The sequence below is a fragment of the Bactrocera oleae genome, chromosome 5 (genome assembly GCF_042242935.1).
Source record: "Bactrocera oleae isolate idBacOlea1 chromosome 5, idBacOlea1, whole genome shotgun sequence".
Classification (NCBI taxonomy): domain Eukaryota; kingdom Metazoa; phylum Arthropoda; class Insecta; order Diptera; family Tephritidae; genus Bactrocera; species Bactrocera oleae.
Window position 1 is genome coordinate 37,273,250 of NC_091539.1, and position 251,664 is coordinate 37,524,913.

Here is a 251,664-nt window from a genome sequence, read left to right on the forward strand (position 1 = left end):
AGTTAAACTGCCAGCTGTTTGGCGATCATTGTCGTTGGCGAAATGTTGTTGTGGGCGGAGTGGTTATATACGAACACCGGTTGATGTTAAATCGATTAAAAGTATAAACGAAAGCAATGGGCTGATGCGAATTTACATGTCAATATGAAAGGGCATACATACATATATACATACATATGTACATATCTGCAGTGGTGCACTGCTCTGACGAAAGTGCGCCTGTTTTCCGATTGTCGATAAAAGTGCATTGAAATCTTTTCCTCAATGCAATATTGCGTAAATATATTTATATCTGGTACATTTCTACTTATGGAAATATATCGAAAGTTGTGAGGTCTCGATGGTGTAAAATAGTTCAAAGTTTACTTTTACATAAGTATGCAGAATCGTGGTCATTTGCACCCATCAGCATTATTTAATGTAACATAAAATTCAAATTCAAAATTTCAATTTACAAATTGAAGGTTCTTCAAATTATTCTCAAAATGTTGAACTGTTCTCTTAAAAGGTGAAATGTCTTCTAATGAGGTCCAACTAATCTAGCAATCTAAAAGATATTTCGTCTGAGTCGTTTAAGAACTCGTTATTAAAAAAACGAAATCTGCCGATTCTACTTTATATAGTTTTTAGAGGTGAAATATCTAGCAATTAAGCCTACTAAAGTACTGAGGTTTTACTTAAGAGAGAAGTTACTGATATTATTTTTAGACGTGTGGTTTTCAATGAGGCAATACTTTTTTCAGAGTTGGTCTTTTTGACAGCTGTTACTTGATTTTACTCAGTTTGGTTTGAAATTTCATAATGATTAGACTTACTCCGCAAGAATGCGATGAAGCTCATATTAATCAACTAAACTGACGCATCTGATAATCCACAAGCCATTGTTGAGACGCCGTTACATCCTAAAAAAGTCACTACTTGGTGTGCTCTATGGGAAGAGGGAATCATTGCGTATCATAAATTATTTATTTCTTATTGAAAATCACATGCCTCAAAAAACACCCCTGTGGTGTTTACACCATCAGCTATGTTAAGTTATTCTTTTGATGATACCATTTTTTTTCTACATGTCTCGGTTTTATATCGGACTGTGTTATGAGTTCTCGCTTTCATTTCTTGTATTAAGATTCTATGCTACTGGCGTTTCAAGGTGTATTACAAGTATATGTTATTTGACTGGAGAGCACTTCACTTCTGAATTGTACTCAGTAGAGAATAGTTCGTTTCCATAACAGCAATTCTTTGGGTTGTCCTTAATCACCATCATATCTGAAACCCTGCTTTTATAAAATATAAAGTATATGGTCTCCAGAATTTATTGTTCAAAATATGATTCTTTAATCATTTTCCACATATACCAGTGCACACAGATCATTATCACTTTTACCACCGATCTTTTGGATTTTTATCACTTATTTTCCATTGCTAATGAATTGCTATGCAGCAGTTCCAAACTAATGGTCATTTTGTATCATTATTTCACTGTGTCGTCTTTGTGTTCGCACAATTCTATTCAGGTTCTCGCACTCCGTTGCTCCTTCGCTACGATTTTCATTTATTAAGCATTACCGCTGGCTTGGCTTTTTACGCTCATCCGCTGGAAATACATATACGCTGATAGTTCGAGAATCATTGGAAATAGTAAAGTAAATTATATCAATACATTGCTTGTGAGTATATATTCGTACCGTTATATTAGTGTAGGCGTGTATGCGTCTCTTAATGCACACATTTCCTTTATGGTTTTTTGATTTTCTCTCCCACAGCGAGCAGTTTTCAGCGCTGTTGTCATTTGTATGCTCTTTTTATGGTTTTTGTTGTTACTAAAGCATTACTATGACGTAATTTAAGATTTACGATACATACCATATAGACATTCGCCGAGCAATTTTCCATTTCCTCGGGATTCTGAAATAAAAAAGTAATAACCTTAAGACAATTAAATATTTATGAGCAATATTCGAATGCTTTTGGGCCTTACAATGGAATTATGTGTGCGTTTGTCTCATAGACCATTATACGTTCACACTCGTAGATCGCAAGGAAACAATTTTCTTAATTGATCGTCTACGAAAAAAGTGTAAACGGTGAAATTGTAAAGAGTATTGATTAAAGCAGATTTTAGGGTTTATTTCTATTTTTATAGAGCACTTGTGCGAAACCAATAATGAAAAATTCTAGAATCCCAACTAACGCATAAAAAAATCGTGAGGTTCACTTGGCAGCGCGTTCTTTAAACATAGGTACTAAGTGGATGCAAATGTCAGATATAATGTAAGATAACTTGAAATGAGGAGCGGAAATCGTTATATTTGGCAGATACAGAGCCTTTGACTGATTTGGTTCTTCTTTAAAAGCAAGACTCTTCTTTTCATGCCTAATGTGGTTGAAGATGAGCTAAAGCTACTATAATACATTAATCAAAGCGTTATAAGACCATCACACATCTGCTGAGTTATTGCATGGTTTAATCTTGGTGACAGTGCAGGTATTGAAGCTTTTTTTCCATAAACAGACTATGTTGTTGGTCGCCAGCAGCTCAGAACTCCTCGTTTTCACTTCGAAGTAGTCATTACTACTTCTTCATTTCCATCTCAGTTCAGACGAAACGAAAAATTAGCGAATTTAGCTGGAGGTTAGTCTTCAGCTTTTAGACTGTCAGAAACTACAAGAATTTGAGTACCCTGCTCGCGGATCCGACGCATTCATTGAGGAAATTTGCAAAAAGGCTATAATCTATCTTTGAAAAAGCGGGTCACCTTAAAATGGCTTAGCCATGCTTCCCGAGCTGTGTTAGATGAGAGTCGTACATATCATCAGTTTGATCTTGACTTTCAGTGCTAGTAAGATGAACAGAAAAAATATTTATTTGGTTAAAAATATTTTTGTTTGAATCTAATAGCAGTAGAATAGTTCACTTGTATATATATGTCCGGTACGACTAATTTTTTTATAGGAAGAGGCAAAAGAGCCCTAGCTCTAGATACAGTGGAAGTATTTCAGCATCTTTTCTGGGGACCTCTTCATACCAAGAGGTTAAATTATTGTATCATTTATTCAGCTGCGTAGGGTAGTAGAGCTAGGGCAATGTTTGTCTTAAAGTTGGGTATAACCAAGTTAGGGAGTTAGAATTATGGATTATAATTACTTGATTACGCCAGCTTTTAGTTTTGATTGCTCTTCATAGGGATAATTTTAATTTTGAAAGATTCTATAGCAAAGGTGCTCAGTCAATAACTTATTTGAACCATATAGGTCTGAGGACTCATGGCAAACCAGCTTACTAGAGTTTTCCAAACTTTTCAATCTGCTACGAACCAATTGAAGATTACACGTACATATTACCTTTATTGTCAATCTAAAGAATATTGAGAATGAAAGGAACAATTGTACTGTATATGGAGCAGCAACAAATGAATGCCGCGACAATTTGCATGAACATGGGGGAAGCTTGTTGCGGCGCAGTGGCAGAACTAATGGTGCATACACATTTATTCAGACCTTTTGCGCTCTCTACAGTTGTAATGAAATTGCGACATTTTTACGACCAATCAAAGGCCATATATAGATACATACAAATGCAAGTATATGTATGTAGTGTGCAAAGAAGTTGCTGACAGCTCTCTTATAAACACATTACACGTGCTGTTGTTTTTTGTCTGTAGGTGATAATCGAACTTGGATGATACACATATAATGAGCTGCTAGCACAACAAGACCAGAGACGGAAACTGAATAAATAAATAGTAATGTTGCTAGTTAAGAACATAAGAAGGCTTGCTCTCATATGTATCTATATAATACATACCATATGTTCGTTCGAATATGAACACCAGCAACTTGACCCCGTAACCGAGCTTACTGTCGTGCAAAGGTCTTAATGCCAACTCGACCGTTTGTCGGCACTGGAAGGTAAAAGTGGTAGCGACAGTTTTAGCTTTGAATCAGTGGAAAAGTTCTAATAATGTTGAGAACTAGCAGGATTTCTCTATAATCAGGTATGGCTGCGCAAAGGAAAACATATTTACGGTATTTATAAAACGAACTGGTTGACAGAAAAAGGTAAATCGTAAGTACATACTACTCATATACGTAAATATCAGACAAAAATCACAGGTTGAATGTATGCAATGATGTGCTCGTATATACGTATAGACACTTACCACAAAAGTATTTGTACATATGTAAATGCAGTAAAGAGAGTATTTTAAAAATTATTACAACTATATTTAATAATGCGGAGAACTTTATCAATAGCAAAACACAAAAAAACAAGTAAGGAAGGCAATAATCAAAGGCCGAGAAATTCCTTCAGGTGTGGCAAAACCTTATATTAAAAACAGTACGTGTGTCACTCGGGCATAGCCGCGGTAAAGCTATTGCATAGCATTTTTTATCAACTTATGTAATTGTAATTATTTATTTATTTTATATGCAGTATTTTTTTTTCTTTCATATTAATTCAAGTCACACTTTTTGAGCGTGGTGACCGATAAGAAAACACATTTTTTTTTTATTAAATAAATGAGAAGTTAATATTGTTTAAAATATTTTTATTATATCACAATACATGTAGGTTATTCAGAAGCTTTTATCATTAAAACTATAGGTTTATAGTAGCTGAAATAAGAAACATAAGTTTAAAACTTGATATTCTCTAAATATCTGGAAAATATGGCTTGTGGATCATTATTAATTTTCAAATTAAATTTTTCCGGAAGAAAAGTTGTCAATCGCTCTGATTTTATCAGCGAAGTTGATGTTGAAATCGCCAGCTAAGATAAATAGAAATTTATTATTGTACCATTGAAAATCCGATTGAAATATTACCAAAATAATGATAATGTTGCTTATATTATGTCACTGAATATTAAATAATTTATTTTATATTAATCAAATTTTATTAAATCCCATATTTTTATTTGCCATTAAAAAAATGGTATCATAAATATTAATAATTTTGAATCATCCTGCTGCGATAGAAGTTAATCAATAGCATAAAAATGTTGAGAAGGAATTAAACAACCATTACTAAATGAAATCGTGATTAAACTACAACCAAATTTGGCCTCTTCGTGACTGACAAAGCACATAACTTAAGGAAAACGTATCCCCTTAATTTTGATTAACCAGAACAGTTTAAAGTCAGATGGGAAGGCGGAAAACATATATATGTATATTGGTGATGGAGAAAGATATTAATTTAGACATTGCTTAGCTAATACTCACAGACCAACATATTCGGCATAAAACTAAATAGAATAACGAAAATCATTTTAAGTAGTATATGGAAGGAATATGGATTCATTGAGATAACTCACATATTGGCCACTATTTCAATAACTTAGCTCAAAGATTGATCGATATTTTCGATAAAATGTTCGCTGTAGAAACTGGAGTACACATATTTGGTATCTGGGGGCTTGAACAGTTATAGTCCGATTTTGACGATTTGTGGTCATAAGGTGGCCTACTTTATGCGCACTATTTGGGCAAAGTTTTATCCCGATACATTCATGGGTGCTTGATTTGCATTGTGGAAAGTGAAAGAATCAGATGGTGTTATATGAGAAGTAGGCTTGGTTGTTGTCCGAGATATGGATTTTTACCTAAAAGTGGGCCGTGCCTCGCCCAGTGTTAGATTTTGAACGTGGTTCCTATAAAGTCATCTCATACCATCCCAGAGATAATATTTAATGTTTCTGGCTTGTTTAGTGCTTGGTTTATCGCGCTTTTAATAGTTTTTAACGGTACCGTTATATGGTAAGATGGCAGGGTTGTCACCTGGTTACGCCCATTTCTACACTGTTGATAGAGGTGGTATAAACCCTTGCTCTCAGTGAATTTTGTTATTGTAGCGCTTGCGGCTTAGGAGATATGCACATTAAACCTATTACGAGCCGGGACCACGCCCAATTCTGAAAAATAATATAAACTGCTGATGCTCCTCTCTAATGTGATCCTGCTTACTAAATAACAGTCTTTTATCATATTGTAAAGCTCAGTCATGGCAATTTATTTCTTTCTGGGGGCGTGGCAGTGGTCCAATTACGCCCATCTGCAATACCAACCGTCTCACGGTACCAAGAAACATTTCTACCAAGTTTCATAAAGATATCTCAATTTTTACTCAAGTTAGAGCTTGCACGGACAGACGGACGGACGGACAGACAGTCACCCGTATTTCAACTCGTCTCTTCATCCTGATCATTTATATACATATAACCCTATATCTAACTCGATTAGTTTTAGGTGATACAAACAAACGTTAGGCGAACAAAACTATTTAACTCTTTGGCAACATGTTGCGAGAGTATAAAAATTAAAGTGATCGTCTGATTTGTTACAAATGATTATTTATTTGAACTGAGTGGTTACATTTCAGAAGCCTGGAACTGAAAAATTGTGTGAAAAATTCGTTTAAAATGTAAGTGCGTTGTTTTTATAAACTATCGAAATATGAAAATAAACGATTTTTTTTATTGAAATTTTATGCTAGGAAGTGGGCTTCTCAATAATATTTGCTTTCAGAAATGAGATTTAGGTCAATGTAGCGTCTCTTTGACTGTGTTCGATCCGAAACCATGGACAACTATACTCTAAGTATGTATTATATTGTAACTATGTATGTCGATAAAATACTCTTTCTCTCTCTCTCTCTCTCTCTCTCTGACAACTTCCTTAAGGTAATTTGAGCGTAATTATCTGATGATGATAATTGTTTGATGAACTGTATACGGTTGATCTCTTGCTGTCTGCAAAACTGTGGCTAGCAAAGGATAATTCTCTCGAATTTTGTAGTAATTAGCCTGTTATAGGTTAGTTTATATATTTCTATTGTGCACGAATATTTTATCCAATAAGTATATAACTCGCTTTTAGATCAAAAAGCCCTTTGAATCAAAGAAGGCATTGAAAAAATACTGTTATAGCGAGATACAAAACCAAAAACCACATTCAGTGTCTACAATGCCGCCAAAGTGATGAAGGACAACCGCGCTTGTGAGCTCTGCCAACGCTACATTGGCATACATAAGCATAATTGCTTACAGATGTGTAGCCTTTAATTTATAAACACATTTGGGTGTATATGTGCATGAATACCAGCAACATGTGTGCACACATATGGCTTTGCAATCGCAACAAATCCATCAGCAGTTAGTATAAGCTGGCTGGGTGTTTATGACAAAATGGCCAAGAGCGTTAAATGGCATTGACTGCAGTCCGGCAACAAAGAAATCGGTGCAAATCAAACAGCAAAGGGCATACAAATGCAAACATCTATATGCCAGTATATATACTATATATTTCGCTCTGTGCGCAGCTTGGTGTTGTGCATAGATAATGCTTTGTCGGCTTAAAAAGCAAACACGTTTTAGCAACAAAATGCACGCTTTATACATTACTCACACACATGCATACACATTTATGGTTGCATCGTTACTGTTGGCGCCAACTTTAGTGACTTTCTATAGACGCACATTATTGGATGCTCATAAATGGTCGGCAATAAGGAGCTGCCTCACTTGCTTGTGCTTTCATACAAAACTTGTATATACGATATGTCTAGCTATGTTTTCTGTGTGCCAATTCTATATCGGTTTGATTTAGTTATCGTTAAAAGAGAAGTTAAAATAGTTACAAGGCCAAAGGGACACACCTAGTGTGAAATATGATTGCCATGAAAGTTTCAAAAATGAGAAATTCTTGACTAAACAATCTCAAAACGTTTGATTCGGTAAAATTTCTTGTCTTCGGCAATCCGTTCTGAAATTGCTTTACACATATTTTTTTAAGGGAGATTTAAGTCCCCTTAATGTTAGATCTAACTAAGTGAAATTTAGTATATAAATAATTTTTTTTCAATAAGCTACCACAGCAACAACATATACAGTGCGTTCAAAAATAATGTTTTTCCTTTGCGCGATTAATTCGCGGAAAACTGTTTTAATTTTAAGACATCCATAATTTTTGCATGAAATTAAGTGTTTAATTATTACTTTTCGGATCCAGCTTTATTCAAATCGTTCCAAACGGTTTTTTGTGCAATGTTTAAGTCTTGAACAATCGTAATCGATGTTTGGACTCGGAGATTCGAAACCAAAATTGCGCTTGATTGGCTGTTACAGTATAAAGACCATAAATGCTATTCACATTTTCAGCCGCCTGGCTTTCGTTTTCGCCCTTAACGAAGAAAAACTGTAAAATATAGATACTTGCATTTTCTCTTTGCTAGTGTCCATATTTGACGTGCGCTCAAACAAAACTGAATTAACCAATAACAAAACAGTCAAGAAAGGTTTTTTAGTACGAAATGTCGTCTGTCTAACGCCATATAGCCGAACCCGATCGGACTTATACAACGCCAGATAAAGATAAATAAAGTCATCTATTGGAATAATAATTTCTTTCTACTACATCTAATACAATACCCGATAGACCTCAGAAATCTTGCATCAAACACAGCAGTACTGTAATCAAACCCCTATCTTTAAAACACGCTTTTTAAAAATGTTGCATTGTGTGCAGAAAAATATCAACCGTGATTGTAGCAATGATATATTTACAGATGGGTCAATTTTTGTATTGTTCAACCCGTTAGTACGTGTGTGGTTAAGAAAAGGAAAAACATTTATTCAAATAAGTGTTAAGCACCTCCAAAAGGTGTATATATATGTATGCTTCTTTGGTCGTAGGAAACGAAAAAGCTATTTTCGGAATGCGCTGTGTGTTCTTGAGAATTCAATATAAGGTATATTAAGTAGTTTTTAAGAAAAAACGAAGTTATTTACATTTTATTTTTTAAAGAGTCACAAAATCTATCGTTAAAAAATACTGCATATTTTTTATGAAGATCTGAAACTTTCTTTTTCGTATGACATTTTTCAAAAAAGTTATCATATGTGTCTATTGGGCTATTGCTTTTCTATATATTTAGTAAATTCGTAAATGGAGTTATCTTTTTAACAGCGCTCTTCTCTACCGTATTGTATGTGAAATGATTTAGGCGTATTTTTGGACGTCTTTCATTGACAGCCTAATAAAACCATTCGTGCTTTATTGCTTACCGCATTACAGTTAACGTTAGGAAGCTATTTATGCGAACATTTTACCGCCACCTACCCAACTATGCGTATACGTAACTAATCCGACTCATATTCGACCAGCAATGCGTATACGTAACCTTTATAAGTAAATGCCTGTATACATAAGTACATATGCATGCAGCTACTCAACTAAAATAAATACTGAGTGTTACGTAGTCAAAAGAAATTTTGGCCAAGCATGAGTGATGCCCATTTTTATGAACAAAGACAAAAAATGGCCAACGCTGTTATTGTATTGCCAAGCAAACAGTAAATAAATAAGCAATAAAAATGAAATATGCTGAGCATACGCGCCTGTATTGGACATAAACTATCTAAGTGTAAGTAAACGATTGCTCACATTAGCCCATATATGCCCACCTACATACACACAAGTACGTGCGGGTGTGTTTGTGCGTGTGGGCGTACGTGAGAGCGCATAAAAAGTCTGACATTTGCCATTAAATAAAAATGATTTTCTGCGAATTTTCAGGCGCCTTTGCCGATGCGATGCTTCGTTGCTTTTGATTAAATATATGCAGCGCCTATGAAATTAAAGCAGTAACGATAAAATTTATCTTATTCGGATTTCGGAGTACATGAAATTACGGGGAGTTGGTATTCAATAAAGGAAGCGTTATAAAAAGCTCGAATTGTCAATGGAAATGGAAATGTATAAACAGAGTGAGGCTCAGTGACGTACATATATATGTCAATTGTGTATGTGTTTATATATATTTATCATCGAATCATTTTTCACGAATGCTCTGCAATCTGCCGATTGTAATTTAGGAAGTGGGATCTTAGAGATAGTTGACCCCTATATTCTTGCTTATATGTAGTTCCATCTTATCTAAAAGTAGATACTCTTTAGCCAGACCACCATCAGCACTACCCTAAAGTAACTTTGTGGGATGCACTGTGTTGTTGGTGATCCTGTGTGAACTTGCGAAATTCCTCTAGAGTCAACTTTTAAAGGAGATAAATGAGGCGACTTGAGGGTATCGCATTCCCAGCTGTCCCTGAGCGACCCAACTCGTTCGTCTGCCTTTTCATTCCTATATGACTGGGTGTCATTCACTTTTCCACTGAAAGTCTAGTTATTGCCTTCTTACAAATATTTATACAGTTAGACTTTGTGTTGGTGCTACTAATAGAATTATGTGCTCGAGCAGAACCCATTTGGCTTTTTTTGTTATTCCAACAATTTCGGCCTGAAGGAGTGAATTGTAGTCATTTAGTTTGAAACTGCCTTCTTTATATGAATTGCTAGAGAGGAAGCTAGCTCGTGTTTCACTCTTTGATCCATTGATGAATACAAAGATTTCCGTACGGAGTATCACAGAACTATTAGTTAATTTTTCACTTCTGGAGAAAAAAAACTTGTTTCCCTCCCCATGGATCTCCTATTCTTGGTAGCATTGTCAATAGCTTAGCATTCAATGTTTTTTCTCCAGCTTCGTATGTCATTGGCAGAGCATCTCTTCATAAATGTGTTAAAATCATTGATATAAGGAATTTCCTGTTAATTCTCAACGGCTCTTGCTTGTCGAAGAGGAATTCTATCAGTTAAAAATCTTTCGGCGTTGAAATTATTCCTTTGTCAAGATTTTAACTTGCGACCGGGTGTGAATCCCCATACAATATACTGGTATTGTTTACTGGATTGCGGAATATTCATCCAATTGGATACCACTTTCCATTACACTGGATCTAAAAGTAAGTACCTAGACTACACGTATAAATACGATATCAAACATTTTCTTCGCTGTACTAAGGCTAGTTTTAAAGCAAACGATATGATCGATTTTGGAATCAATTTAATAAAAATTAGAAGTTATTTTGTTAATAATAGGTGGTATATTGGCCTAGGTTAAAATAGTCTTAAATACGGATATTGCTCCTTCTCTCTCTTAAAAAGGTATACTAGAGTTGAATTTCAAAAAAATTGGTTTTTTTATATTTTAAAAATTTAACTATTTAAAAATATGTCTACGATATTTGAAAATTTAAATTATTTTCGGAGATATAGACATTGTACTGACCCGGCCTGCAAACTGGTTCGGTTGTATCTAATCTTTATGGGAAACTTTAAATGCGTTTTTACAGACCAGACTCTTTCAATACGATAAACGCGATCTTATATCTATAAACTTTTCTCGAGTATGAACTATTCTCATCCCCAGATTTCAATTTTTACTGTTTTTAAAATATACGAGAAAATAAAAATATTGGTAAAAAAAATCGTTTTATTTTCAAATTATCACTTTGTGAAAAAAATTTTACGTATCGCTAGTTCACACAATTACGTAATCATTGCAGATTGATAATCTTTTTTTTCATTTCAGATGACTAAGAGGGTTGAATTCATGGATATGGTCATGTGTCACTTTATCAGCTGACAGTTTTTTTTTAATTTTTAATTTTTTTTTTTAAATTTTTTTTCTAATTTTTAATTTTTTTTTAAATTTTTTTTCTACTCTTGTACCATTAATAAATAACTAAAAATCGATAGTAAAAATTTTGATTGCTTTTTTCTACTACACTTTGAAAATTACCTAAAATATCATATCTCTAGACTAGAAGACCCCCTTAAATATAGCATCCCTCATGCGCATTCACTTCCTTATTCTTAAGCATCGTTTTCAACAGTGTGTGATTACATTACTTCGCGAATTATTTCAGCGGTGAATTAGGGTTCTCTTCAATGTAAGTACCTCTTAGTAGACAAATCAGAAAACTCGTATACCTTCCTGTACCCAAAAGGTTGATAATCTTTAATGAAATTCATCCGAAAGTGATAACCGAAAGCAAAGCTTGACCAAATCTCTACCATATAGCTGAGACTAAAGATGTAGTGGGTGCACATGTAGTTGGGTATGGTAAGGTATCACTCCTGCGTATTTATGCTTTACATAATATAAGTTTATGCCTCCACCAAATGTACTGGAGTTTTAACAACCAATTATTAGGTGTAATAATTATATAAGCCTTAGCGCGTTGGGTGAAATTAAACTTTGTAAATTGCAATAAAAACGGTGTTTTGGTGTCCGAATGCATCAATCCGCTTACATATACTTATATCGGGCTTTCCAATAGGGATGATATGATTTTTAAGTGTCGTTTCTGCCATTTTTAATGTGTCATGATCTGTAAGTTTTTTTCATTGTATTCAGTAATCTTTACAATCTCATTATGGAAGATATATGCAAGAAGAAAGTTTTCAAATTATTAAATTTTATTATCACAATAATCGTTTTCCAATTGCAACTTTTCGTGCGATTTTGCCATTTTATGTATGGCTTACTTTCATCTTAGTGGTGCGGTTAATAAACAAAATTGTCGATTCAGGTGTGAAGAATATCCACAAATTATTCATGAACAACGATTACGCACCTAAATTGACAGTTTGGTGTGGTTTTTAGTTTAGTGGCATCATCGGTCCGTATTTTAGAAATAAAGCTGGTGACACCGTTACGGTCAATGGAGAGCGATAAACAACTTTTAATGGCCGCAATTGGAAGAATTGATTTTGACAACATCAGGTTTCAATAAGACGGGGCTACGTGCCACACAGCACGTGCAACAACCGAATTATTGCGAGAAAAGTTTTTAAGATTCGATAATTTCAAGAATTTTCGACATTGAATGGGCACCACGAAGTTGTGATTTAACACCATTCGACTACTTCTTTTGGGGTTATTTGAATACATTGGTCTTTAGCAATAAACTAGACTCTCTTCAAGTTTTAGAAGTCAATATTGAACGTGTCATTCATGACATACGACTTCATTTAATGGAAAAAGCATTCGGAAATTGGGTTCATTGAGTCGTGGAGGCCATTTGAATGATATTATATTCAAAACTTAATTGAATCGATTGACATTTGAGTTTCCTTAACAATTAGTGTGTTTTTTGTTCAATAAAAATTATATTTCTCTTATTGGAAAACCCTTTATATACATATGGGTTAGTAAATAAGTCACTAATAGCGCTCAACAGCATTCAGTACCAGTTATTGACATACGCTATCTCCACAACCATCCAGATATTACTAACTGCTCTATATTAACCCAAAGCAAACATATATGTGCGAAATAGTCTGTGCGTGTACTTATAAGTCCCATGAAATTGTCTGCATTCCATGCGCTATGCGATAAACCGATATTTCCTGGAACATTCCACTTATTCCACTTTAAGTTTCATACCCTGAACATGGTTTATTTAGTTAGCCACGAAGTTTGTAACAGCCAGAAGTAAACGTCGCAGACCTTATATAGTATATAAGCATATATAAATGTTAAGCGTTTTAAGTTTAGTCGATTTAGCCTCGTCTGTCTGTCCGTCTGTATACGAGTTAACGCGCACTAGTCCCTCCGTTTTTGAAATATCGATCTGAAGTTTGGCAGACTTTTTTTTATCCCCATGTAAACTTTTTTATTTGCCGGTACAATATCCGTAGAAACTGTTCACGTCGGGCTACCGATTAAAAACAAGATATAGACCTTTTTATACTCTATTTTGCTATAAGATATGCACCTGTGAAGGGTATTATAGCTTCGGTGCAGCCAAAATTAACGTTTTTTTTCTTTATTTTAATTTTATTTTTGGTTATTTTGTTTCCGCACTGAGTTGCCAGCTGGAAATTAATTTATTTTATATGGTTTTACCTTGGTTTCGATGCCAACCGCATTGATGTTATATTGAGCACACACATGTACAATCAAGCAGGTGTTTGGTTACAAGAGTACAACTCATTGGAGTTCACTTTAACGCTACTCAGCTTGGCTTTACACATCGCCGCATTCAATACAAACATATTTCGGGGAATTTCTGAAAGTGTTGAAATTCTATTTGTTGGGCGTTGCAGCTACGATAGCATATATATAATTGTTTGTAGCTTTGTATCGTCCATTGCGCAAACATAATGTCAAATTTACACTTTCCGCTTCCTCAATTTACAATTCTTTCACTCGCATCCCCCGCCTCACCACTTGCACGATAAGCGAGTGAAATTCGAACCTCTTGCTTTCTTGTGCGCCAAATTGTGCCAGAGTGTGTGTGTAAACATTAATGAAAATATATTTCTATACATGCATATGTATGTGCATGTGGCGCCGGAAATGGCTGGCAATTGTTGCTCCTTGCAACTGTGCTGTTGCCGCCTGCTTATACCACAAGCGTTTTTGTTGTTGATTTTCGTTCGTTTGTTCTTCACAAAACACTTGCCAAATATTTTTTAGATACCGTTATTTCGTTTAGTATGGTATTTCGCCACCGCAAATTATGTACCACTCACTTAGTTACCGTGTACGCCGGGTCCAATCTCGCACTCTCTCGTAGGTGTGAGCAACTGCTGTCGGTGTATGACAAAAGCGATATGAGTGTAAGTGTGAAAATATCAATAATGGATTTTCAATTTAAACGCTGCTCAATAGTGTTATTTTCTTTAGCTGCTGGCAATTTCGAAATTGTGCAAGGGCAGTGCGGGCGTTCCGCAGCAGCCAAAGCTTTTGTTTGCTCGGCTCACACAATCGCACACGCGCGCAGACGAACTGGTAATATGGTTATATGCAGTTAGAAGTGGCTTTGTATTAACTTTGAGCATACCTTGACTCTATTAAGCGCACACACACACACACTTACCATACATATTTATGTACAAAGGAGATGAAGAGGTAGTACTGCCCCTTCAACCAAACTATAAACCCGGACTCATAGTGTCCAAAGTCAGTTTTCATTCCAATTCCAACCACAAGCAGCGTTCCACTTTCAATTACAACACACTTTCGATTGAATTTGAAATTCAAAATATTTCAATTTTGTTTCGTTATAACTTTTCACAGAATTTTGGAAAGTGAGCGCGCCACTTTTGACCTTCTGGTTACTAATTTATGCGAACAATGTTTTTTAACCTTTTTTGGTTCCGTTTAACTGCTGCTTCTTTACTCACCAACAAAGTTAGTAAAGCTTTTTCGCCCAAATAGTTTTTGCTGCAATTAATGTCTGTATGAGTGTGTTCGAGTTGGTGTTTTGTGGCAGTTTTGCTTGACTGCTCGTATTCAAGTGTTTTTCAATTAATGATATTTCCGTGAATTATTTGTTGTTCGTACTTAGTCAAGCATAAACATGCAGGTGCTCGGAATTGATATACTATTCTAAACACGGTTGTATATACCCATGTGATTGATTTGAATATAGCGATTTACATTTGTTTTTCGGAAAATGTGACCACGCTGGGAGGGCGGTACTCAATTTCGACACGCAAATGCATTAAAAGTTTTATTAAGCATATTTAGATTGATCTGACTCAATTATATACCATTTTGTTTGATAAGTTTATCGTTTTGAAGGTAATTTCATAATGTCTCTTTCATGGAAACCCTCGTCTCTATTGGAAAAATCTAGGGCAGCCGATTTTCACAAGCTTCTCTAGAGACGAAAATTTCACCACTAAAGTCATTCGCCATTGACAGGAACAAGGGCGCACTTCGTGCAAGTCACGGATTATTAGGAGGATGCGTAAGAGCCTACCAACCAAGCCTCCAAAACTTCTGATGAGTCCCTATCGATGAGTGTAGACTTGCGTTGTTCTGACGAAACACAATTTCTCTTCGATTGCTCAAAGCTGGCCACTACTGAACGATTCATTTCTTCAAACGTTTCAATTCTTTAGTGGCTTCATGGTTTTACGACTTCAAACACATATCTTATTTAATTCTATATTTCTTAAATTCTCAAGTTATTCCGAGTAATAGTTTTGGAGAAGGAGCCTGGAAAAGTTGCGCACTCAGGGTCAATTGTATAGTCACTTAAAGCTTTAAACGGGTTTTTCTCGAAACTGTGTTTTTGAGTCGGTTGTCAGGAATTCTTGCGAACTACTCAACCGATCTTAATGAAATTTTCCACAGGTCTTCGAGACATAATTTACAAGGTCTTGAACGAAGGCCTTTTGTTCAATTACAATATTTAAAAACAAAAAGTTTAGAAGTTTTCACCAGAAGTTGTGCAGTGTTAAAGTTGAAAAAAATACGCTGAGGAGAAAAATATTTAGCATTCCTACCCACTCAGCGAGAATGGCTGAATTCGGATGATAATCACCTACTCCACATATAACGGTTTTATTAAAAACTACTAAAAGCGCGATAAATCAATAAATAAATACGCCAGGGATAATAAATTTCAAACGGTAGATAGTATAAGAAGGCTTAATAGAAGCTGTGGTCAAAATAAGACGATGGGTGTGGCACCGCCCACATTTAGATGAAAACCCATATCAAAGGACTAACTCAACCGACATCGACCAAATTTGGTATGTAATATTATCTTAACATTTTTCTGTTCCAGTGCGAAAATGGGCGATATCGAACTTCAATCACGCCTACATCCCATATAGCACAATTTTAAATTCCATCCGATTTTTTCACCTACCAGTATATAAATCAACAGCGAATCAATGTGCCCGGATAAAACTTAGCACAAAAAATGTCCTCAATTATTCTAAAAATTATACTAATAAGCTAAATTTATAAGATAAAACTATACGCGCTTTTAGGAAACTTTTTATTTTTTTTACAATATTCTTGTTTTGTTATAAGGTCGTAAAATGTTGTACGTTGAAGTCTGCGCCTGCTATTTCCCAGCTTTCAGGCTTCAGCGTTTACATAAAATTATAACCTTGTTACAAATAAGGTAAAAATAATATGGCAACTATATTATGCAATAACATACACTCTATCGTGTTTGTTAATGCCATTATATTAGCTGGAAAAGCTCCGAGTAGTAGGTATTTTTGTTTTAAGGAAAGTATTAACAAATGTTTAGTTTAATTTTATATATTTCAATGAATTTGTATATTTATATTATTCAATGAATTTGTAGAGGTTAACACCGTATGTTTCGTATTTTTTAATGACCTTAATCATGCAATGCGTTGGAAATTTTTAAAATTTAAAATGCTATAATTGTTGCCATTACTGCGTTCTGTTTCGTCGTTCTCTTTGTATTCTCCAGGTGTGGAGAAATTCATTTACTCATCGCAAATTAGACCAGTGTCAATTAGAATTTTTCTCTGGTAGTTGATCAATCGTGGTGGAATCGTGGATCATTTCGCGAACGTAAATAATAATAAACGCGTTAGTATAATGTGAAGAAAAGAAAAAGAGATCATTTGTGTTGCGTAAAGTTATGAACATTTGTGAAAATAAAGTGAAAATCAGTTTAGAGAATGACAAAATTCTGTAAGGTTTCTGGTGTTTAAATGTGAAAAAGTAAAATAATAAAATGAAAATGCGTTATGATTGCCCCTAAAACTACATTTTTTGTTATTTTATTTATAATGCTTGTTGTCACGATTTATTGTGTATAAATATATTTAATTATATATATATAATATATTGTTAATGAATGAAGAGTTAGGTATTTTCCTATTTTGGCAAATACCTATATTTCATAAGATATTACTTTAGATAGTTTAAATGACCACCCAAATTTCATATATGTACATCTCTGCTTAATCTTGACATAAAGTTTACCCTTAATACTTAACAGCCTCCGCCAGCTGTAGTACCTCCAGGATTTTATACCATTTACTAAATAAAATCATCAACATTTTTTTGGATTAATGGCGATGCCACTTCCAGCCACTTAATTCGTGACTGGGCCACGCCCACTTTTTAAAAAGTTTTAAACCACAGGTGGCCTTCTATATTTCAACTCTTCTCGTTATCCTGGAATCTTCTCGAATTCAGATTTCTTAAAAATAATAGAGTTCCTTTTACTGGTCCCGATATTTTTAAACCTCTTTTACTTAATAATTAAACTTAATATTAACTTAAAACCGAAATTTTCACCCTAAAATTATTATCGCAATAGAAAAGTAGAAAACGTTCTAAAATGTCTAGTTGGCATAATTAAAATTAAGAGTTAAAAAAAAACTATTGAAAAATCTGAAAGTGCGCAATTGTGAAAATTAACAGTGAAAACAGAAACAATTGTTGTTGCCATCGAAGACGTGTTATGGAAAATAATGCAATTTCGGGTAAACGCCATATGTACATTTAGTCTCCAGAAGAAGAAGAAGCAAACACACACAACAAGCACGCGCTTTGGCTCTTCCAGAGGTGAGATGCGCTTTATGGAAACAAATCACGGCGAAAGTGAGTCACGTATTTAATTAGGTTGCAACACGGTGCACATACACTAGAATACCAGCTAGAAGAGAAACAGGATAGTGATACTAAAAACTTGCTACTTGCTTGCTAGAGCATGACGAATACGCGAGCCAGAGGAGACCAGCAGTTAGCAGGTGGTACATGGTATGACTAAATGTGAAATTAATTTGGTTTCGGCACCATTTGGCGATTTACGAAAATTTAAATTGAAATTACAACATACACCAATGCCATTCGAAACAAAGTAACAAAAAGCGTAGTTAAAAATAGTAATAACATTAATCGCAACAAGGACACTATTATCGCCCACTCGGAGGGAGTGGCAGAGAGAGTATCCGGAGGAAAGACATGGAAGACAGAGAAATCGTAAGACATTTGTTACAACTATGTATATGTGTATTTTCGATTGTTTATGTTTATTTCTTCGAATTTCAATAACAATGTTGGCGCAAATTAGAAGCAACGGTAAAGAGAGCATGCGCTAACCAGGACAGCGGCGACTAATCGGATTTTAATTAAGTTTTGGCATTTCCAAAAATCTCAGCCGTACCTACGAATGGCTAATGCTTTCAAAAATGACAAATACGAACAAAAACAAACAAACAAACACACACACATACAACAGTACTAAATGTTTAAGGCTGTTGTTGCATGCATTTATACCACTTGGCATCGTCCTTGTGACTCGAAGATGGCGATTTTGTAATTAATTAAGCATTAGTCAGCCAAAGCTTATGAATAGCGAGCAGCAAAAGCAGTTAACTGTAAACAACAACATTAGTAAGTACACGAGTATTAATATTAAAATCCTCCCAACAATGGCGTCGAGCAGCTGCTGCAACTCAAAACCGGTATCACAAATTTTTCAGCACAGCGGGCGGCAGCGCGTCTATATTGCCGCTGTCAGCTGCATGTAAATCTTCGGTCACTAACCGCCGGCAGACACCTTGAAAATCGGACAAATCCTTGGAGCCCAATAGCAGGGAGGCCGACTGAGAAATGACATGCCTGATGTGACGTGCTGCGGCGATCCCGGGCACACCAAGCCTAAAAAGGTGGCGAAATTCGGTACAAAAGCAAAGTGAAATTAATGTAATTTAGTTGTAGTCAAATTTAGTTTTCATTTTTTGTTTGTTTTTCTTGGAGGTCAGTCAGTAATCAATACTGGACGGGGAACCTTGAATAAACTAATACACATGTGGAGGTAAATAATTTGTTTAAATAAGGATTTTGTATATATTATGGTTTGTATGTTGAGCTTAAGAGGCTGAGGTATTGCGAAGCTCGAGTAAAACTCTACAAAGGTGTTACAAATGGAAATTCTCTTTATTATTAAATCTGTCTTTTTCAGAGAAATTCCTCTCAGATATGGTATCCTTGTGGGCTTATTTCCTTCTGTGCTGCTATTTTGTTTCTCAGTGGTAATGAAACCAAGATCACTTCGTTACATCCTAATAATATAATATAATAATTTGGCTGAGGTATATTAGTGGTGCTCTTTTAGACCTGTAATTAATACTTTTTTCATGTTGTCTTAAGCAAAGTTCGCATATCTTCAATTCCTTTTTAGCCTTACGATCTTGTGGTAAGAAATCCTCGTGAACGGCCGTGCTTTTGCTGTCGCGACTCTTCTAATATGTTTAACATACTTTGTGCCTTAGTTATGAAGATATAGCCCGACACCAAGTAATTACTATCTGTTCCTGCCTATAGCGAACGATTTCGCTGAAAAAAAAACTCGCCTGAAAAGTGTGTCCCAGTGTGTGAAAATCAACTGTCCCAGTTTTTTGCCGATAACGACGTTATGAAATTTACTTACAAACGGCAACAAGTTATCGAACATGTATATGACCAAAATCGGCTCATTCTAACTATGTTAAATAAAACCTTCAATTTAAGGCAAAAACAATATATTTATTTTTATTAGTTTACTTCCAGTGGTTGGCACTGCAATCGCTTATGCGTTTTTGACCATGGCAAGCCAACGTTTGTTCGTATAAAGTCGTGGCTAAATTGTGTAGTATCGGTAGAGCGTTCAGTTCTTTGCATGCTGGAGAGTGTGAGTCGTTTGCACATATTGTGCGGCTATCGCTGAATATAGTCAAACAGTTCGTACAACTCAAAGTTTAATGCTGAGCTTCACGCCGGTAGGTAGAGATTCAATCAAGTAAAGCTATCGTTGGCTGGTCCCGCGGTTTTATCACTTTCAAAGAAAAAGTTGTACAGACGTAGGTCCAATTATAATTCAAGCGCTATAGTGGCTTAACTTAGAACCTAGTTACGAACTTCAGGTCTTCAATTTTTCTTATAAAATCCTAAAACAAAGATAACTCGATTCATTTTTAAAGATGTATAGGTACTGTACTGTTTTGATTTTCCAGAGGTGCAGTGTGGTAAACGATCTTGGTTCCATGAAGCCCCACTGCATTAATAATATATAATATAAAATAAGGGGGGAAACTTATCACTGCGTAATCTGTATTTGTAATATTTCATTGCTTTGAGGCTCATATTTCTCATATTGGTGGTTTACCTATCCGGTTAAGACTTCGACGTCCCATGTTATAGGTACGATGACGCTGCGATATATTAATAAAAAACTGATTATTTAATTGGCCATAAAGCGTTTGTAAAGCAAATTAATTGCATGCAAATATTCATTCCACTCCAGATATGAGTCCACAACATATCTACAAAGGGCGTGAGCAAAAGCGAAACTAATTATACAATACATGAGTATGTATCATAAAGAGCTTTAATTGATGTTAAATTTATACCCAACGTCAGCTAATTGAAGCGTCATGAGAAGCTAAAAGCTGTATAAATACCTGTTAAATGGCTGTGTACAAATTGTCCTTCGTAGTACCGTTAATATGCTAATTATACATGTCATTCGGCCATCGTTAAAAGGGCAGGGAACAACAACAACAACAAAAAAAGCCCACAAACAATTTTAAATTAAAGCAAAGTAAATGCATTTAAAACTGTGAAATCATGTCTGGGCGCACACAAATGCCGAAATTACGGGAATTTTTTGCTGAGCTAAGGATTTTTACGCGCTGCAGTAAATATATATGTCTATATATTTCTTTGTTTTATTTTGCATTCTTTCGGTTTTTGTAATGGCTATGCCAAGTGAGAAGACTATAATAATAATAAGTGTAGTTTCGATTGTCACTAAAACCTGTTCATTTACTCTCAGACTGGTTTCTACATAGTTTACATAGATGCTGATGAAAAATTATCTTAATTTGTTTTTTTGTGCTCATGAATTTTTTTAGTTTTTACTCCTGTTTTCCTTTATTTTGAATAAAGTTGCTTATCCTTTTATTATTCCTTAATGCCAAATTTTCGACCAGTTTTTTGCAGCAATTGGGTTTATATGTTACCAATAACGCTCCAGATATTCTCTTTCAAGGCGCCAAACGCCTCGGGCTTATCGCACAAAAATTAGCGAAATATCAGGATTAGTGGCCATTTCGATTTGGGCCCATTCGTCTAACGTGCGACCTGTTTGATGATCATTCGACTTCAATTCTTGCACGAGTTGGATTTTGTAAGCCCACAAACCAATTCCTTCCGCAAAATCATCAATAAAATGCATGCACAGATCGTTGATGTACGCGATGGCGGATGGAGCCAGTCGGGTCTGCTTCGATACTCTGCTCCACAGTAGCAAAATATTCTTCACTGCACACTGTATGGCATCTGAAGATGCGAAATATCCACTAGGGTAAACGTGGTGTGGAACCGATCCTTGGTTTTGGGATTGCTCGAATTACCGGCACTGCTGGGCGACTATCTTGAGCGAATATTGCACGCAGTACCCGATCCGAAGCGCGGACATAACCATTATTTTGGTAATAAATTTACACAAATTATATGTCGGTCATTAACTACAGATAATATGATCTGGTGCTAGAAATGAATGAAATTGCTCCAAACGTTCTCCTAGTTTTACATACACCCAGTCTAACCATGTGTTTCATTCCGTTTATGGAAATATAAAGTATTCGGATAACATAATGTGATTCTCTATCATATTTTGTAATATTGGTCAATACCATCGTCGTGTAGGAGCCATAAAAGAGATGTATTGTAAGATAATACGATAAGCCATCGCTCAACAAATTTATTTACCTGTGACTTCTTTTTATACTCGAAACTCTTATATCCACGTCAGGGAATCTGCTGCCGCTAGATTGGGAGAGGAAAAAGTCATTCCGGTAGTGCGGTGGTGTATATACAAGTTGATTATTCGCCGAGCTGATAATGCAATTTTTTATTAAAAGAAAACACTTTTTTTACAGGCCGAATCATGTGGCTTGGTAAAATATTGCACAAAATCATAATCCGTTGTTTCTGGGCTAAATAATTTTCATTAGTTTTCTCAGCAAGGTTGTTCTCTATGCATACAGCCCCGCAAACAAATATATACACACACAGCGGCGCAAGCAATTACGAGCATTGCAATAGCATTACAAGCCACTTTTTATCGCGGTTTTTGTGCTTTCATTATTCTTTTTAGCTGTTTCTTTTTATGTAAATTATACCTTCTACAGAGCGTTAATTACGCCCCTATGCGCGCTGTATACTCGTGGTAGGTGGCAACAAAAACTGAACGCATTGGTAACAGCTGGCTAAAAGTGTTTCACCTTTGCTGGGGAACCATTTTACCTTAAAGCTTCGTAGCATATGTCATATGTATGTGCGTATGTGTGTGAGTAACACATTATTTAAATTATATAGCATAGCTTTGAGTTCTTGCCCTGTCCTTCAAAACCCTTTTGTGCACTTGTACACTACATCCGTCCGGCTGTCAAGCACACACTTCCATAGCTCATTCTTCTTGCTCCAATTTCTGTCTCTTCCCATCCTACGTGTAATTTGTTTGTTGTATGTCTGTAAAGAGGGTTTTGTTAGTAATTATGCTAAAAAGGTTCCCCATTGATTTATCTACTACTTGTATGTAGTACTTCATGAACAAAATGTTTTGTTGCTTTTGTTCTTGTTTTTGTTTTTGTTATTTGTACTCTTGTGGTCTTCTGGTTCGTCTTGTTTCAGTTTGTGTGTGTGGGGTTATTGCTGCGTCAGCTCAATTAGGTCATTTCAGCCGAATCAATTGTGCATAATTTTCCCATAATTATTTGCAACTCTCGAGAATACTTTGTTTACCCTGTGCTTTGTATGTATGTACGTGTATTTGCACGAAAGAGAGTATATAAATTAGTATCTAATTTAGTTTTTTTTAAACATTTTCCATGTATTGAATTAAATTCACTGATTTGAATAAATTGAGCTTCAGGCGAAAATGTAGTCTTATTATTGTATTTTCTTTATTTCCTGTTCTAGTTCTAACTGATTTAAAATAAGCCGAATTGTTGCATACGAATTTTGGGTTCCGGTTGCGCAGACTTTCTTCACTATGGAACCACTTACAGGTTGGTTGAAAAGTTTCTGCGCTCGAAGTAATAAAATATTGTTTTTGTACGAAATGTATTTTTTTATTCAATATAATCTCGCTTAACTTCAATAGATTTATTCCAATGATCCTCCAATAATTTTGTATAATTGTCATCCTTCTTCATTCGACGAAAAACGCTTTCAACGAAGGAATTGTTTCAGGTTTCTGAAGAGCTGCTAGCCGCTGGAAGCCAAATCGGGTGAATACGGTGGATGCTCAAGCAATTCGTACTTTAATTCGTTCAATTTTGTCATTGCTTAAACATCTTTGTGAGTAGGTGCATTGTCTCGGTTAAAAATTGTTTTTTTGTGCTGCAAACCAGGGAAATTTCTCACGAATTTTTTTAACCAGCTGATCCAAAAGGCTGCAATAATAATCAGAGTTGATTATTTTACCTTTCTGCAGATAATCAATCAACAAAATTCCTTTTGCATCCCAAAAAACTAATGCCATAACCTTCTTTGCACATTGTTGTGACTTCACCTGCTTTGGACTTGAACAACCAGCTTCATTCAACTGTAAACGTTCTTGTTTTAATTTAGGATCATGGTAGTAGATCCAAGTCCCGTCCATAGCTATGGATATAACTATAGTTATAAAACGACACAAGAAGTCGGTTTTGTTCCGCTTAAACGCTCCAAGTTATGCCGAGAACATGTGCGGTACTAACTTTCCAAACAACTCTTTGATATGTAATTTTCCATGTAAAATATTAGTTATTCGTTCGTCTGAGATGCCTATGGCATTAGCAATTTCACGCTTGTCGAACTTGGATCTTCTCTAACAATGTAATGAACTTGCTCAATGATTTCAGGTGTAGCTGCGGTTTTTGGTGGTCCTTCGCGTGGATCGTCTTTAAGCCTAGTACGACCACGTTTAAATTCACCAGCCCGAAATTCAAAGGTACGTTTTGAAGGTGAGGACTCTCTATACACTTCTAACAATTGCGCATAAAATTCCTTTGCTTTTAAAACTTTTCATCTAAAAAAAATACTCTAACACGTCAACTTAAAATGGCTTGTAAACAAAGAATTATTTAACAGAATGACTTGTAACTTTGCATGTGTTCTCACGACAGATGTATTAACTTGAGAAAAAAAATTTCTTGGTGACCACTATTTACTTTTCAACCAACCTGCACTTCGGACACATTTGGTTTAAGTTATGTATGGGGTTCCTTTGCTCGTTTTAATAAAAATACACCGACTTCTTATAAACTTTAGCTCCTATTAGGGCTTCAATTCAACTTCATTTTCGTTGAAGTTTTGAAATTTGTTATTAACGATATCAACTTATCAACTCAATCCAGCTGCAGTATAGTATAAGTAACTCATTTCAGCTGCTGTACAAGTATTATCGAAACTTCAATTTTTTTGTGGTATTATCGTTTATAATTGTGCCTATGCAGTTGACTAAAATATTAAACCTTTCGAATAATTTAATTTGGAAAAATATTAATAGAAAATTCAAAAGAGCTTAATAAACTATTTATTAAAAACATTTTGAAAATTCTCCCGAACAGTCATTTTGTTCAAATACATATAAAAAACGAGAAAAAACGTTGAATTCGATCGCACCAAAACCAAAAAATAAGGGCAGTTCGCGTATATATAGATGTCTAAATTATTTATATGTTTACTTCATAGGACCTCCGACCCTTCCCAATGAAGTATATAAAACGTCGTAGCAAACTTAATAGCGAGTGTTATTTTACACGTGCGGTTTTCAATGAGGCAATACTTTTTTCGGAGATAATCTTTTCGACTTATTTTCAGTTTTTTTTTGCCAGTTTATAATGAACAGACTTACTTCGGAACAACGTTTGCAAATCGTGCTAATTTATTACCAAAATAATGGTTCTGTTCGCGCGGTGCATTGGGCGCTACGTACAATTTTCGGTCAAGGTAATCGCCCAGCAGTGTTGGTATTTCGAGCAAACATGGAGCGGTTCAACACTACGTTTACCCTACTAGATAACGATGTACAGGGCGCACTCAAGACGCTATTCTTGCTGTGGAGCAGAGTATCGAAGAAGACTCGAATGAGTTCATCCGTTATTGCGCACAACAATTAGAGCTGTGCCCCTCCACTTTATTGATAATTTAGTGGCTTAAAAAATCCAACTCGTTCAAGAATTGAAGTCGCACGACTATCAAGCACGCCGTTGGCTCGGTGAATGTGCCCAAAACGAGATGGTGACCTAAGTGCTTAAACTCGCCGATTTATTTTATGGTTGCTGCAAGCATGACTTCAAGACGACTGAGTCATTTGTATTTTTGTTCCGTAGTTGGACTGCATTTGGTTTTATTTCAAAACAAGAAAAAACGTAACTTAACGATTGCACCGAAGCTATAATACCCTTTACAAATACAAAAGGTGCCTTACAAGAACTTGAATCCGATTATTTAGTTTGTATGGCTGCTATATGCTATAGTAGACCGATATCGGCCATTCCGACAAATGAGCAGCTTCTTATTGAAAAAAGGTCTGGTGCTAACTTTCAGATCGATATTTTAAAAACTGAGGGACTAGTTTCTGTACACAAGGCTAAACCGACATAGCTCATCATGCTGATCATTTATAAATATATATATTTTAAAGGGTTTCCGACGTTTACTTTTGGGTGTTCGAGTCGAACTTAATATGCCCTGTTCAGATTATAAATACCGAAACGTGTTGTTGACATCATACATCAGGTTATTTGTTAGTGCTGCATATTCACCTGTCCTATTTGGTGTTTTGGATTAGGAGTAATAGAAACTATGGACGATTTGCCCATAACACTCGCACTCCCTAATTTGGGAGTCGCTATTAATTATACAGCATTGCCGATGAAATCTGTTCTTTTTAAGGTCAATATGAATTGATTGTATGACGTCGATTTGATTTTCTAACGATTGGATATACGTTATCAGACGTCCAAAGAAAAGATGTGAATCAGAAATTCGGTTATAAATCTTTGTTGTTCTATTGGTTTCACGATATTTCATGTGGATTGGTATGGCTTTTCGCAAATGAATATCCACATGGCAATAAATTTTCTTTCACTGATTGGCTGCCAGAAGGAAATTTTAGATATTGGCCTATTTATATAAATAGTATTCGTAAACATATCAGACTCTTGGCGCAGACTTCTGAGCGAATTGGGCTTAAATTCTCCTTAAAGTAATCAGCAGAAATTGTAAGGAATTAGTCGACTGCATCGTTGGACATCAGGAAATACTTGTGTGAATATCGGTTGATTTAAAAAAAAAACTCTATGTTTGTTCTGATTAGCCTTTTCTCAAAATTCTCATTCCTTCAATCAGCTAACTTCAAATATAAATAACATATTGTATATATACAAGTACTCTATTTTTTTTGCTGATTTTCGAACTCTAAAGGATTTCTGATACTGTTAGGTCGGTCCTTTCCTTTACAAAGTTCTTTTAGTTAACCGCATTAGTATTTAGCTATTTAACGATCAAGGTGAATGCGATAATATATTTCATATCTGTCATTTGGTAGACCGTTTCTGTTATCAAGCTTCGATGCTCGAGTCACATTGCATTAAATTATTTGAGGCAATTTTCCATTGTAACTGGTTGGCTTTGGATAAACGTTGTCGCAAACTGATCATCTATTTCATGCTACGGTATATATGTATACCTTAATAAAAGAAATCGGTTTTGGAGACACAGTAAAGGATCACCTGGATTAAAAGTGAAAGTTTAGTAATTCGAATCCTTAGAGGAAGCGAGAAAGTAAGTATGTTACTCACGAAACAACACAAGAAAGCACAAGACAATTTTGTAGGGATATCTATTGCACTGTAGTGACACAGTGAGGTAGTGTGCACATTTCTTGAAGTGCAGATATAACATTAAAATTGTACACTAGTAAAATTTTTGGAATAAGGAATCTTCACAACGTCGTTAGTACGTTTGTTGCTGATTTGTCTTATCCATTGGAAGATTTGCTAGACGGGCACTTTTTAAATTTTGTTTGGAAAAGATGATCATATTACACTAGATATGTCAATTAGATGGCGAATTTTTGGTAGCAATAATAGTGGCGCGTCAGCTGCTTCGTGTCTTTATTTTTATTTTAACCTGAGTTTTGAATTTGAAAATAAACTTTTCTAGAACTATCACAAATTAAATATTAAACATATAACATTGGAAAATTGCTTAAGGTACACAGATATGTACACTAAATATTTGATCAATTGACTTAGATTCGAATGAAAAATTAAAAGTCCGGAAAGAAATTTTGTAGAATGAAGAACGGAACCGTGATGCGATTGACGAACAAAGATTCCTCCTTCATTACGTCTTCATGATCACACACAGCACACAGAAAAAAGTAATTTGTTTATAGAAAACATGTGATGGAATCGCAACATCACACGCAGTCTATTAGGACTAAAGCCACTATACATATGTTAGATATAACATTTAACGGCGCACAACACCAATTTAGTTGGATGGAGATTTAGGTGATTACGCAATCTTGTCACCTAAACCTTTTCTCGAAGGTTTGAACTTAGGTGACCATATTTGTCCCTGCACAATCCGGGTCGTTTATTTTTAGTCATCGGTTTTTTCCATATTATAATTCCTTGAAGATCGCGACATATTATATAATAGGTGAAAGAGTAACACAGTTTTATTTAATTCATTCTTTTTTTTTTAATTTCTAAGCCCGGGACGCTTAACTCGGAATCCAGACTGTCCGGGGATGAATGGTCAGCTAAGTTTAAACAGAGAAGTTAATGAATAATTGTAAACTTATTTCAGTTATATTAGACCCGTGCCAAATTAAAACACGCCTTAAAGCATTAAAAATGGTTTCTGATTATCCATAAGCAGATTCTCATACGGTCCGAGACTTAAAACCCAGCAACATAATCAAAATGTACAAATCAACACTCAAATGTACGTTCAAGGGTATAACCATTTACAATCTATATATGATCTTTTATTAAAGTTACTATACCAACTATAACTGAGTCAATATTTATGAAAACTCCTGAGCGACTAAGGCCAAAAATTTAAAATCTCTCTAAAAACTATCATATATAAGAAGTAAGGAAGGGCTAAGTTTTGGTGTAACTGAACATTTTATGTTCTCCCAATTCGCAAGGATCAAAGGCGGGAAATCTGGTACTTTCAGATGTTGCTAGTATTCATATTAAACTAGGAATTATCCTGATTTCATCCAATTTAGGCAAGCGAATTTTTTCTCTGTAATTAGAAAGAGATTTTTTCTAAATTTCATTAAGATTTCTTAAATATTGACCAATAGATGGCCAAGGGAAGTATTGACCCGATTTCGAGGGCACTATTTGTTCAAATTTTTATTCTGATAAGTTCATTGGTGTTTGTTTGTATACTGTAAAGTGAAAAATAAGTTGAAATATAAAAGATTGTTATATAGGAAGCAGGCGTGGTTGTTAATCGATTTCGCATGTTTTCAGAATATATGAAAATTGGTCAAGTAGTTTCTGAGATATAGGATTTCAACTAAAAGTAGGCGGTGCCACGCCCGTAGACAAATTTTTACAACTGTCCTTATAAAACCCTTCCCTATCATCCTGATTGTGAAATATAATGCTTGCGACTATTATGTTTTCGTTTAATGGCGTTTTGTGGGCGTGGCAATAGTCCGATCCCATCTCTTGGTATTGCACCCTTAGTTGTTAAGGAAAATATGTAATAAGTTTGATCAAGACATCTCAATTTTTACTCAAGTTATCGCTTGCACGGACAGACGGTATTCACCCAGATTTCAACTCGTCTCGTCATTTATATACGTACTATATATTATATTATGACTCCATATCTATCTCGATTAGCTTTAGGCGATATAAACAATCGTTATGTGAACAAAATTAATGCACTCTGTGCAACATGTTGTGAGAGTATTAAAATTACCAACAGATAGCCGACTCTAGCACAATTGTCGTGCGGTGAATAAGAATATGCTGTTATTCTTCTGTCTAATCACACCAGAAGTGTCTTTTAATACGGCGCCTAAGTCAACTGGAAACAAAAATAAACACGTTGAAATGTCTCTTATTTGGCTCATTTTTAGTGCGTTTTACTGCAGGGTACACACCATGCTACAGCCTGTGTGTAAAATTGTTCAATTGTTGCCAATATGGTGTGATTTCAGCAATTACAATTTGTGATTAATATTTTATTGCATAATTGGTCAAATTTGATATTAAGTTATATAATATTAATTATTGTCAAGGTTGTTTTATATTTACTATTAACACATGCTTGTTTGCCACGTAGTTTGTAACACCAGAACAGAAGGAAACGTCGACGGCCCCAAATTATACTCATTGTATACATATAAATTATATATAGCTGTCTACTAGAAATTTGCTACTGGTGACGGTTTAGATAAATATGATGATCCTATGAATTGGAATCTCAGAGATGATTGTGTTCAATTTTATAGTTTCTAGCAATAGCAGGAATTATCCAAAAGTATCTCGAAAAAAAGTTGGATTGCACTGCCTCTCATAATTTTTTATTGTAAAATTAAAAAAACAAATTAATTTTAAAATAATTATCTTTCATTAAATCATAAGTTATATACGGAAATAGTATTCAAAACTTTGAAATATGGAAAGCTTTGCACAACATTCTTGAGATATTGTACATTCAGAATTAAAAAAATATATATATAAATACAAATTCAAAATAAGAACTTTATAACTTTACCCGCTTTCCACAAGCATTTCGGTACAACAATCGAAAGATAGCAGCCCTAAGGCAACAAATAAATACCACCAGAAGGTTTTTAACGCTATTTCCGAACTTTTCTAAGATAAGCGATTGTATGATTAACAATGGGTTTTCAATTACATTTACAAAGAAAAGTTTAACCAACGACTGTGGCGCTACGACAGCCAAATCCAATTGTTACGTTTCAAGTACCCGGCTTTCGTGAACAAGATGGCAACTATATTTGTCAGCAGAAATGATAAAAAAATTAATTGAGAATTTGGAATAAAAATTAAATTGTTAAGACCGGCAACTCGTGGGTTATGCACCATGATTACACACTGATAAATACCAAATTTTTCAAACAAAAGTATGGTAATACAAATTTCATCCAACAACCACAGAGTTTAGCGAATATGCATGTCCGTCTGAAATTGGTATGAAATTGTGGACACCTTCTTTTCACATCAAGAAGCTACTCATTTATACAACTGATCGCTGAAACTCAAGTCCTTGTATGGAAAACTCTTTTATTTGTTAAGGTATCTTCACAAAATTTGGCATAGATTATTTTGAAAAACATCGCTATAATCTATCGCATATATTGTTCAGATCGGATTACTATAACTTACAGCTGCCATTCAAAAAGAACGATTCAAATCAGATATTTTTATAGACTTGTATGCTATATTTAATCTTGTGAAGGGTATTATAGATCCTGTGCAGCCGAAGTTAACATTTTATCATTTTTTTAAAGTGTTGGGACGAATATATGCTCGTTTAATATTTAGTAGTTGGCTTTGAATATCCGTGCCACAAATCGATCATCTATTTCATGCAACGCGGAAGAGATCTACTTCACCACAATCGGTAAATATGAAAGTTAACCTGGTTTATACAGTTAATGTTGGATTCGTTCTGCTTAAAGATCGCAAAATTTTCATCTACATAATTTGTAAATCTTCATTAATGAAATGTGTTTTGGACAGACATCAAAGTATCGATCAGCGCAAAGTAAACATTTTAATAACCAAGTACCTCAGAAAAAATGAAAAAGACCTTAAAAATAACCTAAATAGAGGTTGCATGAATATAATTGAAAACAAGTAAGGAAGAGCCAATTTTGGGTGCAACCGAACATTTTATACTCTTGCAACTGGCAATCTTCAAAAATGTAGTGAAAGGGTTCGACTTCATTGTTCAACGAAATCGTGAAATGACAGTAAAGTCATCCTCAAATGAAATATATATGATTTAAACTCTACCGAAGAGGCTAATATTTTAATATATTGAGTTGATGTGAAACACGTCAACTAAAGGATCGAAATTCATTTTATTAGGGATATGAGATTTAGTCCAATACCAATTGATTTATATTTTAGGTTTTTACATAAATGTGGGCGTCGTCACGCCCATCGTCCAATTTCGAAAGTGGCTCCAACAAATCTCTCTTGTATCATTGAATTTAGTGTCTCGCGTGCATTTAATTATTGATTTTTTTAGTAGTTAACAAAATCGTTATATGCAGAGATGGCGGAGTTATAATCCGATTTCCATTTTACACTGTTGGTAAGGGTTTTTAAAGGAGTTATCCTAAGCGAATTTGGTTGTAGAAACATGTTGCAAGAGTATGAAAATTATAACTTACAGAAGCTCCTTCGCTATGCAGTTACCAGCCAAGTTACAGTTGGGATTTCGTTAATGAACAATTTTCTATCAGAAGTAAAGGTTCTTCGTTATTTAATATATTTTTTTTTTTACAAATTTCTATAAAGTGTTGAAAACAAGTACAACTTCCAATTCCAGAGAGCATGAATATAAAGATAATGTTATTATTTTGTGTTGCAGTGTCGTGTCAGTAATTCCTGAATCTGATTCGAGAAGTACACAGGCCTTTCGCAATACATGCAACCCAAGCATTTGAAGCAAATTATCGATTTCGCTTAATATTTTAATATATTTATTTGTTGAGAAAATCATGCGTATGTTATAATAATTAATTTGACAATGGGAAATATTTTCTGATACGAATAAGGGTTCATTTGTTTATAATAATTTCACACGAATTAGAATATTTTATTTCATATATCAATTAAACATGCAGGGAAGTGTTAAATTGCCAGATTCACACCACATTGGCGACCAGTGCGAAAATTTATATGAAGACATACTTACACATATGTACATATAATATAATATTGTATTTACGCTGTAGTGAAATGCACTACTATCGCCCTGAGGTTACTGGTATAATCAGAATCACTTGTAGTTGGCATTCGTTTCCTTTTCCACACAAACTATTAATTTTGAGGTCTAAGGATCGCTTTGTATAAGACATTTCTATGAATATCGACTGATTGGTATTTTCTGATCAATACAAATTCTTAAAAGGAAGTAATTTTTCAGCTGAAATATATACACTTGGGTTTACAGTTCAACAATCATACGTACTACATACGTATACAATCGTACATATCTGCCAGCAATTAAATAATATATTGAGACTTTATAGACATTTTAGGTCAATTGAACTGCAAACCTAAACACAGAAGAAATTTGTAATCAAAGCTTTTAGACGTGTTTCCGTAAAGTGCGGACTTCAACTTTTATAGTTTGTGAGAGATAACCATTTTAAATATTTACAATTTTGTACTGGATTAAATAAAATTGTTGCGCATATGTCAAAAAAATAAGAGAAGAATAGTAGACATCAGCACTTGTTCTTCAAAACTTCGAAGAAATAAAGGAAGACCTCAGTACACAAAGAGATTAAGCAAATTTTTTGACCAAAAACGTGTGTCAAATTTAAGATTTCGCATAAGAAAAAGCAATTAATAGGACAGAAGAAATTTTATTTACCTGCTCGGTATAGATATTACTTTGAGCGCCCGAAGGAAGAATCGATATGCGCAAAATCGCCGATTTATTTTATGGTCGAGGCAAGGATGACTTTGAGACGACTGAATCATTTGTACTTTTGTCTCGTGGTTGGACTACAGCTGGTTTTTTACCAAGAAAACCGAAACGAATTATTAACATAATTCATCAGCTTATTTGTTGGAGTTGTATACTTAGCTGTCCTTATCTCTTTTTTTCTGGAGTGGCAAAAACTATGAGCTCTTTACCGATAACAATCGTACTTTCGCATTTTGGTGTCGCTATTAATAGTATTGTATTTCCTTTGAAAGCTGTTTATATTAAAGCCAATATCGATCATTTGCATGACACCGGAAAGATTTTTAAGGCTTTGGATAGACGTTACCAGAGACCGCAAGATCAGATGCAAATCAGAAACTCGGTTAAGATTTGCACACAGATATTTGTTATTTTTTGCATTGTCTATTGGTTGTACGGTACATCAAGCTGGTTGGTAGCGCTTTGCATACATGAATATCCTCATGGCAATTATTTGCCGTTCGTTGATTGGCTGCCAGAATCAAATTTGAGATTTTGGCTTCACTTCATCTTTGAGGTAGCCCTCCTATATGAATTGCTGCAAATGAGTTTGACAATGGACTCATTTCCAGCTTTATATATACGTTCTATTCGCACGCATATCAATCTCTTGACAGATCGTGTGAGTCGTTTGGGCTTAGATCCCGATTTAAGTGATCAGCAGAATTATGAGGAATTGGTCGATTGCATCGTTTCGCATCAGGAATTGCTGCAGTGAGTATCGTTTAATTTATCAATTCAATAAGTAAGGAAGGGGAAAGTTCGGAGGTAACCGAACATTTTATGCTCTAGCAATTTGCAACGATTAGAGTCGGAAAAATATTTCAACCAAAGATTTAGAAATCATTTTATTATGGATATGAGGTTAAGACGAAGATCTAGACCAATTTTATTTACATTCAGCGTTGATGTCATTAAAATATCACACATTTTGACCAACGTAAACGATTTAAGGTCAGCTGTAGAGTTAGAAATCGGGTATCGGGAACTTCTGAACGGAGCATTAACTACTTAAGCTACTTTTTTCGATAATGTCTTTGGCTCTCAATTTAAAACTGTATACATAGTTATTTCATATGAAATTTAAGATTGTAGTATATGGGAACTAGGCGTGGTTGTCCGATAACGCCCATTTTCCTAATATAACATAATAATATCAAGATAATGTTATGAACCGAATTTGGTTGAAATTGGTCAAGTTGTTCTTGCGATATAGGTTTTCCTCTAAGTATGGGCGGTGCCAAGCTCATTGTCCGATTCTTACACCGAGTACTACTACTGTATTTTTTTACAGAGTTATCGAATCTTTAGTAGTTTTCAACATAACCGTTGTATAGACTTGTTCTCAGTCTGGTTGATCCGCTTTGGTGTTTTTGATATATATATATTAAACTTATTAGAAGATGGGTTGACGCCCACATTTGCAGCGAACCTAAAGTTCTTTATGGTTTTCGCTCATTGGCCTTTTGTGCAAAATATCTCAATACTTAGTCAAGTTATCGCTGACAAGAACAGATGGACTCGTCATTCTGATCAGTGATATATATAGATATATAACTCAATATATATTTCGTTGTTACAAACAACCGTTAGGTGAACAAAACTTTTTTACTCTGTTGTAACATGTTGTGAATAAAATTAAATTTTAAACCGATTTTAGCTTACCTTCTGTCCTTTGGGTTTTAATCCATTGGTCTTACTCTGTAATCTAATATAAAACCTAAAACTTTGCGAACTGGTCGAGTGACCTAGGAGATGAAGCGCTTGTATGGAATTACAACGAAATTCCCTTTTCCAAAGTCCTTTTTCCAAAGGCCTAAGTGATCGCTTCATTTCTTTAATGCTAGTGCAATTTATTTGCTTACTATCTATTCAAGTTTGTTGGATCCAAATGTTATCGGATTTTTTTTTTATTCCGAAAAGAAAATTCACTCTATTTTTCTTGATTATCCACACATTTAATATATACATAATTTATTTGAATTGCTTCAACTCTAAAGGATTTCCAAAACCGTTGGCAAGATCCTTTCTCTCACCACTTTCTTTCAGTTTACTATATACGCAATTATCCTCTGCGTGTGTATGCTCAACATGTTCGTATTTGGCGACGCATCAACCAAGGTGATCACGTTGGTTTATCTCTTACCTGTATTTTGGCAGACTCTTCCCACCTGCTACCAAGCATCGATGCTCGAGGCTGACAGCGCTAAATTACCTCTAGCAATATTCCATTGTAACTGGTTGGCTTTGGATAAACGTTGCCACAAGTTGATCATTTATTTCATGCAACGCACACAGGAGGACATCTGCTTTACAGCAGTCAAATTATTTGTAATTAATTTGAGAACCAATTTGTCGGTAAGTAACAACGTTAGCTTTGTTTTATAAAGTTAATTTTGGATTCGTTCTCATTCAAGATCGCCAAGTTTTCGTTTACTTTGTATACCTTTATAAATGAAATGGGATTTGGAGAGACATTAAAGGATCGACTGGAGCAAAAGTAAATGTTTTGGAAAGGACCTACAAAAAAAAACTAAAGCAGAAATGGCACAGCAACAATACCACTTATCGAAAAAAACATACTTAGCTTACGATATTATTTTAAAACACTAGACAACTTTGTTGTAATCTTTCTTTGCACTGTAGCGATGCTTAAATAAACAATAAACTAGGTGCACTACAAAGGAATGTTGTTTTTGTGGCATTCTTGTTGAGAAGTTCTAATTGTGGAGTCGAGGTAGTTAGACCGAAATATATGCTGCATTTAAGGCCGCGAATTATATAGGTAAATAATATTTCATTCTTTACATACCTACGACCTAGTTTGTAATTACAGACTATAAAACTTCCAAATCATTGTCTAACCATACAAGTGTTCTTAAAATGGCCTTTTATATTCTCTTACAATTTGAAATAAAATTTTGGCTTATAGAACCGTGGATATTTAGACTTTAGCTAATTTACTAGTTTTCAATTTAAAATGATGTTTATGAGCTCTAGGTAAATCATGTATCGAAATTGGATATCTCAGACATTAAATGAGATAGTTAAATGGAAAATTTTTTATTCAACACTCAATTCTTGGTCCTTGTAGGTTATTTAGTGTTATATCGGCAGTTATAATTGTTGTTATAAGGTTTTTAGTATTGGTGAGCTAGCTTTATAGAAAAGAGTTAGGTAAATACTTGCATATATTAGTAATTAGTGTTTCTCATTTAACGATTTGACATTTTCCGGGTATTAATAAAGTCTGAAACCCCAAATAATGGTAATGTGATAAAAGGCGGATACATTAATATTAATGGAGTCTATTTTAAAAAATAACATACAACACATTTATTTATTTAATACTTTTTATTTCCGTTTTGGTTTTACTCGTTATGCTAGTATATCATATGTATCATGCTCACCTAACATAATAAGGATTGTTAAATGAAGCAAATACATCATTTCAGAATATGAAAGGTTTTAAAAGGTTTAATATGGCCTATCGAGCTACCACGGCTTTTAGAAAATTACTTTTTTATAAATCTGTTACCCGAAACAAGGGTCACTTGAAAAAAATGTTTTTACTTCGACTAAACCATCTCTCTCTTTAAAGAGCTAGAACGAATATTTTTCAACCCGTAACCGAACATTTTATACTATTACAACTGACTCACATACCACCATCAATATACAATATAAGGAGTAAAGTCAGCTGAATGTTCGAAAATCCTGATATCAGCTATGTAGGGGCTAGGGCAAGTATTCAAACGATTTAATTCATTTTAGGTTAACTGGTGCACCGTTATTAGAAAAACACGCTCTTTCATTTTTATTAAGATGACTCACATATTGCTTGCATTACTTGTCAAATTTTTTTGAAATCGGTCAAGTAGATCCCAAGATATGGGTTTTCCCCTAACTGTGGGAGGTGCCATACCCATTGTCCAATTTTTGTATTGGCTCCTCTAAAGCTTATATGTACCATCTTATACGTAAATTTCAAACTCACTGACTTTTTTATTTAATGAGTTATCGTACTTTTAGTAGCTTTAATCAAAACCGCTATTTGGGCAGTGGGCGAGGTACACTGGTACTATAACTTTATTGGTTTAAGAGATATGCATATTAAACTTATTAGGCGGCGGTACCACGCCCACTTAAATAAAATTTAAACTGCAGATGCCCCTCCCTAATGTGATCCTGTATACCAAATAAGTGTGTGGAGCTTAGTAATGGCAATTTATTTGTTTTCGATTAATGGTGTTTTATAAGCGTCGCAGGGATCCGATTACGCCCATCTACAATACCAAAGGCTTATGATGCCAAGAAACATGTGTACCTAATTTCATAAAAATATCTTAATTTTTACTCAAGTTACAGCTTGCACGAACGGACGCGTCTCTTCATCCTGATCATTTGAGCCTATAGTATCTAACTGGATTAGTTTTGGGTGCTACAAACAACGGTTAGATGAACAATACTGTTATACTATGTAGCAACCTGTTAGGAGTATAAAAAGGGACGTAGCAGGGGCCGGATAGAGCTATTATAATAATATAATATACATCTATATTATTTGCCTTTTACTTTTTAAAAACCTCGGCTGGGATTACCTTCAGTACTTTCAACGAATTTTGTTTTTTTTTTGGTTTCGTCTCGTTTTTGGAGCGCCATTCCCTAGATTGTTGGAATTGTCGTAACCCGTAATAATGCTTTTACAGAATGTATGGTCCTCAGCTACGTTGTCGAGCCTCTCCTTTGCAAGCATTGACATGGCTGATACCGGTTTTGAGTCAAACCATAAGATATGGTGAGATCTTCTACCATCTCTCTCCTGTCAACACCCCGATTTTCAAGTACTGTTTCTTTAACTTTTTCGATGTTAACGTCGTTAACAGAGGTGGATGGACGACTGGCACTTAAATGCTTTGGGGCACCCAAATACTTGTGTTATTTAAAAAGTAGCCTTACTGAAATACTTCTGCAGCATTTTCCACGACTCATTGTGGTATAGTGTGATTTGGTTCCAAAAATTAATAAGATCGGTTTTATGATCCTATAATCATACGAGTATGTATGTTTGAAATATTTTCGTTGATTAACAAGCTATTTTTGAATTAATGTCATCAAACAATGCAAATAGATTGAATATATTGTAGTAATATTTAATAAATTCAATAAACCAAATGGAGTAAAATCAAATATTTTGCTAAAGCAAAAACTTCCCTCAGAGGATTAAGAGTCTTCTTAATAAATACTATTTCTTTTTTTTACTATTTTATATAATTTAACTAGAATTTGTTTCAATTCAATTTAAATATTTTATGAAAACTCCTAGATATATATGACTTTTGATTTATGAAAATTTTCTGAGAAAGTTTTCCGACAACGGATTCTATTAAGATTTTCTGAATGGTTGCGTCGTTCGTATTACGGTCATATTAGAATAATTCCTCAACTTGCAATCTTTGATATTGCCATATTGCAAACCATTTTAAAACGGACTAAACTCATTTTTATACCCTGAACAAGGTATATTAAGTTTTCAACCAACCCAAACGGTAACGTTGGAGGGAGTGTCAAAAATAATGAGTGTATTTTTTTCCGGTTCGTACTCTGAAATATTCGTTGATAGACACCTCTCAGAAAAACTTAATTAATTGTAACGGGAAGGTCGTCCGCCTAACGGCTTTCTATTTTTTCTTATTATCAGATAGAAAATTTCATATCTCGCTTCCAACTACTTGAAAAAATATTTCGTTTCATAGATTTTGTAGGAAATGGAATGGTCTAATAAATGGTACCTTATGGTTTTCGGTTAGGTTAAACGATAATAACGGTTGAAGTTTGACTATTTTTAAGGCAAATTTAATTTTTTCTTTTGAATTTTATAACTCAATGAAAGGAAACCATTTTAAATTGCAAAGTTCATAGTCTTGAAGGAAATTTTCTGCTCTACAAAAATAGAAAGCCGTTAGGCGGATAAACTTCCCGTTAGAGCTCATATTTGGAGAGCCTTTCTTAGAGGTGTCTATCAACCAATTTTTCAGAGTACGAAGCGAAAAAAGACTTTCGACTTTTTGACTCAACCTAGTATATATAAATGATCAACGTGACCAGCTAAATCGAATTGGCCACGCCCATCTGTCCGTCTGTCTGTCTGTATATATACGAACTAGATAGTTTTTGAGATATCGATCTGAAATTTTGCACACGTCCTCTTCTCATTAAGAAGCTACTTATTTGTCGAAACCGTCAAACAAACTGACCGATCCAAACAAAGTGCTTGTATTGAAAACTTATTTATTTGACAAGATATCATTAAATTTAGCATAGAGTATTGTCCAAGGCAACGCTACAATCTCCGAGAAAAGTGGCCGGTTTTGATATTTAATTATACATACTTGTATAGTTGTTAAAAGAAATGTATCTGTAAAGGGTATTACAGCTTCGGCGCAACCGACGTTAACATTTTTTCTTGTTTTCGACCGAATACGCTGTAATAATTAGTTAATAATTTAAATAAAAGGTCAAAAATTGCTTCAAAAATTATTTTTTTTGGACCCATTGAGGTTCTCTTACCATAATCTCGTTCCATAACATAGGATATCTAGATTCTCAAGTTAATTAAAGAATTTGGAAAAATCTGGCAAGCCCGCAAGAATATTTAATATTAGAAAAAATTTTCTAAAACCTTTTTACTTAAAAGGTCATTTAGTTAAGGTATCAACGCTGTTGATTTAAAATTTTCGAATGTGTGACAACCCCAGTACTATTTGATACTACTATCTTTCTTAAACCATTTTAGCTAAACACCTCTTTTATTTTAAAACAAAAAAACACTTAACATATCAATTGTGTTAAATTATTTAAAAATACTTATTAAAGCAGGTGGAATCCTCGTAGCTTTTTTCGATTCCCAAGCCTATTTATATATTTTCTTACTCAATGTGTACTTAAATTTATTATTTAGGTTACTACCTATCTTTAAAATGTTGGCAACCTTCTACAAAAACTCTTTTCGTATAACCTTATGAGTTCAATTATATATTTCATTGAACACTACTGTATTTCCGTACATGAATTTATAAGTTTAACTCTTCACTATAATACTGTTGAGTATCCTTCCCGTTAAACCAGCATGACGCATTGTCAAATCGAAGGACGAAAAATTCGTTCCGTATTTGTTTGTCATATATTTAAAATTTATTTTGTGTATTTGTGTAAGTAAACACTCTTGAGAAATCTTCTTTGTATTTACGTAATCAAATATCGGAGAAAAATATGAAGTTATGAGTATTCGTTTAAGTAACATTTTATTTAAGTTACTCACCTCTCAGTTGTTCAATAACAACAATAAACCATGGCACACACAATTTTATGTTATTAATTTTTTTCGATTTTTATTTTTTTTACATATCTTTTATTTTCACTATCTCCACTTTATCACTTATTTTCTTCTGCAACATTGGCAAAACAATTTTTTTTATTCATTTTCTTCGTTGTTTCTTTGTCGTTATTCAATTCATTCAACAATTGTAAAGGGTTTTGTTTTTGTAGCTGTCAAAAGAGTTACTTGTGTAGTGTACGTATATAAAATAACACTGACTGACAGTGCAAAACAAAAAAAAAAAAAAAACGGGACAAATGCACAAATAAATGCCTGACTGGTGACAACTGAAAAGGTTCGCGTAAAGTGTAACAACAGCTTTCGAGTGTGCAAGTATTTTGTATTAAAGCGCCTAAAAGTATGCGTACGCATGAGTGCTTACAGAAATGTGTAAAAGTATTTGGGGGTGTCCTGTCTTGTTGTTTTATTCGTTTTTTTTTATTGTTGGAGGATGCTAAACACATATTTTACAGCAACACCCAGTAAAGCAAAAAAAATTTCAAACAATTTATTAGTAATATCAGCGCTATCTATGGCCCACACTCTAACTATAAGTGGTCTTTAAGAAATGTCCATTATATTATATTAATTGACTCAAATATTACCCTTACGGAACAGTAAATTCTGATTTTGCTTTTGAATTTTAAGGTTTTCAAGTTAAGGGATTGTATTCTTTTGAATTTCAAAGAAACGAATTGCATATATGTAGAAAGTATATATATTTGAGAATATTTTCCGGATTTGTAAGAATTTTTTAACTTGTGTAACACCTCAGTGTTAACGGAAAAATTCTCCGAAACGGTTGACGAATCGACTTGAAACTTTTACACGACCTTCTACATATTTTTCAGGGAATGACTACATTTTTGATAATAATTTCGATTTTAAAGAGTAAAGTACAAATTTCATTTCCTATTCCTCGAGATAATATACTTAGTTCTTTTACTTTCACTGAAGCCTTCAAACGATTCGGCCATTGATCCATAGCGGCACGCATAGTATCTATTAGTATTAATGACGCTGCTCAAACCAAAAATTTTTTCAAACTTTCCAAATTTCTGTGGGGTATTGGACAGGCCATGTTCTCCAACTCTGACCACAAACTGTAGTCTAATGGATTCAAATCTGGACTTCCAGACGGAATCTTGATGGAAGACCCAATGCTCTCCATCGAAGAGAGTATTGCCTAACTGTATTACAAAGCCTTCTTAAACATCGTGCTGGCGCACTTTTGCTCAAGTTTTAACCTCTTTTTGCACAGACTTCCCACCCTTGCAGTAGACTTCCCACCAAACCTTTACAACAGCAGGTGTATGGTGACCAATTTAAAGCTTTAGAATACAAGTTTTTGAATCTTTCGGAGTTTCTTCGAAGATTTTGTCGATACACTTGTTAAAGAGTTCTTCAACATTGAAAATTTGTTCATCTGTAAATACTTTCATGGCCGTCGTCGCTTGCACCTCTAGAGTCTAATTTGCTTATGGCTGAATTGGTTCGACCCACGTGAGGACGACTACTCCTCTTTTGTTTATCAACTGAAAACGTTTGGAAAAATGGATCCATATTGAGGTAAACAAATATTCTCGAAATGTTAAGTTTTTTAAAAAGCTCATAGATTTCACTTGAGCTTTTTCCACGCTTTTGCCCCCCACCTCATTAACTAAATGAAAAATATGTGATATAAATTCAACCGAAGAGTTAAATTTAATATAATGAGTTGATGTAAAAACGTCAACTAGAAGACCGAAATTCATTATATTAGAGATATAAGGTTTAGACCAAAGTCTATACCTTTATTAGGTATATGGGGGCTAAGGAACGCATTGAGCCGATTTAATCCATTTTTGTAAAAACAGACAAACTAATATCAGAAAGGGACTCTCTCCGAATTGCAAAAATATATATCAACGATTGCCTGATATTTCTGGTGAAAAGTTAGCAATAGACACTGGGATCCCCATATTAGTATCTGTGGGCTTGAAGAGTTTTGGTCCGATCTTGAGAATTTTTAGACGTGAGGTGTCATACCTTGAAGGCACTATTCGTGCAAAGTTTTATCCGAATATATTAGTTAGTGCTTGATTTGTGTCTAGTAGTTCCAGAGATATATCATTTCCCCTCAATGTGGTCGATGCCAGGCCGATCGTCCAATTTTTACATCGGCTCTTAATAAGCCCCCTTGTTCCATCTCTGATGAAAAACTTAATGTCTCTGACGGATTTAGTTATTGATTTTTGACACTTTTAGTAGCTTTTCATCATCATCAGATTTTACCTATTTTCACACTGTCTAAGAGGTGTCGAATTAATTTGTCCTGTGCAAGTTTGAGTGATATAAATTTAATGGTTTGGGATATATATATATATATATAAAATATTTTTGTATCTTAATTTGCGGCTTAGTTAAGTAAATTTTTCAAGTTTTCGTGTAATAGCATTTTGTGGGCGTGGCAATAGTTTGATTACGGCCATCTACCATACCGAATTTTTTATGATGGCAAGGAACATGTATATTAAGTTTCATCCTGATATTTTAATTTTTACGCAAGCACTGATACTACAGCTTGCACGAACAGACGGACGGACAGACTGACAGTCACCCGAATTTCAACTCCTATCGTCATTCTGATTATTTATATTGTTCATACTTGTATATAACCTCATATCTGTCTCGACAATATGTTGCAAGTGTATACAAATAATGGCATTTTTTTCTGCGAGTTTGTCCTCGGAGTATGCATTGTAAACTTTTTAACACAATTTATGGCAGGACTATGTACTTTATGATCAGCGATTTTTGAGTTTGGAATAGCATGAATAACATCTTTGTTGGAAAGCTTTTGTCATCGAGCTTTCTGGCTTGCAAACAGTGAAAGCTTGATGAAAGGTAAGCTTATGAGTGGCCGTACATGTTTCTTTCTCTTTTCACTTCTAAAACAAAGTAAATATTTTTTAACAGTTTTTAAAACTTCTTTGTTTCAGTATATCTTTTTTCTAACTCTGTTTTGGCTCAGTGGGTGAAATACTATATTCAGTATTTTTATAATGGAAACGCCAAATGTACGACATATGAAAGTAAAAAAATTATTGAAAACATATTTGTAACGCATCAGTAAACATTTTATTGCTTCGCCAGCCTACTCGGCCCTCGACCACAAAAAGGCAAGGCTATACGGACCATTTGTAAGTGCGCTTAAAACGAGCAGACATACATACAAATGTACGTACGAGTATATGTGAAAGCATTTGCGGCTTGTCAAAAAGGGAATTGTCATGGCATTTATGTGTCACCTTATCTGCGCATATAACACTTATTGTAGATGGTGTGGAAATATTCATGTATACTAGACATGTCTCTCTTACGAGTCGCCATTTGAAAAGTTGTGAAAATAATAAAAGGTAATGTGTGAATATAACCCAAAAATTGTGGATGATTGTAAGTATGTTAACGTGAATTCAATTCATCGAAAAAGGATACAACGATTGGGAGTATTTCAATTGGATAGGATGTGTTTGTATATACTCGTAAGGTTGCTCACTCTATAATGTAAAACTAGTATGAATCTCAAAGCCAATTAGCTAGTCTAAAAGTCTTTCATCATACTAGAATGAGGACTTGCTTCCGTGGCTGTGTTAAACGATGTGTAATTGGCCTGAGTCCGGCCAGAAGTACTATAGTAGTTTGGAATAGTAGTCCTGTTGAAGTTAACCCCCTAGTTTGGGTCTATTCACTATAATTTTGATGGTTTGAAAAGGGATATGAACGAGTACCTGATCATGGAAAAACTGAAACAGTTTTTGGTAGTTCATTATGATCTTTTTTCTACAGAAATATTCAAAAATTATGTTAAAATCTTGGTTGCCAAAGCAAGATCTAGATAGCTTAAATCTGTTTTTTGCATTAAACCGAACTGTGTTATAATATTTTCCAGTTTCACATTATACCAGAAAATGCTAGATGAAATGTTCCGTTAAGTAGTTGATATAAATATTAAGTTTTCCAGAGAGAAAATTTAAATTTTGAGCTTATTTTTCTTCTTCGTTTACTAAGTTAACGGCATTTCGTTCATGGGGCAATAATCAAATTTGTCTTCTTGGAATACCAACTTTCTCAGTTTTGTAAATTTTAACATAAGTTATTGCTTGCTCGGACGGGCGAACGGTCAGATAAGCAGTGGTTCGGAAACTGATGTGTCTCTCATCTCATTTTAAATGCGCGCGAGTTAAGGAAGTACTACTTATCACATTATATCACCAAAATATTCTAAATAAGTTAGAAAGGCTTAACGTCGGATGTTACCGAACATTTTATACTTTTGCAACAATCAAAGCTCGGGAAATTCCCAAAAATTGTAGACGAAGTGAAATAACCTAAAAGTGGACGGTACCACGCCCATGGTCCATATTTGACACCGGCTCCTATAAAACCCTCTCGTTCCATCCGGATGTAAAATTTAATGTCTCTGACTATTTTAGTTATTGCTTTATCGCACTTTTAGTAATTTTTAACAAAACCGATATATGGGTAGTGGGCAGGGTTATCATCCGATTTCACCTATTTTCACACTGTCATAAGAAGGGTTGAAAACATTTGTCTTGTGCAAACTTATGTACATTAAACTTATTAGAGGGCGGGGCCACGCCCACTTTTTAAAGATTTTCAAACTACAGGTTTCTCTTTTTAATGTGATTTACTGTGCTAAATTTGAGTTCTGTATCTTAATTTACAGCTTAGTTATGGCGCTTTATACGTTTTCGATTAATGGCGTTTTGTGTTCAGTGATCCGATTACACCCATCTAATAGTATTAAGTATTAAGTTTCATCAAAATATTGATCATATATATATACTTTTATATATTAAAACCTACTACCAATCTTGATTAGTTTTCGGTGATACAAATAGCCGTTAGGTGAACAAGACTACAAGTATTATACTCTGTAGCAACATATTGCAAAAGTATAAAAGTATATTGCTCCTACTTAACATAAAAACACTTTCTTTTATTTGCTTTTCTGGCATCAGTAGAAACATCAGTCTTGTTTTGAATGCTACAGCAATAATCAGCCATCATATTTGCATTCCAACGACTCTGGTATCGCTCTTCCATAGTGCGAATATTCTGATGATAGCGTTCTTAAGGCGCCTAATTTATTTGGGAAGCGGTCTAAATGGCTGAAGAGGAAACGCATCTTGATACTCATGTTACGTCCTAGTCTCTGGAAGTGCAACATGAACTGCTCAATGTGTTTAATGAAGTCTGGATACTTTTTATTTTCTAAGAAATTTTTCAAAACCCTAATAAGTTCAATCCATGTCGCTTTATCCTTATCTGTCATACAATTTGTAAAATGTTGACCCTTTATTAGTTCCCTGATTTCACGACCGTCACAATTACTAGTCTTAATTTTTGCTGTGCTAAATTTTGTAAATATCTTACTGATTTGCTTAAAACATTCCCCATCATTTTAGAGCTTATACAAACTGTTATACTTGTATCAGACTTAATTTTATACGAAGAGGTGGTAATATAATGCGGTCTCTACCTACTAGTCTCTACCCGGTACTAAATTCACTCTGAAAGGCCAAACTTGTTTAGTCCAGTGTCCTGTCTTGGCACGGCTATCTCATAAGCACATGAAACAAGGGTATTTAGTATATGCTCCTTGTCGACCCAGAAGAAAATTTACCGTTTTCAGATCGACGCATATCAGCCAGTTATGTTCTATGTATTTTATTCCCAAAGCAGGCCAAATAGGCCTTTTTTTTATAGATACAGACGCATTTAAACGGCATTCTCTAAATCTATACAGTCACCACAAACAGCACTTCGGATTATTTAAACAAGGTCTTCCTAATGTAGACACAGCGGTTTCTTTTTAAAATTAGTAATTTTTCGCCATAAAAATGAATTCAAATAAGTATTTCAAAGTACCTGTATAATTGAAACTAGCGTTGTAAGAAAGAAACTGAGGGTGGATAAGAAACCAGTTAATAAACTTTATAAAACCAAAAAGTTTAATTTTGGTTACCAGTGTAATAAAAAAGATTTTCGTAGAGGTGTTTAAGAACCTATTTCTCAGAGTATCAATTTTTTTACTCACCCAAATACATATCTAGCAGATAAATACAATTTTTTCGTACATTTCTTTAGCTAATACATACTCAGCGAATAACAGTCTAATAACGACGCAGGGCATACACAAATTGTAACCAAAATTTGTTTTGTCTGATACAATGCTCTTTTGACTTCGGAAGCGAAGTTCTCATAAGCTATACAAGACCCTTCAGTTTCTTGAAAACTTTGGGGTAATGAATGTCAAGGAAACAACTCAAGTTGAAGATGATAAAAAATCATTACCTCTGTGAATGGCAGTACTTGAAATTGAGCAGTTTAAAGGGAAAAGATTACGAATTTTTTAATTCCAGGGAGTTGTTGAATGGTGCTTATTTAAATCGCACTTGGGAGCACAATGAGTCTCATAAACACTTAAACACGCCCACTTGGGGCCAGGCTCTATCAGGTGTTTTTCGAAATTTTTTGCGAATTTTCCTCGAAGGGTATTCATAGTAAGAATCACAAACTCGGAAAAATAATTTTTTTACAATGACTTTACTTTATCGTCTATGGTATTTTGCGTATCCTTGAGTTTAATAACATAGAATTTCTTTAAAGAAAATCTTTTTTTTTTTATATGTAGGTTCATATATAATGCACAATGTATTCACAAATATTACCGATTGATTAATTTCCCAATAATATAAGTAATACATACATCAAAACACATATGTATAGTGTTGACCCATAATCGTTTATTTATTTATATGTATTGGACGATATACATGTATGTTTACAAAAATTTGTATATAATACTAATACATACTTTTATATACAAATAAGCTCTCCTCCACTCATTTTGCTCCACTTAAGACTGATAGGTGCCTATGAATGTGTCACACGTGGGGCAGAAATCGTTTGCATTTGGCATGTTTACTATGAAAGTATGGCAAACAGCAGCAACAGGTGTATAAAATTAATAAATGATTATAAACGTACATACTCATATACCATGAAAGCAGTATACACTCCAAATGCTTTTTTATGGTCGAACGATATCTAACAGTCGTCTTCACGGTGCACTCGCATTGTGGACATCGTAGTTTTGCAGATTGTGGACCCACCGGCGGATTTGGATTGGCGAATACTTTCGGAATACAAGACATCTCATTGCGCATATCGCCATCAATTTGTAGGCCAGCATACAGTTGCCTAATTTTGGTCACATTCACAGTTATTTATTTATTTGTTTTTATTTAGCACTTAATGAAACTTTATCCAGAATAAGTGACGCCCTCCAGTAGCACAAGCTTTATAACAACCATTGTATAAATCTACAAGGTAGGCTTATACAATGGCCGTGTGTGAACTACCGATCACAACTAATGCACAGCTATGGCTTTCGACTTCGTTTGAGTGACGCCTGTTAATGGAAACCTTGCAAGAACTATATACACACCTATGTTTATGCATACATATGTATGTAGTTTCACATTTGGCTGTTGTTGCTGCCCGGTTTGAATGGCCCGTCCAATATAAATGCATCAAAGATATACCTCGGGCGGATCAAAGTATATTCCATATTTAAAACTTGAGCAATGAACTCCAATGATCCATATTGTCTCAAAATTTTTGCACGATTATAACTCGCTAAGCCTTAGAGAGTAGCGATACAAACATCTAACTGTTAAAGATTCAATAGAAAGTTCAAATCACATGCGGAGAGCAAGAGGTTGTATTGCTTTAATGAGGTATGTATCTTCCAAAAACAAGAAGCGAGGCACGATATTGCTTTTTTTCTTTTTTTAGGGATTTTGAAAACTTTTTCGTCAGTTGCTGTGCATTCGCAATTATAGATGTGTAATACTAGTGTTAAGGGGGTTGTCTACCTTCGTGAACCGATTTTTGAAAAAATCAATACTTTTTTGCATATTTCTAATGTAGACAGAACTAATGAAATGCCTTATACAGCATTTTATCGAAAGCACATCTGATTTAAAAAAAAAAAAAACTTTTAGATTTTTTAGTCTTTTTTTAGCTTGAGAACCCGGTTAAAATTTATTCTAAATCGCTGCCATTTTGTCAGATTTTGAAACATTAAATATTTTTTGATTTCAAGTTTCTGAAGCTAAAATCGAATGGAAAATGCTGACTACAGGTAAATAAAATTTTGGATATTAAATTTCTTGAAACAAGTCTAGTTGGAATTAGCAATATAAAAAGAACTTACATATAGGAATACATACGGAATGAATATATGACTGTTTATTTATAATAAAATGTTCACAAACGTACTCATATAAGCATGTAAAACATATTGATAATACGTTTTACTGGTAAGCTCTCCTTTTCTGCACTCTTTATGCGCACTTAAGATTGATAGGTGCCTATGAATGTGCCACACATGGGGCAGAAATGATTCGCATTTCGGCATGAGTTCATACAGTACGGCAAACAGCAACAACAACTGTATAAAAAATATATAACAATTACATATGTATATATATATCCAAATTACGTATGTACATATAAGTACATATAAAAGCGTAAATATTCCAATAAGATGCTTACCAAGTCCACGAAAGCAGTATACAAGCCAAATGAGTTTTTGTGGTCGAACGATATCTAACAGTCGTCTTCACTGTGCATTTACATTGTGGACACCGTATTTGGGTAGATTCTGGCCCCACCGGCGGATTTGGATTCAGGGGTATAGTCGAAAAGTTAGGCATCTGAGGCTCACCTGTCATCTGTACACCGCTGCTGCTCGGCTGCGCTGAAGTTACATGGTCAGTTTGCATGTAGGCTGGTGGCGGTGCCGACGCATTGCTCATTTCGCATGGCAATTCAATTATGCCAGCATACGGATGCTTATTAGTGGCCATATTCAGATCACAATTTTTTATAGCTTTTTCTACACACTTTATTCAGAAAGACGTCGCTTTCCAAACTATTGTGTAAGAACTACCGATTAGAACTAAAGCGCTGCTCTGATTTCGCCTTCGTTCGAGTGAAGCGCGCTAACGGATCTTTCGTGTGTTCTCAAATCATATGAGCGACAATAGTTGGCTTAGTATTGGTGGCTTGGTGTTTGGGTAGCGCTACTTGCATGACTCAAATGTAAACTCTTGCATGAGCTATATACTTAAGTATATATATAGTTTATGGTATACATACTTATATGGATTCCATATATTCCATATTATGGAACGTGTTCAACGGAGGAAGACTTTGTTGTTTATTATCGGCAAGTTCACTGTTGGTATACAATAGTTGCAAACGCCAAGAGAGTGGTTTAGTCCCTAGTGCTCTTTTAGTGCTTTTTTCAACTCTTAGATATGGAATAACATGAAATAATTAAAAATATTTAGACCCTTGGCATTACTGTATATAATAAAGATTTAGATTCACCAGTAATTTAACATTGTTTGAAAAAAAGATTAATTTTATTGAAAACGTATTAATGCAATTGAAAGGTGATATACAATAAATAATTACTGCTTTCAGTGAAAGGATTTTTTACGGATTCTAAAACTTTGTCGGGCGTTGATTGAGGGTGGAAAAATATTAGTTTTAATCAATGGCATCAAACGAAATCTACTTCAGAATTCTGTATAGAAATTAAGGCGCACATTTAGTGTGACGGCCTAAAAATGGCGATTTGTACGACTACTGTTGCAGTTGTTTAAAAATTTCAAGTGTATATTTATGTATGGCTCATTCCATCCAAAATTTGCATTCAAACATTTGTTTTGTGTAAATTATTATACTCTTGTAACATGTTGCTACAGAGTATAATAGTTTTGTTCACCTAACGGTTGTTTATATCACCTAAAAGTAATCGAGTTAGATATAGTGGTATATATATAATATATAAATGATCAGGATGAAGAGACGAGTTAAAAACCGGGTGACTGTCTGTTCGTCTGTCTTTTCGTCTGACCGGCCGTCCTTTCGTGCAAGCGGTAACTTGAGTTAAACTATGAAGTTATATCTTTATGAAACTTGGTACCCATGTTTCTTGGTACCGTAAGACGGTTGGTATTGCAGATGGGCGTAATCGGACCACTACCACGCCCACCAAACGCCATTAATAAACAAGTAAGGAAGGGCCAAGTTCGGATGTAACCGAACATTTTATACTATCGCAAAGTCAAAAAAACGAGTATACCGTTTTAGATTTCTTTGTGGATTTTGCCGCCTTGTTCTAAGTTGACCGATATATTCCGTAAAAAGTCAACTATAGGCACATATATACATATTCAGTACCTAGGCGCTTAAACAGTTTTGGTCCGATTTAGAGAATTTCTGGTCACAAGGTACTTTAAATGTATTATTCACGCAAAGTTTTACGCCGATATAATCATTGTTGCTTGATTTGCATACTGGAAAGTGAAAAAATCAGATGAAATTTGAAATGATGTTATATGGAAAATAGGCGTGGTTGTAATCCGATTTCGCCCATTTTCGCACTATAACATAGAAACAGGAGAAGAATATTATGTACCGAATTTGGTTAAAATCGATTAAGCAAATCCCACGATATGGGTTTTCACCTAAAAGTGGGCGGTGCCATGGCCACTGTCTAATTTTGAGCGTGGTTCCTATAAAATCTTCTTATACCATCCCAGAGATAAAACTAAATATCTCTAGCTTGTTTAGTGCTTGATTTATCGCGCTTTTAGTAGTTTTTAACAGTATCGTTATATGGGGAGTGGGCGGGGTTGTCACCCGATTTCACCCATTTTCACACCGTCGACAGAGATGCTAAAAACATTACATTTGTTCCCAGTGAGTTTTGTTATTATAGTTTCAGTGGTAAAGGAGATATAAACATTAAACTTAGTAGGGTGCGGGACCACGCCCACTTTAAAAAAAATTGTGACTGCAGATGCCCCTCCCTAATGTGATCCTGTATACCAAATAAGAGTCTTGTGTCTTATTTTAGAGCTTATTTATGGCGTTTTGTGGGCAGTGGTCCGATTACGCCCATCTGCTATACGAACCGTCTTACGGTACCAAGAAACATGGGTAGCAAGTTTCATAAAGATATATCTAGTTTTAGTCAAGTTACAGCTTGTACAGACGGACGGACGGACGGACGGACAGTCACCCGGATTTCAACTCGTCTCTTTATCATTTATATATACAAGTATATATAACCTTATATCTAACTTAATTAGTTTTAGGTGATAAAAACAAGCGTTAGGTGAACAAAACTATTATACTCTGTAGCAACAAGTTGCGAGAGTATAAAAAAAATCACTTTTGTAAAAATACGTCCGTTCATTTCAAAAATATTCTAATATTTAGTCAGTATTGTTATTGAGCTTTGCCTAACAGTGTTGCTTAAACTAATTTTAAACTATTATTTAATTTTATATTATAAAGTTTAGTATTATGTACAATATGTCTCACTCTAAGGCACAGAGTAATATTAATTTTAGACCTAGTCTACTTTTATCATTTCCCATTATCATTCTAATTTTCCATGTATAAAATTAAGACTAATGAAGCCTTTTGATTTAATGACTATAATGTGAAAAAAGTTTCAATTTTACAGTGGTTTAATTAAACCACTTCTCTTTTTATAAGTTGAGAGATGTTCTGTATTCATACTTGGGTTATGAGTTTTTAGTACTTGCTTGACCTTTTCTTACCGTTCGGAAGTCCTCTGGTAGAAAATAAAACCCTTAAGAGTTCATTGAGCGATCGCAATCGGACTGATGAAACTTCTAAAAGCTAAAGGATTAAGAGTAAAAGATCCGTTGTTGGAAGATGTTTTACAATTTTTGACAAATTGCAATAGGAATTTGGTATCAAAAAGAACTTTTTTTCAAATTAATGTCCATGATAAGATTGTAAATAATTTATCACTGGTAGATCAACCACAAGAAAATGATGGATATGCGGCTATAAAAACGCTGAACGTTTTAGAAATGCTATCGTTGACGTTTGAGAAATTTGAAACTTTTCAGTATGTTCTTTTTAAACGGTTTTTCTCCAGGCGAATCTTCAAGAAAGGTCGCTGTGACTGCAAATAGAAGCATATTTGAAATTTTGTTTTAAACTAGTATATTCCCGATAACTGGACCTGCTTTAATTAAATGAACAAAATTAAAAGGTAAACGTTTCATAAACAAATCTACTACATTTAATACACTTTTGCCTTTGAAAAATAAAAAGGCAACATAAACATTTCTAATTGAGATTCTTAAACGGTGTAAGAAACATTTGTTTTCCTTGACAAAAGAATGCACATCGGAACCCATACATCTGCGTAGAAATGAAATTTATATTTCTAAGCTCGTGTGCCGCTTAAATACGCTGGGATTTGTGTAATGCGAAAGCGAGTCTTTGCCATTTTTTTTATTTGCCCGAAATCGCTATCAAGTGTTTTTTAATACCCGCAATACATCCGCACATACCTACACACACGCCTTTTTGCACACACATAATGGCGCTTGCTTGATGCTATTTGCCGTTTGAATGCTATGAGCACATTACCCACCTCACATGGCAATCGCTTCTATGAATTTCTGTTAAATTTAACGCGTAACAGTGTTTGAATGCCTGTGTGTGCGGATGTGCTTTAAAGTGTTATGTTCATGGCGCGCATTCGCAACTTCCCTGACCCGGTTTTAGCAACCTTAACACACTAAATATGTGCCACCCTGCTGCTGAGCGGATGCCCTTCGGGAGCATCTTAAACCACGGCGACATTCAAACGTGCTGTTGCTGCCGTGGCAGTGATTTGACTTTGACGTGGTACATATAGTATTGTGGCAAAGTTGTAGATACATATGTATGTTATATATATTATATATAAACGATAAACATATATGTTATATGGTACATACTTATTTCTAAATGTATATCGTTGACGCGGCAAGTGAGTAACTCGTTGCTTGTTGGTGTTGTAGTTTTTTTTTCTGTTGATTGCTTTAGAAACGCGTTGCTCCAAATGTCGCATAAATGTTTGCCTTTACGAGCCATTATCAGTAGTTCTATGCTGCTATATGCTGGGGGTATTAAGTTTTAGTGCTTCGCACTTATTGTTGTTGATTTTTGCTTATATGATTCTTCGAGTGGAATTTAATTTGATGGCATTAATTTTTAAGTATTTTTATTTCCTTCACGACTGCAGACACAATAAAAACAAACATATATTATTAGAGTATAAGTAAAACAACAATATCAAACCCGCTCAGATCGTAGAAATATAGAATATTTTATTTCGATAAAAAGGCTACCCACATACTAAGTAAATGTATATATGTATATGCATCTTATAGATACCTCTCGAAAACTCTTTGTAGAAATGTAATATGGCTAACTTTTATCTGAAAGTTTAGATCTTACAAACCATTTGATGACTTTAAAAATGAAGTTAAATTATATTCAAACTCAAATTAATATTTAGCCTAAAGTTAGGTTCGGTCGTAGGGCTTATCCTCACACCAAACCAAAACTAACAATATATCTTATTTGACTCCTTGATATTAATCCCCATACCTGGATCGCCTAAGCGTTTTGAGTTTACCACAAATTCGTTAAGGCGGCTTATACCAATTCCAGCCACTTCGCTAGCTTTGGCAATTTTCATCCGACAAGGCATGTGGCTTTCCGCATGTCAGCCAACTGATCAGTGTCCAGTTAGACTACCTTGCCAAAAGCAACCGCAGCTATGGTAGCCTTCACAGAACTTGTTTCCGATCGTTCAATTTTTAAGGCAGCAATATAATATAGTGATCTGATCTGAACAATTTCTTCGGAGATTGCATTATTGGCTTAGGCAATAACCCACGTCAAATTTAAAAGTTTTCCATGCAAGCCCTTGAATCCGAACGTTCAGTATGTGTGGACACTATGTGCTATAGTGATACGATTTTAAGAAAAATTATCTTTTAAATTAAAAAAATATAGTGCATTTGGGACATAAGAAGGTAAGTTTACATAAAATTTCGTGAAAAGATTATTGTTTTTGTATAAGGTTTTTCATATAAATTTTGATGTTATGTAAAAGGGTGTAAATACAAACGTTGTATATATTTTCATTATCTACAACTTTGCCACATAACTTTTCTCAATAGTTTTGTCTTGGTTTTTTCGTAGTTTTGTCGAACCACCCCCTCCCGACCACAGATCGCCCGTAAATAAGTATTCCTTTTAGGTTGGTTATTTTATCTTTCTTTACCAAGGGGTAAATCACCTACTGTGATTTGCTGTTAAAAATAATCTACCCTGGTCTACCAGGTGTATATGCTTTTTGCGATTTTTATCCCATCCTTTAATTTTCGGTGGCCACTCAACAAACACTTTTTGTTGAAGTTGTTATTTACAAATTGTATTTGTTTTATTATCTTTAATTTGAGCAAAAGAAGTAAGAAATAAATTCTCGAAAGTTAGAAAAATAGTATTAAAGGTCATAACTTAAATTTTTTTTTGGTTTTTTTTCTTTGTTATTTAATTTTTGATAACATAGAAATTTAAGTATTTTTTAAACAAAATGTTCATTTAATCAATATTGTGTAATATATTCCTTTTACAAAGCACCTACATATACATACATATCTATCTAGTTATTACATTTTATGGTATATGCAATAAACATTTTAAAGTATTTTCAGAGTATATAAAAATCGCAACTGGTAACCTTATTGGTAAGCAACGCTGTAGAGAACTCTTTTATTTGACACCTCAATAGCCGTAATCTCTGCTAATTCACAAAATGTGTAAGCAAAATAACATTTAAGGAGAAGCAACAACTACCGTAATTCATGTAGCGAGTGCATTACTCTTCGAAATGCAATATGAGAGTGAACACACACAACGGGCGCCTTCTCCATGTGCTGGATCACATACAACAATCACAACAGCATCAATGCAGGTCTGTGGAAATCTCAACACTCACTTCATATTTGCTCAGATTTAGTCAATTGTAAAGTAATGTACACTCATAGTTTCAAGAAATTTGTGTTTTATATTCCTGACAAATACCAGTTGTGCAACATATGGTGTTGTGAAAAAATAATCAAACAATTTTCTGTTTACCATATAAAAGGACAATGATTCAAATTAATTTTGTTTTATTAATTATATTCCATATATATTTAAATAAATAGGGATAAGTTATATATTATTTCGCGTCTAATTCTATTCTGAACTAGTGGCCTTCGACCGCGCTTCAAAATAATAACCCTCATCAAACGAATACCTGTGTTAATCAACTGAACTGACAGTTTTTGCACTGTCTGTAATAAATTGATTTTATTTATTGTGATGTATCTGGGTATATATTATATATTGTAAGTAACACAAAAGTCAGTGTTACATAAAAGTCAACGAAAATCGTTAACATTAAACTCAGGGTCGTCAATTTCAACTGTGTCGTAATTTTCTTCATTAGTTAATGCATAACGCATGTCATCCAGTAGATTCTGTGTAGTTGTTTGGTGAAGACGTTTTTATGGAGGAACAGTATCAGCCAAATCCTCAGATTCCACTGTAGGGACTTCTGGTTCCTTTAACTCTATTCCTACCTGAAGAGTTTCATCTACATAAATTGGATAAACCTGGATCGTCTCCATACTGCTTTTATAAAAAGTTTTGACGATAATCACAATGCCAGGTATTGGTGAAGAAGTTTCGGACTCCGACGGCTCCTTATTCCATTCTTAAACCAACGATTTTGACATGTGAGATCATTAATCATATTGCCGAGATTCCCTCGATACACTTACTCCCTAATGCTGTGATTGCTGGTTGAACATGCAGTAGTGTCACCGAAAATTTGGTGTAACCATGGTACTGTTTTTCACCATCAGTACAGATTCGTGATGTATAAACCTTTTAATATAAGGCCACAAATGCCTTACGATTTCCGTTCACGCGGCAAAGGCGACAGATTTTTTTCTCCTTACGCAATATGCCCAATACCGTTATGGTATTTTATCCGGTTGAAGGCCCATGATTTTATTTACCTTTTGTTAAAAAAGTTTCATCGATTTGAACGTTTTTCCCACACCGCCGAGACAAAACTCTGAGTTGGAACATATTACCTCAGGTTACTGTAGTATTCAACTACAGTAGTACAACTCAAAACATACTCATCGTTTTGCTTCCGCCAGTTAGTCAAATGTGTATGCACCGTCGTCACATTCATTTTCGTCACAAAACAGCAGATTATTGCTAAAACTTTCTTGGGAGCTAAATGGCACGTAATTCTATCGATTTCCATGGAATTAATCCCACTTCCTCAAAAAACTTGCGCGCTCGATTCAATAAGCGTTCCAAAAGACGAAAACGAAACAAATTAGCAAAGCTTTCGATGTAAGTTTGGATGAGGCATTGCATTAGCCATTTTAAAATTATTATCAATGGAAAAATCAGAAAAAGTCACAAGAAATCACAAAACAACATTTATTTACTTCGCTGTTAAGAAATCAAAAAAGAGAAGAAAAAACTTAACGGAAATATTTATAGAAATGTATTCATTCGTTGGAAATCCTCTAAATAGTTAGAAGGCTAAAATATTAGAGTTTCCATTGGTAATAATTATTGTTTAATATTTTTTTTCCTATTTATTAAATAATATATGCATAATATAAAATCCAAATGTATGATACACGTGTTAATTTTGAAACATTGTCTCCTTATATCTCTAAAGTTGATAAATTTGTTGATCATTTTTTCATAACACAATATGTGGCAACACTGGTATTTGTTTGAATGTGAACGCACACCTTTTTTGAAACTGTGACTGTGCAAAGTAATTTTTAATATTTATTTAGTATATTTAAATAAAATGCACAATCAATCTATATTTTGTATATATATATTAAAATGTGTATGGATATTTCCAATGTCTGAGGCGGGCATATGTGCATACATTTTTTAATCCAAAGGACCTCCTCCTCCGTCCATACCATTAGATCGCGGCGCTAAGATAATCGTAATTTTGCCAATGCGTAAGTGATCTAATCAAAGACAAATTAATGTGGTAAGTTAAATCAAATTATTTAAATATTTAAATATTTCTTTTTCTTATTAAATAAATGAAAATAGAAATATTCATACCTATTGCTGTGGAAAACTCATGAATCAATTTATATCTATATATATTCGGTATCCTAAATCCTCGATTTCTAGCTTTGAAAATTTGTTTAATGATAAATTATTTGAGAAGTTTCATAAGATAAATAGATTGCTGCCATTATAACTTCAGGGAAAGTTTGCTTTATTGATGCTTTAAGGGGTTATATCCACTTGCAAATAAAAAAATGCGTTTTTGTAAAGAAGCATTTTATTTGACAAATGGGTCAAAATAAGTTAATGTACTTTAATATTCGACGGTTCCTTTTTGAAAATGGATTCTCTTATTCCCTAGCCAATCACTAAGAGGACTCCAATAGTTGGTGATTGGCGGTGGGCAAGATTTAGTTAAAATTATCTGAAATTGCAAACAGGAATTTCAATTATAATCTCTCACATTGACCGATATTTGAGAAATGATGAGAAATATGTGATATAAGCTCAACTGTGGAGGCTAAATTTAATATAATAAGTTGATGTGGAAATCATCAACAAGAACATCAAAGTTATTTATATTAGGGATATGAGGTTTAGACCAAGATCTAGATCAATTCCATTCATATTCAGTGGTAAACCACATACTTTTCAAGGAAACTTGTTCAAATAATTTCCTTAAAATATTGCATTATGACTAACCTGTACGGTTTAAAGTCAGGTGGAAAGTCGGAAATCATTATATATGTTACAGATATTGGGGGCAGAGAAAGAAAGCTTTATATTTGGCATATGGAGTCTAAGGAATGGACCCGATTTTATCTATTTTTGGGAATACCACGTAGTATTAATATGCCCCATACTAATAATGTACTCCCTGAGTTTCATTAAGGTGTACTTAGCATTACCAGTTATATGGGGTAAATTTAGCCGGATGTTTCAAAATCCTTAATATCAGTTATAAGGGACTAGTGCAAGCTTTCACCCTATGTTATCCATTTTAAGCACAAATATACTTGTACATTGTTACTCTCTCGTTTTCACGAAGATAATTGAATATTGGCCGATATTTGCGGTATAAAGTGAAACGGCATTTCGGAAATCTTTGGATTAGGTGTATGGCAGCTACGAGAAGCCGTCATCTGATTCAATCCATTTTCGAAATACAGGCTTACTGTTAGGAAGCTGTTTGCTTATCTAAATAATATATACCACGAACTGATCGATATATTCGATAAAATTTTCGTTGTAGGAATTTGGGTCCACTTATTCGGTATCTGGAGCATTGAACAGTTGTAGTCCGATTTGCACAATTTTTGGTCATAAAGGGGTCATACTTTAAGCGCACCATTCGGGAAAAGTTTTATCCCGATACAATTATTAGTGCTTGATTTACATACGAGAAAGGTAAAAAGTCAGATGTAATTTAAAATTGTGTTATATGGGAAGTAGGCGTGGTTGAAGTCCGATTTCGCTCATTTTTGCACTACAACATAGAAATTTCAAGATATTACATATCTAATTTCATCACTCATCGTCTTATTTTGACGGCTCCCATAAAGACCTCTTGTACCATCTTGGGTGTAAAATTTAATGTCTCCGAGGTATTGAGTTATTGATTTATCCCACTTTTAGTAGTTTTTAACAAAACCGTTATATGGGGAGTGGGCTGGACTATCATACAATTTCAGCCAAAAATTTTGCCCTAAGCGAATTTTATTATTGGGATATTAAACCTCTTGGCGGGTTAGCTGATACAAACAACAGTTAGGTGAACGAAATTATTATACTCTGTAGAAACATGTTGCAAGAGTATAAAAGTGCAATAGCGATCGGAGAATTTTTCCCCGAGTAACCACTGTATCAAATTTAAAAAAGGTAGATTAAAATAAAACTCATCTAAAGATATTACTGAAATAGCTGATTGATCCGAGCGGCCACACTTTAAAAGGATGTTACTTAAAAATTATTTGAGATATCGATTTAAAAGTTTAGACGGTTATTTTATAGCTTTAATCTATCAAAGTATTAATTTTTAAATATCACTTTAGGTGTACCGCTTAAGGCGATGGGAAACTCGAAACTCCTTGGAAGCACGAACTTAATGATAAATAAAGTTATAAACAAAGAAAATTCTAATTTCACAAAAGTATAATCTGTAGACCAACTTAAACTGTAAGCTCGATACGAGTTTTTTAAGAGCAATTATTGAAAACTTTAAATTATAAAGGTTTAATTATAATGTAATATGGGATTTAATCGAGAAACTAAGATAGTTCATGCCTAATCCCTATCGCGAGCAGATTCCAGCTTTTTACACTATTCTCTATAAACCGAGATTTATTCATTAACATTTTATGTTTCTAACATCAGTGACATAATTTTCACGAAACACATTCCAAGCTTATTTATATGCTCCTGTTTTGCCAAAGCTTTCACTAACTGTAGTTATAAGCGTGTAATGGATGTCAAAGTGTTTTTGTGCAACTTTTGCTTGCGTGGCTGTATCATATTAGTATTAATATTAGATATAGCAAGCAATATTAATTACAAGAATCACTAGATTTTTCTCACACACCAACAAAACCAGACGAGGCATTTGTGCTTAAATTCATTATGCTTCCATTGCGTAACAATTAATGCTCATGCAATTTTGATGACCTTATGAAATAATCATCAATCATAATAGTATAGAAAAAGTTTGCAAAAATACAAGATTAATAAAACTTGTCTCTCAAGTATTACAAAAATAAATACTTTTTTCAACAAACAAGCACAAATTGAAGAGATGCTTGTGTACTGCGTGGGTGTGGGTACTTTGGGAAGTATAGCTCAAATCACGCGAATAGTCTGATGAAGAAATATTGCTCGTTTATTTTAGTGAAACACACAGCGAAGTGGTGAAATGCGTAAGAAAGAAAGGGCGTTAACCGCAAACCTTAATAACCGCAAGCTAACCACAAAGAAAGTGGAAGGCATCGAACCAATAGTAAATAAGGATGAACTAAATTTAGACAGATTTGAGTATAAAATTATTTTTGGGACTTGGTCGAAAATAAATAATGTGGCCACTCTCACTTGATATTCTTGATATCTCTCATATATTTACCGATATTATAAATTGGCAATTTATAGTAAAAAAGGAAATTACCTAATTTCTTTTGAAAGGGTTCGGGGAAGGTATGGGTCGATGTTAATGATTTCTTTTTTTTCTGAATTAGAGTTTTCAGTTTGATTTTTGCCTTCACTTCTGTACAGGCCCATTCTAATTCGTGAATTCATCCAAATGAGGTCCTCTCTGCTAATATTTCGTTTTTGCTAATATATGTTAGAGATGTCGTCATGAAAAATTCCGTTATATGAGATATAAATATTATCAGCTGATATAACATAATTTGAAATATTCGTTGTTGTTGTCATCATTTAAAATATTTTCTAAACATTTATTTATAATGCCGTTGCGCTGATAGTACTAAATCCCTGTTCGTTTCCGTTATTTAAACCGTTATTTAGGTAGTTTAGATTTTTTAACACATCTTCCTAAAAGAATTTTTCAAAACTCAAATTATTTTCAAAGTATTGGCCATTTTAGTGTAGTCTTAATTTAAAATTAATAATAATTTAATTAATTAATTATTCATTTAATTATTAATTTAATTTAAAAGTTGAGAGTAAAAAATTTTTTTTTTTTATAAATCGAAAGTTGATATCTTGAAAAATAAGACACTAACATTTTATATTGATATCTCCAATAAATGAGTGACATGCTTCTAAAGTCCATCAGTTTATATATAAACAAATTTTTTTTAATCACATTTTTAAAATTTTGCTTGGTGACGACTCGGAGAAAAATGACCAGTTTTTTGATTTGATCAAAACCCGAAATTTAGCTGGCCTGAAATGAACAAAATTTTGGGTGAAAGTCTACTTTTTTTTAGCGCATGAATTGTTTTAGTTTTCGTTCACGGAGAAGTCTGAAATCACTATGGCAGTAGAGCACCCTTTTTAGCACCTTCGGAAATCGCTTACAACTCGAAAAAAATTAATTATTTTTCTCAAAAAGTATACCGTGTATTCTTAAACTATATATTAACTCATAAAATTTTAAATAAATTATATCTCTAGAGCTTGAGATCTAGTCGATTTACTTGAAATTTGACACGAATATTCTTTAAATATTTTTCTGTCGTACAAACCATAAAAAGCTCAAAATTTATAATTTGTAATATTTAAAACATAAAAAAAAATTAAAAAGTTAGAAAAAAAAGTTTGTGATAATAATAAGAATCCAATATTTTTGTATATTTGAAATGATCAATGGGGTAGAAATCGTTACGTTCAGGACGAGACTTTTTTCCCTCACTACTTAAAGAACTTATTACTTTGTGAATTTTTTTTGTAACTCTTAAAATGTGAGTAAACAAGTGATAAAAAGATCAGTTTCAGAATTCGAGCCTCTGGACAAGAATATCTCCATAGTACAAAATTATATAATATGTTACTCATACGCTATGCTGAGCGAAAAATAATATATTTATACGTGGCGACTGCCTGTAGGTGTGTGTATTGGCTCGCGCACATATCTAGTTATTAATTAATTACTTTCAGCCAAACCACTCATTTATTTTGCTCAAGTATCTTTTGCCGTCTGCTTTGTCTACACATTCGTTTGTGCGAGCGCAAAAGTTTCGCTTGATGTCTGCATCATCAAAGCTTTTCCAACTACTTTGATCCGCCTCCACCATTTACGCAGAAACTCAGTGTAACGGCAACAATCGCAAATATAATCAAATAAACCAGTTTTTGCTAGGCACCACTAACGTACATGCATATGTGTACATGTTATATAATATATATACATCTTTAACTACTTAAGTTGCCATGGCGTGTGCCTACGAGCGTGTCCTAATGTTATTACTGCACAGTGATTAACATGTGTGCCCGCCACATTCTTCATTTCTAACATTTGCAAGATTAATTTTATTCCTTGCACCATCTTCTTTCACTATTTCGGTTTTCTTTAATTTTTTTTTTTTGGTGCCTGCATTTGCCGTTTTTCATTTATTATGGTTGCGCTTGGCATTCTTGACCAGCTGCGCAGAAACCAATTTAGCGAGAACATACAAATTCGCACATGTGTGTAAGTGTATGTGTGTGGGTGAGCATTTAATTAAGCACAACAACAAGTGTAATGCCAATATCATCGAGTATCATCGCCCATCGCCATGCGTCATTGCTTCCCGGCACAGCGGGCGTTCCGCGGGCATGTTCGGCTTATCATCAAGTATACACTTGTATTCACACACACTCCCTCATATACATACATATGCACATAATGTAATATCAGTACATTGAATATCTGCACACGGCTTAATACAATTAAGAATCAATTCACGCAGTTAATTACAATTTTATTGCGAACAATAACAATTATTTTGGCAGCAGTGCAGTTCGCTCGTTATTTGTAGATGCGTGGTTTTATGCTTGATTTCCTCGGTATTTGCCCCGCATACTCTTGTTAATATATGTGTGTACATTTAATGTCAATAATCAATGCTCGTTGACCAGTTGGTCACATGTATTTATTCACTTAATGTTCACATGTTCACCCACAGGCACATACATGCTCATATGTGTAGGCAGGTCAGGGTGGCGAAAGAAATCTTAATCTGTCAGGTTTGAAATTTATTTCGATAAATTGCCAAAAAAGCTTTTACATAACATACAAAGATCGATGAGAGTATAGCATTTAATGACACTTTTACACCGCCAAGCCCACCTTGCTACTCTCGCGTCTTCGCATTCCTTAATATAATAGGTTATATAGAAATAATTCGAAAGCAGAAGAATATAATATTATATAATATAGTAATATGCGCAAAATGTATCAATTGATTTCTTTTTAGGCAATAATTTACCTACATACTCGTATATGTTTGTCTTTTTAATGATAAATTGCACAAACTCAAAATACATTATTTGACATAATTTTTTGTTAGCAAAATATCTATGGAATACATTACTTATGCTGACAAACTAAATTATTACATGTGTCAATATGTCCATTTTTGTTTTATTATCTACAACATTTATTTAATTACACAGCTCTACAAAAAGATACTTTTTTCTTGTTGCTCCGGATAACTTAGCAAATTTTTATGATTTCAAGTGTCCAGATTACGAATTTATTCATGAAAGTATTAAATGTACTCTGGTTTCTATGATTAATGCTGAACTTTTATTTTGATTAATTATCGCGTTGTTAGTAAGAAAATTTATTTTTCCAGCGATTAATATAATGTTGCGTACCTCAAAAATAATGTTTGCGCCATATTCTCAAAAATCGGTAAATTCTACTAGTGAATGGAAGGTTGAAACATCTACTCCAAAGTTATTTTCTATATGAACTCAATGACTTAATATTTTTTTTATCAAGTTATGAATGATAAATCAATTTATCAAAGAGGTGGACGAGGAAGGATGTTGTTTTAATTTTATTTGTAGAAATTTCCGAAGCTTTACTGGAAGGTGGACTATTTGATGGTTCTGAAATACGTCAATTAATGAAAGATACAAATTATATCAAGGTAATACCTGTTCCGGAAATTGAAGCTTAGAAAAGTTTAGTGTTGATAGTTGAGAATTTCCTAGAGAATCAAAAAGCACCAAATTATGTAGAAATTGTGAAAACTTTCAGACTCTAGGAGCAAAAAAGAGTATTAAGATAGACTATGTGCAGTCATCTGGATAAATTTTCGAATGATTTTGGAAATTATAGTGAGGAACGGAGAAAGGGGTTCCACCAGGATCTAAAAGTGAGGAGAAAAAGCTAACAGAGCCGATGTGATCGTCATATGATGGCTGATTACTGTTGGTCCTTAAAAAGGGATTGCCAACTAGAAAATTATAACAGAAATTTTGATAATAGGATTTTTACTAAAATATAACACATATTTTCGACATTTTTGCTCTGTTTACTTTAAAATATCTATATTTTTCAAAACAAGACTGACGTTAGTAAGATATCAGTTATTTTGTTACATGTTTTTTGATTTTTGTAATGTAAAAGCGCCCCAAGAACAAATTATCAAAGTTAGGCTTTTTAGGTCCTAGGCTGACCTAACTCTTAAATTATTAACACGACCAAAAGTAAAAACTATGCTAATGCTAAAATAAAAGAGTCTAAAAAAGTTGGAAGCCAATCAAAAGTATTGACTTTAGACTTACTCCTGGTAGGACCTGATGTTTAATTTTCACTTTGTTTTAACTTAAATGCTTTGCCAAAACAGCGGCAACATCGCTACAAACGAAATTACATTTAAAGTGCTCGATGAAAATTAATTAAGCACTCACAAATTTACGATCAATTTAATGAGAGCGAGTAAGCACACGAACAAACAAGTAAACGCTTCAATTGATGTCATGAAAAAGCCAACGCAAAGGGATTCACGCGTAAAAATGCATATTCAGAAAAAAACAACCACGGCGGGAGGAAAAAAAAATGAAAACAAACGAAACATTTGCATTGTCGCCCAGGGAAACGATTTACACGCGCCACGAGGCGTATGAGTGACACTGAATTTTTATGATATGGCGCGCAAAACGAACCTAAGAGGGAGAGAGAGAGACAAAAACAAAAAAATAAATACAATGCACACACATATACATTTTTTCATTGTTAGCGGACAATATTAACAAAAATAACCAGACCGCATTCGCACAGACACATCCGCACACCCGTAAAAAAGCGAAGCGCATGCAAATTTGTTTTGCCAGAACTTGTCGCAAAAATAATAAGAATTGAATAAATGTAAATAAAGTGCGATTGTAAAAAGCAAAAACAAAACGATAACAACAAAAATTATAAAAATAAAATTAACTTTAAATTAATTACCTGCAGCATGACGTGGCAAATTGGCGCCGTTAAAGCTGCTTGGAGGCACTTGCGCGTGGGCGCTTCAAGGAAACAATTACAGTGTTTCAGTAAAAATAACAAACTCGCAGTTAAAAAAGGTAAACAAGCATACTGTATATAATTTGAAAATTTTCTCTATTAGTTCTAGTAGCATTTTGCGTTATTTCTATAAAATTGCATCAAAGAAATTCAGAAAAAAAATATAATTTTTGCGAATTCTGTTTAATTCCCAATTTGAAAGGCTAGTATAATTTTGTACGATGGGCGTGATATCCTCCATTTGTGTAAAATCCTATTTCTCAAAAACTACTACCCAATTTTGTATCTTGTTATGTTGTAAAAATAGGCGAAATCGGGCTACACGCACGCTTACTTCTTATATATCATAATTTTTAATTTAATATGATTCTTTCACTTTACATTGTAGTTTAAAGCGGAGCCAAATGATGTTATCGAAATAGAACTTTGCGTACAAAGTGTAAAGTATTTAAGAATATAAGGACCTCAGTGCCTTTAGCTGACTTTTTATCGAAAACATCGGTCAATCTGTGAGGTACTTTCATGAAAGTTAGATATCATCGTTTTCTGGAAATAATATGTTGTGTTGGCAAAATGGAAAACATATAAGGATTTTCAATCATCTGCTTGACTTTCTACCTTACACGAGGGCTGCTATATATATTTCTGGCCTAATAATGAAAATACGAATATTTATCAACGAAAATGTTTTTTTTTTGTTTTCGGTCGATTGCTGTTTTGTTTCGGGCTCATACGTATAGATCCATGATTTCTCACCTTTGACGATCTTATGAACGTCTTTTGAAGCACCGCGATCGTATTTTTTCAGCATTTCATTACACCAATCCACACGAGCACTTTTTTTGAGCGATTGTCAAATTGTGCGGGCCCCAACGAGATCCGGCCAGGTGTTCATGCAATATCGAATGAATGCTGGTGGGAGAAATGCATAGGCATGCCTCTATCTGAAGGTATGTTACAAGACGGTCTTGCATTATCAGTTCACGTACGGCATCGATGTTTTCTGGCACAACGGCTGTTTTTGGACGACCTTCACGGAATTCGTCTTTGAGCGAGCGTCGGCCACGATTGGATTCGTTGTACCAGTTTTTCACAGTGCTATAGGGTGGTGCTTCATAGCCATGCAAAAATTTTAGTTCATCGATGCACTCTTGTCGTCCACGTCGAAAGTTGTGAAAAATGATCGCACGAAAATGTTCACGAGTTAATTCCATTTTTTGGCCGAGATGAATTTTTTAATTCCCTGTAAATAAAACAATTCACGATTAAATGACAAAACGTTCTGAGTGATGTTATGCTAAAAAATGTCAAACTTTCCAATGGAAATGTCAGATTGCACCTGGCAACACTTAGTGTTGCCTAGGCCAGCCAGCTATATAGCAGCCCTCGTAACATATTGGCCAAAATATGAAATATCTTAGTCGAACTCAGATATTTTTCTGGTAATAATGTACCGGGGTAAATTGGGTCAGTACTACTCCTAGCCACCATATAATCAATATGATGGTTTCAAACTTCTGTTTACCTTTATACCATATATATCGGTCAATACGTAAGATACCTTAGAAAAATGAAGGGTGAATTACCTCAACTACATACAGTAGAATCCGTTTACTTACCGTTGACTCCGACTATATTGACCAACCGGTTATTATGGCGTAATTACACTACGAAGTTTGGTTTTTAAATTAAATTCTTAATAAAAAAGTCGGATATAATGACTTCCTTTAGAGTGACATGTCGCTTATTATGACCCATTTTTAATAAATTATGTCCGGTTATAATGACCGACACGATTCTTTACCCCTCTGGTAATGTTCATTGATTCCCGACGACGTTTGGTACGTGGCTGGTTTTTGATTGGAATCTAAATAAGTAATATACGCTTGAAGGTCTCGCATTGTTTTTCATTTGTTACTGTGAAAAAAATGTCACCTCAACGATGTAAAGCATTCACAATTGAGGAGAAAGGTGCAATAATATGCAGACTAGAAAATGGATAATCTAACTCATATCTCGCAAAGGAATTTGGCGTGGGTCATTCGACAATTTTAATGATTTTTAAAAACATGAACCGTATTAAGCAATCGTTAAGTTCGAATGTTTTGAAGCCGAAAAGGCTTCGAAAATCACGACAAGAAAATATTGATCAAGCATTAATTCAGTGGTTTAAAAACATGAGAAACAAAGGAATCAGTGGTCCTATGCTACAGGAAAATGCATTTTGCCGCGCGTTTTGGTATTCCCGACTTCAATTGTTCTGCAAGCTGGATCAGTCGTTTTAAAGTTCGACATAACGTTGGGGTGGGAAAAATTGTCGGCGAATCTTCGTCTGTTGATCAAAATTCAACAACAAACTGGTTGATATATGTGTGGCTGAATTTATGAAGACAATTTTCTGATCATGAGATATTTAATGCTGATGAAACTGGTATTTTTTACAAAATAATGCCGGATAAAACTTTAAAATTTAAAGGTGATAATTGTAGTGGAGGTAAGATGTCGAAAGATAGAATAACTGTCATGGTAGCAGCGAATATGAGTGGCACAGAGAAGAATAAATTGCTCATTATTGGAAAGTCACAAGACCCATGATGTTTGAGAAGTGTCAAATCATTACCTGTCGATTATGCTAACAATCGTAAAGCTTGGATGACGTCAGAACTTTTTGAAAAATGAAGAATAAAAAGATTCTATTGCTGGTTGATAATTGCCCGGCGCATCCAAATGTTACTGATTCAAAGGCTATAACACTTGCTTTCCTTCCGCCGAATACAACATCACTACTACAGCCAATGGATCGGGGAATAATACGATAACTCAAAACGAATTTTAGAAAGAACGTTATGCTCAAAATGATTAATTGTCTCTGCTCGAAAATGTGGGAATATTATGTTGACATCGATAGCGCTCTCTTCACATCCGAAGAACCAGAACATTAGAGTTAAGAAACAACTAGAGAGTGATGGGAAAGAGGAAGTCGAGAAAGCACCATTACCTACCGTAGAAGAGGCATTAAAAGCTGCAGAATTATTTTCACGATTTGTTCACAGCAATATTGAAAATGATAATTTGACCACAGCTATGTCTTCTACACACAATAGTATTTGATACTGTTGTTACAATAAAATGAAAAAACAAAAGCAGACAAAAACAAGTAAGGAAGGGCTAAGTACGGATGTAACCGAACATTTTATACTCTAGCAAAGTCAAATGGTATATTCGTTTGAGATTTCTTTGTGGATTGGCTGATATTTTCGGTAGAAGGTCAACTATAGGCACTGGGGCCACATATTTAGTACTTAGGGGCTTGAACAGTTTTGGTTCGATTTAGACAATTTTTGGTCACAAGGTGGTATACTTTAAACGTATTATTCACGCAAAGTTTTACCCCGATATAATCATTGTTGCTTGATATGCATAGTGGAAAGTGAAAGAATCAGATGGAATTTAAAATGGTGTTATATGGGAAGTAGGCGTGGTTGTATTCCGATTTCGCCCATTTTCGCACTATAACATAGAAATATGAAAAGAATTAGATTACCCACCGAATTTGGTTGAAATCGGTTAAGCAGAACTCAAGATATGGGTTTTCCACTAAAAGTGGGCTGTGCCACGCCCACTGTCTAATTTTGAACGCGGTTCCTATAAAGTCATCTAATACCATCGCAGAGATAAAATTTAATGTCTCTGGCGTGTTTAGTGCTTGATTTATCGCGCTTTTAGTAGTTTTTAACAGTACCGTTATATGGGGAGTGGGAAGAGGTGCCACCCGATTTCAACTATTTTCACACGGTGCGTAGAGGTTCTAATAAAATTTGCTTCCAGTGAATTTTGTTATTATCACGTTAGCGGTTTAGGAGATATGCACATTAAACCTATTAGAGGCTTGACCACGCCTACTTAAAAAAAAATTGTGACTGCAGATGCCCCTCCCTAATGTGATCCTGTGTACCAAATAACAGTCTTGTATCTTATTGCGGAGCTTAGTTATGGTAATTTATTTGTTTTTGATTAATGGCGTTTTGTGGGCGTGGCAGTGGTCCGATTACGCCCATCTGCAATACTAACCGTTTCACGGTACCTAGAAACATGTCTACCAAGTTTCATAAAAATATCTCAATTTTTACTCAAGTTACAGCTTGCACGGACGGACAGACGGACGGACGGACAGCCAGTCACCCGGATTTCAACTCGCCTCTTCATCCTGATCATTTATATATATATAACCCTATATCTAACTCGGTTAGTTTTAGGTGATACAAACAACCGTTAGGTGAACGAAACTATTATAGGTACTCTGTAACAACATGTTGCGAGAGCGTAATTACAGATTACTTACAGTAAAAAATACACTTGTATGTGTTGTAATGTGCAGATTACGTGCAATTTTGATTTTAATTTAATATGTTTGTATGCATATGCAATTACTATGGTTCTGTATTAATATATATTATATACTTAAGTACATACATACTTACATAAAAAAGGTTTTTCATTTCACAAAACGCGTTGTATGACGTGCGCTTATTATGACGTGTTTGTCAATTCCTTTCGATGTCATTATAAACGGACTCTACTGTAGTTATTTTCGTTATTCTTTGCGATAAGGATAAGAAAAGGATTCTTCTTAATTTCTTGGGTAAAATACTCCTTCAATGTTCAGTTTCCACAAACTAAGCCCTTCCTTACTTGGTTGATAAAAATTGTGGTTTTCAGGGATAAATATCAGACTCATACCAATTATAGAAAGAATTTGTAATAAACTATTTTATTACTTTAACGAGTTTACCCATGATCCAAGTGTTTTATTCTAGTTGCAAAGTAGTTTATAACTAGTTGAATTGCCCACAAGAGTCATGAAATTTAATAATATATTACATGCCTACATGTAAATAATGTTTTTATTTAAAAAAAAAAGGAAATAGCCACATATGTTTTTGCATGTATTCTGTTGAATAAATAATCTCAAAGCAAAAAGTTTCCAAAATATCTGCAGAGGATTCTCGTAAAGCCAATTATTTTATTAATAACATCTTGAATGTATGTTTGTAAATATATCTCATTATAGTAAAGAAAAAAATGTGTGTTCGACGTTAAATTTACAGAATCGAATTGAAATAAAGACGATTCTTTCTTTCGATTCTTTATGAGATTATTATTTAGAGAGTTATTATACTTCTACAAGGGCGGTGCGATAGATATTTAGTATAGAAAAGAGCACCCAAAATATTTGGAAAATAGCTATTTAATCCTCAACCTAGTTTCCTTTTAGATCATTACACTTACAGTTCGACTTTTTTAACCCGTCTCAAATGTACTTTTCTTGTTGAAAGTTCACTTTTTCTTTCGTGAGACGGGTTGTTTTTCTGAAATTCGGCGTCGGAAAAGCATATTAAATCGGCATAGAGGCTGAGACCGGTTTGCCCTTTGTCAACTTATCGATATAAATGCCACCTCGTAAATCCCGTGACCATTATAGGCGATAGGACAGCCTTCTTCGGAACTACTCCCCCCGAGAAAAGTTCACTGTTTCAACTATTGTTTCGCCTCTGCTGTGTATCAGTTAATCTATGTTTCGTCAACAATTATAAAATTACACAAAAACTCATTCGAATTGCGCTTAAACAGCGTCAATTACTGCTGTGAAGTAGTGTCACGATTACACTTTTTGTTCGGAGTCTGAAAACGCCGCATTAACGAAAGTCGTTTCGACGATCACCGTCGAAGAAGAAGAGAAGCATCTAAGAGCACTTTAATTTAACTGCCGGGTTGTCCTTCCAAAAGAAAAAAACCAAGTACAGAATTATTAAAAAGGTGTCAAGGCTTTTTGCGAAATTAAGAGCTTGATATATATTTCTGATACTTCATCTATATATAAGAAGAGTTGTAAATAAGGCTGGACAGAAGCATAGGAGATGTTCCAGCTTCTCTTTCATGCTTACTTCCTTCGATTTTTGCATGTATCGTCGTTACTGATGCCCATCTGGCTCGCATGTTATGGTAGTATGTCAGTAGGTAGGACTTGTTATTAGGCTAACAACCGTAATCCAGTCCTTTCGCAACCGTGTGAGTAAACAGCCTGCGTGTTTTTTTTCGGGGCTCCTGCCCTTGATATTGGGGATCCTGCATATTCTTAAGGCATTCCATCTCATCTTGATTCGTCTGCCACTCTTTTCGGAAATTTCATTGTGTATCGATTGTAGCGACTTACGTATTTACTGTGCTGGTTCGGCAGCCAGACGGATGGCACTTTTGCAATCAATCTCACCAGCTATTTCGTTTCTCGGAATTCCTTTGCAGTTTGGAATCCAGTAAATATACGGCCACTACATCTACTGCCTCCCTGCTTCCAAGGGCATTCGCTAACGTAATGCGATGTAAGCTTGCTTTAATTGCCGCGTGGTCATCTACATCTTTTTATTACTTCCAGCCTTGTTAGCAATCTCGGCCGCTTACCTGACCACAAAGACTTCCGATACTGCAGCATTCCTGAATAGATTCCGGCTCCCACTATATTGGCCATTTTTGATTCCCTGCGTAGACCTCTTAGTTTGACTTGAAAACTTCTCTCTAAAAAAAAACGGGAGCGTATGTGGTCCATTTTATCCATCGACCTCTTGTCTCGAGTTCCTTATGGAGAATTCAAATAATTTTAGTGTAGATATTTCCACTGAAAAGTCGATTGGTTTAAGGTTGAGTAACCTTTTAGTGCCGGTTCAGCACACCACCGTAAAGGAAGATTGACTAAAGTTACTCCCAGATACTTTGTAAACTCCTTAATTGTTAACTCAACCTCGTTAAGCCTCAGAAGAGTACCAGGTTAAACATTTTGTTATCACCTGGATTTGGCATTCCAAATCGACGAGTACTTGGGGTGTAGAAAACATTCATGCCGAATTTCTTAAGGAAAAATATCATATCCATATATTTATGCAACATTTGTGCATAACATAAATACATAAAATATCATCTTACGTCTTATCGCCACACATTTTCATTTCAACTCACAGCATTTGACGAGGTAGCCAGAGTAACAGCAATGATTATGTACTATAATAAGCTGAGCATTGATGTGTGCTGCGTAAACAGATATGTTTCATATGGAAGTCAAAAGAAAAATTGTGCTTGGAAAGGGAGCAAAGTATGAAATAATATTTTCAGGATTGCTTGGCAGCCACAGATGTTAAATTTCACGTCAAAACCAACTAATTGAAATGAAAAAATCTAGAAAAAATCAAGGCGAAAACTCTTAATATACGCACGACGACGAATAAATCCACAAAATAATTTTTTTTCATCGAATTTCCCGAGTACTTCACGGATTTTTTTAGCCGTATTAAATGCCATCAACGCAGCAATTTAAAAATTATCAGGTTTGTTAAACCAAAAAATGTGAAGACACCAGATTCCTCAAAAAAAAAAAAAGCCTTTAACCCGATTTATTTATGTTTACTTTCATTTTTGCATTAGCGTTTATCAGTCTAGTTAACTAAATTTTTGTTGTTGACGCAATTTTTCTCTTTTCTGTTTTCTTCCTTTTGCGGTTTCCCTTAGTTTAATGCTTTTTGCTTGCCTGCCGCTGGACTCCGACCATTGTTGTCGCATAATTTTTGAATTTTTTGCAGCTTTCCTTTTTTTGTTTTTACACTTCGTTAGCCTCGTACTCCCGTAATTTAAAGCATAACGGATGTTGCTTTGAATGAAGCACACACATAACTGTAGTTAACTTGAAAGTTTGAGTTTGAGTTTGCGGTTTCGTCCTTTCGTTGCCTTCGCCTTCACTCATCAATTATGCCGCGCGGAATTGATTAAAGGAATAAGGAGTATTGAAGAGTACGTTCCGCTACTTAGAAACTTGGTAGGAAGTATAAATTTGCTCCGCATTTTCTGTACAAAAGGGTTTAAGTCACCTCAAAATATTAGTCAACATAATTAATTAATGCCCTTATTCTATTCATTTAGTCAAGATTTGGATTCTGTTTGTTCTATTGAAGGAACTATTGAAAAAGACATTTTTTCAAGCTAAAATGATGTAATATTTTTAAATTAATCAATGAAATTTCATATTATAAATAGTAGAGGATATTTTGTAGTACTTGCGAACTACGACTCCACTGCGATTTTTATATACCACGTTATAAATTTTGTTGTTCTGTTCTATTCACTCATATCAGGCCTCTGGAGTTTTTGTAGGGAGTGGAGGTTTTTTCGGAACTCTGCTTTAACTCATTCAACCTACCTAACTACTGCAGCGTGTCAATCGGAGGTAACATCATGGGTTAATCAACTTCTACAGAGATGTGGACATTCATTTAGTTTTGAAGCGATTTTTGGCGTCATAAAGTGATGATGAGAAGTTCAAAATTTCCAAACAAAACATTATCTCAGCCTACAGGTCACCTATCGGAGTAAAAATGTAAATACATATTTTTATAAAGAAGGAAGCCATATGTCTATATTATTCTAGGACTATACTATACTTTTAGCATTACCTATGAAAATTTTCTGGTTGGGTCTACGAATTTGTAATCTGCAATTTATTTCAAACTGAAGTGTGTAGTTTGAGGCGCATATTGTATTATTTCATTACTTTTGTCACGTTAATTGAAGAAGAAATATAAAAATGTGACAACTCTTTTAAATTTTATTTTAGCTATACACTTCTCCTTATTAATTCGATACATACATTGTAATATTTAGTTCAACAAAAATTTAAGAATGTGACAACTCTTCTCAAAACATTTTAGCTATTAAATTTCTTTAACCTCATAATTCGATACTTACAATGTAGTAATAAAATAATTTTACCAATTTCCGTGGATAAACATTTTTAAAGAGGTGGCAGCTCCGTTTAAATATTGTTTTGTGAAAACTGTTCAGTTTCGTAAGTTGGCATTTTTTTCTTACAATTATCAACCAGAGGGCAACATTTTATTTCTCTTGCATTAAATAACGTGGCGCCTACTCTTGCGGCACGTAATTTTTCATATGTTACGTAAAATTTCAAACCATGACGAAGAGCTATCATTTAGCTTATTTCTTATAAATTGAATAGAATGTAATGATATTTAATACCAGCTTATGAAACAACTGGCGTTTAAAAAAGATCTCAGTTACCACAGAATTGCTTGCAGAGGTGCATATGTTTGTGTGTGAAGTTTTTTATTTTTTAAACACATCACTTCGCCACCCATGGGTAATGCCATCCGAGTATATTGAATTACCTAAAGTAGCGCGAGTTCACGCACTTTTGATTGGCTTACATAATACTGGCAAATATACAAACATACACATACTTATTTGCAAATAAAAAGTCATGCGGGTAAACCCATAGCCGGCAGCTAGACAATGCACAGACACATATACACATACATGTAGCTATCCCCCTCCTATGTGTTTCCTTCTTTTTCCTATGGACGCGTTTAGATGATTTCCATTTATCTTCTGCTGTTGTTGTTGTTTCGACATGGCTGTCAATGTTGTTGCACAATTTATTTGCATTTAAGCGACTCTCATATTAATTTCCTGTATAAATTGGGTCATGCTGGTGAAACAGCAAACTGCAGCAAACTACTACAACTAAATAGGAACCGGAAGTATTTTAATTACGTGAGAAATTCAAATCTCATGGCTAGAAAGGCCGCTGTGGGCTTTCTACATATATTGGTATATGCATTTTTTTTAAATAAAAATTAACGTAGCTCTGTACTAACCAATCCAAACGAATTAAAACTGATTGGTTCTCTGATAGAATGTGAATGCTTATGATTGAGTTTTATTTTCTGAACATAAAAATATATATTTTCTGAACCGGAATATATATATATCAATGAAGTGTAAGATCTAGTGTTTTAGTTTTTTAATTGATTTTCTAAGGGCAAGCAGTTACTAAAAAAAAAACTCTATATTGGATGGGATACATAACAGGATTTTTCTTTGCGTATGTCTACTGAACTTAGTACACTTGAAAACTTTTATAACAACCCTGTGATTACATTTTTCAGAAGCACTGTTTAAAGTATTCGGCAGCATTGTTCCAATTTGTGGAAAAAATCGGAAGATGAAACATAAAGAAATGAATAAAACGGCGATCATTAAAATGTAAAATTTATGTTTATTTTAGTATATATAGTGAATAATATATGCTCGTCTAGACTCCTATGCGTTAAATGCCTCTGTTCTTCAAGTTGATTAAAATATGATAATTTTAATAGATAATAAGCACCAAAATAGTGACTGGCGACAAAGTTTTTCTAATTGTTATCCGATAACAATTCATAATGTATATCCTGGTATACGCTTGCTACTGGTTACTATAAACGCTACTGGAATAGATGCTCAATAGATGCCCAATCACAAATCTGCTAGGTGCTTTTACAATTGCCGCCATTTTACCTGGATGTCTAAAAGTATGAGATCCGAAGTACTTATCTAAGCACTGATCTGGCAAAGTCGAGATATTCGAGACAAAAATGTTGATATGATCAAAATTTTCAGTCTTAGTTAAACCTCCTACAACTATTGAAATCTAAATTTGGTAATCGTGAAGGCCGACCGTTAGTATTACTATAGATTTGCTCATCAGTGCGAAACGGTCAGAAACTGTCACCAAGGTCTGTCAAAGCTATGAGAAGAGGAAATTAAGCTTTGGTAAGATCGAGACGAGTTGAAATCCTAGTGACTTTCTGTCCGTGGAAGCGATAACTTGAGTAAAAATTTAGATATCTTGATAAAACTTGTTACATATGTTCCTTGGCAACAAAGGGTGGTCGGACTAAAGGACTAATACCACGCCCATAAAACGCCATTAAACTAAAACCTATGAAGTGCCATAACAAAGCAATAAACTATTGCCCCTATAGTTTTGAAATTCGGTATTATGGTTTTCAACTCAACCAGTCAAAAAAATTTCGGTTGAAGTGTTGTCGAGCTTCAACTTTTGTTGGTATTATGGAACACTCTTTCATCCGATTGGAAGCGAATCGGGTTTCTGTTTTCCTGCGTTCTGGCGTTGGAAGTTTGAACCTCCAGTGAGCTCAGTAAGTGCTGGTTAATAACCAGAACTTGTGCGAGTGCGAAGTCCTTCTGGCCCAGAGTGAACCGTAAGAGGTCCTCCGAACTACTGTCTTTTAGCAAAGCCTCACCGTAATTGTTGGAGTTTTGATTGGACACTGTCTAATAGGTTTACACGCGGTCTGGCTAAGTATTCTTGACTTTTCCTCCTCTATTGTACAGCTTTTGCCAAACTGAGATTTATATATCTCGGTAGACACACCTTTGGCGAACCTATGTTAGCGAAGTTGCTAGGATTGATATCCGCTTAATAATTTTTTTGAAACTTTAAAACGCCTCGTTGATCTATGAGAATCTGGTCATCCACTTTTACCAGTTTATAAGTAACACAAAGGACCGATATCGATTTTGGATCACCCTACGACTCTAATCATTATTTCCTTCACACTGATTTATTTTTCATTATTATTTCGCTGACTTGCCGCACCGCTCGCACTTTTAATTACCTAAAAGCCACCACAATAACGGTCGAAAGGTGGCACATTTTTTATGCATTTTATTTTACCTTGTTTCCATCACTTCTCAGTGTGATGCGAATACTCGCATTTAGCTTCTGCGCCCTCACCCGCTTTGTTCAATGTTGGAAATGTGCGTGAAAAACGAAAAAGAAAGAAAATATTCTAAATATACAAAAATAAAAACAATGTACGTTTATTTTGCCATATTATGTTAGCGTAGCTATTACCACTCTAATTAACATATCTGAAGGCCAATGCGGTCAGTTGCGTGGCAGCGCTGGCGAATGTGGGCGCGTTCATTCTACCATTCATTGAAGTATCGGTAGCCGACAATACGCGTACACATCACTGCCCATGCCATGAAATCGGCGCCAAAGACATATGTACCTAATAATCGGCGGTATAGGTATAGTCATCTAATATGTTTGTGGGCCAAAAGCACTGATTAATAATCATTTGATGCGTAAATGCAATACGCTCGGATATTTCGTATATTTTGCCTTATTAATATTCTGTATTAATTAATTATTTGACATTTGCATCCACTCTGATACGTTCAATGTGAATTAGAAAAAGTTGTCTTTTTCAATTTAGCAAGGTCAAATCAAATACATGCATATGTGAATTAAAGTTAAAATGAACAGGGATTTTCGAGAATTCATAGTGGTCAGAATATGTCAGATATTTAATTGTCAGCGATATTCAAAGATACCCGTTTTGTCAATTAATGTAATCATTAAATTGTTTCTACTAGTATATATAACCGAGTCATCAATAAAGCTAGAAATTTGATCAAGTTTGCCACATTGTTTATAACAGAAGGAAACGTTGAGACCCTATAAAATATATATATAAACGATCAGCATGATGAGCTGAGTCATTTTAGCCATTAGCGTCTGTTTGTATGTCTGTATATTTGCGAACAACTTCCTCAGTTTTTGAGATATCGATTTGAAATTTGAAGAAGCTGCTCATTTATTGGAACCGATATCGGATCACTAAAGCATATAGCTGTCACACAAACTGAATGATCGGATAGTGTGGCTTGATTGTGGTGCCATATATACAATACATTTTAGTGTGAGTAAATTTTTACCCTTGGCTGCATCCTTTAAACTACTGTTATGATTCCTAGCCTATTTTTCAAATCCTACTTCTTTGGAATAAATAGTGTTTGTAGGAATATCTTTGAAATTGAAGTTTATGAGAATAAAATATTACTGTTCCCACCAATTCTTTATGGAACTATAATACTATTGTTCTTTCTTAAAAAAAGTGATGCGTCTCTATACCTATATAAGTTTATATACTTGTCTTCAATATATTTATATATAAGTATGTATGTTGACCTTCACCATCGACTTAAGACACTTGTCCGTCATCATCAAAGTCTAGCCTGACATTGCTAATGCTCCTTGACAGCTATTGACATATTAATTATGTGCGCAATAAGCCGTGAGCGTTGTGCTTGTTGAGGGCATATGTGAAGAGCACTTTCAATGTTATTAGTTCGAGAGCTGCAAAAAATGTCGTAAATGTTTTTCTTGTATTAGAAAAGAAATACAATAGCTACTTTAGTGGTAAGCCAGTTTTTTTTCTTGTATCTTAAGGAACAGTTTTAGCTTCTATACCAAACTTGTTTTGGGCAGATTTTCTAAGAAAAGGTTAATCAGCACTGGTGAGCTATATAGAGTTAAAGCGTTTTGAAAGTGCAATAAACATTTTCTTTGTATTAGTACCCGAAAGCAAGATATAATCTTGACTCCATTTTATAAATTAGCTTTTTATATAACTACACTTGTCGGCCTAAATCAAATGCTGAAATATTATTCCTAATATTAGGCTTTAGAATATACATACCTGAACGGTCCGAAAAATACTTAGTCTACAAAAAAAATGTCGAAAACTAACGATTTACATATTTCTCAGCATAGTCTGTTTTAGCTACACTTGACTTGGTGATGCTCCATCTTCGTTAACCCCTCTGAAAAATATTCTTTCTAAGCGCTAAAGTAGGCTTCCAATCGCACTAACACCGGTGCTTATACTTATTATTTCACAAATGTATAAACCACATGATTTTTCGGAACTTATCAGAAACCGACTTGCGAACACGCTAAAATTAACCCAATTTTTTTTAGCAGTCGCCATCGAAGGAAAATCATTCCTATTTTTGTTGTCTAGGCGCAAATTCTGGGCGTTTTTATGCAATCGCTTTCTTCAATTTACCGAGTTGTTGTCGGTATTTGGATTTATTATAGCACGCTCTTCTGGTCTCACCAAATACAGAGGTTTCACCAATCCGATGCAAAACCAACTTCCTTTTTGTATTCAGTTCATATGATACCAAATTTTCTTGCTTTTGAATGTATCCACCTGCTATCAAACGTTTGGAAGTGGCTGATTGAGTGAGTTCCTTTCAATTCCTCATCGTCAAACTGTTCCGGCGGCCCAGGTCGTTCTAGAGTTTGTTCACCAAAAATTCCAACTAAAAAACGATGACTGTCACTGAGGTTGTCAACATATGAAAGTAATGAAGAAGAACTCCCCGCAAAAACCGTTTTTCAGGCACAAAATTGGACATATACTATTGCTGTTTACGCTCCTAATGAATGACTTATACTGAAATATTTGCACAGTTTTCCAACAAATGTTCGGCATACTGGAATATTGAAATAATAATCAAGTTACTTCATCTCCACAAACCGCACGAATATGGTTTAATTTTTTTGGAGTCTCATAATTACGATTACAGTAAACGCGGTCCGTGCATTTACCAAATAACGTTTATGTTTTATAATTATAGTAACTCTACATATATAATATATCGTAAATATACTGTAATTTAATTGCATAATTTGTCGTTAAAACGTAATCGCAATACGGGTTTCCTAATATGGTACACCACTTGTTTAATATATCAATTACATCAGCAATTACAGGCACCATCATTCGGTGTTTTATTATAATTTATTATTTGCATTCCTTGGAGAAGATATTTAGAGTTCATACTTATGAATCTTCCTCGAATAAAAAAATTGTTATTACAATAGTCGCAAATTTTGCCTGCTAAACAATTTTCCGTTTGTCAACTTAGTTGATCTCACTAATTCTGATTACTTGTGATTTAAAACAAAGAGAGCCCCACAGAAGTTCGTGCTCATCAATTACTATTGTCAATTATATTGAAGCTTTCAACATTTGTCTTACGACATATTGACTTCAATTGAATTAAATATCTTGAATTAACAAGATCACTGAACTGTAACAAGTAATTAAGTTCTAGTTAAAATTTCAACAACTCTGCACAGCCTTCTCACGATGAGCTCATCAAATTACAGTCGGAATTACTTACATACAAATAATTGTAACTAAAGTTAATCCGCAGCTGCAACTTAACTCTTTAGATAATTTTATTACGGATGAGAAAGTCATTTTCGCATTCATTTATGACCGACGATGTACATGGGCTCAACTGGAGAAAACGAAAATAATTTTCGTATTCAATCAGTGGGAAACATTTCACACAAAAATGAACTAAGTCGTTTGACTTATTTTCAACTACTGCATTAATATTTTATTTTACTTTCGCAAATTTGTGTGAACATGGCAAAACAGTTTGAATGGCGCGAGAGCTGCAATGCTTTTTGGCGATTGTCTGTTGACAGAATAAATAGAATGTGTAGAATAGAATAAAATAGAATTCATGTTAAAGACACCGTGAAATACCAACAAAAGGCAAACAGAATTAGTCAATGGTACAAGCAAATACGCAAATCACAAATAAGCAGAAGGTTTGCGAAAAGAACGCAGAACTCGCAAACGAGTGCGGTGAGATCGGCTACGGGCTGAACCCAAAGTAGAAAGTATCAGGTTAGAGATTTCACAAAATTGTGTTTATTTGCAGGCTTGCCTTCATTCTTGTACAATAAGTCAGAAATTAATACCCCTAACTGCATTAAATAATATACGGAACCCTTTTGTCAATTTTGAGTTTTTAAAAGTGTTCTAAAGATAGACTCTTAATTTCTCGAAAATTGCATAGAATAAATTTAGAAATGCGATATATGAGGCGTTGCCCGATCAGTGCAATCAGCCGAACTGGGACAATAGGTAAACGAAAAACCTTTTACCAGTCGACATATATCCAATTAGGGAAGAAAATATTGTTGAGCAGACTTCTGTAGCTTTTGCGTTTCATAGTCGTACTTTATGTTATCTCATAGACAAATCGACGAGCATTCATACGTCATACTTTTTATATATTTTGTCTTAAAATAACGCTAAGGTTAGGTCGAGTTTGGTTTACGGCTGATCCTCAAGATAAAAATCACACTTTGACTTTTATAGATAGTCCACCATGAGCCAGAACAATCCTGTGGCTCTTTAATGTTTTGAGATCCAAAGTGTTTCATTTTTAATCTCGCAAAGAAGGGACAGTCGAAATGAAAGTGTTTAGATGAATCTAAGTTAAATTTTTTCAAAGCAAATTCTGCTACTGTCATTCGGTAAGATTATAAACTCTCCGATGATCAGTCAAAACAGCTGCGTGAAGGGAAAGAAGAGTCAATATGAGAATGAAGAGTCGCTTGCGTTTAAGCTCGGAATAAAATAATCTGCGACTGCGTAAGGTCTGGTAGGTGATCAGCGCTCGTCAATCTCACGTGAGACCCAGTTATTCAGGAGCGAAACGCGAGCAGAAAACGGAGCTCCGACCCTTAAATGGACCATGTGATCAACGGAATATTCTTGATACGAAAGTAGACTTAATAATAACGATTATAATAAGGCCTTCTAAAATAGAGGTTTTTGAAGCTTTCCAAACGTTAATTCGAAACTATCAAATATTCGAGGATGGTGCTCAGTCGAGTCCTGACATACAGCTGGTTTGTTATCCGAAATGAACTTTGATGGACAGGGACGGTTCCTTCCCGCTGTGATTTTTGATAGATCGTTAGTGTCGCATCTCTCCGAACGAAATAAATAATTTTATGCTTGAACTTGAACTTTCTAGTAAAGAACACCCCTTTACATCGATTTGTACCTGCCGTAGTTGAGTTGGTATGGCTCAGGGCGATCGTTCGTCAGCGATTTTAGGACCTCTTACTAAACAAAAGCTGGAAATACAATAAGTTCGATATGGATTTGAGAGACATTTTTAATTGTTCTTTTAAAATACTACCATAGAAGCCATCTTATGTTTGAGAACCAGTAATTTAAGATATGAAGTTGACCGATCTCTCGTTGACGAGTGATTTTACAAATTTCATACCATAAACCATCAATTAGTCTCCAAGTTCCGTAAACCTCGCACTGATCCTCTTGTTGCCGTCAGTTGGTCAGCTTGTAACTCCAATTTAAGGAAGTATCGGTGCAAGAAACTATTATGTGTACAAAGCCATAATACTCTTCAATGAAATTCTGCACCGGCTATAAAAGGCAAGAAAATCACGCTTGCAACAGCCAGAATAGTAGCGCACTTCAATTGTAGATGGTGATTTAGATGAGAATTATGGGGGGGGAATGAAAAGCTACGAGCGCACGCTATGCAGCTTGGGTGCAGCTCATCCGTTAAGCCTATTAAATATACAAAATCACTACCACTGGCTACAAACTGTGACAATGAAGTGATTTGCACATTATCATGCAAAGAAACGACAAATAAACTCACACACACACATTCACACAAACCAGTGAATTCGACCGGCCGCTCGTGAAATTCGGGTGTGCGATGAAGAAGGGAAGAAGAGGAATTTCGGTTTGCATCAGTGGAGGGCAGCCAGTGTATTCTTGCGATTTCGCCGTAATTTTGCCACTTTCAAATTTAGTTTTTCACACTTACCCTCAAGCTCGGCCCTGCTGCTATCATTTCTTGCATGCGCAGCGTAATACCACAACAACAAATTAGACCGAAATTACGGGGTGTCAAGCAATATGACGCTGATGAGATAGCAAACGCGGGGGCACCTAAAAAGCGACTAAGTGAAATTTATACAAAATGAGAAAAACAAAGCGAAAAAATGTTCTCGAATAGGTGAGAGCGGGTGTAGAGTTGGTTTGTAGTGCTGCCAACTGCTTGACAGTGGAATGAAAAGGGAAGCGCAACGACGGAAACGTGGCGTTGGCAAAGCACTATATTCGCTTAGTTGTGTGTCTGTGTATGTGTGAGAGAGAGTGTATGCGATCTAACACCACGACATTCATTTTTGTTTATTTTGTTCATTTGAGAATTATGCACTTTTCAAAAATACTCAGCTGCTTAAAGTGGAGAAGTGGAAAATTAGTGAAAGCAGCAAGGATGTTGACAGAGTAAAGCACCACCAGTTAGCTGAGATAAAGTAAAAGCGCGAGTGTCACGAGCGCGAGTTGTTTTATCTGACGAAGTTTTGAACTTATCGCACTTTTGCAAGGTTGCATTTGAATGACCAGCATTTGGCAGTGTCAAAAATATATGCCGCGTAATGAGTTCTTATTGTTGTATTTCGCTATGCTTTGTGCAGCAACTAAATTAAGTTGTTTGCTTAAGTGGCAGCTTTTGAGAATTAGGTATTTTGTTAGTTTGAAAGTTTGCAGGTTTCCAGTTTCGTTATTTAGTGATTTGAAGAACTGGAAAATGTAGTCGCATTTTCTTAATACATACATACTTATATACCTACTATGTTAGTCCCAAAATTATTATATTGTTAGGGGCTTTTTTAAGCCGTAGGGAACCCTCCTTCACACCACTAAAACAATCCCCTTCTATCATGGATTTTTTCCTTAAACTCTTGACCGCTATCCCATTACTTCAAGGCAATGTTTCCAAGATGGACCTATTGCAAGTCAATTTCTACTCTACCTGCATCCAGGGATGCCTTCGTTTTTGTAGCCAACATTAAGCAATTTTTCGCACCTTCTATTGACTCGAATTCCCCGGGGCCGGAGAGTTTGCGTCCATATTACTTTTTTTAGTCCGTAGTGCATATTCCACATACGAGGTAATTTGCTGGAAATATATTTCTTGTTAGCGACCTGGTTTTGTTTGCGGACTTTTTAGCAGCCTGCTGAATTTGAGTCCAATATGTCAGTTAGTTATCCCTTCTTATAGCGAGGTATTTTCGGGTTTTTGTCATTTGGATAGTTTCTGAATAAGCTTGCAAGTTCACCGCCAGCGGGATGTGTTTCCTAGTAGGCAGGATCAGCTCAGTTTTTTCCGCGGTAGTTTGCGTCTGGTAATGTCGGTATTAAGTACTGTTACGACGGCGGCGATGTCTGCATAATAAACGAAGTAGTAGTCGTCTGTCATTTCTACGTTTAAAATACTGTCGTAGCTGTCATTCTTTTAGGAGTTAATACAACTTTCTAAGGTTATAAACGCCTCAACTAAGAATCTGAGCTTTGCTAGTAGTCTAGTTTAACTTGCCATGGTTACATGATTATTCGACATTTCCGATTCTAGTAGAGTTTTCAAAGTACTGATTGTGATATTGGCGTCCGTATTATTATTAGATCGAAGCTTCAAAAGCTCGTGATTTTTCTGAGACTTTAAAATCTTCAGCTGAGGACCTGAGTTTAGCTAGTGGTCTAGTTTAAGTCGTATTGTTGCTACTGGCTCACGCGACACGGCTATCTAGTTATTCGCTAGTCGAGATTTCAATGTACCGATCGTGATACGTATAAGCGAGCTAATATATTGTTCAATCGAAGCTTAAAAAGCTCGTGGCGAATTTTACCAATTGATCCTCTTTTCTGTCTGCAAAGACAAGTTAATTCTGGCCATAAATACTGCTTAAACCTCTAGTGGAGAAATTTTTTGCAATCCTGTAGGATTTCTAATAAGCAATATAAAGATTTCGGATCATAAATAGTACCTAGTAGAATAAATATAATCCGCAAATGAGCCAATTGGGGCAAAACTGAGATTTTCGATTTAAGCGGTTTCTAGCGGAATTAAAGCTGGTATTTAGGTCGTTTCTATGTGTTTTTTTCAAAGTAATATCACTTTAATATTACGCTTCATCCAACAATTTGTTGTTGCAATAGAAAAAGATTTTTTTACCGAGATTTGAAACACACCATTAATCTCAATTTTTATACCCTAAACAGGGTATATTAAGTTTGTCAATTGCTTATAGGGCAAAACTTTTGATTTGACGAGATATCTTCACCAAATTTGGCGCGGATTATTGTCGAAAGCAGCTGTGCAATCTCCGAAAAATTTGTTAAGATCGAGTCACTATTGCATGTAGCTCCATACAAACTGATCGATCAGTGTTTTCGTAAAGAATCACTATTGCATGTAGCTCCATACAAACTGATCGATCAGTGTTTCGTAAAGAGAATCTTTGGTATTTGTGAAGGGTATTATAGCTTCGGTGCTCTAGCCTTCCCGCTTACACTTCGACTTGACCATCATACTCTTGAAAATAAGTTCTAACATATGCCTGAGCAATGTCAAAAATAAATACAATTAGCCCTTCGAGTTCTCTAATTTTCGCTGATGGAAATACTAAAATTAAGGGAGGCTATGACCCTCAAAATAAGTTAATATGATACCAAATTTGATTGTAGTCTATTAACGACTTTGTCGAACAATGATGTTGAACCCTCTCGATACGTTTCTTAATAGTAGCAATACCTGAAGAAATTTAGACGGCTTTGATTCTTGAAAGTTGCAAGAGTATAAAATGTTTGGTTACACCCGAACTTAGCGCTTCCGTACTTGTTAAATATTGAGCTTTTATTCATTCACGCATATCAGTATTAAAAAGACAGGATTAGTTAATGGTTTTACATGTGCAAATTTTTTTAAAGATAATTTCTTTAGACACGAATTTATAACTATTAAAAAGCTAGCATAAGGCAGGAAAAACTAATATATCGGGTTCAGTGGTACAAAGTTCGTGCAACTGAGTTAGCCACAAAACAAGAATGTTCTTTAGCGACATCCAACGTAGTGAAGTCTTCAACTATGTTTTAATAATACTGCTCGTGAACGAATACTATAGCTTGAACGTAGAAGCTCGTCGTGTAAAAGAATAAACAAAAAATGATACGAATGTATAATATAATCGAAGTCTTCGAATGTCAGCTTACCTGGCGCAATAATCGTTCATACAGTTCGGGTTCGATGGTTCTACGAAACCCTATCAACAATTTGAAATTTGACGTTATGCTGGATATTTATCAGACGAATGGACGACTCGTGAATTTTGTCCACTGGTAAACATGGTTTAAAGATATTTAATACTTTCCTTAGTGTAATGTTCGCTAGAGTTAATGAGACGGCGAGCTGCCCAGGTCGTGGTGTTGGGAAAGGTTTTGAAATCAATTTAATATATTTGTATACAGTTAATAATTTAACGAATTTGAGAAGCAACTGCAATTAAATGAATGAATACTTAAACTATTATTGTAGCTTACATTGGAATACTATTAAGAGATTAGGTTATAGATTCGATCTAGTTTTTCATACCGCCACCGTCGGTACGTCCAAATTTGATGAATTAAAAAAATTTCTAAGTTTCTTAGGTGTCGAAGACGTTGTATCAAAAACAATCTTTAGCTGTGTTGAGTTCTTCACCATATCTTTATATCAGCGATAAGTACTGTTTTCATTTTCAATATATGGACTAATGCGACACTACTTCGATAATAATTCAAAGTCAGGTGTGGGTACACTTTAAGTAACTAGCCTTAATTGAGGGACAATGTATTTCTTATACAGTTTGTTCTAAAGTTCAGGATTTCAAAATTAATGCGAGTGCAGTTCGGAATTACTTGGGTAGTGAGTACCTTAATAGAGCGGATGGAAAATGTTTATGAAAATTATATATTTTTTTCGGTGTAAAGAGCTTCTATCATTGCTACTTCTCTTTTTTTTAAATATAAAAACATATCCTACTTTCTAATCTTTCGAATTATTACAAGGAAGACTGATTAACCCTGAAAAGCTGAGTTTTATGAATCAAGTGGCGATATACTTCGACTGTTGAATATATGTTCATTTAAATGATATACGCTGTTTTCGATTCGCCGTGACTAAAAGACTAACCTATTATAGATCGTGCACACTCATGTAGTGAATAAAGGAGAAAGTAAGAAAAATCGCGTTTTTTAGGAATTTTTTTGAAGAGGCATTTTTTTCAATAGAAATATATAAAAATATATAAATTTTTAAAATTCCAAAAGTCTTTTGCCTGCCGCTGCTCATGATTTTGAGATACGGCCCGTCGCATACCAGTCACGCACTCAGTCCATTCCACTACTTCAATATACTATATATTAATAACATAATTTATAATTATCTATAATAACCTATATCAAAAATCTGATAATTATTTTGTATTCGAAATTTTTCAGAAGTAATTATTATAAGGTAAACCACTTAAAAATCTGTTGAGTTCAGTTAGTAATAAACAGTGGGTAAATTTATTGGTTTGGTGATTTCACAATACAAAAATTGTTTTAAACGAAAAGCTGTTCATCTAAAAATCCTACAACAAGTCAAAATGTATATCAAGTCCAAAGCCGTCGCCTTAATTTCGCTGCTCTTGATCCTTCAAAATTGCCAAGGTCAACGGTCCAAGTCGACACGCTTTGGAAGTAAAACCGATGTAGCTGCCGACTTACACCTTGATGTTAGTGCTATCAAATGCACGCATACCGCACCAGAAATTATTGAATCCTTTCAATGTCATCTTACTCGGCGCAATAACAGCAACTACATTACAATAACGTTGTTGCTTCACAAACCTGTTGAACGGTTCGACACAAATGCTGTATTCGATGTGTTAGGTCCGACCAAGAATTACTATAATATCCTCAGATCGGATATTGATTGCTGTGCATTTGTGTCAGCTAAGAAGCACAGCATTTACGTAGTTGACAATATCTTGAAGCTAATATATGCTTCGATTAATGAAAAACCTACATGTCCAGTGAAGGCGGTGAGTTAGTTTGATGTCTATGTTTGTCTCTGTCAATTATATTTTTACCACATATTTTCATTTAAATAGCATTTTAACTACATCATCTCGGAACTTGATGCGAATCAAATAAAAGTGCCTAGTTATATACCGAAATCGAGTTTTCGACTTGGTCTCTATTTTCGAACAGATGGACGACGTTCTGCTGATGTCATATTGAAGGGAAAGATCGTAAATTCAAAATAATACTCTACAGTCGCTTCCAACTGAATAAATGCAGTCCAAAATAATAAATGTTCAAAGAGGATTTTCAGTGATAACTCTTCACGACCGGAGTACCATGCGAAAGTTGAGACTTGAACCGAGTTTTGTGCACCAAAGTTTAAGTTAAGAAATATAATATATGTACAAGATCCCTTGCGTCGCCTAGGAAAAATTGCTTCTGTGAAGGAATATCTGAAATTTCTGAACTTGTCCACATATCCGTATATGAAACTATTTGTGAATATGTTTTTCTTTTGCGATCGAAAAAAAGCACGTTTTGGCAATTTGGATATATATTATTTCTTCCTAAACGATTAAGTACTAAAAAAATTAATTATTAGCATTACCGATTCTTCTAATACATGTGTAAAAACTAATAAAATCGCCGTGATCAAACAATCCTTCGAAAGGCCTAAGGCATAAGATAAGCGCAAGAGCCCACATAATCGAAAAAAACAGATAAACATTAATAAATTGTTTCGCAAATCCTTTGTGTAGTTAGGAAAATACTTTTTGAGGTATTAAATCAAAAGGATGAGTTATTAAGATAAGAAAGCCTGCCTCGATGTCTTCCGTACACCAAGCAGAACAGAGAGCGCTGTATGCTTACAGTTAAGGAATACAACGAACTCCTCTCCAGGCAATTTTTACTACTTTCGCCGAAGTCGTCCTTACAGTAATCTAATTAAAGTGGGACCGCCCCCTAGCAGCATCACACCTCTCTGACGAGACTACGAACTGATATAAGACAAGCACTTAACGTTGTACACAGTGGAGCTATTAACAATTTCATTCACTCCCTCAAAGCAATGGCGTGATTGGAGTCAAACCACCACCCATTGCAGATGAAGAGCTCGAGTTGACCCGTGAACCTACTGTGGCTCTTGCGCCACTTCGGTCTTGATATTGTAGTAGGTTAAACCCCTACCTATCCAGAATTGACCCTGACATACAAAATATATGTTCTGCGTGCAATGAGTTCCAGCATAATTGAATAATCGTTTAAAAAATAATTACAACGACGAGAAGGCCCATGCTGCAACACTAATAACTTCTTATAGGTAGCGTTATAATCGGACTCCTTTTGAGCTATAAGGAAATCTTATGTATACATACATGTACCCATCAGAAGTGTGGCAAAGGTTCAAATAAAACCTGTGCTTTTTAACAAGCCATCCAAAAGTGGAATATATGTATGTTCGTCGAAAGCTGGGTAATGTCAATGCTGTGCGAAAGAAAGTATACCCAACATAAATTCTCACATAAAGAGGACAAATACGCTCCCACAAATGAATACTTTGCCCAGGCACCTGCGATATATTTTCCTTTATGTGCATTACTTTTTGAGCTGTGCAATCATTGCGGATACATTCACGTAGGCCTGAAATATACTCTTTCAATAGGACAATTGGGGCATACACTGAGTTAAGAGGGAACACAAAAATGGAATTTAAAGTGTTTATGAGCCGCGAAAGGCACAAAATACAAATGTCCCGAATAAATTGTGTCAATTTATTGGCGGTTATGTCTGACACTTTTGTGGTTGCTCATTAGCGACTATCGAATTAGTAGTTGGGCGTGTTGACATTAGCTAAGACGCAGCAAAGGAAAGGACTCTTCAAGCGTGCAACAAGGAATGGGATAGTAAAAGGGAAGCAGGAAGGTAATGCTGACGCGGTAGGGGAACGAACGACACGGGCCTACACTATACACTGTGGTACGGACTAACGCTACATCGACATCTGTGTTATCGCAAAATATTAGGAAAAAAGGTGACAATAAAAGTAATGACAACATAATGCTAGTAAATAGCAACTCAGCAGACGCACATTTTGGCGGTCGGTGGGCTTGGCTTTCTCTTCTCTCTGACTGCTGCTATCGGCACCGAGTAACAGTAAACAGCGAAATACAAGCAGAAGGCTGAAAAGTAGGTGTGTGTTTCTAAAAATTACACCTTAATTGACGTGAAAATACGAGCTGAGCGTTGCGTATGCTATCGGCGACCATCGACAGCCGCCACTGCAGCAGAATCCCATCGACATGCTGGCTTGCCACAAGTCGCATTAGCAAACATAGACATGGCAGCAGAAGCTTGCTTTACCAGCACCAGCAGTGACAGCGCCGACAATGGCAAATTGTCATGCTGGTATGTGTCGCCGATGTCAGTGGCGAATTAATTCAGCAGCAACAATGATATTATCACGACATGCCTACAACAACAAGAATGCTAATAACACTGATAGAAGCCGTACTTGTTGTTGTTATTGTCGTAGAAATTATAAAAAAAATTGCGTTGTCATAAAAATTGTTGCGGTGTAAATGATGTGCGTTACGTGGTGTTGCGTCCTCGACATCCGATACAAAAATTTTGAAAACGTACAATATACACTTGCATGGGTGTATTCAAGTGCAAATGTGTATAATATTATTACAAAATTCGAGCAGCATTTCTGAGCGCCTCACCACAAACCCATTAAAGCCACAACAGTGCCGCAGCGGCAGGGTTTGTAACGGCAGCAGTTTGCTTGGGTTAAACTCGCCGCTAATTTTGTGTGCAAAATCGAAAAAGAGCCAAAAAATACCAACGAAGTACTTAAAGACTAGTTAAACAGAGCCATACACAAAGGAGTACCGCGGCACCTAAGCCTATTATTCAACTAGCAACTACCAGTTAACAAATCAGCGTAACACCGGAAACGCGCTTCAACGCCATCAACCTAAAAGTTCTCATGCAAACAAAAAGTGGTTTACGATGTTGCGAGATTCTCAGTTACGTGTGTTCGCAGCGCTGGCTACAACCATTTGTAGCCTAACTGTCTAGACATACAGGGTGATTCATATATTGGTTTGTTAAATGGAACAAGTATTTTGGTTATATTTGGTTAGGTCAGCCTAGGATTTAAACAAGTCGAGCTTTCTTTTTGACTTTTTCCATTCCCAATCTGCTATAGTATTGAAGCCCTTCAGTTCCACTTGAAAAAGGTGATTCCGAAGATTGGCCCAGTAGCCGCATTTACATACATTCAAATACATACATAATCAAGTCTGCAAAAAAAAAATCGATTTCATTTGCACTACTCTCAGAATAAATTAGGAAGTTAGACCAAATGTGGTTTTCAATGAGGCAATACTTTTTTCGGAGTTGGCCGTTTTGACAGCTGTAACTTGATTTACAATCCGTGCAGTTTGCCATTTGTAAGGAACAGACTTACTCCGAAATAGCGTTTCCAAATCATCCTTATTTATTACCAAAATAATGGTTCGCATGCTGGGTCCAACCATGGATCAGTTTCGCACCACGTTTAGTTTAAGGAATAATGCGCATCCTCAGAGAGGCAGTACAGAGCGTATAGAGTCCATACGCCATTGCGTGCAAAAAATGGTCTATCCACTATATGGAAGACTTTGCAAAAGCGTCTTGGTTTTCGGACTTACAAAATCCAAATTAAAGCCAAACAACCAACCAGCGCGTCTCATGTTCGGTAGTTGGGCCCAAAACGAGATTGCCACCGATCCCGATTCCATAAGCCAAAATGATACAGTCAATGAGAAAAGCTATATAGCCATGAAATGATGTGGACAATCTTTAGTTGAAACAATATGGCGCTACAAGCCATACATCCAACGAAATAATAAATTTATTGAAGCAAACTCTCGGTGAGTGTTATATCGTGCCGTGGGGTGTGGCTTGGCCGTGTTAGTTAGCTACGTAGTTAGTTAGTTAGCTATAAAAAGTAGGGAAATAATTACGAGAATGATTTCTAGTTCCCAAAAATTGGTTACGTCATATACTTGTATGTATAACAACCACAGAACAGCTAATAATAATATTCGATTTGGAAGAAAATATTTTCACTTCAAACTACTATTTCGTAACCTTAAAAACTTACCACCTTGTATGCACATTCACAGATACAGCTTAATCCGCTCATCGGAGCGCAAGCATGAATTGGCGAATTCACTCCCTGTCGAACTCAAATACCTAAAATATGTCTGCTGGCTGCCAACAAAATCCTATGGTTAATTTAATAGTCCTTTCAATGCCTATCATGATGACCTTTGCTGCTTGTCAGTTGGGCCGCGCCTACTTTCCTGCCATTCCTTATGCTTGTTGCAGAATATTCACCCTTCTGGAAATTTAATGGGCGAAAAGTGCAAATGTGTGGTAATTTTTTTGTGCTATGGCTCGCTGCTACTCCCTCATCGTTGGAATGATAAGGAAAGTGAAATGATGAGCATTGCAGTGACTGACTACAGTAACTGTTAAACAGTTAAAGCTACATTCTTTGAAATAATTATCTCAAATGAATTATGAATTGTATTCTGAAACCTCATTTCAAGCTTCAACATCAAATTAGATTAGTCTTTAGATAATCGGCAATTACTATCAGTCTCTGTTTTATTCCAAAAATTATTCAGTCACAGGTCTGAAGTACCTTTTAGTTGGAGAACAGTTTATTTAAGTATCGTTAGTGCGAAATTAGGTAAAACCAGAAAAGATGTTAGCTTGGGCTGCGCCGAAACTATATGTTAATACTCTTCAGAGTCGTATTTCTTATATATTCTCTATCTTGATTTTGATAGGTAACTTTGTATGGATGCTTATTATATAGTAGTCCGATCTGAACAATCGATGAAATTGTACCGTTGCTTTGGGTAATAATCTATTCCAAATTTCGTAAAAGATTTCTGTGCAAGAACTTTGTTTTGATCGGTTAGTTTGTTCGGCAGCTGTATGTTAGCTGTAGTTATCTGATAGCGCCAGTACCAACAAATAAGCAGCTTCTTCGAGAGACGAAACGACCTGTGAAGAATGATAAATTGATATCTCAGAGTGTGAAGAATTAGTTCGCGTATATACAGACAGACAACCGGAGTTGGCTAAAATGACTCAGCTAGGCAAGCGTTAAAAACTTTCGCAAACTTAATATTATACTTGTACAACCTGTTCAGAGCATACAGGACTATTTCTCAACTGCCAATCTCTTCATCTGCTAATATGATAATTGAACAACATGGTTTCTTATAAAAATCACTTAAAGGATTCACAGGTAGCTTAAAACTTGAAGGATCCAATAGGCCTACGAAGGTAAAAAGGACGAAGAAAGTCCAATGGATGTAATGAATTCCATTAGACTGTCCGAAGATATTATACGGATATGTCTTGTCTGAAAGAAAAAAATATTTTTATGCCCTGAACAGGGTATATTAAGTTCGCCACGAAGTTTGTAACACCAAGAAGAAAATGTCGGATACCCTATAAAATATATATATGAATGATCAGCATGACGAGCTGACTCGATTTAGCCATGTTTGTCTGTCCGTCTGTTTGTATATTCGTGTATTAGTTCCTCAGTTTTTGAGAAATCGATCTTCGATAGCATATAGGTATTTTAGCTTCGGTGCAAACGAAGTTCACGTTTTTTCTTGTTATAAAAGCAGAAACCTTTAAAAAATTTTGTAAATATCCAGTTTTAGTTTTGCATATTTTTTCTGATAGAACAATAGCTGTCAAATCGGCTGTCAAAATAAACGCATGTGTTTGACATTTATGTGCAGTATACTTTGAAAAATTACCTCGCAAATACCAAAATAATCTTTGTATTGAAATATTGCTCCATTGCAATAGTTGTAAAACTATTTTTCCAGAGACATTTGTTTTTGTAAAGCCTCTTGAGATTTTATTGAAAGATAGTGATTTTAGTCTGCTGCTTTTCCGTCATTCATTCGTAATTAAACTTTGTGCTTTTGCGAAATTAATTGAGTTTACACTGTACTTTTGTACTTTTGAAGTTCACATAAAGCTTCATGTTAATCTACACACTTTAATCTGCTTATAATTTTATAAACGCCATGTAAAATGTGTGCAACTTAAATTAATTCAAATTCGCAAAACAAAGCGTTTTAGAATTATCAAGTTGGAGATTGAAAAGTGTCTCGCATTAATTGCTAAATGCTGTGAATTGTTAATAAATAAATAAGTGTTTTTATAGAAGTACGAAAATGAACAATAACAACAAGTGTGATATTTAAATCCAGTAAAGTATTTAAATAAATCTACCTACATTGTAGAGCCGTTATTAATAGCTGTCTATATATACATGGTAGCTACTAAATTGCTGTGGATTTTCTAGTCAATCGGATGCTCATAGTTTGTCGATTTGTGGCCGAAATGGTTTGAAAATGCGCTGACAGACTAGGAAAACCACATTTCGAATGCTGAATTTAAAATTAATGTGTGTGAAAAAAGTTGAAAGCCTCGAATTTAATGAGTTTGTGTGATAAAAACTTAATAAATTTGTAAAATAAAAGCGAAATGAAACAGCTGTAAAATATTTAAAATTTGTGGTGGGTTGGTGGCGAAAAATGTCTGAACAGGATGCATATGTGGTAAACAGTCTGAAAGGTCATTGGCCTAAAAATGAAATAATATTTTTTTTTTGTGTAATTGAAATGTGGCATTATTCCTCGCAATAATTTCCATCTAGTGGAATGCATTTTTTGTAAAGTCCGCCCACATTTTATTGTTGTGAAGACTATCAAATATGAGTGGAATCCTTTTTCTGCGAGTATTTTGAGTCTGCGGAAAAGCAAATAGTTGCTATAATGCTGAATAAAAAAATAAGAAATACGAAAGGCAGTGAAGCACTTCTTAGCATTATTCCTTCAATTTATTGGATGCGTAAAACTTTTTAAACTATGTTTTTTAGATTACTGTTCACAAAACACGGCAAAACTTTTCTTGTAAACATGAAAAATATGATAGATGATCTAAGCGCTCTTTTCACATCTTAAACAGCCAGTTGTGCAATTAGGGTTCAGAAAATCCGTATTTGACCGTTGAATATGATGTGCACATTTGCCAAGACACTTTTCCGGCAATTGCTTAGCATTAATGGCATTTTCCCTTTTCAAGCAATAATGTTTTTTAAATTCAAGAAGATAACTTTTTCCTTGCTAACAAAAATTGTGGAGAGTAGGTATTGAGACCTATAACTTAGAACGATTTAATGAAAGGTAATAAAACTTTGACAGTATTATTGTAATCTCTGTATCTACTGCATCTCTCTGTCAGTCCTTTAACCTACGCAGCATAAATATTATGGTGATAGATTTGATGACTATATGCCGGCCAGGCAAAAATATAAACGTAGGTTTTAATACTAATACAGCGTATCAGTCATACATTTTTATTTATTTCGCCAATTTATAAACTGCTACTGGCGGAATATATTTTTCTCATATGAAAGTTATATTCAATTCTACCGGTGACCCTAATAGTCCCATTTTCTTAATGTTCGAAATTCGATCATTAAAAATATATCGTTCTTTTCGCACTCATCTCACTGTGAGAAAAAATTACTATGTAACGAGTTTAGTGTTTAGGTAATTAATAGAGTTGAATTGATTTGCCACTTCTCTGCTCACTTAGTTTAAACTGTGGTCTCTATGTCAAAAAACATTTAATTTTAGGTTAGGTTAAGAGGTCGATCCCAAGAAGAATCCCACTTGGACAGCTTAAGACGCCGGTCCTTTTTGATACGTACAAAACTCCTATTGTGTTATGTAAATGTAAAAACAAAGATATTGTGTTTAATTTAATGCAAGAGCGTATTTAATTCTGCCAGTTTGAAAATATCCGATATTATTTGTGCAAAAAATGACTTGATTTATACATATATTCTTAAGAGAAAGAATTTGATGGAATTAAAAATTGTGTTATTTTGGAAGTAGGCGTGGTTGTAGTATGAATTTGTCTAATCAGAATGTTAAAATAATAATATTATACACCAAAATTGAAATTGGTCGAGTAGTTCTTAATTGGTGAGAAATTTCACACAAAAAGGGGTGATGCCACCGCAAACATACTTTTTTATGCCAATTAATTGGCCATGTTACTATTTGCCTAAAATTTGTTGCTTCTAACGGTTTTTTAACGAGTTGACGCACGTTAAGTAGTGGGCGTGGTTATTAGCCGGTTTCACCTTTTTTCATAATGTAGTGCTAACGACCATTTGTAGGCATGGCAAAAGTTTGATTTTGCCTATTTGCAAAACTTCCTCAGGGTGTTCAGAAATACGTGTGCCGAGTTTCATCAAAATATCTAATTTTCTACTCAAGCAGTTTTTTACTCGGATGAACCGACGAACTGCGGAAAGATGGAAATACGCAACTTTCTCATCTTCCTGATAATTTTGATATATAGTTAGTTACCCAAACTATTGTACTATATTCTGTAGCCAGTAAGTGTACACATTATCTCGACACAACTGTATTTACTACTATACATATGTGGTATATTAGTAACATTATACTAATGCCTTCCAAATATTGACATATGCAAATTTTTCATATAACTAAATTAAATTTGTAGTATGTATGATGAAGGAACTCTGTATCGCGCTTCGAATCGCATTATACAATAACACGAAGCGAATATTGTTATATAACAGACATCTACTAAAAGCGTTTAAGAACAGAAGAAGGTAGAAGAGGAAAGACATGAGCCTGATCTGCTTCGTGACCTGCCTGAAGTGCCATATATAAGTATGTACAAATGTATATATATATAAATGCACATGTTTATTTTTATATATTTATGTCTGCACATAAGTACATACATATATGCATATTGAATTGTATATAAATTGTCACTAATCCAAAAAGAGATTTCCCCACTTATCCGAAGAAAAAGGATCAAGTATTAAGCGGCAAAAAGCCGGCATGAGTGTCAAAAAGTAGCAAGCGTGTATGTGTATGTGTGTTCAACATGTGACTTTATAACTTGTAAGTGGCCATGTAAGGGAACTAATTCAATGGCTGTCTTAGCACTTATGAAGATGTCAACATGTTCTTGAACGTGTTGACATATTGGCACTGATTCTCGAGCATAAAAGTCAGCAACAGCGGTGCACCGACTGGTTGGCGGACCGTGCGACTGGCGAGAATTCAGTTAAGGTGCAGTTTCGATAGGACGAGGCAGTAACTGCAATCGTCAATCCATCCTCGTGTACGAAAGATAAAAGTCTACAAAACGGCCGAAGTTACATGACTACCTTATCGACACGACGAGCGAGAGAAACCCAAGCACAGCATGAGAGCAATGCAATGTGGGTGGCAAAGTCGCTACGGGATAACTGTGCTTTGAGCGCGTAATTAAAAATATTTTTAGCATCACAAAGTGCGATACAAAGAGAGCATGAGTAAATGAAAGAGTAGCGTCCTTGACGCTGTTAAGTCAAAGAGCAAACGTCTAACGCCCGTCGGTAAGGCAGTGTGTGCTGCAAATATCCGTAGAAATTTACGTTGAAGCCCCACAAGTTAACTGCCCTGCTGGTTGTTCTTTTGGCCAAAACCATTTGCACACTTGCTTGTTGTTTGTTTGTTCGGCTCATTTGACAATCGGTTGTTGTTTGTTACACGGCTCGGTTGTTCGTTGCTCGTTTTAATTCGTTTCAGTATAAAATGTGACCGAGTCTACATGGCAAAAACAGTCTCCAAGTGAACGTCGCCGCTGTTGGTATATGTTAGCGGAAAAGCGGAATCAACGCCAACGAACGCGACAACCGCGACGGCAAAAGTAACAAAAATACATAAGAATAAAATAAAAATCGTACGCAAACGAGCGTGGGAATAAAAAAAAGAAAGAAAATGGACGGAAAGCACGTTTGTTAACTGTCGGTGTGCGCGCGGGTGTAGTCTTCGTGTGTGAGTTTGAGTGTGCCTAAGTGAGCGGAAGCGCGGCCAATTTTTGCCAGGAAATTGAACCGAATTCAATTGAAGTGCGTCTAGTGACAGTAAATCGAAAAAAAATTATAATTATACATACTTATATATGTACATATTTATATACAAATAAAAAGGTGAATAAAAATAAAAACAACAAAAAGCTACGTTTGGAAATAAAGCTTACACAAAAGGATAATCCAAGGTGTGTGCGCGTGATTTAGCAAATTTGTGCAATATTTTTTTTTGTTATTGCTCTCTTGTTTCACATTTCCCTAATTTTTTTATTTTTTTTCTTATGTGTACCGCTGTATAGCGCTCGAAGCCGTTAATGACTTCTGGAGTTGCGCGAAGGTATTATTATTGTGGTCTTGTACACTAATCGATAAGTCGTAGAGAAACAAAAGCAAAATTATGTAATTTGTGTTGTTGTGGCGTGCAGTTAGGCGTATACGCTTGGTGGCATACCAAAGCATCGTACTTGGGCAACTGCCGTTCAGTGTCCCTGTTGGTGGTAGTGACAGGTGCTGGTGATGTGACAATCCAGCAGTTGTATAGGTTGCGTTGTTCCATAAAACAACCGCAAATACGCAGAAACGTGTTGGAGCGTAAAACAGCTGGCGTATCTTACGCTTTCACTAATGTGCAGAACAAGTTGCAACAAAACCCGCATGCTCGCGGTCGTGTTTGTGACACCAGCAACACATTCTATAGTCACATGCATACAAATATATATATATAGAAGCGCGTGTGAGCTCAAGCACTTGACTCTGGTTGCTTGCATTGACCTTCTTTGCTTCTTTGCCGCCTTGTTCGGATTGATTTTGGTGTTGTGCATTGTAATTATTATTGTTGTTGTTGTGGCGGTTCCGTTTGTGGTGAAGCCGCATAAGCGACGACCTGCGCTGCGTTAACAGTGTCACGGTACAATGATTAGACTTTGTCTTTTGCCAGTTACGCTTCGCTGCCGCCGCTGATGAGCGGAAGACGTTTTTTTATTTTTTGGTTTAAATATAGGCGCTGTCTAAATTAGTTTGAAAAGAGATAATGCGAGATAAACGGAAAATTAACATACAGTGACATCAGCTGGTGAAAGAATAATATATAATTAGCTTCAACTAGTGACAAAGCGTCAAAAATGGAACAAAGGTTAGCCGAAGTTAAAAATTGGAACAACTAAATAATTTAAAAAAAGAAGTAATGTAGATTTAGAAAAGATTATAAAACGTGTTTTCTATTGAATGTGAACCAAAATTGTATATCAACTGAAGATGAATTTTTCCTGTTATAAAGTCTGTATTAAAATTTTTTTTCGAAAAACTTAAATATATTGAGCAAAAGTTTTGCTTTAAGTGTACTCAATAAAATAAATTACTATAAATTCAAATTGAAAATTAGTAAATCACAATACACATATACAAGAAGAAATTGAAATAATATAAATTCACTATATGAAGCTACAATAAAATATTAAAAATTGGATTTGCCACTATATCATACATTTTTAAAAATAAAAATAATTTAAAATTTAAGGGGTTTTTAATAAATAAAAAATATTTTAATAATTGAAATAAATTAACAATCGCAAATAGAAATATTATTATAATAAAAAATAAACAAAAAAGTAGAAATAAATGCAATATGAATGAATTTAAACAAAACTTCGTAAAAAAAAAGCATATGAAAGTAATTAAAATCTCATTGCAAAAATTAACTAAAGTAGCAAAAGTTAAAAAGCATCATAGCATATTAACAATGAAATAAACAAAATAAAAATAATGAATAAGAAAAGTGACATACATATATATAAATAAAGATAAGGAATCTTTATTTAAAAAACGAGAAAAAATATTAATTTCGGTTACACCTATAATAACCTTCACAAATTCAACACCGATCGTTCAGTTTGTATGGCAGCTATATGCTATAGTAATACGATCTAATTTCTTCGAAAATTACATTATTGCCTTATATAATAATCGATGCCAAATTTCTTGAAGATAACTCGTCAAATGAAAAAGTTTTCCATACCACCATTGTATGGCAACTATATGCTATAGTGGATAACTAAAAAACGAGGAACTATTTCGCATATATACAGACAGATGGTTGGAAAAACCAAAGGACAGACAGACGGACATGCCTAAATCGACTCTGCTTTTACGGTTATTTATATAAACTTGTACATCTTATAGGGTCTTCGAGGTTTGCTTGTGGGTGTTACAACTTCATGGCAAATTTAATATACCCTATATAGGGTATAAAAATGTGAATGGTTTTGAATGAAATTTAATATGCAAAATACTGCAAAAATAAATATTTAAAATATTGAACAAACATTTCAAATAAAAATAAGATATATGAACAAAATTATATTAAGTTATAATAAAAACTAACAGAAAAGTCGAAATAACAATCAAAATAACACACAAAAAAACAATAATTAAAACAATGGAAACAAGCACAAGTGGAATTTACCAGTATTCGAATAGATCAAAAGCAATAATTGAGTTTTGTGAAAATTAGTATAATGCGTACGTATGTGTGCCTCTACATATATTCGCTAAATTTGTTACAGAAAATTGTCAAGTTTTTAAAATTTTATTAATGAAATATGTTAAAAATATTTGATCATATCAAGATTGATACATCGTTGCAATAATATGTTAAAATACAAACAAAAATTATATTGCCATATTCACAAATATGATTGGAAACAGTTACACATTAATAAAAAAATATTAGATCAAACTCTAAATGAGGTAAGTCACTATAATTCTTTTTGTTTGTAATTTCACTTATGCCGTATTTTTTATACACCCGTTAGTAAAATTCGTCATTTATTAATATATAATTCAACTATAAAATTCTTCGTTTTTAAACTGTTTCTAAGGTATCTGTCCTAAAACCGTTCTTAAAAAAAGTAATTCTCAGCACTGATTTTAGTATAGTCATAGTTTTTCATTAGTCATCTTGCTTATATCCTAAAGCTTATATCCTAAAGCTTGTGAAACTTTATCCGTTATTGACGGTTGGTTCTTGAATAACAAATGGTATTGAATGGTACGAAATATTTTTTAACTACGCCATATCGAAACCACTTGATGATTCTGAATGTATTTTCGATGAGAACTCAATATTTTCTAACCTTTATGGACCCTAAGCTTAATTTCAGTCTTCATATTGATACCATGGTCTTGAAAGCAAAAGCTGTACTCAGTTTTGTTAAACGTTGGTCTAAAGAATTTAGAGATCCGTATATTACTAAAACACTTTATACAACTTTGGTTAGACCTATATTGGAATATGGCTCTGTGGTATGGAACCCTAGCTACCAAATCCATTCTGACAAGTTAGAGTCGGTTCAAAAACAATTTTTACTTTTCGCCTTAGCGCATTTCCGATGGGATGCTAGGGTAAGTCTACCTCCATACACTAGTCGTTTAAAACTTATTAATCTACCTACACTTTCTAGTCGTAGGGAAATGCTTGGCATAATATTCTTAGTGAAACTTTTGAATGGAACAGTTTGCAGTTCTTTTCTCCTGTCTGAAATTAAATTTAATATCCCGGCTCGACTTTCGAGGCAGTTTAGACCTTTACTGCTAAAATCCTGTAGATCAAATTTTGAACTAAACGAGCCATTCCGCCGTATATGTCATGATTTTAATTCACATTCCAGCACATTTGACTTATCTGACTCACTTTTCAAGATTAAAAATACTCTATTGTTTTCTCTTAATAAATGAAAATGTAACAATTTATTATATTGTAACTTTAGATGTTAGCTGTTGAAATTTTGGTTTCTGTAGCTGAGCAGTTTTAGATCTCAAACTTAAAAAACTCTCTTGCCTTTTCTGACTCGGCTAATTCCGCACGTATGCGGATTGCGCCCCTCGCGTCGGTTGGGCGGGAGGAGGGTAATCGTTGGGTTATTATTATTATTATTATTTACTTATTTCAGATAATATTGCAAACTGTATAAATTGAAAGGGAGTTCATGATAAGCTTTTTGATTTCAGGAATACGCTACGAGGTTTCACATTAGCATTTTCCATAAATACTATTAAAACGTTATTAGAAGCTTATACATTAAATATACCACTTTTTTCCCATGTACATACTTTAACAAAACAATTCAGTTCTCCTCTAATTGTTTCGCTCTCGCATTCCTGCTCTGTTGCAATCTCTTGTTTAACTGAAAGCTTGCCTGAAATATACTTGCAAGTAATGGTAATAATTCGTAGTGTTTTTTTAGTATTTAATGGGCTTTTTATTATAACAGTTAACAACGTTCTAGGTTCTATTTGTATTTCGATTTGTTATTAAATTCCTGCACAAAGTTACAAGAGCTTAGTACTTTGCCTTCAAAAAAGTAGTGCACACTTGACCAACAACAACGGAATGTTAATAAAGTGACCGCTAATTATGCTCTTGAAGGTCAACAGGCCAACTTACATACATACCTTGATTCAAATCAACTTGATACACACATATTCGCATTCGAATATAGCTTAGTACATGCTTACCTTTCATTCTTGAACGAAGCTCTCCAAGTGCCCAAATAGTAATCAGTTGGAGGTTGAGCGCAAAAATGAAAAGAAAATAGAAACGAAATACGAAAAGTAGCGCCACGTCAAACAATCAGGCCAAGTGCACCGGTGTGTAACATTGTAGAATTTTTAAATGGATCATTTAAGTGGGAGGGAAATGCAAATAGAAAGCATAGAAGAGAAGTAGAAGAGAAATACAAAGCAAGAAAAAAGCAGATTATGGCAAATTGCCATTTTTGAATGACACTGAGCTTAGATTAGCGGAATAATATTAGCATGACCGTTGTGCATTCTCATTGTAAATGTATTAGTGTTGGCAGTTAGCGCCTCAGCGTTTAAATTTCTAATGAACTCTGGGTGGGAATGTGTCGTTTGTCTCTTTGTTCTGTATGTTAAATTGCTCGGAATGGTAATGTAATTTGTAATGGATTGTAAATTGCTTTTTATTTGCGCGAGTTGAAATAAAACATTTAAGATTATAGACATTTAGAATAAAGTGAATGAGGCTCTATAGTAGGCCGCATGTAGAATGTTTTTAACCATGAGATTTTTAATAATTTAAGAAAAGAATAAGATAATTCTTTAAAAAACGTTAACAATATATATTAATGTGAAATTAAAAACCAAAACAGCATAAGTCGATATAAGTAAGATTTTGTAGGATATTTTACACATGCATATAACTTTCGGAGCTGGTACTTCTAATTTGTATTACATTATTATTAGAGATCTTCAAGAGTTTTGAATAAATAAGAAACAGTTACTTAATTTTTGACGCTTTCTATGACCTAAGCTAGGTATGTGAATGTGAAATTCAACAAGTAAGAAAATGCCAAGTTCGTATGTAATCGAACATTTCATACTCCTGAAACCGGGATCAAAGCCGAGTTTTTATAAGTTTTAAGAAAGCTTGTCCACTTAATTTCACTAAAATATCACACATTTTAACAAACCTAAACGGTTTAAAGAAAAATTCTATATATATCATATTGGGGGCAGAAAAAGTCTGGGCGGATTGCACAAAATTTTGACAAGTTATTTTTAAAATAGGTCAAAAATGCGATTAAAATTTTTTGAAAGCCGATTGGGTGTCGTCCTGTAAACAAGATTAGGCTAAGTTAGGTGGCTGATACTCCAAGATGGCGGAGGATCACAGTTTTTCCGGTATTTGGTTATTATTTTTTGGCAAAGCATCTTGAACCTATCACAGATTTGCTTAAGTTTTTTTTCCATTTCCGCTATTTCTACTGGTTGCTGAAAGTGTGAGATCCGAAGTATTTTATCCGAGATCTGGCAGAGTCGGAACATTGGAGAAGAAAGTGCTGAGGTTATTCCTCCTATTTTTTTTTTGAAAATTAAGAATCAAAGTAATTTTTTTTTATTAGCACTTTTGGACAGTTTATTTTAAGTTAGGAACAAAAAATAAAGCGACGAAAGCTATTTAGATGCATTTTAAAATATATATTTTTCACACGTATTCCTTAATGATTTATATCAAATTTTTCGGTTCCTCTTAAAAAAGTTTAAGTTCTAGAGGGTGAAGACAAACTCTTTCTTCACACTCTTTTCAATTCAGAAAAGATTTCAAATAATGTGCTAACTCATTCTCAGTTCTCTAATTTTACTTTAAACTTGTTTTTACCCGAAACGACTTAAAAAATATATGTTTGGATATCGTGTCACTAAAGCAGTTATATTTCCGGAAATAATTTGAAAATCTTACGACCCTTATATCTGATGACTTCTTTTATACTTAAAAACTATTCAGTACAGTTTATATTTTTGCGAGAAAAGACCCGCTACTAGTTCTAAGCTAAGATATCAATTGTCTATGTATTACATAATTAATATTATTATTGTTTTTGAGACTCCACCATACATAGAGGTATGTAGACAAAATTCATTATGATCTCAAGCGTTTCGAAAGTGAATTTCAAACCAAAATAAATATCATCTAAGGAAAAATAATGTTCCTAAAAGTTTTACTTTATGTTTAGTTCGCTTGATTGCGGCATGCAATTTCACATGGCCTGGTTGTGAAAACTTTTAAGCGTGCCACATGCCATAGTTACTTAGAAAAAAAGTAAAAAGGCAAAGAATACAAAAGAAGGGTATAATAATAGAAAGAGTATATGCGCAGATAACTGTCTATGTGTGGGTATATAGAAACTATATAGTATATAGCTACAAATAACTTTGGAAGAAGTATTCAAGCCAGCCAGATTTAGGTTAGTAGAAAGCCTGTAAAACTATAAGTATCCAATCACAGAGTGTGTGGGCAACGCTGCTGCGCGCATGCCAAAGCACTCAAGGTGGCTAGTGCAAAGTTTAAAGTTGAAGTTGGAAGAATTCAGCAAGGTAATGGAGTGAAACGCTTTAGTGGCATTACAGTGAGAGTAGCCATAGCAAACAAGCGTTTCCGTTACGAGCTGTGACTACAAGTGTTGAAGAGCAAGCAAACTATTTTATTTCTGGGGTTTTTCTTTAAATGGCAATTATTTTTCAATGAAGAAATATATAAATATAATATTTTCATCATTTTGTTATAGCTATCCCCTAAAAACGATTGAAGGCGGTTCAGGGATAAGAAAATGTAACGAAAATTAAAATTGCAAAAAAAAAAGAAATCAGAAAAACTAAACAGAATATTAAGGTGAGCTGAGCTAAAAAGAGAGTCTTGTGTACGTTTCAATTAATGTAAAAGTTTTACGTAGTCACAGAAAACCAGCGAATTGAGGCGGCTTATAGACGCTGGGCAAGCGAAAGGATCTGGGTGCAAAAATAAATGTTAATGCATCAAAGAAGATAAGAAAAACTTTCGCAAAAAACTTAAAGCATAAAAATATAAAACCAAATTGCAAAAACAAAGCAAATGTGTAGGCGGCAAAAAGCAAGTTAAGCGGCGCACAGAAAAGTGAAGCTTACAACAAAACTTTCAGACATAAATTAAGTAATGACTACAACAACTATTTAACACGCGTGGTGCACTTAAAAGTATGTTGTGGCATGTGGGTGTGTTGACGATTAAAATGAAAAACAAAAGCAAGAAAAACACACTATAAACACTACAAAAAGTGAAAGCTGTTGGCTGAATTATCCCAGCAGACTAGAGAGCTTGCATGCGCTGCCCCAACTTGTGACTCACACTCCAGCTACATACACCGCTAACACTTGCATAAGCCGATGAGCGCCCGCGTGTGTTTTGTATTACAAAAAAATTGTACCTTATAATATAATATACCTATACTTGCATGAGTGGTATTAAGCGTGTAAGGTCAGAACACGTCCCAGCGCTGCAGGTTAACTAAAAATAAAAATATAAAAAAGCGAACAGCAAAAGAAAATAAACAAACATATAAAATTGCATTAGTGCAAATGCGTGCTGTGGCAGAAAATTATGCTGGTGGCAGCTTAAGAGATTATAAATTATGATATGCGATACACCAACGGCTCAACTTTGCAATGGCTGAAAGCAGAAGTAAAAAATTTTTAAATTTTTATAGAGTGAAAATGAATTGCTTGCGAAGCAAAAATAAAGTTATATGTTTGCACAAATTAATTAAAAATAAGCCATACAAAATTTATTAGAGAGAATACTAAAGCATTTATTAAAAATTTATGTGATTCAATCATTTTTAACATTTATTAATTAAAAGCTCGTTCGCTCTTTAATAGAAGTCAGTTAGTCGTTGATTGAAATAACAGACAAGTTACATATACTATCAGTTTTTTTAAACTGCTGGCAACTTAAAAAAAAATAATAAAATAAAATAAACAATTGCAAAAAATTGTTAATTTCTGCCATCGTAAACTAATTAATTTTTCAATTTTATTACTTGCAGCCTAAAAGAAAAACTTGTTAGTGAGAAAGCAGAAATAACAAGTAAGGAAGGCTATATTCGGGTGTTAGCGAACATTTCATACTCTTGCAACTTGCAAGGAGAAAATCCGAGGAAATACCTTCAGGTGTTTGTTGTTCCTCAAACCGAAGAGGCTACATTTTATATATTGATGATATTAGGGCAAGATCTTGTCCAACTCCAATTATGTTCAGCGGTTTGTTAGAATAATTTAAATTATTATATGTGATATAATTTAATTTCATATAATTTCGACATTAAACTATACGTTAAGTTAATCTTGCAAAGATATTTTACATAGTATTGACCGATATATACGGGAAAGGCCAGCCGGAAGTTTTAAAATATTTTTTTTAGGTTTATGGGTGATTGACACGATTTTATCCATTGTTAACATTACTACGTATTCCTAATCGAAACAGGTACCCTCTGCACAACCACCAATATCTAAGTTATAGTCAACCAGATGTTTGAAAATCTTGAAATTAGTTTAATGGGGGCTAGTGTAAGTTTTCAATCGATGTTATGTACCGTTAGAAGAAAAATACGCTCACTCAATTTAATAAAGATATCTTACATATTGGTCGATATATGGGGTATAAAGTCAACGGGAAGCTTGAAACTATTTCTATTAGGTATATGGAGGCTAAGAGAAATACTGACTCGATTCAAAAAATTTTTGACAAACAAACATATTATTATAAGGAAAGATTGTCTCCTAATTTTAATAATATATCACAAACATTGACCGTCATTTTCGGTAGTAAGTCAAAAAATTGGCTCTGGGGTCCACATTTCCGGTATCTGGGGACTTAAACAGTTATGGTAAAATTTTTACAAATTTTAAACCTGATATATATATTGAATTTAAAACTGTTTTATATGGAAAGTAGGTGGTTCGATTTCGCACATTTTCGAAATGTAATATGAGATTGTCAAAACAATTTTTATTTATTTTTTGATGTTTTTTTTTTTTTAAACCCCTCTTTGTGGAATTTTTTTTATAGTAATCTAGTAAATTAATACTAATAAACTATTTGTGTCTGACTTAAATTTATACGGTTTTAAAACTACGAAATGCTTATCCTATGATATTCATTTGAGATGTGTAAATTTATACATATGTATGTATTATAGTCACTATTTTAGTGAGACCTGAACAATGATTATTTTATTTTATAGTTAATTTTTTTTTTGTTTTTTTTTTTTTACACAAGTTCGAAAGGTTTTACTCGCTTTAATCTTCTGGTAATTCCATCCTTATTAAGGAGCTGGAGAACCTCAACGTTGATATGTTAGTCGTTGTTGTGACTTTGAGCATACATTTTGATGACGGTGTCAACAGTTTCTACATTCAGATCCATATGCAAGTTGTCATTACGAATGTACCAGGGTACATTAACAATACCACGAAGTACCTTGTTTTGAAATCTTTGGATAATTAATCTGTTGCTTTGACTGGTACAGCCCCAGAGTTGAATGCAATAAGTCCAGATCGGTTTAAGGACTTCTTAATACATGAGTAGCTTGTTGTATATTGACAAGGCAGAATATCTGCCTAATAGCCAGTACATTTTTCTGTACTTAAGTTTTAAATCTTCTTGTGTTTTTTTGACATGTCCACCTAAGTTTAGTATCAAGGATCATACCAAGATATTTTGCTGTATTCTCATACGGAACTATTTTTTCGTTCATAAATATTGGTTTGTGCTGTATACGTTTATTGGTGAAATCGATATGCACTGATTTGGTTTCATTCAGCTTAATGCGTTAGTAGTTGTCCAGCGTTGTACTTCTGCAATGGCCTTTTGTAATTTTTCTGTTGACTCAATATTATTGTCGCCAACGGCTAAAATTGCAGTATCATCAGCAAATGTAACAACAATATTTTTATTAAATGTTGGTAATTCACTAGTATATAAGAGATAAAGAACTGGACCCAATACACTACCTTGCGGAACTCCCGCTTTCATTGGGTGGCTTTCCAGGTTTGGGTCTCATAATAACTTCAGCCACTTTCCATAATGACGCTACATATTGTAGTCTGAATGATGCATTAATCAGATTGGTTATTTTAACTAATGCTTTCCTTGGTAGTTCGCTAGGAATCTGGCCGGTGATCAGGTCGAAACCAGGAGCTTTTTTAGGGTTCATGGTATTTTTAATATCTTTTTTGATTTCAGCTAGAGTGACCCGTGGTATTTCCATATTTTCTTGTGCAATAATGTTTGCTAACAGTGTAGTGTCATCCATCGTGTTAGGTTGAAAAATCGTTTCAAGGTGTTCAGCAAATCTGGATGCTTTCTGATAGTTATTTCTAGCCCAGCTAACGTCAATGTTTTTAATTGGAGGGGTTTGCATAATTGATCTCTTTAGTCTTTTGTTAGACTTCCAAAGTGAATATTCAGTACTTGAGTCATTTGTAAGTTCACATAGAAACGCACTCATGGTATCGTTCTTAAATTGTTTAATTTCGTTTCTCAATTGAGTTTTATCTTGTGGGGCTCTGGATTGTTGAAATTTTTTCCTCGCTTTTCTTTTTTCAGAAATTAGTTCCAATATTTCTTTAGGATAATTGTTACCTTTTGGCCTTAAACAAACTTCTGATGTATTCTGCCACGCTGAATACTGGATATCATTGGTCAGTTTTTCTACATCCAGATCTAACTGTTCTTCAGATTGTAATGGAACTGCTAATTAAATTTTTTGGTCAAGTAAAATTCTAAAGCTTTCCCAATCAGTACATTTGTTAGTCAGATATAGGTTAGCTGCTTCATTATAATGTTTTCACTTGCTTGAAACATCTTTTATGATAAAGAAATCAATAAGATCAGGAACCTTGTTTGGGTCGGTAGGCCAGTATGTGGGTTTGCCCGTTAATAGGGTTTCACATCCATAGTTTTGAACGCTTTTAATAACTCCAACCAATGGTGAATCGTTTATTAAAATTGGTGGAGTAGGTCCGAAAATATGTGATTTCACTTGTGCGGTGCCTCGTCCATCGTTCAATTTTGACACCGGCTCCTATAAACCTCTCTTGTGCAACTCTGGATGTAAAATTTAATGTCTTTAACGCATTTAGTTATTTCCTTAACGCACCTTTAGTAGTTTTTAACGAAACCATTACATGGGGAGTAGGCGTGGTCATCATCGGATTTCACGTATTTTCACGCTGCCTCAAGAGATGTCGAAATGAGTTATCCTGTGCTAATTTGGGTGATATAGCTTGAATTGCTTGGGAGATATTTACATTTAATAATTTGCGGCTTAGTAATGGCAATTTATAGGCTTTCGGTTAATAGCGTATTATGGGTGTGGCGATGGTCCGACTACGTTCAGATACAAACTTGTTCTCATTTTTTTCACTGGGGATACTTGTTCCAAGTTTCGTCACGATATCTCAATTTTTACTCAAGTTACAGCTTGCACAGACAGAACAAAACTATTATACTCTGTAACAATATGTTGCAAGAGTATAAAAAAGTAAATCTAATAAAATGCTTATGTATGTACATTAGGATATTTGCAACTATATGATATAGTGGTCCAACCTACAAAGTTTATTGTAGTGTTGCCTGGCACAATACTGCTTGCGGAAATTCGTGAAGATATATAGATAAATAAAAAAGTTTTGCATACAAGAACTTAATTGCTATAGTGGTCCGATATCGGCGGTTCCGACAAGTCAGCAGTTTGTTGGAGAGAAAAGAACGTAAGCAAAATTGCAGAATGATAACTCAAAAATTAAGGGGCTAGTTTATATATATATATACAGACAGACGTACATGGCTGCATCAACTCAGCTCATCATGCTGATCATTTATGTATATATTTTATAGGGTCTCCGAAATTTCCTTCTGGGTAGTACAAACTTCGTGGCAAACTTAATATACCCTGTTCAGGTATAACAAAAAATATTCATTATTTGTTGTTTTTCTCAAAATAAAACTAATTTTTAGATCACAGGCTTCTTATGAAGGTTTTTGCTACCCTCGTTGGAATTAGAACACATCACAAAGATCAAATTTATGTTATGGTATTAGCACGCTCCCTTTCTACCCCTCCGAAAATGAGAAAAAATCGAATATCAACAAGAACACACTTCATCAGAACCCTGTGATCAAAACTGAGTTTCAGCTTGAGCAAAAAAGTAAAAAAAGCATAAATAATGAATATTTTTGCTCAAAAATAACGAGTGTTGTAGACTTGTATTTTTGGCTAAAAGATAGTAATTATTTATGATTTATTGTAAAATTAGTCATTATCGGTGAAGAAAATATTAAAACTCAATGCATAATCCTTATTACGTGATTTTTAAAATAAAACTGTTCAAAAGTTATGGTATTCTTAATAAAACATTTTTCATGTTATTTATATGGGAAAGTCCTTGCATTTGTGTTAATTTTAATCCACAAATATGATATTAGGTTTTTTTTTTGGCGGTATGTATATAAGGATTATCAAGGTTTTGTTTTAAATTTTTTATAAATTTTTTATTAAAAAATAAGTATGTAAAAATAAACGAAAAATTAGTAAGCTTTATTACCTCTCAAATCTCATTTTTTGACTTGTGGATATTTTTATTTAGAAATGTTAAGTTCGAAGATATACATTTTAAACCAATGTGGAAATTTTGCGTTTTCTCTATACAATATTACTTACTCACTGATATGATATCGATATTCTTACATATTTGCTTTTTGAATTTTGATAGAACCATTTATTTCACTTGAGTAGGTTTCTTATTGAGCTGGTTTGCTCTTTAAAGATAAATTACAATAAATATTTTATTAATTTAAAATAATATAGAGATGTTTTATTAATACAAAGAGCGTATTCGTAGCTCAAAACTTGTTACAAAACAGTTCCCTTTAAAGCTTAGAAATATAAACTATCAAGTCGACATAAGTTATGTTGTCAAATTTCCACAGACATGTAGGTATGTATATATATCTGAGCGTTAATTACTAAGAAATACAAATTTGAATTTGATGACACTGCCTTTTTTGGCACTATAGCGATATATTCGGGAATAATGTACTATTTTTATTTTTTATTATAAAATTTTCAATAGTAATAACCCTAGTAAGATAATTTTGCATTATAAATCTATATTTCGGAAAAAGATGTATACATTCTACTATACTACAATTAGTGAACCCTTCAACTCTATAATTAACTACTCCTAAGTATTGACACTCATAAATCCACAAAATGTTTTGAGGAATTCCAGTATTATAGAATTACTTTTCATCTATTTAAGTATATGATTGCAATAATCTCGCGGACCAGAAATGTGTAGAGTTTTTCTTAAATCATGTATCATAATGGAGAAGGAGAGATATAAAAAGTAATGAGACAGATTAGAATAGGTAACTCCTCATGAAAGGATGCAAGTATAATATGCTGTAAAAAACATTTCACCTCTTTTAAATCCTCATATAATATTTGTGATCCTTAGCTGGTTCATGGTTAAAGTAAATAGTTGAAGAACTTTTTAACAGCCAATAGAACCATGAATAATATTGCAAATAAATTTCAAAAAAATTTGTGGACAGAATGGATCATTTTCAGTTATTACGTGAACTACTCGGTTTCCGTAAATTTCTTGAGCTTGATGTGAGCTTTTATGTGAGAATTGCGAAAACGAAACAATATCTTGTTAATAACAGATATCTGCTGTTATTAATTTGGCTGAAGGAGACTTCTTCTGATTTGAGTTCCAATCTGAACTCTAGAAAGATTATATAAAATCCATTTTTTGTGTACGACATATACTTAGATAAACAAACAGACTGTAAGCTAATTTTGGTAAATAAGAAATTTGTTTATAGACAGATAATGAATTCTGAAAAATTGTAATTTATAATTTTAATAGAGCTCAACTTAGCCATTGACCTACCAAATATTGACATTTAACTATAATAAGTTGAGATCACTGAATTCTAAAACAAAATTATGCATTTATGTGAAATTCGCAAATAGGTCCAAATAAAGGTAATAGTCTATACAGATATTAAATTTAAAATTTCAGATACAATTTATTCTGGTATTAGAGAAAAAGGAATCCTTTTCAGATTTTATTAAACATGCATTTAATTGTATAAAAAAAATTTAATGTTGACATTTTGATTTAAACTGGACCAATGTTCGAAAACATCGTTTACAAGAGAGCTTTTTCGAGCGACGTTAATTTGTGGAGCTCATAAAATATGGAAAACTAATATATGAGGTCTAATCTGAATAAAACTTGCAAGTACTTCCGTTTCTAGGTTTATATAAATTTTTTTTCAAAATTATGGAGTTGCAAAAATAGGTGAAATTTTAATTGTTAAAATCAGCAGTAAATTGTTAATAAAAATGTTTCGAAAAATATCAAAAAAAATCCTGGGTTATGTATTAATTAATGATTGTAAGGCTACAGTTAAAATCGATAACGCCAGTATTTATCAAAAAAACATAAATATAGACATTACAACATTTGAATGACCTTAACACTGCACATTAAGTATATGTGAAGCACTTAATGAAGTGGTCGACAGTTCATTAACCTACTGACGTCACTAATGCTTTGAACAGTGTATACAACCGGAACACAAAGAACACGCCCATTAAGTATTATAATGCAAGTATATATGCTAACCAGTCTCGTCTTGTACATAGTTAATGCCACGAATAGTGTAAGAATTACACGCCCTCAATTATCTGTGTAATAAATATCTTAACTACTATACATAACAACAACAAAGTTCAGTAACCACAGCTTACAGTTGTTTCTTGCTTCTTTTTTTTTGCGCTGACATAAATCTCACCACTCTTTTGTACCGTAATTTGCTGTATGCGTACTTATCATAAACGCACGCCTTTCACATTACATAACTTCACAGAGAAGAAAAGTGTAGATAATGATAGGCCAGCGGCAAACACTGTGTTTTCCATTAATTTTGTAAGCTTATAAAAATATACATTCCGCATAGTATTTTAGTTGTTATAGTGTAATGGTGAGCTGTGCGTGCCCAAAATTCATTTTCATGAAATGGCAACCTTTTTTCACGCACGCTCCTAATGCTCATGTTATGCGATAACGTGTACTGCTCGCACACACTCACACACACACCCACACACATATATTATAGTTTAAAAGCCCATCATATATGTGTGTGTACACACCCAACTCTGTGCTGTGCTGTAGCAGTAACAACACACTACGAGCACTATGGATTTAATTTTGGGTCACCATGTTGTATACGTAACAATGTGCCATATATTGTATACGCTGTGTAAAGCAAATGTTACGTATACGCCAAGGTGACGGCACAGGTCACTATGTTACATCGCTGATGTAATGCATGTATGCTTGTCGGTGTGTTGTGTGGGCACGCGCGTGTTATTTGCGCATAACTCTTTGCACAGGCGGCCTTTACTTTAACGCGCACGCATCGTCTTTAAATACCATACATTAGCTCGACTGAGCTATGCCTAGGATTTCCTTTGCTGATTTTCGAATTTTCTCCTCTCACAGTGTTTAACACATTCACTGTTGCGTTTGGTTTGGTTTTAAAGGCCGAATAATTTTAGTTTCCTTTTAGTTTTATTGTCTATTAAGTTAAGTGGAAAACTTCTAAGTGAAAGATTATATGAGGAATAGTCGAAGTCGGCGGTTACAGAGATAAGATTTGGTAGAAAACATGAGCATTAAAATATTAATTTATTTGCTTAAATTTTGAGTAGTTCTGGTTTCGGTTTCAATAGAAATATGTATATAGTAGTCCAGTTGATTAAATATAAATTTCCTGTCTAAAAATATTTTTACTAACTCCTGAATTTACTTCACTTTTGTAAATTTTTTTAAGAAGAGTTGCTAAATCCTAATAACCCAAAAGCTTTTGATGTCCTTAACATTGTTGAAATTTAACTTTTTGAGTTGAAAAGTTTTAAGTAGTACTTGTCTCGGGTAATAACAGTATAAATAGATAAATTAATACCAGCTTTTAATCTTTGTTGCTGAAATCGTCGATGTTGCCCACTTAAAAATATTAAAATTGCATTATAAATTTTATCTTTTCTAAAGGAATTTTTTTTTTCATTATACTATGAGATGATATCAGTTTTTTGAATTTTTTGTGAATAATTTTCCTTCCCATCGAGAGAGTAGTTACCGAGCTTATTCATATTTTCTTTCACTATTTTGAGCATTTTACTTATTTAATGAAGGAAAGGCTGATGAGTATTTCTAATATATGAGCTTTCTGTAAAATCTAATTGGTCAAAAGTAAATTAAAATCCCACATTAAGACTCGTTTTTATAGTCCCGCAATTGCTATTTTAAAGCAGATAATTTGAAGTAGAAAAAAACAGAGGAAGACAATCGTTGTACCTATTTTGACTTTACACTTTTTAAAGTTCGAATTGTTTACTATTTAAGGAAGAAATAAAGAGTAAGTCTTCAGTCTCTATCGTCCATTTCCTACCCAATCCTGAAGCAATTCAGAAGATTACAGTACTGTCACCACTTTTTGAAGTCTAATCCAAACGACGATAGAGATTAGGTTTATAAGTAGAGTATACCTTCTCACTTCAATTCTACTCAAGATTCATTCATAAAAAAATTATAACCAGTGCATACTATAATATATTAGGTAGAAAATCATCTTTATAGTCAGTCTTAAGCAATGATGTTAAATAATAAAAATTATCTAAATTACTCAGAACTATCTACAATGACTTTAAAATGACATATTTTAAATAATTTTAACCTAATTTTTGTTTATGGTGAAGAAAAATTGCAATATTCTTTGTATAGTTTAACTTCTATAAATAATTACTGCTTCTGCTTTAAATTATTCTAGTATTTTGCAGATGTCTACTTGTGTATATGGCGCTATTGTCTGCTTCGTCACATGACTGCCTGAAAAATAGGACAAATTGAGTTTATTGGTCCGCCGAATACGATTAGTAGTGCATCCTAAACGATTGTCTGAAAGTCACGGATATAAAGTATTGTGCTTCCTTTTACAACTTATTGCAAAGTAGCAGCGAATTGTGCTACAATTACGGATATAAAAACTGCGTTATGCTGGGAAAGAGTGGCTGTTTTTACCCAAAATATTTTGTACTGTATATCGAAAAATTAGAGCTTTAAGAGGGTTCAGGTGCCTTCCAAGAACTTATGATAGCTAAATGCGCTTTGTAAACACCTCTGCTTACTAAGATACTGCAAGCTCACTTTAAATAGTTTAGGAACCACTGGCGCTCAAGTCAAATCTGGAAGGTCATGTCATAGTGCTTTCCACTGCTAATAACAAAAAGCTATTTCTTGGGTAGCGCTATATATAAGGTAACTCCAGGTTTGCAATTTAACTCTAAATCAAGCAAAATTCTACACTGTGCATAAAAAATTATGCTAAATATACATATAAGTTATAAACATAGACCTATGTACCTAAGTAGCTGCAATGGCTATTCCACGCCTCCACTCTGGCTATTAACACAGGTTGCCACCAAAGTTACTAAACACCAATTTACGGCATGCCTGTGTCTCCACTGGTTTGCCGTCTGTCTACATGCCTGGCGAGGTTTTCCGCTTGTCAGCTGGTCTAACTGATTGCTATGCTGCCGCTTTTTATATTCTCTTGTGCTATGAATTTTTGTCATATACTATGTATATCGCTTTGCTTTTTTACGAAATTTTCGTTAACATCACATCACTTTTTATTTTTGCTGACAGCTGGAAAAATATATTCGCATATGAATATTTGTTGAGGAAACTTTTTTCCCTGTCTTGTTGTTGTTTGCTTTTGATTTTTCATCGCCGACGATTGCGGCGCCTGAAAAAGTTGATGAAAGCTTGAACATGTGCAGGACCTATTGTTGGGTGTGTGTATGTGTTTTGTATAAGAAATGTGTGCGTGATATGAACTAAAACCGCAGGGAGTATTTTAAATGGCACAAACAGATAATATGTTGTAAGTACATGTGTATATGACTACACACTCTGTAGGTATGTGCGAAAGTGTTTGTCCGTTTATTACTTCTTTATTATTTATTAAAGCAGAGCTGCGACACATACGGCCAAAAAATATAAGAAAATTGAGTTACTGAGGATCCGTACATATACATATGTATGCATTTATTAGTTGGTTATGTATATAAGTATATATGTATATGTATATTAAGGTGAGCCAAAAAAGTTATCTATAAATGTTTTTGGGTTAAATAAAAGCTATATACGAGAAAAAATGTCCCTGGAAGGCAGGACGTTTAGCTTGAATTTAAAAAGGGTTTGTTAATATTCCAAGTTTACGATATAAATAATATTAAAACTTTTAAACCTTGAAGGATGCATTTTTTAATATGTCGCATTTTTGTAGGGCAGAAATGTTTTCTAAAATATCTATCTCAGGCAGAAGCTATCACCGAACGTTTTATATATTAAGCCACAACATTGGGCCAAAATGGAGAACAGAAATATTAGAATTTTTGTTTTTTGTTGTTTTGAAAAATCTATATAGTCTTAATTTTTCTTTATATTGATAATTACACTCTTGCAACATATTGCTACAGAATATATTAGTTTTGTTCACGAAACGATTTTTGTATCACCTAAATCGAATCAAGATAGATATGGAGTTAAGCACATATAAATCATTATATTTGATCAGGATGATGAGACGAGTTGAATTCTGGGATAACAGGCAAGCGATAGTTTGAGTAAAATAGAGATATCTTGATGAAACTTGGTACACATATTCCTTTGCTCACTTGGTATTACGGATGGCCGTAATCAGACCACTGCGACGCCCACAAAACGCCATTAATCGAAAACTTTTAAAGTACCATAACTAAGCTCCACAATAAGATGCAAAGTTCGGTTGATCAAATTATCCTGACATCCACGAATTTGGGCGATAGCCATACTACTTTTCATATATAGTTAGATACTTTCACTTTCCAGTAGACGAATCAAGCATCAATGAATATATCCGCATAAAATTTTGCACAAATAGTGCGTTTAAGGTGTGTCACCGTAAAACCAAAAACTGTCAAAATTTAATTACAACTAATCAAGCCTCTGATGCCGAATCTGTGAACACCAGTTTTTATTGTAAACTTTTTACCGAATATATCGGTCAACCTGTCAGATATATGTATTATTGAAGTTCGAAAGTTTCCTCGACTTTGAATGCTAGTTGCGAAAATATAAAATGTAGGTTTTTTTCTTATTTGCTTTTAACAATATTTTTTAGTCTAGGGTTTTTTATTTATTTAATATAAACCTTTATAATGAAAAAACACTCAAATTGAATTGTTTCTCTTTTCTAAATTTTTAGTTATACGAATTTCTAACTTGAAAAAAAAATTTCCTCTGAGGTAAATATTTTATTTTTTATTTCTTTTTTATTTTATTAGTAGTGGCATTTTTGATGCAAACACAGTCCTTGCGTATTATTAATATGGGAAACTTTGAATGATAACCCACAGCTTCTATATTTAAGCTAAAATTCCTGTTTTGCGGGGATAATTTTTTCTCTACATTTAAGTTCATTTTAACCCATAAAATCCATATTAGTTTTTTTGGCTCACCATAATGTATAACTACCTTTTTTACATATTAGTGAAATCTATTTCCCAGGTTTGTCTCTTTTTAAGTTTGCCACGAAGTTTGTAACACCCAGAAGGAAACATCGGAGACCATATAAAATATATATAAATGATCAGCATGATGAGCTGAGTTGATTTAGCCATATCCGTCTGTCCGTCCGTCCGTCTGTATATATGCAAACTAGTCCCTCAGTTTTTAAGCTATCGATCAGAAATTTTGTACCTGTCCTTTTCTCACTAAGAAGCTGCTCCTTTATCGGAACGACCGATATCGGACCACTATAGCATATAGTTGTCATACAAACTGAACAATCGGAAGCAAGTCCTTGTATGGGAAACTTTTTTATTTGACGTAATATCTTCACGAAATTTGGCACGAGTTATTTTCTAAGGCAAGAATATAATCTCCGAAGAAATTGTTTAGATCGGATCACTATCTCATATAGCTATCATATAAACTGAACGATCGGAGTGAAGTGCCTGCATGGAAAAAAATTTTATTTCTTATTGCCGATTCACGAAATTAGACTGAATCAAGTTATTGTAAGGAACCTTTGTATCTGTGAAGGGTATTATAGCTTCGGTGCAACCGAAGTTAACGTTTTTTCTTGTTTCATTTCACATTCATTTGCCTGCAGTCATTTCAGCTAAGCAACTCTTCCTACAGTGCATCTGTGTGTGCGTGAGCTCGGTTGCTTAGCTGTGTGTGTTCTATTCGATCGGCTACTATGCGGCATTATTATCTTTAGCACATTTGTGGCTATATTAAATATTGTTGTGCGTAAGCATTGACTATTAGTTTACGCAAGCCATTTCCATTACTGCCTACTGTGACCGCCCGATATCATAAAGGGCGTCCAACCTGTTGTTGCCACTCTACTAGCAGTGCTGATCCGTTAGCTGTATCTATTGTTGTTGTGTTGACTTTTATTCAGATTGCCAGCCCACTTGGTTGGTACATTTTAATCTGCCTAATGGTGCTGCCGCATATGCGTGGCTTTGCATGCGAGCGTGCGTGTGTGTTTGGATGTCCGTGCGTGCGTATTTTAAACGCTTATTAATATAGTAAGCAATGAAAAGCCATCGAAATTCGCACGTTTATGCAATCACTACTGGCGCGCACTACAATAGTATATATTTTGCCAGAAATTCGCATACCTATTTGCATATAGCTGTGCATGTGCGTAGTCAAGCATTTGTCTCTAAATGGCCGTTTTTATTATTGTCGGTCAGTTGTTTTGTGTTTGTGTTGTTGCATAAGTTGTGGCCGCTACGCAAAATAGCTGTATAGTTCTAACGGCGTTATTTCAATTTGCCGCAGCGTTTTGCGGCCTGCTGAGTGCGGGCGTGCCTAGGCAAAATTAGTGTTTTCGCTTGTGGAAAATCGCTGCAACCGTCCAGGCGGAAGCAAATTTTTGGAAATCGTTGCGTTATGTCATTATGGCATGGCTATTTTGGTAAATATTGCATATCTAGATTAAATAATCGAAATAATGCATTTTCTGAGTTTTCAAAGTACATTCAGTAGATAGAGAAGATCTTCGTCCTCATTTGTGACGTTACTCAAGCCTACCTTTTTGTTGTAGTAGCGGCAGAAAATATTTTACAGTCAACTAAGTTATGATTCGTAATGATAGTTTTCATGTTCGATTGGAAAAATAAATCAGTAGCAGTCTTCTTTGTGACAGAAAGTGAATAGTGAACGGAATCGCAGGACAATTTAAAGATAGAGTTTTCATTGAGTGCATAATAGTCACATTATTAGGTCGGTCGATGCTTGAGCTGGATCTGATATAAGCTCAGCCCGCGGTGGATAACTGCAAGTCCTTGCACGGTAACAACGATTTTGTGATCCGGAGCAATCGTAAATGTATCTAGGGATCTCCTTTCGCTCAGTAAAATACAATTATCTCTGATTATAGATTCTGAGAAATGACCACTCACATAATTAATGATCATGCGGTAAAAACGACAACTCGCCCTGGCTCCCCCGTCAAAACTGCCTTTGACATGTAATGGTCTCAGACTACCTTTTTTAGAATTCTGCTTTCGTATGGCTAATGCAGAAACATCTAAACCTTCATTGCTTCAATTATTCATTGGAACTCTCTAGTGTCGGAATTATTCTCCTTAGCAGATTTATAATGGCTTTAGAATAGTTTGCCGATATGCTACGGGTTCGTCTTATAGAATTTTTGTCAGCAGATAGCCGTTAACTGAAATTTATCATTCTAACTTAAAATTTAGCAAGATAAATAATAAATTTATACCAGTCCATACTTTACCTTCAAGTAGACGAAATGTGCCTTTGCTTCATCGAATGCAACTGTTTCTTAAATTTACATTCACAAATGGTCTGTTTTAGTATTTTGTCCTCAATCATATACTTCTCAACCTGTTAATTCCCTTAATGCACTCTTGCTTTATCCACTTTGTTTACCGACGGTTGTTGTAACATTTTTTTTCCAACATCCCGGTGTAACCGCTTAACCCTTTTTATACACTAAGTGCCTTTCTGTGATTTGCTGTTCTTCACTTTGTCCCAAAAGTTCTTCCTAATTTCATTTTATCTTCATCTTCCTTATTTGCTTCGATGGCACTTCCTGCACTCGCAACCCTTTCGTCACTTTGACGCGTACTCCTAACATTTCAATTCACTCGTCGTGAATTACTTCCACTTTTATTTATTGCTTTGAAATTTTAAAGTGTTTCGAAACGCCGTCACATACCGTCGTCGTTGCTTTCTTCACCCTTTTCAGTTTTTTTGGTTTATTTATGCGCGTAATTTATTTAGGCGCTCCGGTTTCTGTCTTGCGCCACTCCTTGTACCGCACGTTTTCACTCGTGCAGCCGGTTAGCCATTTATCTTTTTGCTTACTTGCGTGCTTACATAAATAACAACAAGTTTATATCTCCTACTCGTGGAAATAAGATTGTATACAGGTTGTTTCGGTTGGTGGTTGACTTAGAATTTACATAAAGGATGTTCTCAACACTTTTTTTAAAGATTGCAGTAGCAAAATTCGTTGCATATTGTTACGGTTTTTTTAATTCATTTCTATTACAAATGATGTTTTAAGGGGTTACATCCATTTGTGAATTTTGAAAAATCAGTTTTTTGTATATTTATATTTATGTATATTTATATACATTTTGGAAGCCTCCATTTTGCCCAAAATCAAAAATTTGACTAGTCTATCGTCTATTACATAACAAATACATTTATTTTGAATCATTGATTATAAAATTCTATAAATGTTTATATTTTTGGCATTAAATTTTAAATAGAATGTTGCTGTAATAAAATCACAACATAACGCGTTTTTTCTGAATGGGCATAACCCATCAAATAAGCTAGTTAAAATTTCTACTAATTTGCAGACCTTCTATATATATAATATAATATATTGAATCTCACATATTCCTCTTCCTTTACCATTAGTTTTTTAAAAAATGCCCAGAAGTTGTTATATTCTGAGTACTGATGCCTGATATGTAATCTAATTAAAGTAGTGAAAGCAGCTCTACAAAAGTATAAATTTCTAAAAGGCAAAAAAAACAAACAACGCCATTTAGCGGCATTAGGTTCTATAGGACGGATTAAATTTTTTTTTATTTATTTATTTTAAATTTTTATATAGATATACAATATATTAGGGTGGAGCGAAAACAAAAATTGTCTTTTTTGCTTAGCCTGGGGGTAAAACTTGTAGATAATAAAAAAATAAAATTTTTGAAAAAAACATTTTTTGATTCCCTTCACATATGATTTCTTTTTATATTGGAAATATAGGTATGCATATGAGAAACGTGTTTACCAAATCATAAAGTCGCAGTGCCATCTTTATTGTAAATATATTGAATTTTCTTAAGGTTTGTTGCAAAGAAACAGATATAAGTGCAAATTCGAAGCCCTTGTATAATAACGTAACATATAACATATTCAATAACATATTCAATCTCATATTCGATTGCTAAAAAGTGAACGGTACAGTGTCTAATTACATAGTTGATAAAAAATACTTATTACTAATATAAAAATACATATTTAAGATATATTACACACTATAATTTTAAACTTTCGCTGCTAATGTATGCCCTCATAAAACCACATGCACTTGAATAGTACCCTGTATATATAGTATTATATGTACCTATAAGACATAAGCAGCATGTACTCTCTCTGATGTCGGTCAGACACGCAGGTATTCGTATATTTCACAACAAGTCGCGTCATATGAGTTTACAGCCCACAAATTGTAAACTTAAAAGAGAACAACGATTTGTTATCTATAATCGAGGTAATTATTCGCATTGCATTATTCGCACATCACTGACCATGAAATTAGTTGGCGATGTTAGTGGTGAACTCTTTATTGATTGCGACATTGAAATAGGACCGACAATTTGCATAAAGTGAAAATTTAATGGAATAATTTGTTAGCTTTTATGGCGAATGCCGACAATTTATTACTCGAGACTGTTGCCTGAGCGATGGTGTGTTAATTGAAAATAAAATTTTATAATTTATCTGTAATGACGATATCGTGGATTTATATTTAGTTAACGGCTATTTTGTTTTTTGTCTTTCTTAATATCATCTGATGGGTTTCGGCGATTCCCTCATTGGACCATTGTTTTAGTAAATATTACAAGTGGTCATAATAATTAGAATAATAACAAGAATCCAGTATTTAGGAACACCACTACCAATGAACTAACGACGTTATTGATGTTGATCATAACGTATATTCTTTATTTCTATACATGATACTTATACTTATATATATAATGATATTAAAAAAATTATAAAAAACAAAAAAATAACGAAATGGGTTCCCTTCCAAAGCGTACAAAATATTATTGCGTATTAAACTTTATATTATTTTATATTTATTTTTTACACATTTCCAATTAATAGGTAATATTGATTTTAATTACTAGAACTATCTAAAGTCGACTTAGGTTATTGGAATTTATTTGATACTCGAAATCTTACTTCTCTAGATTATTCACTAAAATGAGTCCATCCATTCTATAGTATAAATCGTTGTGAGTGTGTGAGTACAAATTCTTTCTAGAAATCAAAACACATACCTTAGCTGAGGTGCACACATAGCATAGCGCTGCTCTACAATTTAGAAGACTGTAACTAAAAAGCTGATTGAAATAACGATTTTAAATTTTGGTATGTTATTTTTAAAGATATAGCCTTTCAAAATATGAAAATATAATATAATATAAAACTGATTTTTTTTTAATTTCACACTAGATGCGCTCCTTCAATTATATGAATCCACTCTTGCATATGAACATTTATTACTGATGACCTATTTACTTTGCTAATGTTGCTTACAATGTTGTTAAACAAAAATCTGGGTCAGAGTCTAATCATAATAAGTTCTTTATGACGAATAACAAAGCTTTTACTACCAAATAGTTTGAATTGCGCATTTTTATTGTTACACAGTTTTATTGTTCTCGCCATGTAAACACATCTATATACGAGTACATACAGTTCTTTCGATAAAGCAAAGCAATATCATTGATGAGAAAAGTAATTTGGAACGGTATATACATGTTAACCTACTACATATTGTATAGATATGCACTTGGGAATGAGGCAATCGTATGATTATATCGCAAATGATATCTACAAATCTTTTAATTAGAATAAATTAGAATAAGTTGGCTTATGTAGTATTACAAAGTTATATGCATTTTTTTTTCTTTTGGTATATTGACTTTCCTATCCCCTGAACAGGGTATATTAAATGTGCCACTAAGTTTGTAACATCCAGATGGACACGTTGTAGTATCTCCGAAAGTATTTACCATATATATCAGCCTTTATATTTAAATAGTTTAGTACTAAAGTGCACCACAACACTCACCACTTTCACACGCTCCCGAAATGAAACAGAACAAATATGGTTAAAAAATTAATAAAGGCTTTTCCAACTTGCAATTTTATTTAGTCTTTCAAACTATAAAGTTGTTTAAAAATGATTTGAAAAACAAGATGAAAATATAGATATCCGGGTTGGCGCACAACAGGACTCAGCTGAAGCGTATACGACGGCGATCGATCGAAAAAAAAGGGACCCGTGTCCAATCGTCCATCCCTTTTGTTCGTTGGGTAGTGGTGAGATCGTGGGTGTGTTGAAGGTGTGGTGTGTGTTGGTATCCCTCGGTGAATTGTGTAAAGTTGTATGTATTGGTGTGTGGTGTTTTCAGGAGTGGATGGTAATGTTGTGGTCTGTTGGAATTTATCAGTGTTGCTTGTGAAGTGGTGTGTGGTGCGTGTGCAGGGATGTTTGCTGGGAATAATATATAATAGATAGCTCATTTAGCCATCCCGGCCCCCCTAGGCGAATGTTTAGCCTAAGAGTCGTTGCAGCTCTTGCAGCGTTGCTACAACGTTGCTCAGTCCCGTAGAGCGGCGATATTGCGGCCTAGAGTGCCGGCGCATCATTGGTGCTTCGTTTCGGTGGCTCCTTAATCGGGACACAGGAGGGGCTGCTGGTCGTCGATGCTGTATTGCCCGAGTAGATAGTGGTTGTCTACTTGGAGGGCGGCTGCGCGGGGCAGGCGGCCGACCGATGTCACGTCTCGGGTTGCGATGGAGCAACGTATGATGCAACCTGCCGCATATTTGGCACAGATTGACGGACGTGCACTCCTGTGTGTTATGTGCCGCTGTCAAGCAATTGAGACAATGCCCATGAGCCTGGGCAATTTGCTGGCGTTGCATCGGTTGCATGCCTCTAAAAATGTTGCAGTGTTGTAGTCGGTGAGGGCGGCGGCAAATGATGCACCGGACGCGCTGCGGTTCCTTGTTTGCTGTGGGTGACGGTCGCGCGCTACTTCGAGGAGCGGTTGCAGTTACAGATCGGGGCGCTGGAGTAACCCCAGGTCGCGGCACATTGATAGCCGACCGAATAGCAGGCGTTGGCATAGGTGCATCTGCGTCCATAGTTATCTATGTAGAAAAGATTATTGGGCTTTATAAAGTTTTAAGATATAAGTTGAAATTGGCATTCTACAACTCTTGGTAGCATGAGAGGGTCGTCATATTGATCGACTCGTTAGTTTATATACTTATATACTTATATGTACGGATTGTTGTCGAGTTTGCGAGTTATTGTCTTTTCGTGTTTTTTAGTCGATTTATTGAAACTGTTATGAATTGCGTTTTCGGGATTATGATCGGTTTATCGTTTATCATTTGCTTTTTCGTTTATATCTGCGGTTGGTAGAAAGCACAGCTTCACGAGCGGTCTGGTAAGCGTTCCGCTTTGGGTACGGAGATCAACTACTCTTATATGACCGTCGGAGCCATAATGTAGCTTTTCTATGCGACCAAGCCGCCATTCGGTAGGGGGGAGACAATCATCGTGTACTAGCACGCAATCGCCAAGCTTCGGCGCCTTTTCTGGAGCTTTCCAGCGGTACCTCTTGTGGAGGTCCTTTAGATAATCTTCTTTCCAGCGGCGACTAAAATTGTGATGGAGAATTTTGATTCTTTCCCATCGGTTTAATAAGGATAGCGACTCCACGTCTGGCTCAGGTATGGCCAGAATGGGTGCTCCTTTGAGAAAATGGCCAGGAGTTAGGGCGGTGAAATCGGAGGGATCTTGCGAGAGGATTGTGATTGGCCGTGAATTGAGTACGGCTTCAATTCGAATTAATAAGGTCGAGAATTCTTCATAATTAAACTTGTAGTTTCCAGCTACTTTTTTGAAGTGGGATTTGAAGCTTTTTACAGCTGATTCCCATAAACCACCCATATGAGGAGCGCTTGGGGGGATGAACTGCCAATTAATGCCTTGGGGTGCGTACTTCTGTACAATCTCAGGTGAGACTTGTTGGATAAAGTCCACAAACTGTTTCTCAGTGGCTCTTTTGGCTCCAATAAACGTTTTGCCGTTGTCACTCATAATTTTTGAAGGAAAACCACGCCGTCCGACGAAGCGAGCGAATGCCGCGAGAAAAGCCTCTGTCGTCAGATTTGTACATAGCTCAAGGTGAACAGCTTTTGTCGTAAAACAAACAAAAACTGCCTCATAGCCTTTCATTAAAGTGGGAGATCTTAACATTGAAGCCTTTATCTGGAAAGGCCCAGCAAAATCGACACCTGTTGTTGTGAAGGGCAGAGCAAAGTTGCAGCGTTCAGGTGGAAGTGCTGCCATTATCTGCGTTCGCATTTTTTGCTTGTACGTTGTGCAAACTTTGCACATGTAAATGCACTTCTTTATTTGAGGCTTAAGACGGGGAATATAAAACTCTTGGCGGACTATTTGTTGCATGAGGCGGTGCTCAGCGTGTAGCATCAGTATGTGGACATAATGCAGATATAATGTGGCAAGCCGTGCTTTTTCTGGTATGATTATAGGATGTCGTTCGTTGTATGTCAGGCTGGAGTTGACAAGCCGACCATTCGCACGAAGCAAACCCTTTGTGTCCAGAAATGGATTTAGTACTAAAAGTGAGCTCTTTTTATCGATTGGCTTCGAATCTTTTAGCAATGATATTTCTCGGCTGAAGTAGCGCGTTTGCGTAGATGCGATAAGAGCGCCTTTTGCTTTTTGTAAGTGTAGGTGCGTTAATGTATCGCATTGGGGGTATATTGGAGGTGTTCCGTTAACTTTAGTTTTGAGCTGCTCTATAAATTTGATCATGTATGCAACTACTCTGAGGGCTCGGGGGAACGATGAGAATCGCTCAAGGATGTCAGTATCATCCGATGTTGCATGAAAGGAGTCGATTTTTCGACTTTCTGGGGCAATTATATTGCGCATGGGCGATTGTGGCCAAGAATCGGAAGATTCTGTTAACCATCGGGGGCCATTCCACCAGAGGGTGGTGGTGGCAAGATGCAGGGGTTTGCATCCTCTTGTACCTAGATCAGCAGGATTGTCAGCACTGGCTACATGTCGCCAAGTGGCTGATCCTACTAGGTCAAGGATTTGAGACGTTCGATTGGAAATATACGTCTTCCATGCATGTGGTGGTTTTTCTAACCAGGCGAGTACGATTTCAGAATCGGACCACAGATATAGTTTGTATTGTGCCATGTTTAAATGCGTTTGTACGATGGACACGAGTTTGGATAGTAGTAGCGCTCCACATAATTCAAGTCGTGGTAGACTTATTGTTTTTAAAGGAGCCACTTCTGCTTTTGCTACTAGTAAGTGGCATGTGGTCGCATTGTCGCTTTGTGTGCGAACATATATAGTTGCGCAATATGCCTTTTCAGAAGCGTCACAGAAGCCGTGTAGTTCGACTTTGTGCTCTGGGGCATAATTTACCCATCGTGGGATTTGTATCTGTGAGATATCATTTAGATTGCTCGCAAACTGGGACCACTTTTCTAAACGCAGTGGTTTTACTTGTTCGTCCCAGTCGGTTCCATCTAACCATAATTCTTGTATTAGAATTTTGGCTTGTATCATAACTGGCGAAAGCCATCCTGCGGGGTCGAAAAGTTTCGCCACAGAGGATAGAATTTGCCGCTTTGTTATGGCAGATAATGCAGATATTGACTCTGTAGTGTATGAAAACTGGTCAGATATCGCATTCCATTGGATCCCCAAAGTTTTTGTTGTACTTTCCTTTTCGAATTTAAGGAAATTAGTGTCCAACAGATTTTCTTTAGGTATGTCCTTTAAGATATTAGGGTGGTTCGCCGTTATCTTTTTTAACGGAAACCCTGCGGTTTTGAGGGCTTGTGTCACTTGTGCTAGTGACTCGTATGCTTGTGGAAGACTGTGATTTCCAGACAGAATATCGTCTACATACGTTTGTGTTTTTAACACCTGGGTTGCCAGAGGAAACTCTGACTTGGTGTTTTCTGCCAATTCGTGCAGTGTTCGAATGGCTAAATATGGGGCACAGTTGGCGCCAAAGGTAACTGTTTTTAATTTATAGTCGCGGAGTGGACTATTGGGAGATTTTCGGAATATAATTCGCTGAAAATCTTGATCGTCTTTATGTACGACTATTTGTCTATACATTTTTTCGACGTCTCCGTTAAATACGTATTTGAATATACGCCAATTTAAAATTAGTAGCATTAAATCTGGTTGGAGCGTGGGTCTCGTAAATAGAATATCATTTAGGGAATTCCCCGAGCTAGTAGATCTTGATGCATTAAAAACAACTCTTACTTTAGTTGTTTTTTTGTCTGGCTTTACTACTGCGTGATGAGGCAAGTAAAATGAGTGATATTTGCCATTTGTGATTTTTTCGCATGGGCTTACTTCCTCCATGTGGTTTAAATGGAGGTATTCTTCCAACACGCCATCGTATTCTGGCTTAAGCTCACCTTTTTTAAGTAAGTTTTTTTCCATACTTAAAAACTGCTGTATAGCAGAGGTGCGAGAGTGACCTAAGGCGATTGTGTTAGGAAATTGTTGTTTTAGTGGGGTTGTGATTGATATGGGGGGGAGTTCTTCTAACTCCCAAAATTTTTTCAATTGTGAATTGAGGTATTCGTTTGAGATTTCCTCAACCTGAGTGGTCATGGTGGTAACTGGTTCCGAAACTAGGCCACTTAGGATCCACCCAAAAATAGTATTTTGTGCCAGAAGTGTATTTGAAATTTTCTCAATACCTTCGAGTATTATCTGTGGTATGAGATCGCTGCCTAATAGAAGGTCTATTTCAGCGGGAGTGTTGCAGTTGGGATCTGCTAGCTTTAGGTGTGAAACCTTTTGCCAATGCTTGCTATTTATGTGATAGCTTGGAAGCATATTTGTAAGTTGCGGTAAGACTATAGCTTCTGCTTGTATGTGCTTATCCGCTTGGGGGGAAATTAGGGTAATGGGGCAGATTTTATTGGAGTTTTGGACTACTCTTCCGCCCATTCCCGTAATTTCAAAATTGGCTAGTTTTGTTGGCAGTTGTAGCCTATTTTGAGCCCTAGACGCTATGAATGATCGTTGTGATCCTTGGTCTATTAAGGCTCTAAGTTTAAACAGCTCTCCTCGGTGTTCGATGGAGACGACTGCTGTGGGTAGTAGTACTCTACTTTGATTTTCGCTGTGTAGCGTTTGGGTTTTTAATGCCTTTGAGCAGCATGGTGCTTCTTGGCAATTATCGGGATTTCGCACTTCGGGATTTGCTGTTGCAACTAAACCCGTGGCTCTTTTTGTATTTGCGCTGTTTGGGGGTGAGCCGGAAAATGTGCTGTAATGCAGCATTGAATGATGTCGTTTATGACAATAAACGCAATTAAATTTGCTTTCGCACTCTTTAAGTGTATGTGCATGTGATAGGCAATTTGTACAAAGTTTTTTGGTTTTTATAAAATTGTTTCGATCGAAAATATTCATCTTTTTGAATCTCTCGCAAGATTTGAGCTTATGCCCCCCTGTACATAGTTCGCATGACGTTTGCTTGTACTGTTCGGATGTGAACGTTTGATTTTTGAAGAAGCTTCTATTTACATTGTTGTTGGTACTGGCTTGGGGTCTGTGGAAGCTTCTATTTAGGTCATGTTGAACGGGTTTCGTTCTGACCATTTTTTTATCTACCCTTTCTGCGATTTCATATTGGGTAGTTAGGAAATCTTTCATTTGTTGCCACGTGGGGCATTTTCTTCGTGATGAGAGCGATTGTTCCCATAGAAGTAATGATTTTTCTGGTAATGCGGCAGTGCATATGTTTACCAGTATTGGATCCCAGCTGTCTGTGGGAATATTTTGTGTCGATAAAACCGACAAACAATTTGAAACAGTGGATTGAAGTTTGATAAATTCTTCACTAGTTTCCCTTTGAATTTTTGGCAAGTTCATTAATATCGATATTTGTTTATCGACCAATATTGTTTCGTTTTCGAATCTTGATTTAAGAGCTTCCCAAGCCAGATTGAAATTATCGTCATTTAGTGCGAACTGTTTGACTATGACGCCTGCTTGACCTTTTGTTTTGTATCGGAGGTGATACAATTTTTGTGCGTTTGTTAATTTTGGGTGGTTTATGTAAACGGCTGTAAACATGTCCCGGAAGGACGGCCATTGTTCATAACCACCATGAAATATTTCTGTATCACATGTGGGCACCTTGAGATGAATGCCTGAACTTGTCTCATGACTTTGTACTTGTGGCAGCTCTACTCGCTGATGTGGAGTAGGTGCAATTGCTTTTATTAGCTTAAGTTGATCGAAAATCATTGCTTTAGTTTCTTCGAACTGGTCTAAACAGTTTTCGTATTTGGCGTAAGCCGAAGATTTGAAATTTTCTGGTAGATCTGAGTCGTCAGATTCTAGAATTGCGTCATATGCAGCTTGGAGACGTTTCCAAAAATTGTCAAGATTGTCTTTTTTAATTTCTAATACCGATTCAGAATTTTCTTGAATCGGCGAAGATGAAAATCGAGTGCAGTATCGTATTAGACTGTCACTCTCAGCAATGAATTTAGTGTAAAAAATGTCTTTACCCCTCTTTTGCTTTGTAGCACCTTGCTTCGAGCGTGTAGCTTCTGCAGGTGTACATGGACTTTTATCATCTGAAATCATCTTTGGTACTTTTAACAATTGAGATATTTTTGATTCTTTTGAGTCTGAGCTCATTTAAAAAGGTATGCCGAAATAAATTAAAATATTTTCAGTGTAATAAATATCTTCTTCTATCTATCTTTTAAGAAAAGAAGTTTTTTTTTTTGTTTTCTTATATATATATATATATTTTTTTTTTTTATGAATAAACCAAGTGAATCAATGACGTTTTTAATCTTCGTATTAACTCGTATGAATAACTGAACTCTTTTAAGAGAGTAAGAGTTTTTAATTTGATTAAGTAAGCAAAATTTCGCGTATTTAGTTTGTACCGTTCGTATTCACTCGCAATAATTTTTTTTTATTTATTTTTATTTATTTATTTAATTGATTATTATAAAACGCGAATGATTTTATTTTTAATTTGATGTGTATGTATTATTCGTCCGCAATTCCTATAGGGTATACCTATAAGCGGATCAGCTGATACATATGTACTTGTCGTTATGCGCAATTGAGAGCTCGTCTTAGAGATCAATGTGCTTTGTACATATGTATGTATGTATTATATTATGTTTTGCGCAATCCTGCTTGTTTTTGTTGGTCAAAGAACAAGGGGTATTGCGAATATGTGCCAATGTGGACTTAGAATATTATATGTATATATGCAATCCTACTTGTTTTTGTTTAACAAAGAACAATGTGGACTTTGAAGCGAAGTACGTATGTTTGTAAACCTGTGCCGGTATGTATGTAAATGCGCGTGTATATATGAAAAGACCGCGAAAAGGAGAATAATAGACCGCAGGTATTCTCGTAAAATGTATATATATATGTATCAAATTATGATCTTGTACACGTATGTTAAAAGATAAAATTGAATTTATGTATGTACATATATGTATTGCTCTTGGCAATTATATAAAATGTATTTTAATATATATATGTATATGGTTGTTGTTAGATTAAGTATATATATGTGCATATGAAGATGTGCTATATTGTATGTACGTATGTATATATTTTGTAACTAAATTGCATATATGTATGTATGTAAATTTCTGCTTGTTTTTTTTTTTTATGTTTTCGGTTAGGTTCTGAATTTGCCTTAGCTTACTTGGTTTGACGCAATCCTGCTTATTGCTTTGTTAAGCGTAAGGGGTATTGCTGGAAAAGTTTGCAAGTGAATACTTGAATATTTTGGTGTGTTGTTGGAAACGTAAAGTGTGTTTTTAATACACAAATGTAAGCATACAAGGAAATCACCCTATGTAATATGGCTATTTTCGATACCCGTATATATATCTATATATATATGTATATATATGTAGAGATATATATATAATATGTACCAAACTGTTTTCGGCTCTTTCCGTAAATTAAACCGTAAATTGAGACAGTTTGGTGTCCGTTATATTTAAATATTAATTTCGTTTTTTATATGGAAAAAAAACGTAATTTGCCATACATATATACATGTAAATATACTCATTAAGAGGAAGCGATACAACTCACTCTGATTTCCTGCAGGGGTTGTGGGAGATATAAGTGGACGTTATAAGGTGTAGTTGTCCCAGCTGTTGGATTATATGTTTTTTTTTTTTGTATCGCGCCCGCTGTTGGTTTATATGTATTTTGTGGTATGTATTTTGTATCGCGCCCGCGTTTTTGATTTATGTTTTGTATTAAGCTTCGCGCCCGTTTTGTTATTTTTATTGTTTTATGTGTTTTTAATATTTATTGAACTTTTATTTTTTTATTTTTATTGTTTACCAGCATTCTAGTGTATATGCACTGCACTGCACTTATTTAGCACTTATATGTACATATGAGTAATTATACTTTGTAATTAATTTTTTTTTTTTTTTGTTTAACAGTATTCCAGTAATGTGGCTATATGCACTGCACTGCACTTATTGCACTTATATATGTACATATGTATTTTTCGTTTGTAACCGCACTTTGTTTTAAACTAAAGCATTTTTTTCCTTTTTGTTTTTTTTTTTTAACTGCACGTACTGTTACATTGCTGTAATTTTGCTTTTTTTGTTTTTTTCTTGTTTGGTAACTGCACTGTTTTTCTATATGTATATGAATATCACTTAAGGTTTTTTTTCTTTTTAGAAATGTATTTTTTTTTTTTTTTTTTTTTAAACACCCATAGTGCCGTCCACTAGGGCTCGAAGGACCATAAATAGTTTAGTACTAAAGTGCACCACAACACTCACCACTTTCACACGCTCCCGAAATGAAACAGAACAAATATGGTTAAAAAATTAATAAAGGCTTTTCCAACTTGCAATTTTATTTAGTCTTTCAAACTATAAAGTTGTTTAAAAATGATTTGAAAAACGAGATGAAAATATAGATATCCGGGTTGGCGCACAACAGGACTCAGCTGAAGGGACCCGTGTCCAATCGTCCATCCCTTTTGTTCGTTGGGTAGTGGTGAGATCGTGGGTGTGTTGAAGGTGTGGTGTGTGTTGGTATCCCTCGGTGAATTGTGTAAAGTTGTATGTATTGGTGTGTGGTGTTTTCAGGAGTGGATGGTAATGTTGTGGTGTGTTGGAATTTATCAGTGTTGCTTGTGAAGTGGTGTGTGGTGCGTGTGCAGGGATGTTTGCTGGGAATAATATATAATAGATAGCTCATTTAGCCAATATTGTAGATCATCAGCGTGACGAGTTGAGTTGATGTATCCAGGTTCTTCTGCCGGTATACAGCGAACTAATCCCTCAGTGTTTGAGATTTCGATCTGAAATTGTCACACAACTTTTCCTTTCCAAGAAGTTGGTCTTTCCTCGGAATCGGCGATATTGGAGCACTAGAGATATTCCGTCGTACAAACTGATCGATCAAAATCAAGTTCGTGAATTTCAAATTTTTTTATTTGCCAAATTATCTTCACAAAATTCGGCACGAAGTATTGTCCCAGGCAATGCTACAACCTCTGGATATATTGTTAAGAGTGGACAATATATATATAAAATATCTTCCTTAACTTTGAATTCATTAAATTTTTACGTTTTCGGCCAATAAATTGAAGCAGTTCCATTATGGCATATGACTTCTACGAAACTTTTCTAGTCCGTTGCTGGAACGTTGTCCATTTCTACATTAAACCTAGCAAGGTTTGTGTTGACACTATCCTATAAATAGCAAACATGAGTCCACATAGTAATTGGATATTTCTTCTATCAAAGTCGCGGTGCAGTTCTAAACTAGCGATCAGCGGCGTTCCTTTGAACATTACATGCCAAGGCTTTACATAATTTAAGCAAAATTAAAGTCTATAAGTTGTGGAGTTCTCTAATTGCCTTAAAACCGTCACAAAGTACTGTAATGAGGAACTCCCGCAATTTATTATTTTGCGGTCCAACATAAATTAGCTTCTTATTTCTATTGCACTTACCATAATGAATTGAATGAAAACTTTAAATTCGACCATTGTGTTTTCTATAATATTACGTTCTGTTTTAAGATGCTGTTAGCACTTCCTTGTCTATACATCTACTACAAAACTCTACTAGTTAAGGCTAACTTTTTTAATAAGGTCCACTCTTCTATTTGTTGCAGAGATTCCTGAATTCTTAAAATGTTTCTTAATAATATCATAACTGGTTTATGCTTCACCTTGAGTCTTCACTAGTTTTGTTAGGCATATAGGGACAAACCTTTGCTCTTTTGGCAAACTAGACTTTATGAGAGTTTATCTGCTCTAAAAAAGGTTAACCCAGTCAAGATAACAGCAGTAAAATAATATTCAATACTATTTCTATTACTATAAATATAACATTTTTTTAATTTTTGTCACCACAAAAAATTTGCAATTCCTAACGAGTCCAAGTATCAACTTTTAGTTAAATTATATTATGCCATACAGAACGTTCCGTATTCAATGTCATTCACCTTTCATGTGCAAGCAAAAAACTATAGGAAAATCTCCACTTCATAGAAACAATAAGATACATATGTACATATGTAATAACACATTTTTTCTATCAGCATATTAACGCCCATAAGTAATATTTATTGGCAATTTAGTTGAATTGTTCACTTTGTGTTCCATTCCCTACTTCCGGTCATTAGCAGCGCGTGCGTGTCGAAATATCGAATATCTTCCATAAGCAGTTGTACCAATATTTTTATACGAGTACTCTTATAAAAGGAACACCACAATTACTTTCGAAATACGGCTGATTTTCACACCCACGCTCTCATAATATACAAAGGTATTAGTGTAGAGTTTGAAGGAAAAACATGCCCGTTAGTTACCTTAATTGGCTGGTTTTCAGTGTTCTTCCAGCAGTATAAGTACGTGGCACAAACATATTATTTCTTATTTGATAGGCGGATTTATAGGAATTTATGCTTGTAAGTGAGGATAATGTCCATTTGTTGTATTACTATAACATAGCTAATAAAGTATGTAAATAAGGCGATTAAATTGTGAATATGTTATATTAACAAGACCACGTGTTAGCCCAGCCCACAGATCCTCCAAAAATGTTTTATAAAGTGTGTTAATTAGGGCTTAAACTTTCCATAAAGCACTTCTACTTTTAGATATAGGTGCACACAGTTAAACAATTATCGTGAAAATTCTAGTAGTATATGATAAATAAATTATAAATTATATTAATTAGATAGAGTTAAGAAATATAACACTAGCTTTCTTCGATTTGTCACAATTAGCGAGTTGAATTCAATACAAGAGAGCATGCTGGTGCCTCATGAAAGTGGTATAACCGTTATCTTCCATGCTACTAAGTTAGGTCAGCTCATCATTTAACCTCATCCCCATTACAAAATATATTATTTTATACTCAATTATAACAATGCTATATTGCCAAACATAATTTCAATGTTTATAATACTCTACTATGGTCTATAAATAGCGGAAAACTTAAAAATATAATTGCAAATGTCACATCTTTCAATTTAAATCTGCTGAAAATATTTAATTAAAAGTATCTTTGTGATAAATTAATAGAATATACTTAAAAAAAAAAAGTTCTAAAAAAAATATCGAATTTCAAATAAATTTTTTATTACAACTAATTTGTATAAATGAAAGTTTTTATTTAATCTATAGCTATAGATTCAATATGTACTGAGGAGATTTACTTATACTTGACACAACCCAACAAATACTAAGCCGAAATTAGTTTTGGTTTCATAATATATGTACATATGTATATGTGTAAGTGTGTTCATGTGAATATTTTGAAATTTCAATTACCAACTTTAAGTGTCAAAATGTGCTTTTCATTAACTAATTTTTTGCTGGATTTTCGGAGCTTTCACTATTCTAAACTAAACCACTATTATATGCCGAAAAGTATGCTTTGACAGGCGAAAAACTATGTCAGGCCAACAAGAAACGAGTACTAGCCCGTATTGTTGTTGTTAGTTTTTTGTGTGAAAGTTGAGCTACACTAAACAAACACCCACATATGTTAGTCGGTGTGTTTATAAATCACATAAGTGGCTCTTTGTGTAAAAGTGCATGCCAAAAATGCGTTGTCCGGAATTTTTAATTAAATCAGGAATGTGTGGATGCGGCTTGTGTTCAGACAAGTGTACATATGTTAGACATATCAGTATGCATATGTGTATGCTGGGACTAATCAGTGTTTTTCGTTACACGAGCTGTAATAAAAACCGAGCCCGTGTGTGTGGTAGTTTAATATAAACATTAAAGGACCTCAATGAAATTTTAGCCGCGTTGCTATTTATATGTTTTACTTTGTCCCGCCAAGAAACTAAATTTACTACATACACACACATCAGAAAATCATTAATAAAAGATGGAAAACCACAGTGGGAGCTGATGTCTACACATACACTTGTATAGATGTATATGATTTTGTGATTTGTAAGTGTCACTTTGAGGGTCGCTAACAACGAAAACAGCAGTTTTTTTTGGAAATACTGTCGTTTTCATTAAGGAGTCTGGCCAAGGTCACTGGCTTCAGCGCAACGTTTTCGACAGCCATCAATAACGAGAAATCATTGATCATCAGTGGTCTGCTGTCAGATTCACCGAAGTGTAAATTTCGCTTTCTGCCAAACACACCCATGAATATAGGTATATTATATATACATTAGGGTATTCATTATTTCCAAAGTTGACCTTTTTTTTGCATACACTTCCTGAAGTTTAAATTTTTGCGTTAAAAAATTATCTTACGTAACAAGGCTTGTTATTTTCAACTTAAACCGTGTCTAAGTCATGTTTCTTTTCTTATATATATAACATGGAATTTTTTGAACTTTTGCATTAAATTTTTTATCTCCAAAGCAAGTAAACTTACAATTTTGAAAATAGAATATTCTAACACAAAGTGCTCTACAAAAAGGTTCTTGGTAGTTTTTTCCCTAGAAACATTCCTTTAAAAGTTATACTTAATTAAACTTATACATCAAATATATTGCAAAATACAGTACAACATGTTCTATGAGCAACACAGAATTTATAAGGCACATGTATAAATGCTCAGTACATTTAATGTATACCTTTAACTTCGTCTAACTTTTAGAGAAATGGTTCTGTGGACATTGCTGGTTTTGTTTTTTTTTATAGAGAAGAAAAATTTTGTATTATTGTATATTGTAATAATATTTTTTGTGGGTTTATTTGTTTTATGCAAAATATCAGAGAAATGTCTTGTTATGTACTTGGGAAAAGAAATATGATTTAGATAGGGTTTAAATTCAAATTAAAGGGTTGTTTACGTTGGATAGTTTTTAGAGCAAACACTGAGGGGACTGCTGTCAAAAAAATTATCAACTTGGAAAATAACAGACACCTTAATATACATACATACATATTTGATGATATAAGCTGCGTTCTGCTGTATAAAGTTCGCTACATCATGCTAGTTTAATTATGTACCTTGTATGTTATTACACCCAAGTTCATCCCTTGTGACTTCTATGGCTGCGAGGCATGCCGCCCCGAACATTGTTGGGTCATTTATTTGGCGGCTGCAACAAGAATTTTATTTGACATAAGGCGTAAACTAATTTCCTAAAGGTTTAAATAGCATTCCTATCGAGGACGGGTTTAGTAGGTCACAAACACCAACTCAAGCACACATCCACACGCACTTACCAATACGTACTCTGAAATAAAGACAACAATCAGGCTTAGCCTATAAATAGTACACTAATCTGACAGGCGCAACGTGCCACACAAACATCCATATATGTGTACAGTGTACGGTAAAAGTTACATGATAAAAGGTTACGTAAGGCGCAAGCATGCTGTGTTGGTATTCGGTTCTCATGCGGGAATCCTGCGGCGAGGCTGATAACGCAAATGCTTTGTTTGTCAGCCCTTGTCCGCCCTTCGTAGCTTCCAAAAATTTTTGTTTTATCTTTTTCCCTCTCAGTTGTTTACAACTTTTTGTTGTTGTCCTCTAGGGAGTATGTTAAATGGGCGTCGATTTGTTTATTCCATGCAAAATGCCGCTGCTTTGTGTGTGCCTGTGGTCGTACGCTAAAGTGGTGTGTGTGTTGTGCCTTGTTGTTTTTGTAAAAGTTTGCTTAACCACTGCAGAATAGGAGTGCTGTGTATAAACAACAAATGAAATGAGACACTGCTCGTCCGATTAACATTCGACCCGAGGCATCATTTCGTATCATCGATGTGCATTTGCTGATTCCATTTATCGGCCTTTGTACACACACTTGTCTATTTGCCTATGTATCGTTCGAGCCCTTTGGCAACCTGCAAGGTTTTTCTGTGGTTTCTGCGTGTTTTGACCGCTATCAGCTGTTGCTGACATTATAGTTAACAACAACAGCGTAAGATATAACTTTTTGCCTTTATTTGATTGAGACTTTCCGACCACCGTGATCCATTTTGAAAAACAATGTGCACTTCTAAATTAAGCTGCCTTTCGATTTAGCAATAACTGACTTCATTCGAAAAAATGCTTCAGATTATCAAAGTCTAATTAGGGTTGTGAATTTTTTGTGTCTTCTATTTTATGGAAACTTTGGATATAGTTTATAGTAAGTCTATCAAGTTGAACTCGAAAACACATCTTTTTAAGAGCACAATATAATTCTAAAAACATTTATGTGCTTAGTTTACTTTTTATTACCACATATAAGCTTCCTGCAACCGCACAAGGCTAGAACATCCGATTCCGGTTCCTCCTATGCTACTGTACAGCATTATCTAGAACTCTTATATATCTAAGAACTTCACAGTTCAAGGAACTAGATGAAGTATCAAAATTAGATATCAAGTCGCTCTTTAAATTCGCAAAAAGCGTTGACATCCTATATGACAAATACTTCAGCTCAAATTAAATTGAACCTCCATCTGGCATCACTAAGGACCTGTAGGTCTATGTATGAAGTAACAGCCGGCCAGTACAAACTAACTTAACCTTTAATCTCAGTTCCCATATAACAGCATTCTGTGCTATTTATGCAAAGAGAAAATAAATGAAAATGTAGCCACAAAGAACACAGTAGAAAGCAAATGAAGATAAAAGAAATCGTTGGTAAATAATGGAAGTCATCAAGCCGAAACGTCATGGTAGCACTGTTTAAATTCCCCAGGAGGTGTGCGTGTTACAAAAGTTAACGAAAATAAACCTTATGGACCTAATTGCCATCTGCGAATCGCTGCTGAATCTTTTCCGAATCAGGTGTTTACTAATGATGAAAAGTGTGGATTACTTACGAAAGCATTAAGCGAAAACGGTCATGTTCGTGATCATGTGGCTAAGCTAGGATTAACGTTCAGGAATCTTTTGCTATGTATTTGGTCGGATTTGGTCAAATTCATAATTCAGACTTGTACTGTCAACAAATGGACCGTCTGAAGGAAGCAATTGTCCAGAAGCGACCAGTTCTGGGAAAAATTCATGTTTTCGAAAACAATTGAAATCTTACAAAAACTTAAGAAATATTTGTTCCCTGTTGTCAATATTTGTTTTGCGGTTTCCGAACATTTTACTCAAAATTTGTTATTTGCCGTACTCCAGTCGAATATTATTTTATCAAATCAATCTTAATTAGCATATGTTGGGGTGTGTTGTTGTTGTTGTAATTTTATTATATAAGATCTAAAAGTTACTCCCAAAAAATCCAGAAAAGCATTGGATCATTCTCCGCTCGGAAAGCTCCGACTAACAACGAAGATCAGTTGAATAAAGCATACTGATATGCTTTTAATTTCTACATTATATTAAATCTAATTTTTTTTCGGAAAATTATGCGACTATAAGGAGATGATACGATACTGATATCAAATTAAGTACTGTATGAGGCATATTTCGAATAAAATTGATTGGTACAATTACCTTTACATACATAATTATTTTATATGTATACTGCCCTGATATTAAATATTTCAAGAATTAATTACAAAAATGATCATAAATTCGCAATTTTTAACACTGTTGCCAATTTCTCTACATATATTATATATGCATATAAGAACTACTATTTTCCTACAAATAAAAACTTATCGTTTTCATTGGATTACATTTGCAAGTCAGCTGCAGGCTGATCAGCCCAGGCGTATACGTAACATCAAATACCTACATATGCAAATATATGCGGCGCCTGCGGCCGATGTTGGTTTCAGCAACTGTGGTTACTTTTCGGCTGAACAACAGCTACTTTTGCCAACTCCCGTTCGGTGAGTGCGGTGGCTCCCGCATTGGCAATGAATAGTTTATTTCCTGCTTCCATAGGTTTCGTATTCGACCGCCCGATAAATTGACTTTTGCCGCTATGCGTGTTGTTGTTACTTTTGGGCTGCTTACTGCGTCGGATTTGTGTTATTGTTGTTACATACGAGTGCTTTGCGTGTTGGCGCATAACTTCTAGCCACAAATTGACAGCTAATACATATACTCATACATACGTATGTATATTATATACTCCATCACATACGTAAATGGGGATGGGCAGACGCCTAATCAAGATGCGTTCGGCAGGTAATGATTGCCTTCGTTTAGAAATTGCACATACGTTTGGTGAATTTCCAATTGCTTTTTCATGACACTTACACATTTTGTTTTTGCTTTCGTTTGTTGTTGCTATGGCAAGCAATTGAAGTGATTACGGAAATTTTGTGTGTGTTTCTACTATCCTTAATAAGTGAAAGGGACTTTCTTCGATTAAATAGCACTGATTATTTAACCTCCCCTTATATTATTTTGCCTTCTTGTGGTTTTTCTTTGTCTTACTTGCTGCCAGCTGTAACGAATGTTACTATCAGATCATCGTCTGCGCTCTTGCTAATGGCAAAACGTCATTCCCTCTAATTGTGCGGAAATTCCAACCCACAAATTATTCTCCAATTTATACGGTAGTTGAATTCAACCGAGAAATTCCTTGACGAATCAGATTTGTTGACTTTTGTGCTTCTCACTGCCAAATTTATAGAATAACATATGTGCGCTTCTATTGTATATTAAGTCCACTTGAGACTTTCGAAAAATAGGTTAGTTTAAGTTAATTCAAATGGTCGATCCCTTAATAGGGACAGCTTCTATAGCCGGTCCGTTCTAGTACCTAGAACTCCTATAAAATTTTTCATAAAGACCAACATACTTGTAAATCGACAAAGCCCTTCGAGCTGATTTCAAATTTGTTGAGACTGCCAATGTCAGTTTCGGCTATGTTTCCTCAGTCTTACAAAGGCTGAACAATGGAGGAGAAAATGCCTGGATATTTCCAACTCAAGTTTTTGCGTATATCTTTGACATTTTACGTCCGATTGAATTTTTAGCCTTGCAGTATGAATAGGCATTGGACAAAGTCCAGTAAGCACTCAATAAAATTATAATAGAGAATATTATCGGGAAAATTGAAGTTGGCCAAGCAAATGCTTTCTTAGTAAACATTTATTAACTTAGTGCAATCGCCTCTCAAAATTTTAAACGCGTTTTCAGAGTAACTGAGGAAATTTTTGTTAATATTTATAGTAATATTCATACTAATATTCGTGTTCATAATAACACTCGAATTCATATTAACTTTTTTTATTCATATTTATACTCTCGCAACCTGTTGCTACAGAGTATAATAGTTATGTTCACCTAACGGTTGTTTGTATCACCTAAAACTAATCGAGTTGGATATAGGGTTATGTATATATAAATGATCAGGATGAAGAGACGAGTTGAAATCCGGGTGACTGTCTGTCCGTTCGTCCGTCTGTCCGTCCGTTCGTGCAAGCTGTAACTTGAGTAAAAATTGAAATATCTTTATGAAACTTGGTAGACATGTTTCTTGGTACCGTGAGACGGTTGGTTTTGCAGATGGGCGTAATCGGACCACTGCCACGCCCACAAAACGCCATTAATCGAAAACAAATAAATTTCCATAACTAAGCTCCGCAATAAGATACAAGACTGTTATCTGGTACACAATATCACATTAGCGAGGGGCATTTGCAGTTAACATTTTTTTTAAAGTGGGCGTGGTCCCGCCCATAATAGGTTTAATATGCATATCTCCTAAACCGCTAATGCTATAATAACAAAATTTATTAGAAGCAAATGCTTTTAGAACCTCTACTTACAGTGTGAAAATGGGTGAAATCGGGTGGCAACTGCGCCCACTCCCCATATAACGGTACTGTTAAAAACTACTAAAAGCGCGATAAATCAAGCACTAAACACGCCAGAGACATTAAGTTTTATCTCTGGGATGGTATGAGATGACTTTATACGAACCGCGTTCAAAATTAGACAGTGGGCGTGGCACAGCCCACTTTTAGGTGAAAACCCATATCTTGAGATCTGCTGAACCGATTTCAACCAAATTCGGTTCGTAACATTCTTTTCATATTTCTATGTTATAGTGCGAAAATGGGCGAAATCGGACTACAAACACGCCAACTTCCCATAAAACACCATTTTAAATTCCATCTGATGCTTTCACTTTCCACTATGCATATCAAGCAACAATGATTATATCGGGGTAAAACTTCGCGTGAATAATACGTTTAAAGTATGCCACCTCGAAAATATCAGCCAATCCACAAAGAAATCTCAAACGAGTATACCATTTGACTTTGCGAGAGTATAAAATGTTCGGTTACATCCGATCTTAGCCCTTCCTTACTTGTTTTATTTATATTCATACACATACCAAAATTCATATAACTTTTCTTCAGTTTCATAGTCATATCTGCAGTAGATATTTATATTCACATTCATACTCATAATGATGCTCATGTTCATAATCATATTCGTATTTATAATCATAATCGAACTCATATTCATTTTCTTCGCTTTCATACTCATATTCATACGCATATTTTTACATTTATTCGCTTATACTATTTTATATTTTTATTCATACTCATTCACATATACATATATTCATATCATAGTCACATTCATTTTCATATTCATATTTATATTCATAGTCATATCCTTTTTCATGTTCATACTTTCAGAGTTAGGATAGTGTTCTAATATTATGACTACTAATGCACAACTTAATGTTCTATTCATAATTTTATTCACATATCGATCGCATATTCCTCTTAATATAACCTTGTATTTTATTATGAACATGAAATATTTTGTTCATTATTTTTCGACTCATTGACATTTATAGGCTCATATCTATGCACCTGTGTATTATTCCTATGTTTACCTATTCTCATGTACACTCCTTGCTACCAAAAAAGGTTTGACATTCGAAACTGTCACAATATCATAACGTCGCCTCGTCTACAACCTGAATGTGTCGAGTATTATGTGTATCATATAACTCTTAGTATATTTATTAATTTTTTTGCTTCTGACCATCTCTACTCTGAGCCATCATTATACATATTTGAGTATTTTGTCTACAGTCTGGCGTTAATTTCATGTTTTTCTTTGTGTCCCAAAAGTATTTTGTATTATTCATACACTTTGACGCTTTGACATTTGTGCTTTTATTGGTGTTTACATTGTTTATAGTCGCATGTAAGTAAATATTGTACTCATTGTATAGAAATATTTATTTACACTCGTCAAAATAATTTTCAACCTTGTGGATAAATATTACTAATGCAAGGAATATGCTTGGGATTTAAGATTATGATACTATAAAGTTATAAATGTAAGTAATTTCAAAATATTTAGCAGTGCCTAATAGATAATTTTACTGTGATTAAGAACCCAAGACACCTGATAGTATGAGCAAGATAATACGGTCTCTTTTTACCTTTAAAGTTAAATGAGGGAATTGTATGATGTGATGGCCTAACCAAAATCAATATAAGTGCACATGGTTACTTTTACCCAAGGCGACCCTAATTGTCCTATCATGGATATTATAACAAAAACTTATATCCAATACTTGCTCTCGCTCTTCTTATTTACGATAAATAACATCTTATTCGTAACTGCTATCGAATTTCTCTCTTTCAGGCTTTAAATAACATGTATTTGATTGTATAAAAGGTTGTCTTATTGAAATTTTAATTCAAAATAGCGGTAGCTGGACTAATCTTTAGATTCATATTTTTAAGAATACCTTGGCTGACGACATTAACTTTAAAAACTAGTGCTATCTGAAACAAAGTGATTGAATAGGAAAAAATTTTATTTTCACTACTCTAAAAACTGAATAATGTTTTAGGATCCAAAAATGTATTATAGTAAAAAATCGATTTAATTTTAAATATTCGAATAGCCTAGTTCTTAAAATAAAAAATAATATTTTAATATGAATATCTCAAATAGCTTAACTTTTTACAACATTATCACTATCTGATTAATATAATATTATATAGAAGACTTATTTAAAATCAATAAATTTATAAAAATATTAAATTTTTACAAAAATGAAGGAAACTTGATGAACTGTGAGCTGTTTTCATCCTTAAGCAGTACTCCAGCAGTTTAATTTGACAAAAAGCTACAAGTAAAAAAAATAGACAAAACTTTGCTTAGTATGAACAATATGTATATACCCATATATGCATAATCATTCACAAATATGTTGCTAAACACAAGGGCTGGGAAATAACACTGCAACAAAGCGAAGAGAACCGTCAGAAATTGGTCCAAATATTTGTCAGGATTATGTTATTGTTATTGCATTAGCATTCAATTGTTTTTCGAATCGCGAACATAACCCTCACGAATACAGTTATCGTAGTTACATAATTTGTATAGAAATTAAAACTTAACTGGATAAAAAATTATTAATTGTATATTGAATAAAGAATTAAAATAAAAAACCTAGCAGCACTTTAAAAAATATTTTACACTTTAAGGTTTGAGTAGTTTCCTTTATTTGAAACGGAATTGTAATTTTCAAAGTTTGTTGTCGTAATTGAATAAAATTTACTTAAACAGTTGGCAATCCCTCTCAGAAAACAATACGTTTTCTAAACGTCTTGTAGTGGTGTCTTTATCTCGTCAATTTTTTGATATTTGGGAATTACCAGTAGGTGCTATAGCTTTATTATACCCTCAACAGAGTAGTCGTATATTAAATTTGGCACGAAGATTGTAACACCGAGAAGGAAAAGTCGGAGAAACTGTGCAATATATATCTACCGAATAAATATATATAATACAACACTGACAAATCGTGTGCACGTATTTATAAACAACCGAGGTTCGACTTACTTTAGGTATGATGACGAACGGCATGCACACTACTGCGACATGCATATTTTTAAAATAATCTCTTACTGCCTCAAGTCAGTTGTAAATTGGGGCAACAAAATGCTTAAATTTCTTGCTTGTTATTTTAAAATCAATGTCAGCACTTAAAAAGTTATAATTTTTTTGGTATATTAAGCATTTCACCTATAGCTTTCTGCTAACATGCCACTCGTTGGTACACATACACTGTTTATATAAAATTCTTTCATATTTCAATTTTTCCTGCTGCTTCACATCTCATTACCATTTAAGTTCCGTTATTGCTGCATGAATTATTAATGCTATATAGATTCAACCATTTGCATGTACATTAAACCTGCATTGTTATTATTATTTATTTTTATGCTTCGAATTTATTTATTATGTGGTTGGAATTGTTTGCGTAATTTGATATGTTTATGCAGTATTATTGACAACTGCTTCAGGTGAATCGAACTTGAAATAATTCTCCATTATGTCATGTCGATAAAAGGGGAAAATGTTTGGTTTGTCCTAGCAACTTTTATTTTTGATTTTCTGAGCTTAATTTTTTTATTCCTATGAGTGATTTCCAGGCTTGTAGTGTGAGATAGTAGACTTTGCATAAGAAACAAACAAGTTATATAAATATATAATACATAACACAATATATAAATATTATTTAGCAAACCGATTGGAGCAAAAGCTTCAGCAATTTACTATAAAACGAGGTTATGGATAAAAAAGCTTCAAGAGGTGAAATACTTGTTATCTTAAAGTAAAAAACACTTCTGAGAAATATAGAAGAGTTCTCGGGAGAATGATTGCAATGAACAAATAGCACGCTAAAAGTCTTTATATTCTAGCTAATAGTATTTATTATTTTTTATACTCTTGCATAAGAGTATAATAGTTTTGTTCACTTAACGGTTGTTTGAATCACCTAAATCTAATCGAGATAGATAAAGGATTATATATATATAATATATATATATAAAAAATGACTAATCGAGATAGATAAAGGATTATATATATATAATATATATATATAAAAAATGATCAGGACAACAAGACGAGTTGAAATCCGGATGGCCGTCTGTCCGTATGTCCGTCCGTCCGTCGGTCTGTGCAAGCTGTAACTTGAGTAAAAATTAAGATATCTTGATGAAACTCGGTACAAGTTTTCCTTGTCAAAAAAGTGAGAACGAGATGATGGACGTCAACGGACCACTGCCACGCCCACAAAGCGCCATTAATCGAAAAAGTATAAAATGCTATAACTAAGTCGTAAATAAAGATAATAATCTCAAATTTGCCACAACGAATTTAATTAAGGAGGAGCGCCTGTGTGTGCGTTTTTAAAATGTGAGCATGGATCCGGCCCTTATAAGTTTAATGTATATATCTCCCAAACGAATAAAGCTATATCACCCGAATTTGCACACAGCAAGTACTTTCAACTTTTCTTACGATATTGTGAGAACAGGGGAAATCGGATGACAACCCCGCCCACTCCACATATAAAGCATTTGACAAAAACTACTAAAAGTGTGATAAATCAATAACTAAATGCGTCAGAGACCTTAGCCTTTCCAGTCAGGATGGCACAAGAGGGTTATATAGGAGCCGGTATCAAAATTGGACGGTGGGAGTAGCACCGCCGAATTTTTGGTGAAATCACATAACTCGGGACCTGCTCGAGCGACTTCAAGCTAATTAATTTCATAGCATAGCCTTTTACTCAAATGTTACAGTGTGAAAATAGAGGACGTCAACTTTCTAATTTTAAATTCCATCTGATTCTTTGATATTGCAGTATACAAATAAAGCACCAATTATTATATCGGAATAAAACTGAGTTATCTCAATGAAAATGAGATAGCGTATTTTCCTAATTCTTTCTTTGTGCCTAAAATATGTAAAATTGGGTGCAAATTTGCTCTAGCTCCGTAGAACTACCCCAATTAATTCAATCAGCCCAACTTTTTCTCGGTTCCCAATATAGCCTGTATAATAATTTCCGACTTTCCCCCTGACAAAATGTGTGATGCTTTAATAGAATTAAATAACGCTTTAATAAAATTAAATAACAATCTTTCTTAAATATTGTATTGGAATATAAATGAAGTTGTTCGAGACATTGGTCCAAACCTCATATCCCTAAAATAATGAATTGCGATTCTCTGGTTGACGTTTTCCCATCAACTCATTATATTAAATTTAGCTTCTTCAGTTGAGTTTATATCTCATATATCTAATTTCAAGATGATTCAAATACAATTTTAGCTGACGGAAAGTAAAATACATTAATAAAAATAACTGAGTCTATGACCTATAATATAACTTAATAAAATACCAAATTTGATTGTAATCCCACGATTCACGATTTTGTCGAATAATGAATGTTGAATTATTTCGGAGCATTTTTAGAACCTGAACAGGCTATATTAAGTTTGCCACAAAGTTAGTAACATTCAGAAGGAAACGTCGGAGACCCTATAAAATAAATACATAATTGATCAGCGAGATGAGCTGAGTTGATTTAGCCGTGCCCGTCTGTCTGTCCGTCTGTCTATCTGTATATATACGAACTCGTCCCTCAGTTTTTATGCTATGAAATTTTGCACCTGTCCTCACTAAGAAGCTGTTCATTTGTCGGAACGGCTGATAACGGCATACAAACTGAAAAATCGGAATCAATTGCTTGCATGGAAAATTTATTTCTTTGACGAGGTATCTTCACGAAATTAGATCGGAATCAAATTCTTGTAAGGAGTCTTTGTATTTGTGAAGGGTACTATAGCTTCGTTGCAACCGAAGTTAATGTTTTTTCTTGTTTAATATACAATTTTCCTATTTTCTTTCCTTTGATCCTTGCAAATTGCAAGAGTATAAAAAGGTTCAGTTCCACTCGAACTTAGCCTTCCTTACTTGTTTAATATAAAGTTTTGCCACTTCTAAATGTCTTTTTCCGGCTTTGATCTTAGCAAGTTGCAAGAGTATGAAATGTGTGGTTACACCCGAACCTAACCTTTCCTTACTTTTTCTTGAGATATTTTTAATTCACTTATTTCTCCCAAAAATATTTGGGCTATATTCTGAATATGACATCAACACCCCTAGCAACGATTTCGGTATCCATTCGGTTATGACTACCTAATTAAGTTATTAATTAAAGCAATATGCGTTTTTTAATTGTCCTTCGGTCGCTCGTTATTGCGTGCCGCTGCTTTACTTTTAAAATACCAATTATATGTAATATCACACGTACAACATATTGTGAATCTAGGTCAATCTGTCTCATGAGATATAAAAATATCTCAAATCACTTTTTTGACTATAGCTGCTTTATTTATGTCCTAGTATTTTTTTTAATTGAGAAATTTTAATATAAAGTTACTTAAGTAGTGTGAGACCCTTCACATTTTACCACTGCCTCGCCCACATAAGGCCATTAATCGAAATCCTATATTGCCATAACTAAGCTCCAAGGTACAAGGAATTGCATTGGTAAGGGGCATATATGGTTGAAATTTTATTTAAAGTGGGCATGCCCCGCTCCTTAATAAGTTTAATTTATTGTATATGTGTTTATGTTCACCGGTCGAGATATTTTATCTAAATTTGTATGGAATACATATTTTTGACTCTTCCTTTTAAAGTGTGAAAATGAAATATTTTTCTTATAATGGTACATTTTTGTGCCTAAACTAATTGGGTGAAAACTAATCACAGAATTTACAAACATCCGGTTGATTCTACTCCAGATGGGCGTAATCGGACCACTGCCACGCCCACAAAACGCCATTAATCAAAAAAAAAAAAAGTTGCCATAACTAAACTCCAAAACAAGATACAAGACTCTTATTTGGTATACAGGATCACATTAGGGAGGGGAATCTGCAGTTTTTTTTTTTAAAGTGGTCGTGGTTAATGTGCATATCTCCTATACCACTAAAGCTATAATAACAAAATTCACTAGGAACAAATGTTTTTAGCATCTCTATCGACGGTGTGAAAATGGGTGAAATCGGGTGACAGCACCGCCCGTTCCTTATATAACGGTACTGTTAAAAACTACTAAAAGCGCGATAAATCAAGCACTAAACAAGCCACATTAAATTTTATCTCTGGGATCGTACATGATGATTTTATAGGAACCACGTTCAAAATTAGATGGTGGGCGTGGCACCGCCCACTTTTAGGTAAAAACCCAAACTTTGGGATTTGCTTAATCGATTTCAACCAAATTTGGTACATAATATTCTTCTCATATTTCTATGTTATAGTGGGAAAATGGGCGAAACCGGATTACAACCACGCCTACTTATCATATAACACCGTTTTAAATTCCATCTGATTATTTTACTTTCCACTATGCAAATCAAGCAACTATGATTATATCGGGGTAAAACTTTGCGTGAATAATACGTTTAAAGTATGCCACCTTGTGACCAAAAATTGTCTAAAGCGGACAAAAACTGTTCAAGCTTCTAGGTACTAAATATGTGGACCCCAGTGCCTATAGTTGACCTTCTACCGAAAATATCGGTCAATCCACAAAGAAATCTAAAACGGGTATACCATTTGACTTTGCGAGAGTATAAAATGTTCGGTTACATCCGAACTTAGGCCTTGCTTACTTGTGCTTTATGAGCTCTCTTATTATTCTTTGCCTTGAAGGTGCTTAGTGAGTTTGTGTGAGTCCATTACGATGCATATTATTCTCCTCCATATTAAGTAATCAATGCCTTTTATACAAGGTCTTTACATAGAACAATGATGAATCTTCTTTTCATGCAGTTGAAAGCGGCCTTCAACTCAATAAATAACTTTGTTAATAAGTACCTAAGTACCTAAGTCCAATCATCTCACTTCTATTAATTTTCTAAAAAGATTTGGCGTCTTGTTTGGGCGTTTGAGGAAACATGTGTTATTACCTTAACTTATGGTCTGCATGCTTTACTGCATCGGCTGAAAAGTCTTTTTCCTGACTTTGACTAGATCTCATAAGAGACAATAATACTGTTTTTAGATTGCTTTACTATATTCCAGGTAGTCGATGAAAATAATTCCATCTCCATCCCAAAATGTATAAAAAAAATTTTCGGTGTGTTAGAGTCCACTACTCACTGGGTAAAAACCACTCAGCGGACTGAGGGTTGGACTTAAGTATCAAATGATATCTTCAAGGCATTATTGAATCTTCTCTAAACCAATAGCTAACCGTTGAATATACTGGGGAGGATTTGCAATAACACTTTTCAATCCATTGCTAATTATCAACTGTGTTTTTCCTATTGTAAATCAAAATCAATATTTGCAGTAGATAAAAAAGTATTAGTTATTTCATAGAAAATCATGAGCGTGAGTTATGTACGATTATGTCTTCCTGACAAATTGAACTACCCTAGTGCCTTAAGTCCTCATAAATAAAATTCCTTTCCTATTTACTTTTCTTTCCAGGCAGCTATCAGCTATAAATAGAAAACCAGATACTTTGAAGAAAAGATGAAAACGTTAGGCATGTGAGGGCAGTTACTTCATCATTTGACCCACGTAAGTATAAGCATATGTTTATATGTTTATAGAGCAACACTTAAGTAATGAAAAAGCCAATGTATGTATTTCTTTAAATATGTATACTCGTGAGTATAAAAGTTTGTGCGTTACACGAACTTAAGAAAACGGTGAGAGCAAACAACTTGAAGTCACAAACAAAAAACAAAACTCGTGCCAACAAAGTGTAAACACTGCTGTTGCATGCAGCACAAAAGAGTCAACTTCGTGCCCATTGCGTGTACATAAAACAGTGACAACATAAAGCACACACAACAAAAGTTGCAAGAAGCGGGCTTAAGTCTTAATGAATGAGCGGAAGAGGAAGTGCATAAAAAATGGCAAGAAGTACGTTAACGAAAAGGAAAATGTCGTAAGAAGCGGAAAGTGTGGAAAGAAAAATTACTTGAATAAAAAACGATGAAGTGCAGCTAAAGCAAACAATAGTCAAATGTAACAGAAATACAACTGAAACAAATAAACAACTAACCAACAAATTAATAAAAAAACAAGAAAAAGCGTTAGCTTCGTCTGAGCCGAAGTTAAAATACCCTTAACAGGTTGATTTCTTAAAACAAAAAAATAAAGGACTTTGATCAGTCAGTTTGTATTACAGCTATTTATCATACTGGTCCGTTCTGAATTGAAGATTGTAGCGTCGCCTTGGACAATAATATATGCCAAGTTTCGTAAAGATACCTTCGCAAATAAAAGTTTTCTATATAAGGACCTTATTTTGATCCATAGTGGTCCAATATCGGCGGTTTCGACCAATGAAGGCTTTCTTGGGGAGAAATGGACGTATACGGAATTTTAGTTCGATTTTTATAAAACTGAGGGACTAGTTCGCGTAGATACGGACAGACAGACGTAGATAAATTGGCTCAGCTGCCCAAGCTGATCCTTTAAATATATACATGCATATATACTTAATAAGGTTTCAGATGTTTCCTTCTGGGTATTACAAACTTCGTGGCAAACTTAATATACCCTGTTCAGGGTATACAAAATTTAATAGAACAAACCAAATAAAGCTTGACAAAGGACAGAGTGATTGCCACGCAGAAATATGTCAGTAAAGACAATTAGTATATGTAAGCGGCACAATAAAACAGAGCAAAACTTTTTTTAATGAGTTAGAAAATTAATTCGGTTGTTAACCCTACAAATGTGTGTGATTGTACTCTGTTTACAATTTCGTAGTAAATATTTTTCCATTTGCGCTAAGGTAAGAGTCGAAATATTTCAGCATTAATGTGGCTTTACCACGCAAATGCGGTTTCCACACTGACATGATTGAGATGCTCACCGATGAATAAATAAACAAATGCGCTTAATGCGAATTAATCATTAAGCCAATTAAAGAATGATGGATGAAAGTTAAGTTAAGTTCAAAAATGTTACTACGATCAGCTATCACCTTTTAATAGTTTAAAGAAGTAAAGTCTCTCTATTTAGTCGGAAATTCCATTAAAAAAAATTAATTTTTTCTAATATAAAGAAAATGAATGCCCACCAAATGATATAGCCCGATAATTGAATATCGCCAGCAAATTTCTCTACCTTTTCGTCCGCCACGTTACTTTTTTTATAGGGCGTTTCCGAATCTCAGTTAAAAAAAATTAATTATAATGCCTGCAACAATTCAGAACGTATTTACTCTTCAATGAAGGAAGTTTTTTAGTAAAAGTTGGCTTGCCATTATAATTTAGAAATGATTTCCGCGCCGGCTGACTCGAATTAACTCGAGCCGAGAGGACCAACTTTCGATCACTTATTGCAACAATTGGGGCCGTATGGCAACTATATTTTCGGCTTTATCTGCTTAGATAAGCGACTTCGCGTAGCTCTATAAAAAATAGAGCAGCGGGGTTAAATTGCACGATCTTGGAGGCCACGCTACAGGCCATCGACGCGATATACAGCTTGGTTGAAAAGTGAGTAGTGATCACGAACCCTAGCCCTACTAGCTCGAAATTTTTTTTTTCAAGTTGGTACATCAGTCGTCAGAACACATGTAAAGCTACAAGTTATTCTGTAAATTATTTCTTTATTTGCCAGCCATTTGAAGTTGACATGTTAGAGTGATTTTTTAATATGGGAAAAATTTAATATCGCGTAGTGATTGGATTCTTTGTTTTGAAAGGTTTAAAGTCAAAGAAAATTTTTGAATAATTGTTAGAATTGTATAAGGAGTCCTCACCTTCAAAACGTACCATTGAATTTTGAACTGGTGAATTTAAACGTGGTCGTATAACGCCATAAATCATTCAGCAAGTTCATTATATTGTTAGAGAAGATCCAAGTTTGACTAAGCGTGAAATTGCTAATGCCATAGGCATCTCACACCAATGAATAATTAATATTTTACAGGGGAATTACATATGAAAAAGGAAAATTGGAAAGTTTGTGCCACACACATAAACAATTCAACAAAAACTGTATCAAAAGCAAATTTCTCAGCAGAATTTGAGGCGTATTAAGCAGAACAAAACCGACTTCTTGGGTCGTTTTATAACTATGGATGAGACTTGAATCTACCACCATGACCCTAAATTAAAACAAGAACGTTTACAGTTGAATGAAGCTGGTTGTTCAGCTCCAAAGCAGCTGAAGTCACAACAATCTGCAAAGAAGGTTATGGCAAAAAGAATTTTGTTGATTGAAAATCAACTCTGAATATTATGGCAGTCTTTTGGATCAGCTGATTGAAAAAATTCGTGAGAAAAGACCTGGTTTGCTGCACAAACAAATAATTTTTCATCTAGACAATGTACCTGCCCACAAAGGTGTCTTAACAATGACAAAATTCAACGAGTTAAACTACGAATTACTTGAGCATCCATCACATTCAGCAGACTTGGCTCGCAGCGGCTACTAACCTACTACTAAACCTGAAACAATTCCTTTGTGAAACGCGTTTTTCGTCGAATGAAAAAGCTACAAATATCACAGACGTAGACGGGAATATTGCAGAGCTTCCGGAAAGTCATTGTAGGGATGGCATAAAATTATTGTAAGATCATTGGAATAAGTGTATTAAAGTAAAAGGAGATTATATTGAATAAAGGTATATTTTGTACCAAAAACAGTATTTTTTAATTTCGAGCGCAGAAACTTTTCAACCAACCTGTATATAACTACCAGTTCATATATGAACGTTTTTACTTTTGGTTCACCCTTATATGGTGTAAAGACAAAATTATCTGTTCTTATTTCAAAAGTAATTTACTTCACAAAATGTCTGCCTATATACACTCATATGCATGTAGAGATCTCTCCATAGATATACGTTATTGTAGCTAATAAGGCAGACAATTAATTTCTTTAATGTAATTGCTTTGTAGTCCTTTGGGAGTTGAACAAGTGCCGCAGCCCACTTTTTGGTATTGATATATGAATAAGTAGTATTTTGTCGCTTGTACATATGCGCACATATGTACATATGTTATATATATAAGAACATAATATACTGACACCCATCAATTATTAATTAAATCAATAAATTACGCAAATATAAATAGAATGCAATTAAAATTAAGACATTATTGAAAAAGTATAGAAAAGCTAGAAAGATAATTATCAAAACAAGAACGAGAATCTTTAGAAAAAATATTTCTCAATACTTGTTGGTTGTTCTTACAAGTTTCTCTAACTTAAATACACTTACAGAAATGACATGTGTATAGCGAAGGAGTTGAAAGCACACTCTTCTTTCGACGCTTTGCTTCTGTTTTGTGTTGCTCGAGTTATTATCTAAGTGAAAGAAAAATACAACTCAAATCACTCCTAGCACATTTGGCCGGAATTCTTCGGTGGCCGGCACCAAAACACCGCAAACTGCACTGTCCCGACAAAGCAAACAAGAGTGCGACAGACGTGCCATGGCGTATGAGCAACCAGCGAAAGCAGCGTTCGCCGCCGGGCAAAGCAAACACGACTTGTGGCAGTCAGCGAGTTCAAAGAAAAAGCAAAAGCGCGCGTATGTAGGTTACGAGTGGAACGCAGTCAAGCGCGTAAATAGACAATGAAAGCAAAAAAGAAGAAGAAGATCGGCAGTGATATAACTATATATAAACAAGTATACAAACAACGATTATGGGACAAATTTGCGCTGGGCAAGAGAAAGCAGACCGTGTGCAGTCAAAGTTGTGCGAAAGTAGGAAAATAGTTGAGAGCTAAATAATACGGCTTCTGTTGTGTGTTCTTGTTTCTTTTTGTTGTGCTTGTGTTTGTGTCCCTTAGACGCATTGCTGGCGTATACTCGTTTAGCAGCAATAGCAACAACAACAAACCACTTAACCACGAAGCATTTTTGCAATGTTTATTTTTAGTTTTCCGCCTGTGTGCGATATGCGTTTGTGCTGGTGTGTGTAGACCCATGCTCAGACTCTGTTGGGTAGAAAACAAAATTTATCTTCAGCAATGACTCACTGGTGTGAAGGCAGTGTTAGTTTTGTCCATAATTCTGTTGCTTTAAGTTGAATGCTGCAGTTATTGATTTAGTTATTTCTTGCAGAAAATCTTTCTTCCAGACTTCTATATATTGTTTGACGCTGATGCGTGTGCGTGTTAGAGGATAGCGTTGTGTAATAAATATTTTTGTGGTTATGCAATTTATTGCATTCGGGCAAAAATATATTTCCTTATAATTAAATTTAGAAAAATGAAATTAAATTGAATAATAAGTAAGTATTTATTTTATACCAAATTATTTTATTGCCAAATCTTAAATTTCATTATAACAAGTGCTCCTGCTTTATCAACGAAAGCCGATAAGCCCTAACTTTTCCCCTGTATATATTTAAAATATTTGTTTCTTTAAATATTTTGACGAAATACTTTTAAATATTTTATAGCAAACAATTTTTCTGTAAGATAAAACAGCTGGATGCCTATCCTTATTTGATGACATTATTTACTTCGATTACTTACTTATATATATAATATTTGGTTGCTATTAAAGGAATAAAAGCATAACAGAGAGCAATAAGGTCTCAGTTCAATTAAGAGCTAGGTAAGTCGAGAACTTAATTTGCAAGCTAATTATGGAAATAAGGAAACAAAATCGAATGTTTCACTTATAGTCTTTAATAAACATTTGGATTCGTAAAATATGCTTATACTGATCTTTTAATACAAAATGACGGCTTCTACGTCAGCCATTGGAATAACCTGTTTAAAGATGGTTTTATGGACTCTCTGTAATAACTAAAAAAGTTTCTCAACATAAATTTCCCAATAAATAAAAACTTTTTCTCCTTTACATAAATTTTTCATTAAAAAAAAATCAAAACGTTAAATTTTTTTTTACCGAAAAAATTTGCAATAAATTCTTTATAAAAGAACAAAAAATAATCCTAAATGTTTCGTGCTGACTGATCCAAAACACATCGATCCTACAGCTAATTGGAACTTTATTTCCTTCACTTTCGAAATTATTGAAATGGCTTGACACTTTAATGTGGATGATGTTGCCAGTGTTTTTAAATATAACTGCTGCATGAAATGTTAACATGATTATTATAAAATGATCAACAATTGTTAAACAAATTTTAATTTAATAAAACGGCAGACTTTGAAACAATTTCTTATTTTGTTCAATAAGGAGACATTGAACAAAGAATCATAAAAAGTTAAGCAAAAAATTTAAGCTGTTGTATAATTTGTCTTGGAATAAACTGATAGAGGCGATTAAACTGAGCAGCTACACTTAAGAGTTCGTTAACTAAAAAAGATTTGAAATATTTATTTAAATTTTAAAAAATTATTTTTAAAAAGCTGATTTTTTCGAAATTTCACACAAAGTTCAAATTAATACACATTTTAAGCTCCAATAGTATTGGTGCTCTATCTAACCAACAATATTTCTGTTTCCATAGCAATTAGTTCCAGCTCTATAGGTTTAGTGGTCGGTCCTTATGTAGCTAGAGAGTGTGACACTTAAGATACTAAAGGACCACGAACCAAACACTCCATTCCCATGCGAAGATTTCCAAGCATATTCCAAGCGGAAGTCTATGCAACAAGTCAGTGTGTAGAGATGAACCTCCAACGCAACTATCGAAATGAAAGTATTGCCATACTTGGCGATAGCATGCCAGGTTGCTAATAGGGAGTTACGACCTTAGAAGGTTTGAAAATGTAATCAGTTACCTAAGAAACAAGTTCCGGCTATTTGTCGCGTTCTACACTGGGCATTGCAGGCTCAAGAAGCTTCTTTACAACATGGGACTGGCCTCTTGTGCAAACTGCCGGTTCTGCGACATGGAGCCGGAAACTCCAGAACAGCTGCTAGAAGACTGCCCAGCAGAATTAAGGCCCTTGGATCCATGCTTTCTAATAGGGATCACATCGCCTCACTAGCACCTAGCAGTATTTTGGAGTTCATCAATATGTTGGGGCTAGGTGAGTCGCCGTGACTTAGGGGTGGGCACAATAGACCATAGGTCGCGGAGAATACCTCTAGTCAATTTATCTATCTATTAAAGTTTTGATTTATTACAATTTAATAAAAAGTTCAAGACTTCGTTAGAGTTAGTTCGCCGAGGTTGTACTCTATATACTGAACAAAATTATTAAGGATGATCTAAAATGAGAATTAAGATGTTTATCTAGTGGAACAATATTATTTTGATATAGAAAATAATTTTTGGTAAATAATCTCATTATTATTATTAAATAATATAATATGAGTACAAATTAATTATTAAATTCATATATTCGATTAATATTTTATTGATTTAAAATATTAAGTACTCTTATTCAATTTTTTTGCGGAGAGCGGGGAGCGAAGAAGAAATTTACTTGACAGCATTTTAAGCAAACCACGTATTCGTTTTCGAATGTATTGAAATATCGTTTGTGTAGAAACCAGTTATATTCTCAAATGAAAATGTCTGGAATTTATTCATTGTTTATTTTCTTTTAAACATTTCCATATGTTTTACTGGTCTACTTGGTGTAATCCGCCTGGACACCTTCTGAGGGCTGTCTTATTGCAATCGGTGACGCGTGTTCGAAAGTTAACACCTATTTCCTCCACCTTTCTGGTTTCTTCATGCCGGCCATGTTCACAAAGTGGACGAAGGGGTACAGTCAAGACCTCAACATTTATTCCGACTTATCAACCTGAAAATTTTGGTTCTAATGGCTGATTCAGAATCGGTCCTGACATCCTAAATCTATATCCGCCTGCAAAGAGTCTCCGCATTACACTAATCACCGCCCCTTCACACAAACCCATCCACAACCTATTTCTCTATGATCCATCCCATAAAAATAGATTACTTTTGAGCCTTTTGTTAGGTGGTTTCGATAACAATAAATTTGTGCTTTTGCCGAAGCAGGGTTTATATACTTGACTACTGTAAAAACAGCTGTGTTTAAAAAAAAGTACAAATATTAAACAAACCAAAAAGCAGTACTTTATGAGCTTTGCATTTACTCGATTGGTAGATATTACGTCGAACTCATCGCCGATGTGGGGAGTGCCTTAAAGTACTTCTATAAATGAAAGTTCCTACAAGTTTTAATTCGGCCCGTTTTAAATCAGCGCTGATATAGCGTAATTAAGGGATGACCAGTTTTGCCGAAGATTTCTAGTGGCTATGGCTCTTTAAAAAGTTTTTCACATGGAAAAACAAAAAACAGGACATATGACAAATAAGTAAGAACAAAATAACTAAACTTGTAAATTGTGTCTTTAAAAAAAATTAAAAAAGTGTCTATTCATTATATTTTGATAACTTTAATTTTTGTACATGGAAACTGGTTTTAAATCTTATTTTTATTTTTATAATCTCTTTACAGGAAGTCAGAAGTTCACTAAATAAGGAACAATAAACGTTCTTGGCAAACGCTGAGTGAATTAGCAATAGTAAAATATTAATAAACGGCAAGTTCGACCATAAATAAACAACCGTTAATAACAACAACAAAAGAATAAAAGGAGCTCCTTAAAAATGATTACGTGAGAAACTGCACTTATTAAAGAATTAAATGGACACCAATTGCTGGCGCAATAAAAGTAAAGCGAATAGAAAGAGGAAAAAGCAATTAAAGCCGCCACCAAATGCTATGAACACCGACAGAAGTTGGTTCAAACGGTATTCGCAACAATTGCAAGTAAAAAGCGTGTAAACTAAGACAAATGAAAAAACAGTTATATTCGGCATTCTCGTTTGTATCGCCGCTTAGATAACTTAGCCACAGCTGAGCGCAAAATGACGCTGACCACTTATGTGTTTACCAAGAGTTGTTGTTGTGCGTGAGTGTAAAATCGAAACGAATGTGTAAGCTGAGGAAAAATGCGTTTGCAGGGCAATAAACGCCAAAAACTAAAACAACAGCAACAACAACAATGCAGCAATAGAAGTAAACACAAAAACAAAAACGAAAACGAAGTCGACGCTGCGATAAGTCGCCAACAACGAGGTAATAAAAGGGACCAGCAAAGAGAAGAACAGCAAGTCGAGCAATTCGGGCAATTCGATCAACAGCAGCCGAGTGCGAGAAAAGGAACGGCGCGCTTTGCGGTATTGGCAGCTGTAACTAAAATAAAAGAAACAACTTTTGCAAAAAGTAGGCAAACAAAGAAGCCCACAACAATTCAACTTTCCGCAACGCAGAGTCGTAATCACACGCGCACGGCTGCGACGTCACCACACTTTGCACCGTTGCTGCTGTACACCGTACCTCGATTCTTCATACTCATCGTGCTTTGCTGTACGATGCCGCCGCAAGCGCATGCCGATTGGTTGATGGACTGTGGCGACTGTCTGTGCAAATGGCAGTCGGGTAAGAAGACTGCCGATTGTAAGAATCTTACGCTGAACGCCGTACCAGAGAACCTGAGCAATGAGGTACAAGTGTTGGATCTTTCCTTCAATCGTGTCGCTATACTGGAACAGAATGCCTTCCTCAACGCTGACTTGCATAATCTACATAAGCTCTTCATGCGTAACGCATCGCTGCAACAGATCGACCCGCGCACATTTACCCAACTAGAGATCTTGATCGAAGTGGACCTCTCAAATAATTTATTGCGTAATCTGCAAGCGAATGTCTTTGCACGGCTGGTGAAAGTGCGCGCAATTGTCTTGAATGGTAATCTCTTGGAGACGCTCTCTGATGGTGTCTTCCAGAATCTCAAGTACCTGCATAAGGTCGAGTTGAAACATAATCGATTGATGCGTATTGGTCAGCAGGCGTTCAACAACGTGCCGCTGCTATCGCAGATATATTTGGATGCCAATCGTCTGAGCTTTCTGCGAAAGGAGTCATTCGAATCGCTCAAACGACTGACAGCGCTATCACTTGATTCGAATCCGTGGAACTGCACCTGCGAACTGCAAATATTCCGTGATTTTGTGCTAAAACGTAATCTCTACACACCGCCAACAGCCTGTTATTACCCCATACACCTACGTGGTATGTTGTGGGTTGAAGATCAACCCGAGGCTTTTGCATGTAAGCCACGCATCATATTTCCGGCGCGAGGTGCGTCCATCAGCACGTCGAAGGAGAATGTGACGCTGGTATGTCGCGTGCATGCCTCGCCCAATACACACATAACCTGGGACTACAACCGACAACAATATCGCTCGTCTACCAGCAATATTGGCGGCAGCGTTAATGCAGTCACCACCAACAGCGGCGCAAGTGGTGTTAGTTGTTGCGCCAACGGCCAGGCTCAGCGTCTGCATATAGAACTGCTGCGCGATGAGCAGTCGAAGGAGAAAGAGTTCGGTCGTGATATATTTATATCGCGTCTTACCATTGTGGCTGCTGAAAAGAGTGATGAAGGTACGTACACGTGCGCTGCGGAGAATGCTGGTGGCAAGGATGCAGTGCAAATTAATCTGTTGGTGCAACGGCCGAGTCCGCGCGAGTTGCTGTTGCAAGGCAATTTAGTCGTTGTTGTTTCACTGATGGCGCTGGGCCTGCTCGGCGTATCCGTGTTTCTCGCACTTGTCACTTGCTGCATTTATAAGCGCTTTAAGGCAATGAGTCCCACAAGTCATCGGCATCATCATCATCTCGATGGCGCAGACCAATTGACGCCCGGCATGGATGGTCAGCATACGACGACGACTACCGTGACCGGTGGTACTGATGTGGTTCTCGGCATGGATGATACAGTGGGCAGTTATAAACATCATTTGCAGAAAAAGAATGCGAATGGTGATGTAGGTGAGGGAAAGGGTGGTGGTGGTGGCGTAGGTAGTGGAAAATACTCAGAGGTGATAAAACATGGCGTGACTGTGATGGATAATGGCGGAATGCTGTCAGGCGTCGGCGGCCGTAATGTTGGAGCGGATGGCACCAGTGCGCACAGAAGTGGCCCACATGCGGACAAAATGTACTTGGAGCGAAGCAATGACGGTAAGTGGCTAAATTAATGCAACATTGTTGTGGAATGTTGTGCAATATATAAATGACGAGCAACAGAGTTATCTATAAGTGTGTACGATACAATTGTATACAGTGAAAATATTTCAAAAATATAGGTGAAGTTGCTAGAGAATCAACATCAGTTTCTTAATATTTGTGAAACCTGTAGTGTCATTAACTCTTATGGCTTAACCAAAAGATGGAGAATGCTAGGATTGCTATATATATTTCCTTATGAAGCCTGGAAAATATTTCTATTCCTTCCACCTCATCAAGTTGTCTGTGTCATAAATCGTTCACATTATTCTGCTTCGTCTCGTACCAGCAGCTTCTACATATGGCATCCGCTAATAATTTTAGCCTTACCATGCGTAGAAATAAATATTTAATTTAACCCTGTCTAAATCTTCTCATTTCAACGTCCTTAAATTTAAAGACTAGTTGAAGGATTTTTGTAGTATTTCATGAGAGGCTATTATATATAGCAGAAATAATATGTATTTAGCCTTTACTTTTCTATTCAGAAAGTAAAATTCTACAAACCGGACTATAGGTTAGCCTCAAAGCACTTCTGAAATGCACTTTTCGGTATGGCCATTAACTCTTTCTTCGATTCTGACTTGATCTCATCAATTGTGGCAAAACGCTTTCCCTAATTGGTTTCTTCAGTTTGGGGAATTCGGTGATTGAGGTATATTACGATTTTGTTTTTTGCCAAAAAATGAAGTCCTGAGTGATACTAATGGGACACTGCTTTTGCTCAAAATTTAGCAATTGCGGAACAAACTTCGCAGCTACAATTTCATGCCCAAAGCAATCAAAAAAACTTAATGTCATGAGCCGATTGATATGCCCACATCCTCTGCAACTTCCGTAATAGCGATCCGATAATTTTCAAGAACTAGTTTTTTCAATGTTTAGATGTTTTCATTGCTTGTTGACGTGGTCGCACCTCCAGGATGCTCATCGTCATCAACATACCACCTATAAACACTTTTTTGAGACAAAGTGGTCTCATCGAATGTACACAGCCCGCGAAAAATTAAAATTCACCCCTGAAGACACCCCGTATGCTACTTTGAAAGCAATCATTTGGTCGTGAACTAAGAGAGGGTATGATAGATATACCCAAATGCCAGAAAAAGTCTCCGCACAAAACAAATGAGGACTTCTGCATGTCGCCATCTATCTTGTTTGGGCTATACCGCTCTTACACCACACAAGCTTTCGTTCTTTGATACCAAATATGCGGTATTTGCTTGCATCCGAGAGTAGGACTTTTTCTCAAAATTCTGGAGGCTTGTCTATATAATCATTTGCAAAATCAATACTTTTATTTTAGTTTACTTTTCATATTTATGATTTCTTGCTTGGTAAATGACAATTTTTTTTCAATACTTTTCGTACGGTATTCCTCTGAATATTCTCATCAAACGATTATTTGATACTTTTGTTTATTTAAGAAGGTGTTATCTTAGGATTTTCTTTTACTAACCTCAATATTTCCCGTTTATCATGCGCGGCCAACTTTTTAGTCAACCCGAAGTAGTTTTTCACGCCATGTGGTGCAGAAAAATAGGTTATTTCTATAATTTGGTTTTTTTATGTCTATTTATAACTTCGTGATAGAATGGTCTTCCGTCTTTCTTCTTGTTTTGCTTTAAGCATAGTAGACGTGAGATTGAATAGTTCAAGCATCTCTCTTATTTTATACCGCTATCTGTCAGTTTTCGTATTTAGTACTTTACTGGTATTGGTACTGTACTGCAATGTTCTCTATTAAACAAGTATAGTACTCGTGGAATAATACTAAAGTATTTGTTCATGTTATAATTAATGATCTAGACTATCTTCTATTTAGTGGGGACAACATGGTTCATATAACACTAAATGGCGCACTATTTTAAAATATTCTTGCAACTTAACCCGTTTTCGGGTTTTCTCTTCTGTTATTTTTTCTATCTGCTGCATCACATTTGCAACACTTCAGTTCTCATATAATGATTGCAATTATTGTTGCAGTTTTCTGTTGTTTTTATGCAATTGTAGCGATAAGTAATTCTTCTCGTTTTTCTGCCAACCAAACTCTTTTATTATTATCGTAACTGTTTTTTGTTGTCTTTCACCACCGACTTTATTGTTATTGCAGTCGTAATGGGGTTTTCACGTTTGCGGTCGCCATTCGTGTTCTTTGACGTGATCATTGTCGTCATTATTGCTGTAGTTGGTGGCTTTCTCGTAAATCCTTCGTTTATAGCGTGACCATTCACGCCAAGCTGAGCCAAACCAAGCAATGCCACGCCACGTCACGCCAATTTATTCGCACACAACTCTTCCTCCGCAAGGTCCAACACACAAAGTGTACCCAGTACCACACAAAGTATCCACCCACACATTCGCAGCTGTGCCCTCAACAATGCGCACACAATTATTTTCCAGTCTTTTCCGCCTGTCCAGTGGCGTTATTGTCTCAATGATAAATATGGTAATTAATTCTCGCAACGAATTGTTGAAATGCCGTAATGAAAATGAAAATGTTTTCACCGCTGCCGCGCCCTACTTTCGAAAAAATTAAACAGCAGCACGCTCCAAGTCTTTTTTTGTGGGAAATTTTTATTGCTTTTTGCACCGTTCAGCATTGCTTTCACGGCTTATCAGCGGGAGGCGGGGGAGGCTGGGGTTGCAGCAGCATAAAATTTTAAACAATAACATATCGCCCTCACATTTGCGCACACAAAGCAGGGGATAATATAACAAAAAGTTATATTATTTATTTAATGTCCGAAATAATGATTCACAGCTGTGCATTTGTACAATGTAGGCTTTCTCTGCTTTTTCTGCTTCTTCTGTTTTTTTTTTTGTTTTGTTTTTCGAATGCATATTTCTTGCACGCCGCTGTAATTATCACATTTTTCATGCGCGACCACTTAAGTGCCTTGGAACGAATGAATCCGTCGAGATAAATTGCACTGGGTTCATTATTAGTGTCTGTCTGTCTCTGTTGGATGTAACGCCATTACATATTATATATATATATTTGTTTATATAAGAAACTTCATATATCTGAGCATTATGTAAATCGTTTCGGTCTCCACTGTTCGCAAATAATTTGCATTTCTTTTCATTTGTCAGCAGCTCCTCACGTTTTTGCTCCGGCCTTAAGTGATCAGTGGTTAATGATGTTAATAAGCGCGATATTGAATTAAAAGGTATAATTGCACTGTTATATAAATTTTAACATTAATGTTGAAGGTTGCATTCAAAGTAGACAATTTGCAATAACATTTTTTTAGATATTCTTCAAAATGACATGACATTCTAGATTTCGAAAAATTGTGTAAAAGAGTTCAATACACTTTTAATATGTAGAGTTACATCGGCGCAATATTTCATTAATATATTTTTTAGCTGATGAGGTCCGGCGCTATGCTCTCATCGCGTCGATTGTAGATCTAAATAAACCGAATTATTCCTCAGATAAAATCTTCAATGCAAGTGATGGCAAAATGGCAAATTATACCCTCGAAAACTTTTCTGAAAGTGCCTAGCATTCACCACCAATACCAAATTTAATACTTCTCATCGCAGAGTAAAATACAAAATAAATAATTGAGGGATATTATGGCTTTGCACGTTCCAATATTTTTTGCTTTCGCATATCTCGTTTTTGAAAAGTGCTCTCAGAGAGCAAGAGCTAATACCAGAAAATAGCTTTAATAGAGACTTAGGTACTATTTTGGATAAAATTTAATTCTCATTTCTTATCAGTATAACACATAGCCGCGGTATCTCTCCGCTTCTAATCTCCGGTTCTAGGTCTTCTAAAAAGGGGACTGCCCCTACTATGCACCAAATGAAATTAAAAGAAAAGTAAGGAAGGGCTAAGTTCGGATGTAACCGAACATTTTATACTCTCGCAAAGTCAAATGGTATACTCGTTTGAGATTTCTTTGTGGATTGACTGATATTTTCGGTAGAAGGTTAACTATAGGCACTGGGGTCCACATATTTAGTACTTAGGGCTTGAACAGTTTTGGTTCGATTTAGACAATTTTTAGTCACAAGGTGGTGGTGGTGGTACTTTGCGTGAATAATACGCTTAAAGTAGTATTATTCACGCAAAATTTTACTCCGATATAATCATTGTTGCTTGATATGCATAGTGGAAAGTGAAAGAATCAGATGGAATTGAAAATGGTATTATATGGGAAATAGGCGTGGTTGTAATCAGATTTCGCCCATTTTCGCACTATAATATGAAAATAATTTTGTATACCAAATTTGGTTGAAATCGGTTAAGCAGATCCCAAGATATGGGTTTTCACCTAAAAGTGGGCGGTGCCACGCCCACTGTCTAATTTCGAAAGCGGTTCCTATTAAGTCATCTCATACCATCCCAGAGATACTATTTAATGTCTCTGGCGTGTTTAGTGCTTGATTTATCGCGCTTTTAGTAGTTTTTAACAGTACCGTTATATGGGGAGTGGGTGGAGTTGCCACCCGATTTCACCCATTTTCCAACTGTAGGTAGAGGTTCTAAAAACATTTGCTTCCAGTGAATTTTGTTATTATTGCATTAGCGGTTTAGGAGATATGCACATTAAACCTATTAGGGGCGGGACCACACCCACTTTAAAAAAAAAGATTTTAACTGCAGATGCCCCCCCTAATGTGATCCTGTATACCAAATAACAGTCTTGTATCTCGTTGTGGAGCTTAGTTATGGCAATTTATTTGTTTTTGGTTAATGGCGTTTTGTGGGCGTGGCGGTGGTCCGATCACGCCCATCTGCAATACCAACCGTCTCACGGTACCTAGAAATATGTCTACCAAGTTTCATAAAGATATCTCAATTTTTACTCAAGTTAGAGCTTGCACGGACGGACGGACAGACGGACGGACGGACAGACAGTCACCCGGATTTCAACTTGTCTCTTCATCCTGATCATTTATATATACATAACCCTATATCTAACTCGATTAGTTTTAGGTGATACAAACAACCGTTAGGTGAACAAAACTATTATACTCTGTAGAAACAGGTTGCGAGAGTATAAAAACAACTATGTCAGTGTAATACTTTTTTATATGCGTGGAATTAAATTTATTTTTATATCTTAAATCATGAAATATAAAAAAATATGAAAAAGTAGTTAATGATATATATGTACATATTTGACGAGCTGTCACCGTCGGCCGAACGCCTCATTTGTAGGCGCGTAGTATGTAAATTATGAATTATGCACAGCACGCGTCTGTATTTTATTTCACGACCAACAGCTGTTTACTACTTGTTAACCAAAATGAAACACTCAAGCTGGATTTATTGCTGAGTTATTATTATTTTAGAACCGCATTTCGCAAAGCCTACTTTAGCCTTTTTTGCAAATTTTTTATGGCCCATGAGCGGATGCTCTGCGTGCTGTTTCGGCCATTAGTATACGGCCGACAAATGTGAGAAACACGGAAAGTAATACCAACGATTCACAGAGTCGGTCGGCCGCGTGCTAACAAGCACAATCTAAGATTGTTAAAACGCTGGAAATAATTCTGCATAATTGTGTCCATTAAAATGGAGGGCATTTTCATTTTCATTTTCATTTCCATTTACTCTTTTGTATTCTACAAGTATGTAGGAGAGGGCGGAGGCAGAACTTTAATCTTTTGTGTGCTTGCCAATCAACAAGGCGATAACTTTTACGGCTGGCAATAAGAAAATTGGTAATTTGGGCGTTCGTATGCGCAGGTGCGAATGTGTGCGTGCGGTAGTACAAGCGTGTGTGCAATGTGAGAGTTAAGTGTGTGGAATAAAGAATTAAAGTAATACTTGGAAATAATAAAATGCTAAAATAATATATGTATGACTCAAGCAATAATAATTTACCGAAACTCAGATTAAATAATTTTCCATGTATGGACTGTTCAATACATGGAAAACTATTTAATTTCCGAATGATCGAAATTAATGTCATAATCCATGAAATTAATTGCGCTTTCTTTTAATCGATATTGCTTTTTACTGCCACAAAGTAAAATAACTTGATTTTCAGGAGCTTCTACTCGCGTTATGCCAACATACAGTTAGCCATGATTACAACATTCTTTTCGTCCATTCCTAGTGATTCGAACGTTTGGCCTTGGGACTTCTTAATTGTTAACTCCAAAGATGTTTTTACCGGAAATTGAATAAAGTTAAATGGAATTGGTTGATCAGTTGGGATCATCTGTATATGAGCTGATATTATTTATATTGAATTCCGCACACGACCGCATATTGGGAGCTAGCAGGCAGAGTGAGCCCCGTTGCACTTTATTTCATCACATTGACTCCCCTCTTGTGGTCCAAGGACGCCAACGTCGCATATTATGTTACAGCATACCGGAGCGGGACGCCGCTCACCATGCGAATTTTTTCTAATACTTACCATATCCGTAATATCTTTCGAATGGAATCTGCGAATCGAATAATTTAAAAAGTTATATAAAAGCATTCAATTAGTCTTGAATATAAAACATTATTTATTAATATGTGAGTACTCATACTTATTATATTAGCATTTTATTATTATACTCTCGCAACCTGTTGCTACAGAGTATAATAGTTTTGTTCACCTAACGGTTGTTTGTATCACCTAAAACTAATCGAGTTAGATATAGGGTTATATATATATAAATGATCAGGATGAAGAGACGAGTTGAAATCCGGGTGACTGTCTGTCCGTCCGTCCGTCTGTCCGTCCGTCCGTGCAAGCTCTAACTTGAGTAAAAATTGAGATATCTTTATGAAACTTGGTAGGCATGTTTCTTGGTACCGTGAGACGCTTGGTCTTGCAGATGGGCGTGATCGGACCACCGCCACGCCCACAAAACGCCATTAATCAACAAATAAATTGCCATAAGTAAGCTCCGCAATAAGATACAAGACTGTTATTTGGTACACAGGATCACATTAGGGAGGGGCAACTGCGGTTACATTTTTTTTTAAGTGGGCGTGGTTCCGCCTCTAATAAGTTTAATGTGCATATCTCCTAAACCGCTAATGCTATAACAACAAAATTCACTGGAAGCAAATGTTTTTAGCACTTCTATTGACGGTGTGAAAATAGTTGAAATCGGGTGGCAACTCCGCCCACTCCCCATATAACGGTACTGTTAAAAACTACTAAAAGCGCGATAAATCAAGCACTAAAGACGCCAGAGACATTAGATTCTATCTCTGGGATGGTATGAGATGACTTTATAGGAACCGCGTTCAAAATTAGACAGTAGGCGTGGCACAGCCCACTTTTAGGTGAAAACCTATATATTGAGATCTTCTCAACCGATTTTAACCAAATTCTGTGCATAACGTTCTTTTCATGTTTCTATGTCATAGTGCGAAAATGGGTGAAATCAGACTACAACCACGCTTACTTCCCATATAACACCTATTTAAATTCCATCTGATTCTTTCACTTTCCACTATGCAAATCAGGCAAGAATGACTGTATCGGGATAAAACTTTGCGTAAATAATGCGATTAAAGTATGCCACCTTGTGGCCAAAAATTGTCTAAATCAAACCAAAACTGTTTAAGCCCCTAAGTGCCTATAGTTGACCTTCTACCGAATATCAGTCAATCCACAAAGAAATCTCAAACGAGTATACTATTTGACTTTGCGAGAGTATAAATGTTCGGTTACATCCGAACTTAGCCCTTCCTTACTTGCTTAAAACATATTTTTAATTCTTTAAGAGTTTTTACAGGGGCGGTGTGTTTAATAAAATAAATTAAGGACGTTATGCCAATGATATCCAGGTACCATCGCTTCATTAATCTTAAATATACTTCCAACCATATTAAATCCTGAATGTCATGTGAACACAGACTTTTAAAATATTGTTAATAGAAATGCCTAAAACGTATTGACCTGTTCGTTAAAATAGCAGCACAGTAGGAATCGTCGGAGTCCCTATAATATATACGTGTATGGTATATAAATGATTTGCATGACGAGTTGATTCGATTTAGCCATTTCCATCTGTCTGTCCGTCTGTCTGTATATACGCGAACTAGTTCCTCAGTGTTTGAAATATTGTTCTGAAATTTTGCAAACTTAATTTTTTCCTTAAATTGCTCCTAACTTCATCGGATCACTAGTGCATATAGCTGCCACTACAAACTGAAAGTGCTTGTATGAAAAAGCCCTTTATTTGACGAAACATCTTCAAGAAACATTAGTCTTGAAGTGGCGCTATCTCTACTATTTTTGTTTGCTATGAAGAAAAATTGAAAAAAGGAATTTTAATAAAGCATTGTTTTCTGATGGGATGTTTTAATTGATGCAATGTTATATCTTGATAAATGTTACGCCAAATTTACTCCGGAAAATGAAATGATGTTTTGTAATGAACTTGACTGAGTTAGCTAACATTATTTGTATTTCAGAAAATGTTTGAGCGCTTTGTGTGAAATTTTAGAGCATCGATCAAAAAGAGAAATTTTTGAGTTTTTTCAAAGAGCAATATGGCACTGCGGTAATGCGGTGGATAAAATGTGGGTACTTTAGTGAAGACGCAAGCAAAGTTTTACCTAGTATTTTTGTAATTCAGGTGGAATTATGGTAAAACAGTCGATAAGCATATTTCGTAATAGTTATTGGATCGAATGGATGTCGAGATCAAAGTTAGGCCGATGTTTTTTTACATCCTCAAGTATTAGGCGAGGCCTTCTGCACGAAGTCTAAAGTTGTACATAGTACTTGAATTATTAAATAAATTTAAAACTTTTTTATATTATATTCCGAAGTATTTTTTGCAGTATTGTTATTTTTGTGAACAAAAAACCATATATAATATATATTAAAGTGAGATATATTTAATCGCCTCAAAAAATACATACATATACGTATATGTGAACTGCCCCTCACAATGCTGCCCTTGACACCCACATGTAAACATTTTTCCAGCCATAAACTTCTATGCACATATTTATGTATATATGTACACCCACATTGATACATTACTCTTAAAAATCTGTGAGGCACTGCCTTTTCGCCATTTCAGCACATTCCGCCTCATTATTCATCATGAATTCCATTTCGTTTATTTAATGCATTGAATACAAATTTTCCACTCGCGTTGCAATTTCCAAATCTAATTTTCCATAAGAAAGCTAAAAGAAATAATACTGGCATAGCATATAAAAGAGCTTATGTAATTTTGCTGACTTCTTTCAAATAATGTTTTTGCTTCCACTTTTACCATGTTTAGCGCACCTTTTTGTGCTCCTTTTATAGAATTTTTTTTACTCTTTTCTTTTTGTTCACAATGAAATTTATTTCCGCCCACAACAACAAGTAGAACGGCAAGCGATGTGGCAAGTGTTGCTTTGTTTTAGCGCAAACTGTTAGTGGTTGTTACTAAAGCCATTGCAAAAATCACAAGCAATTCGTGGAGTATGGCGCTGACTATGTGTGTGTGTGTGTAACTCTCTGCGGTCTTCAGTATCCGCATTCGCTGTGCAGAAACGAATCAACCAACGCCAGTGGCATTGTCTTATGCCGTGCTATGCTGCGGTTTCTGCTGCCTGTGTTGCCATATTTTTGCATAATTTACAACATGCACTCCCATACAGGCGGCTGTAATGAAAACATACAAAATGTATGCGAGCATGCTGGTGAATTCAGATTGCATCTGCTGCAAAAACATACTTCTTGGCTGTTCGTTCACAATAATTACAAATACATACATACTCGTATATATTTGAAATGCTACACAGCGCTTGACGTACAGTGTTACAAGCAATAGTTCAAAATTAAAATTTTATAAATATTTTTTGTCATTACTCACGCATCACTATAGATATTCGTGGCGTATCTGTCATCTTATTCCTCTGAATGCTTTTCTTTAGGTGCGTCTTTTTACAATGTCTGGTCACTTTGCAAGAACAGGATGAGATCAGTCCTTCTCCACTTTGTTTTTTATACAGAAGCAGGGTTTTATTTTTTCTCTCATTTTATTTAGCAATATTGTTGACAAGCTAGCTTTCATTGCTAAACTATGAATTTCCTTTCACGAAACATGTATATCGCTAGAATATCCTCAATTTAACTTTTAGTACTAAAAGTTCTATGCGAATACTATAAATTATCTAATTTGTGCAAGTACCGATGTTGTATTAAATCTACAATAGCCGGGCTCCATTAAATCCTCGAAATCTTTAAAAACTATCTCATAGCCGTGATTCCTAGATTTCTGAAATCACTACACATGGGTACGAGGTTTTTAATTGAACAGTACAACTTATGACATCGATATACATACTTGTATATAGCTTAGCCATGAGCTTATTTGTTTAATTATTGGAGATAGTAGCTTATTATCAATTTTAGCTCGACTCTAACTCACATTGTAGTTGCCTACAAGTAGAATATGATTGGCCGACTCCGTGGGCCGGACAACCGTCTGCGCATAGGTTTCTTTAAAATAACATAACAAAAATTGTTGAGAATTCTTAGTTCCAAAGGAGTTTCTTTAGGTATGACTTAATGGTTTAGCCTAGTGTGTGATAAACATATTTATACCCTAAACTGGGTGTATTAAATTTTCTACAAAATTTGTAATAAGCAGAAGGAAACGTCGGAGACCCTTGGAAGTATATATGGTTTATAACATATACAAGCTGTATTACCAAATGAAGCTCTTGCATGGAAACCTTATTTATTTGACCAGATATGCTTGTGAAATTTGGAATAGACTATTGTCAAAGACAAGACTACAATATCTGAACAAATGGTTCATATCGGAACACTATAGCATACAACTGTCATATGAACTGATCGAACAAACTCAAGATAAAGATCTTCATAATGATAATTTTTGGCTTATTAAGTAACCTCAATAGAAAACATTTCCGTTAGATATAAATCTTGGACATTTAACGTTTTCCGATTTAGTTGTACATATAGTTGCTATACAAAATGCACCTATGAAGGGTATTATAGCTATTGTGCAGCCGAAGCTAACGCTTTTTCTTGTTTACTAAATAACTAACCGAATAGTAATAATTGTGAGCCTGAATGCACCGAAGAAAATAACCGGTGTTTTGCCTAATCGTATCTGGCGCCGATTCGTTTTTCGATTTAGCAGTTTTTATTTTCATTAAATGTCAAACTTTCTCATGGAATCATTGCTTTCCTTTTCCCTCGATTATGGCAATTCGCTTGGAAGTAACAGAATCGATTTTATTCAAAGGCTATGAAGGTAGTTTGCTCTGTAACTGTTCCCTTCTCATCTCAGACCGAGGAAAGGGAGTTAAAGTGACTGCTAAACTAAACATTAGTTTAAAATAACTGTTTTGTGAAAGTTATTATTATAGATAGTACTTAATACCAAAAATATTTTCGACTTACTGTGAATCCTTGGTTTCAATCCTTAGCAAAATTCTTAGCAGATTCGTGTATAAAACTTTTTGCATATGTATATGAATAGTTTCAAAGATTGTATCTGGCTTACAGTTTACAGGAGATCGGTGTACTCGAAGAGTTGCGCCACGAATTCAGTCACCTTTCCCAACCTCACTTCCTTCAATACGATCGCTACTTCTAACAAATTCTATAGAAAAAGCTGAAATTCTGAAATTCTAAAGTGCGAGAATATGAGCTAAACTCATTGCAGAATAGTCTGGAAAATGGATCGGCTAGAACGAACTGCGTTCCGTATCCCGCGGCGCCGCAACATAAGAAGTATTTCTTTTTTTTGATTTTCAATAAACACTAGATGTTATTTCATTGCTTCAAATTTCATTACCTTAAATCATTTTCCAACCATAAAGTGCGCACCAGCGCTTTGCAATTCTAATTATCGCTATTATTTATGTCTGCCGCATTTGCGAAAAGGGCTCACTGTGTGTGCTGTTTTGCATATCCAACGACGGCTGCCGGTTGCCTTTGCCGCCCGTTCGAAGCTTTCGTTTTGCCATTATTATTGTTATTATTATTTTCTCATTTTGGCATTCTTCTGTAGAATAGAATTTAAGTAGCTAAGCCACACAAGCAGGCAAATCTCGACAATGCCAAAAAATTGCATACGCGTGCTCTGCGCCATTTTCTTTACGCCAAAATCCAGAAGATTTCTGCATGCATAGTTTATGCGCCAGGGAGTCAGACGAGCAGCACAGGGAGCGCTTAAACGATTTCATACAACAACACCGACAGCAGGCCACCAAAAGCCGCTCAGCAGGCATACACGAACGTGCCAGCACATACACATGCGAACACTCCTTGCAGAGCACCTAGACGATTTACTCATATCCTGTCGGCTTTTTGGTTTGCCGCCTCAGCAAATGCTGGTTGCCGGTGACTTTATTCACATCACAAAATTTCTATTTTATTCTCGCCTTAAAATTGCTATTTTTATAGCTCATTAAATTTTTGATTTATTTCCGATGTGGTTATACGCGCCATTTTTTCGAACTCCGCCTAAATCCTTAGCTCATTGCATTGTTCTTTTTGCGCCGAATCCAAAGCGCTGCTAGTCAATATTACCAGTCATGTGTGTGTGTTAAGGATAGCCCTTCAACCAAATCTAGTCATTTATTGAAATCTCCACATCCATATAGACAGCGTAATAAATAATTTTCGAGACGAAGGAATATTCGCGCCCAAACTCATCCTTCAATTCAGTGCACGTTAAATAACGCGCTCTTGGTTCGTAGATACTATGGTATATTGCTCTGAATGCCACGCTGTGTGTGCGCCGAACGCGTGCAATCGTTCGCAGATTTATGTGGATTTCATCAGCTGATAACACATTTGCAAATTATTTCGCGTAAAACACTTTGCGCCGAAATCAAAATTACTTGCCGTGCCAGTCCGTAGTTCTTGCCGCAGCCAACAAGTCACATTTGCCCCACCAGCTAGCACTAGCAGCTAGATGGGCTATCAATTTAACGAAGCAAGTCTGCCTTAATAGCTCAGCAATTCGACCTTCGGCAATGTTTTAGCCACAGACTGCTGGTGAGTTCGCGGCGTCAGGCCTGGTTGGTGCTGACTCGGCAATCAGTGGCACACCGCGCCACTCTCTTTTCGCTCACACCGTTTTACGATGCTTGTGTGGAGGCAAATTTAAGCAAAAAAATCTCGATTTGTCTGTCGTTTTTGCTTGCTTCGCTCTCTCTCCTTATTTCTACCACAACTTCGATCCACAAGTGACTTATTAATCTTGATTTCTGCAATTTGCAATTTTTATGCCTCTGCGCATTCGAATTAATTCAGTCGATTTCACATTAGCATAATGATTATTAATTTTGATTTTTTTCTTTTACTCATTGTAGTTATATTTTGATTTATGTTGTGTTTAATATGAGCCATTTATTATGAAAGGCTCGATTAAATCAATATTTTCATGCAAAGATTTTTTTACAAATTAAACCTGTGTTGCATGTTAATGAGAAAAAAGCTAAACTTTAAAATTGGAATGAGGAATAAGATTACACATTATGTTAGTAAAAATCACTTCAATTCTGCAGCTGACAAAGCTGATGACCCGAGATACAGAAATTTTATAAATTAGTTAGAAGTTTAATGTTGCCAAATTTAGATATTCATATTTCCATTATGTGTGTTTACATATTATTGACGAACAGAAAAGTACAATAAATTTCCTTATAACGAGATGAGTTTTCCGAATTGTTTATAAAATACCTATATGAAGCGCAAGTATTAATACTGATTTATTTTAATGAAAATCTGTTACAATAGACCTATACGACTATTTTTAGGATATTATATCAAGCCATTTTTTCGAGAGATTGAATTATAAATACAAATTATAATTTCTGCGTTTTTCGTTGTTAATCTTCGAAAATATTTGCTTTCAAGTATCGAAATTGAGCTAACTGAAAATTATTATTAATTACAGTACGTAAGTTTCTAAAAAAAGTAAAAATAGGAGCATCACGTTTTTCGCTTGTTTTCAATGGTGTATAACATTTTTCGAAATGGATTTTTGGAAACAATAAAAATTTTATATTTTAAAAGTACTGGCCTGACTTTAAATCTTTATAGCATCTGGTAATAAGCAATCCAATACAGCTCCAACCAATATTTCCTTGAAATATTGTATTATCTACGATATGATTATGGAGATATATAAATTAAATCTTACACAATTGTTTTTGAAATGACGGTTTATAAATGAAATAACTTTCTGATACATAAGACCACATCATTACTTTCTTCTCTGTTTGCATATATATACTTGTAACACCAGCATTGAGATAGCTTTGGGGATATAACACTTGTAAATTTCAAAGAACAACTAATTAATTTGTTTATGAAAATTTAAACAGGATCCGGAAAAATATTTATTAACTTAAGTCTATGACTATGACAGACTAATAGAAATTTACGGCATAATAAAATTAAAATTAAACAAATAAATAACTTAGCTAAAAAACAGAATTAAGGGTGTTAATGAAGGAAGCCTTAGAGTGAGAAAAATCAGTTAGAACTTTCTCAGAAATCGAGTGAAACTCGCACACAGCACGCTTGAGGGGAATTAACTTGAAAATTTGGTTTTCTCGTTTTTACCGTAAAATAGAGAAATAGATCTAAGGCAATGCTGAGGAATATTGAGATTAATTTTTCCTAAGAAATATGGACAGTCAATAACTCCATTAATAATAACATTGAAAACAAATGATTGAAACAATTTCGGAGATATAAGTGTATTTGCAAGCATTTTTTAATTTACCCAGAGGTTACACGATCAAGAAATTGCTTTACAGTTGCAATACACTCACACTATTTCAGTACCACACTCTCATTTTTCGAACTTGAACAGTGTCTTGATAACAAATTTTCGAATCAAGTCGAGAAACAACTTGATAATCAAGTTAAAACAGCAAACAAATGCAATGCGGTTGTCGGAAATAGGAATATTTCGTCATATCGATGAACTGATATCAAAATAAACTTATTTTGCAGAAAAAATAAATTTGAAAGAAAACTAATATACTCTGTAGCAACATGTTGCAAGAGTATAAACAGCAGAAAATCAGTATTTTGAATATACTTTAAAGTTGATTTCGTACAACGAGATAGTCTTTCTCAACTCTCTTTTATTCCATTCCACTTTTCCATTAAATTCTTTTTTCGGGCAAAACTTTCACATATAAAGTTGTTTCCTTGACGACGGCATCTTGAAATTATTATTGATTACACTGGTTTACAGTGGTTTTGTTACCCTAGATATACAATAATATCGATTTTGGATATATTTGTGAATACATTTTAGAAACTATCAAGGGTTTTGTAAGATTTGCTTTCGTTTATTTTTAAATCTATAATTTCATTTTACTTTACAAAAATCAGAAAACATAAAACACAATTAAAGATATAAATATAATTTCAGTTTTGTTTTGAAAAAATAAGGATACATCGAAGTAAACAGAGATAAGTGTCGAAAATGTATGTTATATCTCAATTAAACGCCTTTTATGAGTTTTATCCAGACGATTGCGGATATAGTTTAACTTGTTATTAAATTTGCTCCTAGAGTCTGTATCGTCAGCATATTTTGCACAGTTTCTTCATTATATTGCTACTTAATGGTAACCTGGAAAATCTTCAAATACCATCTCAAATCTTTAACACGATTTACTTTTTAGAACAGTCATAACTTTAATAAAATCTGTATCTTTCAGTGATTGCTACATAAAATATTCTACCTTTCAGCTTTTCCATACTAATACTGGAAATTTTCTACAAATAACATTAAAACTATATCTTTCCACGTACAGCGCTTTGACAAATTGTTTTATCATTCCTTAACATAGTTGATCACGTATTAAATCGATGAGTTCATTTTTAGAAAGTAACTTTGGCGTAAATGTTTTACCTTTCCTTTCACTTGCACTGGCAGACTGTAACGATTTCTGTGAACTGGGCGAAGCATGCGAATTGCTTTTGCAACAAAAGGGATGTTTTCTATAAGTAAAACAGGACTTAGACTATAAGTCTAGATATCTCCACGTATGATTTTATTAAACCTAAAAGCTTTTCGTATAATTTTTCGCTTATTTTTGATAAGGAGACCGAGAGTGGAGATCACGTGAAATTTGTAAGCGCGAAAATGGGGCACAGAACAGAAGAATCATGGCTGGAAAACTAAATGTTTATTAATAACGAGCCAATAATTATCAAAATATTATTCTCAAAATAAGAGCACATTCAATATTTTCATAAATAAGGTCGTGGTCTAGACATCCGAAAGCATCAAAATTTGCTAAGATATTCAAACACAAAAAAGTTTTGACTAGTCTTTCAATCATGACCCGGTTTATCTATTGTAATAACAATTTTTTTTAAATGTGGAATTGAGATAATTTTAAGCAGAAAAATTTTCTTAATACTAAATACATGCCTTTGAGGAAGGCCACTTTTAATTTACCGTTATTTAGAAGGGTTCGTGATTGGTAATTTTAACTTTTCCTTTATGGATTCATATTTTCTTCGTAATATGCCATACATTTAACATAATAATGTTGAATAATCCTGCTTTCTATCATAAGCTCATAATTAGTATTATACATAATTCAACGTGAAATGACAAACGTTCGATTTCATTTCGTTGTGTTTTGGTAAATAATTATATAATAGTATTTTGATTTGTTGCCGTAATCGTTTGCTACAATGGTTTTAGACTAGCTGTCCTGTAATTTATTGATAGTTACATACACTTTACTAAAGAATATTAATTTTACAGGCTTTTACCATATGTGTAATGGTAATATTGTTATTCAAGTAAGAGGCCATTCATATTTTATGGTGCCTGTGTGATTAGGTTTTGATAAATTCATTTGGAAACTTTGGGAATTTCCAGGTGCCTCAAATAAGTTAATTCATTTGATTATTTTAAGTAGTCGAAAGGAGGGAGGACGTGGGAGAGAAAGAGAGAGAGAGATAAAGAGGAAAATAGAGAGAAATATATTTAAATAGTGAGAATGAGAAATATATTAGGAAATAGTGAGTGATGATATGTTATGAAAGGTTTTGAAGTCTCTGTACACTTTGACTCTCTAGAATAGTTGTAATGAATTCATTATTTATTGACGAGTGAATTAAATATTCACCTTGATTACTTCAACTTTTTTAGGTGATTTCCCTAGCAGAATAATCAAATTGATATATTGAATCGAACTTTATCGAATTATGTATTATTACAATTTTGTGTATTTATGTATTATTACCTACGGTACCTTCCATACCTTGGCTTCCAACCAGGCATCAATTGACATTTTTTGTGTGGTAACATAAAAGTAATATCTAATAAAAAAAAAATTGAATTAAATTAGTTTGCTTTATTTGTCAGTATAGTCCCTACAACGTTAGGAGTGAAGTCTACTATTTAAAAGCAAATACTCTACTCATTCGATTCCCTAATGTCATTAATAGCTTATCTTCAGCCATATTTTTAATATGATCTCATTAATTTGCTTCTGGATATATAATATATATTCATATATAAATACTTATATATACCTATATACTATTCCTATATATTCACATATTTATATAGTATATGAATTTACAAAATACAAGTATGTACGTTGTAATCAAAACAATTATTTGTTGGATGACATGTCGAGAGAGATGAGTAAGGTGTTGACAATTGGAATTAGAGCTTTGTGAGCATTCGTGCATTTATTTACTTTTTAGGGTGGTTCTAGAAAGTAAAAAAGGGTTTCGTTCAGTTCTACCTCTCAATCGGTATGACATGCTAGGCTATCAGATTCGTTTAACTTTTCAAAAGGGGAATGTACTCGTATAATATTTATTTCTATACGATTAGAACGGTTGTTTGTATCCCCTTAAACTAATTGAGATATACCAGTATATATAAAGGATTATATACCCGTATACATAATGGATCATGAGGTGGTACAACTTGGTACACGTATTCCCTGGCAAAAAAGCGAGGACGAATTCGTAGACGCGCGTAATCGGACCTTTGTCACGCTTATGAGACGTCATTAATCGTAAACCCATAAACTTCCATTACTAAGACGCAAATTAAGATACAAAACTATAATAACAATAACTATTCAAGTCCTCAGATACCGAAAATGTGGACTTTGTGCCGTAAATATCGGTCAATGTGTGAGATATCACATTGAAAATCGGGGAAAATGCATTTTTTATATTAATACCCTTTGTCAAAAATGGGTTGTATCAGATAAATATTTCCCTTAGCGTCCATATACCTAATATAACGGTTTTCGAACTTTCAGTTCACTTTATACCACATATATCAGCCAATGTTTTAGTTACTAAAATGAAATTAAGAAAGCGTGTTTTTCGAATGATAGTGTCTCTTTGTGCCTAAAATAGATAAAATCGGGCTAGAACTTGCTTTAGCCCCCATATAACCGATATTCACGATTTTGAAACATCCGACTAACTTTACTCCATATATATGTTTATATTATATTTATATATTTATAAAATTGCTTGAAAAAAAGTTCTCAAGTATACCTGAGCAATTTTAAAACTTATTGCAAACAGCCCTTCGCGTTCTCTGCCTCCAATGATTTTAGTATAGGTTTCACTGACGAGAAGTAAAATATAGTATTACAACTTAAGGATACCTGAAGGTATTCTCAGGCTTTGGTCCTTGCAAGTTAAAAGAATATGAAATGTTCTCGAATTCCTTATTGTTTACTTTAGTATTATTCTATAAAATGATATGGTTTAAAAAGTAATAAATTTAAATTTTATTTTAGCCTTTTTACCACCAAAAAGCGATTTTGCGAAACTGCTGTTTTCTAGTATAGAAATTGCATAATCAAAGAGTTTTCCAGATTTCAACTAGCCACTTTTTTCAGGTTTGTTTATTTATATGCCAGTGACATTTGTAATAATCACAAGGGTTGAAATCGTGAAGACGAGGACTCTCTACTTCAAGAACGCGTAACATTTATTTATTTTTTTCATTGAATTCATTTTAACTATTCTAGAAATATGATTAAAAAATGGCAAAAGAGACGTTGGAATTAGAACCTCTTTACTAGAATACCTCCTTAGGGATATCAATTCCAATGCCGACAAATGTACTCTGTTAAAAATTTAGCAAAACCCTGTGATTGTGATCTTCAATTAGGTGTTATCAATTTAGGTATTATTTGAAAATGTTTGGGGTTTCCTAAGTCAAGCAGAAGTTTGCTTTCTAAGCGTTGCTCTTGAACTACCTTTTTCGATTTTTGTATTGTCTATTAAAGGCTTATGGTTTCGAAAAATTATACAACTTTAAGAACTTCCCTAATGTACTTAGATGATATATATTGATTATGCATGTATGTGCTAATGTGATGCCGTTAACAATTCAAAAGCTGATTAAAATGTCGACGCTATACTTTGTTATGCGATTATGGCTGATTGCGCAACCATTTGCATGCTGGGGTGTGTGTGTTCGTGTGCGTATATATGAGGGATTTAATATGGTGTAGTAAATATTTACGAAACTGTTTCAATACTAACGAGATGATATTTAACAAGATGCCACAATAAATTTACGCCTGACATGCAAATGCAAGCAAATAAAATAATGTGAAAAGGACGAAGGATAACGAAAATATATGTTGACAGTAGGGTCGGGACTCAGTGGTATATATTTAGATGTGTGTTTGCAAGAGTACTGTGGTGATCAAGTAGTAAAAAGAGTGTAGAATATATATTTGCAAAAGATTTATAAGTCACACAGCCAAAGATAAATGCTGTATGTAGTATACAATTCTTGTGGCAGTCTTTATTTATGTGCTTTGTTTGTTTGCCTTTATACGGCCATTCATGCCACATAATTTAATTCGTGTAGCCCACGCAGCTCAGCTCACTGTCATTGTTTCTTTCTTTGCCGCAGATACGCTCCACATCAAGTACCCGCATGGACCGTCCGCAGCGGATATAAATCGTCTTCTCAATGCGACATCAACAACAACACTGGACATGACGGTTGGCAGCAAAGGTGCGCTCGCCGGTGTCGGTGGTGGCAAGTGGCGCACCGAAGTACAGATCACTGAAGGTCAGCTGGGCGGTGGTGGCGTCGGTGGACGCTCCGGTGAATACCAACCTGACCTGCTGCCTGCATACAGCACCCACAAAGCCGTCAACAATAGTTGTAGTAACAGTAACATTAACGGTCATGCCAACAGTGCGGTCAGCAATCAGCAGCAAGGACAGCTTTATAGTCCGATAAAAGCAACGAGGACAATAAATATGCACGATGACCAGCAAATTGCACAGCAGCAACACCAACAACAGCAGCAGCATGCAATGCAACAACAACCCATTGTGGCCAAGAGTAAATATAATATCAATGCGCAAGAGTATTTGCAGTCCAGGTATGGTGCCGCCAGCAAGAATCACGAGAAGACATTGCGCCGCGGTGACGTGATTGCGGTAGCTACGACCAGCATCGCCCTTACCACGACCGGTTCAATGCCAACGACGACGGTTAGTGCGTCCAGTGGTATGGCGCCGCAAACGGAAAGTGGCTTCTCGACGCTTCAACGACACAGTAAATCAGTTGCGCTGCCGCCGCGCACACCCACCGATACACATGCTGTGACAGCGGCAGCGTCGAGCAGCAGTAACAGTTATGGCTACGAGTATCGTCAACCACCGCCGCCACCCTATAATTCTGCGCATCGCACTGCGAGCGGCTTACAACTATTACAACGCCGCACCAGCATCAACAGCGAGCAGAATAACGAACAAACAAGCGCCATGAAGGACCTTGGCTATCGGGAGACAATAAGCGGCAGTAATTATGGTGTTGGTATGGGGGATGGCGCACGTCAGACGATTGTGACAGCATCCTCATCGCTGCAATTTCTCACAACCACTGGCTACGGAGGTAATGCGGCGCCCCAACGCCAACTGCTTTGATTGTCGACGCAGGCTGGTATGCTGAGGTAGAATATCGGGCGGTTGCTTTAAGCGACCCGCACAGTTTTGGTGATTTTTGTATAGGCGGTTGCGGACTGGAGTACGGCATGGTAAGTGAAACTTTATAATTAATCTATAGAGAAGGGGTTAGTATGTAAGTCTAAAAAACAATTGTTTTTGACCTTGCAAAGAGATACTGGAAAACTTGTATTAATAATATTAGCGTATAGAATAATTTGCGATCAGCAATACCACATCGATAAACTAGGAGATCGAATACTTGGAATTTTTTCGAGTAGCTCGCAGATAGTTCTACAATAATTGGTAGATATCAATTAATCACTATATATCTACTCTAACCTCGCTAAGAAAGAAAGTTTTATACTAATTTAGCTGATCTTAAAATTTAGTTAAATTTTTTTAATTTTAATTTTCATTTTTTAAATTTTACTAAAGGAAATACAATTATAAATAATTATATTACCTATAAAATATAACAGCACTAGCGACAAGGTCTTCATTTGTGGGCTTAATTTTACTTGTACTTTTTTGTATGAGATTTTACTTATGAATATGTATGTACAAGTATATACTAATACTTATGGTTATACTTAAATACTAATGTCTATTCTTATGCTTAGAATTAAGGGGTAGCAATATTTGTTAGTATAGGAAAATTTTGGAAAATTTTATTATGGTGGTTTTAGATGAGATGTTTTAGTTGGGCTCTGGAGATGAAGTTAAAAATTTCTTTTATGTTGGCAGTTGACGGAGTTTCGAAGGAGAGGACTCGACATAGTCTCGTCTTATATGACGAAAGGTAGGACATATGTTCAGTATGTGTTCTACAGAATTTGTTGGACTGTTGCATAGCCGGCAGCCAGGCATTATGTTGCGGTCCAGAATATGTTAGTGCGTTAAAATGGTGTGTCCTAAACGGAGTCGTGTAAAAATTTTGATCTCCGAGATGCTGCATGTAGAGGGGTATATTGCTTTTCTTTGTTCGGGATTAACGAGCCGGTAACGGTTGTCGTAAGTATACCAGTCCGCTTTAGCTTTAAGCTTTGAAAAAATTTCCAAAAAATCGCACAATGTCTTTGCTTTCATTAGTTCTCACGTAAATACATGGACTAAGAGTGGCGTTTTTTACTTCTTTATCAGCGAGTTCGTTGCCTGGAATGCCACAGTGTCCTGGAATCCACATTACTTTAATTTTATTTCGGCTATCAATCAATTTGTCCCGAATTTCACTGATTAGAGGGCTGCTGTTGGATGTATTTCGAATAGCTGTGACTGTTGCAAGGCTGTCGGTACAGATAACATATTTACCTTTGGAAGACGTGATCCATTGGATAGCTTCTTTTATTGCGTATGCTTCTGCGCCAAAAACAGAAGATGGTGATAAAAGTAATCCATTTTTAATGATTTTCGAGTTCTCGGAAACCACTACATATGCGGTGTTGTGGGGATTCTGAATAGAGATCTGTCTTGCGCTGCATAAACTCTTGTTTATACACCTCGTAGTTAGTGGAGGCTTTGTTCCAGGTCATCAGTTTGTCTTCTATAACAGAAGAGTCTAGAGCCCATGGAGGATGTTTGCTAATCTTCGAACGTTTGGGTGAAAGGTGAATATCAAGTTCATCAACGTACTTTAGAATTAGGTGTATTGTTGATGGGAACTTGGATGTTCGTTTTTCACTGGTGGCCGAACGTATGTCGTTGAGCAAATTCGGGTTAGAGCCTAGATATACCTTTGGTATCAGTCGTAATGTGTTAATATCAAATCTTTCGTTAATGTGTGGCATTCCGGATTCAGCGAGAATGCTTTATAGTGATATCCGTATATTGGTAGTCCATAATCGATAATTGAGAGTACTAAAAATCTTGGGTTGTTTTGAAAATGTCAGAATGTCGTCTGCATACAAACAGTAGTAGACTGGGAAATTGGATAGTATCTCGCTGATCTCATTAAATACAATTATAAATATGACCACAGACAAAGGGAAACCTTGAGGAATTCCATTTTCTAAAGGCAAACAGTGAGAAAAATGATTGTGAACTTTAACCCGAAATCTTCGATTTGTTAAAAAATATTTGTAGGTTGCAACATTTAGATCCCAATTTCCATTTTGCTAATTGTTGTAGAACTTTATGAAGTCCGATACGATTATACGCTTTTTCAAAGTCTACGCTAAGGCAGGTAACGTGCCCCTTGTTCGAGATAATTTTGGAAGAATGGTGCTCGAAGTGTAAAAGGGCATCCATTGTACCTTGATTCTTTCTGAATGCGACTTGGTTGTGACTGATTAGTCTACTCTTCTCTGCGCACCACATTAAACGTTTAGAGATTATTTTTTCCAAAACGTTTCCTAAACAAGAAAGCAGCGAAATTGGCCTATAGCTTGTAAGTTCTGATGAAGATTTTCCAGGTTTCGGTATTGGGACGATTTCAGCGATTTTCCAACTTTGAGGGTATATACCGTTTGAAAGTATTTTATTGTAAAGATTAACTATCTTTTTTCTCAACGTCATGTGGGATGTATCTTAACATGTCATAGGTAATCCTGTCGACACCAGGTGTTTTACCTCTGGAGTTTGATAGTGCGACGTCAAACTCATCAGTGGAAATATTAGATTCTAAACTTAGCGCTGGATTGCTAAGATTTCCGCTAGGTAAAAGTTTATGGCCTAAATATTTTTGTTTTTCAGCTGCAAACTGTTTTGTGAAAGTAGAGTCACTCTAGGAGTCACTAGGAGCTAGGAACGTAGCGATTCGCTATAATATTTGAATCATTAGTTAATCCAGATTGGGTGTTTAAGTAAGTGATTGTAATAGGTTTTTTCACGCCAGACAAGCGTCTTATGTCACGCCAAATAAATTGAGGAGAGGTTTTGGAGTTAATATTTTCAGTAAATTCTTCCAGACATATTTTCTTAGCCTTTTTGGTTTGTCGTTTAAAGATAGCATTATCACGTTTATATGTTAAGAGATAAAGAAGGTTGCGTGTATTTTTATATTTATACCATCTTTTGCGTTTTTGCGTTCGAAGGATTTCTAGTTCACTATTCCACCATGGTTTATATCGGTGTTAATATGTATTCTTGGTTTGAGGGATGGTGTGGTGCGCTGACGAACATATTATTTTTCTTACACATGCCGCCTCTTGATTAATATTTTTCAAAACAATGAATTTATAGATATTGATGAGCAGAGATCTTTGTATTTCTCCCAATTGGCTTTATGTGTAAGAAAAATTGGTTTAAACTTTTTTGTGGACGTGTCTGGGTGAAATTCGATTTCTATCATCAATGGGAAATGATCACTACCATGGAGGTCCCTAAGGACCTTCCAAGAACACAAAGGAAAGATTTTGGAGGAACATGTCGTGACATCTACATGAGTGAACGATTGATGGGTGGAGAAGTGTGTAGGACTACCATCGTTTAAAACTATGCGGTTGCTGCTTAGTTAAATTTATTTTTCTCGAGACAAGTATTCAAAATATAGAAAAGAAAATGATTTTTAGATCTTTAGAAAATCTAAAGCTAGTTTTGGCAGTGATTTATATAGATAGTTAAATTCTACAATAATTATATTTGGTAAATTAAAATCCAAAAATCGCAGGAGCTCCTTAAATAGCCTGATAAACATTCATTGCAATATTATAAGTTTTCAGATCCTTAGAAATATTAACGGTCACATATGATACCGCTCAACTGAATAAGTCCTTGCTGATTAAGGGAGGAAAGGGAAGTTTTTCAGGGGCACAACCTTAAAAAAAAGCGATTTTTAGGAATTAAAAAAAAGTATTACTATACCTATTCTTCTAAAATTTTATTTTTATAGGCTATTTCATAATGGGCCTCAAAAAGAGCTAGGTGCGACGTCAGACATCCACCCACCTATCTACAACAAAAAAATTAAATTTTTTTCGAATTACACGCGAACTCCGAAGGCGCTAACAAATAAAGGTCCTCCACTGCTGCATTTATTCGGAAATTCGCCTAAAAAGGTTTCACTACTTTAGAACGCCCTTTATTTTTATTATTTGAGGCCATTGGCACACAGAAGTTTTCAAGTCGGCGGTAAAATTTAAGGTTAAAAGAACCCATTTCTTCAGTGGAAAGTAATCCAAGTTAAATCAATTATGTTTTGCTTGGTACACTGAAAAATTGTTTGATAAACACTTCTAAGGAAGTCTCTTCAAGTAGGAGCACTTAATTGTAACGGAAAGGCCCTCCGCCTTACAGTTGTCAATTTTTTTTTTTATTATCAGATAGAAAAATTACTCGTAAAAAATCTCGTTTCCAACTATTTGGAAATATATTTCGATGCATAGATTTGTAGCAAACTGAATGTTCAAAAAAAGGTCTTTTACGATTTTTCGAAAGATAAAAGATAAAGGTATTAACGGTTTAAGGCAAATTTGATTTTTTCTTTTGAATTTTCAAACTCAATGAAAAAAAACCTTTATAAATCGGAAAACTCATATAGTCTTATAAGAAATTTACTGCTCTTTACTGCACTTAAATTAAAAGCATCCTTTTGATATATAATTTAATGAAATACGAATTACGGTTAGTTATTATTTCTCCATAATTTTTACTTTTGACAAATAACTATTTGACTTGGCTTAGTTGTTCTCATCTGACAGAAATTATAAGACTCATGGTTGCCCTCGAATAAGGGCGTGAAGTCTTTCCAATTATATATGTTCATTTCATATTCATAATCTTCTTCGTGTGAAAAAAGCAATTAGACTTTGTATTTGTTTTTGAAGAATTTAATATAAAAGAAAAAATTTAATATAAAAGAAAACTACTTCAATACACTATCTATGTAAAAACTGTATAAATTATTGTACATAAAAATTCTGTAGTTTTGATGAAAGGGTATAAGATGTATGATATTAACAGAACGAAAATGAGATACTTTGCCGTACTTTATCAACTCTCTCACCTCTCATAGCTGGAAAACAATTGTATCTGTTTATTTTAGAAAATGGCCACATCATAACTTCATAACACGTTCACTTTAAAAATAATCATACGTACAGTAGTATTTGCTGAAGAATGCCATAATTATATACCACTATACGACTCAAAGTGTTATTGATAACTTTTTACTGTAAGTATAATCAGAACATCTACTGAGCAGTACCTGATTACTCTGCTCAAACAGTGAAGTCAGATTGGACAGCGGTATTGGATTTTGGTTTTTATGAGCTCTTTGTTTTCTTATTTGGATATCAATCACACAAATTTTGGAGAAAATTGCATTTGTTTAAGATAGTTTGTTGATAAACAAATTTGGCTCATGATTTGTAAAAATACGATCCCATGCACCAATCGCAATAATATTAAATATATTATCCGAAATAGTATCCGACTACTTTTTTTTTATTATTTTACTGAAACAGTGATCAGTTAACAAATCAAACAGCTAATTTCTCCTCATTACATACTAATGTTACTAATAGTAAAAAGAAACCCATTATTTTTGGTTGAAGGTTTTATATAGTATAGTTCTAATGATCTAATTATCAAATATGCACCCTTCGATAACTTGTTGCCATTTTGAAGGCAAAAACTGTGACAGTCGATTATTACAAATTTATCTTGAGGCTAACTTTTCAACACCAAAATCATTCGCTATATGGTAGAACAGTCCGTGACAATCTTTAACAACAATTTTACCGGAACGGAGTCGACGAAACCAAAATTATATAAACATTGTTCAGTTTTCAGCCGCCTGGCTTGCATTTTCGCCATTAGCCGAGAAAAATGTAAAATATGACGTATTCTATCTTTCCTGGTGTCCATATTCGACACGTGTCCAAACATTGAGTCAAAATGCTCTGAGATTGTTTTCTATACGAAATCTCATCTCTTTCTCTTATACAACGCGATACAGATTACTTAAGCTATTATTGGAACTTTTCCATAGAATGGAATGGTTGTTTTTAAATAAACTTCATATGATTTTTTTTTTTTGAGATTAATGGGTCATAAAGTTATAATACTTTATATAATTTGATTATATTGAAGCCATAAATTGTGTTTCAAAATATCCAGATACCAATTTGCTTGATATGATATTTGATATTTTTGAAACTTACCATATAATATAACACTATTTGTATTTCATTTTGGGGGAATTACAAACCACTTTCAGCAGAACAAAAATCTTAGCAACATGTTGCATGATTATATAAAACCGGAAATTATTGCAGATGAGGTAAAAATTACATATAATTTGAGGTCATCGGTTATCTAAAATAGTATACATATTTCTAAGTGTCTTGCACATAGATTTGTATATGCATAATAATGTATGTATGTTATCTATATCGGTCCATCAAAGCAGATCAAAATTAAAAAAAACTAAATGTATTCACATCCTTGCCACACTTGTGTGTATTTAGTATATATTTGCATCATACTTGCAGCAGATCACAAACGACATATCGTGTAAATATCTATAGCTAAGATTATACATTTACACATGGACGCTCACACACGTGCATGATGTCTTGTTGAGAAAAATACTCTCATCTAAATGTTGTTCGCTCATATTTAGGACAGTTCAGCTGAGCCGGGTGCAGTTATTGGCACGTAAGTATGTGCTTCTGTATAAGTGGAAGTGCTCGAATGAGTGAAAGTGCTCAAGTATGTGTGTGTGTGCTGTGGATGATGATGATGACGACTGCACATTTCGTTTGCAACATGGCACAACAGCAAACCGCGGCAACTTGCATTGCTGATTTGTCATTGAACCATTCGAGCGCAACGCCATTTTCGCATTTCATTTTGCACTCCGGCGATATTTCACTTTTGCATTTGCACTCTCTGCTCAACAACAGGCATTGATTATTATTGTTGGAGGATTTGTTGTGTGTGTTTCCATTGTGTGGCGGTTACCAGCGTTATTTGAAAGCCACACAGTCGTTGCAAGCAACAATGCAAACGCTTTTCGCAAAGGTATGCAAAATGGCCGAAATGCGTGTGATGAGAGTGCGATGGAGAGCTGCAGAGTTGGAGATAGGGTGTTAGCCAAAGAGCTACAGGAATGCTTTTGCGTTTACAGTTCCATTTACCGCCACCAACACCAAACGGCGTGGTGTGTTGCTGATGCTGTTGGTGGCGCTTGATTTTCATGGCGTTGCGAATATCGCTAAAAACTGGGTCAATTTTACAGTCGGTAATAAACTGCCGATGCACTGCGTTGCACCGATGTACAAAGCGACTATATGTCAGTACAGCTGTGGGTGGGTGTGTATGTGTGTGGTGCTGTAATAACGGTGTTTCTTTGGCCGGAGTATATCAAAGTAGAATTGCTAAAATTTTCACGCAATGTACAAAAGCGAGTGCTGCAATCTTTGCTGTAGAAATATTTGTGCAGTTCGCAATTGAGAGAATTCAGCTGGAATCGTGTAATTAGTAGTTGATGCTCCGTTGGCGTCACTATATTTTTTTCATACACTAATTACACTCGGATAAAATGTGGGTGTAGGTGTCGCTATGAAAAAGGAATAGCTCCAAGTTGCACTTTAAATGTAACGGAAATTTGTACATTGTGCTTTATCAGTCTTTCTTTATTCATTAAGCATGGAATTGAGTTACACAAGTACAAGATAAATTAAGATACTTCTTAGTGGGCGGAACAGAAAAAAAAAGAGAGAAGCATGTATTCAGATCATAACGCTAAGAAAGTAGTGAGAGTGGTAAGGGCGCACATAGTGTGAAAAAAAATTATTATGATAGGCTATACGTTTAAAAAAAACACATATCCTTTAAAAGTGTAGCCACTTAGTCCAATCAGCTTAACCAGTTTATCTTTAATTTAGTTTTTTTTTAAAGCTACAATGTTTAAATTTGCTTGAGTGATTTTGTGCCCATTCTGCATGTAAAAGAATACCTACTTATAGACGTATCTAGCATTCCTTCATGTTTGACTATTGCGCGCTTTTCGAATGTCACACGACGACAATTAGTAAAACAGCACGATTATTTTAACATGATAAATATGTAAATAATTTTATTCGTATAATAGAAAAGATCAATAAATTAACTTTAAATGTCGTTTCTTTATTTTACAGTAATGTTTGGACCTGTTTATTACAGTGGAACAAAAGTTTGTTCCTAAATGTCAAAATTGAAATAAAAACTTACGCAGCATTGCATTGTTTGCTTTGTCATTACAAATTGAATAGCAACCAAAGACTTATTGTCTTATATTCATATAGTTTTTTTGATCTTACCAAAACTTTGGTTAAAAAGCATCTTAAGTTTTTTAAAAACGCCGCCTTATCGGAACAGATATCGGACTACTACAGCATATAGCTGCCATACAAACTGAACAAATGGAATCAAGTTCTTGAATGGGAAGCTTTTTTATTTTGACGAGGTATCGTTACGAATTTAGACACGAATTATTGGTTGAGGCAACAATGTATTCTCCGAAGAAATTCTTTAAAACAAATCACTATATCATATAACTGACATACAAATTAAATGATCGGAATCAAGTTCTTGTAAGGAACCTTTGTATTTGTGAAAGGTATTATAACTTTGGTGCAACCGAAGTTAACGTCTTTTTTAGTTTTTTTTTACCTTTCAAGTACAGAGAAACCCCCAAGCCCTACTCCGATAGAGAACCGTTTTTAGCGCCGTTAACAATTGCATGTATCTCGAAATATATTTTGTTAATTTTTTTTGTAAAAAATTCTTCTGTGTAGTCTTAAAATACAAGTATGTATAAATATACCCTTCATATTTTAAAACAATTGATAGAGTAGTTATTTTTTAAATTACCTGTCACTCTAGGTCGATGCTGTTGACATGTATTTTTTGGCCTCTCTGAGAATTCTGACAAAGTCTTTACAGAACTCTAAAGTGTATTATTTCCCCAGGTACGGCTGTCAAAAGGCGACTGTGTCCGTTTTCACGACAATCGGTTCGGCCAAGAACTGAAAACTCGGCCGCATTCCTCAAAAATATGTACTCAAACATTAATTAAATTGATAGTGAAGGAAGAGCGTTATTGGAGAGCAAGTTATTTACTTGCTGGGTAGCAAGACAAAATTAAATTAAACAAAAAAAAAATATAAGAAATTTAGAGAAACGAAACTTTAGTATATACCTGAGTCAAAGTAAAGAATTCAGACTTTACAGCTATATCTGAAATTTGAACTATCTGGAATAAATACATTCAATTAAAGCAAACCGCAAATATAATATAACATAAGTGTATAAGTGAATGTGACAATGAACTACCACCAAAAGTCTTTCACCTTCGCCATAAAAAACGAAGGTATCGAATTTCATGGCAGTAACCCGTAATCAGTCATTAATTATTGCAAAGCTTTGGAGCCTCTACTTAGACATTGCAGGATGCTCAATAGCCAATGGAAAGCTATTTACTACAATATAATTACATATATAATAGTAAAGAGCGTTAACCGTTCCTTTTAAAATGACACTGACGAGTATAACAGTTAAGGTGACGAAAGAATTAATTACGATTTTTAAAAGTAATTTGTTTTTGAGAAAAAAGAGAAAAACAAATTAGAAAGGCTGGAAATGGATTCTTTGGAAGCTTGAAAAATGGGATTGAAAATAATTGCGATTTCTTCGCAATCAACAACAATGAGAAAGTAATAGGCCTGAAGTACCGTACAACTTTAAATAACCGCATCAATGAAATATGAAAAATACCTTAAATTTAATATAATAAATGCAGTACACATATTTATATTATTATTACTACTACTAGATTATCCTCAAATGGCATATGAAAATGATTAAGGCATGTTTGAAGAGCTTGTTTAGGTTGGTTGGGGGCGTCAGAAAAAAAAAACCTACATAAGAAATAACTGAGTGTTTTAATAGCATTTAAACTGGTTTTAAGTCACTTCTTATGCTTATTTGCGAATTTAGTATCATTTGCGTGTTTTTTTGTGAACTAATCAATATATAACTGGAAGTAGTGAATGGGACAGGATGTAAGTTTGTTTAAAGAGCACAACTGGTGTGAAATTTTTAAAAAATGTATTTCTTTTCGAATTTAGTTTATACCTTTAAAAATAACGTCGTAAAATTTGAAATCAAAATCTGAAATAGATGTCTCACTATGTGTGGTATGTAAGACATATATGTATTAAATATATTAAAAAAAAAGAACTTAAAGTTCAAAGTCAAATCCAAAAAGGAGAGTGCCCCTATAAAAATTATATATATTTTATATTTCCGTAGCGGACCTCCACAAAGGGATAATTTCTTACTTTTAACAATTTCTTTTAACTACTTAAGAAGTTGTTAATATACATACCAAATAAATGTTATAAGGCTGACCTATGAATAAAATTGAGTCGCACAGTATAAGTTCTAATTCTAAAACTATATGACATTACGCTTTTTAATGTAATTACACCTACATGGTTACTTCAGTCGAAAGAACCTCACGATTATAATAATAGGTATTGACCCTTTCTACGAGATAACCTTCCGAATCTTGCTCATTGTTCAACATCAATTGCCGAATTCGTGATGAATGATTTGCGCATTGGTGAACTTTTTTGCATGAGCTTATATACAAAAAACAAATGCAACTAAATAAATCACAAACGAATAAAAGTATTAAATATATCACCAGCATTATAAGTAACAGTAGCCCAGCGTCAGCGCTCCCCACAGGGAAATCCACAGCGGAATTAAGTTTCAAAATAAAACGTCAAAGAGAGTAAAATGGGAAAAAAATAAAAATAAAATTGCAAAAATTTTCAAGAGAAGGTAAAATATTAGAAAAAGAAAGTAAAATAATCAAAAATAGAGAGTGAAATATAAAGAAATGGAAAGTAATGAATGAAAAGCGCGCTTGCCGCAGAGGAAACAGCTGTGTGGCGGCAGACAATAAACGGCATAATGATAAAAGTTACCCAAGTATATATACATATATATAGTACAATTTTTCAAACAAAGCAAGAACGAATGCAAAGCAGGGGAGATATGAGTGAAGAAATGAAAAATTCAAAGAAATCTCATTCAATCTCGCTAAATGTATAAGCATGCCTCCAAGTGGGTGCACGCAACTACGCTTGTGCCGTTAGTAAGTTTCCGTCTATCCACCGATTTCTCTTTTATCATTTATTTCAAATGATGCTACTAATACATGCACACACACTCAGCCGTGACTCGAAGGTGGCATTGCACGGCGGCTGCGAAAATAATGACATTGCCGAAGACTAGCGGAAGTGGATGTTTGTTGGTTTTGTTGTTTGAGTGAGCAATAATAGAAATTGTTAGATGAAGTGGTTACAGGGAGAGAGAGGAGCGGAGTGTTGACGGCAAAACCATTTCACAGAGAAGTGCCCTTTCCCCACTTTTGGTGGCAAGAAAGTTTTATTGTTTACTGAAGGTTAAATGATGAAATATTTAAAAAACGCATATTTTATTCATCTGTATGGAATACTTAATTTTTTATCAGCTCTTCTAGCTGGCATATCAAGTTAAAAAAATTGTCTGCTTTGTCTATCTCTTCGAGCTTCTGCGTTTTTACTTCCAAATAATATTTTTGTTATTATTTGTTATTTACCTTTGTAGAAAAAAAACTGAATATACAAACGAAAATAATTCTATTGTGTTTCTCCTGCCAGCAGTTGCTTTTATTTATGCCCACTCACGTTGGCTGATCTTCTGATTTGGCAATTCTTATATTTTCTTCTTGAGTAGTTATTCGTTAGGCGGAAAAACTTTTACCACTTAACATATTATCCTAATATATATCCCAGTCTCAACGTGATGTGCATAAATGAATGTCATAACTCAAAACCGGTATATGAAAAAAGTTTTGTTTTAGAAATATGATAATTTTATTCGGTGAGATTTTGAAGGAAAAAGTTAGCTGCTTCGACGGCGCCTCAATTGGGTTAATAGGGGTGCCATAGAGCTGCTGAACACTTGCAACGAAATAATTAGTTTTTCGTTTGTGTTTTGCTCGTGCCAGTGCTGGAACAAGCATAATCGGGGAAACCTGAGCAGCTGATGTCTCTGAATATAATTATGCCAAAGAAAAGTTGGCTTCAAAAATCTAACAGTTTTTTGGGAGCAGCTCCAAAATTTTAGAAGCCGATATTTTACAACCAATCTAAGAAGTTGTAAGCATGATATTCAAAATTAAAGTATTTTTCTTAGTATTCTCCGAACTCTGGCCCCATTTATATTTTTAATATAAGTATGCCTTAAGTTGTTATTTTTTGTTAAATAAAAGAGCGCAATTTCTTTTAACTTCGAAAACAACATATACTATTATTTTAACTTATAACTATATAATTATAATTTACAAAAAAATCAATTTTTTTACAGTATAGAATTATTATAATAATAATCTTAAAATCAAATTATTACTTAGAAAAATAACGATACCTTAGAAGATTACGAATGGAGATTATATTTCATTCTTCTTCTTCTGACTAGTCAGTTTGTACATCAGATACAGATTCGTGACGAGACCACAATAAACTGATCCACACTGTTACTGCCAAGTCGCCAAAGAGATACAATATAACACCCTGTCTGGAAAAAAGTTTAACAAATGATCCGAACTACAATGGAAAGTTTATTTTGGGATTGAAATTGGAACGAAAAGTATTGCAAATAAGTTACCGAATATTTTATAGAGAACAAGTTGATAATGAGTTGTGCTGTCATAGAAAGCCTGCTATGGTAACTTGGGAATTTTTTTATATACCATAGCTTAATTGGCAAAAACTTAGTCATGATATGATAGGTCGACGTAGGATGTGAGTTATAGTTATGTTAGACAAATAAAGATAATGCAATTAATGCTATACTGTACTATAGTTTAATGACGAAATTGTGGGAAATCGGTCAATGAATTACTCCAACTTCCATATTCTACATATAATGAAGACTTTATGTCGAAGCAGTGTGTAAGTTATGTGTCAAAAATTGCGTATCCTCGAGTATAATGGTGTAATGCCAATAGTTAATGCAATTAGTCCAAATCTTCTCTTAGGCAAAATACCTTTTCTAGTGATTTCCGACCTGACGTAAAAATTGAACGTTTATGTTGTTCAAAATCTATTGCATTTAATTACATTAAGTGAACAAGTTCTTTAATGAATAAATGAAATTGGTCCAAACCTCATATTCCTAATAATTAAGTATAATGATTTCCAATCCTTTGATTGATGTTTTCCTCACATACCCTATACATTAAATTTATCACTTATATATATCTCATGTGAGTTATTTAGCTTGATATTAATATAAATATTTCGGACAAGCAGAATGTAGAAATGAAACTAAGTGAGTCTATGACTAATAATATAAGTTAAAAGGTACCAAATATGATTGTAATCCATTCGGTTTCTTCAAATAATGCATATTAAATTATTACGCAACATTCTTTTTGGTTCTTTCAAATTGTGAGAGAATCTAGGATACAAAATTATTGGTATAGGATAACTGCATAAACCACCGAGCTCACTTGGTATGTAAATAGCCACGGTATTTGCCTTCGGAAGTATTAAATGTCGGAACTGTCATACTTATAACTTACATGACTATACAATATTCAATTCTGAACTAACATAAATGATGTATGTGTATTATAGACTTTTAAATCAAATCATTTACGCCATGAAATTGATATTCTCCGCCATCCCCTGCACTGATTTCATAGCCAATTTATTGCAACTGCTACTGCCAATATATGCGAACGGAAAATAAATCATTCGAATCACTGGTGTTTTATCAACTGCACATTTCCTGCTTTGCTGGCAGCGCACCAACTTGTCACTGTCACACTCATACATGACGCCACATGACAGTTACGCATTGATGCTTCGGCATATCCAATAACACTTATGAAAACAAAGTGCAAAGTGAGTGAATCAAATTGCTATCAATTCGTGTGCTAAGAATTGCAGAAAAGGATTAAACTATGTTTGCGCCGGAGAGAAGAGTGAGAGTGTTGGTCTTGCAACGCATACGTTTATTGAATTTACATACAATAAGTATAGATAAGTGTGAGCGACTCTGTGTGTGTGAGTGTTGAAGGTTTTTTCTCGTTGAACAAACTCACTTTAAATGGAAATTTGTCTCTCTGACTTGGTGATGAGTTTTTGAATTGAATTGCATTTGCTGCTGGAAAAATACTTAAGACAGCAACAATAGCAACAAAAGCAACAACAGTCAACATTAAGATGGTGTGTGTATTAAATGCAGAAAATGTCAGCAGTCCGCTTTAACCCCCGAGCAGAGCTAATGCGGCACTAGCTGCTACATTTTAACCTCCCACCCTCCTCGATGTGTTACACAAATGACATTTGAATTTGCAGACATACACTGCAGCATCAACAAAATACAGTTATCAAACAAAAAAACAAGTAGCAATCGAACCTATAATACCCTTCACAAGTGCATTTCTCTCCGATCTGAAAGCTATTTTCGGAGATTATAGCGTTACCTACGACAATAACATTGGTTTACAGTGGGTTTGTTGCTCTAAATATAATATAATACCGATTTCGGATACAATATAATAATACAATATCAATTCGGTGCTCACAATTCGTCACACTATGAATCATTTTGTGCGATTTGCTCTCGTTTATTTTTAAATCTTTAATTTTCTTTTACACTACAAAAATCAGAAAACATGATATAAAATAACAGATAATTTTATAATATCAATTTAGTTGTGAAAAATAAGGATGCATCGTAATAAACAGAGACACAAATGTCGAAAACATATGTTATTTCTCATTTAAGCAGTAAGTTTCCTAAAAGACTATGAGCTTTGCAATTTAAAATGGTTTTTTTCCCTTGAGTTATGAAATTCAAAAGAAAAAAACCAATTTGCCTTAAAATACTCAATATTCAATCGTTAATATCTTTTAAACGATTAGGTTAATGAAAAGCTCGTAAGTGATTTTTTTATACAGCAATAAATTTTATATAAAATCTTTGAAACGAATTGTAAATTGTTAATAAAAAAAAATATAAAACGGTAGGGCAGTGCGCCTTCGCTGTACATTTAAGAGCTCATACTTTGAGAGATTTTCTTAGAGGTATCTATCAACCAATTTTTCAGAATACCAAGTGAAAGAAATATTAGTTTTTTTTACCCATTAGATTGGTATATACTTTATAGGGTCTCCTACATTTCCTTCTGGGTGTTACAAACCTTCTGGTAAAGATATAAAAATAAAACATGAACTGGCACATATTAGCAGAGCTGCCGATAGCATGAATTTGATTGTATGTGTTGTTGTGGGCGTGAATATTCCTTGGTGTGGGTGCGAGCGTGTACGATCGCATATCCGGCCGTCGGGATTTGTTAAGGCAGCTGTGAATTGCGCAAGCTGCAAGCAGAATGGTGTCCATTGCATTTGAATTTAGGAAATAATAAAAACAACAACAACCACGGCAACGGCAGCAACTAAAATGAAAAAGTTAAAATAATAATATAAATGATAACAGCCAAAGTTGCAGCAAAAGTCAAGAAGAAAACGCTAAAAACACATGCACAGCTGTGGTTGGTAAACAGCAGCAATCGCACAAGAACAAGCACGCATATACATACATACGTATATAGCGCTACATACGAGTATGTGTAAAACTTTTTTCATAACTGCACATTTTTTCTCTAGGACTGCTGCTACAGTCTTCGCACAGCTGACAGCAAATTTGCTAGTGATTTCCCAGGCTTTTAGCCAGCTACGCGACAGTGGGTACAAATGATATCAGTAGTCACAACAACAACAAACACACATGTCGTTGCTATTGTGCCACATTTGCAACATTTGTTGACAATTGAATTCGAATTTGGTATTCTCCGAATTTTCGGTTATTTTCCTAGTTTGTTGTTTTTGCCTTCGCTTTTGCCTGCTTACTTGGTTCCTTACTTTAGCTGCTCAACTGCTTCTCGATTGTCTGCGTTACGATTGCATACGTTTTCTAACGATTTGTTTCTTTTTATGTCAACGCCTTTATTGTTGTTTTTGTGCACGCTCACTTGCAAACTGCTAACAGCACATGTGTCTTTGTTGGTGTGTTAACAACAACAGCTTGCCACAAGCGACATACAAATTTGTGACTTTTTGAAAACCTAAATGGCATTGTCAGTAGCACAACGGCGGAAGGGAAGCGCATGAGGGCGACTAGAAGGACAAGGAATGAAGGCAAAAAATAGATAAGGTTCATAACATACTAAAGTAGAAATTGATAACCTTACTTTGCAGCAGCCGATTTTGAAGATGGTGAAGGCAAAATTAGAAAAATAAAGTTACTTACGGCTGTTTGACACAGTGCAAGTGAAAATAAAAACATTTTTATATTATATAAGTAGCTGGAAGTATATACATATACATATACATATGCATATTTGTGTGTTGTGTTGTAATGCCAAAATCGGTGTTATCGGTAGACGGAGGTCATAAAAAATAAAATTCCAACTGCCACCGATGCCTAATTTCGAGCGGGTAATTTTAAGATTAGTTATTTTCAAAATATCGTCCAACCTTCGTACTACTTTGTTATACCCTCAACAGGGTATATGAAGTTTGCCTTGAAAGGAAGGAAACTATAAAATATAACATACATATATAAGTGATGAATATGATAAGCTCAAAATGAATATAAAGATCTCCATTAAAGATTTTGTTCTTCAATAATTAACCTTAATTGTACTTGAAGGTTTTTTATATGCAACAACGTTGGTATAAAAAATAAGCAAAACGTTCCCGGTTGAATGCAAGCCGTATATAATTTTGGCACCCTTAAAGGATGTTGTAACTTCGTTACTGCCAATGTTTTCATTTTTTCTTATTCGAGTTTAAACTGTTATATTTCTCTACATGTCATATAGACATTTTAAGACCTCGAAATTTGACGCTACAAAAACATTGTGTCCTAAGGCAGTTAAATGAAGAGTAAAAGTTGCAAAAGTACATTAATTTTTGTTGCCAAGGTGCAAGTTGAAATGAAATTGTAGTGAGAGAGCGGAGTTAAATGTACATATGTACGTAACTTCAGTGGCAAATATATAGCGGTTATATTCATAATACAATAGTAGTAATTTGGAGTATTGTTATCTCATACCAAGAATTTCGCGTACTCTATTTTTAGCTCTAGCCTCTTCCCAGCTTAGCAGAATTATATATAAATCATTAAAACTAAAATATTTGAATAATAAAAATACAATACTCATTGTGTTTTCGATATTGAATAAACTGAATTTTTAAGCGCCTTCCTAAATAAAGTTATTATATTCAATAAAACCTCTTTTTATTCCAATTTCTTTGCAGATCTTTATTAAAACCAGGGACAAATTTAGCTGGGAGCAAGCCAAAATGGATTTTTTAAAGAAAGCTGTTATGAGTGGTAGAGATATTTGGTAAACTCCTGTATGTGTAAATATTGCTACCTTTCTGACGGAATTTTAAAAGGACTTCAAGAAAATGTTTAATTTAATTTGCAACAATTTTTAAATAAACTTAAAAGAAAATTTAAACTCCTTTTGGTAAACCTGCTGGAGTATAGTTATATATAAAGACTTGACAGTTGGTAACCATAACAGTATTTCACATTGCCTATTGCTATTGATCTAAGTATACTCAAAAATGCAGATAACGATCTGGTGTTTTCCAATTGATGAAATTTAAGGGAATTCGTTTTATATTTATACTACTGTATGCATATTTTCTTTAAAAATATTAAATATATTCAAACTCCAGAACTTGCAGACTACTGTGGGCTACTGGTCTTGTGAAGTTTCCTGTTTTTGGCATTTCTGTCGACTATAAAGCCATGCATAATGTAGTACATATGATATTCAGTTGCCTTGCGGCTACTATACTCCCGCTAGTATCCTTACACAATGGGATGTTATTAATAATCGTTTCAAAATATTTACTTTATATAATTAAAATAGCTTAATATTATTTACCAACTTATATTCCACTTGTTCTATTATATCTACGCTATATAAGTAGTTAATTATTGAAGTATTAGTTACCTAATTTGGCTTTACTAATGCATTTAAACAACTCCCAATCTTCTCTGATATTTCAAAGTAAGTAAAAAAGCACTTAAGTGTGTTTGTATTTTTGAGCTCGAGCTTATCCTAGACTCCTGATATTTTTATTATTAATTAGTTAAATTAAGTCTTATGTGAGACTGCTAACTAATCTAACTTGTTGAGGAGATCATGTTGAGTTTAACGCAATAGCAATGCAATGCATCGCTAACATAAACGGGGAAGCTTCATTTGAAACCAATATGCTCATTCCTTTGGGATATATTTGAGTTTTGAGCTTAATCTGCTCACCATACGCAAACCGTGTCAGGAAGTGAGTAAGAACTGTCAAATTTTCTCCGACTCCAATGACACCAAAAGTCGGCTGACGTACTTTGTACTTGTATAACAATATGAAATATAATAAATTTTTTTTGGCAGAGTAGATCCTTTACCTATGACCGTATGGCCAGAGAGCTGAAAAAGCATTACGAAAATATTATGAACTTCAAAAAGATGTCGTTAACAAACATTGTTAGATTGGCAATGCTAGAGACTTGCTTTCCTAGGTGGACTCTAGACTTTAGCAAAAAAAATATGCTTGATTTTGTAATGTATTTTTGTTAACTAATTTTTTTATTTTTTGAAATTCATAAACTGGTACGTAAAATTAATGTGAAAATTTCATCAAAATTCGTAAAAACTGCGCAACAAATAACCGAATTCTTTGTAAATACGATTGTACTTTTCATATATTAAAATATTTCAAATAATATTTGCGCTGTTATATAAAATATAATCAGTTGCAGCTTTTGACATAAAATTATTGAAATAGCGTAAAATAAAATAAAATAGAAAATGTATACTGAATTAAGTCGACTATAGTTGCATTAGAGTAAAATTGTGTAATGTAAAATTATTTGAATTATTTTTAGCGGTACTAGTACTGGTAGGAATGGTAGTATAAACAATAGCAATTAATTTTAGATTTAACAATATACCATATACATACATATACGTCTAAAATATGCATACTTATGTTGTTATTTTGCATTCGATAGCTAAAATGTTTGGAAATACTATGCAGAAGAAAATATTTGTAAATATAGACTCGTTTATGTAATATATGCTAATGATTACATATTTATGAGCAAATGAATATTATCGAAGAAAAAAAAGCAAAAATTTGCAACAATCGTTTATGCTTACAATGTATATTTTAATTAGCATTGAAATATATTTTACTTCCAAAAATATTAAATGTATACAAATAGCATATATGTAGTAGCTCCAAGAGCTTCAAATTTCTAACAACGGGTGAGCCGTAGAAAAATAATTTTGTGTTTGTATGTCATTCATTCTTAGAAAGGAAACGTATTTTCATTACTTATGCATTTCAATTGTGCAACTGTCTCGGCTTAGGTCGCAGTACAGTATCCCCCTAACTCAGTTTTTCAATGCCCAATACTGGCCTTAATACACTAAATTATCTGATTAACTTTACTCCTTTATGATACTTCAAAATTAAAACAATACAATAAGGTTATCTACGTGTCAAGATATCATAAGAGAGAGTTCCGATAATAGATACTACAGCCTAACTTTTTCCGCATAATATAAAATATGGCATAAGATTAAAATTATGACTCTTTACCGCTGATTCTAAAGATCGTCCTAATAATGATATACTTTTACGATCTCGTCTGACCTACCCGAATCCTCACATTTTTCAATAGTGGAAGGTTCACTTTTTTCGAAGAAACTGACATTTGTAAAAATAAAATAGTTTTACTCGAATGGCTCACCCCTTATTATCTCTCAAAGCATATTTTATTAACAGCAATATTCTAATTTTAAAAAATAATAATTTAAATTTCTCATTTAATTACTTCGAACCCCGCACGTTAGCGACATAACATATAACTGAATTTTGCGAATTCTAAATTTGCAAAACGGCACTAGAAGTAATGCATTAGCAATTACTAATTACTGCAAAAGACTTGAAGAAAATTGGGTACTAATACTAGGACAAGTATGTATATAAGCAACAACTGCTTATGTAATATATGTATGTATTTATAACACATATTATTGTACAGACATGTTAAAGTAATGTAATTATGAAACATACTTCTATATATTCATAACAAAATTCTAGTAATTAAGTTTTGTAACTATAGACGGTAAATGAAAGAAATTGGATTTATTTAGAAACTACACGAAAACTCAACCAGAAATCACTAATTAAGTAATCATTGAGCTAATTAAACGATAATAATTTAATGTTATAAATGAAATTTAGGTGAAACAAATAATTGTATTTAAAATAAAAAATAAAACAAATAGAAGAAACTGTGGGCAAAAAGTGAAATAATGTATTGGTTAAGATCAAGCAATTGCTGGGTGGAATGTAGAGAAACCATTTGGAATGGATAAGTGATGTGCATTGAAATTGATTGTCGAATAAATAATATATTTTCCTCGAGTAATGAAACCAGCTGGTGTATTTTATTTCAAAGGCATTCATATACATAACAATAATTACTATTTGGAACGTAAGTATTAAAGTGAGTATTTAAGGTAAGTATATAAGCTGATATTTTACAAAGCTCAATACTACAAACGTTGATATCTTTCGACATTTGCATTAATATATATTACTATCACAAAAATTTTATATCCAGTATATTGTATAAGAATTTAATTGGCAACAATTGTCCAGTAGGTTATTTTTGTATTTCTAATGGAGTACCGTATAACATACTACATTGCAAACACAATTAAGACAAAATATTTGTAAATAATATAAAAAATATTTCAGCAACAATGCTTCATAGCCGAACCTTCCAACGAAGCTGCTGATGGCTGGCAAACAACAATCTTCGCATTGGTTCTTTTATCTGGGGAGACCAATATAAAAAGCCTTAAAAAAGATTCGTTTTGAATCCAGAAACAAATGAAAAAGATAAATCAGTTTTTCGGCAGCCACAAACTTTTTTATGAATTCGGATTGGCTATTTTTAAGTATTTAGCTTAAATGCTCGATAACGTCACTATTGCAAGAGGAATTTACTACCGCGCACTTTGAACTTTTTTATTATTTATTATTTATTTAATACAAAACTTTAACAGTGAAAACCAATTATCACATTTTGTATAAAACCTCAAACAATAGTCTATTCAAGGTAGGTAATTTTTTAACTTTCATGAAAATCAAACTTAAACTTTGAACTTGGCAAGTAAGAGTTTCGGATCAAATTTGTGCGATGTTTTCTGTTTTTTTTTTGTATAAATTCTTTACACGTTCCATTTTTTAACCACAAAAATAGCAGTTGTCATTTTGCGACAGCTGTACTTGCAACAACGCATACAAAGCGCATCGGTCGTGCATTAAAATGTGCGAAAATAAAAAACAATATGTAAAAATATCGAGTTGTGCAACAACACAACGCAACCCTCCTCTATGGTGGCATATGACGCGGCAACGACAGCTTGAACAAATGACGCACGTTGCAATGCAAATATGCGACACTCCATCGATTACACAATGCAGCTGAGACAACAGTGGCATCGTGACAGCAAAGGCGAACAAAAGCAGAGAGAAACAACAGAGGAATTTCGAATATGCGGCATCGTCGTTTTTAAGCAAAAATATGCAAATAAATACGCATTACATATGTAAATGCAATTCGAACAAAAACAAAAGGAACGAAAGCAAAAGAAAGGAAATTGACGTTGAAACTGAAGCCGAAGCAGGAATGTAATGCAGAATAGTATTGACATATTTCTAATGAAGTTCGCATTCGACTGTGCGTTAGCGCCGCTCATACGTTCGGTCGTTGTTCGAAGATACCTGCACGTGATCGCTAACTTAGCTTGATAGAGCACCTTAAAGTATGCAATGAAAGAGAAAAAGAAAAAGTTCTGTATTCAGAAATCATCGAAGAACATGGAAGCAATCAATTATATAAGAGAGATGTGAAAGCGTGCGGGTATCTCAAGGTGAACCAATTCCATTCGCATGCCACGAGTGTTGTGTTTCCATTTGCTTTACAATTTTCTATTTTTTGGGTTTTTATCTGTCAAGTTGAATGCTTTCGGTATAATGAAATATTTTGCTTTCGTAAATGCAATACAAGTGGAGAGGAAAAATAGAATGTAAAATTGCAACAGAAATTAATTCTAGTGCAACGATTTGTGTACAGTGTACTAATGGTAAATAGGTAATTGCAAGAAATAAAGCTTAATACAATATTTTTTTTGAATTTAAATTTCCTTTAAGAAGTCTAATGTACATATCTCCTAAACAACTTAAGATAAAACAACTAAATTCACTCAAGACAAATTCTCTAAGCATTCCTATCAACACTGTAAAAATTATTGAAATCGGGTGATCAATCGGGTTCTGTTAAAAACTGCTAAAATCGCGATAAATCAATAAACAAATATGCCATATACATTAAATTTTACAAGGTAAAAATTGGTCGATGGGCGTGGCGCCCATATATATAGTAGTGGTCAATGAAATGTTATTACCGTTGAAATTTTGAAATACAAATAAAAATCCCTAAATATTTGTCTTTCTTACATAACCGTGTTTTGAAGAGCAGGCGTTATTGCATAAAAAATTGTAATTTTTAAAACTCTTACCCTAATGTAGGTCTCATCTTAATAACATTATGATGAAATTATTTGAAAAGTATGTTCCAATAGTAATTGGTAATAAAAGCAAAAGTATAAGTCCGTGGTTTTCGAAAGAGTTATATAAATTGAAAAACAGAAAAACTGGAGCCTTTAAACATTTTAAAAAAACCGGTTCACTTGTCGACTATTCTAAATATTTTCTATATTTTTCAATATTTTGACCTAAACAAAAAATGTTATAATAATTACTTAAATAAAGTAAAAAAAAATATTGTAAGTAATTCAAAATCGTTTTATGATTTCGTCAACTCCAAACGCAGGATTTCCAAATTTCCGTCCGCAATGAAATACAAACCTATCATTTCAAGTGACAATGATATTATATCCAATATGTTTGCAGAATATTTCAAGTCAAACTACTGTAATAATTCTTCCAAAACTTTTTCTTATCAGCAAGTGCTGTGTTCGAATACTTTAATTAACGCTCCAATTATTTCTGAAGAAGACGTCCTTTTTAATTTAAATAAGTTAAAACCATCTTTTGGTTATGGCCCAGACATGATACCCTCATGATTCCTAAAAAATAGTGCCAAATATATTTACTTGCCTTTGACAAGGATATTTAATTCCTCTCTTAAACACGGTATATTTCCTTCAATATGGAAACAGTCATTTATAATCCCTTTTCATAAAAGTGGATTTAGATCCAACATTGAAAACTATAGAGGTATCGCAAAACTATCAGTTATACCTAAACTTTTTGAAGCTATCATCACTGACCATATAACCTTTTCGATTTCTCCGTTAATTTCCTCATCTCAGCAAGGATTTCGTAAAGGGAACTCGACTATAACAAACTTACTTGAATTTGTAAACCATGTATCATTGGGTTTTAGGGAACATAAGCATACGGATGTTATATACACAGACTTTAGTAAAGCTTTCGGTAAAGTAAATATCTCGATTCTCATACATAAACTTGATCTGCTGGGCTTTCAGCCAAGATTCCTTCAATGGCTATCTTCCTATCTTTATAATAGAACACAACGAGTGATATTTGAGGATACACCTTCAGATACAATTAATGTTTCTTCTGGTGTTCCGCAAGGTAGTCATCTTGGCCCGATTCTGTTCTTGTTGTTTATTAACGATATCTCTTCAGTAATAGAATTCTCAAAAATTTTATTATACGCTGACGATGTAAAGCTTTTTAAATCATACACTTCAACTGAGGAAAGGTGTCTGTGACTTAAACAATTTGGTAGCATGGTGTGATAGAAATGATTTGCCATTGAATCTCAATAAATGTAAGATGATGTGCTTTTCCCTTAGATCTGTGCACCACTCTTCTTATGCAATAAAACACCATATTCTAGAGCAAGTTTTTAACAATGTTGATTTGGGAGTTAATATGGACCCTAAGCTTAATTTCAGTCTTCATATTGATACCATGGTCTTGAAAGCAAAAGCTGTACTAAGTTTTGTTAAACCTTGGTCTAAAGAATTTAGAGATCCGTATATTACTAAAACACTTTATACAACTTTGGTTAGACCTATATTGGAATATGGCTCTGTGGTATGGAACCATAGCTACCAAATCCATTCTGACAAGTTAGAGTCGGTTCAAAAACAATTTTTACTTTTCGCCTTAGCGCATCTCCGATAGGATTCTAGGGTAAGTCTACCTCCATACACTAGTCGTTTAAAACTTATTAATCTACCTACAATTTCTAGTCGTAGGGAAATGCTTGGCATAATATTCTTAGTGAAACTTTTGAATGGCACTGTTTGCAGTTCTTTTCTCCTATCTGAAATTAAATTTTATATCCCGGTTCGCCTTTCGAGGCAGTTTAGACCTTTACTGCTAAAATCCTGTAGGTCAAGTTTTGAACTAAACGAGCCATTCCGCCGTATATGTCATGATTTTAATTCTCATTCCAGCACATTTGACTTATCTGACTCACTTTTCAAAATTAAAAAGACTTTATTGTTTTCTCTTAATAAATGAAAATGTAACAATTTATTATATTGTAACTTTAGATCTTAGCTGTTGAAATTTCTGTAGCTGAGCAGTTTTAGATCTCAACACTTAAAAAACTCTCTTGCCTTTTCTGACTCGGCTAATTCCGCACGTATGCGGATTGCGCCCCTCGCGTCGGTTGGGCGGGTAATCGTTGGGTTATTATTATTATTATTAGGTGCTAATTAGAAGAAAAAACACAATGGCTCGCTGGCGTATAAGCATCATTTAATAATATGAAATTTGTTTCTGGTTATCACAGTGCTTTTAAGCAATTCTTCTTGTGCTCTCCTCCGAACGTACTGGATTCCATCGGACTGATTCAAATTTATTTTCGATTCATCAGTGAAGACAACCATTTCTAATTTTTCTAGAGTCCAATTTCAATGTTCTTGAGCAAAAATCAGGCGTGCCGTGCGCTTTGAGGCCCATATTATAGAGCCTCCTTCGTACCGTGCCTGCACTTATATCCACCGAATATCACTCCTTCAACTCTGAGCTTAGCTCCAGTAAAGTTAAAAATCGGCTCCGCAGGCTTAAGTTCTATAAATTTCGGTCCATCCTACTTGATGTTTTTTTCTTTGCGAATCCACTTCCAGGAGCTCTGTCCAAAAATTTAGTTGCGTCATATAATGTATAAAACTTCAGAATGGACACATGGCTATATCCTATACTTGCAGTAATGAAACACATATTCACCATAAAGCAAGTTAAATAAAAAAAATCAAGCAACTGTAACTAACGGAATCATCAACAGTTACTCAGACGAATTCCAAAGAAGTGCTTAACACATAAGAGTAGCAAAAGTTGGAAAATATTTTTAAAAAAATGTACTTAGAATACAGCAATATTAAATTTTCAACCGTGGTAACATTTTATTGGCCACTATTGTACATACAAAAGACCTTCGAAGCGAATCGTCTTCTGATAATAATGTGTAAAAAAAATTACTGACTTATGTATCCCTGGCTTTGATCCTGGCAAGTTGGAAGAGTAAGAAATGTTCGATTATCCCAATTTCATTATACATTTCAAGACTAACAGCAATTGTTAATAATTTTTAGAAGTGTTTTAGGAATATAAATTTGGCTTTTGTGTTGTTATCGATACCTAAGACATACTCAACCCTCTCATACCCGAATTTAAAAAGGCGAAACAAATTTTTTTTTTTTTTTAAATTTCTGTTTGATTTGCCTTCAAGAGTTCGTTAGTACTAACCAATCTAATACGATACAACAACCATCTAGTGACTACAGATGAATATACAGGGAATATATGTTGTAAGCTGCTATGCTCGTCCAAGCGCGTCAGTAAATGAATTCGAAGACTTTCTCCATGAGCTGTCTCTAGAGACGAGAAGCAAATCTCCGATTATAATAGCGGCAGATTTTAATGCATGGTCTACTTCTTGGGGTAGCAGACGCAAGAATCATCGTGGACGTCTTATGCTAGAATTCTTGAGCCAAACGAACTTTACAACAATAAACAGTGGCAAGCAAAATACCTATCAAAAGAGCAATAATGGTTCCGTAATAGACCTAATGTTTGCTAACGACGCGCTTAGCAGGCACATTAAGTGGGTGGTGTCAGACATTTACACAAATAGTGACCACATGGCCATAATTGCTGAAGTTTTGTTCCCAAGAGAAACAGAACCCCTCAGCAGAAACACCTCTCGAAAACGAGGTTGGCGACAAAAGAAGTTCGATCCTGACGTTTTCGAGAGCGTCTGGAGGGCAGCAAAGGCACCAGGCGACGACGCCGCGCACTTGGTGTCCGCTGTGCAAAAGGAACTAATTGCAGCATGCGACGCAACTATGCGCAGGACGAGATACAATAACAAGCGAAAACCAGTATACTGGTGGAATGAAGAAATCGCCACTCTGAGGAAGCTCTGTCACTCAGCTAGACGTCGCTTACAGCGTAACCAGGGAGGCGAGAATGAAAATTTCCTCAGAGAGGCATTTAAACACAAAAAAAAACTCCTGAAGTCAGCAATCGTGCGTAGCAAAAGAGGCTGTTTCGAAAAGCTTTGTGAAGAAGCAAACATAGACCCCTGGGGAACCGCGTACAAAGTATGTATGTCAAAATTTAAAAATATGTCGCAGCAACCTAAGAACGCATCATTTATGAGGAAAATCGTCGACGCATTACTTCCAACACATGAGACCACTTCCTATGCTATGCGAAACGATGTTACAGAGCCCCCTCAATTAGTCACGGAAGAAGAAATATTGGCTATCGCGAAAAAATTAAAAACTCCAAAGCGCCTGGAATAGATGGAATACCAAATAGAGCCCTATAAGAAGCCATGACTCTGAGACCCAGTTTGTTCGCTAAAATGTACAATGCGTGTATATTGGAAAGCGTGTTTCCCGACCCGTGGAAGGATCAGCATTTGGTTCTACTTCCAAACCTAAAAAGCCACCGGACGAACCTTCATCTTATCGACCATTGTGCAAGCTCGACACGATGGGTAAAGTGTACGAAAGCATTGTAAGAAACCGCTTGGAGTTAGCAATCCAAAAAGCCGGCGGATTATCAGAAAGACAAGATTTATAAAATAGAGGCCCGCTATTGACGCACTAAGAGAGGTCGTTGATACTGCGAAATGTGCAGTAAGTGGCAAAAGATGGAAAGGTGGCACAAAAAAGTATTGCGCGCTAGTTATACTGGACGTGAAGAATGCGTTCAACTCCGCAAAGTGGGCAAATATAATCAAAGCTCTATACGAAATACGCGCTTCCCAATATCTCGTAAATATTACAAGGAGCTATCTTAAAAATCGCATATTGTTATTCGACTCTGACGAGGGCACCCAGAGCTACGCTATCTCGAGTGGAGTACCGCAAGGCTCGGTCTTAGGTCCTCTACTATGGAACTTGATGTAACAACACATATGTGTCAGTGTTCTGAAAAATGGAAAGCTGTCAGCGAAGCGGCAGCTCTAATTATGACAAAACTGAGATACTTGCAACAGATTGCTAGTCAGTCAGTCCGTGCCGTAGAGGAGACTTAAATGTCCTTTTCTCTCTAAAAAAAAAAGATGAATTTGTACACCAGTATAACATGCGCATATACCATTTATTTCAGCGGTGGTTGATTTTGTATAACTCGAGCAGTATATCAGCAGGATCAACCCGTCCCATGTGTTTATTATAATATTCTCGTGTTATGGAACACCTACTTAGATAATATATGCAAATCACAATCTTAGTTAAATATAACTAAAATAAATTTGAAGCAAAGACAATATTCAAATTATTTTGAGTCACTCTATGCAATTTTGTTCATCTGTCAAAAATGTCGTAGCAACTCAAAAACCTTCTTTGGTTCATGCACAACAATTTTGCTAAAGATCATTACATAATCAAATGCATAGTTACGATTCTGTAGAAGACATACAGACAAACATTAATATTTATATACATATGTACATATAGAGATTGCAACAACAGGTGGCATGACACCTGCTCAGTAACAGAAACTGCATTTCAAACAACAGTTCTCTGGCATCTTTGGGATTAAAGCTTTAAATGCCATTTTAAACGTGAAATAAGACATTCACAACTAAAAATGTTTTTAATACAAGAGCTTGATTTTGATTGATCAGTTTGTATGACAGCTAATATGCTATAGTGGCCAAATGAGCAGGTTTTAAGGAGAAAAGGAAAAGTGCAAAATTTCAGATCGACATCTCAAAAACTAAGGGGCTAGTTCGCGTATCTACACGACACATGTCGTAAGCATATATTATATTTTTTATATGGTCTCCAGAGTTTCTTTATGGGTCTTATAAAATACGTAGAAAACTTAATATGCCCTGATTAGGATAGGCTGTTTGAAAATTAGAGACGCTCATCGGTCATAGTTGCTTTAAAATATACCAGTATAGCTTTATTTTTAAAGATTTAAAAATATAGCACGGTTTTTGAGAAATATTCTCAAAGAACAAACTTTGCAAAGAAAAAACTTTAAATTACATTTACATTAATGCTACACTGCAAGGCATAAAGATAATGGCAATACAAGGTTAGAGTGAAGAAAAATTTAAATGAAGAAAAATTGTGACGTTCATAAATACTCTGGAATTTCGAAGAAGAACTCAAAACAACGAAAGCAGGAGGAAGTAAACTAAGATGATGTGGACAGAGTGAAATATTTCAGCTTAAAAACAAAAGCATTAGGACGAAAACCAACACGTGGACTTATTCTCTAGCTGTCTCCCAAAGATATACGAGTACATGATGTTAGAGAGTTTAGTTCGTGTATAATAGCGAAATAAAAATATCTCAAAAGCAAATGCCTGAATTAATAAGTATTACAGAGACCGTCTAATATTGTTGGAAGAAAAGGGAAGATCGAGAATAAAATGATTGAAGCATTAGCCTAAATTGAAGCATTGTTTTTTCAAAATGCTATCACATTTCGTTGAAAGGAAAAGGCGTATTCGGACTCTACACCTATTTAATGAGCACATATTTTTTATCCTATAAATAGAACGATTGAATGGATAATGTTTTTTTGGAAATTTTCTCACATTAATAATTCACTAGAGGCTTTATAACATTTTCTCTTGGCTCGTCAAAAAATTTACTGTAAAAGCAACAACGAAGTCGGTATGTTGAATTCGATACAAGACAATATTTGGATTATACAAAAGTATACTCAACCACTAAGTATCACATACAAATTATACATCGCAATCAATTGTGGTTTTAATTGGTTTTTGCTTTGATTTTTCCAATAGCGCTCTATAACTTTTACAGAAGTTTTCGCACATGCTATTTTCGGCCTGTTCTGATACCTCAGCGCTCGTTCGATATTCCGAGATGGCATGTAAATGCTTTTCCCCATGCGCTCTTCATGAATTTTAAAATACTGAATAAGCTGTATAATATTTTCGATTCGTTACTCTTTAACATTTAGAACATTGAAGACAGTTCATGTATTGGTTATAAGAAATCAATACTCGGATATTACTGCGTCAAACAGCAAGATCACGGTGCCGTATCTATTGAATTCAATCAGCAAAAAATTTTGGAATTTGAGAAAAAAAAATTAAAACAAAAGATAATTAAAAAAATTTAATTAAAATGTTCTTATTATATTATTATATTCTATATTGTATGTGTAAGCCGTGAGCATTTCACAATTTATATGTAAACAAAAACAAGACTCAGCAAACTAAATTTAATTGCATTTATTGAAAGAAATTGTTTTTCGAAAATTGTATTTGAACAATCGTGAGCATATTGCACCTCAATAAATATTGTATTTGTCCCTCTGGCGTATTTGAATGAGTAAAATAATTTCACTTGGTATGTAATAAATGTTTCATAATATTAACCAGAAATTTCGAGAGGCATAAGGCATAATACAAAATTTATTTATAGAAAATTGAATAGCTGAAAATTTTCTAGAAAAACATAAAATTTATTTTGAAATAAATTGAATTTTAGCAAACGCTTACCCAACTACTACATAGAGGACTCGGCAAAAAGCGTTTGTATGCAACATTTCTGTAAATTCAATGTGTGTGTTACACAGAAAATGCGAAAAACAATTAAATTTATAGAAGTTTTGGCAGCGAAAAACGAAAAATTTAAAATGCTTTGTTGAAATATTGCCAAATTAAAGCCATAAATGGCAGTAGAGTGTTGTTGTTGGAAGTATTATTAGAGCGCATTTTAATTTGCAGCGGCAACGCATATAAAACACTTGTAGAACCACAATTACTGTACTGCGTCCTTGAGCACACACACACTCACGAATGCATGGGCACGTAAGTAAATAGGGCAAAACAACGCCAACAACAAACAATTTACAAGTTCAAACCCACACACAAACACTACTTTAGCAGCAGCAAGCGAAAGTGGCGGACAGCCATTAGCTGTGGCAAAACACAGCGCTACAACAAACAATAATTGCATGGCGTTGAAATCAACTGCAACAAAAACAATCAGCAGAGAATTGCGGAGAAATTTCCAAGCCACGGAAATGTTCAATTTTCAATAAAGCATCATTGCATGCAACGAGCGAGCAGTTGTTTATTGCGTCGTTAACCGCTGCCACTTTCGCTCGCCGCACTTCTCCTCCTTTCAGCCTTGTCAATAATTAAAAGTGATAAACAAACGCAATAACTTATATAAGCGAGGCAGTGACGGGCAAATGAACATCGCGTATATTTTACAAACACACACACCCATAAATATTCGCCTGCGCACTTGTAAATAAAAAGTGCTCATACGCAGTGTGGTACAAAATGATTTTCATGACAAAGCTTAAACGTTTGCGTATTTATGGCATAAAACGGGAGTGTTTGTAATATATGTTGGTGTGTAGGTGAAGTGGTGGGCAATGCAAGTGAATTAACGGTTTACGCATTGCAGCATATACTTAATAGCGTCCAAGCATAGCTGCAGCAACATTTACGCATTTTTATTGAGTGATATTGCAAAATGCAAAAAATTAGTTTTAAGACAGCATATGTATGTATGTATATAGGTTTATATATTATATCATATATAATATATTTACATATATATATATATATTTATATATATATTATATATCCAATCAAGAATAGTGAAAGATTGATTGGAAAATTAGTATAGGTAATATTTAGGGGCTGGGCATATTAATCGATATATGCGGTAGTTCAAACATTTCGATACAAGGTATATAAGGCTTAATTCCCGATTCTACCAAATTTGAACAAACAGCCCAGGCCTACTATTATCAGAAAAACATTTTTATCATGATTCAATAATATATTTCAAAGATTTATCAATAGTTTCGTTAAAAAATTTCCATACGCGTTAATCTCTCTTAATTTCAATACGCGTATTTCAATGAGCCTTCAATAATTTTATGCCATCCCTATGATGACTTTCCAGAAGCTCTGCAAAATACCCAAAATACGACACGTCAACTTCAGATAAAGAATTAATTAACAGAATGACTTGCAATTTTGCATGTGTTCTCACGACAGAAACTGTTCAACCATTTCGGTATGGGGGCTTAGGTAGGTAGGTAGGTAAAGTGGCTATCATTCGACACACCTAGGCCTTTAAGAGGCCCATTGTGATACCACTGGGACTGTGGTGCCCTCACTCTATTGGCTCCTTTCTGAACCACCCCGTACTTCTGATGAACTTCATCAGTGAGACAAGTTTTATCCGTGCAACCTCCAAGACGTCGTCAAGACACCCACGACCGATGGTTGCGATTCTTTTTTTATATAGTGCTGCGCAATCGCATAGAAGATGTTTAATGGTCTCCTCCTCTTCTACTTCCTGACAGCTTCTACAATAGTCGTTATATGGCGTGCCAAGTCTACTTGCATGTCTGCCTATTAGACAGTGGCCTGTTAGTACTCCTACTAGAGTTCTTATATCATTAGGCTTGAATTTTAAGAGTCGGCATGTGCGGCTCATATTCCATTCTTGCAACGTTTGCCTGCTAGTTGAACAGGTCAGGGACTGATTCCACTGACACTCGGCTATATTAATGACATGTTTGGCGATTAAGTATCTACAAGTAGCCAGAGCCATATTTATGTCCTCCTTAGCAGGATCTAGTTGTAGGGTGGTGACTGTTCTAGCTAGTTAATCTGCTACACAGTTCTCGGGGATGTCACTGTGTCCTGGGACCCATTGCAGATTTACCGTGAAACAGGATGACAGATCCGCTAGAAGATCATGGCAATCTTTCACTATCTTCGACGAAATTCTATGAGACATCAGAGATTTCAAAGCCACCTGGCTGTCTGTATATATAAATATATTTCTTGTTGTGATCACACTTCTTGTTAGTACGAGAAGGCTTTCTTTAATTGCAGTGACTTCCGCTTGGAAGACACTCCAGTGGTCTGGTAACCGGAAGGCGATTTTTGTATCTAGTTTTGCCGAGAAGACACCGCCGCCTACTCGGTTATCCAGTTTGAAACCATCCGTATAAAAGCTTATCCCTGCTTCCTTGTCCACCACGCCCCTTTCCCACTCCTGTCTGGAGGGGAAGGCAATATTGAGGGCCGGATTTAGGTTCTGCTCCATAGGATTGCGAAAATCCGTGGTATGGGAAGAAACGGGAACTTTCTGAGTATCATAGAATGTCCCTTGTTACTAGCGACTAGTAGAGAGACCCTCAGTCTCAGAGCTGACTTCGCAGCCATTTGCATGCAATACAGATCTGTTGGCAGCAAGTGTAAAATTATGTTGAGTGCCTGGCTTGACGTAGTTCTGAGAGCTCCACTCAAATACTGACTGCTCTTTGTATACTTTCCATGCTTCTAATCGCATATTTCTTTTCTGTAATTGGCTACCATACTAATATACCGTAAGTCGTGATCGGCCTTACAATTGCTGTGTACAGCCAGTGAGCTACCCGAGGTGTCAGTCCCCATCTGGGCCCCACCACTCTTTCATACGTGTAAAGCGCTGTAGCTGCTTTCTTTACCCTCGCTTCCAAGTTTTGTTTCCAAGAAAGCTTCCTGTCCAAAATTAGTCCCAAGTAGCTTGCTTTATCTCCTATCGTTAGCCTGGAGCCATTTAAAAATGGCGGCGTGATTTCTGGAGTACTGTGTTTCTTAGTGAACAATACTAGTTCTGTCTTGCTAGCATTTAAATTCAGTCCGCATGATACGGCCCATCGATTAATATCGTTTAATATTGTCTGCATAAAGCTAGCGAGGATGTCCGGGAACTTGCCTCTAACCGGGACTGCCACATCATCAGCGTAGGCCACAACATGTACCCTATTCTTTTCTAGATCCACCAGTATTTTATTCATTGTCAGGATCTAGAGAAGTGGGGATAACACGCCTCCTTGGGGTGTACCCCTTCGGACAGATCTGTGCATCGTTGAAGCTCCCAACGTTGAAATAATTGACCTGCCAGAGAGGTTCAGAGATGTCCATATCTTTAAGCGCGCTCAATATGGCCTTCAGCTGGATGTTGTTGAAGGCACCTTCTATGTCTAGTAAGGCTACGAGGGTGTATTCTTTTATTTCCAGAGAATTTTCAATCTCTGTTACCACTGAGCTTAATGCCGTTCCTGTGGATTTACACTTCGAGTACGCATGCTGCGAAACTGCCATTTTTCCTGGGTTTAGTTTGTCCCTTATATGTATTTCTATTAGTCTCTCCAGCGTTTTTAAAAGAAATGATGAAAGACTTATTGGTCTAAAATCCTTTGCATTAATGTGTGCCAGACTTTGGTATATATATATCACCTTGCCTTCCCTCCATGTCGAGGGAATATAGTTTAATTGCAGTGCCCCTCTAAGCGTTATTAACCAGTTTATTGTGTAGCTCAGGGACTGCTGTAACTGAGCCGGGAATAGTCCGTCTGGTCCCGGCGTTTTATAAGGCTTTAAGCTGCCTATTGCCCAATAAACATTGCTATCTGACACTATGTCTAGCGGAGGGGACTCTGAGCCCACTTCACTCTCCATTATATGTTCCCCTATGAGGTTCTCGGAACTATCTTGGAAGTGAGTATCCAATAGTAGGCCTAGAGTCTTTTGACTGGATACCGTCCAGCTGTGGTCTGGTTTCTGAAGGTATCCGATGCTATGTTTCGACTGTGTCATTATTTTTCTCAGTCGAGACGCTTCTGCCGTATTCTCGATGTCATTACAAAAAGATTTCCACGAATTTCTTTTTGCATTTCTTACCTCCTTTTTGTATGTCCGTAGGTGGTTATAATAGTTATCCCACTCTCTATCCTTTTGGGATAATTTGGCGAAATTGAATTGCTTCCTGCAATTTTATGCATGTTCTTGAGTATGGGAGACCACCAAGGAGGTCTAATTCTTCCCCTACTGAACGTTAATGGACAAGCTACCTCTAGTGCTTGACGACAAGAATCTGTGAATTGTTTAATGAGGATGTCTATGTCCTCTTTCTTTTCCGGTTGAAATGGTGGAATCATATAAATACGCTTTTTTAGCTCCTGCATGTACATTTGCCAGTTCGTTTTCCTATGATTCCAAAATTTCTCTTCCCTAACTACATTTTCTTCAATTATACACTCAATGTAGCGTGATCTGAGAAGGAATGTTCCTCCAATACCCTCCAATGTGTTATTTTATCCACCAGTTCTTCCGATACCAGTGTTATATCTAATACTTCCTGTCGGTTTCTGGTTATAAATGTTGGCGTACTACCTTTGTTGCATAACAAAAGCTTACTTCCTATTAAATAATTAAAGAGCAACTCACCCCTTTCATTAATATTCGTGCTTCCCCATAGTGCGTGGTGCGCATTGGAGTCGCACCCAAGTATAATTGAACACTTGGATGCTTCGGTGTATCGTACAAGCTCTTTGAACAGCTGCGATGGTACTGCTACCTCGTCGTACGGCATGTAGCATGATGTCAGCCGGTATTTCTTCTCACCCGTCTCCCAGCTTACTACTGTAGTGTCGTTACTACTGTAACTGTGTAATAAAAAGACATTCAGTTTTTTACTAGCCAATATACATATCCTAGGTTTGCCTACACAACCATCCGCGTATAAATTATCCATTAACCCATAGCTCCTGAATGAGGACGTAGTCAGGCCGTCCTTATGCCATGCGGTTAACTAGGGCTATAGGCGCTAGTTTGCTGTGGTGTAGATTAATTTTGAGAAGACGCATTAATTACTATCTTCTCTGCATCTCGCATTGTTTGGGGCGCTGATCAACGCATTGTATTGATACGTTGTGTTTTTGAACACCGTGAGGTAAGGCCGTCGCCGGCAGGTACTCACGTAAATCTACAACGAAAGTTGTCTTCTCTGCATCATCATGAGAGTCGCTTAGAAGCTCACTCTCAGTGTAAAGTTTAGAGAGTCTGTCTGCAAGCTCAGACCCCGAAGTACGCTCACCTTGGTCAGTGTTCTCTGCGTCGCTCGAGGACTCCACTGAATCTTCCTCGACTTCGCATTCCGATTCCGATGCCAAGTTTTCTCCTGTATCGGCGTCTGACTTGTAGGTCATGACCTTCACTTTTGTGAATCCGTAGTTGATCTCTCCGCTACTTTTCGCTAGCGGTTCTACGGATTCTTTTGTTAGAAGCAACAGAATCTGCATTATGGCTCGTTTCGTCTCCACAGCAGATTCCGCTGCGGGGTCGTCGAAGGCCCTGACGAATCTCCATCCGCTAGTTGGCAGATTCGGGTTATAGGCTCTTATGAGCTGCATTATCTGGTCCGGCTGCGATGGTGTAGCCGGGATCCATACCCTTGCCCTCGGTCGGGATGAGATATCTTTTTTCCATCAGCACCGCAATTGACAATGCGGTTCCGGAACACATCAGCAAAAGATTTTTCGGGCGTCACGCTCTTAGTCTTCGGTCTCTTAGCTGACGGCTTAGCCTTTTCAGGTGACCTTTGTCTTTTAGCTGCCACTACCGGCGCTTCTAGCTTGAAGTTAGGTAAGACAGTTCTCGCGCAATCAATGGATTCCTGGAGCTCCTTTGTGAGCTCCTCATTGGTTGGCGGTTGCAGCTCCACCTTCTTCAGCAGGTATGCAGCGCGTCGCTTCCCTGCATATCTTGCTTTTGCTGGGTCGTCAATCTTAAAGGAAAGCCATTCTCTGGCTGACCCACTACTGGCAGCATCACTTTTGGCATCTGCCTCCTTCCCCTGCTTAGCTGCTAAGCCTTGCCTACGGAGGTTGGTATGGGTTCCCTCCAGCGCTGCTGCTTTTCGGGCGTCAGTCTTGGCTTCTGCACCTTTAGTGTTTGCCTTTACTCCAGGACCAAGCTTCGTTCCTGTCCTCGCCTTGGCTATTGTCGAGCTCGTGCCAAACGCTGCTCTCTTCTGGGAACAACTCGCTCCTTCCGGTCTTTTTAAAGGAGGTCCGGACTCCTTTTGGTTTTTGCTGTTATTGTTATTAATGTTTTGGTTCATATTTTGGACCCACGAGTGTAGGGGAAAGTACGTCCGCTTGCGCATAGCCTCCACTACGCAAGTAAGGCTATCTTATTACGGAGGACGCCAGGTATCCGTAAGCTCAGTGCGAGACTGGGCTATTTAAGGGCCCCCAGCCAGGTTGATCCTCGGCAAGGGTCGCATGACACCTTGATCCAGCCCATTACACACCTCTTACCATGGTAAGACCTCCTATCTGGATGCTGCACTATTGAAGAGTACCGAACTCCCAGATAGGAAGCCTGGCCTTAGCTAGATACCTCACTTCTACAACAGGGGCGAACTGCTGCCAGCTCGTCCTTGCCTACGTCGTGAACCTGTGGCATCTATTCCCAATCGGCACCCTCGTGGAGGGTTTAGCGGAGGATTTTTGCCAACCCTGGGGGGCTTGAACAGATATATTTCAATTTTGACAACTTTTAGTCATGAGATATGTGCAAAATTTTATCTAGATATATTCGTTGTAGCTTGATTTGTTTACTTTCCAATAGAAAGAAAAATCAAATAGAATTTAAAATTGCGTTCTTTGGAAAGTTGGCATGGATTCTGTTCGATTTCGTTTATTTTCACACATGTTAGGAGAATGTTATGAACCGAATTGGGTAGAAATTGTTTAAGTGCGTCCTGAGGTATGGGATTTCACCTAAAGGTGGTGTTATATAGGATGTGAAATTTTATGCATCTGGTATATTTACTTAATGTGATATTACCAATTTAGTAGTTTTCAACATAACCATTAGGGTGGAGCAAAATAATTTTTTTTTTTGCTTAGCCTGAGGGTAAAATTTGTAGATTATAAAATAAGAAAATTTTTGAAAAAAAAACTTAAACTCTTCAAAGCATGTTGTCGTTTAAGACTTTTTTTCTTACTCCAATAATGACCACAAAATTTTTTTTTAAATTGATAACTTGTAATTGCCTAGTAAGAGGACACTCCACAGCTTCTAGTACATTTATCAAAGCTCTTTTACGAAATAACAATTTTAACTCGAAATTTACTTCAAAAGTGAGTGGGCCTCTAGATGTTAAAAACATTTTTTTTCCAAAAATTTCTTTTTTTATAATCTACTCAGTCTAAGCAAAAAAAAAATTTTTTTCTCTCCACCCTTATAACCATTATGAGCATTATATGGGCAGAGTTTGAGAATCACCCTCAGCAAATATGATACTTTGTAAGTTTTCGCTTAATGGTATATTGGAGGCGTGTCAATCGTCCGATTACGACCACCTACAATACCGTCCTCTCGATTCGACCAAGGAATATATGCACAGTTTCATAAAGATATCTCAATTTTTACTCAAGTTACAGCTTGCACAGACAGACGGATTTCAACTCGTCTCGTCATCCTGATCTTATATATAAATCAATTATTTTATCTCAATAAGTTTTAGGTGATACGAAAAAACCATTAGGTAACTAAAACTATTCTACATAGGAGCAATACACTGCGAGAGTATAAAAATGTGGAGCAATCAAACAGAAGGAGAAGTTGAAAAATATTTTCTGATCTTCAGTTTTGGAGGTATAAATTTTTTATCACTGACGCGTACAATTCGCTCATATTTTTTAGATCTTCTTACTATGTCACTTAGTGCCATGAAATAAGAAAAATGAGTGCTCAAAGGTTCCACATGTACCATAAAGTAAATGGTTGCCATAAAGTACCAGACTTCAGAAATCTGGCATTAAATACAGTAGTACTATAAATAGCAATGTAATATTTATATATGAGTAAAATTTCGTATTGCTTAATCCCTTGACCACCTATAATAAAAATATTCTTTTTCTATAATTACAACATTTTTCCTAATAAACGATATCTACATTTTGGAAAACGAAAACGTTATGTTTTGAATGTATATTTACATAATATTTAAGCATTTATTAATATTATCAGGTGAATAGAGCAGTTAAAGTATTTACTACATGCTTGCTCATATAGTGATGGATAAAATAATAGCACTATGATGGGGCATAGGATTATTGCATAAAAATTTTAAATTTTATATTAACAAGGAGATAACTCTGTGCTGACCCTTTCTTCTAAACATTTAAATATTATTTTAAGCCAACCAGTGTGTACCATCACAGCTTGGTTTAAGTCACTTCACAAAACTTAATCCAAAAATTCTCTAATCGATTGATATTGGCGATTGATCTCATGTTATTACATTACCGAAACCATTTTTGCCTTTTGGTTAGAAGTTTGAAGTCATTATCATATTGGCGGACTCATAATCAAATTATCCTACACCATAATAAGAAGAAGAATATGCATGCAGAGTTTGAAAAACCATAATTATTAACGGTGATATTTTTTTTATCAATACTGTACATACTAACACATATAAATATGCGTACATGTTTCCCCGCAAGCAATTTGTTGGTTCTCGGATATTAAATGTCACCATAGCATCGCACGTTTATTTCAGGTTTATTGATATTTTTACTATCGCTGTCATCGTATTCACCGAATATAATTATTATATACCAGTATAAAACATATGCGTATACATACTTATATATGCAATTTTATTTCAGGTTTAAAAGTGTGATTGTGCATAACATGTCCACAAGTTTATATTTATTGCGATATTGAGATTAATTCCGAATATTACTCATTTACTCTTTGGAATGCAATTCCATTTTCTACTCAAAATTCGCATTTCATGCGAGAAGATCAATAAGTCAGTAAAAAAATACGACTTTTTTATTTTTTATACAAAAATATTGCCATTCGAGCTTTACTTTTTCATCCCAAAATTCATATCCTTAAACTAATTTGAGACTAGAGATCATATTTCGATAACAACCTATTAAACGAGCACCAGCTATGAGTGCTATCAAATACTAACCAATTGAATTTATGTGTTAAAATGAACCTATTAGGTGTATGCATTAATTCGTGCGGTTTTTTTTCGAAAATTAAGACTTTGTTGTGAAAAAATTCTTATACATTTAATGTTCAAAGTATTGCACATAGGAAACTACGATGTTTGCCCATCTTTCTGGCAGTTTGTGGATCCCATCCCAAAAGAACTTCTCCGGCTTGGAGGTCAAGAGAGAATCGAGCCAATTTCTGATACATAAATGACTTATTATACATCAGAAAGTTCAAAAAAAGCATTTTAAATGTGGGCTAATTTTTTTAGAATACAAAATATGTAAAGTTTTAATATTACATTAAAACGAGATAAGATAAATAATTTTGACCTTTCTTCTTGCTGTCGCTTTATTAACCGCGTAGAATATGTTGTGATTTGAATATTTATTCTTGCTTTTGATCAAACTATTAACCCCTGTACAAGCTTACAATAGACTTTTCAACACGTCGCATTCATTCGTTGGAACAATATCGAAAGCTGCCTGTGAATTTTTTAGATTCCGTCAAATTAAGTGTATTCCAGAAAAAGTCCAACTCAGTTAAACAAAATGGAGATAGTAAAATAAGTGGCAGTAATCACATATGAGATTAATGTCAAACCATATCATGATTACAATATCTTTCTATCACATGTTATTTAAAATATTTTGTTAAAGAAACAAACTAACAAGAAAAAACGTTTACTTTGATTGTATCGAAGCTGTAATACCCTTCTCGAATAAAAAAGTTTATATATAAGAACTTGATTTTGATCGTTCAGTTTGTTTAGCAGCTATATGCTACATACAAGTATAGTAGTCCGATATCGGTGGTTTTGACAAATGAACAGCTTCTTTATAAGAAAAGCACATTTACATAATTTCATATGGAAATCGCAAAAACTAACGAACTACTTCGCGTATATACAGAGAAATATACGGTCATGGCTAAATGCACTCAGCTCGTCACGCTGATCATTTATGGTATGAATAGATACATTGTAAGTATAGTGTCTCCGACGTATACTTCTAGGTGTTACAATCTTCGCGACAAACTTAATATACCTTGTGCAGGGTATAAAAATAAGTAATATTAAAATGTGGATTTGTAAAAAATATATTAATTTTTATTATTATTCAACAAAACTATAATAATATTTGCTTCGTGTTTGCTTTGTTATTTGTTTAAGCTTACTGGTTTATAGTTGGCGAAATATTTGCTCTGGCAACTTTAATAGTATTTTGCTTTATAGTTGGCTACTATACTCTAAAGAAATAGAAAACAATGACGTTCATGGTGAAATAACAATAATCCAGTGCATTAAAACTCGCAAAATAAATGTAATCTTGATCAGCTATGTGGTAATAAAGGATAGTAGTAATAGATAGATAGGTAATAAACAAACAATGGTGATTAGCGACTTATGAGCCTGTGATTGGTATCTACATATGTACATTAGCGCTAATATACTTGCATATCAGGAGTGCAAACCTCAGCGATTTTCTTTTATGAGCTCAATCGTCTATGTATCTATCGAGTTCCAGGAAAACAAAACCGGTAGACATGTATTGCAAAAATTTTCATTTCGAACCTCCGCTCAACGATCCTTTCGATCTGTTGATTACGTAGATGGTCTAACCATAAGAGAGAAAAGTTGACAAATTGCATGCATATGACTGAGTCTTACGAAGGCCTTGTGGATTGTTTGTAAGTAACAACACGCTCAGTATAGGTTTCTATTTGAGCAGTCGTAGGGTATAGACTCAACATACCTCCACAAAAAGTAGTCTAGTATACTGAACATAAATGTGGAGCACAGACTGCTTCCAATTTAAGAAATTATATAGCTTTAATAAACACCCTATAATTACCTGCATACTTACATATGTTTATACTTAAAATTTTATAATATTTATATTCGATTATCTTTCTTGTAGTCAAGTACTTCGCAGTATTCTCAATATGGGTCTGGGAAAATAGATCTCAACGCAAGAGTCTGCATATTTGCAGTCATGCATCTTCAAATTTATTTACCAAATATTCCACTTGATTTTTATTTCATGTTCTAAGAAATTCCCATACGCATTGCTTTATATTAGTTGTTGCGGTTGTTGTGAGAGCGCTAGCGTTAGCAAGAAAATTGAAATTTAATGCACTCGTCATGAAGAGAATTTTAGATGGGAAAACAGATAGAAAAGTGGAGCAAGTGCAACTCGAGTAAGTCATGCCGTGCGCATACAAACATACACACATACAAACATGACTGGCGCGTTAGCGAGTTAGGTTAGAAATAGAGAACTGCTTGCGTGTTTTGCAGACAACGAAAGAACCAGAAGAACACAAGTTGAATTTATGCCAGGGTTGCTGTTGTGACAAGAAAGTTGCAAATTGTTAAAAGAAAGTTTCAAGAGGCAGACACTACTATGAACTAGTACACACACACCCATTCATATAAGCGTAGATGGTTTTGAAGAAAAAGAAACAAAAAACATAACTACTGCAGCAGCCATGATTGTTGTAGAATGATGTCAAATGCCGACGAGACGCCTTGAGAATGTTGCGCGACAATAGCTTTCCTTTTAGCTGAATGTGTGTATGCGTGCGTGTGAGTGTGTGTGCGGCTGGGCGGCGAGAACTTGTTGCTGTGCCTTGAAAATATGCACGAAAAATACCAAAGGTAATAAGTAATTCCTGTGCTCCACTACAAGCACTTGCAATGCAAATATGTTACTAGTGGTAGGCAACAACAAAAACAAATTTTTAGCAACAACAATGCAAGTAAAAGACATAGTAGTAATCAAAGCAACCAAAGCGACCAACGAAAACAAGAAAAGCCAACTAACTACCTATGTATGGCCCTATCTTTTGAATTTTGTATGACAATAGGCGAATATCTACGAGATTGTTCGTGCACATAGAGCTTCAACTCCTACTTGCATGAGATCAGCATGACACTCATCTATACAAGCTTAACCATATTACATTTGTTTGTGAGGATGTGGTTCTAAGCAAAACTTATAAGTTAAAAATGACAGCGTGCAACCACATATCGCATGTTGCAGCAACATATGTATATATATTTATTAATACAAGAGCAAGTGTGTCTTTGTGCATGCATCTGGGCTATAGTTTTAACATATTTACTTGTTTGTTGTCAACAGTTAACAAATTCTAAGTTCTTTAGTTGCAAATAAAAAAATATGCAAATGTGTATATACGAGTGTAACCCAATTTGTTAGAATTAAGGCTCAAGGTTTCTATGTATATTGAAAATTCTTACAAAGTGGAGAGAGAAAAAGTAATTCTACCAGTGAAATTTTTCGCATTAAAAAAATAACCTCACAACCTTGAAAAAAGAATATTCTAATTGGCGATCAATGTATAATTTTTTTTTTGATTCTTTCGATAAAATGATTCCTTTAAACGTTATATGCCGTTAAAGTTATACATCAACGAGTGAAGTGACAAAACTAAAGACTAAATATTGATTTATTATTGACTGATCAAATATTAAAAATATTCAACATGCTTAGTTATTTATTTTGAATAAAAATTCAAACCGTTTGAAATCCACCTAAGACGATTTATTGATTTTTGATTTTTCCGCTTGTTTACTATGCCCATATTATCATTCAGGAATTTTCCTACTGGAGACACTTTTTTCGCCCTTAGTTTGAATAAATACAAGTAAGGAAGGGCTAAGTTCGAGTGTAACCGAACTTCTTATACTCTCGCAACTTGCAAGGCTAAAAGCCGCGTAAATAACTTTCTTCCGAAAATATTCTCACCGAATTTCAATACTAGTCCTCACAGATTTACCGATATCTTCGGTACAAATCAGCCGTTTGCACTGAGGTTCACACATTTGGTATCTGGGTGCTTGAAAAGTTATAGTAAGATTTCGACAATTTTTGGGAGTAAGATGAATGTTGGGCTATGAGAGCACTATTTGTACAATAATATATTCTGATAACTCATTAATGTTGAGATAATCAGATGGAATTTTAAAGTTCGTCATATGGGAAGTAGGCGTGGTTTCCATACGATTTCGCTCATTTTCACAGTGTGCGATAGGAATATATGGGCTAACTCACACTCTCGAAATTGGTCAAGTAGTTCTTGTAATATAGAATGCCATCCAAAGGTGGGCGGCGCCCCGCCCTCTGTCCAATTTTGACACCTGCTACTATTTAGCCTCTCCTTACCATCTTTCTTGTAAAATTTAATGCTTGTGGCGCATTTATTCAGTGAGTTATCGCTCTTTTAGCAGTTTTTAACATAACCGTTATATAGTGAGTGGGTGTGGCTATTATTTGATGTTACCCATTTTCACAGTGTATAAAGAGGTGCTAGTAGGATTTCTTTTCAGTAAGTTTGGTTGTTTTAGCAACCGCTTTAGTGTTGCTCGCAATTGCGATCCGGTGTAAAAAATTACAGTTTTGTTACTTAGTGGCCGTGGCAGTAATACAAATACGCCCATCTGCAATACATGGGTACGTGTTATATGTTGCTTAAACTATAACAAGAAAGAGTAAGATCTTTCTGTGACATAAATTTGGATTTTCTAGGTGTTTTCGATTAAAATATTAATACATATATGTCTCTTTTCTATTTGAACCTAAATTTTATCAAGGAAATCGTGTTTTTTACAAATATCAAAACATAAAAAACATGATTTCTTGCCTTATTCAAATAAGGATAATATCCTGATTTTAGGGTGATATATAGCGCAGTACTATGAAGAAAGTTAAGTGAAACATTTTTCAGACTATCTTGTACGCAAGTTCAGTAAGAACCTTTTTAAAAAAACTCTCTCGGACTCGAAGAAGAGATATTCATTTAAATGACTTATACAAATAGAACGAGAGAATATTGATTCAATTCATAATTGACTCTTATTAAAATAAAAAAAAACCTTTAAAAACCTTCCTTTTAAAGTTTACTCAGTTTAAATAGCAGCAATATGGTCAAGTGAGCTCAACAATTTCGGAGCTTGAGCGCTACTTTTAACAATAAATTGAGTAAAATTTCATTAAAATAGTTTGTCAAATAAAAAAGCTTGTACGACAGGATATAGAATGATCAGTTTGTGTGGCAGCTATGTGCTATAGTGGTTCGGCAGTTCCGAATAGCTTATTAGGGAGAAGAAAATCCTTGCAAAATTGCAGTTCGTTATCTCAAAAACTGAGTATACAGATAGACAGACGGACATGGCTGAATCGGCTCAGAGCGTCACTTTGATTAGTTATATATCAAATTTAGAGGGTCTCTGATGTTTCGTTTTGGATGTTTCAATCATTCAACCATTGGGAAGTCTAATAATTAATACTACTAAACACTAACATAAAAAGTAAGTCATAATAATTTACTTTACCACAGAGTCCAAATATGTACTTCCCTAAATAGAGAATAGTCTGTTACGCTTCCAAAAATTCCACATGTGTCAGCAGCGAATCCAACACAATTTACTCATTTACTATACTTAGAGGCACATACACATTTGCATCTATTTCGGAAACAACACGAAAATGAGAATGCGTAAATAAAGAATGCAATAATAATAGTTGTCATAGGTAACGGTTAAGAGTATGTTCAACGCAACAGCCACTTATGAATATTTGAGTAAAAATAAAGCAGATTTATGTGGAGCACAGTGCGTATACGTAACTTGGGTGGGTGATGGTGCATGAGCATAGTAAAACTTAGAAGGCGTCTAAATAAAAGTAAAATTAGAATGAGGCTGTGGCTAAGTGAAGTAAATGTAAACAAACGCAGGCAGCATGTGCTGTGAGGGGTGTAGAGTGTGCAGCGCTGCGAAATTTCATCTGCATTTTAGATGCTGCGGTGCAAAACGCTAACAAAGTCCCTATTAGAGTTGCTTTGCACGAAGCAACGTTGAGTAATTGTAGTTTGTTTAAGCCCATAAGGTACACAAAAGTATTTTAGGATGCTATTTTTGAGTGAAAAATATGTGCATAACAACTTTTTTATATTTACTCGTAATAAATATGTAAGTAGCACGTAGATGCATACTTACGTATATATATATTTACCTGAAGAGTTTCTAATTGCAGCTTAATTTTATTGCAGTTGACACAAGTTACTTGACAAGGGTTGTCACATTTTATCAAAGAAGTAGTAGCAAGGAAAATACGCTCATATGGTGGGTGTCCGCTGTGAAAGATTCATATATGTAGATGGTGCAAGGGCAAAAAATACTAAATATAAGCACGTTTTTTTCTTTAAAAAAAAAATGTATTTTATTGCCTTTTTGAAAAATATTTTGTATACATAATACACATGTTTGCACCTATTTTCAGTTTAGCTGTAGAACAAACAACTTCTGTGTTCACTTTAACACACACGTACATATACTTAGATATATGTATATTTTCCTCCACAATAATATTTTCTATTTATGCAGCTGTGCAACCAGTTGTTATTTGCGAAATTTCCATATTAAATATTTAAAAACACATAACTGTTCAACAGAGAATATAAAAATGCTTTTGCACTACTCTTGCATTACTTGGATTAACAAGGGTGCACTTGTTTACAACAACGCATGTGTGATTTTTATTTGAAGCAAAGCAATATGTGATATGGAAAATCAGTTCGATTTGTTCTACTTTGCAGAACGTGCGAGCGCATTCTAAATATATAAAAATATGGGAAAATGCCAAAGCGCTCGCATTTAAGTATCCGTCCGACATTGTGCTTTTATATATGGATAGCTGTGTGTTTATTTGAACTAAAAATCCGTGAAAAGTACGGACTTGAAAATATTTGTTTTATCCAATAATGGAAAATATTTAGGAGCAATGTAGAAAAGGAATTAAGTCCAATTTTATTCATGCATGAATCCATGCTTTTTAAGATATGTGAATGATATGTCAACTGCATCACCTTACTATCTGTTTTTAATATAAATCGCATTCAGTTACTCAAACAATCAATCGATGTATTCTTTGGATTCTCTTTAAGAAATAAGTTCTTTTTTCCAGGAAAAATTTGAAAATTACTATGGTCGGTTGCAGGACACAGCAGCTTCTATTTAATAGGGAGAAGATAGTAATGCTTTGGTGAGAACCAGTACACTGAGGTATTCGAGAAAGTAATGTTAAGGGAGATGATCTCTTGTTTTATTCATACAGTAATATAACCCTTTTTATTCTCAGGGCTTCGAATGATTTAGGGTACAAAGCAGAAACTGGTAACTGGCAGCTACAGAAAGCAACTATGCAATACAAATAATTTCAAAGCATTAAATAGGATCAACATCAGGATCTTCTCAGATTATGCAACCGTCCACAAAAGTTTAAGGACCCATATTTGAAGCATGTCTGAGAAGATTAGCAAATATATTTGGTTGAGGGTATATTCTAGTCTAGAAAATTGAAAAAATCGAAATTGTTTCTTTCGGATTTCGAAAGTTTAACATACATAGATTCACACAAATGTATCCCTAACAGGACTTTCCAATAATCGCATTTACAACGCCCTCTACCCGCTTAAGCATAGTTTAAACGTCTTGCTTAATAAAAATTACTTGAGGATATTATAATCCAGAATATTTTAAGACTACCTTTTCTTCATCGGCCTGAAACTTTCTGTGCTGAAAATAGCTTTTCGCTGCTGATACATCGCTATTATTCACCGCAGACGTCTATAGGATGAATATCTACTTAGAACCTTGAGAAATACCTTTTATGATTTTCTGTTTTTCAAACCAAATAACTTTCCGTTTAAGGAAGACATTTTATCGAACTTCATATTAAGAGTTATCTCGCGGAGTATTATTATTTGCGCTGATTACAAGACGTTTAACAAGACAATTAACGCTCTACGGTTCTTAATGTTAAGAACTAGTTTAATGGACGCGAAACATTATTTTAAAAGGAAAACTGTCGGCCAAAAATGTATATATGAATAAGACAACTGGCATTAATACTAGTATATTTAAACTGAATTCACAGCAAAAACTCACAACTTGACATTAACGACAAAATTTCTTATTATATATAACGCGGTATACCCAGTTTTGAAGGTATTCAAATATGGGGTACGTAAACCAAAAGTGATATATTACATGAATAAAAAAAAATCTTAGAGCGATACTACATTTACCAAGGTGCATTCGCAATTAAAATATAATATATAAATGAAAATATAAGATAAGGGATGAATATACGATAACTAAAGAACTACTAAAACTGTGATATCATTCAAGAGAGGCTAACGCATTGATATTATCCTAAACTAACTCGCGTAGTTTTTACTGTGAATAACTTCTTCATGGGCGAAACAGGTCGAGCTAAGAATGCTCGCAAAACATTATTACAATATAATGTTTTAGTTGAGTTTGGAGTGTTGTGTATATGAAGAACTCTCTCGTCAAAACTAATGCGTTTGTTTTATGGCAAACTCTGGTTTAGCGAGTTATAAACACCAAAATGGTGGAGTTAGTGGTGAACCTACCTAATAGACTGTTAGCTCTTCAATCATTATAAGGTTACGCTTGATTTAAAAAATTAAAAGAACAAAACAGAGTTCGATCGTGTGTTAGACTTATATGCAAATTTAGTCACAAAAAGCATCTTCAGGGACAACTGCTCTTTTTATGGTATGAGTGTCGTACGCAGTTGCATTTCGAACTCTCCAAAGCAATTTCTCATCTCAATAATGAGCTATAAAAGTATAAAAATAGCAAATAGTGGTGGAGTGCAAACATATTAAAAACTTGTGCATATCCTTCTTGGTTATATTACACTTCCCTTACTTTCTAAATCACGCTGCATCATTTATTATTATACTGTATGCATTCTTCGTCGCATTTTTCTATATTTTTCAGTTTCACTTTGGTTGGTAACAATCCTCTCACACTTTAATACTACTCTTGGCGTTGAAAGTCAGTGCACTCGCTTGGCCACCTCGAATGCCAGCTCGGGCCGTTGTTGCTGTGGCGTTACTATATTTTATGTCCTGCATAGTCAAGTGCACATTGTTGTTGTCATAAGGAATGTTTTTGCTGGACGCTTAAGTGGCGGGAAATGTCACTGTTGTCAAAGTCGTTAGTTGCGATGTTTTACGCAGCTGTCACTCGTTGAGCGAGCGCCACTTCGCATACTTTTGACGATGTGTGTGTTGGCCAGTGGTTATGTTTATGTTGTCTCTCCATGCTGATTTGTAAAATATGCATGTAGAATATGAAAGAAAAAATCTCCAGCGTGCATACACTCACTTGACGTCGAGTTCCTTTCATATTTTTTCGTTCAGGATTACTTGAAGGAATTGCTGTTATTGTCGCACAGTATAGTATATAAACCGTACCCCACTTTGCATTTATGTATATGTGTGCAGCGAATATGCTAAAAGCTTGCATGCAAGTCGGGTATATTACCTCATCCTTAAGGATATTGTTTATGCAAACGCTTCACACATTTCCGTCCGTGTCCGTTTTTCTCCAAAATACTGCTTTTGCCTTAAAAACCATCATCAAATGTGAGTAAGCTCTACTTGTATATTTCAATTAAAACCGAGCCTATTTTTTTTTTCTTTTGCCTATAACCTGATCTTCAAAATACAACTTTAAAATTAAAACAAGGAAGGGCTAAGTTCGGGTTTAACCTAACATTTATAAGAATTTAACACTCAGTCTTCGACGGAATCGTGAAATCGATAACAATAAAATTCGGTATCTCTTGAATTAATATTGAAGGTTATGTACTCACTTTGTTTTATTAATATATTTTAATCGCGTCGAACGAAAATCGTATTAAAATCATCCTTAAATGAGTGATATAGACTCAATCGAACAGCAAAGTTTAATATATTGAGTTGATGTGGAAAACGTCAACAAGAGGATTGATTATATTAAGAATATGAGGTTTAGACCAAGGTCTAGACCAATTCCATTCATATTCAGTGGTAAACCATATATAATTTTTAAGAAAGCTTGTCGACTTAATTTCATTAAAATATCACATATCTTAATCAACCTGAACGGTTTAAAATTATATGGAGGCTTCGATAAAATTTTCTTTGTAGGAACTAGGGTCCACATATTTGGTATCAGGGGGCTTGAATAGTTGTAGTGCGATTTTGAAAATTTTTTGTCATAAAGTGACCTACTTTAAGCGCACTATTTGGGCAAAGCTTTGTCTATCGATACATTCATTGATGCTTGATCTGCTTACTGGAAAGTAAAAGATTCTGATGAAATTTAAAATTATTTATATGGAGAGTGGTTGTAGTCCCATTTCGTCCATTATCGCACTGAAACATAGCAATATTACCTACCAAATTTGGTCGATAACGGTGGAGTAGTAGTCTTGAGATATAGATTTTCACCTAAATGTGGGCGGTGGCATGCCCATCGTCGTATTTTGACCCCGGCTCCTATAAAATCTTCTTGTAAAATCTCGAGTGTAAAACTCTATGTCTCTGGCGTATTTAACTATTGATTTACGTTCTTAGCAGTTTTTAACAGAATCGGTGTAAGGGGGGCGGGGTTATTATCTGATTTAATTAAATAAATGTTAAATTTATAGTTCAGGGCATAAGAAGCTATATTTCTTAAACCTAACTAATCTCCTTTTTGGTATCAAGTGTTCTCAAAATTTCGCTGCTGTTTTGGCCAATTTTGAAAATATTCATTAGTTTGAGTCATTTTTCGTATATGTATCATAGGTACCTTTTCTAAACAATTTAAAATTTTGGAAAATGTCATTTAAATAAAATATAGATAATTTGAAGCAAGTTAAACTATCTCACACTCAATAGAATATACCTAGAGAAAAAGCCTTATAACACTCGCCAACTTGTCTTGCCAAACATGCCTAAAAATTTTGATATATCAGAGATAAGGTAACATAGTGGAAGCAGTTGGTTTCAATATAGTATTGCGATAGGTTAGGAGCTAACACCACGAGAGTCTTATATTCTTCCAATATCCTCTAAATAAGCTACTATTAACTACATTCACATTACAAGAGATACATACCTAAGCTGCCTTCGATTCGCCGTTTCTTTGCTCGATATCTTAGCTCACTATATTAGCTGCTCGCTTATTAAAACATTGACATGCCAAAGCAACAACAAAGTTATGAGTTGAATTGATTCAAGAGTGTGTGCATATCTCATTGAAGTGGAATAACCACTTTTGACAACGCTACCACGTTGTTTTAAGCATTTACGACTAGTTTTACTATTGTGAATGACTCCAATAACAAATTCCTCTTAAAAATAAAACCACAAACTTTCGTTTTTTGATCATCATCAAAAGATTTGTTAGCACAGGGTAGAAAGTTAAGTGCAACCAGCTTGTTGGAACTACTGGTATAGTTTTTTATACTCTTGGTACCTAACGCTTGTTTGTATCACCTAAAACCAATCGAGATAGATATAGGATTATATATATGAATGATCAGGATGTCGAGACGAGTTGAAATCCGGATGTATGTCTATCCATTCGTCCGTGACACTAAGAATCATATTAAGGAGGGACACCTGTGTTTCGAAGTACTTTAAAAACTGGGCATGGCCGTCCTTTAAAAGCTTTAATGTATATATCTTCCAAACGAATAAAGCTATAGCATCCATATTTGCACAGAACAAATCTTTTCATCGCTTCTTACGATATTGTAAAAATATGTGAAATCGGATGAGAGCCCTGCCCATAACGGTTTTGTGAAAAACTACTAAATGTGTGATAAATCAATAACCAAATGCATCAGATACTTTAAATTTTACATCCAAGATGGACTTTATAGAAGCTGGTATCAAAATTGAAAGATGGCTGTGACACTGTCCACTTTTAAGTGAAATCTCATATCTCGGAACCTGCTGGACCGATTTTAACCAAATTTGGGCATACGATTATTTTGACATTTCCATGCTACAGTATGAATAGGGGCGAAATTCGACTGCAACCACGTCTATTTCCCATATAACACAATTTTAATTTTCATCTGATCCTTTCATATTCCAGTATACAAATAAAGCACCAATTAATGTACCTAGATAAAACTTTTCCCGAATAGTTCCTTTGAAGTGTGGCACATTATGGCCTGAAATTGTCCAACTTGAACCAAAACTTACTGAATATGTATATACTATAGTTGACTTTTGACCGAAAATATAAGTAAATGTGTGAGATATATAATGGGCTGAAACGTGTCTATACTTCCCTTAGCCCCATATTCCTAATATAAAGATATTCGAACTTTCGGGTGACTTTATACCGCATATATCGGCCAGTATGTGAGTTATTTCAATGAAAGTGAGAGAGAGTTTTACTAATAACAGAGTATATTTTTGCGGAAGTTGAATAAAATCGGATGAAAACTTAGTCTAGTGCTTATATAACTAATATCGGAATTTGGGAACATCCGGCAGACTTTACTCCATAGATTGTTAATGGTATGTGAGGTACCTTAATGAAAACCTGGGAGCATTTTATCGGTATGTGGCATGTTATTGGTATGTGGAGTTTGCAAAAATAGATGAGCTCGTGTCGATCCTACCCCTAGCTCCCATATACTATATATAAGGATTTTCGTTTTTCTAACAAGTTAATACCGAACCAATAGGTTGGCAAAAATCCTCCGCTGAACCCTCCACGAGGGTGCCGACTGGAAATAGATACCACAGGTTCACGTCGTTAGTAGTGAGGTGTCTAGCTAAGGTCAGGCTTCCTATCTGGGTGTTCGGTACTCTTCGATAGTGCAGCATCCAGATAGGAGGTCTTACCATGGTAGGAGGTAAGGGGCTGGATCAAGGTGTCATGCGACCCGTGCCGAAGATCAACCTGGCTGGGGGCCCTTAAATAGCCCAGTCTCGCACGGAGCTTACGGATACCTGGCGCCCTCCGTAATAAGATAGCCTTACTTGCGTAGCGGGGGCTATGCGCAAGCGGACATACTTTCCCCTACACTCGTGGGTCCAAAATATGAGCCAAAACATTAACATGATAAATAAAAACAAAAAGGAGTCCGGACCTCCTTCAAAAAGACCGGAGGGAGCGGGTTGCTCCCAGAGAAGAGCAGCGTTTGGCACGAGCTCGACAACAGCCAAAGCGAGGACAGGAGCGAAGCTTGGTCCTGGAGCAAAGGCGAATACTAAGGGGGCAGTAGCCAAGGCTGGCGCCACAAAAACAGCAACGCTGGAGGCAGCCCATACCAACCCCTGTAGCCAAAGCTTGGCAGCCAAGCAGGAGAAGGTGGGAGATGCTAAAAGCGAAGCTGCCAGTAGTGGGTCAGCCAGAGAGTGGCCTTCCTTCAGGATTGATGACCCGGCAAAAGCAAAGTATGCAGAGAGGCGACGGCCTGCATACCTGTTGAAGAAGGTGGAGCTGCAACCGCCAAGCAATGAGGAGCTCACAAAGGAGCTCCAAGAATCCATTGATTGCGCGAGAGCTGTCCTACCTAACTTCAAACTAGAAGCGCCGGTAGTGGCAACAAAAAGACAAAGGTCCGCTGAAGAGGCTAAGCCGTCAGCAAAGAGTCGAAAACTAAGGGCGTGACGCCCGTAAGATCTTTTGCTGATGTGGCCCGAAACCGCATTGTCATTGGTGTGCTGGATGAGGGCGATCCCGAAGGAAAAATCCCCAGAGCCCAATGGAAATGGGTGCAAGCCGCACTGACGAATGTGGCTTTGGAAGTGCTACTTAGCAATCCAGGTCCACCCCCGTCATGTGCGGATGCCGGATGGTATCAAGGGCAAATAAAGATGATAGCGTGTGACGACGAGAGATCGGTCCAGCTATATAAAGCAGCAATAGCTAAAGTGGGAGAGGTCTACCCCGGAGCCAAATTGGTGGCGGTAGACAGGAAAGATATCCCATCCCGACCGAGAGCAAGGGTATGGATCCCGGCTACACCATCGCAGCCGGACCAAATAATGCAGCTCATAAGAGCCTGCAACCCAAATCTGCCAACGGAGGGATGGAGATTCGTCAAGGCCTTTGACGACCCCGCAGCAGAATCTGGAGTGGAGACGAAGCGAGCCACAATGCAGATTCTGCTGCTTCTAACAAAAGAATCCGTAGAACCGCTAGCGAAAAGTGGCGGAGAGATCAACTACGGATTCACAAAAGTAAAGGTCATGACCTACAAATCAGACGCCGATGCAGGAGAAAACTTGGCATCGGAATCGGAGTGCGAAGTCGAGGAAGATCCAGTGGAGTCCTCGAGCGACGCAGAGATCACGGATCAAGGTGAGTGTACTTCGGGGTCTGAACTTGCGGACAGACTCTCTAAACTCTACACTGAGAGTGAGCTTTTAAGCGACTCTCATGATGATGCAGAGAAGACCATAACTAATGCGTCTTCTCCAAATTAATTTACACCACAGCAAACTAGCGTCTCTAGCCCTAGTTAACCGCATGGCAGAAGAACGGCCTGACTTTGTCCTTTGAGCCGCACATGCCGACTATTAAAATTCAAGAGGAATGATATAAGAACTCTCGTAGGAGTACTAACAGGCCACTGTCTAATAGGCAGACATGCAAGTAGACTTGGCGCGCCATATAATGACTATTGCAGAAGCTGTCAGGAAGTAGAAGAGGAGGAGACCATTAGACATCTTCTATGCGATTGCGCAGCACTATATAGGAAAAGAATCGCAACCATGGGTCGTGGGTTTCTTGACGACGTCTCGGAGGTTGCACAGATAAAACTTGTCACACTGATGAAGTTCATCAGAAGTGCGGGGTGGTTCAGAGAGGAACCAGTAGAGTGAGGGGATCACAGTCCCAGTGGTATCACAATGGGCCTCCTAAAGGCCTAAGTGTGTCGAATGACAGCCACTTTACCTACCTACCTACCTAATACCGAATACTTCGTTCAGTGTATAGGTTATATATTTAAAAATTGCTTGAAAATACGTTCTCAAGTACACCTGAGTAAGGGCCAAATTAATGCCACTAGTCCCTTTCTCTGGTTTCCGCCTTTTCTTTTCCACCTGAATTGAAACCGTTCAGGTTGGTCAAAATGTGATATTTTAATTCTATTAAATGGACAAGTTTTCTAAAAAATATGTTGTTTGCCATTGAATATGAATGGAATTGGTCTGAACTTCATGTCTCTAATATAAATAATTCAGATCCTCTGGTTTTCGTTTTCCACATCTATAAATAAATATTAAATTTAGCCTTTGCGGTCGATAAAGTTGAAGTTAATGGCATTACACATAAGTAAAGAGGATACCAAATTTGATTAAAATTTATTCACGATTTCTTCGAATAATGAATGTTGAATTCTTATGCAACATTTTTTAATATAAAATTTTGCCAGCACCTGCAGGAATTTTCCAGGATTTTGTCCTTGCAACTTGCAAGAGTATAAAATGTTCGGTTACACCCGAACTTAGTCTTTCCTTATTTGTTTTTCAAGACACGGCGAATCGAAGACAGGTTGGAAATATTTTAACGTTTCAGGATCCTTAGACAAAATTTTTGTATACTAGAACTTCCAATTTAGGCCATAGTTGTACAAATATATGTAGTTTTCGGTTGGCTTACATATGCTCAAACATAATTATGAAAATAACCTTTTCCATTATTCTATTCAGCTTTTAACAATCTTACTGAAAATAAAATCACATTAGTTTTAATTTTCGCTTCTGGCAATATTTGCTAAGTTTAAATATATTTGTGAAACTTATATGGATCTAAAATGATGGATGAACCTGTGTGAACAACTAAAATGTTTACATTTGTAAAGTCACGTTATATCAGTTTCCAAAAAAATTAACTAAAAATAAACTGAAAATTCCCAATCATTATAATAGTCACAAAATCCTCATTTGCACTTAAAAAGTGCCAAATTCTTGTCGAAATGCTAGGTCGTTGAAGTTTCTCTATTTAAATGCTGCGTATCGCACATTGTGATAATTTCATTTCAAATCGCTCAACCTCATCGAACTCAATTTCCAGCTAACTGGAAGGACACTATCGAAAGCCACAATTCGACGCTGATATGCTGCATTATACAAATCCCTTAAAAGTACAGTTGCGTCTATATGTAAGCGTGTGTGTAATACGAGCGCTGTGACAGGCAGAGACACATAAAGCCACACCGACGATGGTTAGATGGGATAAGTGTTTGATATGCGTGACAGCAGCGCTGTGATGGAGTGAAAAAGAAGTCGAGGAAGAACCAGAAACCAGCAAGCCAAGGAGAACATATAAAACACACTGATTTATAGCAGCAACGCTTATATGTAAAACCACAGACTTATATGTATCTCCACATGTATACATACAATACATATATACTTGCATGTTGTTGGTATGTAGATCTTCGAGTGGTCATGGTGGTGAAGGTGTCATGGCTTTATATCAAAGTGAACAAGCGGCGCTGGAGACTGTGGGAGCTTCATACAAATGAAACCTGAGGAGGAAATCAAAGTCAAAACGTGACGCTCGTTAAATGGGTGGTGAAGCAATGATACCCGGTATAAAGAACAAAAACGGACACCAACACACACACGTTTATTTGCAAGGGATAATAAACAAAAGCAACTATTTGTGCTGCCTAACCAAGCATTCATGCGGCATCCATTACAACTAAGAAAAGCTGAAACTCAAGTACCAGGTGTGTGTGTATGTGTGTGGAAAAATTTTCAGTTTTTCCTGCTGTTTGCATTTATCTTTCACTTTCATTGAGTGACTTGTGGGAGGGGAATGGTGGTGGTTTTGTGGCATGCAGCATTGTCTCATGTGACAGTTACCGCAATTCAACATTGAAATCACGCAAATGAAATAAAATATGAAAGCGAGAGGAACAAATCAAAAGCGGTTGGCATAAAACAAACAGCTAATAGAGAACGTCAAGAGCTTGCTTTAAATGTACCATTAAATGGAAGAGAGGCAAAACATTAACGAAGTGTAGAAAATAATGAAGGAATGCGAAAAATAAGCGCTTTATTTGTATGTGTTATAAATTGTTGCAATTTGTGTAAAGAACTCATTAACCCAGACAACAAAAGCTAACGAAATTAAGACGAATGTTCTAAAGAGCTTAGATGTCGCTGTAGTTGAGATAAAATTATACCAAGCATAAAAAAACACGTGAAATACGGCTATACAGAAGCTACATTAATATAATACGAATAAAATCGGAGATTGTACCGATGCTTTGGATAATAATATTTGTCAAATTTTGTGAAGATAATTTTCAAATAAGATGTTTTCCATTGACGGATTTCCACGGCTTGGCTTGGTTTCGACAAATGCTTCTTGGAAAGAAAAGGACGTGTGATAATTTTCGTATCGAAAATAGTTTCTGTCTAACTAGGTGGACCGACGGATAGACAAACGGCCATCACTAAATTGATTTAATTTTTCACGGTGATTATTTAAATATATGCTTTCTAAAGAAGACCCCGCCTAGCAAACTTCGAGCCATACTCCTGTTCAATGTATAAAAAGGAATGTAAAATCTCCAAATATACTTATGGAAAGGTACATTAAATTAGTGACAATTTCTTAAATGTATTGTAATCTTGGTTATTTCAACTAATAACATAACTAATCGCATTGTCTACAATTATTGTAACCATAATAATTTGAGGAGCACAGATGTAATTTTATCAATTCGGCTACGTCCCACATAAAGAGTAGAGGCACAGAAATTTAAATTAAAATTTGAAATGGCTACACAACAGCATTGTCAGTGCTTATTGAATGTATATTGGACTAGCTTCATATCAAAGAAAAATATATATATAAACCACAGGGTTATTAAATGTCGATTAAGGGGATATTCTAGTGTAGAAATTTGAAGTAATAAATTTTTTCATAATTTCAAAGCTGAAGCTTTCTATAATACGTGGTTAAAAGGATTTGTCAGAATTTTAAATAATTTGTACATTTGCCTTGGACAATAATCTTTTCAAATATCGTAAAGATATCTAGTCAAATAAAAGAGTTTTCTCTACAAGGACTTCATTTTGATCGATCAGTTTGTATGACAGCTATATGCTATAGTAATGCGATCTGAACAATTTCTTCGGAGATTATACCGTTGTTTTGGATAATAATGCGTGAACAATTTTGTGAAGATAACTTGTCAAATAAAAAAAAATTGTAGAATTTTAATTACTTAGCAGATGTAGCTATCTTGGTGACATGATATCCAAACCGGCTGGAAAGCCCGGCATTTTAAACCAGTTTTCCTTACATTTTTTAACCACAAGTTTTTCATATTTAAATTCTTCAAGTCTTACTTTATTTAGAAATTTTCTGTGGGTCTTCTCTACTGATTTATAATATACATATTTGTAAAACATATAAATATTAATAAAAATAGTAAACAAAATTTTCGGACATCTCTTATTTAAAAAAAATATTTTTTCAGTTTTCTTAACAAGTACGATAGCAGTATTGTTTTAATTAAATAATATTTTATAGATTTTTATTTAAGATCATTTGGAGGTTTGCAACCGTGACAGACTTGGCGCGCCAATTTTTTCAGCCGCCACTGCAACAGCTTATGACAACTTGAATTTGAAATTTTTTTTTCTTTTATATCAAAACAAGATATTTATTTTTAAAAATGTATTCAAAATAGTCTCCTTCTGCTTTAATACAGCTTTTTGCACGGTCCAAAATCATGTCAAACGTGTGTTTTACCTTGCTGCCCGGTATGGCCGCCAGTATGCCGGTGCAAGCCTTTTGAATGGCCTCCACGTCTACATAACGCTTTCATTTCATCGGCAAATGCTTTTTTCCGAAAAGTCGCGCGGTGCCATATCAAGTGAATAAGGGGAGTGGTTGATTGTTAAAATGTGATTTTTGGTCAACGAATTGGCCACAAACGTCGATCGATGAGACGGCGCATTATCGTGCAACAAACGAAAACTTCCATCCCCACGATATTCCGGCCGAACACGTCGAATACGGCGCACCAAACGCATCAAAACTCCAAGGTAGAATACCGCATTAGCGTTTTGGCATTTCTCATTTATGTCCTCATGACCACTTTGAAAACGTTGAAACCACTCGTGTACTCTGCTACGGGATAGGCAATCATCGCCATAAACTTGTTTCATCAATTGAAACGTTTCGGTAAAAGTTTTACCAATTTTAAAACAAAATTTAATGTGGGCTCTTTGTTCGAAGCTCATTTGACATACTGACACTTAAAACGCAATTACTTCACTTCCAATAGATGAAATGTGATGAAATTTTTGCTGAAAGTCGATAAAAGATAGCAGATTCTAAAGCACTAGTCGACATATTTTCATTTTCATTGCTTGATTTGCTAGAAATCAATATCAGTTACAACTCAAAGTTTTTTTTTGCTGTATAAAACTGATTCCATGATGATATTTATTCAGAATTGTTAAGCTGTGGTCAGTTGCTTTCGAAAAAAAAATACAATATAAGCAAAACTAAATCTGTGTTCACTGAGAAATACTTTGAAGAGAAGAGTACCACTTCTATGGACCTGTGGTTATGCAAATCTGTCAAGTGACCAACTTATAAGTATGATCATGTCAAAGGTTTTTGGTTAGAGAGATGTCTGTCACGTCGTTTATGCTACGAATCTGGATTTACATCCGATGGAAAACTTATAGCTCGACAGGATTTCACAAAATTATTTGAGAAATATTTCATTCCACTACAACAACAACAAAGATCGTAGCTACATTCTTTATTTCCAGCCAAACGAGGTGAAATGCAAGGAAGTATTTAGCGATAATTTGCAATTGGAATATTTATAGACTCAAGCAGATGACGCAAAAAAAGAAAAAGAAAGGAAAAATACTTCTTACACTGCGCCTATAACTCTTTTTTTGCCGAATTCATGCCTTTGTCATCAAAAATTAACTAGATGATCAGAACTTGAAAACAGCACCGGTATAGGAGGGAATCTAAAACTCATATTGATAAAGACAATTCCTAAATATAATATATATATCTAAGCCTGCAAAACAGTGTGGGGAGAGCCATAACCTGGACAAGACAATTGAGTTTGAATTTGGTCTTAAAATATTAAATCTCATCATATTTACATTCACGCATGTCTTATTTCAGTCAAATAAAAGCAAAAGTAAGGATCATGTAAGGCAAGTAGAAACAGACTTATTACGCTCTCCGCTCTATTTCTACATTCTACTACTGAATAGCTGAGCTTCGCGGAAACATGGTCAGCGCAGGGCTAACATTAGTGCATGCGCTGTCGCAAGATCCTTTTGGTCTAAAGTGGATCGCAGCTATAGTGAGCTACAGTAAGGTTAGGGGGTTCCTTTGTAGGGGTTCCAACTGGTAATTGCCCTATCGTTGTTTACACGGTAAGGTTGAAAATTTTATCGAATTCCAGTTTTAAAAGCTGGTTGGAAGAAGATAAGGCAGAAACATCTTAGCACCTCATTCTTGGTTTTCCCACCTTTGCGAGATCAAGGCTTAAACATCTCGGAGCTCACATTTTCAGACATACCGGTCAGCTGCAGTGAACAGAAATGGCACGCCTGTGCAACAGTTTATTGGCCTCAAGGCATTCGACTTATAAGATCTGTTCACAAAGGTCTGTATAAAGTAGCCACTGCGATCCCCATTGTGAAGATTGGGTATTGAACTAAATTTAACCTAGTCCTATGATTGTCCGATATATTCATAAATTCTGAAATCCCTGATTAGACAATACTTCTCCTACGTGAAATATATTTGTCTGAAGCACATAAAGAAGAAAAATCAAAAAAGGTAGAAAAACTTAACACCTCGTTCATATATTTTAATTTTTACAATTTCTCAAAAAAAATTTACAAAATGATTGACTGGGTAATAAATATTATTTGCAGTTGCAGCAACAACGAATACACACACACACAAAGCGATGAGACATACCATAAAATAAATGAGATTTCAACGCGTGCTTACCTGCACACACAAACGAACGCAGCCTTCAATGGCGAGCGGCACTTTGGTTGCTTTGTCCGCTTCGCTGGCTATTCATATTTCGAAAGGATTTATTTATGCTGCTATTTTATTTATTATTTTTTTTTTTGGTTTACTCGCAAACAGAAGTATAATGACATTAATACTTCAAAGGCGCTTTATTGTGGTTTATCTACACTACACTTTATTACAGGCGCTTAATTTGCCGAGATTATTGCGCTACTGTGGCGCTCCTCAATTGGTTGGTAAGCAGGCCAAGGGAATTTTTTTTCTTGCAGCCAGTTGTTAACAAGACTTTTCACTCCTATTCCCACTAAAGTCTGGTACTAAGGGAGAGGAGGAAGCCAAAGATATAGTTACAAAATAAGAAGTTATTAATATCAAGCTTTCAAAGCGTGCGACCCTCTAAAAAGCGTGGAACAATGTGGCAAAATAAAAGCGAAATGCTTGTAAATTCAAGTGTGGCAACACTGTTGTGAACATACGTACATACATAAATGTATACAAAAACCCTTATGCGTTGCGAAAAAAATTGCGCTTAATATTAAACGAAGCGCATAAAAAATTTTATATTACTTTCAACTTGTTGCCACTGTTGTTACTGTTTTCAATGTTGTTTTTGCTATTGTCTGCTTCTACGCTTATGATGTGAAATTTCACGCAATAAAACGCTTGAAAAACTCTCGCCATAATTGTATGCATATCTAAGACATTCTTTTTATTAAAAAAAAAAATAAATAAAATTCCCGAATTGCCCCTCTCTCCCGTAAGTATTATGTGGGCGTGTGTGTTGCGTGGCGCGTGCTCGTAATGGCTACAAGGGTTCACTACAAAATGAAAATTGTGGAATTAGAAACAAATTTTGAAATGGAAAGCTCAGTTAGCAGCAGCAAGTTAGATATCCGCACATAAATACGTATTATCTATGATAAGCGCTCGCTCTTGATGCGCATAAATTTTATTGTATTTTTGCATTTTATTTTGTTTTATTTCTTGCTTGGACCATTGGGGTATCACATTTTTCCCTTAGGTATAAAAATCATTTGTAAAACAATAATATCGTAATTCTTAGTTACGCTTAACAATTTATAAGGGTCAGAATTGGGTTGGTGCTGTATTAGGTTTTTATTTTCTGGTTTTTCTAATGAAAATAATTTGCAATTTAACATCAGCCAAGCTGTGCTGTGAAGCGTGGAAAGTGGCCTTTGGTACAAATATTGCCTTTATGAAGACTACAAATGGAAGAGAATCAATGGTTATTGTAGTTAAAGGGGTAATTTAGTAAATTATGCTGCTGCATAATGTTAAGATTAAAATAACAAAAATTGTTATGCATAAATGCATAATGCCAAAAATATTGAAGGCTTATAACAGTTTTGCTTTGGAAATAAAGAGATACTCGTATATGCTTGAATTGGGCCAGAGGTAATTTTAAAATAATTACATCTTAAAATAAAAGGTTTGCATGAAGCTGAATAATTTAGGTATACACCGGAGCACTTAAAGATTTCTTACGATAGCTATACTTATAAACGATAACTACATATATTTATATTTTAGAAAGGCATGTTAAAAATGTTTGTATAAGAAATGCCTTGGATCCTAAGAGGAAGGCAAGTACAGTGCGTTCAAAAAGTAATGTTTAATTTGCTCGATTAATTCGCGGAAAACTTTTTTAATTTTTTTTTTTTGCAAATAAACACATGTTCGAATGCGATCACTGTCGCGTACATTTTGGTCGGTTTTTTCTATCTTCTTAATGTGTCCAAGCGTGCTGTGAAATAATAGAAATTAGTGCTCAGTATAAGAAACGATTCAAAGCAGCCTTTCTAACGAAGCATCCCAAATGTACTTTTAAAAAATTGCAAAGTATTTAAATATTGCAATACGATAAATTGGATATATCACTAAATCTAATTTTGGACAGATTTCAGAGATCTGCCATCAATGTACTGTAATTAAACTCCTAATTAGAAAAACATACATTGAATACTGGTTGCATTGGGCGCAGGAAAACATGAAACGCGATTGAAACAATGATATATTTACAGATGGGTCTTTTATATTTTTCACACCCTTGAAATGTGTTTTACCATGAGAAGAACAAACGTTTATTCAGTAGAGTGTTAAACACCCCCAAAATGTGCATGTTTATGGATGCTTCTCTGCTCAGGGATTAGGGGTTTTGAGGTGCTCCACAGAAAACCTGAACGCTGTTATAATAATAAAATCGTATAAAAAGGGTTAACTGAAGTATTTGTAAAGTTTAACCACAAAAATAACCAAGAAGGCAATCATCAGAAGCATAGGAGAAAACTATGTTCTCAATGGAAACATGAAAACCATATTGTTAGTTTATATTGTCAATCACAGTCACCTGTCGCTTTCTAATAGAAAAGAAATTTCAGATCGATGTCTGAAAAATTGAGGAACTGTTTCACATATATGTAGATAGACGGACATGTCTAAATCGACTGAGACTGAAAGTGGCAAATCCTAGCCATAGTTTACTTAGAACTGATGGATTCCTATGTGGGTGTGATAATCTTTACCGCAATGTTTTTTGTATCCAAAATTATTTTTTAGAGACTTATTATTATTACTAATATTATTAAAGCAAAGTAGGCTAATCCAGCTCATTATTGTCATAGTCCATTTACTAATTACTGTGACCCAAACGATTTTGTAACACGTTGACAGACGCTTACGACAATAGTCGTCAAAACGAACAAGATGGCATGACGGCAATAACCGTCCAAATGAAAGCGGCCGTATTTAGGGCTATAGCGTCACAAATAAGCTCTTACCGGGGTACAATTAGAACGCTATTGGAGACAATTTTTTGATTGAGTTTCGCTTTCTGTTACACTACTGGCAGCTTCGGCATACACATAGTTGTGAAGAGAGTGGTGCGATTTTTTGTCATTTATTTATTTTTGATTCAATATGAACTATCATTTCGTGCAGAACTCCCAAAAATAATTTGTTGTAGACAAAAATTTGCTTTTTCGAGTCAATAAACCTGTCATGTACGTTTTTAATTTGTTCTGTTATAGCCGTTATCGTCTCATTACTTTGTGTCTAAAGTTCGCTGGCACCACGACAGTTATAGCCGCAACCTTAAAGGTGATGAAGTAATCATCTCATACTCCAAAAGTTACAAAAACGTAAAGTGTCAATTATCGAATTTCACTTGGTCTTACTGTCCGTCAATGTGCGTAGTTATGTAAAAAGCATAATTTTGGGGGTTGGTCTCTCCTGTGGGGTTATACAAAATACCACAAATTCGAATACTGGCAAAACTGAGCTACCGTCTCAAGGTCGCCCGAACCAAATATAATATTATTCTTTTCACTATGTAAAAGTATATCGAGTAAATAATAATTTAATTATATACGAAATCAGAAAATGGAATTGTAAATATTAATCGAAATACTACGATAGTGATTGAAAATGTTAAGCAGGGATGAAGGAAGTTTCTTATGTTCTTAAACTGCTCAACTGATCAACATTACCAAATGTCTATTTAAAAATGGAAAGAAAACTATATTTTCCATAAGTATTAACCACTGCTTCTCACCAAGCAGATAAAACGTAAAATAATAAGCATTTTAAATGTATATAAAAATGAGACAATATTCCTAAACCCAGCTTAACCTAATCGATTTCCAATACAATACGCCTAAATCTGATGAAGGAATAACAAAATTTGCGATATCAAACAAAACAACAGTTTTCAAAAATTGTACCCCTTAAATTCATTATTTAAAGTTTGAGGGGCTCAAATTCCGAAAATCACGACTTTGCTGTTGAATAAAACTTTGACATTACCACAAAAGCAAGACAAAAGACGCAGCCAATCACCATCAACTAAATTTGCTCAATCACTCGCACAAATCGCCAACAAATGTGACATTGATTGTCATTATAAAACTCAACGCTGCAAATCTATGCTCGATAAAAGAACACAAGGAAGTGGATAAAAGAAAAATGTCAGACAGTTATAAACGCATAGAAATAAATCAAAGTGGCATGTACATACATACATAATAAAATAACAACGACAAGCCTTAATGTCATCGATATTTAAGAATGGAGAATGAGACGGCATTGAAATCAAAATGCTTAAACCAAATTCGATTTGGCAAGTCAGACATACAACAAATTGGGAGAGAGGGAGAGGGAGGGACAGAGAGGTGGCAGAAAAAAAGTAAAAGTAAAATAAAAACTTTCTCCATCACCGAAATTGCTTAAATTTTGACACAGATAAATAACAATTCAAGTTGCTCGTGGTATGTGACTTGCATAAATTTGTACGATTTATTGTTTTTGTAACAGGAATTGCTTAACGATTTATGTGCACTATGTAGTGGTTGTTAAAATCCGGACTATCATTAATAATATAATCTGGAAGTAAAATTTATATAATATATTTTGTAAAGATTTTCGCGTCATATTTTGCATGAAAGCCATCACGGGGAATGAAATATTATATTATTGATAGTTTATTTATGGTAACTTAAGATGGTGTTCTAGTCTAGAAATAAAAAAATCGAGTGAAATTAGTGAAAAGATCGACTTTTTTTTCTGTAGATGCCATTTTATGACAAAATTTGGTTTTTTTCAGCTTTGCAGCTTCTTGAGACAGAAGCTCAATGAAAAAAATTTTTTTTTTTTTAATTAACTTTATGTATGCTTCAAATATAAATAAACAAATGCTTCAAAAATGGATAGTAAAAATATCAAATGTTTTTTTATCAATTGCCAAAAAACGCTCTAACTGCGGGCCTCTAGACTAGAATACTTATTTCAGTTGTCGGGATGTGCCTTACGAAACTCTGAGATATGTGCCATATTTTTCGTATATCGAGCATACCACACCTTTATCTCAATATTACAAGTATTACTGTTGGTTTATATTAAGAATAATTTTGCACTTGTTAGTTTGCTTCTAAAGCAAGTGTTAACTATATGTACCACTAAGGCAAAAAATTAAGTATGATCGGTTGATTGAGATCAATAAGCAAAAGTGTGAAGTTAATTTTTTGGCCTTTCTAGAAACAAAATTCGAATAACAATTTTGAAAACTTGGGACAATTTTTGCAATTTTGTTGATGATTTCTACTATTGTGCAGATTTTAAAACTATGAACTATACAGTTATATTTTTAAATAAAAACTAGTTGTGTTCACCTAAATTTGGTCTAACCGAAGTATTTGTGATTTTCGTCAACTCGAGATACCTAACTCAATCGATTCGGAAAGTATGATTACGTCGGCTCACACTGTTCATAATGATGGCGGAATGTCAAAAACTAGCTTAAGTCGAATAAAAGAATTTTGAAGATGTAGAGAATTCGGCTTGAATTTCAAATGAATTCACTTCAAGAGTTACTTAAAAACTCTTTCAATGTCATTTAATGAGGCATATCATATTAGAGTCTAAGCCACTGATGTGAGCGGTTATTAGTTATAAAGAAATTTCTGCCTCCTCCAAAGTTATAAAAAAGTTTGATTTATAAAATTATAAACTTAAATGGGTGGTGGAACCATTATTGCAAATAATATATTAACAATTCAACTGAATTAACATTTAAAGTTTTTTATTTAGTTTGTAATACGCGAAATTTTTATGAAAAATAATTTTAAAATTTCTATTTAGAATTGAATTAAATATAAAAATTTTGATTCCAAATACCGTAAAATAAAATTTTAAGTAAAACAAGTAAGGAAGGGCTTAGTTCGGGTGTAACCAAACATTTCATACTCTTGCAACTTGCACGGATCAAAGCCGAGGAAATACCTTAAGGCCGAGGAAATACCTTAAGATGTTGGCAAAACTTCATAGGCGAAAATTATACTAAAATCATTGAGGGCATAGAAATGGAAAGGCTGATGCATTTATTTTTTGAAATTGCACAGGTTTACTTGAGAACTTATTTTCAAGCAATTTTACAAATATATATGTAAATACAAACATATATATGGAGTCAAGTCAGCCAGACTTTTTAAAATCGTTAATATCAGTTATTTGGGGGCTAAGGCAATTTTCGCTCGATTTTATCCCTTTTTGGGCACAAAGATGCACTCTTATTAGAAAAATTCCCAATTTAATTAAAATAACTAGCACATTGGCCGATATACTTATATATGTATGTGGTATAAAGTCAACTGGAAGTTCGACAGCAAAAAGTCAGACAGAGGCTCTGGAGTCCAAATTTCCGGTATCTGAGGGACTGAATAGTTATCGTCCGATTCCGTGCCGGTTCGGAGATATGTTATTTCACCTAAATGTGGGTGTTGACACGCCCGTTGTCATATTTTGACACCCCTCGGATGTAAAATTTAATATCTCTGACTCATTTCGTTATTGATTAATCGCAGTTTTAGTAGTTTTTAACAAAACAGTTATTTGGGGAGTGGGCGTGGTTATCATCCGATTTCACCGATTTTCTTGCTTTCGAAAGAGGTGTCGAAATGATATGTCTTGTGCGAATTTGCGTGATGTATGTATCTGGAATAGTTTCGGAAAAATATACTTTAAACCTATTAGAGGGCGGGGCCACGCCCACTTAAAACAAGTTTTCTAACCACAGGTGTCTGTCAATATTACGATTGGTTGCACCAAATTACGGACTGATAGACAGGCAGTCACTTGGATTTCAACTTGTCTCATTGTGCTGACCATGGTGGTTAGTTTTAAGTGATGCAAACAACCGTTAGGTGAACAAAACAATTATACTCTGTAGCAACGTGTTGCAACAACAAAGATATAACGGAGACCATATAAAGAGTATATGTAAATGATCAGCCTTCATCCATGTCCGACTGTCTGTATATACGCGAACTAGTCTCTCAGTTTTTGAGATATGGAACTTAAATTTAGGATATAACCGTTTCTCACCAAGAATATGCTCATTTGTTGGAATGACCCATATCGAACCACTATAGCATATAGCTGCCATATAAATTGAACAATCGGAATCAAGTTCTTATGTGGAAAACTTTTTCATTTGACAAGATATCTTCACAAAATTTGGAACGGATCATTACCTAAGGCAATAATGGAATTGTTCGGATCGGATCGGTATAGTATACATCTGCTATACAAACTGAACGATCGGAATTAAGTTATTGCAAAGAACCTTTTGTATTTGTGAAGGGTATTATAGCTTCGGTGCAACCGAAGTTAATGTTTTTTCTCATATTTATTATTGCTTAGACTATATTAATTCGATCACTTTAATCCGTTTAGATGGTATGTGAATAACAAATAACTAAAATAATAAAAACAGATTTAAAAACTCGTAGTTTTGTGTATGGAAAGAGCTCTCAAATCTACATAATTCACCGTTTCTTTTCTTCTAACATTCGCAGAGCGGTTTTGATTTCCAAGCATTCCTGCGCGCATCATAGTTTATAGGTAGCAAGTGAAACCGTCTCATGCTCCATTTTTCTCGAGAGCGACATCTATACATATCTTTACATCTTTTTGTGGGTCAACTTTTCGTTCGGGTAAGCAGAAATTGTTGCGAGTTCGAAAAGTGAATTTGTTTTTTTTAGGTGAGATTCAATACAATGCCGATTATATGGGTCACATTTACATATCTCTATTGGTTTTAAATATATGCGTTTCGATTTCTATACACATTTTTCTTATGGTGTCGGACTGGTGCGGCGAGTTGCATACAAATGACGTCGATATATTAGAAGTGATAGAAACCATATGCGCACACATTCAGCCACATTAAACAACATACAAGTATATAGGAGTGCATGTGCATGTGTGTGTGTGTGTTAGAACTTAAGCAGCACGTAAACTCATTACATTTACATTCATCGCAGTCATTCTCGCGCTTAATGCGTACGCTGAAGGCAGAAGAAAGCAAAAAAGAAATTATAAAAGTTTTGTAGAAGCAAAAACGCAGAATTTAGTTGAAAATTTTTACACTTGCATATTTAATGACACTAAAATATATGCACAGGCGCAAAAGCGCTAACTTCACTCTGAGACTTGCTAACTTGCACAGCAGCAGCCAGGCTTTCTCTCACAATATTATCTCAGGTTTAAGGAAAAAATTAAAAGTACAAAATTGCGAAATTAATTCGTAAAGAATCTGCCTGCTCACGAAAACTATTTACACCTTAGCACTGATTCTGAGTAAAGAGTTTTAATAATTAAATAGAATAGTAGCGAAACTAACAGTCTATATACATATCTTGTATAATATATATGTACATATTTAGGCAGACTTATATTTAAGTAGCTGAGTTGCGTTGCTGTTTGGTTGAAAGTTTTAAAACAGCAAAAAGTTCTGGAGTGGCACATAGCGCTGTTTAAGTTGGCCAACACACGCAGACAAATAGTACAGTCTCCAGAGAATGCAGGCAGGCATGCCGGTCTTCATAGTTTACGAATGCCTTGGCCGGTGACTGCTTGCCCACAGCATCGACGCACAGCAATTTTGAATGTATTTTTTGTCTGTATTTGGCTACTTCAACAAAACTTTTTCCACTTACTCGTTGCCTCATACCTACTAACGGTATGTTTGTTCAGTCTCATGCCGAGTAATGTACAGCATATTTCGGTGAAAGCTATGCGTAAACGAAGAATATGCTGGCTAACTGCAAGCAGCACAATGCAGAGTGGGTGGAGTGGAGGGAGCGAGCATAAGATGCTGCACCTGTGTGTATGTTTGTACATGCAACCTGCTTGCGTTGGTTGGTGCGTGTCTTGTCTCACTTCCATTCCCAACTTTGATGCAACACACACTATCATATATATAAATGTATATATATTCACACACCCACGCGCTTATGTATTCATAGCAATTATAGCTTGCACAACCAGTCGCTGCTTTTCCATTCAAGGTCCAACCCGTTTGCCAACAAAACCAAGGCTCTGCCTTCGGCCAACAACAAACTAAGTATGTATGTATTCTTTGAAAAATTTGAATTTAATTTCAAGTTGCAAATTTTGTTGAGAAAGTACTTGAACGGAGACTTAGTGAGTGCA

General features: G+C 34.9%; 4 protein-coding genes, 1 long non-coding RNA gene and 2 pseudogenes across 9 annotated transcripts; 4 read left to right on the forward strand and 3 right to left on the reverse strand.

Annotated features, from left to right (window-relative positions):
• Positions 1-24,300: 24,300 nt before the first annotated feature.
• On the forward strand, positions 24,301-28,484 carry LOC138857515 (odorant receptor 7a-like; annotated as a pseudogene).
• A 4,539-nt stretch (positions 28,485-33,023) lies between these two features.
• LOC106626234 (odorant receptor 7a) lies at positions 33,024-36,081 on the forward strand. Its single transcript, XM_036371558.2, has 3 exons — positions 33,024-34,111; positions 35,398-35,755; positions 35,815-36,081. The coding sequence occupies exons 1-3, from the start codon at positions 33,348-33,350 to the stop codon at positions 35,899-35,901; spliced, it is 1,209 nt and encodes a 402-aa protein (XP_036227451.2). The 5' UTR covers positions 33,024-33,347; the 3' UTR covers positions 35,902-36,081.
• Positions 36,082-47,565: 11,484 nt separating this feature from the next.
• Positions 47,566-49,200, reverse strand: LOC138857423 (uncharacterized). Its single transcript, XR_011396493.1, has 2 exons — positions 47,844-49,200; positions 47,566-47,768 (listed from the first exon to the last, which is right to left on the reverse strand). It is a non-coding gene; the product is annotated as an uncharacterized lncRNA (long non-coding RNA).
• A 199-nt stretch (positions 49,201-49,399) lies between these two features.
• LOC106626620 (uncharacterized) lies at positions 49,400-49,717 on the reverse strand. Its single transcript, XM_070110287.1, has one exon. It carries the CDS (start codon positions 49,715-49,717, stop codon positions 49,400-49,402), a length of 318 nt encoding a protein of 105 aa, XP_069966388.1.
• Positions 49,718-80,244: 30,527 nt separating this feature from the next.
• LOC106624412 (uncharacterized) lies at positions 80,245-88,993 on the forward strand. Its single transcript, XM_070110288.1, has 4 exons — positions 80,245-80,352; positions 83,177-83,330; positions 87,750-88,276; positions 88,346-88,993. The coding sequence occupies exons 1-4, from the start codon at positions 80,245-80,247 to the stop codon at positions 88,499-88,501; spliced, it is 945 nt and encodes a 314-aa protein (XP_069966389.1). The 3' UTR covers positions 88,502-88,993.
• An 8,942-nt stretch (positions 88,994-97,935) lies between these two features.
• kek4 (kekkon 4) lies at positions 97,936-202,792 on the forward strand. 5 transcript variants are annotated; one of them, XM_070109532.1, is made up of 6 exons: positions 97,936-98,450; positions 100,441-101,007; positions 150,841-150,933; positions 158,746-161,319; positions 181,228-182,365; positions 199,589-202,792. In XM_070109532.1, exons 4-5 carry the CDS (start codon positions 159,243-159,245, stop codon positions 182,253-182,255), a joined length of 3,105 nt encoding a protein of 1,034 aa, XP_069965633.1. In that variant the 5' UTR covers positions 97,936-98,450; positions 100,441-101,007; positions 150,841-150,933; positions 158,746-159,242; the 3' UTR covers positions 182,256-182,365; positions 199,589-202,792. The 5 variants fall into 5 exon arrangements, with proteins under 5 accessions (XP_069965633.1, XP_069965635.1, XP_069965634.1 ...); XM_070109534.1 differs by having other exon boundaries at positions 100,887-101,007; XM_070109533.1 differs by having other exon boundaries at positions 97,936-98,382.
• LOC138857516 (uncharacterized) lies at positions 182,959-184,060 on the reverse strand (annotated as a pseudogene).
• Positions 202,793-251,664: the final 48,872 nt, after the last annotated feature.

Excerpts from the sequence above, each read along its gene's own strand:
- LOC106626234 (XM_036371558.2), top strand. The coding sequence starts at position 33,348 with ATGCGCAAAATCGCCGATTTATTTTATGGTCGAGGCAAGGATGACTTT. Across the intron at positions 34,112-35,397 it reads TCGCATCAGGAATTGCTGCA|GATTTCCAAAACCGTTGGCA; the intron begins GTGAGTATCGTT and ends TCAACTCTAAAG. Across the intron at positions 35,756-35,814 it reads ATTTGAGAACCAATTTGTCG|ATCGCCAAGTTTTCGTTTAC; the intron begins GTAAGTAACAAC and ends TTCTCATTCAAG.
- LOC106626620 (XM_070110287.1), bottom strand. The coding sequence starts at position 49,717 with ATGGCCACTAATAAGCATCCGTATGCTGGCATAATTGAATTGCCATGC.
- LOC106624412 (XM_070110288.1), top strand. The coding sequence starts at position 80,245 with ATGGTACACCACTTGTTTAATATATCAATTACATCAGCAATTACAGGC. Across the intron at positions 83,331-87,749 it reads GGCACCTAAAAAGCGACTAA|TGGGTAAATTTATTGGTTTG; the intron begins GTGAAATTTATA and ends AGTAATAAACAG. Across the intron at positions 88,277-88,345 it reads CTACATGTCCAGTGAAGGCG|CATTTTAACTACATCATCTC; the intron begins GTGAGTTAGTTT and ends TCATTTAAATAG.
- kek4 (XM_070109532.1), top strand. The coding sequence starts at position 159,243 with ATGCGTTTGCAGGGCAATAAACGCCAAAAACTAAAACAACAGCAACAA. Across the intron at positions 161,320-181,227 it reads CTTGGAGCGAAGCAATGACG|ATACGCTCCACATCAAGTAC; the intron begins GTAAGTGGCTAA and ends TCTTTGCCGCAG.